This window comes from Cervus canadensis, chromosome 32 (genome assembly GCF_019320065.1).
Source record: "Cervus canadensis isolate Bull #8, Minnesota chromosome 32, ASM1932006v1, whole genome shotgun sequence".
Taxonomy (NCBI): Eukaryota; Metazoa; Chordata; class Mammalia; order Artiodactyla; family Cervidae; genus Cervus; species Cervus canadensis.
In genome coordinates this window covers 37071760-37319531 of record NC_057417.1, presented here as the reverse complement: position 1 = coordinate 37319531, position 247772 = coordinate 37071760, and the positions used below count along the sequence as shown (strand labels likewise).

At 48.4% G+C, this 247772-nt stretch overlaps 13 protein-coding genes, 3 long non-coding RNA genes, 30 other non-coding genes and 3 pseudogenes across 59 annotated transcripts; 38 read left to right on the top strand and 11 right to left on the bottom strand.

Moving 5' to 3' along the window:
- Positions 1-2763: 2763 nt before the first annotated feature.
- Positions 2764-6943, bottom strand: ZSCAN10 (zinc finger and SCAN domain containing 10). The gene is made up of 5 exons (XM_043456317.1): positions 6713-6943; positions 6132-6399; positions 5847-5911; positions 5610-5667; positions 2764-4443 (listed from the first exon to the last, which is right to left on the bottom strand). The coding sequence occupies exons 1-5, from the start codon at positions 6941-6943 to the stop codon at positions 2873-2875; spliced, it is 2193 nt and encodes a 730-aa protein (XP_043312252.1). The 3' UTR covers positions 2764-2872.
- Positions 6944-23209: 16266 nt separating this feature from the next.
- Positions 23210-31874, top strand: ZNF205 (zinc finger protein 205). Of its 4 annotated transcripts, none has more exons than XM_043456294.1 (7): positions 23210-23335; positions 24030-24170; positions 27816-28029; positions 28279-28370; positions 28745-28862; positions 30289-30390; positions 30650-31874. In XM_043456294.1, exons 2-7 carry the CDS (start codon positions 24114-24116, stop codon positions 31714-31716), a joined length of 1650 nt encoding a protein of 549 aa, XP_043312229.1. In that variant the 5' UTR covers positions 23210-23335; positions 24030-24113; the 3' UTR covers positions 31717-31874. The 4 variants fall into 4 exon arrangements, with proteins under 4 accessions (XP_043312229.1, XP_043312228.1, XP_043312230.1 ...); XM_043456293.1 differs by having other exon boundaries at positions 30286-30390; XM_043456295.1 differs by having other exon boundaries at positions 23210-23583.
- Positions 31875-39416: 7542 nt separating this feature from the next.
- LOC122432916 lies at positions 39417-42364 on the top strand (annotated as a pseudogene).
- On the top strand, positions 42322-46349 carry ZNF213 (zinc finger protein 213). Its single transcript, XM_043456321.1, has 5 exons — positions 42322-42720; positions 43335-43458; positions 44148-44212; positions 44417-44540; positions 44864-46349. The coding sequence occupies exons 1-5, from the start codon at positions 42322-42324 to the stop codon at positions 45520-45522; spliced, it is 1371 nt and encodes a 456-aa protein (XP_043312256.1). The 3' UTR covers positions 45523-46349.
- Positions 46350-47229: 880 nt separating this feature from the next.
- On the top strand, positions 47230-53912 carry LOC122433418 (caspase-14-like). Of its 2 annotated transcripts, none has more exons than XM_043456320.1 (11): positions 47230-47605; positions 47685-47825; positions 47918-48113; positions 48226-48314; positions 49207-49317; positions 49451-49618; positions 50172-50394; positions 50716-50832; positions 51226-51300; positions 51796-51899; positions 52515-53912. In XM_043456320.1, exons 1-11 carry the CDS (start codon positions 47531-47533, stop codon positions 52614-52616), a joined length of 1401 nt encoding a protein of 466 aa, XP_043312255.1. In that variant the 5' UTR covers positions 47230-47530; the 3' UTR covers positions 52617-53912. The 2 variants fall into 2 exon arrangements, with proteins under 2 accessions (XP_043312255.1, XP_043312254.1); XM_043456319.1 differs by having other exon boundaries at positions 52503-53912.
- On the top strand, positions 53337-53409 carry TRNAR-CCG. Its single transcript has one exon. It is a non-coding gene; the product is annotated as a tRNA-Arg (tRNA).
- Positions 53913-55296: 1384 nt separating the features above from the next.
- TRNAR-CCU lies at positions 55297-55369 on the top strand. Its single transcript has one exon. It is a non-coding gene; the product is annotated as a tRNA-Arg (tRNA).
- A 4713-nt stretch (positions 55370-60082) lies between these two features.
- TRNAK-CUU lies at positions 60083-60155 on the bottom strand. The gene has a single exon. It is a non-coding gene; the product is annotated as a tRNA-Lys (tRNA).
- LOC122433426 lies at positions 60095-61493 on the top strand. Its single transcript, XR_006267094.1, has 4 exons — positions 60095-60207; positions 60508-60599; positions 60891-60996; positions 61090-61493. It is a non-coding gene; the product is annotated as an uncharacterized LOC122433426 (long non-coding RNA).
- Positions 60980-61051, top strand: TRNAP-UGG. The gene has a single exon. It is a non-coding gene; the product is annotated as a tRNA-Pro (tRNA).
- A 2433-nt stretch (positions 61494-63926) lies between the features above and the next one.
- Positions 63927-63998, top strand: TRNAP-AGG. Its single transcript has one exon. It is a non-coding gene; the product is annotated as a tRNA-Pro (tRNA).
- A 537-nt stretch (positions 63999-64535) lies between these two features.
- TRNAK-CUU lies at positions 64536-64608 on the bottom strand. Its single transcript has one exon. It is a non-coding gene; the product is annotated as a tRNA-Lys (tRNA).
- A 3256-nt stretch (positions 64609-67864) lies between these two features.
- On the bottom strand, positions 67865-67936 carry TRNAP-AGG. The gene has a single exon. It is a non-coding gene; the product is annotated as a tRNA-Pro (tRNA).
- A 2236-nt stretch (positions 67937-70172) lies between these two features.
- On the top strand, positions 70173-76315 carry LOC122433584. Its single transcript, XR_006267122.1, has 2 exons — positions 70173-70787; positions 74166-76315. It is a non-coding gene; the product is annotated as an uncharacterized LOC122433584 (long non-coding RNA).
- A 3067-nt stretch (positions 76316-79382) lies between these two features.
- On the top strand, positions 79383-79455 carry TRNAK-CUU. Its single transcript has one exon. It is a non-coding gene; the product is annotated as a tRNA-Lys (tRNA).
- A 1338-nt stretch (positions 79456-80793) lies between these two features.
- TRNAK-CUU lies at positions 80794-80866 on the bottom strand. Its single transcript has one exon. It is a non-coding gene; the product is annotated as a tRNA-Lys (tRNA).
- Positions 80867-82045: 1179 nt separating this feature from the next.
- On the top strand, positions 82046-82117 carry TRNAP-UGG. The gene has a single exon. It is a non-coding gene; the product is annotated as a tRNA-Pro (tRNA).
- A 2358-nt stretch (positions 82118-84475) lies between these two features.
- TRNAK-CUU lies at positions 84476-84548 on the top strand. The gene has a single exon. It is a non-coding gene; the product is annotated as a tRNA-Lys (tRNA).
- Positions 84549-85740: 1192 nt separating this feature from the next.
- On the top strand, positions 85741-85812 carry TRNAP-CGG. Its single transcript has one exon. It is a non-coding gene; the product is annotated as a tRNA-Pro (tRNA).
- Positions 85813-87450: 1638 nt separating this feature from the next.
- On the bottom strand, positions 87451-87523 carry TRNAR-CCU. The gene has a single exon. It is a non-coding gene; the product is annotated as a tRNA-Arg (tRNA).
- A 1113-nt stretch (positions 87524-88636) lies between these two features.
- On the top strand, positions 88637-88709 carry TRNAK-CUU. The gene has a single exon. It is a non-coding gene; the product is annotated as a tRNA-Lys (tRNA).
- A 3299-nt stretch (positions 88710-92008) lies between these two features.
- Positions 92009-92080, top strand: TRNAP-UGG. Its single transcript has one exon. It is a non-coding gene; the product is annotated as a tRNA-Pro (tRNA).
- A 767-nt stretch (positions 92081-92847) lies between these two features.
- Positions 92848-92919, top strand: TRNAP-AGG. The gene has a single exon. It is a non-coding gene; the product is annotated as a tRNA-Pro (tRNA).
- A 429-nt stretch (positions 92920-93348) lies between these two features.
- TRNAK-CUU lies at positions 93349-93421 on the top strand. Its single transcript has one exon. It is a non-coding gene; the product is annotated as a tRNA-Lys (tRNA).
- An 825-nt stretch (positions 93422-94246) lies between these two features.
- TRNAP-UGG lies at positions 94247-94318 on the top strand. Its single transcript has one exon. It is a non-coding gene; the product is annotated as a tRNA-Pro (tRNA).
- Positions 94319-95093: 775 nt separating this feature from the next.
- TRNAP-AGG lies at positions 95094-95165 on the top strand. The gene has a single exon. It is a non-coding gene; the product is annotated as a tRNA-Pro (tRNA).
- A 434-nt stretch (positions 95166-95599) lies between these two features.
- Positions 95600-95672, top strand: TRNAK-CUU. The gene has a single exon. It is a non-coding gene; the product is annotated as a tRNA-Lys (tRNA).
- Positions 95673-96851: 1179 nt separating this feature from the next.
- Positions 96852-96923, top strand: TRNAP-UGG. The gene has a single exon. It is a non-coding gene; the product is annotated as a tRNA-Pro (tRNA).
- Positions 96924-97357: 434 nt separating this feature from the next.
- On the top strand, positions 97358-97430 carry TRNAK-CUU. The gene has a single exon. It is a non-coding gene; the product is annotated as a tRNA-Lys (tRNA).
- Positions 97431-98171: 741 nt separating this feature from the next.
- TRNAP-UGG lies at positions 98172-98243 on the top strand. The gene has a single exon. It is a non-coding gene; the product is annotated as a tRNA-Pro (tRNA).
- Positions 98244-99511: 1268 nt separating this feature from the next.
- Positions 99512-99583, top strand: TRNAP-AGG. The gene has a single exon. It is a non-coding gene; the product is annotated as a tRNA-Pro (tRNA).
- Positions 99584-102389: 2806 nt separating this feature from the next.
- On the top strand, positions 102390-102462 carry TRNAK-CUU. Its single transcript has one exon. It is a non-coding gene; the product is annotated as a tRNA-Lys (tRNA).
- Positions 102463-103001: 539 nt separating this feature from the next.
- On the top strand, positions 103002-103073 carry TRNAP-AGG. Its single transcript has one exon. It is a non-coding gene; the product is annotated as a tRNA-Pro (tRNA).
- A 2646-nt stretch (positions 103074-105719) lies between these two features.
- Positions 105720-105792, top strand: TRNAR-CCU. The gene has a single exon. It is a non-coding gene; the product is annotated as a tRNA-Arg (tRNA).
- Positions 105793-107185: 1393 nt separating this feature from the next.
- Positions 107186-107258, top strand: TRNAK-CUU. Its single transcript has one exon. It is a non-coding gene; the product is annotated as a tRNA-Lys (tRNA).
- Positions 107259-107327: 69 nt separating this feature from the next.
- Positions 107328-108338, bottom strand: LOC122433182 (vesicle transport through interaction with t-SNAREs homolog 1B-like). Its single transcript, XM_043455842.1, has one exon. The coding sequence runs from the start codon at positions 108226-108228 to the stop codon at positions 107581-107583; it is 648 nt and encodes a 215-aa protein (XP_043311777.1). The 5' UTR covers positions 108229-108338; the 3' UTR covers positions 107328-107580.
- A 7769-nt stretch (positions 108339-116107) lies between these two features.
- LOC122433278 (olfactory receptor 1F1) lies at positions 116108-117064 on the top strand. The gene has a single exon (XM_043456045.1). The coding sequence runs from the start codon at positions 116108-116110 to the stop codon at positions 117062-117064; it is 957 nt and encodes a 318-aa protein (XP_043311980.1).
- An 11509-nt stretch (positions 117065-128573) lies between these two features.
- On the top strand, positions 128574-130108 carry LOC122433398 (annotated as a pseudogene).
- A 3653-nt stretch (positions 130109-133761) lies between these two features.
- Positions 133762-137630, top strand: LOC122432915 (olfactory receptor 1F1-like). The gene is made up of 3 exons (XM_043455216.1): positions 133762-133788; positions 134782-135699; positions 137592-137630. The coding sequence occupies exons 1-3, from the start codon at positions 133762-133764 to the stop codon at positions 137628-137630; spliced, it is 984 nt and encodes a 327-aa protein (XP_043311151.1).
- Positions 137631-139057: 1427 nt separating this feature from the next.
- LOC122433676 lies at positions 139058-139173 on the top strand. Its single transcript, XR_006267160.1, has one exon. It is a non-coding gene; the product is annotated as a U5 spliceosomal RNA (small nuclear RNA).
- A 322-nt stretch (positions 139174-139495) lies between these two features.
- On the top strand, positions 139496-147772 carry LOC122433270 (olfactory receptor 1F1-like). 5 transcript variants are annotated; one of them, XM_043456032.1, is made up of 3 exons: positions 139496-139607; positions 145182-145289; positions 146058-147772. In XM_043456032.1, the coding sequence occupies exon 3, from the start codon at positions 146067-146069 to the stop codon at positions 147003-147005; it is 939 nt and encodes a 312-aa protein (XP_043311967.1). In that variant the 5' UTR covers positions 139496-139607; positions 145182-145289; positions 146058-146066; the 3' UTR covers positions 147006-147772. The 5 variants fall into 5 exon arrangements, with proteins under 5 accessions (XP_043311967.1, XP_043311965.1, XP_043311964.1 ...); XM_043456030.1 differs by lacking the exon at positions 145182-145289 and having other exon boundaries at positions 139504-139907; XM_043456029.1 differs by lacking the exon at positions 145182-145289 and having other exon boundaries at positions 139508-139607.
- Positions 147773-151367: 3595 nt separating this feature from the next.
- On the bottom strand, positions 151368-162361 carry ZNF200 (zinc finger protein 200). 2 transcript variants are annotated; one of them, XM_043456028.1, is made up of 5 exons: positions 161921-162361; positions 160859-161185; positions 160012-160106; positions 159583-159706; positions 151368-153646 (listed from the first exon to the last, which is right to left on the bottom strand). In XM_043456028.1, exons 2-5 carry the CDS (start codon positions 161103-161105, stop codon positions 152931-152933), a joined length of 1182 nt encoding a protein of 393 aa, XP_043311963.1. In that variant the 5' UTR covers positions 161106-161185; positions 161921-162361; the 3' UTR covers positions 151368-152930. The 2 variants fall into 2 exon arrangements, with proteins under 2 accessions (XP_043311963.1, XP_043311962.1); XM_043456027.1 differs by having other exon boundaries at positions 151368-153649; positions 161921-162360.
- On the top strand, positions 154579-154685 carry LOC122433639. The gene has a single exon (XR_006267135.1). It is a non-coding gene; the product is annotated as a U6 spliceosomal RNA (small nuclear RNA).
- A 4600-nt stretch (positions 162362-166961) lies between the features above and the next one.
- Positions 166962-181258, bottom strand: MEFV (MEFV innate immuity regulator, pyrin). 3 transcript variants are annotated; one of them, XM_043456026.1, is made up of 10 exons: positions 180911-181258; positions 177059-177880; positions 174445-174824; positions 173936-174031; positions 170631-170861; positions 170219-170241; positions 168714-168829; positions 168505-168537; positions 168137-168169; positions 167907-167989 (listed from the first exon to the last, which is right to left on the bottom strand). In XM_043456026.1, exons 1-9 carry the CDS (start codon positions 181185-181187, stop codon positions 168138-168140), a joined length of 2010 nt encoding a protein of 669 aa, XP_043311961.1. In that variant the 5' UTR covers positions 181188-181258; the 3' UTR covers positions 167907-167989; position 168137. The 3 variants fall into 3 exon arrangements, with proteins under 3 accessions (XP_043311960.1, XP_043311959.1, XP_043311961.1); XM_043456025.1 differs by having other exon boundaries at positions 166962-168169; XM_043456024.1 differs by lacking the exon at positions 168137-168169 and having other exon boundaries at positions 166962-167989.
- Positions 181259-201756: 20498 nt separating this feature from the next.
- Positions 201757-208492, bottom strand: LOC122433004. The gene is made up of 3 exons (XR_006266999.1): positions 208360-208492; positions 206012-206099; positions 201757-203761 (listed from the first exon to the last, which is right to left on the bottom strand). It is a non-coding gene; the product is annotated as an uncharacterized LOC122433004 (long non-coding RNA).
- On the top strand, positions 206624-215501 carry ZNF263 (zinc finger protein 263). 2 transcript variants are annotated; one of them, XM_043455390.1, is made up of 8 exons: positions 206624-206711; positions 207463-208367; positions 208724-209552; positions 210398-210578; positions 211023-211096; positions 211362-211488; positions 212931-213047; positions 213532-215501. In XM_043455390.1, exons 3-8 carry the CDS (start codon positions 209166-209168, stop codon positions 214701-214703), a joined length of 2058 nt encoding a protein of 685 aa, XP_043311325.1. In that variant the 5' UTR covers positions 206624-206711; positions 207463-208367; positions 208724-209165; the 3' UTR covers positions 214704-215501. The 2 variants fall into 2 exon arrangements, with proteins under 2 accessions (XP_043311325.1, XP_043311326.1); XM_043455391.1 differs by lacking the exons at positions 211023-211096; positions 211362-211488 and having other exon boundaries at positions 206625-206711.
- A 5810-nt stretch (positions 215502-221311) lies between these two features.
- On the bottom strand, positions 221312-227996 carry TIGD7 (tigger transposable element derived 7). The gene is given in 2 exon segments (XM_043455395.1): positions 221312-225488; positions 227570-227996. A coding segment is annotated over 1 exon segment (1647 nt). The 5' UTR covers positions 224074-225488; positions 227570-227996; the 3' UTR covers positions 221312-222426.
- Positions 227997-228022: 26 nt separating this feature from the next.
- LOC122433002 (zinc finger protein 75D-like) lies at positions 228023-242007 on the top strand. Of its 2 annotated transcripts, none has more exons than XM_043455394.1 (9): positions 228023-228276; positions 229691-230218; positions 231396-231591; positions 232303-232394; positions 232671-232797; positions 233867-233958; positions 234241-234367; positions 236057-236167; positions 236349-242007. In XM_043455394.1, exons 2-9 carry the CDS (start codon positions 229808-229810, stop codon positions 237026-237028), a joined length of 1836 nt encoding a protein of 611 aa, XP_043311329.1. In that variant the 5' UTR covers positions 228023-228276; positions 229691-229807; the 3' UTR covers positions 237029-242007. The 2 variants fall into 2 exon arrangements, with proteins under 2 accessions (XP_043311329.1, XP_043311328.1); XM_043455393.1 differs by having other exon boundaries at positions 236346-242007.
- A 2239-nt stretch (positions 242008-244246) lies between these two features.
- On the top strand, positions 244247-246074 carry LOC122433443 (annotated as a pseudogene).
- The last annotated feature ends 1698 nt before the right edge of the window (positions 246075-247772 follow it).

Here is a 247772-nt window from a genome sequence, read left to right as displayed (position 1 = left end):
GAGTGTTAAAGGGTTTTTGTTCCTCTCTGGAGCAGTTCTTCAAGAGCCTCATCCAGGTCTAGAAGCCCCAAGGGGTCCCCAGGGAGCTTGGCCTCTCATCTAGAAGCCTCGATTTTCCCTTCTCACAGGGCATCTTCTGATGCACCCTTTACCCTCCTGCTCACCCTTGACCCATCCTCACAGGCTGCCTCACCTCCTCCCCTTTAGGGAGGAGTGCTGCCTCACCTCCTCCCCTTCAGGGAGGGCCCCACCCAGCCCGTCTAACTCTCCCCGCCTGGATTCTCCTGCACCAGGTCTGACCTGCCTGCCACTGTAGTGCTGACGTCCTAATAAAAGTCAGTTGACCGAAATGGAGTGTCTGTGGGGATGGGAGGCTGGGGGTCCGATGGCTACAGGCAGAGGTGGTGGGTCAGATGGACCCAGGTGGGGGTCCTGGTACTGGGTGAACAACACAAGCCACTGGACCCTCTGATCTGTAACTGGGAATGAAGGAGGAAACAGACAGAACAGGCTGTCTTGAAAGCAGGACTCCGTCTTGGGCCAGACTGAGCTGTGCCCACTATCTATGGAATCAACATACCAACTGGAAAGCCAGACCCCCCCTCCCCCATGGAACAGCCCAGGACTCATACCTAGACTCTCCAGTCACCTAAAAGAATACCCTAATTATCTGTGTAACCAAATAGAATCGTAAATTCTATTATGCTTATTGGGGTGTGACCACAGGCCTATTGATAATTGTCCACTGTTAACTGCCTGGGCTTAAGGCTTATGGGTTTAAGGCATACGAATCACAGGTTAACTTTGATTGTATCTTTCTTTTCCTTTGTTCAGACTAGTTTCAGAGAATTTGGGGAGGTGGGTTTGAGCACGTACATTTAGGGTATATAAGGTTTTCACAAAAACTGGTTGGGGTCCTTGGCTAAGAGGAGACTCTGCCTTGGGCCCGCAGGTGTAATAAGCTGCACTCCACTATCTGCATCGTCCTTCTGAGTGAGTTTGTTTCCCGGAACGCGTGTCTACAACAGGAACGCTGGTCCTGGACTGACTGGTGGGGAGGACTGGACCATCACACTCCTACAGCTCAGGGAGCTCGGGGGAGGGGCTTTGACCCCTCTTGTCTTCTCCTGACCTCTCTCTCCTGGCCTTCAGTACCCCAGCTGGGGCCTCGGTAGCTCTTTGGTCTTTTTCCAAGATCAGAGCCCCAGGAGCCGGGGAGGGGAAGGGAGGGCGCCCAAACCTGGGCCAGGAGGGAAAGCAGGGTAGGAGGGTGGGAGTGGGCCTCTGGGCCTGTGGTCTCCCTCACCTGGGCCTCAAGGCAGAGACTGGGGGGCCCAGGAGCAAGGCCTGAGGGCCAGCCTGGCTCACATCCCCCTCCCCCAGGACACTACCCCACCTCCCCAGCCCTGACTTCCTGCCTCAGGGAGGCACACACAGAGCAGCTTTCAGGGGTTCTCTTTAGCCCAGTCTTCCTCCCAACCCCAAAGGGCTGCACCCCCCCTCCAGGCTCAGAGCTCTCCCTCCCAGCTGTGCCCAGGAATCACCTCCACTTTCCCCAGATTCGGGACTGGTTCTCCTTCAGCCACTTGAGCTCTGGTTGATGAGTTCACTTCCTTTCCACAAGTATTTGCTAAGGAACTTGTCAGGTTGATGGAGGGGCAGTAATTTACCAGAAGTCATGTGATTTGAAATCTGTGCACCAGAGGAAGAGGCCAACCAAGTGGGCCTGATAGGCAGGAAGAAGGTGAGGAAACTTAGAGAGAGCAGCTTTGCTCTTTAAAGATTATGGGTGGTTGTGCTGTTCTGTGTTTAGTCACTCAAGTCATGTCTGACTCTTTGCGACCCCATGGACTGTAGCCCACCAAGCCCCTCTGTCCATGGAGATTCTCCAGGCAAGAATAATGGAGTGGGTTGCCACGTTCTCCTCCAGGAGATCAAACCCAGGTCTCCTGCATTGCAGGTGGATTCTTCACCGCCTGAGCCACCAGGAAAGCCCAAGAATACTGGAGTGGGTAGCCTATCCCATCTCCAGAGGGTCTTCCTGAGCCAGGAATCCAACCCGGGTCTCCTGCATTGCAGGCAGATTCTTTACCAGTTGAGCTACAAGGGAAGCCCCTATGCGTGGCTAGGGGTCCCCCAACAGTCAACCCAACTTACCTGCAGGCAGGTTTAGTTTTTCAGTTTGAATTAATCACCCGCTAAGTGCTAGCATTTTGTTTGAATTAGTTACCAACCTTCCACAAGAACAGGTTTCCCGTATTAATCTAACACCTGGGGTTTTAAGTTTTATTCAATTTTAATTAAACAGCCAAATACACTGGAGGGTATTGTACTGAACATGGGGGTTAGTGGTGGACTCCAGAGAAGAAATCACTCCAGGGTGAGACTGGTTGGCTTTGCCCACAGTTGGCTCTAAGAGCTGTCTTCTCCCCCCGCCCCCCCCAATGCACACACACACACACACACACACACACACACACACACCCTGACAGACATACACACAGTCACAGTGAGCCTTTTCAAGGGGGAGGAACTCTCCCTGGATCTGCTCCCACTCAGCCTACTCTTGAAGGGGTGGGGGAAGCAGAGGGCATCACCACAGACCCAGTGGAGAGGGTAACAGGTGGCACTTAAGAAAAACATAAAGAGGGGCCATGTTCAGAAGGCTGTTTTACTTTGGGTATTTTAAAATACATTCCTGAGGTCTGGACGAGATGCTTCTGTGCAAGGGAAGAGTTACCATGCAGGGTCAGCGGAGCCAGAGGGAGGTGACTGGGTGGGGTGGGGGTGGGGTGGGAGCAGGGCGCATGCGCGGCAGCCGGGAGCAGCCCAGGGAGATGCGCCGGGATCGGCCCCGCCGAAGCGGGAGGAGCTAGTACAGAGTCTCTCGGGCGTGGGTTCTCAGGTGGCGCAGCAGATGGGAGTTGCGGCTGAAGCTGCGGCCGCACTGTGCGCACGAGTAGGGCCGGGCCCCGGTGTGCACCAGCATGTGCCGCAGCAGGTTGCAGCTGCGGCTGAAGACCTTGCCACACTCCGGGCACTCCTGGGGGGGCTCCGCCGGCCCAGATGCGGCCTCGTCCCCCGCCCCGGCGTGGGTGGCCAGGTGCCGCTGCAGGTGGGCGTTGCGCCGGAAGCTCCGGCCGCACTGCTCGCAGCTGTAGGGCCGCTCGCCCGTGTGGCTGCGGCGGTGGCGGGCCAGGTTGGAGCTGTTCCGGAAGCGGTGCCCGCAGGTGTCGCAGACGTGGGGTTTCTCCCCGGTGTGGATGCGCTGGTGGCGGGCCAGGTGGGCGCTCTGGCTGAAGCCCTCGCCGCACTCACTGCAGCGGCAGGGCTTCTCGCCGGTGTGGCTGCGCCGGTGGCGGGTGAGGTCCTGGGTCTGGCTGAAGCTCTTGCCACACTGGGCACAGTGGTGGGGCCTCGGGCCGCCGTGGGTCAGGAGGTGGCGGGCGAGGCCGGCGCGCCGCATGAAGCGCTTCCCGCAGTGGGGGCATCCGTAGGGCTTCTCGCCCGTGTGCACCCGCTGGTGACAGGCCAGCTGGGAGCTCTGACTGAAGCTGCGGCCGCACACCTGGCAAGAGAAGGGCCGCTCGCCCGTGTGCACGCGCCAGTGGGCCCCCAGGTGCTCGCTGCGCCGGAAAGCCTTGCCGCACTCGCTGCACACATAGGGCCGGCGCTCGGGCCCGGGGCGCAGGCTGCCGGAGCACTCGGAGCACTGGTGGCCCTTGTCCTTGGCGTGGATCCGCAGGTGGCGCTTGAGGCTGGAGCGGCGCTGGAAGGTCTGGCCGCAGTGGGAGCACAGCACCACGGTCAGCTCGGGGGGTGCCGGCGGCTTGGTCTCCGGGGCGCCGCCGGGGGCCTTCTGGTCCTGGGCGTGCGCCAGCAGGTGCTGCGTGAGGCGCGCGCGGCGCTGGAAGCCCTGGCCACACTCGGCGCACAGGAAGGCGGGCTCGGAGGAGTGCGTCTGCAGGTGTTTGTTCAGGTGTGAGCTCTGGCGGAAGCGGTGGCCGCACAAGTGGCAGGTGTGCGGCCGCTCGTCCGTGTGCGTGCGCATGTGCAGCTTGAGGATGGAGCTGCGGCCGAAGCCCTTCCCGCAGCACAGACACAGAAAGGACCGCGCGCCCGGGTGTGAGTGCAGCTGGTGCGCCTCCAGGCGGGCCAACTGCGGGAAGCTGACGCCACAGTCTGTGCAGATGAACTTGACCTCCGGCTCCGACTTGGGGACGCCTTCGGCTACTTTGACCTTGAGAACGTCACTCCTGCCGGGAGGGGACATTTCTCCTCCGGGGCCGCTCGTCTCGGGGCCAGACCCTAGCGACTGGGCGTGGGGCTCTTCTGCCACCCTGGGGCTCTCTGCCTGAGCGTTTGCTGAGGCGGTCGAGGGCCAAGACACCCCTTTCGGCTCTTCTGCCTTAAACTCCTCTTCCAGGGTTCTGCCTCCAGTTCCTAAAAAAAGAAACAGAAAACAGGACAGGTCAGGCGTTCTCAGAGGGCCTTCTGGGAATCTCTAGAACCTCAGTGCCGGGAAGTGCAAAGAAACCCAGAATTCTGCAAAGTTTGTAGGTGGGCAGAGGGTGGGTAAAAAACCAAATAACATACAGTTTACCAGTTGTAAGGTGTATAATTCTGGTCCTTTAGGCCTGTTTATAATGTCAGGCAACCATACCACTGTGTCATTCTCCCAAATGGAGACCCATATCGGTTAGTAAGCCTTCACATGACCACTGATTTTATTTAATTAATTAAAATATTTATTTATGTATTTGGCTGTGTGGGGTCTTAATTGTGACACAGGGAATCTTCATTGCAGCACATGAACTCTTATTAATAGTTGCCACCTTGTGGGATCTAGTTCCCTGACCCAGGCCCTCTGTATTGGGAGTGCAGAGTCTTAGCCAGCAGACCACCAGAGAGGTCCCTTATTTTATTTAACTTTAGCTGTTGTAATTAATTTTATTGAAGTATAGTTGATTTACCATGTTGTGTTAATTTCTGTTGTACAGCAAACTCGTTCAGTTATATATATATATATTCTTTTCTCTTATGTTTTATTACAGGAGATCCAGTAGGACATTGCTGTTTCTCCATTCTATTAATATATGTAATAATTTGTATCTGCTAATCCCAAACTTGCAATCTACTCCTCCCTCCCCCTTGGCAACCACGAGACTTCTCTCTCTCTGTGTATTTCATAGATCAGTTGATATGTGTCATAGTTTAGATTCCACATATAAGTAATACCATATAGTATTTGCCATGACCACCTTTTTTTTTCTTGGCCATGTCAAATAGCTTGGGGGATCTTAGTTCCTTGACAGGGAATTGAAGCAGGGCCCGTGGCAGTGAAAGCCTGGAGTCCAAACCACTGGACCACCAGGGAATTCCTGACCACTTATTTTAAAAGTTCAGAGTTGGGGGGGTTGATGCTTAGATGCAAAGAGCCTTAAAATTATATCTATATAGATACAGACATATCAATATAGATCTATATCAATATATATCACCTCATCAAAATAGCTCATTTTTAGCCAAAGAGGCCAAAAAGTCAGGGGCCACCTTGGACATACAAAAAAGCCTTCAGTGGTCATAAACCCAGGAAAAAGCTGTCTCACCCAGAGGATGCACAGGCCAAGCCTTCTTTGCTGGGACGTCTTCAAAGGTCAGGGACTCCTGTGACAAAGGGATGGCAGAGATTGTCAGTGAGTGAGGAACAGGGCTCGGGGACCTAAGAGCGATGAAGGGCTCTCCAGGTTTAAATTAAGGAAGACAGGGGTGTGCTGAAACCACGGAGTTGGAGAACGTTCCAGGCCATGAGACAGACCTGGAGTGAGGGGACCCATCCAGCTCACCAGCACTGCTGCCAGCTCCTGGTCTCCCGAGTTCTCCTCCGGCCACAGCTCGGGGCCCTGGAGGGCTGACGGCAGTGAGGGAGAGAGAGAGAGAGCTGTGAGAAGGCAGTTCTACCGCCATGTGGCCTCGGGGTTGTGCACCCGTGGCCAGGGCCCTGGGACGCTCCGCCATTCCCATCAGCTAGGGAGGCCCCCCCCCCCTTTCCCTCCCTGCCCCCAGCCACCTGGCCCCGCAGCTGCCCCTGCACCCCAGGCCTCCATCTCCCTAGGGCCCCCGCTCCTCACCGCTCTCTTGCAGGGCCTGCAAAGTCCTCTTGGGACCTGGGCTCAGTGGCTGCCTTGAACTCAGGGAACGTCTCCAGTCCCCCATCTCAGCAGGCTTGGAGGGCCCCAACTGGGACGGTGGGAGTGCCTGCGATGGCTCCAGGGCTGGAGACCCTTCTGAGGGCGCTTCCTTCTTGGGACTGTGGCTGGAGACTTGGAAAGAGCCCCCCTGTTCCTCCAAGGTGCTGTCTGCATGGGGACAATTCTTGCCAGCATTAAAACTGAAATCCTGTTCAGAACACACCATGTCAGGGCACAGGCAGGACAGTAATCCATGTCCTACTAACTCCCAAGGGCAGTGGCACAGTGTAAAGGTGATGGTCAGACAGAGAGGGAGGGAGTTAGGAGGTCAAGAAGGAACTGGCAGAGGAAGACAAGTGGGACCTTGGTCCCCCAACCAGGGATCGAACTCCCTGCTGTGGAAGCACAGAGTCTTAACCACTGGACCACCAGCAAAGTTCTCAGCTCAGTGATTTCTTAACAGGGTGATAAAGTCCCCGCCTTTCCGCCTGCTGTCCAGCCCACCGGGCAGCCCCTCTTACCAGCGGCCCCACGTTGCTAGACTCCCTCCGGACACCCTCTAGCAGCAGTACCACCTCTTCACCATCCCTGAGCGGCTGGCCCTGCAGCCGGGCCAGGAGGTGTGGGGGCAGCACACTCAGGAACTGCTCCAGCACCAGCAGCTCCAGGATCTGCTTCTTGGTGTGCAGAGCCGGCCGCAGCCAGTGGTTACAGAGCTCCCGGAGCCGGCTCAGGGACGCCCTCGGCCCCATGTCCTCCTGGTACTGGAAGCACCTGAAGAGCTGATGAGCCACCTCGGGCCGGGGCCTGGCCTCTGGCCGCCCGGGGTCCTCCTGGATGGCAGCCTCCTCCTCTTCCTCCAGCTTGACTGCTCCGAGCTGCTCCGGCTCCCCCGCAGCTGGGCCGGGTTCTGCAAGCATCCTTCACCTTGGGGACTCCTCACCACGGTTGCTCTCGTGTTCAAGTCTCTCCCTCCCAGCTCCCACACCCGGGGTGTTAAGGGGTGCCTGCAGGTGTGGTCTCCAGAGGAATCTCTTCTCGAACGGGTCACAGGTAGTGCCTCAGCCTGACCAAACAAGGCAGAGAAATCGAATTGTTCAGTACTATCCGTTCCTTCCTGAAGCACTTAGAACTTTACCTCGGTTTGCCCCAGGGACCAAAGTTGGCAACCCCGAAACAGGACAGTCTGGCTGTCCCTGCCTCTTGATATGGTGCCACAGGGAGTACCTGGCACCACTGAAGAGGGAGTCCTTGCCAAAAATGTTCCGTCACAATCCAATCCAGCCTTTAGACCCAACTTCCGGTTAAAGGGCATTGCAGGGAATAAGAACAAGTTGGCGGAAAGGCTAAGTGGGATAGTGTTCAAAGGTACAAACTTGGGGACGGAGGAGGAGAAAAAAATAAATAAATAAATAAAGGCACAAACTTGTAACGTGTAGTAAATAAGCCATAGTGATCTAATGCATAGTATAGTGAGAGGGTAACAGGCAGGAAGGCCAGGGGTCTCCAAACAGAGGAAATAGGCTGCAAGTGTCAAACATTTTTATCTCTCTTAAGCAGCAGGAGGAAACAAACTGGCGATATTTTTTTTTCCTTCTCTATACAAATTTAAAAGGAGGTTTCTCTTAAAATGCTCTGTTGCCATGATACCTGGTTTCACCTGAAGCTAACTATTCTCAAACTTATTTGAGAGCTATTATTATTGCATCTCATCTATGGCCCCGGATTAAATTCGTCTCCTCCGGAGGCCAAAAATCCCGGCATCTTATCGTTCAGCAACAACCTTTCGATAGCAAATACAGATAATAATGTTATACTGTAATACATTATGTAATATGATACACATTACTACATCAGTCATATTATAATATATAAATGAAATGCTGTTTAAAAGTTACTCAATGTTACATGTCACATTTATAAAACAGGGCCTTCCCTGGTCTAGGAACTAAGAGCCCACAGGCCACACAGCAACTAAGTCCCGGCTCTACAGCTAGACAGAAGCTTGCGCTCAGCAACTACTGAGCCCATGTGCCGCTACTAAGACCCAACACAGCCAAAAATAAATAAATAAAATATTTTAAAAACAATTATAAAACAAACAAGTCAAATGATCCATTGAGTAAACGACCAAACAGGTCCAAAAGACCGGACATGCCCAGAAACAACTGGTCCAAGTTCTTCTAAGTCTGTTATAAAAAAATAAGTGCCTGTAGGCACATTGCTGTAGAGAAGACTAACAGCTGATGTAAGGAAATGTGTGAACCTTGACTGGATCCTGACCTTTAAGAAAGGGGGTGGTGGTGCTAAAAGTTATTCTGGGGAAATAGCTTTGGGGAAATAGTTGGGGAAGTCTGAATCTGGTGGAGCCCTGGGGGATAAGGGAAAAGACTAGCAACTTTTGAGATGGGATTCCAGCCTTGCGCTATGTTGGAAGTGTCTTCATTCTTAGAAATTGTTGAGGATTTGGAAGTGAAGAGGCATGAGGTTTCAGCCACACTTATGGATCAACAAGGCAAAAGTGGCAAAATTATAGCAATTGTCTAATCCGGGAGGTGGGTGTATGGATGTTCATTGCATTGCTCTTTCAACTTCTCTGGAAGTTTGAGAATTTTAAAGATAAAAGGGTGGGCGGTGGGTGTAGTTCATATATATGATCACTCCTTAACCAGACGTCCTGATTCTCACTTTCTGGTGCTGGAGGTGGCTCTCAGTGGTCAAGGCCAAGGTCACCCAGCTGACCAGGGCAGGGCTGAGCTCCCACCTAGTGTCCCAGTCTCCTTCCCTGGGTTCCATCCCGGGAGACAGGCCAGGATGAGCCAGGGAGATGGGGTTGGTGGGTGGGTTTCCACATGAGAGACTAAGCTGACTGCCCGCAGAGGTTTGTGACACATGTGTCCCCGAGGCAGGCCAAAGCAGAGAGGCATCCAGTGGGTGCAGCCTGGGGAGCTGGGTGATGAGTGGAAGACACAGACATTTCCCTTTCTTCCCTAGTTTTTTTTTTAAATCCTGGATTCTTCCTTTGTCCACTGGGAAGTATCCATCACAACACCCCTGTGAGTCTAGCTAACAACAAAAAAAAGTGCTTCTAACTTGGCAACAGGGGGCACTGGTTCTGTAAGACTCTTCCTTCCTTTGGGGCTAGTGGAGACCTACCTAGGGGGAGCTGACCCAAGTTCAGCCCCACCCCCAGAGGACTCAGTTCAGTCCTTCAGCACAACGCAGCCAAGGAGGCTTACACTTCCAAACAAGCTTGTTCTTTTGTTCCAGAGCTTTGAGGCACTTTTATTTTATGTTTTGGCTCAGCCATGTGGCTTGCAGGAGCCTAGTTTCCTGACCAGGGATTGAACCTGCGCCCTTGGCAGTGAAAACGTGGAATCCTAAGTCACTGGACCACCCTGGAACTCCTGAGTCACTTTTATATTTCAATCCAGGCAGGGATTACTTTATGGATATGGAAACCCAAGTTCCAACATCTCTCTGCCCTCCCTGTTCTCCAGCCTCAGGGCTGCGAAAGAGCCTTTTCCTGTTCCCCTACCCTCACATGAACATCCAAGGCAGAGAGTTGGGCAGAAGCCCTCTTGCATCACTTCCCACCAGGTAAAGGCAGCAGAGTGGTGCCCCCACCTGCAGACAGTACACGCTGGGCACACGTCTAAGTGCTGGCTGTTCTCATTGAGTAAAAACACAAACAACCATGGCTAACAGCTCATCCTATCATGACCATGTTACAGCCCAGGACACCTAGACACAGAGGTACAGACATTCTTTCAAGAAGGCAACCCAGCCTTGGTGATGGAGACAGAGAGAGGTCTGCCTGGCCAAGAGCTTTAATAGTTTAAGCCTTCTTCATTAGGGGCTGAGGGATCTCTGAACCTCCTTTTCTGGTGGGATGAGTAGGGGCTGAATGTGGTTAAAGAGCACAGGAAACTGAGCCTAGCACTTCCCAGCTCAGAGGAGAGGGTCGTGATGCTAAAGCACAGACCCAGGCCCGTGTCCTGGCCACCTGACCAGCCCCCAAGCCTCAGCCTCCCTCCACCCCCTCCAGCATCTTCCCAGCTTCCCTTCCTCTCCCTCATCTTACCCACTCCTTCCTGCCACTCTCCAGGCTCCCTCAACCACTCCAGAATCTCCCAGCTTTCCCCACTTCCATCCTCTCCCCCAGAGCCTTGTTCAACCTCCGTTCTTTCCTGCACGTTGGCACACAGGGTTCCTTCCACTCATTGACACCTCTTTTCTGGGATGCCACATACACCGCCCACCTATCTACCTTGCAGTTGTAATTATTAGGAAGGCATGCAAACATGTCTGGGGCAGAAGAGGTCTTTACCTTTCAAGAAAATGGGTTTTTGTTTTCTTATGTTTTGGTAGCATGAGCAAAAAAGTGATAGAGCACCCATCACATGTGATCAGGAACGCAGTATTAACAGATGGCGTGTACCGAGAGCTTCTCCGCATGGGTTCTCTGCTTAGGGTCGCTTCATCTCACTCCATCCCAAGGGTAAACTATAATTTCTCCATTCGACAGGAGCGAAGAACATGCTCCGAGAGGATGGGTGACTTGCTCAAGGTCACAGCAGGGGAAGAGAAGATTTGCTTTAAGAAGAGAACACTGATCTTACGGTGCAAAAGCTTAGAAACAGAAAAGGACCCAATTCCCCTCCCGCCGTGTGCAATCTGCCTAGCCTTAATCAGAATATTACAGCACAAATCTGAAAAATTAAGGGCATTCAAATTTCCAACCCTCAGGGCTTAACTCCTGGGACGCCACAAGCTTCAGGTGAGGTCTCACCAAAAGGTTTGAAAGAGATGGAATTCAAGGGACTTTGGCCTGAAGAGTCTCTCCCGCCCCCAAGTCTGCAGGACAAAAGCTCTGTGACTATGCGCATCTGTGGGGGGTGAGCTGGGTTGCTGGAGGCGGGGTGTGGGGCTCTTCAGCCATCCTCTGGTATTTGACCAACTTAACTTGGAGCCTAGAGTGGCAGAGAGGCTTAAGGTAGACCAGCTCGGGTGGAGGTGCAGTCACAAGACCCACCCAGACAATGGGGGTGCCCAGAGCCGGAGTCCATGGCCAGAAACTTTCCCTTGCTCCCTGGATCGCTAGTCTTTATTGGCTGTGCTCCCCTCTAGTGCTGAGCTGAGGCGAGGAGCCCGGTCAGTCCACCTGAGGGAACGTGGAGCCTGCCTTCCGCTCCCCAGAAGGCATAGCAAGCCCACGTCACAGGAAGTCCTGCGACCCTCCCAAATGCCCCCACTGACACAGGCCCCCCGGTCTTCCCAACCCTGGACTCCCCAGCACTGGGCTCCCCAGCACAGACCAACCACATCCTCCCAAGACTCTTCCAGCACTCTAATGCCTCACCCCACCACCCCTCCAGAGGCCTGGAGCCCCCTTTCTCTCTCCAAGCTACAAGGAACCCCTTAAATCTGTCCTTGGCAGCCTGCACCCCAGGCCTCCCTGCAACTCACCACTTGTGGGGGTGTTCTCTGAGGGCCCCTAGGGCCAGAGTCAGCCTCAGCCAACCTGGAGAAGGACTCCGGGAAAATGGAACAGGAAGTTCCCTGCCCCAATCCCATCCAGGTGGTGAGGGGGGCTTCCTTGAGTTAACCCTTAACCTCCCAGTTTGGGAGTGGGGTGGGGAAAGGGCGGGGCCAGGGAAATAGACAAAGCAACCAGTTAGGATTCCAACCCTGGCCTGCATTTGAGAGTCTAACTACCCCTCCAAGTAAGAGCTGAGCCCCACCTAGTCAGGACTGGCTCTGTGCCCCTTGAGGGTCTGTCAGCCTGTATGTTTGGTGGGGGACAAGAGCTGCCATTTAAAAATGCCTGCTGGGGTTTCCGTGGCCGTCCAGTGGTTAAGACCATGTGCTTCCACTGCAGGTGGGGCAGGTTCAAGCCTTAGTCTGGGAGGTTCCCCTTATCTCCAGGTATGGCCAGAAAAAAAAGCCTGCTATGTGTGTGGTTCTTTGGTCGGCATTTCATTCATGCAGCAAATATTTGCCAAAGGCCTGCTGTGTGTGTTGAGGATACTGAGCTAAATGTGAGGGACAGTTCCAGATTTCAGGGGGTTTACGTGCCAGGGCACAGGAGCAAACCACAGGTACTAAGAAGAAAACAGAGCAGGACAATGTGTTGGGGAAGAGAGGTCACAGGTGGACATTGCCACCTAAAACTCTCCCAAGAATCTTTAGGGGTGGCTTGTGTCCCCTCTTTATCAGTGACTAAGTGGGGCTCCCAGGAGAGCAAGAGGCCTCACCAACAGCCTTGAGTCCAACTCCAAAGTCAAGCCTTTCCCTTTGCTCTAGAGGGCCTTTTTGGGTCACGTCCTTGGCCCCAGCGGGACGGGCGCCTCCCTCTGGGGAGTCCGCGATGTCCAGCTGGGCGTTCAGGGCGTCTCCTGTTTGGGGGGTGCTGGGCCACGTTCTCAGTGGCCGACGCTGCTCTCGCTCTGGTTCCCCGGGTCGGGTCTAGTCTCCTGCACTTGCCAGCAGCTGGACTTCGTTCATTTAACTGTCTAGTGTGGATCTCACAGGACGGCGGGCGGTATCCCTTCTCTGCTCCGCGCCTAGCGCCTGGCACAAGTGAGGATGGACGGAAGGCCTGGGGAACGGCCGGGCAGAGCCCCCGGTCCTGCGATGTTTACTGGCACCGCGCACCTGGCGCCCCGCGAGGCTAACTCCCCGCACCTCGCGGGTGGGCGGGGGTTGTCGCGCCCCCACCCGGGGCGGGGCCGTGAACCTCACCCGGGGCGGGACTATGAAAACCCACCCCGGACGTGGAAAGGAGGCCCCGCCCCTGGGCGTGGCCGGGCGGTGGGGCGGAGGTGTGTCCCGCACCCCTCCACCTCGGCCGGGCCGCCACGCCCCCACCCGGCCCCGCCGCCCCGGCCCCGCCTCCAGGACCGACCCGCGCGCCGAGCGCTGCCGCCCTCGCTGACTAGGCCAGGTCCGAGCCCTGCGACCGGGAGCAGCGGGCCCCGTCCGGACGCGATGGGGCAGAGCTGCAGGAAGGACGTGGCCTCCTCGGGTAACGATCCCACGTGGTGGTCTCCGTGCCTGGAGCCTGGGTGAGAACCTCGGGGAACTGGCCGGGAGCGCAGAGGCCAGACTCGGTGATCGCTGCTGACAGTAACTTCCAGGCGCCCGACTCAGGTGCACACCTTCCCTGGAAATCTGTCAGAAAAGCAGAAATCGAGTTGACCCAACCACCAGAAACAGCGTTCCAGCAGCAAGGCAAGTGAGACAAGATCAACACTAGCTTTTGGCCTCCTCCACCCCTAACTCGCCGCCCAGGGATGGGCTCTGGCTAATATCCGTGCTCCTGGCCCACCTCGCGCGCGCGTCATTCATTCGGGAAAAATTTGCTTCCCTGAGTGCGTCCAGGCATGGTCCCTGACCTCAGGGACCCACTGCTGAATACAGACACTAGTGCTGCCCCCTTGAGGCTTACAATCCGGGCAGGATTCCTTTTGACTTTTATTAGTTCAAATTACTTTGCAGGAAAAAAATAGGGGGGGGGGGGTGCTTAGGGGAACTCTCTGGCTGTCCAGTGGTTAAGACTCCGCTTTCACTGCGGGGCGGAAATTCAGTCCCCAGTGGGGGAACTAAGATGCCGCAAGCCAAAAAAAAAGAGGCTTAATGCACATTTAAGTCCCTTCAAATTCGTCCTCATCTTTGAAAATACACTCTCCTGTCCCAGAATGTTAGCCGCTAAGAAAGGAAAACTCTTGTGAAGTTGCTGGCTTGTTACTTTACTCCATTTAGTAAACGATAAACGCATCCCGAAAGGATTTTTAATATACGTCTACCTGTTTAGTGTATATATCAATATCTTCTAAAATTATCTTGAAAGTGAACACAAACTATTCTAGTTGTTACCTTAGATTTGGGGGGAAAGTAAATGGTGTCTAAAAACAAACAAAACACAAGCGCCAACTTATCATTTATTTATAAAATATGAAAAAAAAATGTCTAGTATTATCCAGGCCAGCAAAAGTCCTCGAAAATACTGACTGATGTGGTCTTCATCTTTTCTGTTATCTCTTCAGAGATTGCAAAAGAAAAACAAATTTCTTGTATTTTCAGTTTCCATAGGATTCCTCCATTTAGAATAATTCAGGGTAAAAGGAGAAAATCCTTCTCCAGCTCTGGGAAGAGCTACTGTTAAAAACACTATGATCCCTTGATTAGGCCCTGGCTTATCCAGGGGCTTGAGCTTCCCTTGTGGCTCAGCTGGTAAAAAATCCACCTGCAATGCAGGAGACCTAGGTTTGATCCCTAGGCTGAGAAGATCCCCTGGAGAAGGGAAAGGTTACCCACTCCAGTATTCTGGCTTGGAGAATTCCATGGCCTGTATGGGGTCGCAAAGAGTAGGAAACAGCTGAGTGACACTCAATATCCAGTGGTTTAAGTACATTTCTAAACTGCATTAGTAACATCTTAGCATTTTCCTCTGGGCAGCTGCGATCTTGAAGGAGTAATTAGGAAAGTTTAAGGCACAGTCAGACCCCTCACTAAGGACCAGCCCTGGACAAAGGCACTGGGCATTCTGATGAGGGCAGGAGTGAGCCCTGCCTGTTCAGGTCTGTCTTGAGTGTTTGTAAACTAAAGCGTCCCCTGGGCTTTTCAGCTCGTGTCTTTGGCAGGAGCCAGCCGTTGGCTCTGCGAGCTCCAGCTGCAGTCAGCTCTGCCGATTGCTGCCATGTGACTTGGGCAGGTCATTTAATTGCATCCCTTCACTGTGCTGCTCAAAGCTCTTCCGTGGCTTTCTGTGGCGCTCAGAACTAAGTCCAGACAGCTCGGCCTGGGGTTCAGCCCAAAGCCCCTTCCTGCCTGGATCTCATCTTCTGTCCTCTTCTCCTTTGCCTTTCAGCTTCTGAACACGCCAAACTGATCCCACCTCACTACCCTGGCCTCATTATTTTTATATATATATAAGAAATTTTGAGATACATCCTTTTATTTATTCTGGCCGTGCTGGGTCTTCCTCATGGCATTCGGACTTCTTTTGTTGGGGCACACCGGCTCTTGAGAGGGGAGGGGGTGGGGAGGGGAGCAGTGCTCAGCAGGGCAGGCTCAGTTGCCCTGGGGCATGTGGAATCTTAGTTTCCTCACCGAGGATTAAACTCCACGTCCCCTGCATTGGAAGGTGGATTCTTAACCACTTGGACCAGCAGGGAAGTCCTCCTCTTCATTCTTTTTTTTTTTTTTTAAATGAGTTGGTTTAATTTCAGGTGGTACAGAAATCAGGACAGAACAAAGACTTTAGAACACACTTTGGCAGGAATCTGGGCTAGGTTTACTATGATCTCACAGCTAAAGCAGAAAAAACGGAGAAGAACTAAAGAGAAGGTGAGCCACTGTATGATTTATTTATTTTTAACAAGACTATTCTCTTAAAGGTACAATAGGTTCCAAGACAACACTTCATCCTAGCTATGTGTGTATTAGTCGCTCAGTCGTGTCCAACTCTGCAACCCCATAGACTGTAACCTGCCAGGCTCCTCTGTCCATGGAGTTTTTCAGGCAAGAATATTGGAGTGGGTAGCCATCCCCTTCTCCAGGGAATCTTTCTGACCCAGGGATCAAACCTTGGCCTTCTGTATTGCAGGCAGATTCTTTACCATCTGAGCCACCAGGGAAGCCCCTTCATTCTAGGTGGTGACAGATGTTATGGCAGGGAATCCAGATGTTTAAACGTGCATGGGATTAAGGATCATCATTGCCTCAGACACTACTTTTTCCCAGATTTCTAAATTCCACCTGCGACCAGGGGGCCCTTAGCTTTTAGCTCCTCAAGTTTCTTCTGCTTTTTCTGTATCAGTCTGAATGCTTTATTTTCCTCATCTATCTTCTTGGCTTGCCTTTGTGGCTGCTACCCCTCCCCAATTTTATTTTAATTAATTAATTTATTTTGACCACAACATGCAGCTTGTGGGATCTTAGTTCCTTGACCAGGGATCGAACCTGTGCCCCCTGCAATGGAAGCATGGAGCCTTAGCCATCTCATCAGTCCCCAAGTTCCATAGGGCTGATAGCCTGAACATTGCTTACATCTGTGTTTCTCTACCTCCATGCCACTACCAAGTCCAGGTCACCATCATCTCTTGCCTGGATCATAGCAATGGCCTAACTGGCTTCTTTTCATTCACTTCCTTTTTTCATCTCCCCCACCCCATACACTGCACAGCATGTGGGATCTTAGTTCCCCAACCAAACCCTCACCCCCTGCACTGGAAGTGCAATCTTAACCACTGAACGACCAGGGAAGTCTCCCTCCTTTTTTCTTTCAAAGTGAACTTTTAGGTGAACTGCACAAACCTGTGCGCAAACACAAAATGAATCGCGTGATGAAATTCCACCAACTGCACACAGCCCTTGAGCCAGCATCCCGATCGAATCAGAATTCACTGGCACCCTGGTGCCCCCTTGTGGTCACTTCCCTTCCCCCATAATCTCGATCTTGACTTCCAATCACAGCAGATTTGTTTGGTCTGTTCCGGAACTCCGTGTAAATGAAGTCGCACAAGAGGAACTCTCCTCTGACCTTACTCCACAGTGGGGGACTCATCCACGTGTTGCTGATTCCCTGAAGATATCCTCCCGCCGTGGTGTTTATTCATTCTGTCGCTACGCGAGGGGAGGGGCGGTTCAGTTTGGGGCCACACTCAATAGTTCTTGTGGGTCTCTGGGAACCATACAGGTGTGTGACTGTGGGGCGTGTGCCCAGGAGGGAGTCGCGGTGTCACAGGACCTGTGGATGTTCAGGTTCAGGAGGTCCTGTCCCACCTGTGCAGGGAGCTGCTACCGTGTCCTCTCCCGCTGTCTGCAGATTCATCTCGTGCGTTTCTCCTCCCAGTCCTAGGACCAGCCATTTCTCCATGGAGCCCTGACTCCTATCGTTACTGATTCTTTTCACATAATAAAGCATTCACAAAAATAGGATTTTTAAAAGAAGTAAAACTAATGGAAGTTCTACATTTCTTTTCACATCCAGTCAAGTTAAAAAAAAAAAGAAATAGAAGAGATATTTGTGAAAGCACACGACACGTAGAGGAGGGAGTCTGCCAGCTGAGGGTAGGGGGCAGAGACTGCATGCAGCAGGATGAAGGGCTGGAAACATTAGCTGAAAAGGACATCAAGGGCGGGTGTCTGCGTGCCATTGTCATCTGCTCCCAGGAGTGGCCTCCAGGAGGGTCCTCTGATGCGTAGCCAGTCACAGCGCCTCCTAAGTGCCCCCATCCCTGCTTCAGTGTCTGTCACTTGTGAGTGAATGCGGGCTGAAACTCTACCCAAGACTGGGGGACACTTTAGGGTATCTGACAGCAGGAGGTAGCCACAGCAACAGCAAAGGGTATTTAGGGATAATGACAGTGACATGGTTTCCTAAAAATGCAGCAACTTCTAAGGAGAAAGTAAGTTAATTTACTCTAATATCTACCTGCAAAGAGCCAGGTGGAGTGACTAGTGAGCTCAGTCTCAGTAGACAGTCCCCTACCTGTACTGTAAGCTGTCTTTAGCACCCAGGTAGAGACAATGTTCTGGAAGGTGGGATGTGGGTGTTTGGGAAACATCCAGTCAACTCTACTTTTCTGGGGGCTTTTCTGGCCCTGGTGTTCATGGGTTGCCTGGCTGAAGCTGAAGCTGCCAGACTTGACAATCATGGTAAGAAATGCTTGGAGCTGCTGCCTAGGGAGGAGCCTCCTTGTCCTCCTGGAGCTTGCCCGGGGCAGGAGAGGGCCACATGTGCCAACTGTGATGGGCAGGCTTCTGAGCCAGCATCACAGCTAAGATCCAGGAGCCAGGTTTGGGGTTGGCAGTCTCTCTGCCTGCCTTGTTTGCAAGATCAGAGGTTAGGGCTTCCTTGGTGTTCCCATGGTTAAGAATCCATTTTGCAGTGCAGGGGACATGGGTTCAACCCCTGGTCCAGGGAGATCAACAAGCCTCAGGGCTAAGCCCAGTGCCACAAATACTGAGCCCATATGCAGCAGCTACCGAAGCCCACAAGCCCTAGAGCCCATGCTCCATAAGAAGAGAAGCCACCACAATGAGAAACCCACACACCACAACTAGGGAGTAGCCCCCGCTCTCCACAACTGGAGAAAGCCCCTGCACAGCAAGGAAGACCCAGCACAGCCAATACTAAAGTATTTTTAAAAAACCAGATGTTAGTCTGTTCACTCCCTGGGAAGAAGCAAAGGTCCCACCATAAGAGATGCTGGGTAGTTTCAGTTGCTGCAAGGCCAGGGCATCAAGGAGTGGGTGGTGAGTAGACTGTGATGAAGCCACACAACAGAATGCGCCACAGTTACAAAACAGCAAGGCACTGCTTGAGAACGGCAGAACTCTTGGCACATAACCATCTGTCCAAATCTGCACCAAGACTTAACCGAACTCTAGCATAGCTTCCAGAAGCATAAGGCTATGATGACTCCAGACCCCCTTTCAAATGCCTGCCAGAGAAAGCTCCACGCTGTAGAATTTACTATTTGTTCGAGCCAACACCTGATGATGGGCCCCTCACCTCACTTTCTGAGAGCATTTACTAAACAAGGCTTATAATGTGAACATATGTCTCTTTCAACCCAGAAGCATCCCTCACAGCCCTGAGAGTCATACCTTTGAAATGTACCCATCAGAAAGAACAGGGCCTGTCTCCCTTCCCCGTGGGAGGATGGACTCCGGACTCCCACATCTGCCAGCTGGCAGACACACACCCCCCAAATGCATCTTCACTGACCGGCTCTTTGTGATTTTTCACTCTTCTGACTCTACTGACCTCCCCCCACACCCCAATTCTCCCTTTGAAACAGCCGGTCACCTCTGCACATAGGATGGAGCTCAGCTGTTTGCCCTGCTGTCTGTAGATACCGCATAAAACCTCTTTTCACCACTTACTAATGTCTGGTTGTGTTTGTCTTTGACAGACTGCATGCATTGCTTTCTCTATTTCCATGTTTTTCATACTGAACATCTCTAAGATATATGTCACCCACGTAGAGGGGGCAAGTCAGCAGCATACACTCTCATTTTTGGAACAAAACCCATCAGACGTGGAGGGGCGGAGATCCGTGACCCGGGAGGCTGGACTGAGCGCTGGGCGGGAATTCGCGCTCGCGGGTCCCCGGAGCCGGCGCTCTCGGGCAGAGGGCCCTCGCGCAGCCAACCCCATTCTCCCCACGGAGAACGCGAGGGCTCCCGGGCGTCCGCCCCTCGGTCCTTACGGCCCCAGTTGCCCACCTGCCCCTGGTCCACAGGCGGACTCCACGAGAGACCCAGGAAAACCGGAAGTTGAAATGGGCAGCCAGACGGGAAACGCGGGCACAACTAACCAAGGTCAGATAGCAACAGGATAACCCTCCAGCCCCAGCGCTGCCTTCGGGGGCGCGGACGAGAGCGCGCAGGTAAGGGCGACTAGGTTGCGCTCTGTGGGCGGGACCATGCGGAAGATAGCCAATCACAGTGTCTCCCGCGGGGCGGGGCGGGGCAGAATCGTTGCCTGAGCGACGCGATCCCCGCGTCGGTATTCCGCTGGCAGCGCGGCTGGGTTGCTCCGACTTGTGAGCGTTCTGAGCCTCGCGTGGCTCCGAACGCGTTCTCCAGCGGCCACCTCGCAGCCAGGGGATGGAGTCGCGGGTTCCCTCTACGCCTCCGGGGGTCAGCGGACCGCCGGCCGCCTGAAAACTCACGACCTGGTCTCCCGCTACCCTGAGAGTTCTTTTTTTTTTTCTTAAAAACTTTTTTTTTTTTTAAATTTATGGCTCCACCTACCTAACACTTATCCGTTCAGTTCAGTCGCTCAGTAGTGTCCGACTCTTTGCGGCCCCATGGACTGCAGTACGCCCGACTTCCCTGTCCTTGGAGCTTGCTCAAACTCCTTTCCATCTAGTCGGTGATGCCATCCAACCATCTCATCCTATGACGTCCCCTTCTCCGCCTGCCTTCAGTCTTTCCCAGCATCAGGGTCTTTTCCAATGAGTCAGTTCTTCGCATCTGGTGGCCAAAGTATTGGGTTCAGCTTCAGCATTAGTCCTTCCGATGAATATTCAGAACTGATTTTCTTTAGGACGGACTGGTTTGATCTCTTTGCAGTCTGAGGGACTCTCAAGAGTCTTCTCCAACACCACAGTTCAAAAGTATCAATTCTTCGGCGCTCAGAGTTCTTTATAGTCCAGCTCTCACATCCATACGTGACTACTGGAAAAACCATAGCTTTGATTAGACAGACCTTTGTTGGCAAAGTAACGTCTCTGCTTTTTAACATGCTGTCTAGGTTGGTTATAGCTTTTCTTCCAAGGAGCAAGTGTCTTCTTTTCTTCTTTTTCAGTGGTTAACATTTGATCTGATATTACTCGATTATTCCTGTTTTTCTTGACTTCTCTCACATTCCTTTATTTGCCTTATCATCTCTCTTCCCTAAGGCTAAATAAATCTCTGCAGTGCCCTGTCTCCAGCCTGGTTTAACCATCTTAATGAGTACATGTTTGTTTTTGTTTTTCTTATATTGAATGATTTTTTCCCCCTAGTTTTTATTATCCTGGCTGTTTTTGTAAGGTCCTCTTTAAGACCCGAATCAGCTCGCAGGCCAGTCTGGGGGGAATTCACAGAGTTATTGGCTTGACTAAAAATCCATTTTTCCCAACCCAGTATTTACTAAAGATGGCATTTTCTTACTCAAGCTCACTGAAGTCACAGGATACTGGAGTTGGCATTTGTTGAACATTTCCCATGCCTGAAGTTCCAAAAAGCCCCTTCATCCATGATAATTATCTTATAAACAGGCTCCTGAGGTAAGTATACCCCTAACCTGGTGGCCTGTGAATGAGACAGCAGATGTTTTCTGCTGGAATTGTATACAGTTCTTAAACTGCTTGTTGGTTTTAGTCATCTACATCCAAACATCAGGATATTTCACATAAAAATCGAATTCTTTCTTGGCTTCTCTTGAAAAATCCTCAAGTTTTTGGCAATATCAAACCCCCAACAACCCCCTTTAAACAAAATGTGGTTTTTTGAGACCCTTGAAGTCCCTCTCACTCCAGTCTTATACCTCAAGCACTGATCGTTCATTGTACTACCTGGTTGTGAAGTGAAAGTCGCTCAGTCATGTCCGACTCTTTGTGACCCCATGGACTGTACAGTCCATGGAATTCTCCAGGCCAGAATACTGGAGTGGGTTGCCTTTCCCTTCTCCAGGATATCTTCAATACTACCTGGTTACTGAAGGCATTTAGGTTTTTGACCGCTTTACTTATTGACTCACTCTGCCCTGGTGCTTTTCTGAAGTCTTTCAGGGACTGCAATTCTTACACAGCAAATATTGATAATCCTTCCTCCCAGAACTGCTCAGGCCTCGAGCAAGCCCTGGAACGGTTTCCTTTCCTTTCCAAGGAGTTAATGTCTGTCATATAGTACATACTCAATAAATATTTTCTGAACAGTTAAATAAATGCTGAGACTTCATTTGGTCTAGTTTAGGTGATCCCATAGTGGCCTCCAAACCTCTGGGCTTTCTCAGTATCCCTGAAGTAGCCCCTTTTGCCTGATAGAGAAACATTTGCCCAGGAATCAGGACACACACACTCTCTGCCCTGGGTATACTCCTGGGTCTGCCATGTGTGAGACGGTCCACCTCAGGGCGAATTCCTTTACTCTGGACACCGACATGATGAAGAAAAACTCCCAGACTGCACAGTTCATCTTTTACAAGGCCCACTGTGCCTTTTCCCTCAGTTTATAACCCTCTCTGGCTTGAAAACAGTATTGGCTCTTGATACAACTTTGTTCTCTTCTCTTTACCTTGAGGATTAAAACACCTGAAAATACTGACCAGAACCAAACTCTGGGGGTAATTTTTCTTTCATTAAAGTGATCGTAGAATCCCTCAGAATTCTAGGACTCCTAAAACAAGTTGAACTCCACAAGCAGAATTGCAAACCCAAAATGCTGCAAGGGCCAAGTGGGGAACCAAAGGTGGTAAACTGAGAGCAGACCCCTAATGGGAGGACTATGGGTATAGGGTTGCTCTGGTTCTGCTTTCTCAAGACAGTCAATCTTATGGGGACTCTCCAAGGGGGTGATACAGGGGCCAGCGGTGTCTGTCTTCCTGGGTGACGTGGATGCATCTCGGAGGACTCTGATGGGCAGAAGGCAGGGGGCCTGGGAACGTTTCCAGGAGGAATCTTCCTGGTATTTGACTACAGGGCTGACCCTCACCCCTTTCCTGACACCCGGTCTCCTGTGCCCTGTTAAGGAGGGATGGGTGCTTTGCCCCAGAAGGTGAAGCATAGTCTCTGCTCTCCATTTTGGGAAACTTAGTTCTCAGGGTCCGAAGGAAAGACAGAGGTGGAGGGGTGAACTATGAAGCCACCAGGATTGTCTGAGGGTTTGGGACCCCGTACTGGGTCAGGGGTGGCTGGCTCAGGCCCCTGTGTCACTTCTATCCCTAGCCTTGAGAGGGAGCTGGGGGTGGGGGGAAGGTGTCTTAAAAAAAAAATCAGATTAATCCCACATCTTTCCAAGGTGTAAGGCATGTGGGGTAGGAGTGGGTAGAGAGTTGTTCCCAGGTCTCTCTGTTTCCTAGGATTGCTCTTAGGCAGCGAGACCTCCATGCCAGCCTTGAGGTGAACTCAGGACCTGCTGACCACTCTGGGAGCCTTAAATGAAATCCAAGGATATCTCCACGGAGACACGGATAAGACCTTCAGAAACTGTACTGAAAAGGACCACCGTGTCCCTCCACTGGGCAGTGTCCGTCCTGTAAGGACAGCTGCAAATTTGAAACGTTCTCAAATATCAAAATCCTTTGACAAAATCTATGTTCCCGCTTTGGCGCCCCTGCTTGGCTGGTTTCACGAGTACAGGCAGGGTAAAGCGGTCGTGAGCCAGCAAGGAGAATCTGGGGAGTCGTCTCCCGGCCGGCCGAGAGCAGGTGCAGCCGGCCTTGGGACCCCAGACCCGGAACCCTCCAGGCTGGGAACCCTGTAGGGCTGCAGCTGCGCGGGGAACGGGATCTGGGAGGGACTTCCTGTCGTCCCTAATCCCAGTCTCCACCCGGCTCTCTGCGCCCGGTGCAGGCTGCGGAGACTCCCTTCCCCGGGGGCGGGGGCCCCGCCGCCCGTAGCGCCCCCTCCGCCTCCAAGTCGGTGAGAGCGGGGCTGGGAGGGCGCCTGGATCCCGAGAGCCGCGCGGGTGGCCGGCTGGCAGGAGGGGCCGGGGTCAAAGGTGGAAGGCTACGGGCTGGCGGGGAGAGGAGGAGGCCTGGACCGGGTTCGGAGAGAGGAAGGACATCATTCGTGCGGGACCGTGAGCAGGATGGACGCCCGGCCCGGGCGGGTGGTTGCAGCCGCAGGGAGGGCTGCTGAGAGCGGGCGGCTCAATTTCGGGATCCCAGGTGGGACCGAGTCAGGTCGAGCGCAGGGGGTGTGTGTGTGTGTCCGGGGCCGGGAGACGCTGGGGCCTCGATTCCTCCGCCGAGCTGGCTACGGCGGGCGGGGCCCCATTCAGCACCTGTTTGGTAGCATCTCTGCAGATCTTTACGCTCCTGGTGACGGGAGATATAGATTCCAAATTCCCCCAGCTTTCCCTAACCCAGCTGCTCTGAGATTCGGAGTTGTTGCTTCAGCGATAAAGGGGATCACAGAAAACACCATTCAGTCAGAGCGAGGAACCAAAAACAGCTTAGAGAGGGAGGCCGTTGGAGGGCGTCCGGGGGGCTTTATGTCCGTTTGGGGCCAAGGATGGGTCTGGGGCCGAGGATGGGTCTGGTCCCGCGTGGGGATTTCAGGGCTTTCAGGGGGTGTCCAAGAGACGCTGGCTGATTTCCGTCTGCTCCTCCAGGCTCCTGGCCAGAAGCTGGAGGGGGCTTGGCCAACACGAGCACCAAACGACTCAACGGTGCTTTCTGGCTCTGAGATTTAAAAAATGTCTGCAGACGACGGAGGCATCCGAGCTACCCAGGACAAGGAGGGAGGCCGAGAGGTACCAACCAGGTGTTGGGAGGGGGAGGCATGCACTGGAAGGATTGGAGTGGGAGGGGATTTTCAGGGCAGGGCATTTGAAAGAGTTATCTCTGAGGGAGCAAGGCTGGTAGATGGGTTCTGGGGTGTTGAAGAGAAGGAATGATGGGAAATACCTTCCACCTGGGAATGGCCTTCTATGGGACTGATTTGCTTTGCCTGGTGAAATCATAGTCAGCAGACCAAAAGCTACATAAGATGGTAAGGGAGTTGCAGGGGGGTCCTACAGGTGGGATTTGCTCCAGGCAAATGAGCACATGGCAAGCCTCACCCCTCTGCCTGGGTGCCCAGCTCCTCTCACTCTGGCCTGAGCACTTAGTCCTTCCTGTACCTGTGTGTGTGTGATAAACAACCTGAGGGAGGACCAAGGTCACCAGCCGTGGGGGAACCTGAGTCAGCTGCAGCCGAGTGTGTGACCTTGCACAGGGCCCCTGGCCTCTGGGAACCAGATGTGTCATCTGTAAAGTGCGGATCATGTGCCTGCCGTGCCCACCTGTCTTGCCAGGTGGTGGGGAGGCTGGGAGAAGTTAATAGGCAGGGGAGTCATCTGTGTGCAGCTCGTCAGCCTGTAGGAGCTCATTACTGCAGCTTGTAAACCAGCACCACCCACAGCAACTAGATCCTGGGTCACAGAAACATGGAACTCCTCAACTAGGATTCCAGTGGCTGCAAGTGCAAAGACAAATCAAGTGTTTTTTTTTTCTGTGTTCATATCATAGAAGCACAAAGAATTTTTTTCCGCTGCTCAGTATCCCTTCCATCATGCCTTTGTAACACGCAATGGGCCTCATAGGTCCATAGCATTCTCTGCTGATGTTGGATTCTGTCAGCTCCTACTAGAGAGTGATAATAATAATTACCAGCACTGGTCTTTGTTCATCCAGAACTTTCTGGAGAAGGTAGCTCTTGTGTGTTACCAGTGCGGAGGCAGAGCAGCTGGGTCTCAGAGGTCGCCTGGCCCAGGCATTTTGACTCCGGGCTTGAGGTGTTTCTTGTCCAGACCCTAACCTATACCCAGGTGGGCGGGGTGGTGGAGGAATAGACTTAAGTTCCCAGCAGGAGGCTGGCTGGTGCCCAGTGCTGTGGGTGAGATGAGGCCTCACAGGACCTCCCAGTGCAAGGCAAGTGACTTTCCCCAGTGCTCTGCTCTGCTTTGGGCTGAAAGGCTAGTGACCAGAGGTTATGGATTTCAGCCCCGACAGCCTGACTCCAAAGCCTGCCCCTCAGCCTCCCAGAGGGCTGGGCCCTGAGGCTGCTGTGAAGGGGACAGAGAGGGCCCTGGAAGTCCCATGGTGGGAGGCAGTGCTGAAGGGGACGAGCCTGGGAGTTTTCTTTGCATCAGACCTAGGTGGATGCAGGGACTCAACACATTTAGAGGTACCCTTGGACTTTTTCCAAATCAGAAATTCCAGCTTCTCTGACCAATTGAGTAAGGCCTGAAATGGGCCAAGGCCACAGGCCTTCCTGTCACTTTCAAGAAGTGGTTGCCCTGGAGGTGACTTGTGGGTCAGCTCCACTTGAGTTCCAGTCTCGGTCAAGTCACTCCCAGCTCTGTGACCTTGGGCCATTGTCTGATCTCAGCGTCTGGGTGTGTTAGGTTCCTGTGTTTGCTGTAACAAGGGACCACAAAGTGGGTGGCTTAAAACAACCAGAATTTATTCTCTCACACATATGAAGGCCAGAACTCCAAAATCAAGGTGTCAGCAGGACCCCTCCCAAGGCTCTTGGGGAGGATCCTCCCTGCCTGTCAGCTTCTGCTGGCTACAGGTGTCCCTGGGCTTCTGACAGCATCGTTCCAGTCTCTACTAACAACTTCACGTGGCTTTGCCTCTGTTTCTATGCTCTCTTTTTTTCTTGTTTTGTTTTGACTTGTGGGGTCCTAGTTCCACGACCAGAGATGAAACCCTGGCCCTTGGCAGTGAAAGCTTGGAGTCCTAACCACTGGACCACTAGGAAATCCTTGTGTCTTCTCCTTATATACAGACACCAGTCACTGGATTTAGGGCCCAACTGATTCCAGGATGATTTCATTTCAAGATCCTTAACTCATTACATCTGTGCCGAGTTGCTTCAGTTGTGTCCGACTCTTTATGACTCTATGGACTGTAGACTCCATTACACCTGAAAGACCTTTAATCCAAATAAGGTTCCAAGTAGACATGAATTTTGAGGGAACACTATTCACCGGACCCAACCACGCTGTTTCTTCATATATTCAGTTCAGTTCAGTTCAGTCGCTCAGTTGTGTCCGACTCTTTGCAACCCCATGAATTGCAGCACGCCAGGCCTCCCTGTCCATCACCAACTTCTGGAGTCCACCCAAACCCATGTCCATTGAGTCGGTGATGCCATCCAACCATCTCATCCTCTGTCGTCCCCTTCTCCTCCTGCCCTCAATCCCTCCCAGCATCAGGGTCTTTTCCAGTGAGTCAGCTCTTCGCATCAGGTGGCCAAAGTATTGGAGTCTCAGCTTCAAAATCAGTCCTACCAATGAACACCCAGGACTGATCTCCTGTAGGATGGACTGGTTTGATCTTGCAGTCCAAGGCACTCTCAAGAGTCTTCTCCAGCACCACAGTTCAAAAGCATCAATTCTTTGGAGCTCAGCTTTCTTCACAGTCCAACTCTCACATCCATACATGACCACTGGAAAAACCATAGCCTTGACTAGACAGACCTTTGTTGGCAAAGTAATATCTCTGCTTTTTACTATGCTGTCTAGGTTGGTCATAACTTTCCTTCCAAGGAGTAAGCGTCTTAATTTCATGGCTGCAATCACCATCTGCAGTGATTTTGGCGCCCAGAAAAATAAAGTCAGCTACTGTTTCCACTGTTTCCCCACCTACTTGCCATGAAGTGATGGGACCGGATGCCATGATCTTTGGTTTCTGAATGTTGAGCTTTAAGCCAACTTTTTCACTCTCCTCTTTGACTTTCATCAAGAGGCTCTTTAGTTCTTCACTTTCTGCCATAAGGGTGGTGTCATCTGCATATCTGAGGTTATTGATATTTCTCCCGGCAATCTTGATTGCACCTTGTGCTTCCTCCAGTCCAGTGTTTCTCATGATGTACTCTGCATATAAGTTAAATAAGCAGGGTGACAATATACAGACTTGACGTACTCCTTTTCCTATTTGGAACCAGTCTGTTGTTCCATGTCCAGTTCTAACTGTTGCTTCCTGACCTGCGTACAGATTTCTCAGGAGGCAGGTCAGGTGGTCTGGTATTCCCATCTCTTTCAGAATTTTCCAGTTTATTGTGATCCACACAGTCAAAGGCTTTGGCATAGTTAATAAAGCAGAAATAGATGTTTTTCTGGAACGCTCTTGCTTTTTCTTAGAGAATAACAATCCACACTGCTCTGGTAGGTGTGAGGCTCACGTTGGGAAGAGGCATCTGCCCCGTGGGCACCTGCAGGGCCGTGCCCAGCCTCCCTTCCTTCCCCCATGGTCCTGCCCGCTGGTGGGTGTGAATCAGGGTGTGCAGGTCTCAGGGACGGAGAGGGGAGCAGGGCAGCCTTGCACTTGGGCGTACGCTCCGCCACCGCGGGGTCTGCCTCTGTGTCTCCCATCCTCCGTCCCAGTGCTGATGCTGCTGTCATTCCTAGACTCCAGGTCATGGGCATTCTTGTCAAGAAATGCTCTCTGAGTCAGAGGGGACAGTGCCTCTGGGAGAGGCCCGGGAGTCACCCCACATCAAGATGGAGCCAGAGGAGCTGCACCCTGAAGGGATGTCGCAGGAGGCCAGAGCTCAGGGAGTGCGGGGCTGGATGCCCCTAAGCCAGGGCGCTAAGGAGAAAGTGTGTTTCCTGCCTGGAGGAGGTGAGACAGAGAATGGGAAGAGGGGCCCCTTCCCTGCTCCTAGCCCAGGTAGGGAGACCCAGGGGTCTGCCCCGCAGAGGCTGCCCCACTCACCCTGAGCCCACTGACCCTCCTCTCGGGTCAGGTTGGGGGTGGAGTTGGAGGCAGCGGGGGGAGGGGGCCCTGGTGGACCTGGCATTCGCTCACTCCCGGGAGCAGGAGGGCCAAGCAGGGCCAGGTGGCCGCCTGAGGACCTCTCTCCCCTCTCAGCCCTCCCAGCCCCCCAGATTCCTCTGCTCTCCCACGAGGGGAGGACCAGAGACCGGCAGATGGCTGCGGCGCTCCTCACCGCCTGGTCCCAGGTAAGTGTCCACGTCCAGGGCTGGAGGAAGAGCCAAAGGACGTGGAGGGACAGCGTCCGTGACGGAGCTGTGCTTCGGATCCGAGCGCTGAACCTGAGGGTGGGGGCCAGAGATCCTGAGCTTTGGAAGTGGTGCTGGAAGGGAGTCTTGCTTTTGTCCTCTGCTGGCCACAGTCGCATGGTTCTTGCCCCCAAAAGTCTTCCTTAGGCAGCTGTCCTGTTTCACCAGCAGACCCAGGGCGGGCCTCACCCCAGTCAGCAGGATGGGGGTTCAGGTCCATCCTTGTCCTGGCACCACTGAGCGCCTCCACCACATCCCAGTGAGTCCCGGAGAGGAGGCATGTCCTGGAGAGGGGGCCTTCTGTGTTGTTTCAGATGCCAGTGACCTTTGATGACGTGGCTCTGTACCTCTCCCGGGAGGAATGGGGGCGGCTGGACCACACCCAGCAGAGCTACAGGGAGGTCCTGCAGAAGAGGAGCGGGCTGTCCTTGGGTAAGGGCTGGGGAATCAGAGCTGGGCCCGTCTACCACCACCTCCTCCCCCTTTTCCAGGTCTTGAATCCCCTCTTGCAGTTCATCCGGACCTTGCTGTCCTATAGAACCTTTCTAGTGGTGGATGTGTTCTTTCTGTGCCGATGTGGTAGCCACAAGCCAGATGTAGCTAGTGAGTCCTTGAAATGCAGCTGGAGCCACTGAGCTCTTTTATTTTAATCAGCTCAGATTTGAGTTGAAGTAGCCACGCATGGCCAGCGGCTGCCATGCTGGACAATGCCTACCTAGAGACTGCTTCTCTCTAGTTCTTCCCTAGCTCCTTCCAGTAGCTCCCCTTTCTCTCCTCTCCAAGCCCAGCTTCAGAGGTGTCTGAGCAGAAGCTTGGTTCTGGGCTGGGCTGCAGGCCCAGGGAATGGGGAACTGTGCCAACTGGTCCCTCCAGGCCTTTGACTCTGAGCTGTCACATCCCCCTCCCAGGCAGCATCCTCTTCTCAGAGGGGCCTTGGTTCCCTCGGTTTTTCTCATGGTGAGTAATTAAGTCCCAGGGCTTTGACTGCTCAGTTTCAGACTGTAGTTTTCATGACAGAATTTTATGAGGGTTTATGGGAAAATCAGAGCGTTCATTCATTCATTTGGTCAGTCAGTCTGTCTGCCAGTGCATGCGTGTCTGTTACACACCTGCTGGTCCTGGTGGAGCCACAGACTGGGTGATTCCACCCTCTGACTTTTGTGGTGGGCCTCAGGATCACAGCAGTGGCTCAGCTTACGCCTGTAATTATCTCAGGTTTGCTCGCCACCCAATGTTGGGACTCTCCAGGGCCTTGGCCAGCAGGTCCAGGCAAGTCCTGGGAGATCAGAGGGAACCAACCTCCACTTGCAGCCCCATGGTGGGCCTCATGAATGCCCTAAACCACCCATTGGTCCACATATTCCTTCCCTCCCATGGGGCTTGGATCAGGTCATGAAGCCCAGGGCCCCCTCTGCTGTCTTCCTGACTTGACCAGAATTCCTAGGCCCTCAAACCTGGAGGACTTGACAAATAGGCCGTTGGTCCCTGATTTCTGGGTGGTTGGTGTCCCTGTCTGTCTCACCCCAGCCCTCCCACCAGCCTCTCTCTGCCCACTGCCCCTCCCCCAGGAGCCCTGTTTGTGGTCCTGGGAAAGTGCAGGAGAGGAAGACTGCATCTGGATTCTCACTGAGGGGGCCACTGCTGGGGGCTGTGTGACACACGGGTGGCCAGCCCTGAGAAGAGTGGATGATGCCTGGGAAACTGCGTCCTGAGAGGGTGTGGCCATCTGGTTTTGCCCTGTGTTTGCAGAGCTGCACCCCCTCTTTCAGTCCATCATCTCTCTGGGGGGTGGGTGCTGGTATCTCCCACTGTGCAGCCCAAAGGGCCCTGACTGAGCGCAGCATCTCTTTCCAAGCAGGGTTTCCCTTCAGCAGACCTTTCTGGGCCTCTCAAGTGCAGGGCAAGGGTGAGGCCCCGGGCTCCAGCAGGCAGTTGGGACATGAGGAGGAGGAGAAAAGAGGTGCGTGCAGAGGGGACAGGTGGGCGGGGCAGTGGGGTCTTGGCTGTCACTCTCCGATGCCCCAGGTCAGCGCGGGCTGTTTCCTGTGGGGTGCAGACACACAGCCCCTCTTGGGGTGGGGCCACCTGCCTCCCCTCCAGTGTGGAGGTGGCTCTTGCTTCCAGGGTGCCCCGCAGGTGCTTGCCCTCATCTCCATCTCCAGGACTCCCCTGGGGCCCTCATGAAAGCCTCTCTCTTGCTGGAAACCCTGTTTATCCAGGAGCAGTGGAGGCAGACAAGGAGGAGCTGGCTGCGTCCCTGGGAGCCCTTGGCGATGTCAAGTCCTTCAAAAGCAGAGTGGGAAGAGCCCAGGTAGAGGCTCCGCGGTGCGGGCAGCGAGCAGCCAGCGGCCAGAACTCAGGGCCAGCCAAGGACGATGTGCAGCCCCGTCCCGTGGAGGAGGCACAGCCAGAATCAGCCCCGCCTGACACCGACCTCCCGAAAACCCAGGAAGGCCACTTCCCAGAGCAACCCAGAGAGGGGGGCACGGCCGCCCCCAAGAGCGGCGAGGAGGGCCTGGCGCTGGACAGCGAGGCTGGCAAGAAGACCTACAAGTGTGAGCAGTGCGGCAAGGCCTTCAGCTGGCACTCACACCTGGTGACGCATCGGCGCACGCACACGGGCGAGAAGCCCTACGCCTGCACGGACTGCGGCAAGCGCTTCGGCCGCAGCTCACATCTCATCCAGCACCAGATCATCCACACGGGCGAGAAGCCCTACACCTGCCCGTCCTGCTGGAAGAGCTTCAGCCACCACTCGACGCTGATCCAGCACCAGCGCATCCACACGGGCGAGAAGCCCTACGTGTGCGACCGCTGCGCCAAGCGCTTCACCCGCCGCTCGGACCTGGTCACCCACCAGGGCACCCACACGGGCGCCAAGCCGCACAAGTGTCCCATCTGCGGCAAGTGCTTCACGCAGAGCTCGGCCCTGGTCACCCACCAGCGCACCCACACCGGGGTCAAGCCCTACCCGTGCCCCGAGTGCGGTAAGTGCTTCAGCCAGCGATCCAACCTCATTGCGCACAACCGCACGCACACCGGCGAGAAGCCCTACCACTGCCTCGACTGCGGCAAGAGCTTCAGCCACAGCTCGCACCTCACCGCCCACCAGCGCACCCACCGCGGCGTCCGGCCCTACTCCTGCCCGCTGTGCGGCAAGAGCTTCAGCCGGCGTTCCAACCTGCACCGGCACGAGAAGATCCACACGGCGGGGCCCAAGGCCCTGGCCATGCTGATGCTGGGCGCGGCCGGGACTCTGGCGGCACCCCCGCCTGCCCCTACCTAGGAGGCTGGGAGGGAGGGGCCGGGGCATCTGCTGTGGGGGTGTGACCTGGGAGACCCAGGAAGGGAGGCGGGGAGGTGCTGGCATGGGGGTGGCAACACGGGAGGAGCTCGGATGAGGACCAGGCATGCTCGCCGCAAATTAAAGGCCTTGGAATTCAAGCGACAGCCTATAGCTTCCTTTCATGGGGCCCTGGAAGCTGATCCTGGACTCGTGGGGGAAAGTGGAGACTCCCAGGGCAACTATGCATTCTTACTCAGTCCTCTGAGAATGCACCTTCCTCCCCAGCCTTCACCTGGCTTGGGAACCATTCCAGAATCTAGAGTTTTTCAACCTGAAGCCAGCCGGCCACTTCCACTGCTGTTGTCATTAGGTATTCCAACTGAGCCCTGGACCCTCCCATGGCTCTTTTCCTAGGGAGTTGGGAGCAGGGCAGAGTCAGCATGGGAATTCATGCTCAGTGTCTTCTGCCTACCTTGTCTCCTGTCTCAGGCACTGGGGCCTGCATTTTGTGGCTGCACATTTTCACCTGCATGCTGGGGTCCCAGCTTCAATCCAGTGAGGATTTCTCACTTACCAGGGACCCCCTACCTCTCCTGGTCCTTTCTGAGGCTGATGCCATCTCCCTCTCCTACTTCTCACCTCCTTGGCCTCTGCACAGTTCAGTCCAGTCTCTCAATTGTGTCTGACTCTTTACGACCCCATGGACTGCAGCACGCCCGGCTTCCCTGTCTATCACCAACTCTTGGAGTTTACTCAAACTCTGTCCATCAAGTCCGTGATGCCATCCAACCATCTCATCCTCTGTCATCCCCTTCTCCCACCTTCAATCTTTCCCAGCATCAGGGTCTTTTCAGATGAGTTGGTTCTTCACATCAGGTGGCCAAAATATTAGTTTTAGCGTCAGCATCAGTCCTTCCAATGAATACAGGACTGATTTCCTTTAGGATTGACCGGTTTAATCTCCTTGCAGTCCAAGGGACTCTCAAAAGTCTTCTCCAACACCACAGTTCAAAAGCATCAATTCTTTGGCACTCAGCTTTCATTATAGTACATGTCCTTTGTAATTTGTCCTGCCTGAGTCTGCCTGACTGTTTTACCCTTCAGTTCAGTTCAGTTGCTCAGTTGTGTCCGACTCTTTGCCCTTGGCCTTGATAAAATGACAGAGTGCCTGATGAACTATGGACGGAGATTTGTGATATTGTACAGGAGACAGGGATCAAGACCATCCCCAAGAAAAATGCAAAAAAGCAAAATGGCAGTCTGAGGAGGCTTTACAAATAGCTGTGAAAAAAAGGGAAGTGAAAGGCAAAGAAAAAAGGAAAGATAGACCCATTTGAATGCAGAGTTCCAAAGAATAGCAAGGAGAGATAAGAAAGCCTTCTTCAGTGATCAGTGCAAAGAAATAGAGGAAAACAATAGAATGGGAAAGACTAGAGATCTCTTCAAGAAAATTAGAGATACCAAGGGAACATTTCATGCAAAGATGGGCACAATAAAGGACAGAAACTGTATGGACCTAACAGAGCAGAAGATATTAAGAAGAGGTGGCCAGAATACACAGAAGAACTGTACAAAAAAGATCTTCATACCCAGATAATCACAATGATGTGATCACTCACCTAGAGCCAGTCATCCTGGAATGTGAAGTCAAGTGGGCCTTAGGAAGCATCACTACAAACAAAGCTAGTGGAGGTGATGGAATTCCAGTTGAGCTATTTCAAATCCTGGAAGATGATGCTGTGAAGGTGCTGCACTCAATATGCCAGCAAATATGGAAAACTCAGCAGTGGCCACAGGACTGGAAAAGGTCAGTTTTCATTCCAATTCCAAAGAAAGGCAATCCGAAAGAATGCTCAAACTACTGCACAATTGCACTCATCTCACGCTAGTAAAGTAATGCTCAAAATTCTCCAAGCCAGGCTTCAGCAACATGTGAACCGTGAACTTCTGGATGTTCAAACTGGTTTTAGAAAAGGCAGAGGAACCAGAGATCAAATTGCCAACATCTGCTGGATCATTGAAAAAGCAAGAGAGTTCCAGAAAAACATCTATTTCTGCTTTATTGACTATGCCAAAGCCTTTAACTGTGTGGATCACAATAAACTGTGGAAAATTCTGAAAGAGATGGGAATAGCAGACCACCTGACCTGCCTCTTGAGAAACCTATATGCAGGTCAGGAAGTGACAGTTAGAACTGGACATGGAACAACAGACTGGTTCCAAATAGGAAAAGGAGTACATCAAGTCCGTATGTTGTCACCTGCTTATTTAACTTATTTAACTTATATGCATCATGAGAAATGCTGGGCTGGATGAAGCACAGGCTGGAATCAAGATTGCCGGGAGAAATATCAATAACCTCAGATATGCAGATGACACCACCCTTATGGCAGAAAGTGAAACTCAACTAAAGAGCCTCTTGATGAAGGTCAAAGAGGAGAGTGAAAAAGTTGGCTTAAAGCTCAACATTCAGAAACCGAAGATCATGGCATCCGGTCCCATCACTTCATGGCAAGTAGATGGGGAAACAGTGGAAACAGTGGCTGACTTTATTTTTCTGGGCTCCAAAATCACTGCAGATGGTGATTGCAGCCATGAAATTAAGACGCTTACTCCTTGGAAGGAAAGTTATGACCAACCTAGACAGCATAGTAAAAAGCAGAGACATTACTTTGCCAACAAAGGTCCGTCTGGTCAAGGCTGTGGTTTTTCCAGTGGTCATGTATGGATGTGAGAGTTGAACTGTGAAGAAAGCTGAGCGCCAAAGAATTGATGCTTTTGAACTGTGGTGTTGAAGACTCTTGAGAGTCCCTTGGACTGCAAGGAAATCCAACCAGTCCATCTTAAAGGAGATCAGTCCTGGGTATTCATTGGTAGGACTGATTTTGAAGCTGAGACTCCAATACTTTGGCCACCTGATGCGAAGAGCTGACTGACTTATTGGAAAAAACCCTGATGCTGGGAAAGATTGAGGGCAGGAGGAGAAGGGGATGACAGAGGATGAGATGGTTGGATGGCATCACCGACTCAATGGACATGGGTTTGGGTGGACTCCAGGAGTTGGTGATGGACAGGGAGGCCTGGCGTGCTGCAGTTCATGGGGTCGCAAAGTGTCAGACACAACTGAGCGACTGAACTGAGCTTGATGAAATTATATGAAAACTTCAATCCCTAACCACTGGACCTCCAGGGAATTCCCTGGCCCAAGTCCTTGCCAAAGGCATAATGCCTTCCCCGGGCCGGGCCGAGGACTTCGGCTGATTCAGCACTGCGATAGCCTGAGAATCTCCTCCGAAACTCGTGTGACCTCGCGGAGTCCGCGGTCTGGAGGTCGCCTCATATCCAGGAGGACCGGTTCCGTAAGGTCCCGCCCTTCCCACGTTGGCCTTTGCCAATCAAGTGTTGAGGCGGGGCTAAGGGGTGGGCTCCAGCAAAAGTGACCAATCACGACCGAGGTTTGTTCTCTAGGCACTCCCTCCCCTTCACGCCCCCAAGCCGCACGGTTGCCTGGCAACTGGTCGACGCTTTGGGCTTTGGAATTTTGCCTTTTCCGCTCCGCACAGGCTCCAGGCTACCACCGAGACCCGAAACCTCCTTCCGTCCTAGAGAGGGGGCGGATAGAAGGCGAGGCCCGGGCCACAGCCGCTTCCAGCTTAGCTTCTCGCGCAGAGCTGAGACTTGCTGCTGCCCAGAGACCACATGAGGCCCTGGTAATAGCTGGCCTGTGCACGGTACCCGGCGAGTCGTGGCCCCGGCACAGAAGCTCAGTTAGAGCCCAGACGCCTCCAGCCGGCATTCTAACACCTTCTGAGCCTTAGAGCAGGGCCTAACTGGGCTGCCTGAAGAGTCGGGCGTGGAAACGGTCTGAAGGAGACCTTGATTATTTTGCTGGGAGCCGGGAAAAGTGAGGCAGTCCATGCTGGAGGGGGGACGTGGTGATGAGTGGCGCGCAGGGGTGGATGGTAAAGGGCGAGGAAACGTTAAATAGGGGCTTTGCTGCATTCACTCCTTCATTTTTCAAATACGAAATGAAAACGTGCCTTCCAGGTCCTATGCTAAATATCGAAGAATAAGCGATGAAAAAACCAGACAAGATCCGTGCCCTCAAGGGGTTCCACTCTAGTAAGGGGGACTAGCAAGCAGTGTAAACGTATAAATGACATATGCATTACTTGCAAGTAGTGACAGATGCCAGAAAGAAAGGAACCGGGTGAAGTAAGGGAGGATGTTAGGTACTGGTTGTCGGAGACGGCCTCTCCCAGGAGGGAACGTTCAGGCTTTGGGGTTAGGACCTTCCAAGCTAGGGGAACAGAATGAATAAAAGCCCTGCCCTGAGGAAAAGATTGATGTTCCAGGAGTTGAAATGACACCAGTGGTGGAAGGGAGGGGTGGGGGTTGGTTAGAAAGGTGAGACTTGCGAGAAGCTGTGGCCTGAGATTTCTCCCTGGTGTCTTGTGTGAAGGGTGGAGGACCGGCAGTTATGAAGATGGTCCGACCGTCCGCATTCTTATGCTTCTCGGCCATCCTGAGATGTGTGATCAGGCGGCAGGTTTCCTGCCTGGGTTGCAGAGGCAGGATTCTGTGGCTTGTGCCTGTCACCGCCTGGAGCTAATGCCAGTTTTTCTGTTCTCAACTAACAAAGCTCCAGGTGAGCCATAATGATTAAGCTCCAACAGGCCACTGACCAGAACAAGCCGGGCTCAAATCTTCCAGGGAAAGTGGAAAAGTTGCCTGGGAGGTCCTTAACTCCTGCTGTCTCTCAGGCATGAGTCCTCTTTCCTGTGGCATGACCGTTTGACAGGCTCTTAGTGATGCATAATTCCCTGAGAATAACCATTCTTTATTGAATGTTTCCTTGTGTTATAAGTTAGTATTGGACTAAGTGGTCTATGTGTATTCTCTCATTTATTTAATCTTTATAACAACCCTATGAGATAATGAATCAGGATTCAGTTCAACTGCAAATAATAGAGACCCAAAATAAAGATGATCTTAAAAAAGACCGAAGTGAATTTCTTTTTCTTTTTTTTTCGAAGTGAATTCCTTAAGACAACACCTGGAGGTGGGCTGGAGATAGCTTATGGCAGGACTGGCATGGCAACCCTAATCCACAAAGTCAGTAGAGACCTAGACTCCTCCAAGCCTGCTGCCTCACCACCATTAAAGTCTCACCTCACCGACCCCAAACAAGCAGTGGGACTTAACCATATGTGCCAATTTTAAAAATTTTAACCAAATGGGAATATTATGTACAACTTCATGTTAATAAATCTGAAATTGTTGATGAAAGAGATGACTTTCTAGAAAAATCATAATAACAAGATTTTGTCAAGATCACATAGAAATTCTGAATATCCAGTATCCCATAGAGAAATTATAAAAGTAAAAAATATGTATTTTTACCATTTTTTTTTTAAGACTGAAAGAAAATCTGATTTTAGCTTGGGTTTAGATTTGACAGGAAAGGCACTAGGACCATTGTCAATTTTCCAGTATGCTGGGTGAGAAGACAGACTCAGGTCAAAGGATTTGAACATTATTTGCTTGAGATGGGGAAATTAGCTACCCCTGCATAAAGTGCACACTATGTGTGCATGCATGTACTTAGTTGTGTCCGACTCTTTGAGACCCCATAGACAGTAGCCTGCCAGGCTCCTCTGTGCATGCAATCTCCCAGGCAAGAATAAACTCTTAGCAGGCAGTAATGCTAGTTAGGGTTTACATTCTGGTTAAAATAGAGATCCAAAATAAGAGTGGCTTAATCTCAGTATCTATTTCTCTCTTACACCATCATCTAGGCCTAAATCCACCCACAATAATCAGGAATCCAGGCACTTCCATCTTCTTGCTTTGACACCTCTAGCATCAGTGTCATCTGCATGGGTCCATGCCCCCATGTCCAATTCCTGCTAGCAGTTGGGAAAAAGAGAGTAGGAAGACAGAACCCCTTTCTAGTAAGATACATACAGCACATCTGCTCATGTATCATTGTCTTCAATGTAACTACATGGTCATACTTCAATGCAGGAGACTGGGAAATATATATTCAATATTCTTAAGGGCCATATGCCCACTTAAAACTTACTTTTGAAAGGGAAAACTGATACTGAGGAACCACTAGAGGTCTTTCTTCTTCAAATGAGAATAGATGCTCCATAATACAAGCATGGAAATATATATCAGAGACAAACAAAAAGTATTTTCATTACCCAAGCCAATGATGCCTGTTGTGCTGAATTTTTTCAATACTTATTTCTTTTTATTCATTCATTTATTATTTTTAGCTGCACCAGGATCTTAGTTGTGGCACGTGGGATCTAGTTCCCTGACCAGGGATCGAACATGGGCTCGCTGCACTGGAAGTCCAGAGTCTTAGCCATTGGACCAGAGGGAAGTCTCTATCCTGATTTTTATCACTTTGGGAGTTCTGGACAATGCTCTAAGACAAAGAAAAATAATGAGTATAGATTTTAGAAATGAATATAACTTTTGTGCAAAGAAAAATTTTACTCTTTACACTATATATTTTCTAACTAGAAAAATAAACTAAAACTATCAGAAGGAAAAGAAAATGCAATAAGATGGGTCAGCTTCAATATATATATATATACGAATAATTTACAACTACAAGCAATGCCGAATAGAGTATTTGGTAGGTGTGCCGGCTATTAATTTATTGTCTCTCAGACCCCCCAGTAAACCCTTTTGGTCCTGCTTTGTGATAACGGAGCCGGATTCTTAGACGTTTCTTCTTTGCCAGCCAACTAGATGTTAGTCTTTGTCAGCAGAGGGCGTTGAAAGAACACTAAGGCCACAATGGAAAAAAATGTCCTGTGCCGTTTTCCACTGGGGCCAGTAGGGGGCGGCGAGGGAGCCCAATGACATCCACGTCATCAGTCTTAATAGAACAGGCTGGGCTCGTGCCGTCCAGTAAGTTGCTCAAACAAATACAGAAAGATGTATGCAGTAAAGATCTACAAATACAGAAAAATGGACACAACCTAAGTGTCCACGAGTAAGAGACTTTAACTGGAATATGGAAATTTCATGCTTTGGAATACTGTGCAGCTTGCAAGATACGTTTTATTCATAAATGCTGATTTGGAAACATACCTTCGATAGACTTTTGAGCCAACGAAACATTACTTAAATAGAACGGTTCCAGATTTATATTAGAAATATTCATAGAAGTAGAACACTGAAATATTAATAGTGTTTATTTCTGAATGACCTTACTAGAGATCCTTTCAATTATTTTTATCTTCAGTTATTCAACAAATATTGTGCCGGGCACAATATTTTAGGTGATGGAAGTAAAGCAGTGGAAAGTCTGATCTCATGAAAATTATAGTCGAGTAGTGGATTCAAATACTATACAAATACATCAGGTAATGATAAAAGTTAGGAAGAAAAATAAGGCAGGTCAGAGGCATAGCAGCGAGGGGAGGTAGGGGGCAGGAGCTGTTTACATAGGGTTAGGAAAAACCACTTTGATGGAGTGCCACGTGAGCTAAGTAAGGAAGCTAGCTTTGTGGATATGGACACCTTGACAAGTTTATTTTCTTGCCTACACTAAGGATGCAATTCATGCATAATCAAACAACAACCAGACAAGAAAGGATTTTCCACTTCAGAAAAATATTTTGGAGCCTCAAGCCGAGTAAGAGGGTGGGAGCACGGACAGATGTACAGTTTTTCCGATGCGGTCCCCCTGCTTCAGATTCTCCCGAGCGCGGAGAGCCCCGCTGTCCTTCAGTCAAATCTATCGGTGGCCGAAGGCGGGGCTCGTTCGGGGTGATCGTCGCCGACGGCCGCGTCCGGCTGAGAGACCCTGGCCGACTCTCAGGAACAAAGAATCGCCGCCGGAGGTCCCCCGCCCCTCACTGAACTGCTTCCCCAGCAAGCTCCACGCTCCACTAAGAGCGGATGAAGACTTGGGCGGGACCCTAAAAGCTATAAAGGAGTTTCCGAGCGCCGAGCTTCAGCTCCTGGACCACCGTCCCCTCAGTCCTCGACCCACTCCGGAGCGGGAAATGCCGAGGACGGAAGGAAGAGTCCGCTTCGGAGTATCCCTTCCGGCGGAGCTGGCGTCCCACTCGTAGCTGGGATAAGCCATGTATCTGCCCGCCAGGCCAGTCTTGGCTTCCCCTTTACGCCCTTCACGGGCCAGAGGAGCACAGAAAAACTGAAACGGAAGACAGTGCGAGTCTCCTCAGCCTGGGGGAATGGGTGTGGCTGCGTTGGGTCACTGCCTTCTGATTGGCTATCCTTGGGAATTCTGCCCATTCATTGGCCACCCGTCAGAAAGAAGGCGGGTAGAGTGGGAGAACGGCCTCCTGGGGAGTGTAGTGCTTAGTGCGTGCCTCGACGCGTGCGCTATGTCGCTTCCCGGCGGGCCCCGCACGAACTTCCGGCGCCCGAAGCAGGCGGCGGAAACTGGGATCGCCTGGGCGGCTGTGGGCGGTGTGTGTCTAGAGAGGGGCGGGACCGGCGACGCGGCCCGCCGGGCTCCTTAGGTTTAGTACGGGTCTCTGGGCGGCCCGGCCCGGCCCCCATAGGAGGTATAGGCCGAAGGGGTCGGTGGAGGGGCCGCTTGGAGGTGCGGAGGGGAAAGCCTGGGGCGTCGCTTCTGCCGCCCGCCCCTCCGCCTCTCATCTCCGGGCAGGCAAGGCTCCTGGGACCCTGGCGGGGCTCCGGCCGGGTCCGCGCTCCCGACTGCCGAGTCCTGCTCAGCGACTCTGGTGAGTCCCTGGCTCTCTCCGAGCGGAGCCTCCTCCTCGGTCACCGGAGGATGAGCGTGGAGAGCGTACCTTTCAGGGGTGTTGTAAGCAGTAGGAGAATAAAGTAAAGGACGTGCTTCGCGTGTAGTAGAAAAGAATTGGAAACGATCTGAGTGCCTCGCTCAGCTGGGGTGGGTACTCATTGAGAAACAAGTATATCCGTACTGCAGGATCTCCTGGAGTGGCTGATGAAGAAGCATTGTTAGGTAGAAAGGCAGATTACTAAATCGTGTTGCAGTAAGAACTGATTTCTGTAAAAACACGCACAAAGCACTCCCCTCCCCCCCTCTCCCCCCATTTCTGTGGATACATTTCCAGTAATTGCCCCGGGAAATATTTGGGAGGTCAGCTCTCAAGACTGTTAATGGGGGAGCAGCTGCACGTGGAAGGGAAGAATTTCTCTTTGATGTATTACTGTATTGTTTAAACCCCCCCTTTTATTATAATGGTTCATAATCACTTTTTTTCTTGAAACGAAAAGCAATTAAAGGGCTTCCCTGGTGGCTCAGTGGCGAAGAGTCTGCCTGCCAGTACAGGAGACGGGTTGGATCCCGGATCCAGGAAGACCCCACAGGCCCCAGAGCAATTAAGCCTGTGCGCCACAACTCCTGAGCCCACATGCCACGACACATATAGCCCCTGTGCCCTAGAGCCTGTGCTGGGCAACAAGAGAAGCTAGTTCAATGAGAAGCCTGCTTAGGGCAACTAGAGAGTAGCCCCACCAATCTCCACAACTAGAGAAAAGCCGGCGCAGCCAAAAGTAAAATAAATAATTAAAAATACTTTTTTAAAAAGCAATTGTAAAAACCCAAAATACACACGTTTCAGGACTGTCGTGTAGAGTTGCAATAAGGTGTAAGTATGTGTCATGTTCGTGTGTATCTATGGATAATGGATGGCTCCAGGTGGTGTCTGTCTTATGGAATTAAGTTTTCAGATTGAGAAAGATAATACAACACATATATTGTATAACAATAACACTACCAGGAGAATCTGGGACAACACTCAGTAATCAAAACATTAGTTTAAAAAAAAATTTTTTTTTTGGGAAGCACCACCAAGTTTGCAGAATCTTAGTTCCTCAACCAGCGATTGAACTCAAGTCCCTGGCAGTGAAAGCATCAAGTCTTAACCACTGAACCACCACAGAATTCCCAGTTAAAAGAATTTTTTTTTAATTAAAGAATAATATACAGAAAATACATCAGAAGTTCAGCTTGAGAGAAGGAAATGGCAACCCACTCCAATATTCTTGCCTGGAAAGGTCCATGGACAGAGGAGCCTGGCGGGCTGCAGGCCATGAGGTTGCATGACTGAGCATGTGTGCATGAGGGTGGAGGGAGATGGGTTGGTAGCAATAAAGTGGTAGAACGGAAAAAAAAAAGTTCAGCTTGATGAATTTTTATGAACTGAACAAATACATTAATATTTCTGCCATACAACATATGAACATTTACATTACCTGGGATAAAAGGAGATTATAAATATGCTCGTCTCACGTCAGTAGACCAGGTGGTGAAAACCTGGGATTTGGGGATTTTGGAACTGAGGATAAGGGGCCATGGGCCTGTATAGGTAGGAGAGAGAGAGAAGTGTGAGCTAAAGATCAGAGGAGTGCCTAGAAAAGGCTTCAGGGTCAGGTGGAATTGGAGCTAGAGCCCCTGGACGTCCTTCCAGGCTGGTGCTTGCTCATATTCCACCCCACCCCCACTTTCTTGCTCTTTCCCCAGGAGTGCCCGTCCAGATGCCAGCCCCACTGGGGAACCCTCTGGGAGACTGAAGACCCAGGCTGAGGCTGACTGGCCCTGAGCCCTAGGCCAGGGCGATGGCAGCCCCCCCAGAGCCTCAGGACCAAGCCCCTGAGGAGGGAGAAGGGCTTCTGATCGTGAAGGTAGAAGATTCCTCTTGGGAGCAGGACCCTGCCCGGCCAGAGGACTGCGGGGACCCAGAGGTGTGCCGCCGGCGCTTTCGGCAGTTCTGCTACGGGGATGTGGGCGGGCCCCACGAGGCCTTCAGCCAGCTCTGGGAGCTCTGCTGCCGCTGGCTGCGGCCCGAGCTGCGCACCAAGGAGCAGATCCTGGAGCTGCTGGTGCTGGAGCAGTTCCTGAATGTGCTGCCCGTGGGCGTCCAGGACTGGGTGTGCCAGCGGTGCCCGGGCAGTGGCGAGGAAGCTGTCGCCTTGGTGGAGGACCTGCAGAAGCAGCCAGTGAAAGCTTGGTCACAGGTGAGAGGCCCCGTCCCACATCCTGGGCGCACCTGGATGGCACGTAAACTGAGGAGAGCTAGCTGTCTCCCTAGAGATGAGTCCTCGACGGGTCAGAGGCGGGGGTGGGGGAGGACACGGAGAGCCGAGGGAGTGTCCATGGGAACTTGTCATAATGTGTGGCCTTTCTGAAAGACACCGTCCAAGTGAATCTGGTTTCTTTTTGGTGACTTTGGAGGGTAGCAGCAGGACCAGAGGGGGCATGTTCCAAGAAAGCAGCTTTTAGCTCCACAGGATCTGCAAACGTTTATTTGTGTTCTTGGGAAGCATCTGGGGAGATGCTGATGTGTTGCCGGGGAGTGGGGTCCTGCCCTTGACAGGAAGGTCTCCCACCACGGCCCCTTGCTAAGTGGCTCTCTGACTCTGGCCTTTGGAGGCTGGTCCTTGCCTCGTGCTTGGTCAGGGACATAGCACTGCCTGGTCTGTCTTCTGCTCTTCCCGGGGGGCCCCGTGCTGACCACCTTGCCCACCCCCAGCCTCCTGAGGAATGTGTCCTATGTCTCCTTCCCAGGGATTAAACTCTGTCTCCCCGGTCTGGTCTCGATGCTGATGAGCGTGTTGTGGTTCCTGCACAGGATATGCCCTCAGAGGGGGTGGAACCCGAGGCTGCAGTCCAGGGGTCCCAGGCCCAGGGGCCTCCCCGGAGGGCGGGGACACGAAGCCGGCCACCTGTACCCTGGGAGCCGCACAGCCGTGGTGGTGAGTAAGCTTGAAGGTGGCAGAATGGCTGGTCAGGGGCCTGAGTCCTTCCCAGGCGTTGCCCTAAGGGGAGCAGGTAGGGTGTTTCTGTTCCAGGAAGGCAAGGGGTGTGTGTGTGTGTGTGTGTGTGTGTGTGGTGTATGTGTGTGCAAGGTGTGTGTGTGCATGCAAGGATTTGTGTATGGGGTGTGTGTGTGCAAGGTGTGTGTGTGGTGTGTGTGGCGTGTGTGTGTAAGCCATGTGTGGTGTGTGTGTGTGTGTGGCATGTGTCTTGTGTGTGTGTGTGTGACGTGTGTGTGTAAGCCATGTGTGGTGTGTGTGTGTGTGTGGTGTGTGCATAGCAGGTATGTGTGTGTGGCATGGGTGTCTGTGTGGTATGTGTCTGTGTGGCATGTGTGGTGTGTGTGTGTGTGGTGTGTGCATGGCGTATGTGTGTAGCGTGGGTGTCTCTGTGTGTGTGACATGGGTGTCTGTGTGTGTGGCATGGGTGTGTGTGTGGTATGTGTCTGTGGAGTGTGTGTGGCGTGTGTGGTGTATGTGTGTATCTGTGTGTGGCGTGGGTGTGTGTGGCATGGGTGTCTGTGTGTGTGTGGTGTGGGTGTCTGTGTGTGTGTGTGAGAAGGACAGCATGTGAGAGCCCTTGCTGCCGGCCTGGGCTGGGCTCTCTGAGGCTCCCTTCTTCCCCTCAGCCCAGCTTCCAGCTCTTAAACAGGGGAGCACCAGAGAGACGACAGATACCTGCTTTGCCTCTGGGGTGAGTTACCCGTCCCTTTGTCCCTCTGACGCTGATGAGTCCCTGAAATGGGTCTCTCCTTCTCACCAAGGCCTCCTCCATCCATCCTTTTCCTGCCAGGACCCATCCTGTTCCCATCCCAGCGCCCTTCCTATCTCCACCCATACCTGCCTGGGGAGTCCTGAGCAAGGCAACTCTGAGCTGGGCTTCCTCACCTCATTCTAGGGACCTGTGACATTTGGAGACATTCCCTTTTATTTCTCCCGGGAAGAATGGGGGTCCCTGGACCCTGCCCAGAGGGATCTCTTCTGGGACATAAAAAGGGAGAACTCTCGGAACGTTGCCCTGGGTAAGCATTGGGCACAGCAGGGGCCGGGTGGGATCCCAGGCATAGATTGTTTAGGCCTGTAGTTTGTAAGTGGAAGGTGAGGTAGATCGGTCAGGTCTGTAGTTAGTAAATACCTCTGCTGCGGAAGCCTGGCAAACCCCTTGGGTGCTCCAAACGGCTTCTCTGCCGTCATTTTCTCATGTCCCCGTTGCACAGAGGCTGGCCTGCTGGAGCGCAGGGCTGTCAGCCTGAGCGCCCAGGCGCTAGCCCGGAGCCCCGTTCCCACTCCGCTGTGGCCCCGGAACCGCGTGGCATTTAAGAGGCTGCCTACTACCCGCTTGCAGGTTTGGGGCACAGGAGCCACAGTGAGAGGTCCCAGCTGGAGAAGGTGGTGACGGCGCTCCCGGACCAGGCTGCTGGCGACGAGACCACATCTTGGAGGCCAGAGGAGGCCGAGGCCTGGGAGGGCGGAGCCCGGCCGGGGGCGCCCCGGGGGCGGGGGGCAGGGGCGCGGCGGGGCCGGCCGCCCACACGCCGGCGGCAGCTCCGGGACCTGGAGGCCGAGAAGCCGCACAGCTGCGGCCAGTGCGGCAAGCGCTTCCGCTGGGGCTCCGACCTGGCGCGCCATCAGCGCACGCACACGGGCGAGAAGCCGCACAAGTGCCAGGAGTGCGACAAGAGTTTCCGCAGCTCCTCGGACCTGGCGCGCCACCAGGGAGTGCACACCGGCCAGAAGCCCTTCTCCTGCGCCCAGTGCGGCAAGAGCTTCAGCCGCAGCGCCTACCTGGCTGACCACCAGCGCATCCACACGGGCGAGAAGCCCTTCGGCTGCAGTGACTGCGGCAAGAGCTTTTCGCTGCGCTCCTACCTGCTGGACCACCGGCGCGTGCACACGGGCGAGCGGCCCTTCGGCTGCGGCGAGTGCGACAAGAGCTTCAAGCAGCGCGCCCACCTCATCGCCCACCAGAGCCTGCACGCCAAGATGGCCCAGCCTGTGGGCTGAGGGCGGGAGCGGCACCCCCCTATCCGAATTCACCGTCTCAGCGGCGGGCTCCCCACTCACAGAACCCGCCGGCCCTGCCCTCCTGGGACCCTGGCTGACGCCCAGGGCATGCAGTCCCCTGTGACCTCGCTGCCAGACTTCTAATGCTCTGAGGTTTTTCTTGCCCCTGGTTTTCTGGAGCCCCAGCACATTGCAGGCGGGTGGGCTGAGAACAGGGGAGAGGGAAGTCTGAGGACTCAGGCAGGGCCTGGAGCCCCATTGCAGAGCCCCCCTCAGCCCTGCTTGGCCCCGTGGCTCTTTGTTCCCAGCCTCTGGGCTGGGTCCATGGGCCAGGCCTTCGGTCCTGCCATCCTGTGCCTTCCGGTGGGAGGGAGGCTAAGCCTCAGGGTGCTGCCGGGGTCGGGCGAGGGATCAGCCCACACCTGTGATGTGGATCCTGGGCTCCACCCCTTTCCATCGCCAGGCTCTGGCCTGTCCCAGCAGCCCAGAAGCTGCCCGCCTCTGCTCTCAGCCAACCTGCCTCCGGCTGAGTTCCCGAGAGTCACCCTCCACCAGCTGGGGAGGGCGGTGTGGGCTGTAGGGACAGAGGCCCACTGTGCAGACTAAGAACAGGGCTGGCCGAGGCCCGCTGCCCCCCACTCCCCTGGGGTCTCGAGGTTTACGGTACTTCACGCTGCTGCTCTGTCCACACATTGTTGTTGACGCCTGAGGCGCTGCAGTCCCTGCAGAAGGGCATTCACAGGGACTGACCACAGGCCCTCCCAAGGAGCTGGCCCAGCTGGCCTTAGAAGGGCAGCAGAAAGGTGAGAATAAATATGAAAACTTCCTCCGAGCTGCTCTTGTTCTTTAGGTGGCCGCTGGGCCGGGGGGGCAGGGGGGCCTGGGCCTCCTGACCTGGTGGTCCTGGTAGCCCGTGGTGCTGGACAGTCATCGGGTGGGGCCACCGTCTCAGCTTCCGGGCGGCCTGGGCCCCAGGGGCATCCCCGTGTCAGCCAGTGCCTGCCCCGTCTGAGGACAGCTCGGTGGGACAGCTGGCACACCCCTCCTTACCCACAGGAGAGTGGGCGGCTAACTGGGAGCTAGGGTTTTCACCGGGGCCCTCCCTCTGTCCCTTGATGAAATCAGACAGCTCGGACCCCATGACTAGTCAGGGCAGGGGCTTGTGCTGCCCACGGGGGCCCCGGAGCTCTCAGCTGGACCCTGTGCTCAGACCCCTAGGGAGGGAGTGCTGCTGAGATGGAGCGGGCCCCGTGCATCCTTTCACATCTGACCCTCCCCTGCCTGGCCCGGGCCCGGGCCCCTGTGGAGCTGGTGGGTGTGTGCTGAGATCACCTTCTACCCCGCCAAGGCCTTTGCAATTCAGCAGGTGGTGGCCTCGGGGCCACCTGCGAGACTGGGGGTGAGCCGAGGAGGCAAGATGTGTTGTCCCCCAGTCTGTGCGCCTGCCTCTCTGGCCGCCATGTAACCCAGGCTTCAACCCGAGGTCGCTGGATGGACCCCATTTCCCTGATGAAGCCACGGGGCTCTCCCTGGAGAGCAGGGTTCAGCCAGGGGTTCCTGTCTCTGGGGCGGTGCCCTTCGCTGCTCCCCATGCCCCCAGGCTGGCAGTTGCGGTGTGGGCAGGCTCCCATACGTGCCCTGAATGAGTGAGTAGGGGTGGGGGGTGGCGGGGGCAGGGAATGAATATTTTCGGTGCTGGAGGCGGCTCAGAAGGGAGACACCAGAGTGTAACGAGATCAGATAGCAGGTGGGCCAGAAGCTAAGAATAGACTGTGCACAGGCTCCTGGCGCAGGTGGGGGTGTGTTAGTGCCAGGCAGGAAGTAGCCCATGGGAGCCAGGGAACAGCAGGGCCTGGGGGTGTCCAGGACCCAGGGTTCCAGGGCAGGGGTCAGAGTCCAGCTCCGCTCATAAACAGAGCTGATGGGATAAGACTCGGAGAGAGGCCGGGCCTTGGGATCCAGAGCATTGGCACTGGAGCTGTTTGAAGGAAGCCCCCACGTCACCCCCATGGCTTTCTTGGTGGCTGGGATGCTGCAGGTGGCCTCGCAGGTGGCTGATGCTCGGGAGAGCCTGGGAAGAAAGGTAGGTGCTGGCTGGCCTAGCCCATCGCTGGCTCCCAGTTGAACCCTACCCCGGCCCAATTCTGGCCTTGCCTTCCCAGGGTAAGTACAGCGTGAAGGGCCCAAGGGTGGCCCTGGCCCTCTGCAGCCCTGAGGTGTCAGCCTCTACGGTCGCTCTCCTGGAGGGCGTGTTCCAGACCCTGGGCTTTGAGAGCTGCCAGAGGCAGGAGTCCTCCATCCAGGTGAGCCCTCCCCTGCCCCCCGCCCCCGACCTCTGCCCTCAGCCCCGCCGGGGGCCTCCCTGCACTCAGGCTGGCACTCACTTCTGCCCCAGGGCTTCCGTTGGGAGCTGACGAGGTTCCGGGAGCGGCTGGATGCCCATGGGGGCCCGGTGGGCTGTGCTTTTGTGGCCTTGGTGGCCCCCCGCCGGCAGCTGAGGCAGTCGCAGCAGTTGTTCCGGGAGCTGAGCCGCTGCAAGGCCCTGTGGGGCCGCCCCAAGGTCTTCCTGCTGCTCTCCAGTGCTCCCGGGGGTGAGCGGGCCGGCCGGGGCTCCTGGTGGGGGCCGGACAGAGTGGGGGTGGGGGTGGGCAAGAGGGCCGAGACCTTCCCTCCAGGCCCGTGTACTGCTGCTTCTCCACCCAGCTGTCCCTGAGCCTGGGGCCTTCCTCGCCAGCCTGGGCGAGCTCTGCGGCCGCCATCCTCACTGGTCACTGCTGCAGCTGCTAACAGAGGTGAAGGCCCAGGAGGGGCGTCCTGGAAGGGGGGACGACGGCGCCGATGTGTTCTCTAGGGGGCCAGAGAAACCACCCAGAGGGAGGGCCGCCAGGAACTGGGGAGGCCGTGACCCTGGCCCAGGTCCGGTCTCATCCCCACCTGAACCCATTACCCCCCATTCATGCCACAATAAGGCTTGTTGTCTACACACAGCCTCTAAGCCTCGCCTCCCACCTCCTCCCATGCCTGTCCTAACCCACTAAGGGCACCCCAGGTTTTCCAGCATCTGCTCTGCTCCGTGCCTGTGCCCAGGCTGCTCCCTCTGCTTGGAGTCCCGCCCCCACCCACCCCCGGTCATCCCAGCCTGGCACAGACCCTCCATGCGTCGGCTGTGCCCCTCATCACCCAAGGGCGGATGCTTGAATTCCCATCCACCCCTGTTCATGCTCACCTGGCTGTGACGGTCCCATCAGACCTGTGGGTCCCTGGGGATCAGGTCTGGTCTTGAGGCCCTAAGTTCTCACTGGGCAGTAGGTGGTCATTGGCTGACCCCAGAGGTGAGGGTGGGCCCCAGCTCTGCTCCACAGTTCTCCCTAGGTGGTGCCCACCCCATGGGCCTTCCCGGATGGGCCCTGACCCGCTCTGGGAGCACTCTGCCTCTGTGCTGGGCCAGGGGGCAGAGTGGCTAATGGCTCAGCCACTGTCTCCCTGCGGCCACCAACGTTCTGGAATTCTGTGACCCTGAGCTTGACTAGGACCTCCCTCGAGCCTTCCCTTTCTTTCATGTCTCCTCCTCCCTCCATTCTGGCAGGGAATCCCAAAGAGCCTGGCCAAGCTGTGCCCTGGAGCCAGGGCGCCCCCATAGCCCACCCCCACAGAGCGGCCGCCTGAAGAGTCCTCTGCCCCTAGGTCTTCTCCAGGACAGCTCAAGAGTCGGCAGGGGCTGCCTACTGCCCGGTGCTTCGGAGCTCCTTGCGGGGGGCACTGTGCCTAGGGAATGAGGAGCCCTGGGGGCCTGAGGTGAGGGGGCAGGGCGGGTGTCCAACCACATGGCAGCAGTTTTGAGTGCGATGGAGGCGTGGGGAGACCTGGGCGGGGACAAGGAGCCGGGAGGTCCTCCAACTGCGTTGAACCCACTTAGTCCTGTCTGCAGCCAGAGCCCGGCCCCAGCGCTCAGTATGACCTGTCCGGGGCCAGGGCCGCCCTCCTGCTGGCTGTGACCCAGGGCCGGCTGGGGGCCCAGCATGATGTGGAGGCACTGGGGGGCCTGTGCCAGGCCCTGGGCTTCGAGACTGCCCTGCGGACAGACCCTGCAGCCCAGGTGAGGGGAGCCCAGACCCACTGGAGGAAGGGTGCCCCCACGGGGCCCTGGGGACTCTCTCCTGGGCCTTGTACCAACCATGGGCAGGAAACGCACCCCCATCCTCCCTCTTGTATGCACGCATCTTTGCGAACCCCCTTCCCTAGCCCCTGGAAGTCCAGTCTCTTCGGCCCCTGCCGCCTCCCACGCTGGCCCCTGCTCAAGGCTCTAGCTGGACCCTCAGGCTTTTCCTGGGAGGGTCTCTGGTTCCTTCCCAGACAGCTGTCAGCTCACTGCTCTCCCCTCATGGCTCTTAACTTTTTGGTGCAACTTCTCCGTGGCGATCCGAGAACCAGCTGCAAGAAGCTGGACCCACATCTCCTCCAATGAGTCCGTGATAGGCTTTGCAGCAAGGGGGGTTGGTTAGAAAAAGGTCTTGCTCCCCCACGGCCTGAGGCTGGCAGGAGGTGGGAGGTAGTGTGGGCTGAGGACTACAGAAACCACCCAGAGGCGGGGAGCCAGGTACTAGGGAGGCCGTGACACTGGCTCAGGCCCAATCTCATCCCGTCCCCAGGCTTTCCAGGAGGAGATGGCCCAGTTCCGGAAGTGGCTGGACGCCCACAGGGGCCCCGTGAGCTGTGCCCTTGTGGCCCTCATGGCCCACGGGGGCCCTCAGGGGCAGCTTCTGGGGGCTGACGGGCAAGAGGGGCATCTGGAGGCGCTTGTGCAGGAGCTGAGCTGCTGTGGGGCACTGCAGGGCCGCCCCAAGATCTTCCTGCTTCAGGCTTGCCGTGGGGGTGAGCAGGCCCCCGGCCCACCCTGGAGGCCCGCCTCCTACTGCCCTACCTCTCCTCATCCTGCGCTCAGCCTCCCAGGACTTGCTGTTCACCTCCTCCAGAAAGCCTGAGCACTGCCCTTCTCCTGCCCGCCTCCCAGCCTCTCCTAGAGGTCATGTCCGTGAGCCTGAGCCTTCACCCTCAACACGTGTCAGTCAGTGCTCTGAGTATTTCCAGCCTGGCAGGCCGGCCCAGAAGCTCTGGGGGGTGGGGGCTGGGGCCCTGGAAGCACCCCGGGGTGTCTTCGGAGTGAAAGGACCCAACTGTCCCCTCCGTCCCCAGGGCACAGGGATGCGGGAGTGGGACCTGCAGCTCTCCCCTGGTTCAGACGCTGGCTGCGGGCACCTCCAGCCACCCCCTCCCAGGCCGATGTCCTCCATGTCTGTGCTGATGAGCAAGGTGGGTCTGCCTACCTGAGGGCTTGGATAGGGCTGGTGGGGAAGCTGCCAGGAGGGCATTTCCGGGGCTCTGAGCTGGGATCCTGCTGCCACCTCCCTCCTCTCTTTGCCAAGAGGACAGAAAGGGAAACCTTCCTAAAGGGTAAGGACCTTTGAAAATTGAGAGTTTTTTCCCCTACTTGAGCCCGAAACAGCCCTGGAGACAGGAAGGGAAAATAGCTCTTCTCAGGTCACATAGCTGGTAAGTGGCAGGGCTGAGATTTGAAATCAGATCTGTCTTTTCTGCCCTGCCCTCTTTCTACTGCCTTGTATGCCCTTGAGCCAGACTTGAGGGGGCCCTCGGGGCAGATGGAGTCCCAGGATGCTGGGTAAAAGGCGTTGCTCCCTCTTGCAGGCAACTCCTCCAGGGGCCCCACTCCAGGGAGCCCTAACCAAGCAGATGTGCTGATGGTCTATGCAGCCGCTGAAGGTAAGGTCATCATGAAACCCAGTTACACAGAGCCCAACCTCCTGGCCAGAGATCTGAAGTGGCGTTAGGGACATCTGGGGCTTGGCTGTTGGGGTGCAGCCACATTGCAGTTAAGCCATCTTCCTTCCATATTTATTATTTGTGACAATAGTAACATGGAGCGCACAAACCGAGGGCTGGCTCTGCTAAGCACTCGACTTGACTCCTCTCCTCTAGGTTGTAAGGTCCATGCGGGCAGGACAGTTCTGTCTTCCTCAGGGCCTGGCACGTAGTGGGTTCACAGTGAATGTTTGTTCCACATTGAATCCATGGTATATCCACTCCACAAACATTAAGCAACAACTTGATCCAGAAGCAAGAAGGTGCTGCTCCATACCCCAAGCCCTGGGGTCTTGTGTACTTGCCCCCACTTCCACTGACAATAGGCCCCTGGGGACTGGAAGGCAACTGGAAGGGGACCAGTTGTGACCTTCTGGCCCTGGTCCCCTGACCTAGGCTGTGTAGCCTATCGGGATGAGAAGGGCTCAGACTTTATCCAGACGCTGGTGGAGGTCCTCAGAGCCGACCCCAAGGCAGACCTCCTAGAGCTGATGACTGAGGTGAGTTGCAGGGTAGGGAGGGTAGCTTGGGGAGAGGGGCTGGATTCAATCTTCTTCTCAACTCCGGTGTTCTGATCACCTCCTATCATCCTTTTGCTGAGGGAGGAATTCCTTTGCCCTCAGAAACATGAGATGTTGAACACAGAACACCTGACACCAGACAGAGACACAGCCAGCAGTTATTAGCCACATATGCTCACAGCTGGGGGCTAGGACACCTCAGGCCATGCAGGCCACTCAGGGTTGCCTTGGGGAGCAGAGAGAAGCAACAGGGGCTATAGACTCAGGCCTTGTAGACACAGGACATGGGGTACTTGTTGCAATAATTTCACATGTTGGCAGGGAACTGAAGCCCTTCAGGATGATAGCGGGGGTGGAGTGTATCTGGTCTGGTTGGTGGGGGAACTAGCCGCGAGGGGGGCCTTCCCTGATGGGTGGGAGGCACATCTGACAAGAGCAGGGGAAACCGCAGGGGCCTGTGAGCCCCAAAGATGTCAAGGCAGCACTTGAAACTTCAGGCCTCGCAATACACTGGGTGCCAGGCTGGGCGCGGGCGTGGGCAACCTGGCCGTCCCAGGCACAGGCTGAGTGTGATCCACACAGGTCAATCGGCAGGTGTGTGAGCTGGACGTGCTGGGTCCCGACTGTGATGAGCGCCGCAAGGCCTGTCTGGAGATCCGCAGCTCCCTGAGGCGCCGGCTCTGCCTGCAGGTCTGACCACCCCCGCGGCCACCCAGGGGTGCTGACAGTGGGGGGCCGCACACCAGCACCACCAGTAACCCCGTCCATCGCTCGGTTTCCTCTCCCAAAAACGGCGCGATAGCACAGGAAGCTCGGCTGGCATGGAATAAACGTGGTGATCGCTGGACACGTGAAGAGCGCTCGCATGCAGGGAACTAGGACAATAAGCGAGATGATGTATGGAGCGCCGGGCACTTCGGAGGCCGGGCCCATCGAGGGAAGAAGGGGAGGACTAAGAAACCCCCACGTGGGCTAGGCGGCGCTGGATGACCTGGGAAGGGACAGCCCAGGGTCCACAGCACTCTCCCAGCACCCCCACCCCACCCGCACCACACGCTGGGGCCGCGGACGGGGTCGGATGGCAGGTTTAGTGGTGCTGCGATAGGGGAAGCAAAGGGGCTGCGGGAGCAGCGGGCAGCCCCGCCCCAGCGTGGGCCTGGGGCTCGTGGGAGAAGAGATCAGGAGTTCTCGGGACAGGAGGGGCTTGGGCAGCTTCACGCGGGCTCGAACTCTGAGTTGCATGGCCACCTCAGCGGCGCTCAGTTGCGCTGCTCAGCTGCGGGCTCAGAGCCCGGCTCACCAGGAGTCCCGGGGGGCAGGGCGCCAGACCAGTGTGCGCATGCTCATTCGGGGGCGGCACTGCGCAGGCGCTTGCAAAAAGGTTTATAAGAAAAGCTGAGAGACTGTCCTGCGCAAGGCCGCGTGGCCTAATGGATAAGGCGTCTGATTCCGGATCAGAAGATTGAGGGTTCGAGTCCCTTCGTGGTCGTTGCAGGGTTCAGTTTTCTTCCTTAGATTTAAAATTTTCCGTGTCTCCCAACTGCTCCTTACGCAAGCCTAGGACCCTCTGGCTGTCAGCCACACTCCCTCCTGCCCCTCAGATGCATCCCTGATGCTAAGGGGCTCGGGACCCAGGGTGAACCCTTGGGCACTGTGGGGAGACCTACGCTGATCAAACCCGGGCGGACTGCTGACCCTGGAACCCCGGCCAGGAGTCCCAGGAGCCCAGGGGCGACTGGCTGCATGAATATAGTTCAGATGACTAGAACTGCGACAGATGAGGGGTTGGACTTCTGCGGGGTGGCCCACCCTCAACGGGTCAGGGGCATTTAAAAATATAAAAGAAAGAAAGAAAAATACAAAAGAGTATTGTGATGAAAAAGTTTTGGAAATAGTAATGATGATGGTTGCGCAATACTGTAAATGTAACTGATGCCACTAAAATGTACACTAAAAATGGTCAAAATGGCAAATTTAATGTTATGCATATATCTAAACACTAAAAAATGTTTTAAAATTAAATAGATTATTTCGATTTCTTGCAGTGAATATACCCTTAAATGATTAGTGTGAATGTATATTTAAAATTTAAATGTAAAGAATATGCCCAGGATTGAGCCATCATTTTACCCAGAAAAAATGACTGTCCCTGCAGAACCAAGTTCTCGCCAAGGAATTTCTGGCTAAGTGGAATGACCAAGGCGATGGGACCTTCTCCCCCCAGGGAAGACGCTGGGGGAATGGCAGATGAGCCTGTACCCAGTGGAGGGTGCAGGTAATCTTGAGGTCATGGGGAGTGTCACTGTCTCCTTTTTCAGTTTCGTGATGTTTCAGTGGTTTGCTAAGGACTCATAAACAAAAGAGAAGTTTCACTAAGATAAACATTTTAATTATTTCCCCCACTTTTACTGAGATGTAATTGACATACAGCCCTGTATAAGTTTAAGGTGTACAACATAATGATTCAATTTACATACATCACAATCATTATCACAATCATGGTTTAGTGACCATTCATCATCCTTGTGATGAGAATTCGGGATTTACTCTCTTAACTCTAAAGATGAGCTGTTCTAACACAGCAGTGTTAGTTGTCTTTAGTATGTTGTATACTGCGTCTCTGGTACTTCTTTTTGCTGGAAGTTTGTACCTTTTGACTACCTTCATCTAATTCAGCTCGCGCCTCCCCCGACCCCACTTCTGGTAACCACAATGTCAAATATCTTCGAGAGGGGAAAGAATGCCCATCTTCTGATAGGAGAGTAAACGCCGGGCTCTCTGATATTACAGTTCCACACTCTACACACTGAGCTAGCTGGCCATAACAGAGCCATCACGGAGGGTCCTTAGGACCAAGACCTAAGGCCACTGGGCTCTGCTAAAAACCGCCTAGACTTGGGACTATGAAACACTCTCGGTCTAAGAGGCAAGGTGGGGAGAAGGATGAAGGTCATGACCGACGCTTTTCCCAAGCTCCCGGCTGTTCCCTCTCTCCCCTTCAAGCCCACATTTTGCCTTAGCGAACTCCTTCTTGATGCTAGTTCTCACGGGACGTAGATTCTCCTAAAAGAAGGGGGAAAGAGCTCATCCGGGATTTGATGCCCAGACTTTCTGCACCCTAAGCGAGGATAGTATCCCAGTCAAGACAGCGGAGCTAACTGCTACCCTAGGTCTTTGAGCAGCTTCCTTCGCGCATGCGCGGTCTCCCCGGGGTCCCGCGATGCTCGGGGGCGCGCAGGATCTGAGCGGATGTACCAGTAGCATACGGTTGTCAGGAGGACCAAAATCAGGCCAAACTGGAGCGGGGACGCTGTACGGAACCGCTGGGAGGTACTAGAGAGACTGGTCTAAGACTGTCGAACAAAGCCTTTCGTCAGCCCCGGTGGCCTAATGGATAAGGCATTGGCCTCCTAAGCCAGGGATTGTGGGTTCGAGTCCCACCCGGGGTAGAAAGGGTTGTATTTTAAACCTTCTAGAGGAGGGGGGAAAAGTTAAAAGAAGTCGGCTGTCTACTTACCCGAATCGGAAATTAAGCGCCCCCGGGGGGGCTACTCAACCAGCCGTCACCCTGAACTGAAGTCTAGCAAGCTTTAATTTTCCCATAAAGACATGCACGTTTTCAGATGTCAAAGGAGGGCTTGCATTCTTTACGTTGTTTTAACAACCATCCATTCTACTTGATATAGAAATATTCATTTTTCTAGATGTATTAATTGCATTATGGTTACTTATATTTTTTTAAAGTCTTTATTTTTTATAAACCTAGCCAGTTATTTAGAGATTAAATTATGTGACAGCCAATGTGCTTTAAAATAGTGGGCTGGGAAGTGACTACAATTAATAGTATTGTACTGTATACATGACATTTGCTAAGAGAGATCTTAAGCATTTTTATCACACACATCAGGTAATATGTGAGGTGATGGATGTGTTGAGTAACTTCACTGTGGTAAATATTTTACAATGTAAATGTATATATCAAACCGTCATTATATACCTTCAATATACATCATTTTTATTTGTCAGTTGTATCTCAGTAAAGGTGGAAAAAAAGATAATGGACTGGATCGAGGTATACACAAAACAAGTTTTTCTATGAGGTGATGTCTTAACTGAACACATTATATTATTTTTCTCTGCTTTAGTTCTTGCTTGAAATAGTCCATAATGAAGTTTTCTCTTTTTTTAATCCATGCAATCTATGCGTTCATCCTCAAGGTAGTAATCTCCCAAACTTCAGGGCATGGTGGAGAGTAAAATTAGAAACCTCTTCTACTACATACCCACAGAGGAAATGATCGCTGAGGCTTTGTCATATGTGTATATGCAGAGATATTACTTTGCCGTCAAAGGTCCATCTAGTCAAAGCTATGGTTTTTCCAGTAGTCATTTATGGATGTGAGAGTTGGACCATAAAGAAAGCTGAGCACTGAAGAACTGATGCTTTTGAACTGTGGTGTTGGAGAAGACTCTTGAGAGTCCCTTGGACTGCAAGGAGATCAAACCAGTCCATCCTAAAGGAAATCAATCCTGAATATTCATTGGAAGGACTGATGCTGAAGCTGAAGCTCCAATACTTTGGCCACCTGATACAAAGAACTAACTCATTGGAAAAGACCCTGATGCTGGGTAAGACTGAAGACAGGAGGAGAAGGGGACGACAGAGGATGAGATCGTTGGATGGCATCACCAACTTGATGGACATGAGTTTGAGCAAGCTCCAGGAGATGATGATGGATAAGGAAGCCTAGTGTGCTGCAGTCCATGGGGTCGCAAAGTGTTGGACACGACTGAGCGGCTGAACTGAATTGATATATCTCATGGGCTTCCCCAGCGACTCAGTAGTAAAGAATCTGCCTGCAATGCAGAAGCTACAGGAAATACAGATTCGATCCCTAGGTTGGGAAGATCCCCTGGAGACAGGAATGGCAACCCACTCCAGTATTCTTGCCTGGAGAATCCCATGGAGGTCCATAGCATCACATAACTGAAGCAACTATATATATAGTATATATGCACATAGTTCTCTTTTCCTTTTAAAAACCCTGAATGAGACTCTTCTGATCCTCCAGCTCTGGGCCTACTTTCCCAGGCACCTGGGGTCCCGTCATCCCTTCTCCAATCAGGAATTTCATCTCAGTGCAGCATCTCCCACCATCATATGTGGCCCGCAGAGAACAGTGACCACAGAGCAATCCAGCTGCCAGTGTTTCCCTCACTGACGTCTCTCCCTGCCTTATGAAAGGGAGTGTCCTCGGGGCACTCTCAGTGGGGTGGTGGGTGTGCTCATCAAATATGACAGACTCACTGCAGCATTTCTATCTTGCAGAGTCTGAGTTCATTTCTTTACATGATGCCAGGGACATGCTTGAATCTTAATCCCCTTAAACATAGGCCACCACTGAGTTCAGTGCTTAGCCAACCAACCAAGAAACATTCAGCTGCATGAATGGCATTTAAACACAGGTTTTAGCCACTCCTTTGCAGTCAGCCTGCTCCCACGTTTCAGGAGTGTATTATCCTCTGCCATTTAATAAAAGATCTGTCTGCTAAATAAAATTAAGAAATAAACACAGGCTTGCTGGGAAGTGTGACCAGAGTAATAACTTCACTAGATCCAAAAATCCCATCCCATCCTCTTAATTCTAACATCCTCAGATCCATTCCCACACACATTCCCTAGTTTTCTGCTGGCATAATTCTTTTGGCATATGAATGAGTTCCTCCCAGGCCAGCCTTTGTACTTGCTCCTTCAGTGTGCTGATCTAACTGTAGTTATGGGACAACCAGTGTTAGAGGGTAGCAAGGCTGGCTGGTGTGGGCTTTGAGGAGAACTCTCCTCCCCTTGCAAGACAACCGCTCCAGGTGCAATTATTATGGGATATTCAAACACAGGAAGGCTACTCTCCCCAGATATCAGAGAACAGTCTGCTTTCACTGGCAAGGGAGACTCCAAGTGACTCAGGGTTTCAAGATCTCAACTTGGTCCAAGACGACCTAAACTTCCCCAGGCTTTGGCTCCACTCCTTCATAATCAATGCCATGTCTTTCACAGAAAAGATCTCTCGAGGCTGTGAACTCAACTTACAGTGTCATCCCACAATATACATCATTCAGTTATGTGTTTGATTTTCAGCATTGTCAGCTTTGCAGCTATATGATTATTTTATGGCAGACAGAAAATATCCCTGGATCTCTGGGCATGACTTAGGCTGAAAGTTTAAAGGCCTGATCTTGTCATTTTCTTTCTTCAAACAAACAGGCGCACCCAGGGGAGTCCTTCTCATGTCACAGTCCTTGTGGTCACCTCTACTGCTGCAACAGTCAAGTGCAGCAACCACGGGGTCCCCCAGGGCACCCGCTTCTGTCGGCACTTCATCGTAATCAACCAAGTGATAGGCGGCTTGCTCAGGTGCTGCTCCATGTCAGGAGTTACCAGTATACCATTTCCCACTGGCAAGGAGCTCAAGTCCAAATTCATTACTGAACCAGAGCCCAGGAAGCAGTCAATAAACCCATTTGTTGGTGGGGGGAGGGTGGGAGTAATGGGAAGAGGTCGTTAAAAGGATACAAAGTTTTAATTATAAGATGAATAAGTTGGGGAGATCTAATGTACGGTATGGCAACTGTAGTTAATAATACCCTATTGTATACCTGAAATTGTTAAATGTAGAACTTAAGTGTTCTCAACACATACACACATACACAAAAGGTAATTTTGTGAAGTGATGGGTGTCCGGCTCGGCGTGTGGGATCTTAGTTCCCCACAATGTTCATGAACTGAACACACACCCCACGACTCCCATCCCTCACCTTGTCTTTAAAACCTTCCCTGAAAGCCATCTCTGGAGTTTGAACCTTCTGAGCACTAGCTGCCTGGACTTCTTGCTCAGAGTCTGTAATAAACTCCTTCACCATGACTCAGCATCAGTAGATTGGATTCACTGCACGAGGCTGAGCCGACACAAGTTTGGTTCCGTAACAATCTCATTCTTAGAGTGTTTCCAACCATTTTAGGACATATTTCCTAGAAAAGCTGAGACAGGGATTTTTGTGTAATCAGTTCGAGAAGGGAACACTCTGAGGAGGCATCTATAAGGGAGAGGAGGACGCAGGATAGACAAATGGGCTAGTTCTTAAATTTATCTCTCTGGCTTCATTGTGGGAGCCAGTTCTTTACAATCAATCATAATCTGTCCCTAACTTCCCCCAGAAAGACAGACTATAACAGAACTCTGATAAGTATAGTCGGGTCCCTCTCTTTTGGATGAATAGGGTACCCCAATCCAGCCACCAAGAAAGACATGACCTGGCAGGCACCTCCCCAAGCCCTCTCCTGCCCCCCTCTTACCCCCACATTGGAACCTGGATCCCCAGATGACCCAACATCCTGAGAGCCTCAGGAGTGGCATTGCTAAACTTTCCAGCTGTCCTGTCTCACTCTCAGAAAGGAACTCACATTTCCCTCACTGCTGCTTCTTGGGAAGTGGGGGACCTCACCTCTATCTGAGGTATCCCACGACTGCCAGCTTGCTTTCTACTTTAGAAAGGGGAGAGGGGCTGGGACAGGAATGGATGACCAGATGAGGGTCTCCCTTCCCTGCTCATCTCCGCCAGGAGGGAGGAAAGCCGCAGGGGATGCAAGTGGGGACACACGGGGCGGGGGGTGGGGCTCCTGGCTGGGGCTCACCCCTGGATACAGACGGAGCACCACATAGGTCCCCACGCAGGGCCAGAGTTAGCTGAAAATCCATCTCCAAGTCTCCTCTTGTTGCTGTCGTTCAGTATGTAGAACTGAGACTGATCTCATAAGAAAGTGGGTTCAAGTCCTAGTTTGGGGGACAATTCTTGGCCTTGCCAGGATCTCAGGAATTTGAAAAAAATTCCTAGAGGAAGATCCCACGTGCGGTAACTAAGACCTACTGCAGCCAAATAATTTTTTTTTAAGTTCCTAGAAAAGGATCACTGTGTATCACACTTTTAAATTCCAAAACACAAATAATGAAACAAGATGCTATGCTGAGACTCAGCGTGCCAGTCTCCCTGGTCTGGCATCTTCGAACTCAGGAAGAGGCCCCGTGGAAAGAGGATTAGTTTATACGGACCTTCCTGCTCTCTAAAATCACCTTTGTTTAGCTGTAATACCCTAGGGGCAAAAGCTGCGCCCAACGTGGGGCTCGAACCCACGACCCTGAGATTAAGAGTCTCATGCTCTACCGACTGAGCTAGCCGGGCTGATGCAAAGAGGAAACTACAATTCTCCTGAACTTCGCTGAACCTAAAACTGGTAGGCACACGCTCTGAATCCCGCGCACACCGTCTCCCTCGGTTAGGGTGTGGGAGGTGCCGGGTTCCAATCACAGACGATTTCTCATTTTCAAACTCTCAACCCCTTTCAGGAGAGGTAGCATTAAGCCGATCAGGAAGGCTTGATGGCCTCGCCGCCGGGACAAGCCGGGAGACCTTCCCTCCCTGGAGGGTGGGGGTGGGGTGGGGGGATGTGGACCCCTTGCTTGTGCAAAAATTTGGAGCAGCTGCCCTTCCGGGAGAAGTGAGCACCACCCCCCAGTTCGGACCCCTACATCAGGTTACAGATTCGTGAGGGTTTCCTGCAGCCGATCCCAGACCAGGAAGGACCCGGAGAAGCTCGAGGGTCACCCGGGACCGGCCGGCTGGGAGGTGACCGAGTCTCATTCTCCTTGTGTCGCATGTTGGGTGAAATTTCTGCCCTGGGGTCCACCATGAGAGACCACATTCGCCCGGCCGCACGGTCTCTGCCCCCTGCTCCTTGTCACCTGCCCCCTCCTCTAGCTGCTGCGGACTGGGTGGCCTTCCTGCAAGCCAGCGAGGAGGGGCGGAGTTCTGGCTCCGCAGCCCGGGGGCCCAAGCGCGCGGGAGCCCCCTCACCCGGAGGTTCGGCCGCGCTGCGCCGCCTCCTCTTTCTCCAATCGAAACCGAAACCATCCCCAGGATCTGGCTGCGATTCTCAGCCCGGGATCCGAAGGCGGAGCCGCGGTCTCAGGCCTCCAAGGACAGACACCAGAAGTCGCTACAGCACCGGCTCGTTGGTCTAGGGGTATGATTCTCGCTTTGGGTGCGAGAGGTCCCGGGTTCAAATCCCGGACGAGCCCAGTTTTGTTTTTTTTTTGTTTTTTTTCCGCCCCCTCAGACATCGGCTAGTTTTCGGTTTGAAGACTCCGGATCTCTGCGGAGTCCTGAGCAACGGAATCGTTCCCGCCGGCCGCGATCCGATCGTCCGCGCTCGGTTCTGTTCTGCCAAGCGGCCGTCACTGCGCTGGGTCGCAGCAGGGGCGGCGGCCCTCGAGCCCTGGGCCTGGCCCTGGGGGAGGAGACCGAGGTGGCTCAGTCTCGGCTCTCGGGAGGCCAGACGGCCACTGGGCTGGGTGATGATCGGCCTGGGCGATGATGTGACTTGCTGCGTGTGTTTATACTCTGGGTAATAAACTCAAATTTTATGACCCAAGTAAAGGACAAGCCCACGTTTCAATGTCTTTCCTATTTGAGGGGCTGCCCAAAGGGTCTTCCACGACCCAGGGAAGGAAGGAAAGGCAGAGGAGACTGCGCGTGGGGCCGCAGACCACTAGTCTCCACGGGGTCCAGGGGGCCGTGCTCCAGACACGGGGTCTCCTCTCCCCCTAGAAGAACCGCGGTGTTTTCATAGGTTTTATTATTATTTTCTGAGGCCAACTGGTCCAGCCACTGAGAAGGCTTATTACAGTTTCCAAGAGGAGGTGGCACGGCTCCGCGTGGGGAGGAGGGACGGGACGCACCAGCGTCGGAAGGGAGAAGAAAATGAAGGCAAGAGACTTTCTCGTGGTTTCAGGGAAGGTGAAACAGGGAAGGCAGGGAAGACAGGCCGAAATGGCTGGCTGAAATAAGTTCAGTGGGCTCGGGGGTACAAGTGCTGTCCCTGGTTGTCTGTCTCCTGGCCTTGAGGTGATTCTGCAGGTGGATTGTGGCCCAGAGGGTGAGAGTTTGATAAAAACAGGTGATCGTCGGCTGTGGACCCTGGATTGGTTGGTTTATCTTTGAAAAATGCCTGCTGACAGAGAAATTGCTTGCTATCTCGAACAATTGACCAGATCCATGGGTCTGGAAGACCCCCTGGAGTAGGAAATGGGAACCCACTCCAATATTCTTGCCTGGAAAATTTCCATGGGCAGAGGAGCCTGGCGAACTACAGTCCATGCGGTCGCAAAGAGTCTGACAGGACTGCAAAACCGAGCACCATTGACCAGGAGGAAGGTTCAAGAGGGAGGGGACATATTCACTTACGGCCGATTCACGTTGATGAATGGCAGAAACCAACACAATACTGTAAATCAATTATCCTCTAATTAAAAATTCAAAAATAAAATTTTAAAATGTTTAAAAAAAAAAATGAATTGACCAACCTTGGGAGAGGCGTCTGCTGCAGAGTCAGCAAGGCTCCAGATAGCTAAACAACAGAATACAGAAAAGACATGGCTGATACAGGAAGGGACTGAGACTTTGGTTGGAATCTGAGGGCCCCCAGTCTAGGAGGCTTTCTGATCCCAGGCCCAGAGTCAGACCTCCCCAGGGTATTAAGGCACAGAGCCCCTGCCAGGCAAGCTGCCACAGGACCAGAGCTGACCAGCACATGCAGAGGGGGCAGGGGGCTGGTGAACCCCTTCTCTGATTTAATTGCCCTGGTTTCTCTGGTTAAGCCTGGAGTCTTGCATGCTCGGTGCCCCTTTCATGCCTCCTGACTCTCAAGTCCCCTAGTGAGTGCGTTTCCTGAACAGAACTCCAGTTCAAAGGCCTCTCTGGCCTTTGATGCCTAGTGGGCATCAACCAGGGTAACCAGGCTCCCTAACCAGCACTTTCTTCCCCTACAGACAGAACCTTTCAAGACTCCCATTCCTTGATGGGAAACCACTACTGCCTCCACCAGCAGGTCCGCTCCTCTTTGTATCAGGGTGCCCCTCCCTCCGACCTGCCTCAACCCCCTCCCCACTTGGGCATCCTAGGTCTGCTGTCCTCTACAGCGAGCCCCAAGTCTAGGTCCTGCCTGCAGCTGGGATCTGACTGTCATCTGTCCAGGGAACGGGAAGTGGGCACTGCAGAGGAAGCTCCCTATGGAGCTTTTTGGCATCAAATTTGGCATCAAATCCCCAAGGAGCCTCGTTTGCTTTTTCTGACCACTTTAGGGCTGAAACAGAACCCCTGGCAGAGCGGGTGTGGGTCCTGGGCCTGTGAGAATGGATCATGGGGCAGGTGCAGTGGGTGGTGGACCCAGACCCGCTGGATGTGAGTGGCCAGAACAGGCTTGGACCCTGAGGTCAGGGGTCTTGTGTGTGTTCAGTGGACAGGGAGGCACCATGACCCAGGTCACACCAGTGGCAACAGCATCTTGGTGCATCTTTTCTGAGCAACTTCCTCCCTTATCCTTTTACTCCCTACTTAAACCACCACCTTTCGCCGGGGCCTCTTCCTGGCTGCGGTCTGCACTGGGATTTGAGTCTGGGACTCCAGAGGTGGTTCTCCGGGCCGGACCAGCTGTGAGATTGGCAACCCCTCGGCAGGTGTTTCCAGTGGTGCTGGGGGAGCCAGGTGGTCCCGGAGGCGTCTAGGAGCCGGCGATGTCGAGGACGGGATCCAAACTCTGCTCCCAGCTTCGCTTTGCAGCCCAGGCCTCAGCCCGGTGACAGAAGGCGACCTGGGGGCGTTCTGCTGAGCTGATCGCCTCAGTTTTCCTTGTACAGAGAACGAGAGGGGAGGAGCCAAACCCTCCAAAACCTGCATTGGGACGCGCCAACTTGGAGCCTCAGCATGGGGCAACGCGGAACGTCCCATGTCCCACCCACCCCCACCCTACCCCTGTCCACGGAATCAAATCCTTCTACTCATGACACTCATGGGGAAAAGGGAACCATCCATGGACGAGGCAACAGGGACAGTCCCGGACCAGGGAGGACAGAGCCACGTTGAGCTCAGCAGGAGGGGATAAGGCTCTTGTCGTGTGGCTCGTTGGTCTAGGGGTATGATTCTCGCTTAGGGTGCGAGAGGTCCCGGGTTCAAATCCCGGACGAGCCCTGCTTTTAATAAACGGCTGTATCCCAGGGACACACTGTTGTCACATTCACCGGATATGGATAGTCCCACATCAGCTGTCATCCTCATCCTTCCAAACAGTGGTCTGGGTTGCTCAGAACTACAGGGCCACTCCTGGTAGAGAGAACATGGAACTCGGTTCTCCCCTGACTCCCAAAGGAGCATCCTAGTGTAACTTGAGCTTTTTATGACCGTGGACATGTTGTCCTGCAGATGCAGAGATGATAGTAGCTGGCTCGCTTGCTCCCCTAAATAAACCAAAGGAAAAAGTGTGATGGGTGGGTTTGGTCTAGAAGCCAGGTTCAAATCTTTAATGGACTTATTTCTAGGGTTCCTTTGGTTAAAGAAGTTGAGGAATCTGGTGAGTTAGCAGATCCACTGTAAGGAGTGGACACTTTGGGCTTATGAGAGCTTGGGCAGGTGACACGGTGCAAAGTCACAGGCTGTGTGACTTCACCTTTGGTGCATTTTGTTCCTAAACAGAATGGCAGGAATTGCTTAGAGATCCTGTCAAAAAGACGCCCAGCGTGGGGCTCGAACCCACGACCCTGAGATTAAGAGTCTCATGCTCTACCGACTGAGCTAGCCGGGCACATGTGATTGGGAGACTACAGCCAAGCTTCAGAACCTGACTGGCTGTGGATCACCCCAAATGACTGGGTAGGGTACGTGTGTGGGTCAGCAGGGATGTGGGGTCCTCTCAGGGCCTTCTGTGTGTTTAGACTGTCCAGAATTCTCCACATCCCCAGCAGGAGAGCAGCCTTGCAGGGGCGTGGGAGTGGGGGGAAGTGGGAGGGGTGGGGGAGATGGGGGAAACAGGGGGAGTCAGGGAAAGTAGGGGGAGTTGAGGGGAGTAGGGGGACTGGGATAGAGTGGGGGACATGTGGGGTGAGATGCCACTCTGACAGAGGGACGGACACGCAGCTGCTCAGCAGCTGCCAGGAGCCCTGCAACTGGGACAGAACCGAGGGTGGACTTGCCCAAGCTGATCCCAGCACTCCTGGACGAGGGGACGGACCGAAATCAGGCAATGACAAGGGACCCACCACTGTATTTGCACAAGCAAACCCGTGAACTGAAAAAAATTGTTAGACCTGCTGGGTTCTACTGGGTTCTATGTTCATATAACACCATCCATGCTTCCTGCGCATTATCTAAAATAAACTTTTTTTTATTTAAAGTTTTATTTTGCCCCAACCCTTCTCAGTCTGTCCTTTTGGTGATCTTGAATTGTTGGAACCAGGGACCTAGTGGTGGATTGCTGGAAGGGGTTGGAGACCCCAGGGTGCCGGGACACCTACCCTGTTCACTCCTGTTTCGGCCAATCTCCCAGGATTCAGAATCAGAAGTGAGGTGGCCCTGGAGGAAGAAAGCGGATCCTTGCCCCGCAGTCCTGAGACCTGGGTAGGTTGAGGATGAGGCCACCCTGCCACATCTCCCTCCCAGTTTGCCCCTCTAGAGCAGAAAGCAACTTCAGATACACAGTGGACTGGGATGAGGGCAGAGGTCATCTGCTCCTTCCCTGCCCCAAATTCTGGAGACAGGGTGCCTCAGAGAATCTTCTAAGGATCCCCTGAGATTTCAGACTCCACCAGTCCCCATGTGCAGAGCTGCCCTGCATTCTGAAATGCAAAGGGAGATTAGGAGGCAGCAGGAGCCTGCAGGCACGGAGCACCATAGAATACTGTGGGGCCATCCTTAATGTTGTTGGATGTGCACATGGCATTAGATTATTTTAAAAGAGAGGACTTTATTTGTAGAGTTAAGGCCAAAAACTTTTATGGGTGAAACAATGTCGTACACAGGTTTCAAATATACACAGAAATAGGGGAGGGTCCGGTGTGTGGGGGGGCAGTGAGGGGTTATGTGATTCTGCTCCATTTTTTCCCCAAAACTTTAAAAGTAAGGTTTATTTTGAAAACTTTATTCTTTGATCAAAGAATGGAGAGGTGCAAGTACATCCTCTTCTAAACTTTATTATTATTATTTTTAATCCACCAGAAACTTTCAGCAATTTCTTTTCTCTTTTTCTTTTTTCAGTTACTATTTCTTCTAACACTATTTAGCCCCATCTTTCTCCTCTCTTAGGTCTTCAAGACTCCAATATTATATATTTTGTTAAAGCCCCACAAAGTCTTGAGGTTCTGTTACTTGGTTTATTTTTTTTTGTTTTTTGTTTTTTTTCTTATTATTATTTTTTTTTTTGGTTTATTTTTTTAAGTTTATATTCTCTGTTCTTCACATTGGGTAACATCTATTGTTCTATCTTCAACTGATTCTTCTGTCCTGTTGATCCTGCCATTGCCTGTCAATTAAGTTTTTTGATTATTGTATGTTTCAGTTCTAAGGTTCTCAGTTGGTTATTCTTTATCTATTTTATTTATTTGAGACTTTCACTTTTTAAATTTCTTTTAAGTGGCTTGTAATTGCTCTCTGAAGCATTTTTACACGACTATTTAACCACTTTTACCCTCCTTGGCCGATGGTTTCAACATCTGAGTCAGCTTCTCTTGATTGCCATTTCTCCTTCAAGTTGACATTTTCCTGGTTCTCAGTTTGATCAGTGATTTTCAACTGTATCTTGGATAGTTTCGGTATTACGTTATGAGACTCTGCTGCTGCTACTGCTGCTAAGTCACTTCAGTCGTGTCCGACTCTGTGTGACCCCACAGACGGCAGCCCACCAGGCTCCTCCGTCCCTGGGATTCTCCAGGCAAGAACACTGAAGTGGGTTGCCATTTCCTCCTCCGGTGCATGAAAGTGAAAAGTGAAAGTGAAGTCGCTCAGTCGTGTCCGACACTGTGACCCCATGGACCGCAGCCTACCAGGCTCTTCCATCCATGGGATTTTCCAGGCAAGAGTACTGGAGTGGGGTGCCATTGCCTTCTCTATGAGATTCTAGATCTCATTTAAATCTTCTGGGTTAGCAGCCTTCTTTGACAAGGCGCCCCCCGGTAGGGAAAGAGGGGGTCACCCTGTTGCTGTCCGGTGAGGGCAATTCCCACAGGATGGGACCTGCTGGGTCCCACACTGCTGGGCTGGAGTGAGGGTTCATACTATCCACCAGGCTTCCGCCGATGGCCCCTGGCAGGAGGCAGGAGGGGCGCCTCCTATTGCTCCCTGCGTGGACAAAGAGAAGGTTGGGGGGAACGTTCATGTCCGTCATTAGAAGCTGGATTAAAGCGGGGCGGGGGAGCGGGGGACGCTGCTACTAGGTGCTGGGCCGACGGCCCTGACGTCTCAGGTCCCAGGAGGGGAAAGGGGGAGGTGAGGAGACACTTCGGCCGAAGTTAAGGGGTCCATTTCCTCAGGTGGATGTTCAGGGCAGTCCTGCCCAGCCTCCCTACTATCTCCTTTCACCCCGTGGGAAGGGGGGGCGGTCCAGGGGGGGCTCCCCGACCCCGCACCGGTCATTAACAACAGCAGCAGCACAGCTGGGAGGCCAGAGGTTCTCCCGGCCAGAACGCACCCGGGAGCCTGCCCAGACCCGGGCCGGGAGGAAGCGCCGCTCTTCACCCGCGGCAGCGTTGGCGCCGCGCGCCCCCTGGCGGCAAGGCGGGGAAAAGCACCTGCCAGTGCCGGGCCATAGGGCCGCGCGCGAGGCTCGGCGTCCCAGGCGGGAGCGGTGGCCGCCGGCTGTGCCTAGGGATCTCTCTTCATAATTCCCGCCCGCTAGGCTATTTAACGTGGAGCCCAAGTTCAGGACTCAGATTCTGGACCTCTAGCCCTTCCACTCAGGCTAGCGGGCTGAGTGGATGGGACGGGCGGGTGATGGTACATCAGACCACACTTGGGGTCCACAGGAGGCCCTGGAATAGGTACACTGGGAGTTCTGGGGATAAAAAGCAGGGCTCGTCCGGGATTTGAACCCGGGACCTCTCGCACCCTAAGCGAGAATCATACCCCTAGACCAACGAGCCACAGTAACCCTCTTCTTGCTCATTCCATGTTATCGTCACATCACTTCCCTGTCCAGCCTCAGGGCCACGGCTCCCCGCTTCCGAGCCGCTTCACAAAGGGCTCCGGTGAGTTCAGTTCTCTGCCGTCTAGAAGAGGAGAGCGCAGTCCCGCTGCCCCTGTGCGCACCAGGCGCCGGAGCCTGACCCTCTGTGCATCCGGGACTCCGTTCTGCCTCCCCGAGTCCTGGCTCGACTGGCGACGCCGGCCACCATCACTGAGGCCTCCACCGCAGAGGAACTTGAGGGTCCTTTCCTCTCTCTATAACCAAAGGCTGGGGACTGGGGACAGAGCTGGAGCCGCGGTGCCCGGATTCCTCTGGTCCCCACGAGGCCTCGAACAACACAACTGTCACTCTCCTCCATGGATGAGAATTTAGATTCAGGGAAATGTGGGTCTTGTGAGGCTTAGGGGCCAGGCACACCGGTCACCCCAGAGGAGCAACTAATGTGGCCTGGGCCTTTCCCAGGGCCCTCCTGCGGGAGCCTCCACCCCTGAGCGGGTGGCCTTGTCCACTGGATACCCGCCACCACCACCATCCCTGGCCCCCTGCCGCGGAGGCTCTGCCCTCGTCAGAGCTCAGCAGAGGGCCCACTCTTCCCTGTACACCCAAGCCCAGGCCCTAAAACGTTCAGAAGAGCTCACGGCTAGATTCTGCTGGGACTTGTCCGACCTGAGACACCACCCTCACGTGTCCCTGTTGACCCTGCAACCTCAGTGACCCTCCTCCCCACTGTGCATTCTGACTCATCCCACACACTCCATGCACCAGGCCCTGTGCTGAGAACTCTGCAGGGACCAGCTCTGAGGGCACCAGCCCCAGTGGGAGAGGCCATGACCTTTGAGCAGAGAGACACACACCTGGAAAGGCAGGGAGGCTGGTTCAAGTGCTGACCCGAGGGGCGGAGAGAGGAGGGGGAGACTTGGGACAGAGCAGAGGGGGTGGGGTTGGCTGGAGTGGGTGCTGGAAGAGGGGCTGATGCAAGGTCCAAGGGTGGAAGGAGGGCAAGACCCCTTCCCTTGTTGTGGGGGAAGGCCCAGGGCCTGCTGGGTCTCGCTGGCCTTTTAAGGCAGGGATCGTGGGCCCAGGCTCCACTGGGAGCGGGGACAGTGTGTTGGGTCTTGCAGAAGGTTTCTATTGCCCGGGTTTGGGGCAAATGGAGCTTCAGCTTTGGGCGTTAGCATTTCTGACCTCCTCCAACGGACCTTCAAAGCTAGAGCTGTCTCTTGGTACTGTGGGGTGGGGGGAGGGAGGCAGAGAAGGGGTCCCTGGAATGTCCCAGGCTTCCTATTCAGTCTAGTCCTTCTGACTTTTCAGTGGCAGCAGCTTTTCTAGATTCTGGGACTTTGGAGGGAAGAAGAGAGAGGTCAGGAACAGAATCCCACCCAGGATGGGTTTTCCAAGCTGAGCAGGAATGGTAAACAATGTGCCCCCCCGTCCCAGAGACTTTCTGGACAGACAAACCATCATGGGAGGGACCCAGGATCGGTTTCCGATTCTTCCAAGATATTCCCAAGACACCGGTGGTCGTGGGCAGAGCAGTGGCTCCCTGGAGTCACAGATTCGAGGACCCTACACAGGGACAAACAGAAGCAGCCCACGAGCCCTCCCCTCTGCTGGGAGCCAGCACACAAGATCCCACCCATGACAAGGTCACGAGGAGAAAACCTGACAAGCAAGGCGGATCAGGATTCCAGGGATTTCGAAAAGCTGCCCCCGGTGCTCACCTTAAAGATGGTATCTGTCTTTCTGATGCTTGCTTTAATAGACTACTCCCTAATTTCTGTGGCACAGGCAGAAGGCCTTCCCCGATCTCTTTTCAAATAAGAATCAACTTAGAACTTTAATCAATATGTCTCCCGGGTGGTGGTATCTTATGAGATTATCCAGGATGAAAGGAGTGTTTCAATTTAAACTCCTTTGCTGGCATTTTAGTTTGTTTGGCAAATGCATTTATGTCCTTGGTACTAATATGCATGACTGCTCATAATACCCTAATCATAAAACAGCATAAAGAACGTGATCACACAAAGGCCCTAATAGGCATAGAGCCCTTCGGGGGGTGAGGAAACCCTATTAGAAAACACAAGAAAAATTATTCTAAAAGTGGTTATTGCGTCAACGTTTGCTTGCTGTATTTTTGCTCTTAATGTGCTAAGGTTATGCAGTGGAAACCATTGTTAATATAGTTAAAGATTTAGAAAAATAAGAGCTTAGCCCTAGTGTGGTAACATTGAGATGGTTGTTAATTATTAGCCAGGAGTGCTAGGCAGGGGCTGCCTCACCGAAGCCAGCCACAGAGTCTGTGTGGGGTAAACCTCTTAGATAAATTCAACTGACAGCTTCTGCAGAAGAATTGACCTTTGTGTTGACAAGGTTATATTTCTACTATGTTGTGACATGCTGTATTGTTGCCCTATGAGACTGCAACTTTTCTGTTAAGATCACCACAGAAACGGAAAATAGGTTTACAGTCACCTGACTTGCATAAAATGTCAATAGGCCCCAAGGCCAGAAGATAATGTGCAAAGATCTACTATAGAAATGGAATGCAGAAAACATCCTGTTCTTCCTAAAGGACAAACTGATGTAATGTTAAACTAACCCTGTGTAAGCATGAGTAATCATCTGGTACCTTGGATACATTCTGAGTGAGGGTATATAAACTGTTGTCAAAAAGTAAAAGATAGACTTGGCTTCACAGAGGCTGGTCTCACGCGTCTTCTCTCGCCGACGCCTTTCATCCTGAGGGTACCCCTGGATCCTACCGAGGCTGGACCCCGGCAAGTGGTGCCACGAACAGGGACCCGAAGGTAAGACCCCAATTGTTCAGTCTCGGAACGGCTAGGACCCCACTAGGATGTCGCGGGTCCCCCTGCATAAGAAAGGTAGGGTTAGGAAGGTGGGTAGGGTTAAGATTTCTTTTCAGAAAAAGCTAAGATGGGCAACAATGAATCAAAGGAAAGGCAACTTTTTATTGGGGTGATATTACAACTATTAAACAAGAGAGGTATTAAAGTAAAAAAGGCCAGCATTCAATCTTTTTTCACATTCGTTCAGGAGCAATGCCCTTGGTTCTCAGAAGAGGGCACTGTTAACTTAGATACATGGGAAAAGGTGGGAAAATGGTTAAGAGATTATTATACTTTACATGGACCGGAGAAGGTGCCCATAGATACCTTCTCCCTGTGGAGTATGATTAGAGATACCTTAGATCCGACTCACGAATTTGAAAGAGTAAAAGTTAAGGGAAATGAAGACGATGATGAGTCCAAACCGAGCTATCAACAGTTAAGAGAAATGTTAGCTGCTATGAACACCAATAGTCATCCAGAATGTGGGGACGAAAAGGAGAAACAACTTTCACCCCAAGATGAGGAAGATTTAGAGGAAGCAGCAGCTCGCTATCATTCTGATGAGGATTGGTCCTTTTTTGCCAAAGACGCTCCTAAAATTTTAAGAGATACATCTCCAATTAGGCCTTCTGTAAAATTCAATCCTAAAATCACTAAAGTATCCTTAAAACAGGGAAAAAGAAGCATGAGGCCATCTCAACCCCCCATGCCTCCTCCTCCATATAGAAGTAAAAGTCCTCCCTTAGGCTTTTCACAAAGAAGGGTGCTTTCAAGGCCTGAGGATGATTTTGACCCCTATCTTGAGGCTTGCATTCCTGTATTACTTGATTCAGAGGATGAAGAAAGCCCCTCTTGGGAACCCCTTCCAATAAAACTGATTAAGGAACTCAAACAGGCTTGTACCTCATATGGAGCTACAGCCCCATATACTTTGAGATTATTGAATGCTTTAGCAGCTAGATGGATGACCCCATATGATTGGGAGACAGTTGCCAAGGCTTGTTTATCTGGAGGACAATACCTACTTTGGAGAACTGAATATGAGGACTTAGCCCGTAAGCAAGCTAGGGACAACCGCAAGCATGGTCCAAAACATATTGTGCAAGAAATGCTGGCAGGAACTGATGAATTTGAATCAGTCAGGGACCAAATGAATTTAGATAAAAAAGCCTTAGAGCAGGTGACAGCTTGTGCTCTCAGGGCCTGGCGTTCCTTGCCTCAAGGAAAAGAATTAACCTCTTCCCTATCTAACATAAAACAAAAACCAGAAGAGCCATATGAAGATTTTATATCTAGACTTATTGAAGGAATCCACAGGGTTATTCCTAGCGAACAAGCAGCTGAGATCTTGATAAAACAGCTAGCGTTTGAAAATGCCAATTCTACCTGCCAGGCTATACTTAGTCCTATAAAAAAGTCTGGAGATATAGGGGATTATATTAAGCACTGTTCAGATGTAGGACCAGCAATGATGCAGGGCATCGCCATAGCTGCAGCTATAAAGGGTAGCTTTTATCAACAAGCAATACAGTCCTTTTTTACCAGCAAAGGCAGTCCTCAAAAGGGCCACTCAAATAGTCAGGGACAAAATACTAATTTGGCTAAAGCCTGTTTTTCTTGTGGTCAGATGGGACATTTCAGCCGTGCCTGCCCTCGAAAGGCCACCAATACTCCTTTGCTAAATTCTACCTCCACGGTTATGGCCCCCAATCTTCCTAAGACTCCCTGCCCTCGCTGTCAGAAGGGATACCACTGGGCCAAGGACTGTAAATCCAAGTTCCATAAAAATGGAACCTTGTTAGTTTCTGGCCAACAGCTGGGAAACGGATTGAGGCGCCAGCCTCAGGTCCCGACAACGACTGGGGCAATGACATTAAACCCATTTATACCCTCCGTCCCGCCACAGAACTCATCAGAGCAACCCCAGGCAGTGTAGGACTGGATCTCTCTTCCACCACCACAACAAAAAGGGAGACATAAAAGCATTAAAATGTTTGGGAAAGAACCATCTAAAATCATAGTGCCTTATAATAAAGAGCAATTAAATGCCCTTCTATTACTAAATGAAGATTGGCAGATTGCCATTGTTAATTACCCAGGACAAATTTTACACCATTTACCTGCTAGTCCCTTATTAAGTTTCCTCTCGAGACATCCAGTAATATTCCAAGAAAGGTGTCAAGTTTCCCCTATTGAGGGGGCAATGTTGGTGTTCACGGATGGGTCTTCTAACGGAAAAGCTGCTATTGTCACCCAGACTTCAAAAAGGGTCTTGAATACTGGGGAAACATCAGCTCAAAAAGCAGAATTAACAGCTGTGATAGAGGCGTTCAAAGAGTTCTCAGACCATGTTTTCAATTTATTCTCTGACTCACAGTATGTAGTTAGGTTTTTTCCTCAAATTGAAATGGCTGTTTTGCCGGAAAATAAAACCACAATCTTTAGATTATTATCTACCCTTCAACAGCAAATTTGGAAAAGGTCAAAACAATTTTATGTTGGACATATAAGAGCTCATTCTAATTTATCTGGACCCCTCCATACGTTTAACCAAGAGGCAGACTTGCTAACCCGGACCATAGTGGCCAGTGCTTTCGAGGATGCTAAAGCCTCACATGCTATGCATCATCAAAATGCAACTGCCCTTCAGTATCAGTTCCACATTCCTAGGGAATCTGCACGCAAGATTGTTAGGACATGTCAACTTTGCCCTACTTCAGTTCCCGCTTTGCCTTTTGGGGTAAATCCCCGTGGCTTACTACCTAATGTGCTTTGGCAGATGGATGTAACACATGTTCCTTCCTTTGGAAAACTATCCTTTGTGCATGTTACTGTAGATACCTTCTCCCATGTCATTGTGGCTACTGCCAGACGGGAGAAGCCTACAAAGATGTAGTTGAACATCTTTTTGCCTGTTTTTCTTACTTAGGGATGCCTAAATCAGTTAAGACAGACAATGCACCAGCTTATACATCTAAGCCCTTTAAAAAATTCTGTGCCCAATTTGGTATATCCCACTCTACAGGAATTCCTTACAGTCCCCAGGGACAAGCAATTGTAGAAAGGGCACATCAGACACTTAAGACACAAATTTCTAAATTACAGGAAGGGCAATTCAAATACAGTTCTCCACACCACATTTTGCATCATGCCCTCTTTGTGCTCAATAACCTTAATGCTGATCAAGCCAGTTTAACAGCTGTGTTTCGTCACTGGAACCCGGAACAGAAAGATATAAAACCTTTAGTAAAATGGAAAGACCTCCTTTCTGGACAATGGAAGGGACCTGATCCCTTGCTAACCAGTGGACGAGGGTACGCTTGTATTTTTCCACAGGGTGCTGACTCGCCAATTTGGATTCCGGACAGATAGATTCGCCATGTTGCAATCCCCCAGACATCCGGTTCCCCCATTGCTTTGACCACAAAAGACGAAGGGCACTCCTCTGCCCCTGCCTCCGCCACCCACCTGGGAAGTCCAGCAGACTCTGAAACAACCGGCAGCGGAGATCCTGAAAGAACAAATGGTAGATCCACCCACTAAACAGATGTCACGGCTTTGCATAAAAGACCGTGATCCTCCTACTCCTTTACGTAGTAGAAAACCACCAAGACGTCCTGCGCGGACAACTCAACAAGCCTACATACCCACATGGGGGCAAATTAAGTCGCTTTGCCATCAAGCACAGGGAATAGCTTCTCTACAGGGATCTTCAGCCTGTCCCGAAAGAGTTTTTATTGCTATGCTTTCTTTACCTTCTTGCCAGTTAAGTGGTACCTCTTCCACATCAGAAAAATACTGAGAATATTTCTCTGATCCCCCGACCTTCCAAGTAGTTACTTGGAACAATGACCCTATATGGGTCAACACAAACCAGCCTCATCTCTTGGGAGGATCCTATGCTTCCTATGATAAAGATCACCATCCCATTAATTTTAACTATACTTTTAGGGGATTAACGGATGACTTTCCCATTTGCTTTAACTTCCCCCATAGTTATACAAGAGATCTTATCACCCCCTCTAAAGAGGGGTGTGTCGGAGCCTCCAAAAAAGCAATTCTGACAGATTCTCCAGCATCAAAATTTTCAGATAAAACAGGAGATCGGCTGGTTTGGATATTACAGGCCCATAGGCCTGGGGTCCTTGACCCCTATAAATCCTTGTTCCTCAACGTTCCACCAAAATATCCAAATTGTATTGATGTTGCTCCTTCAGACGTCATATGGAAAACTATAGACAACCTCCTGGGATATCTGGTATGGAAATCTTGTACTTATAATTCGAAAATAGATTATAGAATACCGGGAGGCGGAAACTATTCGGTACAAGACTGGAGCAATCCAGACCCAAGTCAGGATCCAGGATCTGTTCCTGACTATGCCAATAGGTTTAGCAATTGGAAAGATGATTCCATCCTTTGGCTGTTGGCGGCCAGCAAATGGCATTATGATCAATTTGTTCCCCCCATGTTGTCCTATACAACTAAGGGCAAAACTTTTTGGCAACCAGAAATTTGGAGAGCCCTTGCTGCCACCTCCATTGTTACTCTATCCGGCCAGAAAACGATTCCACCTATTCTGTGCTGGCTTGTTTACCCTCCCCTTACGTTTTTTTGTTCACTGATGACTCTAAAAGGCTTCATATACAGATGAACTATTCAGGTGGACCAAATATAGCCTACTGTGAACAATGCATGCTCTCGTCCTGCCTAACCTCTCAATATAATATTTGTTCCTTTGTGGTGCTGCAACGCCCACCTTACCTTATGGTGCCCGTCACAGTGAGTACCTATTGGTATGACAATTATGGTCTAGCTGTTCTGCAACAACTGCAAGATTTAATGTGATCCCGATGGTTTGTAGGACTGCTTATCTTAGGGATTTCAGCTTTGATAACAGCAATTACCTCTGTCACTGTGGCGGCGATATCATTGACTCAACAGGTACATACTGCTCGATATGTCAGTGATATGTCAAAAAAATGTTTCTTTAGCTTTAGCTATGCAAGAGATTATAGATAGGAAATTAGAAGTAAAAATAGACTCCCTAGAAGAAGTGGTCATACATATTGGAACTGAGTTGCAGGCTTTAAGGGTAAAGTTAGCATTAGCCTGTCACCCTGACTATCGGTGGATCTGTGTAACACCCCTAAAAGTAAATGATACCGATTACAATTGGGAAAAGATTAAAAATCATATTTCGGGTGTATGGAATAGCTCCAGCATTAGTTTAGATCTTGGAAAGCTTCACGGTCAGATAAAAATCTTAGAACATCCCCGTCTGGACTTTACTGCTGCAGGGGCTGCTAATGATTTTTTTTGAACTTTTTCTAACTTTATTACTGGAAAAAATATCCTATCAACTATCTTCAGTTATGCTGCTGTAGCAGCCCTAGTCCTACTTCTCATTATAATCCTTCCTTGTATTGTCAGAACTCCCCGGCAAAACACTCAAAAGCTCGCGACTGAGATCCATCTGGCTGTCTTAAAAAATAAAAAAAGGGGAGATGCTGAGAGCCAGCACACGAGATCCCACCCATGACAAGGTCATGAGGAGAAAACCTGACAAGCAAGGTGGATCAGGATTCCAGGGATTTCGAAAAGCTGCCCCCGGTGCTCACCTTAAAGATGGTATCTGTCTTTCTGATGCTTGCTTTAATAGACTACTCCCTAATTTCTGTGGCACAGGCAGAAGGCCTTCCCCGATCTCTTTTCAAATAAGAATCAACTTAGAACTTTAATCAATATGTCTCCCGGGTGGTGGTATCTTATGAGATTATCCAGGATGAAAGGAGTGTTTCAATTTAAACTCCTTTGCTGGCATTTTAGTTTGTTTGGCAAATGCGTTTATGCCCTTAGTACTAATATACATGACTGCTCATAATACCCTAATCATAAAACAGCATAAAGAACGTGATCACACAAAGGCCCTAATAGGCATAGAGCCCTTCGGGGGGTGAGGAAACCCTGTTAGAAAACACAAGAAAAATTATTCTAAAAGTGGTTATTGCGTCAACGTTTGCTTGCTGTATTTTTGCTCTTAATGTGCTAAGGTTATGCAGTGGAAACCATTGTTAATATAGTTAAAGATTTAGAAAAATAAGAGCTTAGCCCAAGTGTGGTAACAATGAGACGGTTGTTAATTATTAGCCAGGAGTGCTAGGCAGGGGCTGCCTCACCGAAGCCAGCCACAGAATCTGTGTGGGGTAAACCTCTTAGATAAATTCAACTGACAGCTTCTGCAGAAGAATTGACCTTTGTGTTGACAAGGTTATATTTCTACTATGTTGTGACATGCTGTACTGTTGCCCTATGAGACTGCAACTGCAGGGAGCCGGACGAGATCCCACCCATGACAAGGTCATGAGGGAGAAAACCTGACGGGCAAGGCGGATCAGGTTTTCAGGGATTCCGAAAAACTGCCCCGCGCGCTCACCTTAAAGATGATATCTGTCTTTTTGATGCTTGCTTCAATAGACTACTCCCTAATTTCTGTGTCACAGGCAGAAGGCCTTCCCCGATCTCTTTTCAAATAAGAATCAATTTAGAACTTTAATCAATAAGTTTCCCGGGTGGTGGTATTTTATGAAATTATCCAGGGTGAAAGGAGTGTTTTAATTTAAACTCCTTTGCTGGTAGTTTGTTAGCCAAATGCATTTATGCCCTTGGTACTAATATGCATGATTGCTTATAATATCCTAATCATAAAATAGCATAAAGAACCTGATTATATAAAAGCCCTAATAGACATAGAGCATTTTTGAGGGGTGAAGGAGTCCTATTAGAAAACATTAAAAAAATTATTTTAAAGGTGGTTATTGGGTTGACGTTTGCTGTGTTTTACTTGCTGTGTTTTTGCTTTTAATGTGCTAAGGTTGTGTTATAGAAACCATTGTTAATATAGTTAAAGATCTAAAGAAATAAGAACTTAGCCCTAGTGTGGTAACAATGAAATGGTTGTTAATTGTCAGCCAGGAGTGCTAGGTAGAAGCTGTCTCACCAATGTCGCAGAGTCAGTGTGGGGTAAACTTAGATAAACGCAACTGACAACTTCTGCAGAAGGATTAATTTTTGTATTAACAAGGTTATACTTCTACTCTGTACTGTTGCCCTATGAGACTGCTACCTTTCAGTTAAAGTCACCTTAGAAACAGAAAATAGGTTTACATTCACCTGACTTGCATAAAATGTTAATAGGCCCCAAGGCCAGAAGATAATGTACAAGACCCTCATAAACAAAGAAGCGTGCAGAAAACACCCTGGTTTCACGAAGAACAAGCTGATGTAATGTTAAACTATCTTCCCCTTAGAAATGTACTAACTTAGGGTATAAAAGCTATGGTAAAAAATAAAGGATTGCCAGACTCTTCCAGACTCTGCCAGACCCTGCAAACACCCCCGTCTGGTCATTCTCTCTCTCTCTCTCTCTCTTTCTCTCTCTCTTCCTTGCGGACTTGGCCCTACCAAGGCTGGTCTCACGTGTCTTCTCTCTCTCTCTCACCGACGCCGTTCATCCTGAGGGTATCCCCTGGATCCTGCCGAGGCTGGACCCCGGCATGCAACTTTTCTGTTAAGATCACCACAGAAACGAAAAATAGGTTTACATTCACCTGACTTGCATAAAATGTCAATAGGCACCAAGGCCAGAAGATAATGTGCAAAGATCTACTATAGAAATAGAATGCAGAAAACATCCTGTTTTTCCTAAAGGACAAACTGATGTAATGTTAAACTAACCCTATGTAAGCATGAGTAATCATCTCGTACCTTGGATACATTCTGAGTGAGGGTATATAAACTGTTGTCAAAAAGTAAAAGATAGACTTGGCTTCACAAAGGCTGGTCTCACGCGTCTTCTCTCGCCGACGCCGTTCATCCTGAGGGTACCCCGGCACCCCTCTGTCGGTCTCTCTGTGGTCCTGCCCATAGATCAGAAGAGAAGCGCAAGAAGCTGATTCTTTTTTTTTTTTCCCCCATTTATTTTTATTCGTTGGAGGCTAATTACTTTACAATATTGTAGTGGTTTTTGCCATACATTGACATGAATCAGCCATGGATTTACACGTAGAAGCTGATTCTTAAGGTCATTTTAAACAACTGAAGCCATAAATAGGTGGGAGCTCAGTCATGAGTTAGATTCTGGATTATATAGGCAGAGGGAGCAACGACCCAGGCTTCTCTGAGCCATACTGGGACCCAGGCAAGGGGCTGTTCCTCGCCCCCACCCTCAACCCCCCAGGACTACCCTGAGAGACCCTGACCCAGGGCTGTGGCTAATGGCCCCAGGCCAAAAATTTCACTTTAACAGTAAGGAAGAATCTCTGTCTGCAGACAACTGCATGAGAATGGGGATGAGGGGAGGCGGAGGGCGCGGGGAGGGGGGCGGGGGGGTGATGTCCAGCTGGACGTCCAGGGGCTGTGCCAACCGCCTGAATGCCCAGAGGGTGGGCTCCAGGACGCCCGCACCTGTGCCAATTTTTTTTTTTCCTTCCTTTTATGTAGGACCCGCCTTTGAGACTCAGCTGCAGGGAGTCTAAGACGGCCCTCATCTAAGCCCGGCTAGCTCAGTCGGTAGAGCATGAGACTCTTAATCTCAGGGTCGTGGGTTCGAGCCCCACGCTGGGCGTGTGCTTTTGGATGATGAAGAGGCCACACGGGCGGCACACCACCAGAAATAAAATATTAAGAATTAATCATTTCCAGAGGTTTTTAGCGATACAGGCAGCCAGGGGACCTATGCTGCCAGCAGCAACCTGATCGGTTCCCTGGGTCGTCACACATTTCAGTCGCAGACTTCCCTCTCCGCCTTGAGCAAGCGGTTCAGACCTTTGGCCCGCCAGCCAGCTTTTGAATACCTGGCCTGAGAAGACGCCCAGCCCCTGGATTTTAGATTTAGTAAACCCCGAGCGACCGGCGCCGCTGCGCTTGGCTAGGGGCTCATAGAATCCCGGACTCCGCGAACCCCAGGGCGCCCGCCGCCGGCAGTGTGGGTGCCGGCGGCGAGGGTGGGGAGGGCGGGGATGGAGGGCGACTCTCCGGCCCGGAGCGCCCCTGCCAGTTCCAGGCACCGAGGTTTGGGGAGCCCCATCAGGAAGACTCCTCCAAAGCAGGGCTCCCCGCGTGCCTGAGGAGGGGCTGCTCAGAACTCCCCGCCCCCCGCCCCCAACCCCGGCCCCGGCAATCGATGGTCTCTTATTTGGTGGGGGGGGGGGGCTCTCAACTTTGCTCCACTCTCCCCCAGTAAAAAGGACATGGACACGGGGCGTTTCGCTTCCCGATTTGGGGGAAAGCGAGGAGGACGCGACACAGTTTCCATCAGCGGATTTTCTTGTTTTCTCTCAAGGATCCAGCCTTCTAAAAGGCCCGGCTGGGTGTTTGACGGGAGCAGGTTTGCTTTCTTTTTTGGTGGGAACCCAGGCTTCTCTTGGAGTGACATCAGCGAGGCTGCCCCTGCCTCTCCCCCGGACCCTTGGAACTCCAGGTCCCAGGATCCAGACTGCTACTCCGGCCAGAAGCTGCCCTCCCTTCAAGGCACACTTAATCTCAGGAATTTCTCCTGGTGTCCTTAGGGGAGAAGAAAGAACGGTCTGGGGTACAGAATAGTTAGGTCCATACACCTTAGTAGCTTTATGCGCGCCGGGGCGGGGGAAGTCTTACCTTCAGCTGTGGCTGCCCGAACAAATAACCACAACCTGGGAAACCTGTGTGTGCGTGCTAAGTCGTCTCAGTTGTATCTGACTCTGCAACCCTATGGGATGTAGCCCGCCAGGCTCCTTTGTCCATGGGATTCTCCCGGCAGAGGATCTTCCTGACACAAGGATCGAGACTGAGTCTCTACGTCTCCTGCATTGGCAGGCGGACTCTTTACCAGTAGCCCCCTCTGTAGATGGGTGTGGCTAGGATTCTGTGAATGCTTGCTCCACAGGGAAGAATCTGAACTCCCTTACCAGCTTAACAAAAGCTGCGCCCAGCGTGGGGCTCGAACCCACGACCCTGAGATTAAGAGTCTCATGCTCTACCGACTGAGCTAGCCGGGCTGCTTGCTTAACCTGTCTCTCCTTTGACAGATCGACCCCTGTCCATAGGTCCCTGCTGTTCACAGCTTGGCTTCTCCCAGTTTTCTCGAAAAACTGCCAGGGAGCCTCAGGTTTGAAGGCTGCGAGGGGGCGGGACAGCCTTGACCGAAATACAGAGACTTGCTTAGGGGGGCGGGGTGGGGGGCGGAGGCTGACCCAGACGGACAGGCTTATGGAGGCCCCGTAGCGCGCCGCGGTGAACCTGTGCCTGGGCCCCTGAATCCCATGCACGTCCCGGGACCCCGCAAGCAGGAGGCGGCCCCACGAAACTGTCTTCTTGCTTCCCAGATATGGGATCAGAACCCAAGCTTCCCCCAACCGTCCCTCCCTCCCGTGGGGGCGGGGGGGGAGGGGGAATCAGGACCCTCTTGCAGACTGGGGGGCAAGGTCGCTAAGATAGGTGGCACAGGCTTTCTTCTCTACAGTGGTCTTGGGGGTGAGTCCTCAGGGCCTTCGAGAGCTCCTAGGGCCAAACCATAGCCCCCCTGACCCCTGCTCCGAATACTCACCACTCACCTTGCCCCACCCCCATCCCAGCCCTACCCCTTCCCGCTTTAGGCGGGCCACCTGTGTTATCCAGAAGGACCCAGGGGACCCGCTGCAAGCCTGGGAGAGAGAACCCGGTACCCAGGGGGTGTGACACAGTGTCTAGCCAGGGCCACCTTCCTCCTTCCCAGTCAGTTTCTGGAATAAGGAAGGAAAGGCACCTAGAGCCACACGGGGGCTTTGGGAGCCCAGTCCAGGAGTCCCTGGGTCTGCCCTGGACCCTAGTCCCCTTCCTGTAGGGTGAGACTTGGCTTTGATCCAAGGTCAGTGGCTGGGGCTGGTCAGTTGGTCTCGAGTTGGGTCTCACAGGGAACCTCCATGCAGTCCCTGAGCCTGGGCCTGGGCCAGAGGGAGGGTCCAACGGCAGTGGATCGGTGGAGAGGCGACCACCCCCACACCCGCACCCCCCGCCACAGCCGGCCTCTGGGACTCACAGTGTCGGTCTCATTTCTCTCTGGAGAGTAAGGCAGATCCTCCAGCCACAAGCCCCCCTTCCCTTGGGGAAGGGAGGATCTAGGGGACCACCTAAACTGAGTGAGGGAGAGGAGAGATGAGGAAGTGGATGACACCAAGGACAGGCAGTATGGTTATAGTGGCTTGTTGGTCTAGGGGTATGATTCTTGCTTTGGGTGCAAGAGGTCCCAGGTTCAAGTCCTGGACAAGCCCACTTGTTTAAAGCAGTTTGGTTTCAAGTTTTGTGATGCTCTATATATTTGATTCTGGAGATATATATATAGCATCTAATAAATATACTACTGTGTTTTTAAAATATATATATATATATACACTACTGTGTAGGCACCCTACCTTCTGAGATTCTGAATGGCCATGAGTGTTAGGAGGACACCATTCAACCCAGCACAGTGCATTTTTGAGAAGAATACTATTAATACTATTTTTATATTCCTTTAAAATGGAGTATGTGCTCTTGATGGGCCCTGTACAGCTTCTCCAACTTTGGAATCAGACTGAACACTGCTACTCTCAGTTCCTACTCCACCTTGATTTTCCAGCAGTGCTTGCTTTTTTTCACAGAAACCACGGGAAAACTAACTTTGCAACAACAACAACAAAATATATATATATATACACACACACACATATATATATATATACTATCATAAAACTTGAAACTGAACTGCCTCGAACCAGTGGTTCACATAGAATGGTGTTCGATGGATGTTGACTATTGCTGTTTCCGTCAAAACTTTAAAACATCCCTGGAAAATTAAAAATGCCATAAAGGTGCCTCCACACACAGTTTGGGGACGGCAGAAGAGTTGCCCTGAGTACAGGAGTCACCTGGTTTAGGCACAGAAGTGGCCACCATCAGAAGGAGCTCCTGCAGGTGGCCCCTTGGGCTGGGTTTGGGGTGATCGCTATGGAAGGGGCTGCCCTTTGAGCCCAGTCCCTCCCCCGCCCCAGGGGGCACTGTCTGCCTCAGCGACACCCTGGGCCAGCAGCCCCAGGCTCCCAGCCACCTCCAACGCCCACCTGCCCGGCGGCCCTCCCTCTTGGTGCACAGACAGCCAGGCCCCGCCTGCTGGGTTCTGAAGAGAACCCTTGGGGTTGGATTCAGGAGCTCTCACATCTAAAGCAAGAAAAGCACCCTCAGGACAGAAAAGTCCCTCTGGCTGGTGGTCCTTGGTGGCTGCTGTCCCTCACAGTCTGCCATGTACCCTCATCTCTGTGGTCTGGAATGCGTCTGTGGTGCTGAAAGACCATTCATAGACCATTGACACATTTTCCTAAAAACAAAATAAACAAACAAAAAAACCCAAAACCGAAAAAAAAAAAAAAAAAAAACAACCCCCAAACCAAGCTAACCATAGGGGTTCTTTTGGGATTTGAACCCAGGACCTCCCACGCCCAAAGCAAAAGTCACACCCCTAGACCAACAAGCCACCATAACCTTACTAACTGTCCTTGGTGTCAACCACTTCCTCCTCTCTCCTCTCCCTCACGCAATTTGTGTGGTCCCCCCAGATCCTCCCTCCCCTGAGGGAAGGGGACCTTGTGGCTGGAGGATCTGCCTTACTCTCCAGAGAGGAATGAGATCGACATTGTGGGTTTCAGAAGCTGGGGGGGTCACCTCTCCACCAACCCACTGCCTCTGGGCCCTCACTCTGGCCCAGCCCAGTTACAGGGACCGCATGGGGGTTCCCTGTGAGACCCAAACTCGAGACCAACTGGCCAAGTCTCACCCTATAGGAAGGGGGACTAGGGTCCAGGGCAGACCCTGGGGCTCCTGGACTGGGCTCCCAAAGCCCCCGTGTGGCTCTAGGTGCCTTTCCTTCCTTATTCCAGAAACTGGCTGGGAAGGAAGAAGGTGGCCCTGGCTGGACACTGTGTCACACCACCTGGGTACCAGGTTTCCCCTCCAGGCTTGCAGCAGGTCTCCTGGGTCATTCTGGTTCAGGCCACATGGTCTGCCCTAAAGCAGGGTGTAGGATGGGGTGGGGTGGGTGGTGTGTATCAGGGGCAGGGGTCACGGGGCCAAGATTCATCCTCAAGAGCTCTCACAGGCCCTGGGGACTCACCCCAAGACCACTGTAGATAAGAATGCCTTGTGCCACCCATCTCTAGTGAGCGTGATCCTCAGGACACTGTCCTCAGTCTGCAGGAGGGTCCCGATCTTCCCGCCCCACAGGAGGAGGGACGGTTGGGAGAAACTTGGGTTCTGATCCCATATCTGGGAAGCAAGAAGGCAATTTCATGGGGCCGCCTCCTGTGTGCGGGGTCCCAGGATCATGCATGGGGCTTCAGGAGCCCACGCACTGACCTCCCAGCGCTGCACGCGCCCACCTTGCCTCCGTCTGTCCGTCTGGGTCAGCCTCCCCTTTCTCCCCTTCCCTCGCCACCCTAGGCAAGTCTCTGCATTTCAGTCAAGGCCGTCCTGCCTTCTCACAGCCTTCAAACCTGAGGCTCCTTGGCAGTTTCTCAAGTAAACTGGAAGGGGCCAAGCTGTGCACAGCGGGGACCTATACAGGGGTGGTTCCTTCAAAGATAAAAGATGAAAGAGCCGCCCGGCTAGCTCAGTCGGTAGAGCATGAGACTCTTAATCTCAGGGTCGTGGGTTCGAGCCCCACGTTGGGCGTAGCTTTTGTTAAGCTGTGGTGAGGGAGTTCAGAGTCTTCTGTGGCAAGCAAGCATTCACAAAATCCTAGCCACACCAATCACAAGACCCTGGGACCAAATTTCAAGACCTCAACCTAGGAAAAGGAAAGGGCAACTCACTCCAGTATTCTTGCGTAGGAAACCCACGGCCCAAGGCGCCTGGCCGGCTACAGTCCAGAGTCAGAAAGAGTCCCACACGACTGAGCAGCTAAGCAACAATGACGACCTAGGGTCAGGGAGAAAGCATGGAACTTTCATAAAGAAGGAGACGGGAAAGATCTTCATTTTATGATGGTTTGATCTTTTGGAGGTACCTGCTGGCTGGGGACAGACTCCCAACCCCAGGGCCAGCTCATTCCTAGAGGGAATAAACAGTTTGCAAACCAACAAATTTCTAGTCCACACACTGAGTCATCTCTTTATATAACTTTCACACACCAGGCCAGTATTTCCCCTGGCCCGAATCACCCAGGGCTTGATCACCCAGCCTCCACACCCTAAAGCCCACTGAACTGTTCAAATGAGCCAGCCACTGTTGACCCCATCCTGCCTTACTTTTCCCATGGAAGGGATTTGCCCAGAACCGCAGGAGGCTCCCAAGTGGTCGTCTCCCACCCTGCGGGGCTTTGGGGATCAGTAGTGGGGTCCGCCACCCTTCTCCCGTGCACAGGCTGGCAGCCCTGGGGCCAGGCGCATAAGGCCCAACTGTCCCCTCCTTCTGCTGATCCTCCTCCTCTGGAGGTTCTAGGGCACAGGCCCCACCTTAGCGGATCAGCGCCTGCTTGATGCCAGTCCCCATGTGCCTGCCTGCTTCTTAGCCACAGTCCATAGCCCCACGCTGTCAGCCTGAGGCTCGGGGTCCCCTGGACAGCGGGTGCTCGTCCTGTAAGATGCCCTCCCGCTCATCCAAGCCTCTGGTCCCCGCCCCCCACGCCCCCGTGTTTCTGCTGCTCTCTCTCCTAGGGCGGGGATCAATCCCCCTGTGGTCCAGGAATCAATCCTTCCTGATCCTGGCTTAGCGGACCTCTCTTTCTACCTCTGCTGGCCTGGGTTTCCTGGGTCTCCCGGCCGCAATTCCAGTGCCCCTCTGCCAGTCTACTTCAAAATAAACCCGACTCGAGCAAGGATGGGAATAGTTGTGAAGGAAGTGTTGAGAGCGACCTCTGAGGGGTGGCTCGTTGGTCTAGGGGTATGATTCTCGCTTCGGGTGCGAGAGGTCCCGGGTTCAAATCCCGGACGAGCCCATTTCCAGTTTACCCATTGTTTTAGATCAGAGAGTCCGGGAGATCTTTCCCAACTGGACATGGGTTTCTTCCGGCTGGGAAGACTCGATCCAAACAAAATAAGAGGTCTGATAACTTGTTGAAATGATACTTTAGATATATTGGTTTAGTTAAAATATACTATACTTAATTTTACCTTTTTATTACTATTTTTAAAATCTGTGGGAATTCCTTGGTGGTCCAGTGGTTAATCAAGATTCGCCGTTTTCACTGCTGGAGTCTCGGGTTGATCCCCAATAGAGTAGCTAAGATCCGACATGTTAAATAGAAATTTGATAGAAGACATTCTTCTTTTGATCCAGAATTCAAAATTCTTCCACTGCATACGTTGGCCATTGGAAGGGAGGTGTGTGTGTGTGTTTTAGTTGCTTGGTCGTGTCCACCTCTTTGCAACCCCATGGACCATAGCCTACTAGGTTTCTCCATCCATGGAATTTTCCAGGCAAGAGTACTGGGGTGGGTTGCCATTTCCTTCATATATATATATATATATCAAGGATTTACATTGTTGTAGGGCAGAAACCAACACAACATTGTTAAGCAGATATCCTCCAATCAAAAAATATATTTGCCAACTTTTGGTTTAGCTGATTGAATTTCTTACCTGGCAACTTGGAACCCCACGTATGTGTTCTACTGGACAAGATGGAAGCTGCAGCCGTTTATAATCCAACCTTGAAGGTTCTACAGTGTCACTTAGGCCCTACATTATTATATGAAGAAGTCACAGTCACAGTTCACTGAGGTTCAAGTGGGGTCAGTCCAAAGACCCCCACTCCTCATTGCAAAGTGTCGAATAATTTGTGGTCATTAAAAAAGAAAAAGAAAAAAGCTTTATTCAGACTCACAGATACTTAGAGAAAAAGCCAGTGGGGAGACAGAACTGGGTAAGGGGCATATGGTGTAAGGGATTAATAGGTAGAAACCATTATGTACAAAATAAGCTACAATGACATACTGTACCACACAAGGAATAAAGCCAATTTTTCTAGTAACTATGAATGAAGTATAATCTTTAAAATTGTGAATATTGTACACCTGTAACATATAGTATTGTACATCAATTATACTTCAATTTTTAAGTTTTGATATAATAGAGTGTAACACATTTAAAGTACACAATTTCATACATTTTGACCTTTGTGTACTCCCAAACCATCACCAGAGTCAAAATAATGAACAAATTCATCATCCTCAACATTTTTCTCATGGCTTTGTTATCTCTTCCTTCTACCCCTCAAACACCAGTTTGCTGAGAGTTTTTAAAATCAGGAATGTAGGTTGGACTTATCAAGTGCCTTTACTGCATGTATTGAGATGATCATATGGTCTTTTTCAGTCTATAAAGAGTACATTGAGTTTTAAATGTAAACATTCTAGATAGTTTGAAGACATATCAGAGCATTAAAGATCTTGCTCCTCTGTAACATGCCCCTTACCCCCTAGCCAGCTCCCTTCCTTCCTCACTTTTACAGGTGTAAAGAAATACCGTCCTCCAACTTTGGGGGTCCTAGAAGGTGCAGCTTTCAGGGATGTGGTCGATAACGGTTTTTGCTGACAGAAGCCACCCCAGCATACAGATGCCAAAATATAACCGATTACCCCGGGTGGGACTCGAACCCACAATCCCTGGCTTAGGAGGCCAGTGCCTTCTCCATTAGGCCACCGGGGCGTGCTCCCTAGGCGCTCACTTCCTGTCCAGGACACGCCCCTTCTACATTTCCTGCGCGAGACTTCTGTTCCAGCATTTTGCTGCGCTGGTTCCTTTGTTTAGGGCCAAGCACAGGCTTAGGATACAGGCATCCTTGGGCCGGGTCCCCTAGGGTCCCAGGGCCGCCCAAGTACCCTCGTGCCTGGTGAGGATGGAGGAGGGAGTCGGGGTGGAGGTGGGGGTAGGGGTGGAAGCCGCCCTGCGCCTGTATCGCCGAACCCCGGACCCTAGAACACCAAGCCTAACCCCACCCTCCCCTTCGGGGTATTGGCACCGAAACTTCCCCCAGGTCCCCTCTCTCCGAGCAGAGAATTCCGCCTCTGCCCTAGATTGGGGGTGGGGGGTGCGGAGGAGGGGAGAGGGGGCGGTGTCAGGGCGACTGAGGACCAGAATGCGTCATCTTCCTTCTGGCTCTTTGGTTTAAGGGTACGGTGCTGGCCTTGGGGGCGACCGGCCCTTCACGCCAGCCTTGGGCAGGAGGGGTAAGCCAGGAAAGCTCCAGGAGGAGGGGATCCATCGCCTCTCCCCCTTTTTAGTGCCCGGCACAGGGAAGGCGGTGGCTACAGACTTTTCCTGCCAGAAGAAGTGTCCCTCACCCTCTGCTCCTCTCACCTGGAGGCTTAGGGGGACCGCGGGACCCGGATGGGACCTGTGGACTAGGACCGAGTTGGGGAAGGAGATGAGGGAGTCCAGAACCTCCGCACTCGTCCTCTGAGCCGCGCGCGGCACCTTATCCCACAACGACGCCCTTGGGGCTTGGACCCGGGACCCGATCTGGGATGATGCTAAGGAAGAAAGGAGGTCGCAGCTTCTCGCACTTCGGGCGTCCAGGCTGCGGGCTCTGCGACCCCAGACCACAAATCGCCCCCACCGGAGCAAAGGGGACCAGGTTTGTCTGCTGTCTGCTGTGGACTGGGGACCCGACTTTCCTTTGCGGACCTAGAACTTGTGCCACGAGTGGGAGACAGCAGTCCGCGATTCAGGGCCTGTAACCTTGGCGGGAGGTAGAAGATGGGGAAAAAAGGTGGGTAGGAGCAGCTGGCCAGTCACCTGGGCTCCGCCCATCCTCGCAACGCCCGGCTAGCTCAGTCGGTAGAGCATGAGACTCTTAATCTCAGGGTCGTGGGTTCGAGCCCCACGTTGGGCGGGTTTCCTATTTTGGGGGCCCCTGTCGCTTGCATAGGCTTTTCAATAACTCCGAATCCGGTTTGGAGAGATCTTCCTGAGAAAGGGCTTCCCTGGTGGCTCAGCTGGTAAAGAATCCACCTGTAATGTGGGTAGACCTGAGTTCTATTCCTGGGTTGGGAAGATCCCCTGGAGAAGGGGACAGTTTATGGCTCCAGTATTCTTGCTGGAGAATTCCAAGGACTGTATAGTCCATGGAGGGTCCCAAAGAGTCAGACAGGACTAAGCAACTTTCACTTTTCTGAGAAAACAAACACAAAGTCCTAGTCACCTTATCCTATGAGGAGGAAGAGAGAACCCTGATTTGGGGTGTGATTTTCCCCTCAGGAGACATCCTTGGCGGAGGGAGCAGGGAGGGTGTGTCTTAAACAAGAAAAGACAGAGCCAGGCCTGGAGGGGTCCCCACCCTATGGCTGGGATGTACGTTCTGCTCCCCTGCTGACTGGGGGGTTTCCGTGCCTCAGTTATACTCTTTGTTGGCTTTGGGTGGGTCCTTAGGGCCCCTGGCCGCCTCACACCAAGTGAGACTCACATCCTACCCCTCTCTACAGGGCAGATTCAAATCCTGGACCAGCCCTTCCCTTGCCCTCAGGACACTTTTGCGGTGTGCCTGGAATGATAGACTGTGATTCCAGGTGCTTTTACTTTATGATGGAGAGCAAAGGGGTTGAGACAGGAGGGGGTAAGTAGTGACAGGGAGTCCTGGGGTTTGAGCCCTGCCCTCCTGCCTTGTCCTGGGTATCACTTTGGGACACTGGACTGATCCATATCCGTTACACACACACACATCCATACTTCCCTGCACAGACTCTGTCCCTGAACCTCAGTTTCAGGAGAACTCTAATAACCTTGTAGAGATCTAGGAAATCTCCACAGCCAAGTGGCTGGTGCTCTGGGGTTTTGAGCCTCCCTCTAGGTGTGAGTGGTCCAGGATACAAATCCCAGGCATTTCTTCTAGGGTTGGGGAAGGGCTATAGGACCAGGCTCTTCTATTCCCCATCTGGACTTCACAGATCTGGACCCACCAAGCCAGGGCTCTCAAGGGCCTCTCAAGGGCCCCATCTGTAGAGTGGGGATAATAGCAGCTCATGCCTCAAAGATTTGTTTGGGATATTAAGTTACATAATTTTTTGGTTAAACATTTAGAACAGTGTCTGAAGACTGCAGAACTAACTCTTGCCTGAGCTTCCATCCTGTCTGCCCACCCCAGGCCACCTCCCTGAGCCAGGCAACTCTGGGCTGCTGGAAGCACTGGTTTTCTCCCTGAGGCCCCTCCCAGCTCCCTGGGCCCCCTCTTGCCCCTGTACCTCACACTCTTCCACCCCACTTTGGGCAGAAACCTGGAGTCTTGTCCCAGATGGCAGCCTCTAGCTATGGATCCTGAGAGTTCCTATCAGTGATCCGACTGGACTCAGAGTCGGTCAGGGCCCAGCAAAATATTTTGGCAAAGGAACCCATGGGTCAGGCCTACTTTCCATCGCCTTGAGGCAGGAGCTGTGTCCTCATATTCCTGGCACCACTTCAAGCTGATGCACCCACGTCCTCTGGCCTCATGGTGGGGACCGGAGTCAACACCTACGCCTCAGGCTGTGTCAAGGCCCAGAGAAAGACTGGATTCAACTCAGCACCAGGCAACATCCGGGATCTCAGGCAGCATCTGGGATCTCAGGCAACATCCGGGATCTCAGGCTGCGTCTGACTTTGGGGGTTCCGGTTGAGGGCTATGTGTGCAACTGAAAATACCCATGATCTGAAGCAGACCCTGGCATCATCCTGAGCCCAGACGTGGCTTTAACAGATAGTTGGTAACAGCGACTGGGGGGGGGCCATCCTCATTTGGGGCCGAGTGTCCGTCTACACGTTGGGAGCACATCATCCCCTGCGGGTCTGCCCTGAGTTCTGTCCGTGCGGCAGGGCTTCTGGGGATCACTGAACCACCAGCCAACCAACCATCCATCTGTCAGTGCCGAGCCTCACCCCAACCCCGCACAGCTCCTCCCCTGCCTGAGAACACCACAGATTCTAGGCAGTCTAGACACTCAGAATGCCCGGAGAGGACTCCATGTCCCCGCTGACCCCGAGCCTGCCCCCTCCTCTCATTTGGAGTGGTCCATAGACAGTCACGTTCAGAAATTTGGTGGCAGGTAGCAAAGTGCAGCTGCCCGGCTAGCTTAATCTCAGGGTTGTCATGGGTTTGAGTCCCACGTTGGGCGATTTTTTCGTTGCCTTTTTTTTTTTTTTTGCTGTCTATTGTGGATTCCTGTCCCACGTGAGCTAGTTTTCTACTCCCAGCTGTCCACTCCCGACTAAAAAGTGCCCTGTTAGAGGCTCAGTGAGCGGAAACACATAAATTCCTGATCACCATAGGCAGCTATGCTGGGTCCTGCCCTCAATGTCATCCTCTCCTTTGAGCGTTTGGGCCTCTCCTAGGGGCTTGTAGACTCCCATTTGTGGAAGGCGAGGGGAGTAGGAAGCTCAGGACAAAGCCAGAACCAATGCCTGTTAAGGGTGACAAGCCCCCAAAATTAAAAAGTGTGAAGACCTAGGCTGCTCCGGGAATTTGACCTTTTTCTCCTAATGGAGACTCCTAGTGGCTCAGCTGGTAAAGAATCCGCCTGCTATGCAGGAGACCTTGGTTCGTCTCCCTGGGTTGGGAAGATCCCTTGGAGAAGGGAATGGCTTATGGATCCAGTATTCTGGCCTGGAGAATTCCACGGATTGTATAGTCCATGGGGGTCACAAAGAGTCGGACACATCTGAGCGACTTTCACTCACCCCTGGGCCAGTGAACCTTCCCAGGGAACCTCCTCCTCCTCCTCCTCTTGCTCAGAGATAGTGCTCTGTTTGGGGGAGAATTTGGTTCAGGTGTCATCAAATAGAGGGATAAAGGGTTGTTCCGGTAGTTTCAGAGTCTGCTTTGCCTCAGGCCCAGGCACCCCCGATAGGTCCTGGAGAGAGCCGCCTGTGGGCGAGGTGTAGGGCTGGAGTCAACGGCAGCCACTTGAGGCCAGGTGGGTGGGTGGCTTCAGGGACCTCCCAAGAATGGAGAGCTACAGCTTCCCAGTCTCCCTCCATCTCCCACAGCAGGAGGAGCCAATGAACTAACCCTCCGTCTGAGGCCGGAGTTCGGCTGCGAACCCGCGACCTCGCGAACCCACAGAGCCGGTTTCGCAGGTGCGGACGCTGACAACTGAGCTACAGCGGCGAGCTTCCCGGGAGTCACCTGCAGAGGGACGGGGGGAGGGGTAGGAGGTGTGTGTCGGCTCGTTGGTCTAGGGGTATGATTCTCGCTTTGGGTGCGAGAGGTCCCGGGTTCAAATCCCGGACGAGCCCGTTCTTTTTCTTTAAGAGGAGGACTGAAGACCGACTTGGTGGAAGTGTCGGGGAGACGCAAGTCGCGCCTAGGGCATCTGAGGTCAGGACTGCTGCTGTCCGGCCGGATCAGCCAGTAAAACAAAGCGACTCTCACAGTCAGCCTCGGGGGTTGGGGGCTACACGTCCGAAACGCACTATCTTGATTTTGATCTGCGGGGGCGGGAGCGGGGAGCCGAGCCAGGAGAAGCGAGAGCAGCGCCGGAGGCCGAGGCGGAGGCGGTGTCCCCTCCGTGCACTCCGCCGGCCACGGGGCCACGTCTTGGGGGTTTGGTCGCCCCCAAAGCGAGCGTCCCAGAGATCGCGGCTCCGGGACCCTCCGCGCCCCCGCCCTCTCTCGAGCGCTCCCCACCTGCCCGCTCGCCCCGGAGTCCCTCGCCGGCTTCGTCCGGCGGGTCCCCTGCGCTCGCGGCTGCGAGGAGGTCTGCGAAGTGACGGATGAGCGGCGCGGGGACAGAGGCCGGCCGCCCTTCCTGGTCTGGGGCTCTCTGTCGTCCGAGGGCGGAGGGGAGGCGACGCGGACCCCGGACTGTCGGAGCACAGGGGCTTCTGTCCGTTTTGCTGCCCGGGAGCGCTGGGTTTTCTCCGCGCGCATCATTCCTGGAACCCCGCACTTCTCCGTAGGTCTGAAATTGGGGTCTCCCTTCTGCACCACCTCACTGGCGTCGCCGGTCCAGCTCCAGGACACCGCGGCATCAGAGAGGAGAGCCAAAAACCCTAGTGTGTGCGGCTCGTTGGTCTAGGGGTATGATTCTCGCTTAGGGTGCGAGAGGTCCCGGGTTCAAATCCCGGACGAGCCCTGTTTTTCTTCCCCCACTTGCGGGTCTAAGGGCCCACTCTGTGCCTCCCCTTGTCGTCCTTTAAAAATTTTCATTGTGGCCCAGTAGCCAAATTGTCCCCACGAGAACCCTAACGAGCTACATTTTCAGTCGGAGTTGCAGGCACGGAAGACTGCGAGGTGTTCCCTTCCTCTGAATGGACAGCCGGTTGCATTGTTCGCCGGTTGCAGGTCTCTGAACCGTCAAGCCTGGGCCCCACAGTCCCAGGTCAGGAGGCCAGGATATCCGCGTGCGGAAAGGTGATGGCGCTGCTGGCGTTTGCGTCCGGAGTCCAGCCCCGCCTCAAATCCCCATGTCCCCGTTGACCCCGGGACTTGCTCCATCCTGTCATTTGGGGCCGTCCACAGCCGTCAAGTTCCGACACCTGTCCGCAAACACCTCCGTGCAGCCGCCCGGCTAGCTCAGTCGGTAGAGCATGAGACTCTTAATCTCAGGGTCGTGGGTTCGAGCCCCACGTTGGGCGTGGTTTTTGCTGCCTATTGTGGATTCTTGCCTCACGTGGGTTGGTCTTCTGCTCCCAGCTGTCCATTCCCGATTAAAAAGTGCCCTGTTGGAGGCACAGGGTGCAGACACACACAGATTCCTGCTCACCGTAGGAAGCCAGACTGGGTCCTACCCTCGGAGTTGTCTGGTCTTTGTAGCAGATGGGCCTCTATTCGGGATAGCTAGACTCCCATTTCTGGAAGGTCAAGGGAGTAAGCAGGTCAGGACAAAGCAAGAACCAACGCCCTTTTAAGGGTCACAAGGGTTTTCCTCCTCAGGGAACACTGGTCCTAATCAAAATACAAGAAAGTGTAAAAACCTGAGCCCCTGCTCCTTCCCCTGGACCAGGGAGCCATGGCTGGAAACCACCTCCCCCTCCTCCTCTCGCTCAGACACGCTGCTCCGTTGGGACAGAATTGGATTCAGAAATCTAGGGTTCTTCCAGAATCTGTTTTCCTCACTTCCTCAGGAGGCCCAGGCACCCCCGTATCCCCGCCCCCCACCCCATCGGTCCCCGTGTGAGGCCGACTGCAGGAGAGGTGTTCTGGGCGGCGACTCTCCTGCCTTCATTTGAGGCCAAAACTGAGCAGAGCTGCAGCTGCGGGGTCTCCCTCCAGCTCCGGCCGCAAGAGGAGCGGATAATCCAATCGTCTGTCTGCAACCGGAATTCGGCTGCGAACCCTCGACCTCGCGAACGCCCAAGAGCCTGTTGCGCAGGTGCGCACGCTGACAACTGAGCTACAGCGGCAAGCTTCCCAGGAGTCACCTGCAGAGGGACGGGGGGGAGGGGTAGGAGGTGTGTGTCGGCTCGTTGGTCTAGGGGTATGATTCTCGCTTTGGGTGCGAGAGGTCCCGGGTTCAAATCCCGGACGAGCCCGCTCTTTTTCTTTAAGAGGAGGACTGAAGACCGACCTGGTGGAAGCGTCAAGGAGACGCAAGGCTCGCCTTAGGCCATCTGAGGCCAGGACCGCTGCTGTCCGGCCGGATCAGTCGGTAGAAAAAAACGACTCTCACAGTCAGCCTCGGGGGTTGGGGGCCCCACGTCCGAAACGCGCCTTCTAGGTTTTGATATGCGATCTGCGAGGGCGGGAGCGGGGAGCCGAGCCGGGAGAAGCGAGAGCAGCGCCGGAGGCCGAGGCGGAGGCGGTGTCCCCTCCGTGCACTCCGCCGGCCACGGGGCCACGTCTTGGGGGTTTGGTCGCCCCCAAAGCGAGCGTCCCAGAGATCGCGGCTCCGGGACCCTCCGCGCCCCCGCCCGCTCTCGAGCGCTCCCCACCTGCCCGCGCACCCCGGAGTCCCTCGCCGGCTTTGTCCAGCGGGTCTCCTGCGCTCGCGGCTGCGAGGAGGTCTGCGAAGTGACGGATGAGCGGCGCGGGGACAGAGGCCGGCCGCCCTTCCTGGTCTGGGGCTCTCTGTCGTCCGAGGGCGGAGGGGAGGCGACGCGGACCCCGGACTGTCGGAGCACAGGGGCTTCTGTCCGTTTTGCTGCCCGGGAGCGCTGGGTTTTCTCCGCGCGCATCATTCCTGGAACCCCGCAGTTCTCCGTAGGTCTGAAATTGGGGTCTCCCTTCTGCACCACCTCACTGGCGTCGCCGGTCCAGCTCCAAGACACCGCGGCATCAGAGAGGAGAGCCAAAAACCCTAGTGTGTGCGGCTCGTTGGTCTAGGGGTATGATTCTCGCTTAGGGTGCGAGAGGTCCCGGGTTCAAATCCCGGACGAGCCCTGTTTTTCTTCCCCACTTGCGAGTCTAAGGGCCCACTCTGTGCCTCCCCTTGTCGTCCTTTAAAAATTTTCATTGTGGCCCAGTAGCCAAATTGTCTCCACGAGAACCCTAACGAGCTACATTTTCAGTCGGAGTTGCAGGCACGGAAGACTGCGAGGTGTTCCCTTCCTCTGAATGGACAGCCGGTTGCATTGTTCGCCGGTTGCAGGTCTCTGAACCGTTAAGCCTGGGCCCCACAGTCCCAGGTCAGGAGGCCAGGATGTCCGCTTGCCTAGAGGTGATGCGCTGCTGGCGTTTGCGTCCGGAGTCCAGCCCCGCCTCAAATCCAGTCACTCCATGTCCCCGTTGACCCCGGGACTTGCTCCATCCTGTCATTTGGGGCGGTCCACAGCTGTCAAATTCCAACACCTGTCCGCAGATCGCTCCATGCAGCCGCCCGGCTAGCTCAGTCGGTAGAGCATGAGACTCTTAATCTCAGGGTCGTGGGTTCGAGCCCCACGTTGGGCGGTGCTTTTGCAGCCTATTGTGGATTCCAATCCACTTGGGTTTGTCTTCTGCTCCCAGCTGTCCATTCCCAGCTAAAAAGTCCCCTGTTGGAGACACAAATTCCTGCTCACTATTGATGTTTTCAAAATATGTTGTTGGAGAAGACTCTTGAGAGTCCCTTGCACAACGAGTTCAAACCAGTCCATCCTAAAGGAAATCAAACCTGAATATTCATTGAAAGGACTGATGCTGAAGCTCTAATACTTTGGCCACCTGATGCCAAGAGGCAACTCATTGGAAAAGACTCTGATGTTGGGAAAGATTGAGGGCAGGAGGAGAAGGGGGTGGCAGAGGATGATGGTTAGATGGCATCCTTGACTCCATTACCATGAGTTTGAGCAAACTCTGGGAGTTGGTGATGGACAGGGAGGCCTGGTGTGCTGAAGTCTATGGGGTCGCAATGAGTCAGACACGACTGATTGAACAACAGTGGAAACCACGCTGGGTCCTGCCCTCCTCGTTGTCCACTTGTCTGCTTCTTGTAGCGGTTGGGTCTCTCACGGGGGCTTGTAGACTCCTGTTCCTGGAAGGTCAAGGAAGTAAGTAGGTCAGGACAAGTAAAGAATCAACGTCCTTTAAGGGTCACAAGGGTTTTCCTCCTCAGGGAACACTGGTCCCAATTAAAATACAAGAAAGTGTAAAAACCTGAGCATGTCCTCCTTCTCCAGGCATCAAATGGAGACTCCTTCCCCTGGACCAGGGAGCCATCGTCGGAAACCGCCCCCTCCTCCTCACGCTCAGACACGGTGCTCTGTTGGGGCAGATTTGGATTCAGGTGTCGATCAAGTAGAGGAATATACGGTTCTTCCACAATCTGTTTTGCCTGTTTCCCTCACTCAGGCCCAGGTACCCCCGGGTCGGTTACTAGGTGAGGCCTCTTGCCGGCGAGGTGTTCTGGGCGCGGAGTCTCCTGCCTCCATTTGAGGCCAGAACTGAGCAGAGCTGCAGTTGCGGGGTCTCCTCCAGTTCCCGCCCCACGAGGAGCAGATAATCCAACCGTCCCTCTGAAAACTGGACTGCAGCTACGAACCTGTGACCTGGGGTTTGCAAGTGAGGACATGGACAACTGAACTTTGGCAGCGAGCTTCACCGGAATCACCTGCGGAAGGACCGGGGGAGGAGAGGGAAAGAGTTATGCGTGGCTCGTTGGTCTAGGGGTATGATTCTCGCTTTGGGTGCGAGAGGTCCCGGGTTCAAATCCCGGACGAGCCCTGCTTTTCTTCCCCAGTTGGGGGTCTCAGGGCCCACTCTGCGTCTCCCACTGTCGTTTTAAAATTTTCATTGAGACCCAGTAGCCAAAGTGTCTCCCTGAGTCTCCTAACAAGCTACTTTGTCAATCTGTGCTGGAGGAACGAAAACGCAAGACAGAGATGTTCCCTTCCTCCGCAACTGGAGGAGCCTGTTCTTCGCCGGTGGCAGGTCTCGGAACCGTCAAGCCTGGATCCGACGGTCCTCGGTCAGGAGGCCAAAGCATCGGCGTGGGAAGAGGCGACGCGCTGCTGGCGTTTGCAGCCTGAGCCCACCCCCACCTCAAATCCAGGCACTCCACTTACCCACTGACCCTGGTACCTGCTCCATCCTGTCGTTTGGGGCGGTCCACAGCCCGTCAACTTCGGAAACCTGGCCACAGTCGTCTGCCCCCAGCCGCCCGGCTAGCTCAGTCGGTAGAGCATGAGACTCTTAATCTCAGGGTCGTGGGTTCGAGCCCCACGCTGGGCGTGGTTTTTTGCTGCCTGTTGTGGATTCCAGTGCCACGTGTGTTGGTTTTCTGCTCCCAGCTGTCCATTCCCGACTAAAAAGTGCCCTGTTGGAGGCACAGGGTGCAGACACACACAGATTCCTGCTCACCATGGGAAAACACGCTGAGCCCTGCCCTCGCGCTGTCTGCTCCTTGTAAGGGTTGGGCCTCTCATGGGGACTTCTAGACTCCCGTTTCTGGAAGGCCAGGAGAGTAAGTTCAGGACAAGTCAAGAACCAGCACCCTTAAAGGTAAGACTGACAAGTCCCCAAAGGTGTGAAGACCTAGGCTGCTCTGGGAATTTGACCCTCTTGCACCTAATGAAGACTCCTACCCCTGGACGGAGCAGTCCTGCAGAACCTCCTCCTCTCGCTCAGAGACTGCTCTGTTGGGAGAGAAATTTGATTCAGGTGTCGATTAAGTAGAGGGATATAGGGTTGGTTGGTAGTTCCAGAGCCTGTTTTGCCTCAGGCCGAGGCACACCTGAGCAAAGCTGCAGCTGGGGGAGGGGGGGGGGGTTGTCTCCCTCCAGTTCCCTCCGCACGAGGAGCAGATAATCGAAAAGTCCCTCTGAAACCGGACTGCGGCCGCGAACCCGGGACCTGGCGATCCCACAGAGCCCACGGATTCGCAGGTGCGCACGCTGACAACTGAGCTATAACAGCGAACTTCACTGGAGTCACCTGCAGAAGGACTGGAGACCAGGGAAGGAGTGATGGAGTGGCTCGTTGGTCTAGGGGTATGATTCTCGCTTTGGGTGCGAGAGGTCCCGGGTTCAAATCCCGGACGAGCCCGTCCCTTTTCTTTAAGCGGAGGACTGAGGTTTGGTCTGGTGGAAGCGTCGGGGAGACACAGACTAGACAGCGTCCTCAGAGAGCGGGACCCGCGGCAACTGCTCCTGCAAGCAGAGTAAAGGAAAGTGGCTCGAAGGATGCCCTAGGGCTCCAGGTGTCTGACGATTCGGGAGGATCACTGCTCCAGCCCCCGATTAGCCCTACTGTAACTTAAACTTGCATTTTAGTGGCTGGGAGGCGGGTAGAGAGAAAGAGACTCCTGGGCTTCCCTGGGCACAACTTCACTCTTGGGTCGGGGGGTCTCATCCCCGGGACTTTCCCTGATGAGAGAGCGAAGAAATGGGGCCAAGTATCCGGAGCGGTTGGGGAGTGGCTGGACGTCGAAGGACGACATACCGACTGCAGACTCTGCCCCGACCTGACCCCCGACTCCTGGACGTGGGATCTCACTGCTCCGAGGGCGGCCTCCTCCTACTCCCAAGCCCGACCGCAGGGCCCGCCTCCTCCCCCGGCTGGACTGGGAGGGGCATCGTGACCCGCCCTGGTGCACGGTCTGGTTGGTGGGCTAACCCGCCCCCTCTAGGGACCACCCCCAGGTCAGGCCATCCTAGGGCATCTGAGGCCGGGACCTTTGCTGGATCAGTCGGTAGAACAAAGCGACTCTCACAGTCAACCTCGTGGGTTGGGGGCCCCGCGTCGGAAACGCGCTGTCTCGGTTTTGACCTGCGGGGGCGGGAGCGGGGAGCTGAGCCGGAGAAGCGCGAGCAGCGCGGGAGGCCGAGGCGGAGGCGGTGTCCCCTCCGTGCACTCCGCCGGCGTTTGCTGAGCGACCACCGGGGTCCACGTCTTGGGGGTTCGGTCGCCCCCAAAGCGAGCGTCCCAGAGATCGCAGCTCCGGGACCCTCCGCGCCCCCGCCCGCTCTCGAGCGCTCCCGCGCGCCCCGGAGCTCCTCCCCGGCTTTGTCCGGCGGGTCCCCTGCGCTCGCGGCTGCGAGGAGGCCTGCGAAGTGACCGATGAGCTGCGCGGGGACAGAGGCCGGCCGCCCTTCCTGGTCCGGGGCTCTCTGTCATCCGAGGGCGGAGGGGAGGCGACGCGGGGACCCGAATTGGGGGAGCGCTCAGTTGTCTCCGCGACCGTCAGTCCTGGGTCCCTACACTTCCCAGTGGGCTTGAAATTGGAGTCTCCATTCCTCGTCAGTTCCCTGGCATGGCTGGTCCAGCCGCGATCCCACCGGTGGAAGAGGAGATCCAAAACCCGGAAGCAACGTGGCTCGTTGGTCTAGGGGTATGATTCTCGCTTAGGGTGCGAGAGGTCCCGGGTTCAAATCCCGGACGAGCCCTGTTTTTCCTCCCCAGTTGCGGGTCTCAGGATCCACTCTGTGCTTCCCCTTGTCATTTTAAAACTTTTTTTGAGGCCCGGTAGCCAAAGTGTCTCCACGAGTCTGGCAACAAGCTACTTTGTTAGTCCAAGCTCCAGGCAGGGAAGACCGGAGAGGTGTTTCCTTCCTCTGTGCATCAGGAGCCAGTTCTTCCTCGGTTGGAGGCCTCTGAACCGTCAAGCCTGGGCCCCACAGTCCCTGGTCAGGAGGGCAGGGCATCCACTTGGGGAGAGGCAATGGGCTGTAGGCATTCGCATCACTCCAAATGCAGTCACTCTACCTGGTGTGAACTCATGCGTCTTCCCTCCTTCCCCGCCGGAAGTCAGCAGGAGTCCCGGGATCTCGGGCACCGCTGGGTACCCAAGGTCCTGGGGCCCAGCGCCTGACAGGAGCCAAATCCCCTCTGCCCTGTTCTGCGGAGGCCGCCTTTGAGGCGCAAGAGGTGGGCACCAGGACCCCCACCCCGCTGTGGGGTCTCAGGTGCTTGCCAGGATGTCTTCAGCATGTGCTGGAAAGAGTGCCATGGGATGCCACAATGAAAAATAACAAGGAAACTGGGCATCATGAGCAACAACCAGTGAACAATAGATATGAAAATAAAGTTGGAAAGATACTAAGATTATCAGATACGGATTATAACACAACTATCCTTACTATGTACAAAGACATGAATGACAAAAATGAAAATATATTTGAGAACAGAAGCTATGTAAAATGCTCTAGAAGAATGAAACAGGACTATATTTGTCTAAAAATACACAAAAAGTGAAACAAATCTCAATAGATGTATGCAATGGTTTAGAAAGATGAAAGAAATGGTAAACTAAAAATACGTCAAAACAAATAATATAAAATAAAAAAAACCTAAAATATCCTAATATGATTACAAATTAAACAATACACTTCTAGAAGTTATATGAGTTAAGGAAGAAATTACAGTGGGATTTAAAATACTTTGAAATAAATGATGATGAAAAATACTACATACCAAAATCTTTAAGACACAGCTAAAGCAATAGTTAGAGGAAAATTGATAGCTTTAGATGTGTATAAAAAAGAAGACAAGCTGAAAGCTAATGACAAGAAGTTAGAAAAAGTACAGCAAAAAAGAAACCCAGATAAATTCAAACAAGGGGAGAAATGATTAAGAGCTGAAAATAATGATGTTGATGGAGAAGGAAATGGCAACCCACTCTAGTACTCTTGCCTGGAAAAGTCCATGGACAGAGGAGCCTGGCGGGCTGCAGCCCATGGAGTTACATGACTGAGCACACATGCATGAGGATGGAGGGAGACGGTTGGTAGCAATAAACTGGTAGAACTAAAAAAAAAAAGAAAAGAAAATAATTATGTTAAAAACAAGCATACAATAGAGATTAATGACAAAAAGTTAATGCTATTGATGAACTCTGCAAAAACTGTTTAAGAAATAATGACAGAAGACACACATAACCCTTGTCAGAGAATGACTTTACAGTTATTGGATAAATTAAGAAGATAATAGCCATTAAAAAAAAAGAATTCATTTGAATCAGTTCTAATGAGATGGATGAAACTGGAGCCCATTATACAGAGTGAAGTAAGCCAGAAAGATAAACACCGATACAGTATACTAACGCATATATATGGAATTTAAAAAGATGGTAACACTAACCCTATATGCAAAACAGAAAAAGAGAAACAGATGTACAGAACAGACTTTTGGACTCTGTGGAAGAAGGTGAGGGTGGGATGTTCTGAGAGAATAACATTGAAACAAGTATACTATCAAGGGTGAAACAGATCACCAGCCCAGGTTGGATGCATGAGATAAGTGCTCAGGGCTGGTGCACTGGGAAGACCCAGAGGGATGGGATGGGGAGGGAGGCGGGAGGGGGGATCAGGATGGGGAACACATGTAAATCCATGGCTGATTCATGTCAATGTATGGCAAAAACCACTACAATATTGTAAAGTAATTAGCCTCCAACTAATAAAAATAAATGAAAAAAAAGAAGATAATAAAAGTATATCCTAAATAACTTTGTGAAAGCTGTTAGTACCCATAACTTGCCCAAATTATCTACAAAATACCGTAGCAAATTTCAAGTTTGTGGTGAAACCTTGAAAATATTCTATTTGAGGTTAGAAATGCAACAAGGATGCTGACACTCTCTATTTCTGTTGAACATTTTATCAGAGACAGTGAGTCACCCCATACATTGCTGGTGGAAATGTAAAATTGTACACTCATGCTGGAAAACCCTGCGGCATTTTCTTTAAAGACTAAACTTACAGCCACCATATGACCCAGCAATTTGGGTATTTATCTCAGAAAAATGAAGGCTTCTGTTTACACAAAAATCTGTACACAAGTCTATGGTTGTTTTATTTGAAACAGCCAAGAAACTGGAAATAACCCAGATGTCCCCAGGGGTCAATTGTGCATGTTGCCCTAGGTTTGTGCTGCTCTCTCCGCGCGACTTCGCCCAGCTGCTCCTCCCCAAGCCCAGGGTCAGGTGGGCTGGGTGGGCACAGGGGCCAGGCTGGGTTCCCCAGCTACGGGGTGGTGAGGGAAGCCCTGGACTAGAGGAACTGTTGTCCTAGAAGGGGCCGTAGGTGGAGAGTGGAGCTTGCAGCGGGGACTCCCTGTTAGGACCAGGAACCTTTGGCTACTGACCCCCCACCCCACCCCGGTGTCCACATCTAAGTCACTACCTGTCACCTAGGTCCCATCATCTTCATATTACCCCATCAATATAAGCAAGGATAGGGTTCCCTTATGGTTGCCCGGCTAGCTCAGTCGGTAGAGCATGAGACTCTTAATCTCAGGGTCGTGGGTTCGAGCCCCACGTTGGGCGTTACCTTTTCTTGGTTTGGACCTTTTGGAGTCTGGAGAAGCAGACGAGCATCAGTGAGCATCAGATGGATACCAGGAAACTACACCTGCAGGAGCGCTTTTCCCAAGCAAGGCGATCCTGTGACCTGCCATCAAAGGGCACTCAACTGCCCAGCTGGACCCACAGCTCCTTGCTGGCTTTACCCCAGGTCCTCCTCAAGCATGTTCCTGGCTGCACAAAGTGTCAGCAAAGTGACCTAAAGGCCAAGCCGGGATGCTAGGAGAGCCCGCCTTTCCTGGCGTTGGGCTCACTGTAATCTGAGCACAGGGACAGCCAGACTTGGTTGGGAGGGGGGGTGCGGTAGGCTGCAGGGGCTGCTTCCCAACTTGCCAGCACTGGGAGCTCTGGGGTCCTCCCCTTGCCCACTAATCTATGAGCTCAACACTTTCCCATGGCTCTGAAATTGGAGTCTCCTCCCCACGCCACCTCACTGGTCTCCCGAATTCCATATCCGCGATGCCACGGAGTCACAGAAGAGACCCAGAGGGTATAATTTGTGTGGCTCGTTGGTCTAGGGGTATGATTCTCGCTTAGGGTGCGAGAGGTCCCGGGTTCAAATCCCGGACGAGCCCATTTATTTCCCCTTTTACATGACAACAGCTCTTCTCTAGAGATTTGAGAACTACCCCCAAGTCCCCAGATCTTGTACTTCAAAGCTCCACACTTCGAGAGAATTAGAGGAAACATTTAAAAGCTTCAAGCTGTTTCCAGGTACTTTGAAACTTTTAGTAGGAGTCTTGGGGATTCAGGGGTGTGGACATCATAGTGTAGGGCAATGCCTGCAGGGATTTGGTCAGGTTAAGGCCGGCAGGGGAGAAAATCTGGAACAGTCTCCCCAGATCACCTACCTTTTAGGCTTCAAGTCCAGCAATTAATTACCCCATTGAGACTCAAACATCCCTGCCAAGTGTCCCGTACTGTATCGGGCCTGACTCTGGCACCCAAGGCCCTCCTCCTCTTTCTTGATTCCCTTCTCTTCCTCCTTCTCTCCATCTCCTGTCACCCCTCACCTGGGCACTCCCAGGTCTGCCCTGGTTCCGCAGCCCCAGGTCAGGGAACGGTTCCGGGAGCCCGGGTTGGCACGGGTCCATGCTGTCGGGATGGGGGTCCTGTCCCTGGCTCTGAACCTCAGGCTGTGTTGGGCCCCATTTTTGGTGGCTGGGGGTCCAGGTGGAGTTTGAGTTCGACCCTTAAGGAGTTCCAAATCCAGAGAGCTGCTTTCAGTAAAACACAGAGATTCTCCACCTCCAGGGTCAACCACATGCCAGGATCGCCACAGACGGAGACCAGGGCCCCCCCTCAGGCCAAATCTCCTCTTTTTCCAGAGTCCGTTGCAGAACTCCAAGGCTGATTTGACTGTTGGATTTGATTTCCTGGAGGGAGTGGGGGAACCATCTCTCTCCAAATTCATGAAAAACAAACAAACAAAAACACTTTAACTTATTGGTTTAAAAATGATAAATAGTTTTAAAGAAGTTATAAAGAAAAACACTCTGGCAGAGTCGAGGTTTCTAGTAACACAAATGGGTTTTGGAGACCAACCCTCTTTCTAAAAACAAAGGAAAATGTTGGATATAAAAAACAAACAAACCTCAAAGCAGTGAAGAGGTTGCTTTTGGAAAAGTCAAGAAATTCCGGGCCCAATTTAAACGGATGTGGCAAACCAGAGGGATGATGGAGGCCCGAAGTTGCCGTGGAACCACGGACACCTGCCCATCTCGGCAAACGTGACCGCCTTGGGTTCCGCGAGACCAAGGCAGAGCCCAGGATCTGCTCCTGGGTTCCCCCTGGAATCTGTGACCCCCAAAGATGAGTATGAACAGGAATACACCCGTCCCGCCCCAACGCCGCCAGCTGCTTCTGCAATGCGTGTTCCCTGGCGTCTCCTCCTCCCGGCCCCTTTTACTGAATAAAATACAATCGCTTTAAAAGGCGAGCCTGTGCGGAGACCGCGCGCATCCGTGGGACGAAGGACACCCGAGGCACAAGGGGCCCACGTCTACAGCGTCCTAATTCCTCTGTGTCCGCCGTGTTGTTCCCATGCTGGTTTCTCCCCAGTCTCCGGCCTGGGGGCTCCAGCGCCCCCCACCCCTAGCCCGCCGCTTCATCCGGGCGGGTGGCCGGACTGCCGGGACCAACAGGACAGAGGAGATTAGAAGCCGCGGCAACTGAATCAAAGTTTGTCCTCTGATTCTGTCCTGGATTTTTGTTTGTTTGTTTGTTTGTTTTAGCCATAAAGGACTTATTGGAGGAGATGGAAGGAGATTGGAATCTGGACTGCGCATTAGATAATCCTGTTGCTAGAGTGACAAAGGATGAAATCGGGATGGGGGTGACGAGAGGAGAATCTAAGGTCCCGGGAGCTCTCCTGAGGGGATGCGGTGGGGGTGGGATCTTGAGCGGCTCTGGATTCTGCTGACTTTTTACCCTTCGGATTAATTAGGAACTTCAGTGAAGAAAGAAAGGAGGGTGGCGAGGGAAATTGCAGGGGGTGTGTCCCGATCCCGCGGATTTCGGCTTTGGGCAGCTCCAAGGGTGTGGTTTGGCCTGGAAAAGCGAGGTCGGGCGGGGAGTATTCTGCGGGCGGGCGGTCTCCCGGACGTTGCCAAGCCCTGGGTGACGATGCCCAACGCAGGGAGCTGTGGGGGACGTTCTGACTGTCGCCTGCGGCTGAGCCTCGGCGGAAGCGGAGGGGTCGCCTCCCCGGCTCGCGGTGTTGGCCCCGCACGCCTTCTTCCAGCCCCGCGCTCCCCCGGGGCTTCTGTCCAGCCGCGTCTCCCGAGGACTGAATGTTTATCACACACGCCGCAGGGTGGTCCTGCCCAACGCGCCGCGGACTGATGCAATCAGGGACCCTCACTGCTTGCTGCATCTGTCATCCGCAGGACAACCCAGGGCGTTCCGGAGCCTGGAACTCCCGCTGGAGGAAGCCGACGAACCGGACTCCGCGGAGCGCGCGGGAGGAGCCGCGGGAATCCAGGGAGAGAAGGGCGCGGCGGGCGGCGAGGGCGAGGCGCGCACGGGAGCTCTGCCGCGCGAGCCGCGGTTGTCTGTTTCGCTCACGACTCTGTTCCTTGGCGACTTGAACAGAGACTGGGACTTTGTAGGGACTCAACCAGGTTTCTAATAAGCACCCAAACCAATTCCTGGATCACTTTCTAACTACTGGCGACGAGTTATTCCTTCTTCTCAAGTTCTTGGGAACAGCCTTAGCAACAGCCCCAGTGGCCTAATGGATAAGGCACTGGCCTCCTAAGCCAGGGATTGTGGGTTCGAGTCCCACCTGGGGTAGTATGAGGGGCGGCCTACCTTTCCTTAGATGGAGAGATGCATTTTGGGTCATTAGATAAATAGATAACAAGATACAGATTCCCCACAATCTTTAACAAGGAAGGACAAAGACGGTGTTCCTGTACATCTAAATGGGAAAAAATGTGTGGTTACACATACATCTTAATGTGGGAATATGTGTGGTTTCATTTGAATTTTGCAAAGCAGTCTATTCTTTTGATCCTCTAATTCCAATTCTTTGACTCTGTCTCAGAGATAAAACTACTGATGTAAGTACAAAGATGTTTATTGCAGCAGAGTTTGGTAAATAATAAATAAAAGGGAGACGGGAGTGGCCATCTGTGGGAGACAGATGGAATGCATTTTCCTTCATTAATACTGTTCAACCTCAGAAAAGAATGTTCAGTCATCTATCCCAGTCGACTTGGAAGTTCTTGCTCTGAAAGGCGTTCTCGGTGCATTTCTTACAGAACAAACAGTAACTCCCAAGCCGCAGCTGTCCTTGCATTCTGTATAGAAAAGAATCAGGTGTGGAAGGACCCAGGAGGGAAGCGGAGGAAAAAAGAGACTCTAGCAAAATGCAGAAATACACAGATCAATAAGTAAACAGAAAATGTGGAGAGCAGAACTTGCCCATTTGAAATGTGGGTGTAAGAACTGAAAGGGCGCTTAGGGGAGAACTGGAAGTAGTGGGGTGGGGAGCAATGATAACGTTGACATGATCTGGGTTAGGATTGTGGGTGATTTTCTGCCTGGACTTTTGTTATTTCAGTATAGCTACTTTTGTGACTTTTTATAATCACAGGTCAGGAGAAAGAGCCCCGTGTCCTCAGAAAATCTCTTTTCTTTTCTCTTTCTTTCTTCTTTTAATAACTGAAGAGGGCAGGGCAAGTTTCCGAACAGGGAAGAGAGAATCGCCACTTAAAAGACTCTACCACACTTCCTGCTTGCCTGTTGTGTTAAAAACTGCAGGCGTGGAGCCTGGTGAGGAAGGAAACAAAAATGAACAGCAGCAATTTCCTTTGATCTGGAGTCTGGCCCCCTTTTATCCTCTTTCTTAAAAATCTAATTTGTCAACTGCGGTATCCTCGGCGCTTGGCAAACATTAAGCGTTCAATCAACACTTGAGTGAATGGATGACTCTATTAGGCGAGTGACCGCTGGTATGTTGGGACACGTTTGGGGTCCAGAGCTTATGGGAAGATGCATGCTCCCCGCCAGGCAGCACAGCCCCAGCTCAGCAGGTTTCGCCGACTCCCGGCCCAAGGAGTCCCCGCTCCGACGGAACTCCATCCTCCTGCAGCCGCTGTTGGTAATGCTCCCACTTCATCTTCAGGGTTTTGTCAGGTAGTAGGTGCACACTTTCTCCTGAAGGGACATAAAGTCACTGAGAGCCCGGCTAGCTCAGTCGGTAGAGCATGAGACTCTTAATCTCAGGGTCGTGGGTTCAAGCCCCACGTTGGGCGTACAGTCTTTTTTCTTTCTGTCGGGGAAGGCGCGAAAGCCAGGATTCTCCTTTTTTTTTTTTTTTAAACTTAAAGAAGTCATAAACGACATTTATTACCTTGGTATATCATACTGGTCTTATTGCTGTTCCTTCACGTATCAGTGGTTTTCCGTCTTCCTCCCTCCACCCACAGTCTGGCTACATAGTGCCTTCTTGAACCGCTAGTTCACAGCAGCAATAAGATTTTTTCCACACCTCTAACGCCATTCATTCACGAAGTCATAGTTCTGGTCCACAAACCCTTCCCTGTAGGAGGTTCAATGCCTGCCAAAGAATTTGTACTAAACCAGGCCTCCCAGAATGGCTAGCTCCAGTAAGATGACGATGGAAAGCAGCAGCTTGTTGGTTGTCACTTTTCTGGACATTGAGCGGAGAATCTTCCGACTTTTGCTCAAGTTTTCACTTGTATTTACCAGTCTACTCTTGGTACGTTCCAACTGGTCACGTTGCTCCCCCAGCTCTTCTATGATTTCTGAGCCAATCTGGTGCTCAATACTCTGGGTGGCCCGGTTCAGGCTGTCAGTGCCTTGCAGAAGCAATGTCCTTTGAGACTGTAGCCGATTCATATGCTCATTCTCCACAGTGTATGTACCATATTTCATGTCTCCTCGGGCCCCAGAAGTGGCTGTCAAAGGCGTACTTCTCACTTCCCGATGGAGTTTAGCAAGGTCCTTTCCGTAGGTTCGAAGCTTAGACATCATAGGGTTACAGAAAGATAGGGGAGCGTAACGTAGTTCCTCTTCCATCTCTGCCAGCGTTTCATTTGCTTCCTGTTGCTTTTCATCGAAATCTCTGATCAACTTCTTCTTCTCTTCTGTCCCTGCCGTCCCCAGGAGCCGCTCCGGCACCCCTCGTAGGTCTTCATGGAGGCCGCGGAAGATCTCGTGCAGTTTCTCGAAATGCTCCGAGGAGGCGGCAGAGGTGGCCATGGCGCAGGCCTCTTTCGAACAGCGGGCGCCGAAATTCTGGGCCGAGGGCCCGTTCCTACTCCGTCGTCAGCCGCCCAGCCCTGCAGGCATCACGGCGACCGCCGCCACAGTCGCCCAAGACGAGGCGCTTCCGGGGCCGCGGCCGCCAGGATTCTCTTAAATACATACCAGAAGTAGTCTTTGAATAAAAGTTTTTAAATTTAGCTAGACTTAGAAAGATGGCATCTATAGTACTATATCAATTTTTAAAAAGGGCAACCAAGAAAACAATTACAAAAAAGAAAACAGAATAAAAAAGTACAGCCTGATATAATGCCTCCTGAGGGAAACCTGGAAGCAGCAAATGTCACATTTGTAATGAACAATTTTCTAGTAGGGGCTTCCCTCATGGTTCAGGGGCTAAGACTCTGTGCTCACAATGCAAGTGGCCAGGTTGTGCACTAGATCCCACATGCCTCAACTAAAGACCCCCGCATGCCTCTACTAGACCTGGTGCCGCCAAATAAATAAATATTTTAGAAAATTTTTTCTAGTAGACTCATTAAATTCTTAAAAATGAAGTCAATTTTAATAATATATTTTATCTTATCTGTGCTTAGTCACCCAGTTATGTCCAACTATTTGCAACCCCTTGGACTGTAGCCCACCAGGCTCCTCTGTCCATGGGATTTTCCAGGCAAGGATAACTGGAGTGGGCTGCCATCTTCCTCCTCCAGGGAATCTTGCCCACCAAGGGACTGAACCCAGGTCTGCTTGTCTCTTGCACTGCAGGCAGATTCTTTACCTGCTGAGCCATAACCAAGTTATTATAATTTCCCACATAATAATATACAAATTATCAGTGAGATGTATTGTGATCTCAACCTCAGTACTTTTGAAATTTTGAATCAGATGATTCTATGGGGGGTGAGGGGAAGGAGGGTTGCCTGTTCATGGCAGAATGTTTAGTAGCATCCTTGGCCTCTAGATGTCAGTAGCCTCCTTGTGACAACCGACGATGGCTCCATACACTGTCCAAAGGCCTCTGGGAGGCAAAGTTGTTTCTGGTTGGAGTCATTTGTCTAGAGAATTGAGGGCAAATATATTGGTACGAACAGTTCACGTGTGGAATCTTACAGGAGGGCTAACTGGACAAGGGCCAGATGGCAGGGTCATTTCATCCTGAGACAGCCAACTCAGAAGGCAGCCTGGTAAGGTCAGGAAATAGGCTGTGTACAGGGGACTTTGCTGACAACGGTCTGTCTAGTCAAAGCTATGGTTCTTCCAGTAATCATGTTTGGATGTGACAGTTGGACCATAAAGAAGGCTGAGTGCCAAAGAATTGATGTTTTTGAACTGTGGTGCTGGAGAAGACTCGAGAGTCCCTTTTACTACAAGAAGACCAAAGCAGTCAATCCTAAAGAAAATCAACCTTGAATATTCATTGGAAGGACAGATGCTGAAGCTGAAGCTCCAGTACTTTGGCCACCTGAAGTGGCCACCTGACTCATTGGAAAAGACCTTGATGCTGGGAAAGATTGATGTCAGGAGGAGAAGGGGACAACAGAAGAGATGGTTGAATGGTATCACCAACTCAATGGACATGAGTTTGAGCAAACTCCAGGAGATAGTGAAGGACAGGGAAGCCTGGTGTGCTGCAGTCCATGCGATCGCAAAGAGTCTGGAAAGAGTTAGCGACTGAATAACAAAACAATAAAAGGACTTCACAAATACGTTAATATATTGAGACTAGCAGGAGCCAGATTTCTTGCTGGTGAAGTTGGAAAGAGAAGGCTTCAACAAATCCTATGGTGTTGCACTGGAGTTGGAGGTATTGCTAACTTTTTCTGGTGACTTGGTAACTGTTGTTTCACTGGTAAAGAGGGTTGGTGGTAGTGACTTCATAAAAGCAGGTCTTAAATGGTATATTTTCCTGCCTGCAATCAGCATCTTTTCTAGTTCTATCAGTTTTCTGTATTTCTTAACTGCCATAGTCTGTATAATGAACTTTTCGCTTTTCCCCGTGTCTCTCCGTCGCAAGGAGAGGAGCTGCCGCCCTGTAGGCTCATAAGCAAGGGTTGGACGGGTGGAAACGCTCCAGCTTCTAGGTCAGGAGGAACAAGCAGACTCAGCACCGAACCCAATAGGCCGAAGGCCCCCAACGCCTTCTGTTAAGACGGGCTCATTCAACCCAACATTGCGAGCGCGGAGCCGCCGCTGACTGCAAACGGGTCATGGTGTCATGAAGCAGAGATCCGGTCCGCGAAAGCCGGCCCCTTCCTACGTGCTGACCACCAGCCCCACGACCGCCCGGGCCATCCGCCGCAGGCGCCCGCACTTGATCCGAAAGAAAAAGTACCGCCGGAGTTGCGCGCGGCCGCCATCCGCCCTGCGCATCGTGCCGTCCTGCGTAGCCTGTGATGGTGAAGGAGAGGCGGACCTGCCCGACCCAGAGCCCCTGGACGACCCCCTTCCCCGAAGCAATGACGTTATTGCCGACTCTCCTAAAGAAGAGAAAGAGGGAGGGGAGGGGGAGAAGGAGAAGGAAGAAGAAAAAGAGTAAATGCTAAGTTCATTCCTTTAATTGTTCATTTTCACCTTCTGTTATTCAGGAGATCCGGCTCGTTCCCTGGGTCGGGAAGATTCCCTGAAGGAGGGCATGGCAGCCCACTCCGGTGTTCTTGCCTGGAAAATCCCATGGACAGAGGAGTCTGGGGGGCTACAGTCCATGGGATCGCACAGAGTCAGGCAGGTCTGAGTGACTAACACTTAAACTTATTTATGGCAAATTACCTTAAATTTTTCTCTTTTAAAAATAGCGTTAATATTGATTCACAAACTTTAAAATATTTAATATTTTATAATCACTTATAGGGCTTCCTTGGTGTAGGGAATATGCTATGCACAGGCCGGTACTATAACGGGGCTTCTTTGAAAAATAAGAATGACTTTCTCATCACCCCCAGGCAAAGGGCTGGGAGCAGTAAAAAGTACATCATGGAAAAACATCATGAAAACAAGATGTTGAAGTACTGATGTGACTGATGGAAAGCCATTAGTGACTGTTCTCGTAACCAGAGTCTTGAGGGAGTTGCTGAGAAAGGTTTCACTAGCTGAAGGGCTAAACGGAGTCGTGAAAGGCCTGAAGGTTTGACTTTGAGGACTGTGCATTGTAATTCTTTATCCCTGATCTGAGATTGTAAAAAAACAGATATCTCTAGAGCATGTGCAAGGAAGTAGATGTTAGCAATAAAAGGCATGCAAGGATTAGGATCTGGGCTTTTGCCTGCGAGCGGCTCAGCCCCCTGATCCCCACCTTATTTCTGAGTCTTATTTATCCGTATTCTTCTGCGGCAACGCTCCCTCAGGTTGGTTCGTTGTTGCGCTGGTCCCAACACTTGGTAGGACTCTGTGGTAAAGAATCCGCCTCCCAATGCAGGAGACAAGGGTTTGATCACTGGGCTGGGAGGATAGAAAACGCAGAAGAGCAATTAAGCCTGGGAACCACCGCTACTGAGCCTGAGCTCTAGACCCATCACAATGAGAGGCCCTTGCACACGCAACTCTGGAGAGTTGCACAGAAACAGAAGCCTGCACAGCAATAAAGACCCAGCACAGCCAGAGATATATAAATAAATAAAAGAAGTAGTTTATAATCACTTATAGGTTTTTGTTTTGTTTTGCTTGGCTGCGCTATGCAGCTTGTGGGATCTTAGTTCTCACACCCGGGGTGGAAAACTGCCCCCTCCACAGTGAAAGCCCAGAGTCCTAACCATTGGCCATCCAAGGAATTCCCTATTGTTCTCTTTGATGCTTAAATTATTTCAGATTCAACCAGTGGGAGAGCCCTTTCAAGCGAGCATCTTTGTTTATTTTCAAAAATCTATGTTTATCACAAATCTTCAATTTGAAAATTTTCAATCCTGAAGAAAATTGAAAGTTGAAAGAATAATACAGGGAATTCTCTGGTGATCCAGTGGTTTATGATTGCATGCTCTCACTGCCCAGGGCATGGGTTGAATCTCTGGTCAGGGAATTAAGACCCCACAAGCCTCATGGCAGGGCAAAATAAAATAAAATAGTACATTAAGCATCACATATGGATATGGTGATCCATTTGAAAGTCATTTGCAGTTCATATATGTCCACATTGGACTTTTGAGCATTTCCTTATTTTTTGGCACACACATAATGTCCTAGACTCACTCACCTTACTTTTTTTCTGCCCACATCTGGAAGCAGCCCTTTCTGTAAGAAATCCTGTTTCCTTTTAGTAGAGAGTGGCATTTAGAAACCAAGATCTGGGTGCTAGGTATGATGAATGCTACTGGATTGTCATTAATTATGGTTTTTGGTTTTTTTAGTTCACTCTAACTTTTAAAATAGCTTACTAATTTACTCTTGTGTCTTGAGTATTCCTTCTCCAATCCTTTGCTTAACTCAGGTCAGTTGATGGAGTGACTCTAGTGGATTATAGTAACTGATATTTATATATTTTATTTTGGTTATATATATATATAAAACATATGTTTGTGTTCTGTGTACATATATATGGAACATATATATATATATGTTCCATAGCATTCCTTCCCATTTCTTTCCTTTCTTTTTTCTTTTGAATATATTTGGGAAACTTCTCCTCTCCTCCATTTAGTCCTGGTGGTAAATTTCCATCACCGAATTCCCATATGGAATGGGCTGGGTTTATGACCCACGTTGACCAGAATACCTCACTTTCCCATCAGGCATGGTTAATTCTGATCTGGGCATATGATTCAGGAAGGATTGATCATAGTCTTGCCTTACAACAGTGCCAATAAACTGAGAGAAGCGCCCTTCGATGGTTAGTCTGGGAAGATGTGAGGGAGGTACTGGTGGCTACCTTCTTGCCACATGGAAAGAGTCTGCAGAGCGAAGACAAACAGAAGCAAACAGAGTAGGGGATAGAGAAATATAGGTCCTGATGTCATTGTTTGGGCCCCTGAATCTAGCCCTGTCTGAAACACACAGGCTTTGCAAGAATAACTTTGGACTTTGCAGTTACATCAACCAATAGAGTCTATTTCTTCTTAAGCTGATAATCCAGTCACCATTCTCCTCCCCCTCCCCAGATCTTTGATAATTAATTTTGTATGTAGGGACATTCGCCTATTTTTGGAGATGGAATGCAGAGAACTTGATGTCATAGTATGTATCTGATGGAGACATGAAGGCTTATTACAGTCCTGGGATTCTTATTTTGAGTTACTGCATGTGTGCTGGGTCACTTCAACCATGTCCAACTCTTTGCAACCATATGGTTAGTAGCCTGCCAGGCTTCTCTGTCCATGGGACTCCCCAAACAAGAATACTGGAGTGGGTTGCATGCCCTCCTCCAGGGCATCCTCCCAACCCGTGAACTGAACCCACGTTTGTCTCCTGCATTGGCAGTTGCGTCCTTTACCACTAGCACCACCTGGGAAACCCTTTGACTTACTGGGAGCAGGTTAAAGATGTTTATTAACATGCCATAGTTAGCATGGGAAATATATTGATGATCAATAACCCAAGTAGTGGATGACTAACTAGAAAGTGAAAGTGAAGTCGCTCAATCATGTCTGACTCTGTGCGACCCCATGGACTGTAGCCTACCAGGCTTCTCTGTCCATGGGATTTTCCAGGCAAGAGTATCAGAGTGGCTTGCCGTTTCCTTCTCCAGGGGATCTTCCCGACCCAAGGATCAAACGCAGGTCTCCCGCATTGCGGGCAGATGCTTTACCTCTGAGCCACCAGGGAAGCAGAAACACTCTGTTGTCTAAAGGACCTTTTTTTTTTTTTTTTTTAAAGGAATGTCAACTGTCACTTATGACCCAGGTGTATGGTTTTTATGAGTAATTCTTTAATACTATCAACTCAGGAAAGTAAATTGCAATGCATAAGATTAAAGGCTTTATTGAGCATCTTAAAGCCAGATCTTGCCCTCAGAACAAATAGAGCACTATGTATTGGACTCAGGAATTCTCTGTTCCTCATTAACATCCATGTTCTACCAATTTATAAATGAACTCAACAATGTTTCCTATTTCTACCTCATTTACTCCCAAATTAAAATATAGAATGAAAGATTTTTCCACTGACCCATTGTAAAAATAACTATTGACATATGAAGATAAATATGTGACACTATTTCCAAATGTTATTTATTCAAAACACAGGTGATTAAGCAGAAAACAAAGGGTATAAATATCACAAATACCTTTAACCTCCACCTAGTGGACATGGTCCTAGCCTAGTGCATTGATGAAGTTAGAGGTCATCGGTGTTTAACATAAATTACCTCATTTAATCTCACAGTTCTACAAGGTGATTATTATTTCTCCTTTCTACAGAGAGTGAAAATTTGTAATTCTCTGAAGATTGGTAGCTTTCTCAAGGTCATACAACTGATGATGTGGGTCTGGAATTCAGTACCGATCTAGGTGATCCAAAGTTTAACCCTTATCCAGCTTCATGTGTATTTCCCAGCAAGGCTAGGTGGGGGATAAAATATAGAACTGGGAGTTTTCTTTTGCAGAAGGGTTGCTGCTACTGACGATCCCCAAGATTGCATCATTTCCAGTGTTGCCAAGTCCTGAAGCAGCAATTATATAACTCTGATGACAGGTCTTTATTATTAGTGTTGGATCAAAAAAAAAAGCCCACAGAGGAGAGGAGAGAGTGACTATCGGCTTGTCTCTAATGAGGCCCTCAGGGCACGAGGCCCTAGTGGCCATCTAGTCTCCTGTAAAGAGATGGCCGCGTGATACCCAAACATCCTTCCTGCACAAAGGGCTGTGTCTGTGCACCCCAGCCCCTTGTTCATGCAAACTCAGCTTGAAAAACCCAAACATGAGTCCCTCTCCTTCAGAAAAAAAATCTCTCGCCAGGTCTAGAAAAAAGAAGCAAACATGGGGATTCTGGGGACCGTGAAGACTACCATTCTTCCTGGGTAAGGGTCAGATGGGTGGAACTTCTTCAATCATTTATTTGTTTATGTAAATTTATTTATTTACATCCCTAAGATGTAAAGCCTTAAGGGGGCTTTAGTGGCTCTGTAGAAACAGTTCTGAGCTCATCTGCAGTTCCTGCCCAGGCATAGCCAATGTTTTATCTGTTTATGAGACCCTGAACTGTGGGGAAAACAAACAGACCGAGTTTCTGCCAATCCTCTGGGTTGTTTCCATTTTAATTTTACGAATTTCTGTTAGGGAGCTCAGCACACATAGCCAAAAAGGCTGGCTCAGAACTCTGTGAATTGCTCCAGAAATTTGAGCCCAGGAAGGAGTAGCAGCAATACTATCATATCCGCGATACCACTTTGGGAGCAGTTTTTGATTGATCATGATATCCTCAGAGCAGGTGTGCTAGGAATGTGTAACAGCTACAGATTAGAGATAAGGGAACTAAAAAATATTCTCTAAGGCAACATCACTAATGATATTAATATCAGTGACATCAGTACTCTGTTTCAGGGTATATGCTTACTACATGTCAGTCTCTATGTTAACCATTTACACTTGTTATCCAGTACTCATCATAAATAATATAGTCTCCATTAATAGTCCTGTATCTGTAGTGTTTCTGATACTTACATTAAAAAATACATGATTGTGGTAGAAAGTTTAAACATACACAAAAATTATGGACAAAACCACCGTCACATTCTCTCGGTGTCCTTCTAGAGGTACAGCATGAGCATAAGGAAATTGCCCTCATTTTGCTAATGCAAGAGGCACAAAACAGGAGAAAAGTGCTAATGCCTCAGCAAGGTGTTAATACCATGGCCTTTCTCCTTGCAGTCTTCTTAATTGCCCCATTTTGACCATCATTTTCCCAGCTTTTGAATTTTTCCTGCTGCTGTCTGCTTCTGGCTCCTGGCCCCATGGGAGAGGCGAACCAGTCAAGAGTCTCTGAGTTCCTCCTCCTGGGGCTCTCCAGGCAGCCCCAGCAGCAGCAGCTCCTCTTCCTGCTCTTCCTCACCATGTACCTGGCCACGGTCCTGGGAAACCTGCTCATCCTCCTGGCCATCAGCATGGACTCCCGCCTGCACATCCGCATGTACTTCTTCCTCTGCAACCTGTCCTTTGTGGACACCTGCTTCTCCTCCACCACTGTCCCCAAGGTGCTGGCCAACCACGTACTTGGTAGCCAGACCATCTCTTTCTCTGGGTGTCTCACGCAGATGTACTTTGTTTTCATGTTCGTGGACATAGACAATTTCCTCCTGGCTGTGATGGCCTATGACCGTTTTGTGGCTGTATGCCACCCCTTACACTATTCAGCGAAGATGACCCACCAGCTCTGTGCCCTGCTGGTCACTGGGTCGTGGATCATCGCCAACTTGAATGTCCTGTTGCACACCCTGCTGATGGCTCGACTCTCCTTTTGTGCAGACAATGCCATCCCCCACTTCTTCTGTGATGTGACTCCCCTCCTCAAACTCTCCTGCTCTGACACACACCTCAATGAGGTGATGATTCTGACTGAGGGTGCCCTGATCATGATCACCCCCTTCGTTTGCATCCTGGCTTCATATGTCCTTATCATCTGTGCTGTCCTGAGGATCCCATCCACAAAGGGGAGATGGAAAGCCTTCTCCACCTGTGGCTCCCACCTGGCTGTGGTTTCCCTCTTCTACGGCACCATCATTGCTGTGTATTTCAACCCTTTGTCCTCCCACTCGTCAGAGAAGGACACTGCAGCTACTGTGATGTACACAGTGGTGACCCCCATGCTGAATCCTTTCATCTACAGCCTGAGGAACAGGGACTTGAAAAGGGCTCTTGGAAAAGTGGTTGGCAGGAAAATGTTTTCTGTCTCAGGAGAGAATCAAAACTGAGCCTCCTCCCCATGCAGATTTATTTTCTTATCAGCTGAGTATCTGTTGAGCCGTTTTGCCAAGGGCAGTCTCGAAGGAAACATTTTTATGTCTGTGCTAGGGGCATGTAGAAGACAATCATTATTTATTTGTTGACCTAATTCACCCATAACCCTGCTGCATCTACCAAGTAAAGATATGGTTTTTTTAATGACTTTTGAATTATTTTACAGCCACATCCAATTTTTTATTTTTAAGTGGTATGTTTAGAAAAATACATGTTCCACATATTTTTGAATATTAAAGACACCTGGATGTTACAGCCCACTGATGTCCAGGTCCCAGCACAGACATCAAATAGATCAAAATCTCTGGAAGTGGGGCCCCAACACTGAGATTTTGGAAATCTCGCGATTCCACTGTGCAGTCAGGATGAAGAATCACTGGTCTCCATCATCTTATATGCTCTCTGTCATGGTGAGTCATAAAGATTGGGTCACAAAAACACTCTCAAGAGTAGTTATGAGACGCAGATAAAGAAGCAACCGAGTGAAATAGGAGGACCAAAGTCGATAGTAATATTTCAGGTGAGACTCAGAGGCTCAGATGGACTTTTGGTTCAGAGCATGGACAGGCGAAGCGGCGCAGAATGCGGAAACCCCCTGTGAGCATCCTGATTGGCTGTCTGGCCTTAGGGGGCAGGGTCATCTGGGCAATTTTTGATACCAGGACTCCAAATCAACATTTGCTCTTCCTTCTGCTGGGACCCACGCCCGCTGCTTTCCTCCCTGGCTAGCAACCCTCTGCCACACCTTCAAACCAAGTCAAGTACCACCTCGTCCTCCACGAGCCCTTCTGATTCTCGAGCTGTTTTTTCTTTGGTTTATTCTTCCGGTCCACAAGGATTTCCTACATATTATGAGACAGTCCATACCCAAATTCACATGCTATTCACCCTATTCTCCAGTGTCTGGCACTGCTCTTAGACCAAAGACAACTCAGATCTAGCTGAGAGAAAAAAAAAAAAAAAGGATGAATGAATGTCGCCTAAACTTTTATTTATTTTGGCTGTGCGGGGTCTTTGTTGCAGTGAAGGGGCTGCGTTACCCAGAGGCATATACCATCTTAGGTCCCCAACCAGGGATGGAACACGCATCTCCCACATTGGAAGGCAAGTTCTTTACCCGTAGATCATCAGGGAAATCCTTGCCTTAACTTTTTTTTTTCATTTATTTTTATTAGTTGGAGGCTAATTGCTTTACAATATTGTAGTGGTTTTTGTCATACATTGACTTGAATTAACCATGGATTTACATGTATTCCCCATCCCGATCCCTCCTCCCACCTCCCTCTCTACCCCATCCCTCTGGGTCTTCCCAGTGCACCAGGCCCGAGCACTTGTCTCATGCATCCATCCTGGGCTGGTGATCTGTTTCACCATAGATAATATACATGTTTCGATGCTGTTCTCTCGAAACATCCCACCCTCACCTTCTCCCACAGAGTCCAAAAGTCTGTTCTGTACATCTGTGTCTCTTTTTGTTTTGCATATAGGGTTATCGTTACCATCTTTCTAAATTCCATATATATGTATTAGTATACTGTAATGGTCTTTATCTTTCTGGCTTACTTCACTCTGTATAAGGGGCTCCAGTTTCATCCATCTCAATAGAACTGATTCAAATGAATTCTTTCTAATGGCTGAGTAATATTCCATGGTGTATATGTACCACAGCTTCCTTATCCATTCATCTGCTGATGGGCATCTAGGTTGCTTCCATGTCCTGGCTATTATAAACAGTGCTGCGATGAACATTGGGGTGCACGTGTCTCTTTCAGATCTGGTTTCCTCGGTGTGTATGCCCAGAAGTGGGATTGCTGGGTCATATGGCAGTTCTATTTCCAGTTTTTTAAGAAATCTCCACACTGTTCTCCATAGTGGCTGTACTAGTTTGCATTCCCACCAACAGTGTAAGAGGGTTCCCTTTTCTCCACACCCTCTCCAGCATTTATTGCTTGTAGACTTCTGGATAGCAGCCATCCTGACTGGCATGTAATGGTACCTCATTGTGGTTTTGATTTGCATTTCTCTGCTAATGAGTGATGTTGAGCATCTTTTCATGTGTTTGTTAGCCATCTGTACGTCTTCTTTGGAGAAATGTCTGTTTAGTTCTTTGGCCCATTTTTTGATTGGGTCGTTTATTTTTCTGGAATTGAGCTGCAGGAGTTGCTTGTATATTTTTGAGATTAATCCTTTGTCTGTTGCTTCATTTGCTATTATTTTCTCCCAATCTGAGGGCTGTCTTTTCACCTTGCTTATAGTTTCCTTTGTTGTGCCAAAGCTTTTAAGTTTCATTAGGTCCCATTTGTTTAGTTTTGCTTTTATTTCCAATATTCTGGGAGGTGGGTCATAGAGGATCTTGCTGTGATTTATGTCGGAGAGTGTTTTGCCTATGTTCTCCTCTAGGAGTTTTATAGTTTCTGGTCTTACATTTAGATCTTTAATCCATTTTGAGTTTATTTTTGTGTATGGTGTTAGAAAGTGTTCTAGTTTCATTCTTTTACAAGTGGTTGACCAGTTTTCCCAGCACCACTTGTTAAAGAGGTTGTCTTTTTTCCATTGTATATCCTTGCCTCCTTTGTCAAAGATAAGGTATCCATAGGTTCGTGGATTTATCTCTGGGCTTTCTATTCTGTTCCATTGATCTATATTTCTATCTTTGTGCCAGTACCATACTGTCTTGATGACTGTGGCTTTGTAGTAGAGTCTGAAGTCAGGCAGGTTGATTCCTCCAGTTCCATTCTTCTTTCTCAAGATTACTTTGGCTATTCGAGGTTTTTTGTATTTCCATACAAATTGTGAAATTATTTGTTCTAGTTCTGTGAAAAATACCGTTGGTAGCTTGATAGGGATTGCATTGAATCTATAGATTGCTTTGGGTAGAATAGCCATTTTGACAATATTGATTCTTCCAATCCATGAACACGGTATGTTTCTCCATCTGTTTGTGTCCTCTTTGATTTCTATCATCAGTGTTTTATAGTTTTCTATGTATAGGTCTTTTGTTTCTTTAGGTAGATATACTCCTAAGTATTTTATTCTTTTTGTTGCAATGGTGAATGGTATTGTTTCCTTAATTTCTCTGTTTTCTCATTGTTAGTGTATAGGAATGCAAGGGATTTCTGTGTGTTAATTTTATATCCTGCAACTTTACTATATTTGTTGATTAGCTCTAGTAATTTTCTGGTAGAGTCTTTAGGGTTTTCTATATAGAGGATCATGTCATCTGCAAACAGTGAGAGTTTTACTTCTTCTTTTCCTATCTGGATTCCTTTTACTTCTTTTTCTGCTCTGATTGCTGTGGCCAAAACTTCCAAAACTATGTTGAATAGTAGTGGTGAGAGTGGGCACCCTTGTCTTGTTCCTGATTTTAAGGGAAATGCTTTCAATTTTTCACCATTGAGGGTAATGCTTGCTGTGGGTTTGTCGTATATAGCTTTTATTATGTTGAGGTATGTTCCTTCTATTCCTGCTTTCTGAAGAGTTTTAATCATAAATAGATGTTGAATTTTGTCAAAGGCTTTTTCTGCATCTATTGAGATAATCATATGGTTTTCCTCTTTCAATTTGTTAATGTGGTGTATTACATTGATTGATTTGCGGATATTAAAGAATCCTTGCATTCCTGGGATAAAGCCCACTTGGTCATGGTGTATGATTTTTTTAATATGTTGTTGGATTCTGTTTGCTAGAATTTTGTTAAGGATTTTTGCATCTATGTTCATCAGTGATATTGGCCTGTAGTTTTCTTTTTTTGTGGCATCTTCTGGTTTTTGGAATAGGGTGATGGTGGCCTCATAGAATGAGTTTGGAAGTTTACCTTCTTCTGCAATTTTCTGGAAGAGTTTGAGTAAGATAGGTGTTAGCTCTTCTCTAAATTTTTGGTAGAATTCAGCAGTGAAGCCATCTGGTCCTGGGCTTTTGTTTGCTGGAAGATTTCTGATTACAGTTTGATTTCCTTGCTTGTGATGGGTCTGTTAAAATCTTCTATTTCTTCCTGGTTCAGTTTTGGAAAATTATACTTTTCTAAGAATTTGTCCATTTCATCCAAGTTGTCCATTTTATTGGCATAGAGCTGCTGGTAGTAGTCTCTTATGATCCTTTGTATTTCAGTGTTGTCTGTTGTGATCTCTCCATTTTCATTTCTAATTTTGTTAATTTGGTTCTTCTCTCTTTGTTTCTTAATGAGTCTTGCTAATGGTTTGTCAATTTTGTTTATTTTTTCAAAAAACCAGCTTTTAGCTTTGTTGATTTTTGCTATGGTCTCTTTAGTTTCTTTTGCATTTATTTCTGCCCTAATTTTTAAGATTTCTTTCCTTCTGCTAACCCTGGGGTTCTTCATTTCTTCCTTCTCTAATTGCTTTAGGTGTAGAGTTAGGTTATTTATTTGGTTTTTTTCTTGTTTCTTGATGTAAGCCTGTAATGCTATGAACCTTCCCCTTAGCACTGCTTTTACAGTGTCCCATAGGTTTTTGGGTTGTTGTGTTTTCATTTTCATTCATTTCTAAAGATATTTTGATTTCTTTTTTGATTTCTTCTATGATTTGTTGGTTATTCAGAAGCGTGTTATTTAGCCTCCATATGTTTGAATTTTTAACAATTTTTTTCCTGTAATTGAGATCTAATCTTACTGCACTGTGGTCAGAAAAGATGACTGGAATGATTTCATTTTTTTTGAAGTTACCAAGACTAGATTTATGGCCCAGGATGTGATCTATTCTGGAGAAGGTTCTGTGTGCACTTGAGAAAAAGGTGAAGTTGATTGTTTTGGGGTGAAACATCCTATAGATGTCAATTAGGTCTAGCTGGTCCATTGTGTCATTTAAAGTTTGTGTTTCCTTGTTGATTTTCTGTTTAGTTGATCTATCCATAGTTGTGAGTGGGGTATTAAAGTCTCCCACTATTATTGTGTTACTGTTAATTTCCTCTTTCATACTCGTTAGCGTTTGCCTTACATATTGCGGTGCTCCTATGTTGGGTGCATATATATTTATAATTGTTATATCTTCTTCTTGGACTGATCCTTTGATCATTATGTAGTGTCCTTCTTTGTCTCTTTTCACAGCCTTTATTTGAAAGTCTATTTTATCTGATATGAGTATTGCGACTCTTGCTTTCTTTTGGTCTCCGTTTGCGTGAAATATTTTTTTCCAGCCCTTCACTTTTAGTCTGTATGTGTCCCTTGTTTTGAGGTGGGTCTCTTGTAGACAGCATATATAGGGGTCTTGTTTCTGTATCCATTCAGCCAGTCTTTGTCTTTTGGTTGGGGCATTCAACCCATTTACATTTAAGGTAATTATTGATAGGTATGGTCCCGTTGCCATTTACTTTGTTGTTTTGGGTTCACGTTTATACAACCTTTCTGTGTTTCCTATCTAGAGAAGATCCTTTAGCATTTGTTGAAGAGCTGGTTTGGTGGTGCTGAGTTCTCTCAGCTTTTGCTTGTCTGTAAAGCTTTTGAATTCTCCTTCATATCTGAATGAGATCCTTGCTGGGTACAGTAATCCAGGTTGTAGGTTATTCTCTTTCATTACTTTAAGTATGTCCTGCCATTCCCTTCTTGCCTGAAGGGTTTCTATTGATAGATCAGCTGTTATCCTTATGGGAATCCCTTTGTGTGTTATTTGTTGTTTCTCCCTTGCTGCTTTTAATATTTGTTCTTTGTGTTTGATCTTTGTTAATTTGATTAATATGTGTCTTGGGGTGTTTCGCCTTGGGTTTATCCTGTTTGGGACTCTCTGGGTTTCTTGGACTTGGGTGGCTATTTCCTTCCCCATTTTAGGGAAGTTTTCAGCTATTATCTCCTCGAGTATCTTCTCATGGCCTTTCTTTTTGTCTTCTTCTTCTGGGACTCCTATGATCCGAATGTTGGGGCATTTCACATTGTCCCAGAGGTCCCTGAGGTTGTTCTCATTTCTTTTGGTTCTTTTTTCTTTTTTCCTCTCTGCTTCATTTATTTCCACCATTTTATCTTCTACCTCACTTATCCTATCTTCTGTCTCCGTTATTCTACTCTTGGTTCCCTCCAGAGTGTTTTTGATCTCATTTATTGCATTATTTATTTTTAATTGACTCTTTTTTATTTCTTCTAGGTCCTTGTTAAACATTTCTTGCATCTTCTCAATCTTTGTCTCCAGGCTATTTATCTGTAACTCCATTTTGTTTTCAAGATTTTGGATCATTTTTATTATCATTATTCTAAATTCTTTTTCAGGTAGATTCCCTATCTCCTCCTCTTTTGTTTGACTTGGTGGGCATTTTTCATGTTCCTTTACCTGTTGGGTATTTCTCTGCCGTTTCATCTTGTTTAGATTGCTGTGTCTGGAGTGGGCTTTCTGTATTCTGGTGGTCTGAGGTTCCTTTTTATTGTGGAGGTTTCACCCAGTGGGTGGGGTTGGACGATTGGTTTGTCAAGGTTTCCTGGTTAGGGAAGCTTGAGTCAGTGTTCTGATGCGTGGAACTGGATTTCTTCTCTCTGAAGTGCAATGGAGTGTCCAGTAATGAGTTTTGAGATGGGTCTATGTGTTAGGTGTGACTTTGGGCAGCCTGTATGTTGACACTCAGGTCTATGTTCCTGCGTTGCTAAAGAATTTGCGTGGTATGTCTTGTTCTGGAGCTTATTGGCTCTTGGGTGGTGGTTGGTTTCAGTGTAGGTATGGAGGCTTTTGGATGGTCTCTTATTACTTAATGTTTTGTTTAGTCAGGATTTTCCTGGTGTTCTCAGGATTTGGGCTTAAGTCTCCTGCCTCTGGATTTCAGTTTTATTCTTCCAGTAGTCTCAAGACTTCTTCAATTATACAGCACTGATAATAAAACTTCTAGGTTAATGGTGAAAAGATTCTCCACCGTGAGGGGTTCTTCCAACCAGAGAGGTTCACAGGGTTACATGAAAAAGAGGAGAGGGAGGAGGGAGATAGAGATGAGCAGGAGGAGAAAAAGGGGGACTCAAGAGGAGACAGACAGATCTACACAGTTATCTGTTCCCAAAGTATTCTCTGTAGCCCAGACACCCACAAAGATTCACAGAATTGGATTGGGAAGAGAAGGGGAAAGGAGGAAATAGAGGTGTTCTGAGGTAGAAAACGGAGAGTCAAAAGTGGGAGAGAGTAATCAACACACTCCTGAATAAAAATGGGAACTGAATATTGGATTCTTAAATGTCTAAAATTTATATCACATACTGAAAAACAAAGATTAAAAATCTAGCATAGATGTTAGACTCTTTATTTTATTTTATTTTTTACTCTTTAAAATACAATATTTAAAAACAAAAACAAAAACACAAAAAAATTAGAAATATATATGAAGTTTGGTTTAAAAATAGGGCTTCTGTTTTTTTGCAAGGTTATAGTGAAATGAAAATGAAAATTAAGGAATAATAGAGGAGTAATAGAGGACTTTATAAGGAAATAAGAGAGAAAAACAAGAAAAAGAAAAACACAAACAAAAAAATTTTTTCCCTAATTAAAAAAAATCATAAAAATATATGAAAATGAAAGTTAAGGAGTAATGGGGGCATAATAGGGAATTTTAAAAGAAAATAAAAGAAAAAAATACAAAAGAAAAGAAAAGAATTTTTTTTAATTAAAAAAAAAAGTAAAAATATATCTAGGAATTTCTCTGGAGCTGTTGTGGTCAGTGTGGGTTCAGTTCGGTTTCAGATAGCTCCTCGTTCCAGCTTACACTTCTCAATCTATAGGCCCCTTCTGGTGTAGTCGGTGTTACCTACAGGGATTTTAATCTGTTGCACCCGTCCCTTCTGAAGCGGTTCCCTTTGTTTATTTGGCTTCTGTTTGCAGTCTCTTCAGTGTCTAATTTCCGCCCTGACACAGGCAGGTGGAGGTGATCTCTTATTTAGGTTCGCTAGTTCAGTCCTGCCATGGGGAGGGCGGGGCGCTGCAGACAGATATCGCTGTGTGTGGGGAACACTCACCGTGTTCCGGCCACACTGGGTTTGTCCCCGCTCATGGGTGTCTGTGCTTTCCCCGTCTACACTGCTCAGGCTCCCAGCTGCTCTATATGGAGCGTGCCCTGCACTGCGTGCGGCTCCAGTCTTCGGGCACCCCATAAAGCGTTGACTCCGTAGCGCCTGCGTTTTGTGCCTTCCCTGGTCCGAGCAGCTCAGGCAGCCAGGAGCTTGACGAGCGCATTCTTCCCGGTTCGGCGCGCCCTCTCCCCTCGGTCCCAGCCTCAGTTTCTGCGCGCGCTGGTCGTGTGCGCGTGCGCCCTGTGTTTAGCCGCGACCCTCCCGGTGGATGTCGACCATCCAGAATCTCAGGAAGTCTTTAGATAGAAACTGGAGGCCTGTTTGCAGTGTGGGGAGGGGATGCCGTCTCCGGGCCGAGTTTGCCCCTTTCCCCTCCCCCCTGCCTCTTACCTCCGGCGGGGATGGGCCGGTCCACCGCAGGCTAGCTCTTCTCTGGAGTTTCTCAGTCCCTTTGTTTTGCGAACGGTTGGCAGTGTGTTCGGGCTGGTTAATTTTCTCTCTCTCTCTTGCTATTGCACAGTTTTAAACTCCCTCTGATTGCCCTCAGGGCACTCAGGCCCGGTCCTTACCCTAAGCAATGCCACCCGCTCCTCTCCGTTTCGCCCCCACTTGCTGGTGGTGGATGCGGGCATCTGGGGTACTTTTCTGCTGGGAGTTGCTTTTAGGCACGTAATCTGTGGATTTTATTTAATTTTTCCTCCCAGTTAAGTTGCCCTCCGAGATTTGAAAACTTCCCCCAGGCCCGCCAGTGCGAGGGTTTCCTGCTGTTTGGAAACTTTCTCTATTAAGACTCCCTTCCCGGGTCGGGTCTCCGTCCCTAACTCTTCTGTCTCTCTTTTTATCTTTTATATTTTGTCCTACCTCCTTTTGAAGACAATGCCCTGCTTTTCTGGGCACCTGATGTCCTCTGCTAGCGATCAGAAGTTGTTTTGTGAAATTTGCTCAGCGTTCAATTGTTCTTTTGATGAATTTGTAGGGGAGAAAGTGGTCTCCCCGTCCTGTTCCTCCGCCATCTTAGAAATCCTCTTGCCTTAACTTTTAATTTAAACATTCTTGCTTGAGAAGGAGTTTAAAATTTTCCCCATTTAAAAATCACTTTTGTTACTTGACAAGTAATACCTACATACTATGGAACATAAAAAAATCACTAAGAAGAAGATCAAAATAACTTGTAAATTTGCTGCTCCAAGATAACTTTTTTACACATAAATGTATTACATAAATGTAGCTTTATGTTTTTTTATTACACATAAATGTATTATTTATGTATTACACATAAATGTAGCTTTAGAAAAGTTGGCTGCACTTTTCTCATTTGTGTTCTCATTTTTCACCTCCTTCTTCCCATGTCAGTAAAAGTCTTAGAAATTTGATTTTAATGGCCATATAATATTTTGTCCACTCGTGGATGCAATTTATTTATTCCTTGACTCTGGACAGTGTAAAGTGTCTCTGTGCTATAAATAACTGTATACTTCCTGGTGTAGAAATCTTTGTGTTCCTTAGTGTCAGTCAGCATACATACCTATTGCCCCAGCTCGGAGTAAAAATTAAGGTCATCATTCCTTTATTTCTTCATTATTTCTGCCCCACCCCACCTGATAAAACTATCAGGAAGTCCAGTACCTCTCTCTTGGTGTCAGAGCATCTCAGAAATTCACTCAAAGGAGTCAGTCATTCTTGCTTTCTGCTGCCAGGTGGAGAGAGAGAACCGGAAGTTGGACCCACCCAAGGCAATGATTGTGTAAGATGCTAGAACCCAGTGTAGCTACTGAACCTTGATCTTGTTTGATCTCCTGGAGGCCTGTTTTGCTGCAGCATTGATGCTCAAGACTCACTTCCCTTTGGGGGTCCACCTCTGGCCTCGGGTCATAGCTATTGGAGGTCAAGTTTATTTTATCCTCCATAAAATTCTGACTCTGCTCCATGGTGGCTCCATACACGGCAGCTCCCAGCTCCACTGTGTCAAACCAGCTCTGCCCGTGAACACCCAGCTCAGATTTACCCTTCTACCTTTGAGATTCCTGCTGGATCCTTGGAGTCTTTTTTATGTGGAATGGACTTCAATCAGGTTTCTTCTACATCATAGCTGTATCTGTGAAACAGAATTCAAATACGTGTATATGAAGATGATAATATTTGGATATTGATTGATTTGTAAAGTAATGAACATTTTAACTATTGTCTCTATAATATTTGGATGTTGATTGATCTGTAAAGTAATAAACATTTCAACTATTTTCTCTCTGTATGTGAATAGATTTTACCTTTTGATTTGATGCTGGGTTATGGAGGGCATGGAACTTCATGAATGTTATACATTCATCATAGATTTTATCTGTTAGTAACTGAAAGATCGTTTTTCTCTTTAATCCTTTTTTTCATCTTAAAGCAGGCTTTAGTTAATATTAAAATCACATCTCTACTTCCTTTCAGCTTGTGTTGATTCATTCTCTCAGGCTTTCTAAAATAGTTGACTTGATGAAGGGTTCTTTCCCTGTGTCAGTATCTTTTTTTTTTTTTTTTTAAGCTTCTAGTACACTAGAGAAAATTAGAATATAATTCTCTACTTAGAAAGAATAGTCAATGCTGAATGTCTCCATCTCCCATTCACTGTTAAAAATAAAGGAAACAGACTTCCCTGGTAATCCAGTAATTAAAAATCCACCTGCCAATGCAGGGGACATGGCTTCCATCCCTGGTCCAGGAAGATTCCACACCTTCCGCGGGGCAACTAAGCCTGTTGCCACAACCCCTGATGCCTGCACTCTGGAGCCCAGACTCTGAAACAAGAGAAGCCGTGGCGATGAGAAGCCTTGCAACTAGGGAGTAGCTCCTGCTCTCCACAGCTAGAGAAAGTCCCCGTGCAGCAAGGAAGACCCAGTTCAGTGAAAAATAAATAAATAAATTTATTAAAAAGAAACATGAGTATAAAATTAATACATGCTTTGTAAGACACAGTTCTCCATGTGTTTATTGCTTTTCTGCAGATTTTGTGACTAGAGACATTCACTTCTTTTGTTCTAGACCATTTCTTCAAGGATGTTTCTTTTTTTCTTTTTTTTTAATTTGGCTGTTCCCGGCCCTAGCTGAAGCATGTGGGATCAAGTTCCCTCACCAGGGATTGAACCCTGGCCCCCTGCATTGGGAGCACAGAGTCTTAGCCACTAGACCACCAGGGAAGTCCCAAGGATGTTTCTATAATGAACAGCACTGGAAGATAGAAACGGTGTGTCTTTCCAGAGCAAAGGGCAGATTTTTCACCATCCAGGGTAATAAATGTATTCTTCTGGGGCAAAGTTCAGCCAGGCTTATTCCCAATGACAAGGTCTGATTTCTTAAGCTTGAGGAATCCTCTCCTGTAACACATCCATTGTGTATGCAGGTGCTACTTGTCCTTATTCACATCATTCTGTGAGAATCAGGAATTAGGAACTGGTGTAAATGCAGGTACTCTGGAGAGCTGCTCCGGCCGTGGCCCTGGGAACTGGAGGAGCCGCGACTCAGCAGGCATGACTGGAGAGGGAAGTCCTAATGGTGCTAGAATGGTGCTGCAGTGGCAGAAGACGGCTCACGAGTGAGGTCTGGAAGAACAACAGGGAAGACATTCATCATTTGCTCCAAAGTGTGCAAGTCAAATCCCGGGGAGAATCATGATAATCCTGATCACTGAGCAGCTACAGAAGCAGACTCTGGATGAGCTGAAATGCACACGCCTCATCATCAGTCTGCCTTTGCCTGATCATGCAGACATCTCCGACTGTGGGAACCCTCTTCAGCGTGTGTCTGGAGGTGCTTCCTGGAGGGGCCTGCCCCACCGTTCCTGAGCCGAGTTCCAGGATAGCCTCACAACCTCAGCTACCATCCCTCAGGCTTGAGCCTGCACCTCAGACCACCCAGCCCGGGAAGTTCCCCACAGGAGCAGTCCCTCTCCCAAGCCCTAAGCCCTGAGCCCCCAGACCCAGAAAAGCTTCCTGTGCCCCCTCCCCTCCATCTGAGAGGCACTGCCGCTCACTCTCAGAGCCCGTGGACCTGTCTCGCTGGCAGCCAGCATGGCGGCCCGCCCCCTCCAAGCTGTGGACTCCCATCAAGCACCGGGGCAGTGGTGGAGGGCGTGGGCCGCATGTGCCTCACCAGAGCCCCCGGAAGCGGGTCTCCAGCCTCAGGTTCCTCCAAGCTCCCAGTGCCTCTTCTCAATGTGCCCCAGCCCACAGACCCTTCAGCCCCCCTTTTTTCAGCCTGGCCCTAGCCCAAGATTCCTCTCATCCCTCTGCCGCCTCCCCGCAAAGTGGCTCCTGGGAGAGTGATGCTGGGTCCCTGTCACTTTTCCCACCCCAACGCCGCGTCTCCCTGTCACCCAGCCTGGGCCCACAGGCAAGCCGCTTCTTGCCCTCTGCCCGGAGCTCCCCTGTATCCTCCCCAGAGCTGCCCTGGCAACCTCGAGGCCTGCGCAATCTTCCTCGAAGCCTCTCACAGTGTGATCTTGATGCCCGCAAAGCTGGGGTCAAGCAGCGCCACGAGGAGGACCCTCGGCGGCTGCGGCCTTCCTCGGACTTCAACAAGATGAATCAGAAACCATACTCAGGAGGTCTCTGTCTCCAAGAAACAGCTGGGAAGGCAGCAGTATCTCTCCACCATGGTTCATGGCCTGCAGCCCCCCACCCCTCTCTGCTTCCTGCAGCCCCGTTGGGGGTTCCTCCCAGGTGCTGAGTGAAAGCGAAGAGGAAGAGGAGGGGGCCGTGCGGTGGGGGAGGCAGGCGCTGAGCAAGCGGACACTGTGCCAGCAGGACTCTGGGGACCTGAACTTGAATGTGATTGAGGAGAACTAAAACTGAGAGGCTACTTCCTGGGGCTACACAGACTGACTCTCTTACGGCTACTAACAAGTGTCGAGGTCCCAAGGCCAGGGGCCCAGCCTGGGAATGGGGGTGAATGGAGGGCTCCGACTCAGGGCAGCTGGAAATCTTCTCGCTCCAGGAAGCTCGACCATGCTGAGAGACTGGCCCGGACAAGATAAACGGAGCTGATGGCGGGAGGGACAGCACCAGAGCAGACCCTTCCCATGGCGGCCTTGAGTATGAGTATCCCTGCCACCGAGAAAGCAATGGGCAGGGACGGAAGGGGTCTGCTGACCCCAGCTCGGGGAATTTCACTAGCCCCTTTGCTTCAAAGGGCACTTGTGTCTTAGAATTTGGCCAGGGTGGGGGGTTCATTCAGCCTCCTTGGAGAAATTGTGTGAGAGTGTGTGAGTGCATGAGAGTGCTCGAGGAAAGGTGCGTTTGGGGAGCCTTAGGGAAGGAAGGCAGTTGCTCCCTAACAGCAGAGCACCACAGTACTCCCAGGATCTTGGGTTTTCACGGGACAGCAGGCTTGTTATAGGAGCCGGGGTTCTGAGGAGCTCTGGAAGCAAGCTTGTAATCTGTTAGCAACAGTGGCTCTGCAAAGGATTCTATTTGGGGGTCCTCAACTAATGGTCTTTTCCTCAGGCCCACACCTCCTCCAGATAGATCTAGTATTGGCTGGAGAGAGTGCTGCATATTGATTCTGAGCTGGCTTTTGTTTTCTCATCAGATTGCCAAGGCTGGATACAACTTGCCTGTCTCTCTCACTAAGTAGATGCAAGCACATGTGGGCAATTAAGGCAGGGCTGAAGGGCTCCATCTCTTTCTTTCCCTCCCTACTGATGGGACCTCTTTTCCCTCTTACTTTCTGCCCTTTGAGGGTCGAGAAGAAGGACGGAAGCCCCTGTGTGGAGGCTGACCTGCAGCAGAAGTAGTGTTCAGTCCCCAGCAGGCATAGGTGAGTGCACCCCAGCACTGCCCTTTGGAAGCAGACTGTAGAGAAACTTGTTATAAGATCCAGGCCTAGCCATTTTTTCTGAGTTGGTTGAGAAAGAGGAAGGGGATGTCAGCATTTACTAGTTTGCTTGTCTTCCACTCCTGCCAGGAAATATTTATTTGCCTCTAATTGGCCCTTAGAGACCTCAGAGAGGTTGAGGCTCACTGAGGGATTGGCTGAAGATGTGTAAAGCAGACTCTGAGAAGCAGCTGGGAGTTTGCTGTTGCTGGATTGAATTCTTTTATTGTTTCACACCCACAACTTGGGCCCAGGCAACAGGTCTCAGTGGCCACACTGATGGGTTTAAGGATTTCAGAAGCTCTATAGAGCTGGCTCCAGGGGAGATACATATTGAAGCTGCCACCATAATGGCTTTTGAGGCTTTGTCCAGCTTTGCTTAGACCCTGCAGGACCAAATTGGACCTGCCCGTCCTGTTTATTGGAAGAAGGGCATTTTCCCAGGGTTTTGTAGGAACCAACTGCTCATGTGAGGGAAGAGGACCTGTGTGTTTTCTTCTTTATGGAATTGAACCTTTGGTTTTCTGGGTCTCCCACATGTTGGATAGGAGCATCAGTGAGGCCCTAGCATCCTTGCCTCCACTCCTGAGGAGATGGCTATGTCTTCTTCAGCCTCCTGCCTTTAGAGGTTCTACCCCTCCAGGACTCCTTCCCTTCACCTGCTAGTTAGCACGAGTTACCAGTGAGCTACCAGGTCTGTAGGGGCCTGAGAGAGGTTCTCTGGAGAATCCAAGGAAACTGTGAGCCCAAGAGTTGCCCCTCCTTGGTTTTATCCCTCCCTTGGCTGTTCTCCCTCTTTAGTCCATAATTTCCCTGGTGCCAGCTTCTTTTCCTCCTGGGGCATCCTCATCCCTGGGCTCTCTGCTGCAGATTGTGCCAGCTTACAATAGGCCACTGGTAATGTCAGGGGGTTCTCTGCAGGCCCAAAGCTGAAGAAGTGAGGGCAATAATTTCTGCCTCCACTCTGGCTTCCTCAAAGCCCTAGGGCACCATCCCTAAGGGAGAAGGTCTATAGATGCCATATTTGAATTCCATTACTTTAAGATCTGGAAAGTTAAACTAGCTGGAGCTATTGTTTTGCTTCCTAATCTAAGTACCTGTGGTCCTTGGACAAGCCTTTTCGAGAAGTGGTTTATTTTGCTTTACATGGTAGATCTATTCCAACAGTTCTGTATAAACCAAATGCTATTTTTCAAAGCATTTGGGCTGCTGACCATTTAAAAGCAGCCTGTAATTGCTTCTTTTGTAAAGCAAGCAACCTCCCTCTATTTTAGCTGTTTTGAAAATTTGGATTTTCACATATTGGGCTTACCCAGAGTGGAACACACCTCTGCAGTGGTTGACCCTGGGTAGACATCTGCATCTGTGTTGTGTGTGTGGTGTGGCTGATCAGTAGGTGAGCATTCCTGCGTGTGTGAGTGAAGCCACTCCCAGGCTGGCGCTCTCCTCCTGTGCCCGGTGATGCCCACTGGCAGCTCAGCTGCCCTTCACTCCCACCTGCTGCCAAAGTCCCTGTGCTAATGGGATTACAAATACAAAAAGTGGAAAAAAATTTTTCGTAAACTTTGTTTTATATTTTTAAAAAAATCCATAAGTCTGTGTGTGTTAAACATGAGGTCCTGCCTCTGTGGCTGTGTTTGAAAAAATAAAGTTTTATTAGAATAAAAAAAAAATGCAGGTACTCTGGCTCCTGCTCCTGCTGGGAGTAACACAGGCATGCTTCATTCTGTTGTGCCACATTGTTACTGCACTTTTTTTTTTTTTTAACAAATTGAAAGTTGGTGGCAACTCTGTGTCAAACTGCCATCTCCCCACAAACATGTGCTCACTTTGTGTCTCTGTCCTACTTTGGTAATTTTTGCAATATGTGAAACTTTTTCATTATTATGATGGTTTTATAGTGACATATCATCAGTAATCTTTGATGTTACTACTGCAAAAGATTCTGACTCTCTGAAGACTCGGATAATGGTTAGCACTTCTTTGGCAAAAAAAAAAAAAAGTATTTTTAAAGTAAGGTATGGGGCTTCCCTGGTGGTTCAGTGGTAAAGAATCTGCCTGCCAATGAAGGAGACACAGTTTGATCCCTGAACTGGGAAGATCCCACATGCTGCGGAGCAACTAAGCCTGTGCGTCGCGACTACTGCGCCTCTGCTCTAGAGCGCATGCTCTGCAACAAGAGAAGCCCCCGCAGTGAGAAGCTGCACACCGCAACTAGAGAGTGGCCCCCACTTGCTCCAACTAGAAAAAAGCCCACACAGCAACGAAGACCAAGCGCAGTCGAAAATTAATAAATGTATAAAAAATTTTTTTAATAAAGTAAGGTATGTACATTTTTTTAAAGACACAATGGCACTGCATACTTAATAACTGTCTTGCCTACTATTTGGCCCCTTTGTACCAAACAATGATGGTAAAAAGTATTATCTAAGGTTTAGATGTCACTCTTGGGTCAAAACTTGAAGATATTAGAAATGAAGCCAGCACTATGGTGATAAATCCCAGACAAAATTCCCTGGGACCTCAGACCTGGGACCTGGCTGATCTGGGCTTGTGCCTGTAGATGGAGAGATTCAGTTATTAAGTCCTTGTTCTTCTCTCTAATGAGGCTCTTCGGGAATTTGGTCCCAATGGCTGTGAAGTTCTTACAAACACCTGCTCTGTGATTGCCCCAAATATTTTTCCTGCACAGGGGACTAGGACCATGAACCCCTGCTCCTCACTCACAGTACCTGCCTGTGTTTCCAAGACATTCTAACCCTCACAATGGATAGAAGCACTGATGACCCCTTATCCAGACTTGAAGAACGCTTGATGGCAATAAGCACCAACCTCCCCCAGGTAAGAATACAGCAGTGAAGACATTGATATCTATTAAGACAGGAAATTTTTAAAGGAACCTCCTCTGCTATGTCTTCCAGATACAGGAAGTTAATAGTAGGAGGTGATGAGTCCATCAGGTGTCACTCAAGATGAACCCAGTAATGATCAACCGTTCCTCTTGTTTCTTTAAGAGCCATGTATGAGTTAGGTGGGTAGGGGAAGAACTGAAGCATTTATGCAGAGACCATATAGTCGGAGAGTCATGCTGTGTAGAAGCTTGCCCGTTTTTCAGATTTTTAAATAAAAATTTCGTCAATTATGCCTCAATAAATCCTCAATAAAGTGCAGGGAGAAAGCAATGGTATTTTCATGATAGTAATACACCATCAGCTGATTGCTCATCAGCTTCTCTGGTGCCTCAGTGGTAAAGAATCTGCCTGGCAATGCCTGCCAATGCAGGAGATGCAGGTTGGATCCCTGGTTCGGGGAAGATCCCCTGGAGGAGGAAATGGCAATCCACTCAAGTATTCTTGCCTAAAGAATTCCATGGATTGAGGAGCCTGGCGAGCGATAGTCCATGGGGTCGCAAAGAGCTGGGCATGGCTTAGCGGCTAAACAAGCAGCTGGTTGTTCTATTCACGGCTCTTCAGACCAGTCAGCAAAGACTGTCATTCCCCAAAGCAGCCACACGAGGGCGACCCTAAAGTTTTAGGCGCTCAGTCGTGTCCGACTCTTTGCGACCCCGTGGACTGTAGCCCGTCAGGCTCCTCTGTCCATGGGATTCTAATAACATAAGAATCAGTGAGTCCAAAAAAAAAAAAAAATCAGTGAGTCCAATATGGAAAACATCAGAACTGAGTGTTGGAGATCGGGAGCGTAGGTGGGGTGGACACAACGGAAGTAGCAAATCTATTAACTGATTTGCAAATGTGATCCTGCCTGGAGCCTGATGTCGCAGCTATTGACCTTCCTTGTCTGGGTTTCTGATTTCGCTATTCTCTGTTCACCCAGATTCAGCCTATAAGAGGGGCAAACCAGTCGCGAGTCTCTGAGTTCCTCCTCCTGGGGCTCTCCAGGCAGCCCCAGCAGCAGCAGCTCCTCTTCCTGCTCTTCCTCACCATGTACCTGGCCACGGTCCTGGGAAACCTGCTCATCCTCCTGGCCATCAGCGTGGACTCCCGCCTGCACATCCCCATGTACTTCTTCCTCTGCAACCTGTCCTTTGTGGACACCTGCTTCTCCTCCACCACTGTCCCCAAGGTGCTGGCCAACCACGTACTTGGGAGCCAGACCATCTCCTTCTCTGGCTGCCTCATGCAGATGTATTTTCTCTTTGAGTTTGCTGACATGGACAATTTCCTCCTGGCTGTGATGGCCTATGACCGCTTTGTGGCTGTATGCCACCCCTTACACTACTCAGCAAAGATGACCCACCAGCTCTGTGCCCTGCTGGTCACTGGGTCGTGGATCATCGCCAGCTTGAATGCTCTGTTGCACACCCTGCTGATGGCTCGACTCTCCTTCTGTGCAGACAATGCCATCCCCCACTTCTTCTGTGATGTGACTCCCCTCCTCAAACTCTCCTGCTCTGACACACACCTCAATGAGCTGATGATACTGACTGAGGGTGCCCTGATCATGATCACCCCCTTCGTTTGCATCCTGGCTTCATATGTCCTTATCACCTGTGCTGTCCTGAGGATCCCATCCACAAAGGGGAGATGGAAAGCCTTCTCCACCTGTGGCTCCCACCTGGCTGTGGTTTCCCTCTTCTACGGCACCATCATTGCTGTGTATTTCAACCCTTTGTCCTCCCACTCGTCAGAGAAGGACACTGCAGCTACTGTGATGTACACGGTGGTGACCCCCATGCTGAATCCTTTCATCTACAGCCTGAGGAACAGGGACTTGAAAGGGGCCTTGCAAAAAGTGATTGGCAGGAAAGCATGCTCTTCTTGATGATGGTACCATAGATCTTTCATTGGCAGTTGTGTAAATCTTTGCCAATTCACTGAAATGTAGCAATCTGTCAGTGTCTACAAAGAACTCAGAATAAAGAAATACTCTCAGCCGATACTTGTCAATGACCTGGGACTTAAGTACAACCCTTTGAACAGGTTATTTGCATTTACTTCTAGTTACTGTATTTTAAATTACTTTGCATAAAGGTCAAGTTTTCCTTTCTAAGTGATCACTTTAAAAAGTTACACATAACAAATATTTTTTCATTTCCCTTCTGGAAATGTTCTCAGAAACCACTATTGGTTTTCAATCTTGGATGTATGATATTATCAGCTGTGAAGTTTTGAAAGTATGTATACTAATGCTGGACTAAACCTTTACCAATTAAATTAATATCTTTGTGTTTGGACTTGGACATTAGTAATTCCCCCACCTAAAGTTTCCCTAGGGGTTCTAATGCACTTTAAAAAAAAGTTTTATTTATTTAGTTTTTGGCTGTGGTTGGTCTTCCTTACTGTGGTTGGGCTTTCTCTAGTTGTGGCGAGCAGGGGCTACTCTTTGTTGTGGTGTGTGGACTTCTCACTGCAGTGGCTTCTCTTGCTGCAGAGCTGAGGCTCTAGGTGTGCTGGCTCAGTAGTTGTGGCACATGAGCTTTGTTGCTCTGTGGCATGTGGGATCTTTCTGGACCAGCAATCAAACCATTGTCCCTTGCTTGAAGGTGTATTCTTAACCACTAGACCGCCAGGGAACCCCAATGTACTTTCTCAGTTGGCAGTCAGCTATAGTGACTGGAGTGATGCATTTACCAAGCACCATCTGGATTGCTGACAATAAGCAACCTAAGGATCCCCAGGATTGCTGCAGCCACAGAAGGTAGAATGAATTCTCCCTCAGAACCTCCAGAAGTAATCAACCTTGCCAACACCTGGATTTTGGACTTCTAGGCTCCAGAGCTGTGAGATAAATTTCTGTTGTTTAAAGCCATCTAGTTTGTGGCACTTTGTTACGGCAGCCCTTGGAATCTAATATGGTATCCCCACAGAATTGCTTGCCTTTTCCTGTACAACCGTCTTCTGCAGTTTTTTGCATTCTTCTTGGGTCTTCCATTCTGGCAATAAGGATTGGGTCATCTTTTTTGAAATTGTGAAGAAGTAAGAAATTTATGCAAGTTTTGGTGTTGCACTCCAAAGTGCAAAAATTGCAGCCATTGTGTATAATGAGTGCTTAGTGAAGACGGAATGGCATTTCATTTGTACACTCAGCATTGGGCACTGGGTCTGGTTCATGTAAAGTGTAGCATGTTTCATGAAGAATGAGTAAGTAGCTTAAATCAATTTCCTTGAAGTAATTATTTTGTGTTTTTCTTCTCATGCTCCCTACCTCAGTTAGACTGTATCTTCATGAGTGCAAGGACCAGGTTTTGTTTTTTTTTTTTTCCAACTGGCATGTAGTGGTTGCTCTACAATTATTATTTGCCTGAATAAATGATTATATGACTGAATCAGTATGGGGAAGTCACTGGAGAGGTAGATGAGAAAGTTTCCTGAAGGAGTTGATGGGCTTGACTCAGACTGCCACCACCTTTCAAGCATTAGGGAAGCCTATATACATGTTTTATTGTAGTTTTTAATGGTTAATTTTTTCCAAAACCTTTTTACAAAAATTAAGCCTCTTGTCCTGTTTCTGTAATTTTTCACTTCTCTCCTGGAGCCCCCACCATCCTCTCTCCTGACTCCCTCATTTCCCTTCAAAAGGCCCAAGAACTTCTGCAGAAACTGTGCTTAGCCTCTTCCCTTGCTGTCAGTACACTACTGCCTTCTCCCCCCGCTTATTCACAGTTTCACTTTCTGCAGTTTTAGTTATTCACGGTCAACTGTGGTTTGAAAAATATTAAATGAAAAATTCCAGAAATAAACAATTCATACGTTCTCAGTTTCACACGATTATGAGTAGCCTGATGGAATTTAATGCCGCCTCTGCTCTGTCCAGCTCAGGACATGAATTATCTTTTCCTCCAGCACATCCGGAGAAGGAAATGGCAACCCACTCCAGTACTCTTGCCTGGAAACTCCCATGGAGGGAGGAGCCTGGTAGGCTCCGGTCCATGGGGTCGCTAAGGGTCGGACACGACCGAGCGACTTCATTTTCACTTTTCACTTTCATGCATTGGAGAAGGAAATGGCAACCCACTCCAGTGTTCTTGCCTGGAGAATCCCAGGGACGGGGGAGCCTGGTGGGCTGCCATCTATGGGGTTGCACAGAGTCAACACGACTGAAGTGACTTAGCAGCAGCAGCAGCAGCAGCAGCCAGCACATCGTGACTGTTAGTCACTTAGCAGTTCTCTGGGTTTTCAGGTCAACTGTCATGGTATTGCAGTGCTTGTGTTCAAATCACCCCTTATTTTACTTATTAACAGCCTCAAAGCACAAGAGTAGTGATTCTGGAAATTCAGATTCGCCAAAGAGAAGCCATAAAGTGCTTCTTTTAAGTAAAAAGATGGAAGTTTTCAACCTGATAAGGAAAGGATGAAAAAGGATGCTGAGATTGCTAAGATCTATGGTAACAATCTTTTTTGAAATTGTGAAGAAGAAATTTGTGCAAGTTTTGCTGTTGCACTCCAAAGTGCAAAAATTACAGCCATTGTGTGTAATGAGTGCTTAGTTAAGACGGAATGGCATTTCATTTGTACATGATATTTTGAGAGAGGCAATATTCACATAATTTTATTACAGTGTGTGGTTAGTTGCTCAGGCATGTTGGACTCTGCGAGCCGGTGGACTATAGACTGCCAGGTTCCTCTGTCAATGGAATTTTTCAGGCAACAATACTGGAGTGGGTTGCCATTTCTTCTCCATTTATTACAGTATATCATAATAATTGTTCTATTTTATTAATTTTTATTGTTAATGTCTTATTGTGCCTACTTTATAAGTTAAACTGTATCACAATTATGTTAGTACAAGAAAAAACACTATATATAGGGTTCGGTAGATCCATAGTTTCAGGTATTCACTGGGGGTCTTGGCTCATACCCCACAAGGACAAGGGGGAGATCACTGTAATTACTGAACAGAATCAGCTTCACCACTTTAACTAATGTCTGGTTGGTGTGTATATTTGCCACTGTTTAGTGGACTCAAACATCAATAATATTTTCAAAATCTAGTTCATTTCCTATCTTGGTTTCAAGAGAGAATTGCCATCATAGATAGTTTCTCTTGATCAACGGAAGCTCTAAAGTATTTACTGATCTTGTCTTTAAACTTTGATAGTTTGTTCCAAGACTTTTTTGCATTAATTTTGCTTTGAAACAACACTGCATCGATACTCTGGTTTCTTTTCAGATCATATAACTCTTTCGCCTTTTATTAAAGATGTCTGTGGAGAAGAACAATTCTGGGTTTTTACCCAACTTTTTGAGGCCCTGCACTTGCAAGGCTAAAAAAACATAAGGAATCAACAAAAACCCCACTGCAGTGAAATATGCTTTAAGGACGTTAAGCTTTTGGGGGGTCCCGGGAGCTTTGCCTCTGCAGCCCCCCACCCCGCCTTGGTGTAAGGCGGCTGCGGCCCTTTAGAGGACGTCCCTACGCGCGACCCTCAGGCGCATGCGCAGCGCAGGAGGCGCGGACACGGCGGGACTTCTTCCCGGAAGCACTGAACAGGCCCTCGACTGGGCCCGTCAGAGGCTACGTGGACCGGCTTGCCTTGCCCCGCCCCTTGCCGCTCCGCACCCAAATGTTCCTGCCCAATTAGAAAGGCGGGAGGCGGAGTCTCAGCTCTGCGCGGTCTCCTTGGGAAAGTGCGACCGATTCTTTCACCGGAAGTACCGCGGGCTGGAACCTCCGGTGTGGAGCGGATGTTCAGCGATGTAGTAAGTGGTTCTGCCTTGACCCCAAAATGCTGTAAAGAGGCCCTCTGGGGTTGGTACCTGCCAAATCTGGGCAACTGGCGGATCCCATGAGCCTTCCACACGTCACCTAGTCCCGGTCCTGCTCCATCTCTCTGGCGTTCCCGGTTAGGATGGGTCACGAGGTGTTCAGGTTTCCTGTCTCCTGCTGCCAGAGCCCGAAACTCTAGGAAGTCAACGCCTGAGTTCCAATCTGGATGTCCTTTCAAAAGGCGAGGTGGACTGGGAAGCCAGCACCGCAAAAACCGATGTACCCTATTCAGGGTAAGGGCTCCTTTTACTCCATTGCTGAGGGCTTGCTACTGCCCAGTGTGATTCGAGGACCCGGCGTCACTGCCTGGGTGATTGTTAGGAATGCCTAAGCTCAGGCTCCATCCCAGACTTCCTGTCAGAAGCTTCACTTTATAAACATTCTAGATGATTTCTGTGCACGTTAATGTTTGAGAATCGCTGCCTTCGATTTCCCGAGATTTCTAGTCTAGGAGGCAGTGTTGATGTCTACAATTGCTTCTGCAGTCGATGGCCTCTACTGCAGATCTAAAGGAAATGTTAAGATTTGAGCCTGGTAAGTCAGCCTCAGGATCTTTATGACATCCCAGGCATCACCTACTACTTAATTAAGATGACATAAGGAAAGTGATGGTGAGGGGTGATATAAATAGACAACTTATGGTGAGCATGCTTATTTGGGAATGTGCAGAAGCACTCAGGAAAGGGAAACTGATGTACAGGAGGACGTGCTTACTCAGCCTGAGGTCGAAAGACTGATAGCATATGTGTTAGGGATGAATGAATGTATTCATCAACTTGGCATCCCACCAACATCGTTTCTAACCAAGGAACTCACTTTATAATAAAAGGAATGTGGCAGCCAGTTTTCAGGATAGTCCTGGGCAATCCTAGTCTTGTGTAATCTCTTCACACAGTGAATTGGGCTGATATATCTCCAAATGTATTTGGGCTTCTGTAACAAAATCATGGACTGGGTAGCTTGTACATAACAAATTTATTTGGGGAACTTCCCTGGTGGTTCAGTGGTTAAGACTCCACAAGCTCTCAATGCAGGGTGCTGGGGTTCAATCCCTGGTCAGGGAACTAGATCCCACATGCTGCAACTAAGAGTTCAAATGCCTCAACCGACCCCACATAATGAAGTTAAGATCTGGTGCAACCAATACATTTCTTTTAAACAAAATTTATTTTTCACAGTTCTGGAGGCTAGAAAGTCTAAAATCAAGATGCTGGCACATTTGTTGTGTGGTGAGAGCACACTTCCTGGGTCATAGATGGCAGTTCTACCACTTATGGTGGAAGGGACAAGGGAGCCGTCTGAGGCCTCTTAGAAGGGTACTGATCCCCTTGGGGAAGCCTTGCCCTCATGAGCTAATCACCTTCCAAAGGCTCCATCACCTGGGGATTAGGATTTCACTATACAAATTTTGCTGGGACACAAACATTTGGTCTGTAGCACTGTGTGAGTTATAGGGTATTATGGAAATGATGCTGGGTGACTTCCAGAGCTCAGTCATTAAAGATACTGTGGCTTCTATGCTGCTGTCTTGAATCACTTGCTCAGGGGGAAACGAGCTCCTCTGTTGCAAGGACATACCAAGTTATCTCCCTAGAGAACTCCACAGGAGGAACTGAGGCTTCCTGCCAATAGCAATGTGTGAGCGAGCCATCTTGGACACTCATCCTCCACCATAGTCAAGCTTTCAGATGACTGAGCGCCTGCAGATAACTGCAGTCTCACGAGAGGCCCTGCTCCTGAACCATTCTGCTAAACCATTACCGGATTCATGACCTATAGGAACTGTGTGATATAAATGTTTATTGTTTTAAGTTGCAAAGTTTTGGTATAACTTGTTACTTGACAACAGATAACTAACACAAAGGATAAGGCTGGTGTCCATAGGATTCTTTGGTGTTTACTTCTACACCATTACCAGGAACAGTTGACCTTAGGAATAGAGAAATGGTCTTTTAAAGACTCAATTTTGATCCCAGTTGAGGTGACCAGGTGGCTTGGTGGTAAAGAACCTGCCTGCCAGTGCAGGAGACATGGGTTCAATTCCTGGGTTGGGGAGATTTTTTGGAAGAGGAAATGGCAACCCACTCGAGTATTCTTGCCTGGAAAATTCTATGGACAGAGGAGCCAGGCAGGCTGCAGCCCATGGTGATGGAAAGTCATGTCCAGCTCGACTGAGCACACAGATTACCCTGTAAGAGTAGGGTGCTATTTTATAGAATACAGTATAAGTTTCATACCAGTGGACAATATATGCTAAACTTTCTCCCAGGTAGCAATTTATGGGGCAAGGAAACAAGAGGTAGAAGTAGGCAGCACTTTTTGTAATACCTCATGATGTACTTGCAACAATTTGCTTTTTACCCCAGCAGTACTGGGCTCTGAAGAGACTTTCTGCTGGCCAATTTGGGCTCCTTTTGCTACTGGATAAACTGAACAAAAGGAGATTCTAATATTGTTATGAGTTTGACTATCTATGGAAAGTAGTTTTTCTGCTGCACAGTGGTAGCAGAGAGGATTACGGGTGGAAAGATCTCCCTGAGAGATTCTGGAATTGCCATGTCCTGTGATGAGAGTTAATAAAAGACTAGGAGAGTCTTATATGGGCAAGATCATAAGAAGGTCAGACCTCTCAGACATGAGAATTTAGGTTACTATTCAGATTTTTTTTTAAACTTTGAGTAGCTGAGATGCTGGCTAAAGATAAAGGGAACATGAATTCGATTGTGGATAAGGGAGACTTCCCAAGTGGGTCACTGGTTAAGAATCCCCCTGCCAATGCAGGAGGCATGAGTTCAATCCCTGGACCGGGAAGACTTCATTTGCCACGGAACAACTAAGCTGGTTTGCCACGACTACTGAAGCCCACACTTTAGAACCTGTGCTCCATAACAAGAGAAGCCACCGCAGCAGGAAGCCAGTGCACTGCAACTAGAGAGTAGTCCCCGCTTGCAGCAATGAAGACCCAGCCCAGTAAAAAAAATAAACATAAATAAATAAAAAATAAATAAATAAATTTTAAAGATTGTGGATAAAGGAAACTATTGATATCAAGTAATCATTCAAGGCTACTTATGGAAATGAATATTATATCATTCAGTCATATTTCTTTCTGTTTATATTTATCTCTTGAGCTAGTTAGCTTTCTTCTTTTCTCTCCCTCCTGTTTTACATGTATGTAGGATATGCAGATATTGCTTAGCTTTCAAATTTGATTCAGAAATTATAGAAAGTCATAATGGGATCATGATTGGAGAAGGGAAGATCTTAGTTTGGCTCCTGGATACAGTAACTCATGTTCTTCTGTGGTGAGAAGGATACTTTTATTATGTTAGACCAGAGAATTTCTCTACTGAAGGTAAGTAGGTGAGAGGAGTGTGTGTTAATATACAGCTGGGAGGATGGATTCCGATGGGAGTTTATCTTACTTCTTTGGCTTCCCAACTTCTGTGACCCCTTCCAAAGCTTAAGTAATAATACCTACTGTGTCATTCTGGTGGGGAAGAAAAGCCTACTTCTTCCTGTGTCACAGGAAATTCTGAATCACTTCTATCCCAGCCCTCTAGGAGCTAAGCTGTGGGCACGTGCGGACCCATTAGATATCCTGAGTCAGCCTTTGACACAAAGGGAGCAAGGAGGAGATTTTTCTAGCAGTGGCAGCTATTGCAGCAAAGAGGGATTGCTGGGCAACCGCGCTTCTGGTGGCAACTTGTGCCCAGGGCTAGCTGTGTCAGAGTCATGAGCTGTGAGGTTTATGCTGGGATAACCCGCTAATCCAGCCTGTGCTATGGATGATCTGGGCCATTCTAGCTGCCATGTGACCTCCTGAGCCTGCTTCTCCAGTTGCTGTGTGTTTTTAAATAAGAATGATCAGTTTCAAGAGATCTTTTTCTGCTTAATTGGCGAGACTCTGTTATTTTCACCTAAGAACTGTGAGTGAGGCCACAGTACTCAACCATCAGAAAAGGACTTGAGGGACTTCCCTGGTGGTCCGGTGGCTAAGACTTCAAATGCAGGGGGCTCAGGTCAGGGAACTAGATCCCACATGCTGCAACTAAGACGGGGCATAGCCACATAAACAAATATTAGGGGCTTCCTGGGTAGCGCTACTGGTAAAGAACCTGCCTGCCAAGGGAGGTTTGACCCCTGGGTCCGGAAGATGCCCTGGAATGTGCTGTGCTTAGTCGCTCAGTCTTGTCCGACTCTTTGCAACCTCATGGACTGTAGGCTGCCAGGATCCTCTGCCATGGGGATTCTCCAGGAAAGAATACTGCAGTGGGTTGCCGTGCCCTCCTCCAGGGGATCTTCCCAACCCAGGGATCAGACTCAGGTCTCCCTCATTGGAGGCAGATTCTTTACCATCTGAGCCACCAGGGAATTCCCTGGAGTAGGGAATGGCAACCTGCTGTAGTTGTATTGCCTGGAGAATCCCATGGACAGAGGAGCCTAATGGGCTACAGTCCATGAGGTCACAAAGAGTTGGACACAACTGAGCACACACAAAGAAAGACATATTTAAACAAAGAAATATTAAAAAAAAAAAAAAAAAGGAAAGGTCTTGAACTCTGAACAGGGTGGCCACTAATATTCTCTCCAGCTCATTGCTGTTCCTGTGTGCTTTTTTAGTTTTTTGTTTTTTTGCTTTTCTGCATAGATTGTTGCTTCTCCATCTATGAGGCAGACAGGAGAGAGTTGTAAGGTTCTGGATTTCTCCATCCAGACCAAGTCATGCTGGGAATGACCCACAGGTCCTTGGCATCAGTGCAAAATTCCCAAATCCATCACGAATCCTCACTGGGAGGAGATGGTGGACTCTAAATTAGGCTGCTGGAGCCCACGCTCCTGTGAGTATGGATTGATGACCATCCCCAGCAAAGGATGGTCCACTGGGAAGACATCCCCACAGAAGTCTGTTCTAGGAGCCTGGGGTTTCTCCATCATGGGACGTTGTGCTCTCTGCTACATCTCTCCCTCCAGGCTGATCCTTTACATCAGATGCTTTATGGGAAGAAGCACAACTCTCCCCTACCTCAGCTTCCCTATCTGCAAATACACCACTAGGTCTACACAGTAAATGACCCGATATTAGATAAAGAAGAGGCTCACTCAGATAACACTGCAATAACCCCACTTGCTGAGCTAAGAAGAAGACCTTTTAATAGCTGAATTGTCAAATACATAAGCATGAGCCCAGATCAGCAAGGTGATGAAATTGGAAATTACAGAGGATTTTCCCTGGGACTCCTCTCCACCCAGACAGCTTTATCTTCCAGTTCTGATCCTGAGGTTAGATCATATACTTTGTTTTCATTGTGGTCTCATAGGGACCAGGAAACAGGTGGGACAATTACTTTCTGCTTGTCTCTAATAAGGCTCTCAGGGAATCTGGTCCCAATGGCCATGGAGGCTACTGTAAAAAACCATCTCTGACCAACCCTCCCCCGCTCCAAAAAACATCCTTCCTGCACAGAAAGCTGAGGTCATGAACACTCTGCTTCTCACCTGCTCAGGACCTACCTATCCTTCCAAGCCTTTCCAAACCTTGTAATAAAGACAGAACCCTGGCCAGTTCCTCAGAGGTGAAGCACACTTGATGGCAACAGCACAAGCTTTTCCAGGTAAGATGGTAACAGTCAACATTTCTTTCTCTTTTGGGTTGTGCTGTGTAGCATGTGGGATCTTAGTAGTGGGAGCTCAGAATCTTAACCAATGGACCATCAGGCAAGTCTAAATATTTCTTTATTAATGGGTGAAGTTTTTGGAAGGACCTCCTTCGTTAAATCTTCCAAATCCAGGGAATAGTAGCTGTCCTCAGCTGGAGCTTGAGATAAACCCAATACCAACCGTTTCTCTTCTCTCTACGAACTACTAAGTAGGAGAAAGACTGGGAATCTTAATAGAGACACACATAACGGCAGGGGAGGGCTGTGCATTATTTTTATGTTATATTTGATATAATTTAAAAAAATGAATCCAATGGGACCAGTATCATCTAGGACTGGGAGTTGGAAGTTGAGGGTGTGGCGGGTAGGGGCAGATTCTGACTGAGCAACTCTGCGTGCATGGAGTCACTTCAGTCATGCCCGACTCTTTGTGACCCCATGGACAATAGCCCAGGCTTCTCTGTCCATTGTATTCTCCAGGCAAGAATACTGGAGTGGGTTGCCGTTTCCTCCTCCAGGGGATCTTGCCAACCCAGGGATTGAACCTGCTTCTCTTATGTCTCCTGCATTGGCAGGTGGGTTCTTTACCACTAGTGCCACTTGGGAAGCCTTTGAGCAACCTTAGAGGGTTTATTAGCATAACTATGGCTGGAGCTTTGATTATTGCACCCAAAGCATTAGCTTCTAGGTTTCTGACCTCTGCTTCTCATCTCTGCATCTTAGTCCGGCCCCATGGGAGAGGTGAACCAGTCGCGAGTCTCTGAGTTCCTCCTCCTGGGGCTCTCCAGGCAGCCCCAGCAGCAGCAGCTCCTCTTCCTGCTCTTCCTCACCATGTACCTGGCCACGGTCCTGGGAAACCTGCTCATCCTCCTGGCCATCAGTGTGGACTCCCGCCTCCACGTCCCCATGTACTTCTTCCTCTGCAACCTGTCCTTTGTGGACACCTGCTTCTCCTCCACCACTGTCCCCAAGGTGCTGGCCAACCACCTACTCGGGAGACAGACCATCTCTTTCTCTGGGTGTCTCACGCAGATGTACTTTGTTTTCATGTTCATGGACATAGACAATTTCCTCCTGGCTGTGATGGCCTATGACCGCTTTGTGGCTGTATGCCACCCCTTACACTACTCAGCGAAGATGACCCCCCAGCTCTGTGCCCTGCTGGTCACTGGGTCGTGGGTCACTGCCAGTCTGGATATGCTCCTGCACACCCTGCTGATGGCTCGACTCTCCTTCTGTGCAGACAATGCCATCCCCCACTTCTTCTGTGATGTGACTCCCCTCCTCAAACTCTCCTGCTCTGACACACACCTCAATGAGCTGATGATTCTAATTGAAGCAGGGCCGATAATGATCGCTCCATTTATTTGCATCCTGGTATCATATGTCCTTATCACCTGTGCTGTCCTGAGAGTCCCATCCACAAAGGGGAGATGGAAAGCCTTCTCCACCTGTGGCTCCCACCTGGCTGTGGTATTCCTCTTCTATAGCACCATCATATTTCTGTATTTCAACCCTTTGTCCTCCCACGCAGCTGAGACAGATGTAGCAGCTGCTGTGATGTTCTCTGTGGTGACGCCCATGCTGAACCCCTTCATCTACAGCCTGAGAAACCAGGACATAAAAAAGGCTCTTGGAAAAGTGGTTGCTATTAAATTTTTTTCTGTTTAGTAATCAAATGGGCTAAGAAAATCTCAGAGGGAACTAATTTCTAAGAAAATTCTATTTTTGTTTTTTTATTATGCAAAACTTAAAATTTGTCTTTTAATCTTGATACTAGAAACCTATATCCTGATCTTCCATTTATATTTTATAATAGTCTTTCTAAGTTTCTGAATAGTCTCCACAAATTTTATTTTCCTTTCCTTTTGTATTTCCATCAGGTTGCTCTAGCAAAATAAACATGCTAATCACCCTGTTACTGAATTAAAACATAAAGGAAGCTTTACTATTTAAAAGTACAACTTTATATTTTGAAAATGATTGCAGAAAATAAAACATTAAGAAATAGATGAAACTAGTTAAAACATCACTGAGAAGGATGCTCTCGATTGTGAGGGACAAAGACAAAAAATAGGGCAGTTCCCCTTAATTTCACAGAGCTAAGATGATATCTTTTATGAAAATGGACAGAAGTTGAATCCAAGGCAATTTCTGTTTATAATAATGATTTTTGTATATTCTTTGTAATTGTATATTGGTATTTTTGCCTAAAGGGATAAGTGGTAGCATTTTCCATTTTTAGTCTATATATCCAAGAATTATTTGTAATAAGAGGGACAATACCTGTTCTTCCAAAGTCTGAAAGAAATCCCCAACCTTTGCTCCATGTATTTTTGTGCTCTATTAGATACAGTCATATTTATCTGTTTTATATGTTTGTTTTATCCTTTTATCATTATAAGATATCGCTTTTATCTAGAGTAACATTTTGTCTAATATTGTAACCATTCAGGTCTTCTGTGGTTTCTGTTTGCATGACATCTTTGCAACCTTCTTTCAATTCAATGTGTCTTTAAATCCAGAGTGTGTACCCTGTAGACAACATATACTTTGATCATGTTTTTTAATCCAGTTTAATGATCTCTGACTTTTGGTTGAATTTTTAACCCACTCACTTTTTTTTTATGGCTGTACTGGGAAGCATGTGGGATCTGTTTCCTGACTAGGGATCGAACTCGTGCCACCTGCGTTGAAAGCACAGTTTTAATCACTTGACTGCCAGCGAAGTCCTCCATTCACTTGTAACACTAATATCTACCACTTAACTTTGTTTTCTTGTGCCTTTTTTGTCTTTCCTGCTCTCTTTTGCATTTATTCTGTATTTTCTAATGTAGCATTTTAACACCAGTAATTCTTTTTACTATATTTTTTGGGGTGTTTTTTTAGTGGTTGCTCCAGGTTTAACTGATCATCAGTGTCAGATTTATTTTAGCTTCAGTTTCAGTTCAGTCGCCCAGTCGTGTCCGACTCTTTGCGACCCCATGAATCGCAGCACGCCAGGCCTCCCTGTCCATCACAAACTCCCAGAGTTTACTCAAACTCATGCCCATCAAGTCGGTGATGCCATCCAGCCATCTCCTCCTCTGTCGTCCCCTTCTCCTCCTGCCCCCAATCCCTCCCAGCATCAGGGTCTTTTCCAATGAGTCAACTCTTTACATGAGGTGGCCAAAGTATTGGAGTTTCAGCTTCAGCATCAGTCCTTCCAATGAACACCCAGGACTTATCTCCTTCAGGATGGACTGGTTGGATCTCCTTGCAGTCCAAGGGACTCTCAAGAGTCTTCTCCAACACCACAGTTCAAAAGCATCAATTTTTCGGCGCTCAGCTTCCTCACAATCCAACTCTCACATCCATACGTGACCACTGGAAAAACCATAGCCTTGACCAGACGGACCTTTGTTGGCAATAATGTCTCTGCTTTTTAATATGCTATCAGTTGGTCATAACTTTCCTTCCAAGAGTAAGCGTCTTTTAATTTCATGGCTGCAATCACCATCTGCAGTGATTTTGGAGCCCAAAAAAATAAAGTCTGACACTGTTTCCACTGTCTCCCCATCTATTTCCCATGGAGTGATGGGACCAGATGCCATGATCTTAGTTTTCTGAATGTTGAGCTTTAAGCCAACTTTTTGGCTCTCCTCTTTCACTTTCATCAAGAGGCTCTTTAGTTCCTCTTCAGTTTCTGCCATAAAGGTGGTGTCATCTGCATATCTTAGGTTATTGATATTTCTCCCGGCAATCTTAATTCCAGTTTGTGCTTCCTCCAGCCCAGTGTTTCTCATGATGTACTCTGCATATAAGTTAAATAAGCAGGGTGACAATATACAGCCTTGATGTACTCTTTTTCCTATTTGGAACCAGTCTGTTGTTCCATGTCCAGTTCTAACTGTTGCTTCCTGACCTGCACACAGGTTTCTCAAGAGGCAGGTCAGGTGGTCTGGTATTCCCATCTTCAGAATTTTCCACAGTTTATTGTGATCCACACAGTCGAAGGCTTTGGCGTAGTCAATAAAGCAGAAATAGATGTTTTTCTGGAACTCTTGCTTTTTCGATGATCCAGCGGATATTAGCAATTTGATCTCTGGTTCCTCTGCCTTTTCTAAAACCAGCTTAAACATCTGGAAGTTCTTGGTTCACGTATTGCTGAAGCCTGGCTTGGAGAATTTTGAGCATTCCTTTACTAGCATGTGAGATGAGTGCAATTGTGCGGTAGTTTGAGCATTCTTTAGGATTGACTTTCTTGGGGATTGGAATGAAAATTGACCTTCTCCAGTCCTGTGGCCACTGCTGAGTTTTCCAGATTTGCTGGCATATTGAGTACAGCACTTTCACAGAATCATCTTTCAGGATTTGAAATAGCTCAACTGGAATTCCATCACATCTACTAGCTTTGTTCGTAGTGATGCTCTCTAAGGCCCACTTGACTTCGCATTCCAGCAGGTCTGGCTCTAGGTGAGTGATCACACCATTGTGATTATCTGGGTCATGAAGATCTTTTTTGTACAGTTCTTCTGTGTATTCTTGCCACCTCTTCTTAATATCTTCTGCTTCTGTTAGGTCCATACCATTTCTGTCCTTTATTGAGCCCGTTTTTGCATGAAATGTTCCCTTGGTATCTCTAATTTTCTTGAAGAGATCTCTAGTCTTTCCCATTCTATTGTTTTTCTCTATTTCTTTGCATTGATCGCTGACGAAGGCTTTCTTATCTCTCCTGGCTATTCTTTGGAACTCTGCATTCAAATAGGAGTATCTTTCCCTTTCTCCTTTGTTTTTTGCTTCTCTTCTTTTCACAGCTATTTGTAAGGCCTCCTCAGACAACCATTTTGCCTTTTTGCATTTCTTTTCCATGGGGATGGTCTTGATCCCTGTCTCCTGTACAATGTCATGAACCTCCATCCATAGTTCATCAGGCTCTCTATCAGATCTAGTCCCTTAAATCTATTTCTCACTTCCACTGTATATTCATAAGGGATTTGATTTAGGTCATACCTGAATGGTCTAATGGTTATCCCTACTTTCTTCAGTTTAAGTCTGAATTTGGCAATACGGAGTTCATGATCTGAGCCACAGTCAGCTCCAGGTCTTGTTTTTGCTGACTATATAGAGCTTCTCCATCTTTGGCTGCAAAGATTTTGGCTGATTTCCATGTTGGCCATCTGGTGATGTTTATTCCTGTTATATACAGAAATGCTTCTTCTATATGGTTTTATTCCCTTTCCACATTTTAAGCATTGTTATGTATTATTGGTTTACATATTATATCAATGTTACAAACTAAACAATACATCTTATAATTATTACCTTACTGTCTGTGGTCATTTCCTTAGTCCTGTAAAGCTTTACTCACACCCAGCTTCTTTGCTGTTACTGTCAACTGTATTGCTACACAGATGTTACATTTCTATGTGCTACAGGCCCAACAATACATTACCTATATACTATTTTATCCAATTGCTTTTAAAATTACTAACAGCTTCTCGGGGTGCTCTCCCTGGTAACTTGACTTTGCACGCTCTACATGTGGGGCACAGAAGGCATTTGCTGGGTGTGGAGGAGTTTGGGTCCTGAGAGTGTCACCCACCCAAATGTCTTGGGGATTCTGTGGCCCAAACCTTGGGCAGGGGACAGGACCCACTGACCCCCAGGACCTCACCTCCCTTTTCTGTCTGACAGTCATTTAGCCTTTTAAGTTTTCTGGGCATGCAGATGGGTCCCTCTGCATGATAACTGGGTAAACCTGGGCCAGAATTGCAAATGAGTAAGAGAATAACGCTGACAGCCAGTTTTGTCCCTTATTTTAAAGGGTACAGTAGGCTTGAAATACACAACATGGATAAAGGCCTGTTTTGATGTGGCTTTTAAGTGTTGGGGTTTCTTCTTCTATCTTTGACTACGACTCAAGACAACTGTATCATAAAACATCCTTCTCTTAGTATGCTTTGCACAACAACAAAGTTTAGAACAACTTATTTTAAATGTAACAACAACAAAAAAGAGCAACAGGCAGAAAGGAAGAAACAAAACTACTACTTATAGATGGTATAATTTTTAATCACAAATTTTAACAGAACTGAGAAATTACTGAAAATTACATTCAGAGAAGTAGCTAGTTTTGCAAATATATAATTAAAAATAACTTTCCTATGCAAGAGCAATAACCAACTAGAAAAATACAATGAAAAAAAAAAAAAAAACTATTTACAAAAACAAAATTTTGTTTTGTGTAGAACTTACCGGAAGAAAATTAGGAAAAACCGTACTCAGAATACTCTAATCAATGGAAGGTAGGTTTCTAGATGGGAACAAAATGTGTAAAGGTAATTTTCCACCATAAGTGTACAGGATTTAGCCTGTTCCAATACAGATACCAATTTAAAACCTAAGGAAATCTAAGAGGAGCAAGACTGATGGAGAATCTGAAAATGACACACCACAGGATTGGTCCTGTGAAGGCACCGCTGGCCTTGCTTCTGGCAGACAAGTCAGGAAATGTGGGTACCAGGAAGCCACAGAGAACAAGTGTCCACTACAGTGAGGACGCTGGAACCCTATCTCCTGAGGGGTAATGTGAGTGAGCCACTGGAGAAATAATTTCTAAAAGTAAAACACTATGCTTGTGAGGTAGTGGCCACCCATTGCCAACGGTCTGATGGGAACTACACACATGGCAAGGTTATTGACCAGCCACAGATCCAAGCCAATGTCCTCCTCCCCCTCTGCAGGATCCTGGGGTTTCCTCCTGGCAGGTTTTCCTGACTCAACAGAGGGACAAAACTCAGAAGTTTTTCCAGGAGCGGGGCTGGGTGGCCAGGCCTGAGTGACCCAAACTTCTTCCGGCAAGGCAAAGGCATGAGAGAGGTGTTTGAGCAATTAACAGCTGGACAAAATACAGTAAGAACAGCAGACACTTTTAAATTACACTGTGAAGAGGATTTCTGTAAACGTCTCTTTTCACCACAAACTGCAAGAGTTATTGAAATTGATCGTTAGTTTTTAGATCACATACAAATGATGGAATAAGTCTTTGACATTCAGTTGCTGTGTTTTCCTATATTCCAAAGTAAACAATCCCTTTCATCTCTCAAGCTTTCAGGGTATCTTTAGATGGTGATATGAATGGCTGATAGAATCTGTTCTTATTAACAAGTCAGTAGTTTGGTTCTTTTAGGGGAACAGTTTCAGATAAGGATCTTTACATTATTTCTCAGGTGTGAATTCCTATGTGGGGGGGAATGGAATATTCTGATACTTTCAGTACACTTGTCAGTCTTCACCTTAAGGTAAGCAGCCCCCAGACTCCTATTTCAAAGCCTTTTTTGGGAAAGGGATCTGTGAGCTGTACATCGTTGCATAAGTTCACAAAAGAAAGCTCTTTAGTCTAAAAAGCCTGGTTGCTAACTGAGGTATAGCCCTTGAGGATGTTTTGTTTTCCCTGCGAATTTTCTAAAAACTTGAGGTTTCGGCAAACTTGAATATTTATCTGATTTTGGCTATAACGAGGTTTTATCTGTATCTTTTCAGACAGCCTGGCAATTCAGAATTATTTATGGAATATTTCAGTTTGAGGTGGTACCATCAGACCTTTCCCTGATGTCACTTCTGTTTTCGGGTTTTACATGCTGAGTGAGTTTTTTCATGCCGGGTGCAGTTCGACAGCCGACCAAATCTTCTCCCACACTTTTTACAACCATATGGCCTCTTGGTCTTGTGACTCTGCAAGTGAACAACAAACTCTCTGTTTTCTGGGAAGGTTTTCCCACATTCTGGACACTTAAATATCTTTTCCCTTATATGGATTCCTTCATGGCGACTTCGATGAGAATTCTGACGGAAGTTTTTCCCACACTGAGAACATGAATAAGGTTTCTCTCCTGTGTGGATTCTCTCATGCTTATTAAGGTTTGTTTTATGATTAAAGCTTTTCCCACAGTGACTGCAGTCATAGGGCTTTTCTCCAGTGTGAGTCCTCTGGTGGGAAATAAGGTAAGAACTCTCATTAAACTGTTTCCCACACAGCGGACAAGTATACCATCTTCTTGTCCTACGATTTCGGGTAAGTGCGATAACATTAATATCCACATATTTTGAGAGTTCCTCTAAAGGAGAATCATTTTCAATGGTAACTAAAAGATTTCTCATTTTCCTTTCCTTTGGAATAGATGTATTTAATCTTTCTTTTTGGCAATCTGGAGACTGCTCAGGGACCATGGCACAATCCATTTCATCACAATCTGAAGACTCTTCTCTATGATCTTCATCCTCTACAGGTTCCGTCTGAAGCTCTTCACCCTCAGGATTATTGCCACTGACTGCTGAAACAGAGAGAAAATCTAATCATTTTTGAGGGACATGATACCATGCAGGAAAACCCAAGTTAGATTTCTCATGAGACCATAACCTTGAAAGTCAGAAATCTGACTGGCAGGCAGTTGCCATCTACACTTCCTCACCCTTACTGAGGGTGGGATACATGACTGATAATCTTCCCTTACCCATAATGCAAGCACATAGTCCTCTTTTTCTCTCTCTTTTTTTTTAATGAAATGTGTGGAACTAGACTGAAAGATTTCCATGTTTGTTTTCTGAATAGGCACCAATTACTCAACAAGTTCATACCGATCTTATATTATGTGTAAATCACTGAGCTAATACGGACCAGGGGGTGAAGGACATAAATATTAAAAGGTACTACTTGCAATCTTTAGGAGACTAGTAAGTAAATGGTTAGATGAGTTACTTCCAGATTTTCACTATATTATAGTATTAGCTAATATTATAACATCTAATATAGTGAACAACTGCAAACAATTTAAATGACCACAACTAAAGGAGGCAAAGTATTTTCACACAGTGTATTATTTTTTTGGACATGAAAGCATTACTACAATAAACTTTCCCGGCAATCCAGTGGTTAAGAAGCTGTGCTTCCACTGAGTTTGATCCCTGGTCAGGGGATTAAAGATCCTGCATACTGCACAGTGTAGCCAAAAAGAAAAAATGATCTACGTTAAAAAAAAAAACTACTACAACTGATAAAATGAAAACTATGGTAGAAGTCAATGGTTGTCATTTTTGGGGGAAGAATGGAAACTAGTGACTGAGCAGGACCACAAGAGGGATATCTGGGGTATTAGTTGATTTTAGATAAATTTTAGACAAATGTGTTCATTTTGTGGAAATCTGAGCTGTATACTTAGGACTTGTATTTCCCAAAAAAGTCTGTGTAAAATAACAGATTACAGCGCTTGCTCCGGCAGCACATATACTAAAATGGGAACGATACAGAGAAGACTAGCATGGCCCCTGCGCAAGGATGACACGCAAATTTGTGAAGGGTTCCATAGGAAAAAAAAAAAACCCACCAGATCACAAAGACTAGGTAACAAAGCAAAAAAAAAAAAAAGTATGCTATGAACAGATGGAATGACAAGGGACTTTGTCTGACTCTGGGCAACTTATGAAATTAAAGGATGAAATCAACCACTTTAAATAATGTGACTGATCCTAAAGCCAGAATCTGAATCTCTGCTGGATTTAGCACTTTCACACCAATAGATTTCTTTCTTTTAAAATTATTTCATTTAATGATTCCCTTAGGATAATGAAAATGTTGGGCTAAAGCACAGGACAAATTTTTTTTATCACAGCTCTTGATATGAACTGACATACTGCTTTCCAAAGGAACTCTACAGATTTCAATATAACCATCAACATGTGGCTAGGTATCAATTTTAACTAATCTTGCTGGTAGTAGATATAATTTTCAAATATTTATTTAATAGGTATAGAATGGCTTCTCATTGTAGCTTTATTTTGCACTTTGATTACTGCAAACTAATAATTTATATATTGGCTGTCACTTTTATAAATTTAAATAAATTTTATAGGACTTCCCTGGTGATCCAGGGATTGAGAATCTACCCGCCAATGCAGGGGACATGGGTTCGATCCCTAGTCCAGGAAGATCTCACATGCCAAGGAGCAACTAAGCCTATGCACCACAACTATTGAGCCCAAGCACCCTACAGCCCATGCTCTGCAACAAGAGAAGAAGACGCTGCATTGGGAAGTCCGAGCACTGCAACCAGAGAAAGCCTGCCTGCAGCAACGAAGACCCAGTGGAGCCAAAAATAAAATAAATACAAATAATACATAAATTGCATATATTATAAATCTCTTTATCACTGATATATTTTTTAAATTAAAGTCTTTCTCTATAATAACCCCACAACTTAAAACAAGAAAATCAGTCTTTTAAAATCCAATAAATTTCTATTGTTTTCTGGCCATTCTTTTATAACTTATTTTTATTTAACTCTGATACTGTTGAAGTTTAGTATCACACGGTTTGTTGTTCATAACATGTCTAATATTGGTACATTCACTTCTTTCACCAATTTGACAGAGTACATTTACAGTATAAGTCTGGAGAACACTGATATCTTTACATGATTTTAGTTTTCCCATTTAGACCTGTTTCTCTCCAATATTCAAAAAATCTCTTCTATTTACCATATAAAACATCTATTTTACTCCTATTTTATAGTCATTCTGAAGGAACGCTCTCATTATTTTGTGTTTAAGAATGCTGCTGATAGTTAAATATTTATTCCTACTGACCTACTGTAAAACTATTAAATATCATAATGTTTTAATTGATCCTTTAAAATTTTCTAAATACAAATCATTATTTTGGTTCACCCTTTTTTTCAATATTCATTCTCCCTAACCCCTTTTTCATAAAAACATTAGGTTAAATTAAAGAACTAAATATCTGTTTTGAGAACAATTAACTGAAACTCAACTGCATTTAACATTCCTTTATTGTACTAACTTTAAAAATAGAGAATTTTAGTAGCTGATATATTTATATGGCTCTAAATCAAAATACAAAAATTACACTGAAAAGCCTTACTCTAATCCCTGTCTCATTCCAATCCCAAAGAAAGAAAGGCAATGCCAAAGAATGTTCAACTCCACAGTTGTATTCATCTCACGTGCTAGCAAAGTAATGCTCAAAATTCTCTAAGCTAGGCTTCAACAGTATGTGAACTGAGAACTTCCAGATGTTCAAGTTGGATTTAGAAAAAACAGAGAAATCAGAGATCAAATTGCCAACATCTGGTGGACCATAGAAAAACCAAGAGAATTCCAGGAAAACATTTACTTCTGCTTTATTGACTATGCTGAAGCCTTTGACTGTGTGGCTCACAACAAACTGGAAAATTCTTAAAAGAGATGGGAATACCAGACCACTTAAATGCCTCCTGAGAAATCTGTATGCAGGTCAAGAAGCAACAGTTAGAACCAGACATGGAACAACAGACTGGTTCCAAATTGGGAAAGGAGTATGCCGAGGCTGTATATTGTCACCCTGCTTATTTAACTTATATGCAGAGTACATCATGCGAAATGCTGGTCTGGATGAAGCACAGGTATAAATTAAGACTGCCAGGAGAAATATCAATAACCTCAGATATGCAGATGGCACCACCCTTACGGCAGAAAGCAAAGAAGAACTAAAGAGCCTCTTGATGAAAGTGAAAAAGGAGAGTGAAAAAGTTGGCTTAAAACTCAACATTCAAAAAACTTAAGATCATGGCATCTGGTCCCATCACTTCATGGCAAACAGATGGGGAAACAATGACAGACTTCATTTTCTTGGGCTCCAAAATCACTGCAGATGGTGACAGTGGCCATGAAATTAAAAGACACTTACTCCTTGGAAGAAAAGCTATGACCAACCTAGACAGCATATTAAAAAGCAGAGACGTTACTTTGTTGACAAAGGTCCATCTAGTCAAAGCTATGGTTTTTCCAGTAGTCATGTATGTACCTAAAATTTACTGCACTTTATTTGTTTAAATATTTATTTTGTCATAAAAAGTTTTAAAATTTTTACACATAATCTTAGCCAAAAGGCCAAGAAGCGATAAAAAGTTTTTAAATTTTTATGTATTTACCTTATTGATCTTTTCTTTAAAAGACTTCTGGATTTTTGAGTCTTTATTAGAAAAGTCATCCTATCCCATGGTTATAAAGGAATTCACCCACATGCTCTAATTGTTTTTAAAAAAACATGTAAAATCTTTGACCCACCTGGTGTTCTTGATGTGCAAAGTAAGATATGACTCACCAAGAGGCTAAGTTTTCACTGGACCTTTTATCAAAAAGTCCCTCTTTACCTTGCTGACAGGGGATTCCAACTTTATCACAAACTAAATCCCCATGTGTATTTGAAGCTATTTCTGCACTTCTTATTCCATCCCATTGGTCCAGCTACTCACATGCCAAAACTCTATATTGTTTTCATGACAGGTTTTAGAGGCTGCTTAAACATCTGGTATGCTATAACTCTCCTGCCCCACTGCTCTTCTTTCCAATTTTCCTGGTTACTTGCAGTTATTTTTCCACTTGAATTTGAAATCAGACTGTCCAGTTCCAGGGGGAAAAATCCTATTGGTTTTAGTAAAGGGACTACATTGAATTCATAAATTAATTTGGGGAGAACTGACCTTTTTAATATTAAATCTTTCCAACCAAGAACATGATATTTCTTTCCATTCATTCAAATTTACTTTTGTGACCTTTAGAAGTGTTTCATTTTCCTCATCATTTTTGCACATTTCTTAAGTTTATTTCTAGACGCTTGATCTTTTTTTGTTCCTAATGCATATCTTCTAAATCACTTGTCTCCAACCTTTCTGGAACCAGGGACCAGCTTCATGGGAAGATAATTTTTCCATGTACCCTTTGGGTAGGAGGGTGGGGTTTCAGGATGATTCAAGCACATTACATTTATTGTGCACTTTACATCAGCCCCATCTCAGATCATCAGGCATTAGATCCTGGAGGTTGGGGACCTCTGTTCTAAATGACTGTGATTCCATAAATGATTTCTGTATAAAAATTTTACATCTCATTGCCTTACTGAATACACCTATTATATGTAATAAGTTTTCATACATTCTCTAGAATTTTCCAGCTACACATTTATATCATATGTAAATAGATGTAGTTTTATCTTTCTCTTAAATTCTTGTATGTTTAGTTTCTTTCTCATTTAACTGTACTAGCTAACACCTGAAAAGAAAGTGAAAGTATCAGTTGCTCAGTCGTGTCTGACTCTTTGCAACCCCATAGACTATAGCCTGCTAGACTCCTCTATCCATGGGATTCTCCAGGCAAGAATACTAGAGTGGGTAGCCATTCCCTTCTCCAGGGGATCTTCCCAACCCAGGGGTTGAACCCAGGACTCCTGCATTGCAGGCAGACTCTTTACCGTCTGAGCCACCAGGGAGGCCACCCAAAACACCATGTTAAATAGTTGTAGTGACAGTGGGCTTCGTTGTTGTATCCCAATTCTAGTGGGAATGCCTCTCAGTGTTTCCCATTAAAGATGATAATGGTGGGACTTCCCTGGTGGTTTACTGGCTAAGAGTTTGTCCTCCCAATACAGGGGGCCCTTGTCAAGGATTCAATCCTTGTCAGGGAACTAGATACCACATGCGGCAACTAAGAGTTCACATGCTGCAAGTAAGACTTGATGCAGCCAAATAAATAAACATTAAAAAAAAAAAAAATCCCTGCTCTACTACTTACTGCTGTGTGACCTTCAGCAAATTTAACTTTTCTCTACTTCAGTTCCATCATCTATAACGTAATAATGATTCCTATACCCCACAGTGCTATCATGAGAATTACATGCGATAATAAATGCATGTAAAGTACTTAGAGTAGTGTCTAGCACATACTAGCATACATGTGTTTAACAAATGCTAGATAATACTTCCATCAAAAATGGGGTATATTTTCTCTTACACTAGTAGGCTTAACAGCTATTGAACACGGATGACAAAATAAGACTTAAAATAGAATTAGTCAAGTGTCCAATGAAAACAGTGATGTAAAATGTATCTGTTGAGAGAATACCACTAGATGCAGAAGGTGGATTCAGAAACAGTATGCATGTGCTTTCTGTTTAAATGTGTGATGTTAGCACATCAGCCGCAGGTCTTGATTACCAGGAGAGATGCCCTCCACCCTTGCTGCCCCAAAGATACAGGAAAAATGGCCACTCTCAGCTGGAGAAGGCTCTGCCACATAGAATAAAACATAAATATGCATGTAAGAACATGTACTTAGCTGGTGTGACCAGTGTCTCAAAAAAAAAAATTGAGATGAAACAGAATCATGCTTTTCCCATAGCCTTCAATCTAAACATACAAGGGACTTGATTTCTTACCCAGTAACATCATCTCCCCAATGCTGTCTTCTTCCATCTCTGAGGTGGGCTGCTGAGCAGGATCCAGGCTTACACATTCTTCTTGGGAGTGAAATACATTCAAATCCTCAAAGACCACCAGTTTCTGAAAGAACAACAGGCCCCCTTCCTCTTAGTAACAAAGGTTCCTTGACAGCCTCACTGTTAAGAAAGACTGAGACCAAAAGATTGGGGAAGGGATGGTGAAAGGAATCTACAAGTCTCATGCAGACCGGAAAGCCAGGGTCAGAGAGAAGCCAGGGGAAAAACAGAACACAACTGTCTAAGAAGGCAGTGAAGAATGAGCCCAGTCTCCCTGCTGACTCCCTAGAGTGTGTTTTTATATGTGGGAGGACTGTGAGAGCAGAGAGGGCAATGCACCCAAACAGTGAACAGGAAAGCTGAACCCACCTCAGATTCAGATTTCAGACACAGAGATAGTGTCTCCTCCTGTTTCTGTTGGGTTCCTTCTCTAGGTAGAAGCTTCACTAAGGGACGAGGTTGCACTGGGGAAAGAGGAAGCTGCAGTTAAAAGAAAAGTCAGTGACTCAAATACAAAGATTCTACCCACATTTTGAAGCTACATCATTCCTTCGGTAGGTAACTCATAGCTTTTTTCTGCTCCTACGAGCCCAGTCAAGAGGTCAAGCCTCAAGCCACAGGGTCTTGAACCTACATGGTGTCTTTTCATTAAAAAAAGGATGATTCTCCTAAGCACCTTTTAAATTTCCATTACCACTAAGGGGAAGGTTGGGGTATGGTAAAGTCTGAAGATGTCCACAGCAAGCACAAAAGTTAACAAGATTCCACATAAGCTGAAGCCAAGTCAATAATTCATTGAAATTTCTTTATCCTAAAAACATATTCCCCAGGCTTCCCTGGCAGTTCAGTGTATAAGACTCCATCTTTCTAATGCAGGAGGTGCACATTTGATCCCTCGTTGGGGAACAAAGATCCCACATGCTGCATGTCATGGCAAAAGAAAAAAAAGATTCCCCCTCCCAAAATGTATCAGTAAAAGTGACACTACAAAAAACGTTAGTCTATTCTATAGCTTTACATACACTTAGCAAATCACTCAAACCCAGCTTGAGGAAAAAAAAACACTCCCTTCCTCTTTCTGGCATGTTGACTTACTGGAATCAACTCCTTTTTTCAACACCCACCTTCCTAACTTCAATTCACTATTACTATGGAAGCCTAGCTCAATCCCCGGTACCACCCTCTTTCTTATAGTGAAACAGTATGTGCTTCTTACCTCTATTCTGAAGGTCTGAACTCACATCCTTCACAATAACCAAGGTCTCCTTGATTTTCTGACTGGGTTGGACTAAGCTTGGCTTGGGCAAGAAGGTGAGGAAGTGCTCCAGAACCAGTTGGTGGATGGTCTTGGGTCCACTAGTAGCATCTCGAAGTAGGTCTTGGCCCAGCTTGGAGTTGGGAGGGACTCTCAGTATAAAGGACCGCTTTGGCTTGGGGGGCATAGGGACCACTTTTGCAGCCATCGTGCCTTGAAATAACACACCACACTTGTTTCTGCAGAGCTTCAAGAGCCACCTCTTACTGGAGAAAACCTGTCAGTCAGCTGTAGATGAGAGAAACCATGGGTCAGGCTGAGCATGCCTCTACTCCAATATGTTTCTTGGGCAGTGAGGCCACATGAAATCTAAATCAGTAAGGGAAAGATAAGCTGGGGTAGGGAACTCACAACTGAAAGGAAGACCCCTGAACCTGATACTCTCAGTAAGACCCGAAAGGAATATCCTGCGAATGGAGGAAGTAGATGTCCAAACCTCAAGGGCCAAACAGAAGGGAGCAAAGACAACCGGCAGAAGGCCAAGGGTCGTCCTCACGATAATGTGAAGCGCAAACTCCATTAGGAAAAGTGGTTCCACTCACGCTGGGAAAAAAAAAAAAAAAAGCAACGGGCCAAAAGACAGGAAATCCGAGGTTCAATAACGAGGGCATCTGGTTAGAGGTCAGCTTGGCCACTGAATCTGGCCTCACCGCAGCCCTTGAACAGCCCTAGGATGTCCTTCAGGGGGCAGTTGGCCCAAGGAGCAACCGCAATGCCGCATGAGGGGTCTACATGTGGCCAGCCGACTCTTTTCCGCCCTCAAAGTCTTGTAAGAGGGACAGGGGGCATTCCAGTAGGGCCCACTGGGCCAGGCCCACTCTGCAGCCTCTCCCACTGGCCAAGGAGCACCTTCACCGCAAAGCCCAGCTGGCGGCATTGGCTGGGGTGCGCTCCAGCAATGGCCCCTGTTTCGCTCCCTAGAGGCCGCCTCAGTCTGGTTCCCGCCCTCCCGGAGCCCCTCACCTTCTGGGGTTCTGCTGTGCCTGGGCGCACGCTGGGGACAACCCCGGACCCAGACTCAGGGAGAGACTGGGAAACCAGGCGCGAGAGGCCCAGCCCAACCCTCGCCCTTCGGGGTGTCCTCACTGGCAGCCAGCTATTATTTGTGTGAGCTGCGGTTAGTTGGGGAGGACGACCGGGACGCGGTGCCTTCTGGGAGACCGGGTGCCTAGGCGGCCGTGATGTCACGCCCGGTGCCTCGTTTCCGGTGCGGAAGCCTGGTCTCCTCGCTTGGAGCGGGCAGTCTGCGCTTCAGAAGGCGAGGCTCGAGGCCGACCAGCAGGACTTTCAAGACCGCAGAGAGGCTAGGTTGGCAGCATCCGCTTTCTCTGCGGCTGTACCTGGGAGACGGAAAGCTAAAGGCTAGCTCCAGCCCGCCAAACCTGGTTGGCACCACTCGAAGTACGGAAGGGCTAACTACAGGGGATGCTGGGAAATGTAGTTCGGTGCCACACAGCCAATGGGAGATCGTCAGGCTCAGCGGTTGGGGCGGAGCAGGATCAGGGCTCGACCGGAAGCGGGCTGTCGGGAGGACCGGAAGGTCTGTGCTAGGCCGCCGCAGTTTCCGCCGCAGCACCTGGAGTCTATCAAAAAACTGAGGTGGCGGTGAGTTGGTGGTGGGTTCTGGCCTCTGTCGGGTCTAGGGTTCTGTTACAGCCGTCTGTTTCGGTAGGGGCGGTCCGTTGGCCAGAGCTGGGCGACGTTCCCCTCCCATGTATGCCAACTCCTACACTGCGGTCTGGACCGGCCATCTTACTTCCTGAGGAATCCTAATTGTCCATTCCGCTTCCGTTCTCCGTTTATCTTTTCTTTCTGCCTTGTTCACATACTCCGTTCATTCTCCAGGGAGGTATTGGTCAAAATTTTGGGCCACACAAGAGGAGAGATTGCCTCATTTCTCTGTGTAAAGTCATTGTCAGTCAGGATGACTAAAGTGAAAATATAAAGGAATCCCGTTTCTTAACGGAAACTGGGTGATTCAGCCATGGTCTAAAATGTGTTATGAAGAGACTACTGTCAAAACTGTGTGGCAAGAAAAAAAAGAAAAAACACAAACAAAAAACTGTATAGCAACAAGTTAAAGAATATCTGTCTTTCCAGACATAAATATTACGAAACAAAAACAAAAACCTTCTTTAATCAAAGCTGTATAGTTTGAACTACGAGTGAATAAATAGAACAATACATGCTAAAATTGATCTGAATATATGTCGACCTGTTTGAAAGGGTGGCTTTTAAGCTTGGTACTAGCAATAGTTGTCTGTTCTTCCTGGAAAAAGGAAGACTCCTATCTTTACATACCCTCAAATTGGGATTTAATAGCCAATGAAAGAATATTTACGAGAACGCTAAGTTTAATATTGAGGCAAAGTAGGAAACTGAGGTGCTTTAGAGTAGAATATAAACTTGTGAGAATGTATTAAAAAAGGAAATTTTAGAAAATAATATTGATAAAGTCAAACAAGTGGTAGACTGGAATGTAATTGTGCAAGATAAGTCGAGTAAAGAATAAGGCATTGCCAGCATACAGAGTTCCTGCCAACTGACCGAAGACTGAGGCAAAGGCCATGGAACCATTCCATAGAGGAGGAAAGCTAAATGATATTGACATTTGAAAAGATGTTTAGTGGGAATTCCCTGGCAGTCCATTGGTTTGATTCCTGGTCGGGGAACTGAGACATTGCACGCATGACAGTGTGGTGAAAGAAAGAAAGAAAAGATGGTTAGCCACAGTTTGGCAGCCTTTCAAAATAGAATTATTATCAGTTCAGTTGCTCAGTCATTTCTGACTCCGCAGCCCCATGGACTGCAGAACGCCAGGCCTCCCTGTCCATCATCAACTCCCAGAGCTTGCTCAAACGCATGTCCATCCAGTCTGTAATGTCATCGAACCATCTTATCCTCTGTTATCCCCTTCTCCTCCTGCCCTCAATCTTTCCCAGCATCAGGGTCTCTTTCATGAGTCAGTTTTTTTCATCAGGTGACCAAATTATTGGAGATTCATCTTCAGCATCAGTCCTTCCAGTGAATATTCAGGGCTGATTTCCTTTAGGATTGACTGGTTTGATCTCCTTGCAGTCCAAGGGACTCTCAAGAGTCTTCTCCAACACAATAGTTCAAAAGCATCAAGAATTACTGTAGGATCAAATAATTCCATTCCTAGGTATAAACCCAAGAGAAACGAAAACCTATACACAAATAGCATACACAAATACACAAATAGTTCATACTGGCTGAAAAGTAGAAACAACCCACTTGTCTGCGGAACAGATTAACAAGATGTATATCCATATAATCAGTTATTTAACAGTAAAAAAGGAACAAAGCAGTGATACATGCAGCAACATGGATGAACTTTTGACACACTGTACTGAGCCAAAGAAACCAGTCACACAAGACCATATGTTGTAATTCTTATGTGAAATGTCCAGAACAGGCAAATCCGTAGAGATAAAAAATATGTTAGTCATAGCCAGGGCCTGAGAGCAGAGGGGAAAGACCAGTGACTGCTAATGGGTGCAAGCTTGTTTGGAGGGTCATGAAAATGTTGTGGAATTAGTGTTGATCCACACATTGTGGATATACTAAAACCCATTTAGTTGTGTATTTAAAAGCGTGCATTTTATGGTATGTGAATTATATCTCAATTTTAAAAAACCACCTGACAGGGAAAGTTACATCCTACAAATACAAATATTTAATATTTAAAATATTTATGTAAAAGTACTACAAAAACTTGTTCAACATCTGGATCCCACATAGCAAGTAGTTAAAGGAACTGTACCATTTTTATAGACTTGATGGAAGCAGTTTTTCACATGTTGAGGTATGGGGAAGTCATTCTTGCTTGTAAATGATTTGGCTTGAACTTTATGCTAATTAGAATAGCCTGTTTTATGGCTTGTCTAACTTACATTGTACATATGCTTTAACCATTAAAAAAAAAAAAAAAGAATACAGCTACCAGATTGTTGAAAATGTCATCTTTGAGGATAGGGATAAATGTTCCCCTCCCACCCCCATAATGCCAATGCTAGTACTCCATTAAAGATGAGGTTCTCAAAAAAAAAAAAAAAAAAGAGGTTCTCTTTCCAGACACCAGGGTCATGCTAACTAGTTGTGTGCATGCTAATCTGCCTTGTTTGAAACCTCTCATGTTTGATGTTTTTTGTTCTTTTTTATTAATATTACTTTTTGGCCATGCTGGGCCTTTGTTGCTGTGCATGGGCTTTTCTGTAATTGCTGGGAGTGAGGATTACTCTCTTGTTACAGTGTTTGAGCTTCTCATTGTGGCTTTTCTTGCTGTGTCTTGGGCTTGAATAGTTGCAGCCCGTGGGCTCAGTAGTTACAGCTCTCCGGCTCTAGAGCACACAAGCTCAATAGTTGTGGAGCATAGGCTTAGTTGCCCCACGGCATGTGGAATCTTCCTGGCCAGGGATCGAACCCGTGTCCCCTGCATTGCAAGGCAAATTCTTAATCACTGGACCACCAGGGAAGCCCCGTGTTCCTTGTTCTGCTGAGATATAAAACTGTGATTCAGGCATCCAAAATAGAGAGGATAGTGATTGTGATTTAATTTCAGACTTGTGCTTGCATCATTGAGAACCTCGATTTTCTGAACTGTATCAAACTCAAGGATAGCACAAACCGTTCTCAGAACAATATCTACTAGTAGCTGCCAGCTGCAACCTAATGGGCCAAGGTCTCCCCTTGTAACTTTGCAACCATTTTGGACCCCAACCAGTCCTTACTTAATAAGCACTCTTATTCTTGCCAGCTTCAATTATAATTCTTGACAAACAACTTAGGTAGCTTTTAGGTTTTGCCTATAAGAGCCTCCCCCCATTTTGAGGTTCTATGGGACACAATTCAAGTATTTCTTAAGTCTGTGTCTCCCAGGCAGTAGTCCTCAGTTTGGCTTGAATTAAAACTATTACTATTATGAATTGTTTATCAAATATGTGTGTTGACAGAATGAAGCAAAAAAGTAGAAAGTCATGTGGAAAAATTTATATCCTTAATTTCAGGTAATGAAATAAAACACAGGTAAAATCTCATTACATTTCTATCATATCAGCAAAAATTTTGTAAGTGATCCACACTGCTTCAGGCATGAAACATTTAAAATCTTTCTGAAGGATTGTATGGCCAACCACTGCAAGTGTTGTCAAATAGTTCACATTCTGAAACAGTTTTAGGAATAATTGGAGGGGAGAACATGTGTATGGGAAGGTGGCAGAAGATATACACCAAGCTGTTCATGGAAGGATAGCAAGGGAGAATTGGTAACAACAAACACAGGGTAAATGCCAAACACAGGGAACAGCTGAGCAAACAGGGCACGTGAGCTGTGTCAGCATGTTGATTATGCATGTAGAACAAAGCTCCATGAAGAAAGGAAAGCATGTGTTTTGTGCTCTGATCACAACCACAGAGAATCTAGGCTCCACTGTGAAGATGGGAAGAGAAGTTGGAGTAGCAGAAGTTTGTGGTTCAATCTTCATTTGATCCTCGTTTTTTCTTACATCCCTCTTTATATGTCATTTTATTCTTTGGGTGTGTTAATGTTTTTCTTCTGAAGTATAGTTGATTTACAGTGTTGTGCTAATCTCTGCCATACAGCAGTGTGACTCGGTTATACACATACAGACATTGTTTTTTTTTTTTTTTATTCCTTTTCATTTGGTCTATCCCAGGAGACTGGATATAGTTCCCTGTGCTATACAGTAGGACCTTGTTTATTCATTCTCAACATAATAGTTTGCATCTACTATCCCCAAACTGCAAATCTGTCCCTCTCCTTCCCCCTCTCTCTTTATGTCTCTTTATTTATTTATGTCTCTTTAAATGGAGAGTGAACTAGAACCTAACATTCCACAGACCCACAGATTTGCCAGTAGAGCTCAGGAAGAATAGTAACAGCAGCCCCATCTCCTTCATGGTCTTCTGTATGCAAACAGCATCTCACAGTAATCAACTGAGTGACAACAAATGCAATTACAACTACATTTTCTAAGTGATTTATTTATGAGGTCCAGTCACAGTTCATTAATCCAAGTACAAAAGTGATTTGTAATGATCCAATCTGCTTGTTTTTCTTCAGGCTTCCTAAGTCTCAAGACAGGGGTAGGTAGAATGAAGGAACACATCCTTGCCAAGGGTTCTGAGGGAAAATGAGGGTAGGTTCTGTCTCAGGAGCATCTTAGGTGCTAATTCTTAACAAGGATTTATTAAGCAACAGCATGTACTCTGAAAGCCTTGTATCATCTGTATGTGTGTTCTCTTTACCCTTGGTTTACCAGTATTTGTGACCCAGCCTACTTCTGCTTCTGTCCCGTAAACTCCTTGGGCACGGGGACTATTTTTTTATTGATTGTATTCCCCACAGCACTGGAACCCAGTAATGACTGTCAGGTGTATGGATTCAAGATTCAAGACCAGGAGCCTGAAGGGAGATGCAAAGTGTCAGGTATTCAGGGAGGCTGTGGCCGCCCCCACTAGACAGATGGTCAGAGGATCCATGTTCTTGTCTCCATCATGTGTCCTGGGGCTAAGGATAGGTTGAAGGGGCCCCAGGGGAAAGTAGCCAGTGGCTGTGAGGGATGTGGGATTTGGCTGTCACTTTGTAAAAGGAGATGTCCCCGTCTTGTAGTCCAGGGAGATAACCCCATGCCAGCAGGGCTCCTCCATCTGGATCTGGAGAAAGGTGCATGCCTGGCATTCATTTTACTGCCTCATTGTTTCTACCAAATGCCCATCCTCTGGTGACAGAGTCATGTTCTCCTTGCTGCTCGTGGCTGCCTTGCAAACGCCCAGGACCCACCCTGGCTTGTCTCCCACCTTCACTTCTCAGTCATGGTGGCTAGAGAGCAGGCTTAGAGAGCCCAGCACCACGATTCAGCTATAGAATCTTCCTGGACTAGCAGGCAGATGGTCCCACTTTTTTTCTCCAAGGCTCACTCTCTTCACGTCATCAGAGAAGATGAAAGATGAGGTTGGAGTGGATAGTTTCTGCTTCCAGAATCACATTAACTGCAGAGAGAATTAGAATTCCTGACTTCAGGTCCATGGACAACATCCCCACAGGGTTTTCCCCACATCCAGGAAACGTGGACAGGGTTGTTCTTCGGGATCGCACTGGGGGACCGAGCAGGGACCCGGCAGGCCAAGGCTACTCGCCTCAGGGTGCCTGACCACCAATCAGTTCTGCAACTACAGAGAAAAAGGAGATAGGGGCAATGCTGAGCATCCCCAGTCAGAGGGACTACATCCACCCTGGTCCCCACAACAAGGTAAGACAAGGAGCCCTCCTCCCTGCTCAGGACCTGCCCAGCTTCCTCTGATTTTGTAGGCCCCCGTTCCTCCCTGGCACCCAAGCCAGCCTTGGATATTCTGTGATCTGGCAGTGACCCCGGCTCAGAGACTATGAGGACTTGTCATGACTTTTCTCCCACCTTTGTTACAGGTGTTTTTTTTTTCTCTTCTAAATAATGCCTAGAAATCACAAGGGACCCCTGGCCAGCACAAACTACCACCACCATACTCACCATTGAACGTTTCCACTTCTGAGCGCAGGGTCTCTAAAAGGAGAGAAGGAGTTCAAGTTAGGTTCCCCAGATGGGGACAGATCTGGGAGAGGCTGAAGGCAAGACAGAAAGGACAAGAGAGATGGAGAAGAGACGCCAGGGGACCCAGGCAACACGGCTCTTGAGGGCAGGTGAGGGGGCTCTTCCCATTCTCCCGCAAGCCCACCTACCCAAGAAGTGCTTCATGCGCTTCTCAACAAACTCTGATTTCTGGTAGAGCAGGTGGATCTTCTCTTTCACCTCTGGTGGCGTGGCCCACAGCTCAGGGACAGTCACCATCTTGGCCCTAGGGACAAAAAGACCATTGGCAAAAGAGGGCTGGAGCATGGGGGTGGCCCAAGGTCTCATGAACTGAAAGGGAGGTGCAGCTTCCACCAGGCACACCCACCCCAGACCCACTTCACAAAGAAAACTTCCTTCCTGGGCTTCAAGTTCTAAACACTGGTCCTCAACGCTGGCCATGGGGTGTGCTCTCCAGGGGAGTTTCAAAAACCACAGACACCAGGGGACTTTCCTGGCGGTCCAGTGGTTAACACTCTGAGCTTCCAGTGGAGAGGGTGAGGCTTGATCCCTGGTTGGGGGACTAAGGTCCTGCATGCTGCAGGGCAATTAAACTCACACAAGAAGCACCCAGCGCAGCCAAAGTTAAAACAAGGAATGGGGGGTTTCCCTGGTTGATTCACTTGTTAAGACTCCACTGCAGGGGCCACAGGTTTGATTCCTGATTGGGGAACTAAGATCTAGGGTGCAGCCCAGCCATAAAATAAATGTTAAAAAAAAAAGAATGGAATTCTGGCACATTCTACAACATGAATGAACCTTGAAGATATGCTAAGTGAGATAAATCAGACACAAAAACACAAATACTGCATAATTCCACTTATATGATGTAGCTAGAGTAGTGGAATACATAAAGACAGTAAAATGGTGGTTGCCAGGGGTTGGGGGAGGGGAGATTGGGAAGTTGTATAATAGTACGGAGTTTCCGTTTGGGAAGATGAGAGAGTTCTAGGGTTGGATCACGGTGATGTTCAATACTGTGATGTACAATGATATGAAGGTACTCACTGAACTGTACATTTTTAAATGCTTAAAATGGCAAATTTTGTGTTACATGTATTTTACCACCAAAAAAAATTCTTCAAAAAATTAATGCTTGGGTCATACCCCTGAAGATTCAGATTTAATTTGTCAGCCGGGGCCTGAACGTCAGGATCTCGTAAAGTTCCCCTGGGTGATTGTAGGTTCCAGCCTCCTTCCCCTTCCCTTCCTCCCCTCCCTTCCCCTTCTCTTGCCCACCCCCTCCACCGCTGCCTGCGGGGCTTAGCAGATCCACTTCTGGAAAGTGCCTCTCTCCCTGTGCCTGCAAGCAGGCAGTCCTGCAGGAACAGTTTTCACAAGGTGAATTGCACAGGACACGGGCTGTTAGGGGAGGTTTCCTAGGAAGCCACCACTACGCGACAGGCGTGTTCATTGGGTTCTGTCTTCAGTCCCGCACTCCCCTCCTGATCATGCTCCCATTCTCCCTACACAAATCCAGAAAGGCCTTTGGAAGCTGCAGGAGATGGGAGAAGGCACATCCCTGGGTTGGGAGCATCTCCCTCCTAGGGCTGTCTCCCCAGATGCTGCCTGCAGGACCCCCTCACCAAGGGATCATCAGGGGACCTCTTGGTACCTGTGCAAGGTGACTCCAATGTCCTAGGAGAGAAAAGAGGGAAGTTCTCCATCACCAGTGTTGTAAGGGCTATGATGACTCCTGCCCCAGAGTGTCAGCAAAAACAGGGCCCCTCCCCCCAGTTCTAATCAGCAAGGTGGCAACTCAGCTGGGGCCTGCCCATAACCGTACCCAAAGTCTGCTGACATGTGGGAGATGCCAGGGGATCCCCTAGATTCTAGGCCACCATGGGTTCCTGATACTGCATTGCAGAAGCCTGGGCACAAGAGGCATTATGGATCACCAAGGACAAGTCCCACCCCAGCCCCAAGGGCCTCACCACTGGGTTGGGGAGAGCAGATGGCAGTACTGGGAGCCCCTGTCATCTGCTGGGCACAGTGGACAGAGGAAGGCCAGGCCCAGCCACGCTCACCTTCATAAACTCCCACTCTGGCTGGCACTGCTTGGCCTCCAGCTCCCCAATCAGCTTGTCGAGAACGGCAATGTCTCTCGTCCCTCGGGTGCCGTACGTCTCCCTAACCTGGCCGATGGTCTGGCCCAGTTCCTCTAGCCAGGCCACAAAGAGCCGCTCCTGCTGCTCTAAAAACTGGCACAGCTGCTCCAACTGGCACTGGATTCTCTGCTTCTGGGTTTCAGCTTGTTTCTGGGGAACAGAAGTCAGGGAGGTATAGGGGCCTGTGCACTCAGGGAATACCCAGGAGCCCACCTTCCAAAGGGAGAGTCCCCTCTCCTCCCCCTGAATTGGGGCAAGTCAGTCCATCTATTTGGATGCAAGTGAACTTGACTTCCAGTACTCTTGCACACTGGCCATCCATGACTTTCTCATCACTAGAAAGTTGCGGTGGACACTTGAAGTTGCTCTAGGGTAACTTTCCTTCATCCAAGGAGGGAGAGGACCCTTCACATAGACTGTACAGAAGAAATCTCATTTTTGGCTCAAAAGGACAGAACTAAATCTCTTAAGTTCTTTTGAACCAAAAATGTCTCTGCACCTTTTGTTGTTGATTTTAATATGGGCACATTCATATATTAGCTAAACTGCTAGATACAACGAAGAGAACTCTGGTGTAAATTCCAAACAGCCCAGGGCCTCCCAGGACGCTTTGTGGATGTTTGCTTGGCCCCTGTTCCCCGGCCACCTGTGGTCCCCTAGTTGACATATGATAGTGGTTCTGACACTGCCTGGTATTTTTCTGTAATTAAGGAGTAAGACTATGTGGAGTAGGAAATGGCAACCCACTCCAGTATTCTTGCCTGGAAATTCCCATGGACAGAGGAACCTGGTGGGCTGCAGTCCCTGGAGTTGCAAAGAGTTGGACACAACTGAGCACACACATACAAAACAGACTCACAGACGTAGAGAACAGACTTGGGATTGCCAAGGAGAAGAGGGAAAGAGGAGGGATGGACTGGGAGTTTGGGGTTAGTAGATGCAAGCTATTACATTTAGCATGGATAAACAACAAGGTCCAACTTTATAGCACAGGGAACTATATTCAATATCCTGTAATAAACCACGACTGAAAAGAATATGAAAAAGAATATATACATGTATGTATAACTGAATCACTTATCTATGCAGAAATTAACACAATATTGTAAATCAATTAAACTTCAATAAAACTAAAAAACAAAAGAGAAAAAAGGAGTAAGACTATGAACTCGATGTGTGCGGAACCTCACACCTCTCCTGTAACATCAGCAGCCTTTGCTGAGTCACATGCTGCGTTTCGAATGCAGAAGAGTGTTCTCCCAGTCTTTACAGCACAGCACCGCAGACACACACCCGTGCCGCTGGTCTGCGCAAGTCACTTTCCCCATCACTCACTGTCTAAGTCTAGACTATCAACAAAAAACCAAGACTGGGTTGTGGCATTTGCTGTTTCTGTGGCGTAGATGGGCTTCTCTGGTGCCTCAGACAGTAGAGAATCTGTCTGCAGTACGGGAGACCTGGGTTTGTTCCCTGGATTAGGAAGATCCCCTGGAGGAGGGCATGGCAACCCACTCCAGTATTCTTGCCTGGAGAATCCCCATGGATAGAGGAGCCTGGCGGGCTACAATCCCAGGGGTTGCAGAGTCAGACATGACTGAGCAACTAAGCACTAAACATGTGGGTGTAGATACTCCCACATGTGTCTAACTTGAGACGTGGCCAGTCTCAGGCTTCCAATGTGATGTTCCTAAACATGGAATCTGGGACACTTTTTGTTGTTGATAGCAGTAATGTGGACTTTCCTTTTTTTTTAAGAGGACAGGTCAACCATCCTGTTCAATGGCCTATATTCTAAAATTCTCTGATAATTTTGCTCATGATTAAATTCAGGAGAAACATGGGGTGGGGGGTGAGAGTGCCATAGACCTAAGGCCATGCTCTTTCTAGACCATCCCATTGGGAGGCAAAGACTAACCAGTTTGCCATCATCAGTATAGGGATTCTAGAGTTGGTAATTGGTTAAGGAGGGGTCTACCAGTCACTCCTGTAAATATATATTATTTCCTTTATAATTATTAAGTAATTTGGGGAGTGGTATTTGAGGGTGTGTAAGTACGCTGTTCTCTGCCATTTTTTTCCTAAAAATTTTAGCTTCTGTTGCTGATCCCTGTCAGTGTCAACTATAGTGGAAATCTTCTAATTCAATTATTATTCTATACTTGTTTTAGTTGGCTTTCTGCTGTAAAAAGGAGCTTTCCCTACCCTCTTTCCTATGATTAAAAATTTTTTTTTTCATTATTTGAAAAAGGAGGAGGAGGTGAAGGCCTGAAAACAGCATTCCTTTCCATAAGGGCCTATGTCACTGCGTCTGAAGGGAAGGCTGGACACTTTTGTCTCCCTGGGTTTCCCTGAGCAGCCCAGGCTCCTGCCTCACCGTCCTCCGCCCCACCTGGAGCACCGCTGACCTCTGCTTCATCCACAAGTTCAAGCCGCCTGGGGTTATAGGAAAGGGTTTTCATTTGACTACCATTCAGCAGTTTCCCAAAAGTCAGACACCTGGACAGCTGCCACCCCCTCCCTCTCATCCTGCCCTTTGTTACCTTTGCCTGTTTCTCACTGCCGTGTGGTGGGTCCTGACAAGTTTGGAACTCAGGGAGATGAAATCCAACCAACAGAAATGCATCAGACAAATCATCAAGGCTCTGTGGGTTAGTTAGGCACCTTCACACGAAGGGAAAACAGAAGCAACTAAAGCATCCAAGAGTCTGGACAACACCTTAACAGGAAGGCTACTAAGTGGTACTTATTGGAATCTGCAGTGTTGCAGAACCACAGTTTTAAAAGGAAATGTTCACTTTAACCATTTGAATTTTACAAATAAATATGGCTTTTGTAAAAAAAAAAAAAAAAAAAGATAACAGCAATTATAAAAACAACTCGGAGCAGTATTTAGAAAGTCTCTCCTCCCCTTTCCTCAATCCCATTCCTCACTTACAGCATCCATTTCTCTAAACCATTTTGTGGTGAGTCTAAGAAAGTGTGACTGGGTCCTGGGAGATACCCCTTCTTGCTGGAGGTGGACTCCATCCCCAGGGACAAGCTCATCTCTGGACACCTGTTATTCCCTGCTCCCCCAGGAGCAGGTGACTCTAAATAGGTGATCAGCTCCGTTTCCCTGTGAGCTAGTACAGGACTTGAGGGACCCCTGCTCACTCTGGGTTCTCTGCTTCCTTCTACAGGGTGAACCCAGTCAATGACAGGCCACAGACCACCCCTAACCTTACCAGGGAGTTCACTGTTTTCTTATCCCCCTGAGATCTCTGCTCCTCTCCAGATTTTCTCAACTCCTTCAGATGTTCCAACTGCTTCTGAATTTGCTCCTGGGGAGAAAAAAACAACACTTGTTGAAGCTCAAACTTGGCCCCTGCCATCTTTAGTTGGTACCAACCCTAGATGGGAAAATTTGCTACAGGGAATAAAGCTGAGGGTGCTGCAGCCAGGAGCATGGGGAGAGGTAACCAGAGGAAGAAATGACCTCATCACACCAAAGGAAGCAGAGCCGAGGTGGTGAGAAAGATTTCTTGTGAGCACCTGGATTCAGCCATACCTGAAGCTAGATTCCCATAGACCTCTGAGCTACATGCAGCATCCCTCTTTGCTGGCTCAATTTGTATGTGTTTGCCATTTACAGCCCACAGATGCTCCCTAATGCACCAGTGCCTAGCGTTCCAGGGAAACCCCCCGATGTGTTCAGGCACCCAGCAGAGAAGGGTCCCAATGCAGGAAGCCCCACCTTGTATTCCAGGGCAGCCTCCTCAATGGGGCGCACCCGGTGGCCCCGGTGCTCCTGGCTCAGCCGGCAGATAAGGCAGATGGGCTCCCCATGGTCCTCGCAGAAGAGCAGCTGCACCTGCTTCATGTGACGCTCACACTGTGGCAGGTTCTTGGGGTTCAGGCTGGCCATCTGCAGGCCCTCCTGCCACTCACGGCTTCCGTGGCTCTTCCCTGGGAGCAAGTCCTGGCACCGGGGGCAGCTGGATGAGCGGCTGAGTGAGGCCTCAGGGTCCCTGGAAGCCGCAGAGCAGCTGCAGGAGATGTGCACACAGCTGCCACCAACCAGGTCTCCTTCCTGGGCACGGCAGAGAGGACACACAGCCTTGTCCTGCAGCCTCCCTGAGGACACAGCAATGGAAAAACCTCCTGAGTGACAAACCCAAGGTTCTACCAGGGGATGCTGCAAATCAGCATAGCGGGAATCTGTGCCTGGGACGTGAATGTTCTCTGTTAGACTGAGGCCTTTTCCCAGCTTGTCCTCCCCCAACTTCCCTCCAGCGAGAACACTCAGACTGAGGGCTATGGCCTGGATCTCATGCCAGTCCCGAGACTTGGAATTCTCGGGCATTTATCCTAAAGAAAGGCATTTTGCTATAAATTCTATGCCTTCCTCCTGCACATACACTGACACAGGTGATATAAAGATGGGAAGACATTCTACTGGTGTTGGCTTTACCACGTACCACCACTGAGAGGGTGCATAACTTGAGTAGAGTTGCCAGGGGATGGGTACTCACTTGTGGCTGAACCCATAGACCCTAGCAGAACCTCTGGCACCTGGTAAACATTTGGGAAGTGTGTGTTGAATGAAGGAACGAATGAGCCACTGCTCACATACAGATTCAGAACACATGATGTGAAAGTAAAGAAGTAACTTTACAAGGCTGAAGGGTGTAACCCACTGTGATGACCTACAGCTATGACCAGCTCTGCTCCAAGACCAGCACAGCTTCATAAAGCAGAAATAACAGGAGACACAAGAGGAAATAGAAACACACTCAATCCATGAGTCCCCTGCCACCTCCTCCTCTCTCAGGGTCCCAGGAACTCATATCACATCTGTAAGTGAGACTGCGAGCTCCCCAGTGAGAGTTTCCCCATTCCCTTATGATGGCATTGTTTGCGGTCCATATGACTGCTTCCCCACCCCTGCTCCCCCAAAACTACATTTCCCAGTCTCCCTAGCAGTTAGGTGTGGTCATGTGACTCCAGACACACCTCATTTCATTGCACTTCCCTTTATTGGGACACTTCATTTTTTACAAAATAAAGGTTTGTGACATCCCTGTGCTGCCAGATGATGGTGAACATTCTTTAGCAATGAAGTATTTTTAAATTAAGGTGTGGATGTCCCCTGGTGGTCTGGTGGTTAGATTCAACCATTTCACTGACATGGCCCAGGTTCAGTCGCTGGTGGAGGAATGGAGATCCCACAAGCCACACAGTGAGGACAAAAATAAAAGGTATATTCATTGTTTTTTTAGACATAATTGTACACTTAATACAGACTACAATATAGTGTAAACATATGTACTGGAAAACCAAACTTTCTTGTGACTGGCTTTCTGCAATATTTGCATTATTGCAGTGGTCTGGAACAAAACCCACATTATCGTGGAGGTATGTCTGTACATTCTGGCCAAGAGGATGTAAACAGAGGCATCATGGGCAGAATCTAGAAACTTCTGAAAACCTTCCCTAAGTGATACCATTCTCCTTTGTCCCTCCATCCTGTTGCCTGGAATGAGGATACTAGCATGAGCTTCAAACTCTGTGGAGCAGAAAAGCAGCAGGAGCTGGGGTTCCTAGCCAGAGGGTACCACATTCACCCCAGACTATGTGTGTCATTTTTGTGAAAGGGGAACAAGCGTCTATCTTGTTTCAGTTGTTAACTTTGGTGTTTCTGTCATTTACAACCCATCATAATCCTAAATTCTGCCTCTTTAGTAAAAGAGACCTATGATTTTGGCCACCAGCTTCCTCTCTGCTCAGAGAGGCAGACTGGCAGAATCTCAGCCCCTTGACATACTGCCATGGAGTATTATAAGAAGGTGATATTTACCTAGTCTTTCCCAGATGAGCAACCTGAGGTTCAGAAGCCTTTGGGGATTCTACAGAAGTGTCTAAGAGCTAACCAGCTGAAATGTATGCAACACTGCAACATTTTGTGAAGATGTGCCGATATGCCCTTTTTCAGGATTCAGAGCCTACAATCAGATTTTCAAAGGACTGAGGCCCTCAAGGTGGACCCAAGGGTCCAGTGAAATGGATAGAGTAGAGATAAAAGCAGGCTTGTGCATCTTCCCAGGTGGTGCAGTGGCAAAGAATCTATCTGCCAGCGCAGGAAACACAAAGAGACACGAGTTTGATCCTTGGATTGGGAAGATGCCCTGGAGTAGGAAATGGCCACCCACTCCAGTATTCTTGTCTGGGAAATTCCATGGACAGAGGAGTCTGGCGAGCTACAGTCCACAGGGCCACAAAGAGTTGACTGTGCACGCACAGGGGAAAACCTGCAGCAGTCATCATTCCTAAGGATACCAGGTCTTCTGGACTCTGAGGTCCTTTCTTACCTGCAGACGGAGAGACTTCTGGATCTGAAGGCTCATGGGGCACACTGGAAGCCTTCAGAGCCCCAGTTCCACTCCTCTCTGCAGGAGCTGTGGGTTCTAGATGCGCCCCAATCATCGTCTTTCCAGCCAGCGGTACACTGAGAGGTGTATTCCTGAGTGCTGTCCCCTCCAGGGTCGTGGCATGCTCTGGATTCCTGGAGCCCTTCTCCAGAGTCGCGGTCGGCCCTGTTTTCAGAGTGGCCACTTGGCTGGCAGTGGTTGCTGAGCTTGGATTCTCAGTGTTCATTTTCTCCTGAAGCAGAAGAGTTTCTGGATTGAGGGGTCCTGTCTCTTCTGGAGAAATGGTAAGTTCAAGACTTTTGGGTCGCTTCTTTCCTGAAGGTAAACATACTTCTGATGTCTTTGTTTCTCTCCTTCCTGGGGACCCAGTGAATGACCCGCTGGTGAGTCCCTGGAGCCTTCCTGCAGAGCTGGCGTTCCTCCGCAGCCTGACACCTGGATAGCTCCCTTTCTCCTTCTCCCGTGGCACCTTGGGGAGGACGGGGCTTCTCTTGGAAGACAGAGTCGTGGTCCTGGCCCCCAGCTTGCCCTGCACCTCCAGGCCCTCAGAGCCTTTCTGATCTCGCTGCTTGCCCAGAGGCTTCTTCTGGGGCCCTCTGCCAGCCTCAGTCTGGCTGGAGGGTGGGCAGCCAGCCCCATCAGCACTTTGTCGCTGCTTGTCACCTTCCAGGCCATCCGGGGTCTTTAGGCTCTTGGGCTTCATCTCCCCAGAGGAACCCGACGTTTCTGAGCTGTCTGTGTCACTTTCTTGTATCCAACACTCTGAAAAGACAATGAGATGAAAAGGCATGGGAATGCCCGGCGCTCAGAGTCAAGATTTGGGGAAAGGGAGAGAAGAGAGAACCCCCTCAGAAATTAGGGAAGTTCAGGACATTCTAGACAACAGCAGTCAATTAGCATTAAATAAGATCATATTCATTATCTGCTGTCTTATTTCTGAAGTAGTACTTTTCAAACTTTTTTAGGCAGGAGAAGTTGTTTCCAACATAAGGTCTTACATAGAATTCTTAACATATAAGTGAAAACCCTAGTTTATTGGTATACAACAATTGGTATACTTTTGTGTGTGACTTACAAATCTACAAAACTCAGTTATCAGTCAATCAAGATAGGCGCAAAAGTTTGAAATCAAGGGGGACAGTTAAAACTTTAGAAGCTAATTTTTTGCTATAACTTTGGTTTTATGAAATGAAAATCCTGACTGATTCAGTTCAGTGTAAACAGTTTAAAAAACAAGTTTGCCTGGAAATTTCAGGGTAATATTTACATAAACAGAAATGACAGAAAGGGCTGAATTTCAAGGTCTCCATAAAAAGGAGTTCAAGTATAGCATGAACTATCACACTGATGTGTCGGGAGCTGCCGGGATGTGCCCAGTCCGTGACAAGGTCACGGGACAGAGAGGAGCCTGCAAGGCAGTCTTCCTCACACGGGGCTGCCCCAGGAGCCCAACATGTTCCCTCGGGAATCACCAGGACGTACCCAGACCTTGACAAGGTCACGGGATGAGAGAGGAACCTGCAAGGCAGCTCTTCCCCTCGGGGTTGTCCCGGGGGCCCGATATGTCTCTTTCCTCTTTCTGTTTTACTTTTTTTGGGCTTTCTATTAATTTTTGGAAATATAATATATAGTAATAAGGCCTCCCTGGAAAAGTCCAAGCCTTTTTGGAAATGCTCATGATTGCTCTGGCTCAGGACATGACCATAAACATCAAGTTAAAGAAGAAAAGGCCACAGGCATAGTTTGGCTGCTTGCTTAAAAGATTATAATGTTCTAGAATAGAAAAGAGTAGAGGCATTTAGATTTAGAAGTAGATATACTGCTTTAGTTTACTTGCTCCTTGGTTGAGAGGGTTTTCATTATTGCTATTTCCTTGCTGCTATTTGTCCATTGTTTCCCTTTCTTTAAACAACATAGAATATTACGGGTATTTTTGTAGAATTAGAATATGGGGTACATAGGATTTCAATAGAAGATTTATATTTACCAGCTTCACTGCCATTATCTCACTATTAATAGAGGTGTTTTGCTGTTTTAGAGGTGTTTTTGCTGTTTAATAGTTAATCATTGTAAATTGAGATTTTGTGGTTTCAGGTAAAGAAAAATATCAGGGTTTTCACATGGTACTATTCTCAGAAATGTCAAACATGTTACTGTGACCCTTCCCATGTATTGTTTTATTGTCCAAAGAATTTACACTATACCTGAGATTTGTAGGACATTGTTTTGTTAGAATGAAAATGTTAGGCCACTGAGGCAAGAAGACTATGTACAGGACATTTAAGAATAAACCCTGTAATCAGAAACATTCTAGATGAATGTATAGGGGAAAAACATGGGAAAGAAAAATATTGACAGGAGCACGAAACCAATATCTGATGTAATATGTGGTGACTTAAGGGGAAGGTAACGTTCAGTCTATAAAGACTGAGCTGTCCTAAAAATTAAAAAAAGGCTACCTCTTCTACGCAACCTTCTGTGTGTGTCTGTCTTCTTCCTCGCCGACGCCACTCATCCCTTGGGTATTCCTGGACCCACTGGGGCTGGACCCCAACACTGATGGCCTCCAATAATTTAAAATTTGGTTAATGACATATTTTAATATGAATTTGTTAGTTTTGTAAGTTAAACAATTCATAAATTTTGAATCAAGTATTTGCCAACTTGCTAAAGAATCCCTGAAATGTCTTCCTGGGATACAATTTGAAAACCACTACTAAAGAAAATAACCTATAATTAGCACCTTAATTTTTGGTTTGAAAAAGCCCATAGTAAAATTAAGATTGCTTAAAACACTTTGTTGTTGGCTTTCCAAGAAAACATATTTTAGAAAAACTGCCTCAGGAACTGGTGAAAAACCCTGAAGAAGCTCATAACCAAGTTTAAAAATACAAAAAAATTAATTTAAAAATTATCCTCATTAAATTATACCAGGTTCAGATTACAGTTTAGCTTTATCACTCTTTCAAAGAGCAGAGAAATTTTGTTATGTAAACTCTTCTACTTCATAGAAGGACATGAAAAGCATTCCTGATATATTCTTAAAATCTAGAAATAGAAGAAAATTTTAGACATCAAAGAATAGTTTTTTAAACTGGTCCCAGAGTAGTGCCCCTGCCCCCACCAAATCTCAAAAAAAAAAAAAAAACAAAAGACTTGAAAAGCAGAAGTCCGATAGACCGCATTCTTTGATCACAGTGTAATAAAATCAGAAAGTGACAGCAAAGGGGTAGACAAAGAAGGAAGGAAAAGAGGAAAGAAAGAAAAGATGAAAGAGAAATAAGGAGGGAAAGAAAGAGAAGGAAGGAAGGAGAAAGCCCTTTTGAGAATTTTAGAATACTTTTGTGACATGTGTTAGAGGAGAACTCAAAACTGAAAAGAGATAACAATATCACCCATCAACCCAGCTGATAGGAGTGGTTAGTTTCTTGCTCGACCGAAGATACTCGTCTGTAGGTGTTAATGACAAATGAAGTGAAGAACTCTACCGGCAAGCACCCAGCCCCTGCCTCTTCTGATCTGGCCTCATAATCAGAATCTCAGCCTCCTCCTGGGTTTGTTTGTTTTTTTAAAGCCACTGGGAGCCTTAGCTTTGCTCCAGCTGCAAAGACCAGAGAAGGGGACAGAACTTGATCGGCTGAAGAAGTCACAGGAGTGGTCGCAGACCTGGGACTCCTGACCCCCAAGTCAGTATGCACTGGTCTGAACACAAGTTCCCTCTTGTACCTTCCACCCGACTCCATGAACAGCCAGCAGCTGCACTGAGAGAGGAGGGTGCTTGGGGCTGCTTACCTGGGCTGATCACCCGGTGAAGCTCCTCTGCCAGGAGGTGCTGGTTGATGGCCCTCAGGACCTGCAGGGTCAGCTGCACCGCGTACTCCTCCCCGTAGTGGTTGACCAGCAGAGAGGCCAGCTTCACCGGCTCAGCTGTCTGCAGTTGGCCCCGGGGGATCCGGGTGTGCTCCTTCTCCAGGCTGGTGTTCTGCAGCTTGAACTTGAACTTCTCGAAGTCATAGGGCAAAAGCTCTTCCAGGGAGTACAGGAGATGGTCACTCCGGGTCCTGGCCATGGTGTTGACCAGAAGAGACTGGAGGCAGTCGTCCTGCTTCTGAGGGAAAAAACTACTGTCTGTCTTGGTGCCCGGAGAGTAGAAGATGCAGCTTGTGAAATAACGGAAAAGGCACAGGAAATGCTCTGTGTTTTGGTGGGAACTGAGACTAAGGCTGTCACTGTGTCATTGCTGGCTTGCGTCCTCTTCCTCCAAGAATCAGAGGCTTTTCCAGGTAGGAGGGCTCAATGCCTTGTCAGCTACGTGGTGGTCCTGCACGCCAGCTCTCGCTGACCCAGGCTGCACTTCGGAGTGGTAGGTTAGTCTTTGAGGGAGGGTCTGGGATTGGATTCCAGATTCTTGATCTTTGGAAGCCTCTCAGATGCTTCCCTCCTTCCTCCCAGGAAGGTGGGAGTGGGGGGAACAGCATCCCTGGCCCCGTGCTGGAGAGAATCACGATGAGGGTCAGTCCCTCTGGTCAGCTTCTCTCCTCCAGACTCTTGGGGTTTTATTGACCCTCTGGAGCAAATGGCAGGAGGATGGGGAGCAGCAGATAGAGCCCTGCAAGCTCTGCCCTTCCCTGCCGGAGGAGACAGGTGAGGTCTGGAGGCACGCCAGGAGAAAAGCCCTGGGATCATTCCTGTGGACGTAGTTCGAGTTGTCTTGTTCTTCCAGCAACATAAAGGCCTAGGAAGGCCACGCCTGGGACCACCATCCTGACTCGTTTGTCCCAGTGTTGACTCTGCCATGACTTCCTAGGAGCAGACCCCGGAGGGAGGGCATCATACACGTACTGTTACTGAACACATGTTCTGGACCAGGATGCTGGAGAAACAAGAGTGAAAAATGTGTCCTTAGGGCTCACAGCCCAGTGTGGGGCCCCAGCCATGGCTCTGAAGCTAATGGAGGTGGTATGGGCAAAGTGACTTCTTCTTCTCTTAACTGCTCTTCCTGCTACAATGATTTATATCCTCAATTTTGTTTTTGAAAAATTTCAAATCCACAGAAAAGTTAAGAGCATAATACAATGAACACAAATATACTCTCAACCCCTGTTCATCAGTTGTTTACATATTATGTTTGGTGATTCTCTCCCTCTGTGCACACTTCTGTTTTTTCTTTTTTGAAGCATTTAGTAGTAAGTTGAAAACATATCAGGTATCATTTCAAATACCCTGACCATCCTAAATACTAAGAACAAGAATATGAGGATAATTACTTATGTATTTATTTATGGCCACGCCTCAGGGCTTGTGGAATGGAATCTAAATTCCCCGACCGGAGATTGAACCTGGGCCACAGCAATAAAAGCACCAAGTCCCAAAAAAAAAAAAAAAAAAAAGCACCAAGTCCCAACCACTGGACCACCAGGGAATTCCCAAGGATATATATTTTTTTTCCCAAGGATATTATTTTAAATAATCACAATACTATTATCACACTCAGGGAATCTAATATTGTTACAATACTACAACCAGTCTGTAATCAAATGCCCCGGTTATCCTTATAATGTCTTTGATAGCTCATTTTTAAAAAAATTTTTTTCCAATCTAGGATCCAATCGGAGATCATGCATTGCTTTTAGTTGTCATATCATATTTGTAGTCTCTTTTTATCTAGAACACTTTCACATCCCCCCACCTTTTATTTTAAAAATTTTTGTTATTAATTTTTTTTTTTTTTTTTGGCCTTGCTGTGCAGCATTCGGGATCTTAGTTCACCGACCAGGGGTCAGTCCTGTGCCTCCTGCACTGGGAGCAGAGTCTTAATCACTGAACCACCAGGGAATTTTCTCCCCTCACCTTTTAAATTAATTTATTTGTTGTTTATTTTTGGCTGTGCTGGATCCTTATTGCTGAGTGTGGGCTTTTCTCTAGCTGCGGAGAGCAGGGGCTAATCTCTGGTTATGGCACAGGTTTCTCATTGCAGTGGCTTCTCTTGCTGCAGAACATGGGCTCTAGGGTGCTCAGGCTTCAGCAGTTGCAGCACGTGGGCTCAGCTGCTCTGAAGTACGTGGGATCTTCCCAGGCCAGGGATTGAGTCTGTGACTCAAGGTGGATTCTCATCCACTGAGCCACTAGGGAAACCCACCCCTCACCTTTTGAAATTCTTCCTTTCAAGACATTAATGTTTTTGAAAAGTCTGTTCCAAGTACAATGTCCCTCAGTGTAGATTTGTGTGATTGTTTCCTCATTATTAGACTGAGTATATAGCCTACTTATCCTTGAGATCTCTCCATTGTAAAAGGTCTTTTTTTTCCCTTTGTTATTAACATGTAACCTGGGCGTGTGGAAAGGTCTCGCGCTGTCAGTCTTTCACCCCATGATGTTAGCCTTCATTGATGATCCCTTCCTAAATCAGTTGCTAGAGTGGTGGTTGCAAAATAGTGGCATTTCTATCACTGAGTTGGCAAATGGTGCCATATCCTGATTGAAACTTGCTGTCTTTGTCATGAAATTTTTGGCTTACAGATATTTTTTCGAAATGTTTTGTTGGTGATACAGTTACCCCTGAATGATGCTTATTCTGTGCTTTTTTTTTTTTTTAACTCTGTGCTTTATATCCATTGTTCTCTAAAATCTCTGCAGCATCCCTTCAGAGCAGGATTCATCACCCACATTTACAGCTGGGATTAGTGGATTAGAGACCTGCCCCAGAGTCAGGGTTCAAACTCACTCTATTAACCACTTTGTAATACTGTCTCCCTCCAATATTGATACTGTATTTTACTGTTCATCACTAACCCTGGATGTCACCTTTTCGGCTGACCAGTGAGGCTCAAAATGGGCCATGCTGACCATTCCAGCAGGTCAGCGACAGCATTCTGATGTCTGGCTGAACAAACAGCCCTGAGTATGAACAACCTGGAATCAAGGCTTCCTTGAGTTCCGATTGGTTGAATTTATTTTGTTGTCCGGATGGTCCATGTGCTTTGTATTTTACAGATTATTCAGTGTTTGGGATTTAACAACTGATAACATCCAGTTTTCTGGATCCTGGTGAGAAAATAAGACCCAAACCCAACATCTTCCCTTAAAAAAATGGATGAACTCAAACGCACCTTTATGGTGCAAATATCAGATGTGTGAAATTCTCAGGTTGGGCCAGAGGGGTTTTAACTGGGATTTTTCTGGGACCAGGACCTGCACAAGATTCTGGAAAGCAGTCTCCCACAGCTTCCACAGACGTGATGAAATTGTGCAATGCCACAAAGCATCCTTCCGGTTCCTGGGAGCTCTGACGCTGATCTGACTGGCCAGGAAACTCCTCTAAGCTAAGACTAAGGCACCTATGACTGAATCGCGTAGGAAGTGGGACTTTCCACTCTACAGCAGGATGTTTTGCAATTTCAGTGACAGTTTTTGCAACAGGAGCAATTCTGAGGCAGAGAGATATTGAAAGACAGTGTTTTGTTGCTGCTGAGGCTTTTCTAGGTCAAGAGAGGCTCACAATGCTTTCATTTTTGCGGTTCCAGTGATTTTTTTTTTCCTTTTTAATATTTATTTCTTTGACTGCCCCGGGTCCTAGGTGAGGCACGCAGGATCTTCGTTGCCAAGTGCGGGATCCCCAATTGCGGCATGTAGGATCTAGTTCCCTGACCAGGGATCGAACTCAGGCACCCTGCATTGGGAGCTCAGAGTCCCAGCCACTGGACCACCAGGGAAGTCCCATCCAATGATATATTTTTAAAATTTTACTTATTTATTTACTTTTGCCTGTGCTCGGTCTTTGGTGCTGCTCAGGCTTTTCTCTAGTTGCCAAGAGCGGGGGCTCGCTCACTAGTTGTGACATGCTGACTTTTCAGCACAGTGGCTTCTCTTGTCAAGGAGCACGGGCTCTAGGCACCCAGGCTTCATAGCTGCAGCACATGGACACCGTATCTGCGGCTCCCGGGCTCTAGAGCACAGGCTCAATAGTTGTGGCCCACGGGCTTAGTTGCTCTGCAGTATGTGGGAGTTTTCCTGGATCAGGAATTGAACTCGTGTCTCCAGGATCATTAGGCAGATTCTTTACCACTGAGCCACCAGGGAAGTCCCCAGTGATTTTTTTTTTCATTTTAATGAAGAAATTTGAAAATAGCATTATAGGCTTCAGGATGCATTTTAGATGTTTGATTAACAAATGGAGTGTTGATGAGCTCTTCTTTCTGTACATCTGTGACTATACATGTGTGTGCGCTTATTTGGGGATATGACAAATCTAGATCCAGTAGAACTGCTGCCAAGGGTCCAACCTGTGCTGTCAGCTCTGACACCCTGACCTTTTCTCCATTCCCGGTCATCAGGGGTATCACATTCGACAACATTCAGGTTTGCATCATTTGGGGCCTTTAAAATCAATATGTGTTATCTTTATAATAAGAAAAAAAATAAGTTAAAAAATCATTTCATAATTAGTTTAGCTTCAAAGCACATATCAATCCCGTCTCCCCAACCCTCATGATAAAAGAGGTTTACAGTGTTGAATATAATTAAGTGAAAGTGTTAGTCACTAAGTCATGTCTGACTCTTTGTGACACCATGGACTGTGGCCCACCAGGCTCTTCTGCCCATGGAATTCTCCATTCGAGAATACTGGAGTGGGTAGCCATTCCCTTTTCCAGGGGATCTTGAACATAATACATATCTATTATTAAGAGAATGGAAAGCCCTGTTGTGAAGATTGTGGAAGAGTTCCTGTGTTAATCTGAAGTTGAAAATAATGGATCCCACTGTGACCCAAACTGTCCCTCATCCACCAGTATATTGAATTTTAAGGGAGAAATCTGAGACTTTGAGAGGCTAACCATTCAAGTTCAAAGTGAGTTTCCAGGTAATGAACTTCCCTCTGAGAAACATATTGTAGCTGTTGTCTCTGAGGGTGAACCAACTTCTGAGACAACCTCTGACTCCCTCAGCGGTGGAAAAAGTGGGAGAGGACGCCAACTCTCCAAAGTGGGGTGTGATGGGTAGCTTTGACCTGTCCCAGGTAATGCATTAAGGGTGTCCAGTCACCAAATGAGAGCTTCATTTGCATTATGGTAACCTTAAACCAGAGGCTTTATACGTTATAAAGTGCTGTGTTTGCTGTTTAGTTGCTAAGTCGTGTCTGACTCTTCTGTGACCCCATGGACTGTAGCCTTGCAGGCTCCTCTGTCCATGGGATTCTCCAGGCAAGAATACTGGAGTGGGTAGCTATTCCCTTCTCCAGGGGGTCTTCCAGACTCCAGGATCAAACCCGGGTCTCCTACACTGCAGGTAGAAGCTTTACCATCTGAACCACAGGGAAGCCCTTTAAAGTGCAATACACATTGTTTATTCTGATTGTTAAATCTAGATGGAGAGTAAGTGGGTATTCCTTTTACTCTTTAAATCTCCCTATGTATTTAAACATTTTACATGCCCCCCCCCACCCTTGTGGGGGGCATATGGAATGGAGGATCTTAGTTCTGCCACTAGGAATGGAACTCGTGAACCCAGCAGTGGAAGCGTGGAGTCTTAACCACTGGACCACCAGGGAGGTCCAAACATTTTACAATTTAAAAAATTGGAAAAAATTTTGTTTGTTCTACCCGTATTTATATGGCCCCTATAAGGAGGCTGGCCTTGAGCACACAGTCCCTAATGGCCGAAGGCAACTGCTTTCCCTTCCATGCATCCTTTGAGATAAGGTTTACCTAATTTTGTCTCCACTTCCACCTCCCACTTCTCATCACTGGCAGAGCTGACCCCTCCTTCCTGGTGCTCTGGTCATTTCATTCCTGCTCATCACCTTGCATTGAAACTGTTGACGAGTTTGGAAGCTGCAAAGAGTGGTGAGGAAATATGGGACTCCAAGTTCTAGGACCTGTGTGACCTGGGCAAATTATTCCACTTCTCCGAAATTGTTTTCCTATCTGTCAAATGGGTTGCTAATGGAAGTCAACCAGATAGTGTTTGCAAGCGCCGCCGGCAACGTGGAAGAAATCCTAGCTTCATTCTTTGGTGTTCCAACGCCTGGCACGTCATGGGCCGTGTCCACGTATGTGGACAGGAGATTCCTGCTCCAGCAAGGTCATCACCTTCAGGACCCCTTCGGTCCAAACTCCGTGTCTGCAGGAAGAACGGCCCGAGGATAAAGGGGAAGTGTCAGCGCAGGGCAACAGCAGGCGGGCAGCCGCTGAGGTGGAAATCCGCTGAGCACACCATCTCTGCCAGGAGCCCAGAGGGCCTGCTGGAGGCAGAGAAAGGCCCGACAGGCGCGACTCACCGCTGGGTGTGCCCTCGCAGCGCCCCCATTTGTGCGCAAGACACTCGGAACTACATCCCCCAGGAGGCCCCGGGAGTATGCGGCGTCAATAGGAAGGCGGGTGGGCGGCCCCTCCGGCGCCGTGTCTCTTAGCAGGTGCTGGGCCGCCGTGGTGAAGATTGGCGGCCGCGGTGGCCTGTAGCTGCTTCCCGCCCGAGCGGCCGCTCGCCGGTCGCAGAGGAGGCGCGGTCGTAGTGGCTGGTATCCCGGGAGCTATGCGGGCAAGTGGAATTCGCTCGGCCCGCGGCGGCCGGGGGCTCGCGGGCTTCGGCGCCACGGGGCTGCGCTGGTTCTGTAGGTCCCCAGTCTTTTCGCCCCTGCTGGTGCTGTAGATCACTCATGTTTACGGCAAGTATTTACTGAGTCCCTGCTGTGTGCCTATTCCAGTGTCAGGGGCGAGGTGGTCACGGGCAGGCAGGGTCCCTGCCTCGAGGAACTTCTCACCTGGGGAGGAGAGAGGTGTGTAAACGCTAATTTCCAATCCTAGGAAGAGGTGTGAAATAGATTGTTCAGCCCAACACCAACATTGCCGTCTTCTCGGGTTTCAAATGCTGCACCTACTAATCCTGATTAGTACGGATCCTTAAACTTGTCTGTATCGTGATTCCTTCTGAAAAATCTAGTAATATGGCTATGGACCGTTAGGGCAGTGGTTTTTTGGCCGCGCCGCGCGGCTTGCGGCATCTTAGTTCCCCGACTGGGAATTGAACCCGGGTTTGGTAGTGAAAGCGCAGAGTCCCAACCAGTGGATTGCTCGGGAATTCCCTTTCATTTTTCTTGTTTGTGTGTGTGTTTTTCAGGGGGGAAAAAAAAAAGGCACATGCATCTACAGTTACGTTTATCACTTCAGGGGCTTCATGGACTTTCCGAAGTCCACCTGCAGAAATCTGCCAGGGGGCTCTAGATATAGACACCCCCTCCCCAATGTCAGCTAGAGCAGCCCCTACGTTTTAACTATTTTACCTTCAAGAAAGATTTCCTTTGATCCAAATCTACTGCAGGAGGAAAGTAAAAAAGAGGGAACACCCAGGTTGATGGTCTAGCTGTAATTCTAGATCCAACGTTCTCTTTTGAAGTCCTTGCCATCAAGACTACTTTCTAGTCTCAGATAAACGTGACTAGATTGAATTCTAGTTGACTAGACTAGCATGGTGGTGTGGGGGGCACCTTCTTATTCAGATCATTCTCATTCTTCTAGAACATTCCCCTGCCTGCTACACTTGCCAGTTAGTTAGAAACTGTAAACAATTTAGATGACTATCACTTGGGGGCTGGTTTAGTAATTTTGGAAAATCCGTTCTATGTGCTGTACTGCATCCCTTGAAAGGGAGTGGAGATTTCCAGGAATTGGGCCACTGCCCACTTTTTGACTTTTCTGGTGAGCCTTGGAACTGTCATGGTGCCTGTGGGTATCCTGTAGTTTGCTGATGTGTTAAAATGAGAACTTCCCAGGTGGTGCAGTGATAAAGAACTCCTGCCAATGCAGGAGATGCAGTTTCAGTCCCAGAGTCGGGAAGATACCCTCGAGGAGGAAACGGCAACAAGACTCCAGTATTATTGCCTGGAGAGGGAAGCCTGGAGGGCTACAGTCCATGGGGTCGCAAAGAGTTGAATATGACTTAGCCATCAAGCATGCCTCCCTTGAAAAGTGTGATGGGTTTCCATGTGCTAATGTGCAAGGATTGTCAATATATTAATATATTAGTAAATGAAAAGAGCATGTTTACCATGCAGTGTGATAGTATAATCCCATGTTTGTAGATAACAGGGGAAAAAGTTTTTTTCTTGCCCGCGTGGCATGCAGGATCTTAGTTCCCTGACCAGGGATCAACCCTTGCCCCCTGCAGGGGAAGTGTGGAGTATTAACCATTGGATCGCCAGGGAAGTTGTAGGAAAAATAGTTTTTAAAATTTGAAAATCTGAAGATAGATTCAAGAAATAATATGGCAACCTCTAGAGAGTAGAATTGGGATTAGGAGGTTGTGCTTTTTATATTTTTTAAATGTTCTCTGTGCACTTTTGTGGTTTTCAGTGAGTATGTAAACATTTTATGACACATGGAACATACTCCGTGAATATATTTCCAGTGTAAAACTTAAAAGGCAAAACAGAAGAAGCATGCTTAATCTTAGAGGAAGACTTTCATACTTTGCTCTTTATTTTTAGAGTAAAAACTGTAAAAAAAAAATCTCATTAACTGAAATATTTTTTAACTGGAATGCAGAGGATTAGGAAAGTGGTTTTTAAAAAGCAGATTGTGCCCATAGAGAAACTAATGTGTGAAGTTTTCAAGTGCTATGTGAAGTTTGCCAATAAAGAAGGAAACATGTTGTTGCTTAGTGGCCAAGTCGTGTCTGACTCTCTGCGATCCTATGGACTGCAGCCCGCCAGGCTCCTCTGTCCATGGATTCTCCAGGCAAGAATACTGGAGTGGGTTGCCATTTCCTTCTCCAAGGGATCTTCCCAACCCAGGGGTCGAACTCAAGTCTCCTGCACTGGCAGGCGGATTCTTTACTGCTGAGCCACCAGGGAAGGAAGCCCTGCACAGACCTCCTTGCAAAGTAAGCACACACACAGAAACACACACACCGCAGGTATCAAATTAACACAGACTTTTTAACGAGAACCTATAAAGTCTCATACCTTAACTCCCCCTGAAGATATAGAACTGAAGCTAAAGTTTTAAAAATATAGTTGAAATAAGAAAAATGACTGAAAGGCTGTTTGCTCAGGAAAGCCTTAGGACAAGTCTCTTAACCCACAGATCAGTATCAAAAACCAGGTGGCATTTCACCTGTTCTGTAGAGGGCACCCTCAGGTGTGAACTCTGGGGCTGCAGCTGGAAGCACAGTGGACACCACCCCACTCCCATCCCCACCCCCAAGAACAGTCCTCCAGCAGCTTTCTTTTTTGCAGTGCAGGGGCTCTTTGTGTCTGCTTCAGTAATTGCAACGCACAGGCCTCAGTAGTTGTGACTTAGTTGCTCCTCCGCATGTGGGATCTTAGTTCCTGAACCAGAGAGTGAACCCATGTCCCCTGCGAAGATTCTTAACCTCTGGACCACCAGGGAGGTCCCTGGAAGCAGTTCCTAATGCTGCTGAGGGAGGATTTCAGGACGGATACTCATTTCAGAATTAAAGATCATGAAGTTTCCTGGAGGGCCCTTAGGATGTATTTTTGGGAAACTGTGAAAGTGCCTGTTAGGCAGAGGGTACCACGCCTCACTCCTTACCATACTGTGAGCCCCTTGAGGGTGGATTCAGCAGTCTGTTCCTTGAGTTCCTTGATTTTAGCCTAGACAACATTCTCAACACACTGTGAAAGAATTGCTGCAGATTCTGGAAAGTCACAATTGAAAAAATTTTTAAATGGCTTCTGTAGGATTTCTCTGCTTTCGGAAAACAACACGGCATCTTAAGGAGGACTGTCTCAGCTAGAGAAAGGGATGAGCCTCTCCTAGGTCTATTTGTCTGCTATCTTTACTGCCAGCTTTAATTAGGTAGGCTGCTATTAACAGTTGCTATACAAAATCCACACGGGGAATTCCCTGGCAGTCCAGTGGTTAGGACTCCGCACTTTGACTGATGAGGGCTTGGCTAGGCAACTAAGATCCCACAAGCCCTGGCCTGGCCTGGCCTAAAATAAAATCCATGTGATAGGTTTTGGTTTTTTTTTTTTGTTTGTTTTAAGCCTCTTTGTTTTGTTTTGTTTGCTTTTAAAACCTCTTAGTAAGGGAAGAGGAAGTAAAAAACAAAAGCCAACACCCAGGAGGCAGAATTGGGAAGCAGTTAAACTCCTCTACCTCACTTCCCCTTCACTCACCACCAAGGATGCTTCTCAAGACACAAGAACACTTGAGCGGTCCAAGACTGTTCTAGATTTGGTCCTAAAGATGGAACCCTTGTTTTCTAGGGCTTTGAGTATAATTAACAAGTTTTATTAAATATAAGTCCGAAGAAAACTGAAATGAACTTTTTAAAGCAGAAATAGAATGGATCTCATTTTCTAATCAATGCAGTAAAAAAAAAAAAATTTTTTTTATAGAGAGAAATTTTCTGGAACAGTTTGAGCAGTTGGCCAACTCTTGGCTCAAAGAGGAAATAATAAAAATGGCAGTGATGGGAATTCCCTGGTGGTCCAATGGTTGGGGAACTGAGATTCCACACACTGCACAGCCAAAAATAGAATATGAAAACTGCAATGACTATTTTGAAATCATCAATAAAGACATTACTTTATACAGAAATTATGAAATACAACCAAAGCTGCACGTAGAGGAAATTGTTGTTCGGTCATTAAATCGTGTCCAACTCTTTGTGACTCCATGGACTGTAGCACACCAGGCTTCCCTGTCCAGGCACCCCTGTCCTTCACTGTCTCCTAGAGCTTGCTCAAATTCATGTTGGTGATGCCATCAAACTGTCTCATCCTCTGCTGGCCCCATTCTCTTAGAAAAATATTTATGGCCTCAAATGCTTTTATCATCAAATAACAAAGGCAATAAAATACATTGATGTTTATTGAAAGTTTATTTTGTATAGAGCCTGCACTTAAATATATTTCATTAACCTTTATAGTACTTATGAGGTGGGCTCTGTTTTTTTTTTTTGGGGGGGGGGGCTCTGTTTTTTGCCCTTATCTTTTCAGAATGCTTAGAAGCAATAAGATATATCCATGCAGTGTTCTATGTTCTTAGTTTCCAAGAGGTATTATTCGACATCTCTCTTGGTTCAAAGCTACAAACACTTCATGTTTAGTATGTATGGGGTACATTAAGGGATAAAGAAATGAGTTACTGCTGTTCTCTATCTTGTAAAACTCTAGTCATGTATGTGATGTTGATATACGTATATTGGAAGGGCAGGAGAAGACTGCAGTTAATCCTCCTAGTTAAGGAGAACTGTGTTAAGTGCTAAAAATGATCTCTAAACAAAGCACTGGAAAATAGAGGGGGAAAAGGTAGAAGTAGTGACAGATATCCTCTTCTTGGGTTCTAAAATCACTGCAGACGGTGACTGCAGCAATGAAATGTGAAGACATTTGCTTCTTGGCAGGAAAGCTATGACAAACCTAGACAGTGTGTTGAAAAGCAGAGACATTGCTGAAAAAGGTTCATATAGTCAAGGCTATGGTCTTCCCAGTGGTCACGTACAGTTATGAGAGCTGGACCATAAAGAAGGTGGAGCATCAAAGAATTGATGCCTTCAAACTGTGGTGCTGGAGAAGACTCCTGAGAGTCCCTTGGATCGAAAGGTGATCAAACCTGCGATCTTAAGGCAAATCAACCCTTGATACTCGTTGGAAGGACTGATGCTGAAGCTGAAACTCCAGTATTTTGCTCATCTGATGCGAACAGCTGACTCATTGGAAAAGTCACTGATGCTGGGAAAGATTGATGGCAGAAGAAGAGGCGTCAGAGGATGAGTTGGCTGGATGGCATCACCAATGCAACAGACATGAACTTTGGCAAACTTCGGGAGATGGTGAGGGACAGAGAGGCCTGGCATGCTTCAGTCTGTGGGGTCGCACACGACTGGGTGACCAAACAACAGCAACAATAAACAAAGCACTAACAGTTCGAGACGAGGCAATGAAGAAAGGAAGACAACCTCACCGGAGACAGGTCACCTTTATTCAGGCAAGGAGGGGTGACAGTCGGTCTAACGACCAGGCGGAGCACGTGGAGGATCAGGGAGGCTTCATATTTAAGAGGGGGTTTGCGAAAGCCCTACGGGAAGATTTGGTCAGGTGGGGCCTTCTGGGTAATCCTTAGCTGATGGCAGTTCGCAGTTGAACAGGGGTGGGGGGTGGGGGGTCCCCGGGCGGGGTTTGAAAGTCTCAGGCTGATGCAATCTGCCCGGAGTATCAGGGTAGGACTTTAGGTTCAGTTTTGTTTTCCCCGAAGTCAGGTGGTCCAGTCAGGTGGCCTTTGAAGTGGTTATCTCCTTTTTCCAGGCCCGAGGACTCCTTCATTCCAGACCCTGAAATCATAAAAAGATGGGGGGAAAGGGCACCGTATCTCCCTGGCTACTTCCTGCTGGGTAGGGGTGACGGCTCTGGGTCTGGAACGGAGGACTGCCCTAGGGCCCAGGGTCTCCTTTTCCCGAGGTTGAGGCGAAGCTCTTGAGGAGAGTGGTCTTGACTTGGACTCGAGAGATAGCCCAAATCCGGTCTTGGAGAAACCTTTGAAAGAGACTGCAGAAACCGGGTCCAAATAAGAGGAGTAAAATGATAAGTACCAATGGTCCCAAGGAAAGGAAACCAAGGGAGGGCCAGTTTGGAATAGGCTTTGGGGAGTGGAAAGATTTTGTAACTCTTTTTTGCAGTGTTTGATTCTGTCTCTAAGTTCTCTGACTGTGCCTATTTCATTAACAAAATAGCAGCAGTCCTCTCCTAGGAAAAGGCAAGTTCCTCCCTTTTCTGCGGTGAAAAGGTCCAGGGCTCATCTGTTCTGTAGGGCCACAGAAGCTGATGAGTTAATTTGTCTTTGGACTGAAACAAAAGTCCAAGATTCCGCCACCTGCTCCATGTCCTCATTTAGTTCTTGGGACAGCTTGTAGTAGAAACGGGCCGAGGTCGGGATGCCCCCATCCCTGTGCCCAGGGCTGCCGCTATGCCGGTCCCAATCAGGAGGGGGGCCACGATAGCTCATTTTTCCTGTGGCAGTGTTCCACTTGGGGGTCAACTGTCTGTTGTATCTCTTCTTCTTTGAGGATTGTTAGACCTGGGGTCAGGAAGAACAGGATGCAAGGTCCAGGGGGGTCAGGGGGGAGACATGAATATGCGTAGGTCCCGCAGAGAATGAAGATTCCCGGGTTGGTGCAATTATTTGTGCTGTTCCAGAGAACCCAAGTGGAACAGAAGGAGGGAGTGGTTTGTGAGATGAGTGGAGCTGGAGCTGGAGTAGGTGGTACAGGTTAGGTTTGAAGGGGCTTAAAGAAGGATATTGTCAGAAACTGGCCCGATGAGTCATGTGGTGTTTTGCTGGGGACGGGGGTCTAGCTGCCCTGTGGCAACCACGTGGAGGGTAGAGGGATCCCTGTGTGTGGAGATGGAGACAGTGACAGGCATATCCAGCACTGGGACATGTGTTGTGTGTCCTGGAGGAATTGGGAGGAGGGGTTAAGAAGGCGGGTCAGGTGTCAGCTGTCAGAGGGAGGATTTAGGAGAGGCCGTAGTTGGGAAAGGAGGTCCAGGTGTCTATAGGGCTCGGGGGTCACCTGCACCTGGGAAATTAGGTCTTTTATGACCTGTTCTTGGTTTCTCTTACGTTGCTGACCTTGTGTCCCTCCCCTGTCTGAGTATCCCCGGTGGGTCGTGGGATAGAAGCACGTGTCTTTTCCATCTGGCATATAGCAGTTGTTCACGGAGCTCCCTGTCTTTTATATTTTCACAGTGAATAGGGATCTGGACCTCCCCCCTGCTCCCGATGTTCATGGTGCCTGGTTTAGTGGGGCTCGTTATAACATGAGGAATTAACATAGGAATAAATGTCTAAGCAGGAGCAGGGACTAGCCAAAAGGCAGGGGAGTGTAATAAGGGTAAGGGACAGGGGTCATGGGTCTGTTAGTTACGCAGCGCGGAGAAAATAGCACTCTTGGAGTAGAGCACAGTAGGTGCTACCGACGAGGAGGCGAAGGATAGGTGACCAGTCCCGAGGGGAGACGGTTGTTAGGCCTATAGCAAAGGCTAAGAGTGCGGTTATGGCCAGAGAGATGGGGAGAGGCCGATCAAGGTGAGAGATGGAAGGCCTCGAGTTTGTGGTAGCCTGAATCTGAAAAGGAAGAATGTTTATAAGGATGTAGAATGATGTAGAGAATGAGAGTAAAGAAACAATCTCATCTGGACTTGGGTTGTAGAAGGTTCCCTGAAGCCACACTTGAGACACCAGTGTGGTCAGGTCTTCGAAGGAGGTTCCTGTCGGGGTGCTGGTCCAGAGGTCTTGTAGTAGTTGGGTCACGAAAAATTGCAGGTTGAGGAGTGTCCATGTCATTCAGTGTCTTCTTGGATGGTCGACAGAGGTTGTCGTCAGGTGATTTTTATGGAGGTGGGCCCTGTGAGGGAGACCTGATAGGCATTAGTGGGATCAGAAGTAACCCTTTTTAGGTGAGAGAGGTGTACCCAAGAGATGACCTTTTCGAGTTTAGCTGCTGTCGGGGTAAGAATGATTTTGAATGGCCCCTGCCACTTTGGGGTGAGGTCACCCTGGGGGTTGTCAGACAGATAGACAATGTTCCCAATCTGTAGAAGGAGCCAGGGGTCTTGGGGGTCAGGAGCGAGCAAGTTGTGGTTGATGTATTTCCAGAGGGCATCGCGGAGTTCTGCCATCAGAGGGGAGTGTAGGGAGCTTGATAGGGGAGGAGGTTCAGGGGGAAATCCGGGGGCGGGGGGTCATGGGCCTTCCATACATCACTTCAAAGGGGCTCAACCCAAGGGATTTTCTTGACAAAGCCCATATTTTGATGAGAGCAATCTGCAACATTTTGGTTCAGTCCAAATGTACCTCGAGAGATAATTTGGTGAGAGTTTCTTTGATTATCCTGTTCATCCTTTCTACCTTCCCTGAGGACTGGGGATGGTATGGAATATGAAATTTCCAGGGGATCTGTAAGAATTGGACAATTTGTTGGGTGACCCTGGACATGAATTCTGGGCCATTATCAGTCTGTAGGGATGAAAGTAGGCCAAACCTGGGCATAATTTCTGTGAGGACGACCTGGACCACAGGGTGGGCTCTTTTGTTTGCTGTGGGAAATGCTTTTACCCATCCCGAACAGGTGTCCACAAGGACCAGGAGGTATCAAACTCTCCGAACCGGGGACATAATGAGTAAAGTCTATCTGCCAATCTTGTGCTGGGAGGTTGCCTCACATTTGATGGGTTGGGAAGGGTGTAGGTTTGAGGTTGGAATTGGGATTAGTACGTTGACATGTCTGACAGGAGCAGTAAGGTTATCTAAATAATGTTGGTCTGCAGTCGATATGGGGAAGTGGTTACAGATGAACTGTTGAAGTACCTTGGATAAAGGATGAACGAACGAGTGTAGACGCCAGTCAGGATGGCTGCTATCCAAAAGTCTACAAGCAATAAATGCTGGAGAGGGTGTGGAGAAAAGGGAACCCTCTTACACTGTTGGTGGGAATGCAAACTAGTACAGCCCGCTATGGAGAACAGTGTGGAGATTTCTTAAGAAACTGGAAATAGAACTGCCATATGACCCAGCAATCCCACTTCTGGGCATACACACCGAGGAAACCAGATCTGAAAGAGACACGTGCACCCCAATGTTCATCACAGCACTGTTTATAATAGCCAGAACATGGAAGCAACCTAGATGCCCATCAGCAGACGAATGGATAAGGAAGCTGTGGTACATATACACCATGGAATATTACTCAGCCATTAAAAAGAATTCATTTGAATCAGTTCTAATGAGATGGATGAAACTGGAGCCCATTATACAGAGTGAAGTAAGCCAGAAAGATAAAGAACATTACAGCATACTAACACATATATATGGAATTTAGAAAGATGGTAATGATAACCCTATATGCAAAACAGAAAAAGAGACACAGATGTACAGAACAGACTTTTGGACTCTGTGGGAGAAGGTGAGGGTGGGATGTTGCGAGAGAACAGCATCGAAACATGCATATTATCTAGGGTGAAACAGATCACCAGCCCAGGTTGGATGCATGAGACAAGTGCTCGGGCCTGGTGCACTGGGAAGACCCAGAGGGATCGGGTAGAGAGGGAGGTGGGAGGGGGGATCGGGATGGGGAATACATGTAAATCCATGGCTGATTCATGTCAATGTATGACAAAAACGACTACAATATTGTAAAGTAATTAGCCTCCAACTAAAAAAAAAAAAAAAGAACGAGTGTAGATAGGAGAGGATTTCTCTAGTGGTGGGAGGATCGGATGCGGTCAGGGCTAAGATGGTGGGGGACTGGAGAGTGGGATGGGACAGAGCTACCTCTTTTGCCTTCTGATCTGTGGCTTTGTTGTAGGTTGATATGAGACTTCCTTTTTGATGTCCCCTACAGTGGAGGATGGTGGCTTTGTTTGGTAAGAGTGTGGCCTCTAGAAGCTTGTGGTTAAGATCTGAATTAATAATGGGGGATCCCCTTTGGGTGAGGAACCCTCTTTCTCTCCATATCAGGATGTTTGAGTGGAGTATATTATAGGCATATTTGGAGCCTGTGTAGATGTTAACTCTTCCATTTTTAGCCAGGGTCAAAGCTCGGGTGAGAGCTATTAGTCCTGCCTGTTGGGAGGTGGTGTGAGGTGGCAGAGGTGAGGTTTCAGTTATCTGTGTCCCGTGATCGTGATGAAGATCTCCTTGAATGATGGCATATCCTGCCGCGAAGGGTGGGGATTTTTGAGAGCTGCCATCAGTGAACCAGTGTGGGGTGTCAAGGTCTAAGATGGGCTGATCTGTTAAGCATTGGAAGGGGTTTGGGGTAAGATCCACTGTTAGACTGCAGCTGTGTAGGGGAGGGCCTGTTATAGAAGGTGTGGGTAATAAACTGGCAGGGTAAAAGGGAGCGCAGGGGGAGAGTGAGAGTTGGGGGTCAAGGAAAAAGACGTGTAGAATTTGTACCCTGGAAGAGGGAAGGGAGAGAAAAGCCGGTGTGATAGTTGGTCTTGGAGGGTGTGTGGAGAGCAGACTGTTGAGGGGGCGTGCCTAGAGAGTTTGTTCGCTTCAGGCACCAGGGCTGCGATGGCAGCCATGGCTGGTATACAGGGAGGCCACCCCTTGGTCACCGTGTCAGGCTGTTTTGATAAATAGGCTATGGGAGCCCAGGTGTCTCCAGCCCTCTGGCATAGAAGCCCCAGGGCCTGTCCTTAGTTGGAATGTGCGCAGAGGAAAATGGTCTGGTGTAACCTGGCAGGTGGAGAGTTGGCACTCGGAGGAGGCTCTGGGTGAGCTGGAGAATAGGATAGGTCAGCGAGGAGGGGTTCATCTAAGGACCCTTTGGTTGCCTCATAAAGCGGCTTTGCAATGAGGGAGAAATTGGGGATCCAGATACGGAAAAAGTTTAGGAGGCCGAGGAGAGACAGGAGTTTCCGTTTTGTTTTTGGAGGCGGATAGACAGTTAAGGCCTGGCTTCTGCCTGGAGGAATGGCTCTTTGTTGGTGGGCTGAGAGCGCCAGGTAGGTGACTTCTGTCTGGGCTGTTTGGGCCTTGGATCGGGATACCCGATAACCCCAGGACCCCAGGGCCTCAAGGAGTTTGGCAGTGTGTTGGAGACAAAGTTTTTGGGTTGGGCTATAAAGGAGGAGGTCATCTACATATTGGAGGAGGTAACTAGGGGCAGGTCGAGGGTCTGTAGGTCCTTTTGTAAAGCCAAAAAAGTGGGTGCTGTCTCTGAACTCTTGGGGAAGAACTGTCCATGTTAGTTGTTGGGAGACATGAGTCTCGGGGTCCTGCCAGTTGAAGGTGAAGAGGGCTTGGGAGAGGGGGTGGAGGGGGATGGTGAAGAAGGTGTCTTTAAGGTCTAATACTGTGAAGAAGGTTGTAGTCGGGGGAATGGCGGACAGAAAGATGTAAGAATTGGGGACTACTGGGAATGTTGGTGTGATGGCCTCATTGATTTTTTCGTAGATGCTGGACCAATCTCCAAGAGTTTGGTCCCTTCTTTACTGCCAGAATGGGGGTGTTGTGTGGTGAATGGGTAGGAATTAAGATGGAGGCTTGAAGAAGATGGTCAATGATAGGCGTAAGTCCCTTGTGGGCCAACAGGGTGAGAGTACTGTTGTTGGATCATTAGAGCTGAGGGGTCCTTTAGGGTAATGTGGACCGGGGGATGATGTTTGGCTATAGATGGGTGGTCAGTATCCCACACTCGGGGATCTATAGCGGGTAGATACAAGGGAAGGTCAGGAGTAGGGAATGGGGATGGTCCAGATGCCATCTGCATGTAGAACGTAGAGACTGCCTCTAGAGGGGATATAGTAACAGAGACCCCTAATTTGGTTAACAAATTTCTCCCTAGGAGTGCCACTGGGCACTGAGGCATTATGAGGAATGAGTATATGAGGGTCGATTTTCCAAATTGACAGAGTAATGGAGGGGTGACGTAGGTGCTTAAGGGGACTCCAGGGACCCCCTTGATTGTGAGCTCTGAGTTTTGGGTTGGGCCAGAGTAGGAGGTTAAGAGAGAGAAGGCAGCTTCAGTGTCTACTATGAAGGAGATCTTTTCCCCAGCCACTATCCCGTCTACCCTAAGTTCCGAGCCCGTGTTCGGGACATGGGCCGGGGGGCTGGAACCTCAGTCCCGTCATTGGAACAACTCTCGTAGAGTTGGGCTGGGGTTTGGGAGAGAAGTGGGGACCTCCACAGGGGCACCAGAGAATCCCTGGGGACAATCCATCTTCCAGTGTCCCCACTGGCCACAGGTCGGGCACACCTTTGTGGGGGGGCTGTGGGTTTGGGCATACCTTTGCCCAGTGTCCCGACTTGTTGCATCAGAAGCAGGGTCCAGGGGGGATCTTAAGCCCTGGTCTGGGATGACTTGGGCTGGGTTGATCTCTTCCCTTAATTGCTGCCACCAAAAAGGCAGATTTAGCTTTTCTCTCATGGTCTTTTTCTCTCCTCAGTTCAGTTCAGTTCAGTCGCTCAGTCGTGTCCAACTCTTTGCAACCCCATGAATTGCAGCACACCAGGCCTCCCTGTACAGTGCCTCCCAGCACACCAACTCCTGGAGTTTACTCAGACTCATGCCCATCGAGTCGGTGATGCCATCCAGCCATCTCATCCTCTGTCATCCCCTTCTCCTCCTCTGTCGTCCCCTTCTCCTCCTGCCCCCAATCCCTCCCAGCATCAGGGTCTTTTCCAATGAGTCAGCTCTTCACATGAGGTGGCCAAAGTATTGGAGTTTCAGCTTCAGCATCAGTCCTTCCAGTGAACACCCAGGACTGATCTCCTTCAGGATGGACTGGTTGGATCTCCTTGCAGTCCAAGGGACTCTCAAGAGTCTTCTCCAACACCACAGTTCAAAAGCATCAATTTTTCGGCGCTCAGCTTTCCTTACAGTCCAACTCTCACATCCATACATGACCACTGAAAAAACCATAGCCTTGACCAGACGGTCCTTTGTTGGCAAAGTAATGTCTCTGCTTTTTACTATGCTGTCTCGGTTGGTCATAACTTTCTTTCCAAGGAGTAAGTGTCTTTTAATTTCATGGCTGCAATCACCATCTGCAGTGATTTTGGAGCCCCCAAAAATAAAATCTGACACTGTTTCCACTGTCTCCCCATCTATTTCCCATGAAGTGATGGAACCAGATGCCGTGATCTTAGTTTTCTGAATGTTGAGCTTTAAGTCAACTTTTTCACTCTCCTCTTTCACTTTCATCAAGAGGCTCTTTAGTTCAGCTTCACTTTCTGCCATTAGGATGGTGTCATCTGCATATCTGAGGTTATTGATATTTCTCCCGGCAATCTTCATTCCAGCTTGTGCTTCTTCCAGCCCAGCGTTTTCTCTCCTACCCTCCTCCTATTATTGAACACCTTGAAGGCTACTTCTAGAAGGTCTCTTTGGGAGGTCTCGGGGCCCTTCTCTAGTTGTAGAAGCTTGCATCTAATGTCAGGGGCGGACTGGCTGATGAATTGAACATGAAGGTAGAGTAACCCAGCAGGGGTGGTGATATCTAGGTTGGTATATATGACCGCCTCGGTGAGGCGTGTCAAGAATAAGGCTGGATTTTCCTCCACCCCTTGGGTGACTTCCCTGACTATCATAATTGACATGGATATGAGCATTTTTCTGCATGCCCTCTAGGAGGCAGGTGATCATGTGATTGAGTCTCCTAATGCCTGGGTCACCGGGCTGGTATGTCCAGTGGGGTTCTAATTGAGGCACCACCTCATCAGCAACTGGGTTAGCCTGGTCTTGGTTATTTAAGTGATCAGTGTGGGCTTTTGCCACTTGCCAGATATGATCTTTTTCATCTGAAGTGAGAGTGACACTTAAGATATAATATACATCACTCTGTGTGAGGTTATAGGCCTGGGTGAGCCTCAGAAATTATTTTTCTGTATCTGGTAGGGTTTTCAGAAAATGATCCGAACTTTTCTTCTATCTGGCTCATGTCTGACAATGAAAATGGCACATGGACTTCAGTGGGGCCCTCTGGTCCCACCACCTCTCAGGGGAAACGTGTTTGGTATGTGATCACCTGGCAGCGGGGGAGGGAAGAGGGGAGGGGGAATTGGAGGAATGGGGTAGCGGGGTTGAGGAAGACTCAGGAGAGGTTTCGAAGTCAGTAGGTGAGTTTGGTGAGAGGGAAGCGGGGGTTTGATGGTGTGGCTGGTAGGGAGGGGGCTTGTCTGCAGGGTCGAACTCCTGGGGGTGTGGAAGGTCGCAATTGGCGTTTAGTTGAAGAGGAGGGGTCCTTTTGTTTGGGAAGCAAGGTGCATAGAAGGAACTCGTGGGTGGAGCAGGCCTTGCATAGGGAGGGCCTGTTCTGAAGGGCCCAAAAGGCTTGGGCATAGGGGACATCCGACCACTTGCCATTCCGTTTAAGGAAGTTGGTGAGATCTTGAAGAATGTACAAGTCAAATGTGCCGAATTCAGGCCAGTGGTTTTGATTGTCCAGTTGGTACTGAGGCCAGATCTGTATGCGGAGCTGTTCTAAGCAGCTAGCTTTGAGTTCAGTGAGTAAGAGTGGTTTGAGATTTTTGAGGACCCAGGCCAGAGGGGACTCTTTTGGGATAGATTGGCCAGACCCCATGATTGGGAGGCAAGCAGAGGCTCCTATTTTGAGTTTGGGTCGTCACCCGTAGTCACAATAGGAGTTATGAGAAGAGAGCTCTGTATCGAGGCGCAGGGTCCCCCACTGTCATTTACAGAGTGGCCTTAGGCTGGGGGTCCCCAAGACCCGGAGAGGATAGTATTCTAAGTACCTCTAGAACACTATCTGGATCTTACCTTAATCTAGGGACCGGAGTGAGTGGAACATTGGATGCAGAGCGGTCAAATGGCAAGAGTTCCCTGTTCTGGAGGTCGTCAGAGAGAGGTGGGGGATAGAGCTGGAGGCCTGGGGGTACATAAGTTACCGATAAAAGGACAAGGCTTGCACCGCTCACAATTCCAGGCTCTGGGATGGGGGAAAACAACAGACAGAGAGAGGCGAGTGCCTCGCCCTCTCTTGGGTTTTGGCACCAAAAATGTGTAGTTTGAGACAAGGCAATGAAGAAAGGAAGACTACCTCTCCCGAGACAGGTTACCTTTATTCAGGCAAGGAGGGGCGACAGTTGGTCTAACTACCAGGCTGAGCAGGCGCGGGATCAGGGAGGCTTCAGGTGTGGGCTCAATCATGTCTGACTCTTTGCAACCCCAAGGACTATATAGCCCACCAGGCTCCTCTGTCCATGTAATTTTCCAGGCAAGAATACTGGAGTGGGTTACCATTTCCTTCTCCAGGGGATCTTCCTGCATTGGCAGGTGGATTCTTTACCACTGGCGACACCTGGGAAGCCAAATGAAACAGGGAGCCCCAAGAAATGACTTGGGGAAGGGGCAGGGTCAGCGGCAGTGCTTGTTGCCACAATTCAGTGCCTGCACCTTGAAGGTCTTTACAGCTTTGTTGAGGAATCTGTGTTTTATTATCAGGGCAGTGGGGAACCACTGGAGGATCTGTGTATGGGGGTGAATGTTTGTGTAACGACTATATTTTTATTGTTGCAATTCTGTTTTTGTTTTCTCCCCTCAGAATTGTTTCTCAGATGTGGAACTTCTTGATAAAAGAGGTGAAATAGGGACTTCCCTGGTGGTCCAGTGGTTACAGGGCACATGGGTTTGATCCCTGGTTGGGGAACTAAGATCCCACATGCTGTGAGGGAGAAATATTTCCTAAAAAAAAAAGGAAATATTTTAAATATTCTTAAAACACACTGTCAAATCGCTTTTCATAAACTATAGTGCATTCATGGGGTCTCTTTCCTATGTGGAGATGTCGGTATCTATCAATGTCTGAATGAAGGAAGCTTCTCTAACAGCCAGGGCACTTGTGAGGCTCCTTTCCTGAATGAATCCTCTGGTGCTCAGTAGGTCTTACGATGTTGAGAGGTTCTTCCAGGTTGGAGCTCTTAGGGTTTTCTCTCTCTGTAGAGTGGTTATGATGATCTATAAGCTTTGGGGATTTCCATGCAAACTTTCTAAATGTTTTTAGTCTTTTTCTTTGTGTGAAATAGAACCATGGGACACATCCCCTTTTAAAGTAACAATGAATGAATGCAGAGTTCGCAGGTTGTTTTTTCTTTTTCTACTTTGAAGAAGCTTCTTCATTTTCTCTCCTTTCTCTCCTGATGTCAAAATCTGAGACAAAAAATAGAAATTGAACATATCACCCTGATCCAAGGAGAAAGAGTTGTGTTAAACCAGTCATGGGATGATAAAAACTCCTCTAAGTAGATCCCAAAACTTTTTCTTCCAATTAAGACTGAAATTTTGTTTCTTTCTTTTTTTTTTTTTCTTTCTTTCCTTGAACACCCAACTGTCTTGAAGTCAAATCATTGTTGCATTTCTTTGGAATCCTGCAATTTCTTCACCTGTAACTCTTCTCTCTGCTCCCTGGGGAAGCTCAGGCCAGTTTTGGTACTGGATGTCCTGGCCATGATAAAGACAGGAAGCAGGTTAGTTTAGGTCCCCACAGGTATTTCTGAACTCAGACTGAATTCTGTGGATGACCTCTATATCGATTTCTGTTTTCAGTTTGGATTATTTCACCCGGAACCTCTGTCAAGGCAGTTTTTCAAAATTAGGACAAAACTAAAACAAGTGGAAGGCTCCTTTTGGACTTAAGGCTGTTGTCTTCCTGTCTATGGAAGAGCAGTTAGTTCTGTGTTAAAATCAATAAACTAAATTAGCTTTATATTATCTTCTGAATATTTTGATAATAGAATTATCTAAGTTAGGACTAAAATGTAAATTTTCCTAAAATTCTGAGTCTTTTTTTTTTTTTTTTAATTCTGAGTCTTTTAAGGCTGAGAAGCATTGTCTTATTGAATCCCAAGGAAAGAAAGAGAGGTGAAAGTGGGAGTTTTGGAACTGTGTCCTGGACTAATTTCAGTCAAATGATTTTCAAATAAAAATTGGTATCTGAACTGGGTTGGTTGGTGACCAGCAAAAAATAAACTTTACATGTTTCCGCTCAATAAGTTTAGAAGTAGATTATCTTGAAATTAACCAAAACAACTATCTTAACAGTGTTTCTAGCAATCTAAGGACAACTAGTAAAATTTTCTCCGGCTCGGTTTCCTGCCATGTCTACCATTCCTTTTGTCACTGGAGCAGTTACGGTTTGCTCCCTCTTTCTGTGTCCCTTCCTCTCCCTCCTCACATCTTACAGTCTTTACTGTTCTGGAATAAAATGTAGGTTGATAAATAGTGATTTAAGATCTAAATGGAGGAAAATATTAAATATTAACATTACCAAACAATATTAGCAAGTTAGTTTGGTTAATGTTAACTCAAAAGAAAATTTAAATTTCAGAACATTTTATCAAAATGCCTTATTTTATATTTTCATGGAAAAAGGAAATATGATTAAGATTAATAAAAACAGTGTGTTTCAAATGAAATGCCATTTAAAGTCACTATTTTTCTGTTTGGATTTCAAAGCTAAGCATGGGATCAAAGAGTAATGTGTTACAGGTCAAGACAAGCCTGAAGTCATAGATCATGGGAAAGCTGTAGTTAAATGGGAAGAAATCAAAACTGGGGAGAGTGGCAAATAGCAAAGACTTAGGTGGTAGAAACCTGCAGGCCAGGATATCCTAAGGTGAGAGTCAGGAAAAGCATTTCAGAATGACAGGAGCTGCTTATGTGCTCCTGCGCCAAAGAGCACAGACTTGAACATCTTAACATTTCTGTTGTTCAGTCGCTCAGTTGTGTCCAACTCTGTGACCCCATGGACTGCAGCACACTAGGCTTCCCTTTCCTTCACCATCTCCTGGAGTTTGCTCAAACTCATGTCCATTGAGTCCGTGATGCCATCCAACCATCTCGTCCTTTGTCATCCCCTCTCCTCCTGTATCAGTCTTTCCCGGTATCAGGGTCTCTTAACATTGTAGATTTCATCAGCTGTCAATGTGAAAACCAGGCACAGACAACTACCACCCCCACCTTGAGTACAAAGGAATCTATGGGACCCAGGCAAGGACTGAAAGCAGCTCCAGAGACAGAATTCAGTACCCCTGAGAACTAAGACCAGGAGTGACAGGGCATTTTTTAATCTGAAATTCAAAATTGTTTTTTCCTCTACAAAATAGGGAGCCACTGATAGCTAAGGACAAGAAAATATAGTTAACTCATCCAACACGGGTTTGAACTGCATGAATCCACTTACACACGGGAATTTTTCCCTAAATATGTGTTACAATACTATACAATCCATGTGTCACAGTTGGCTGAATCCATGGATGCAGATATGGAAGGCCAACTGTAAAGTTATACATGAATTTTCCACTGTGCAGAGAGTTAGAGCCCCAAACCCTCACTGCATTGTTCAAGTATCAATTGTTTAAGAAAGTAAAATCAACAGTGGTTACTCAAGGGCATACTTACTTCTCTTAATTTTCACCAAGCCTTAAAGTAGTGTTTTCTAATCTTTTTCATCATTTAGAGAACTTGATGAAAGTCATGGATCCACTTCCTAGAAAATACACACACACATGTAGTTTTGTGTAAAATATCAAAAGATTTATAAAATCTCCAAATCCATCCACGTGACCCTCTAGAACTGTTGATGGGAGCCACTACCTAGTGGGTCTTAGCAACATGAGCTGCATTTTAAGTGCTCAGCAGCCACCATCACAGGAAGTTCTATTGTAGTTAGAACTGCTGCTCTAGAATTTCATGGACCCTATGTTGAGAACTCCTGCCCCAAATGAACCCTTGTAATTCTGTTGGCCTGTAACCCCACTCCCCATCAAATTGCTCTTTGACTATAAAATACCATCCATAAAAGCTATTTTTCTTTTGGACTATAGATAGACCTCAAAGAAATGGAGGAATACTATTAGTAATTGTGAATAACTGAAAATCTCTCTAGCTTTAAGTACCTGTTAATAACCTAAAATCAAAGGGAACTTAGATAGCAAATGGTTCATCATTCTTTTTGTTTTGATTTGGGTTTTTTTTTCTTCTTTTGGCTGCACCATAAGGATTGCAGGATCTTATTTCCCTGATCAGGGATTGAACCTGTAGGAGTCTTAACAGTGGGTCACCAGAGAAGCCCCTCATCCTTCATTCTTACCATCTCAAGGTATGTGTAGTTTGCAAACATTACTATGCCCCACATCCTGTAATAATAATCCTAGTGGCTTTTCTATAACATAGGGTAAGGCTTCAGGAATTTGCTGTGCATTGCATATGTGTGTTCAGTTGTGTGCAAGTCTTTGCAACTCCATGCACTGTAACCCTCTAGGTTCCTCTGTCCACGGAATTTTCCAGGCAAAAAATACTGTAGGGTTGCCATTTCCTACTCCAGGGGATCATCCTGGCCAAGGGATTGAACCTGCGTCTCTTTTCTCTTCTGCATTGGCAGGTGGATTCTTTACCACTGTGCCACCTGGGAAGCTATGCATTAGTCACAGCTAATATTGAGTTCATAGTAAATGCCAGGTATGATTCTAAGCATCCCACATATTTTAGCCCATTTAATCCTCACCCAGTGTTATAAAGTGGGTATAGTATAGTATTATTCCTTCAAAACAGATGAAGGAACTGAGATTTGAGGCTTAATGAGATTGAATAAGAAATGGCAGCCCACTCCAGTATTCTTGCTTTGGAGAATCCCATGGACAGAGGAGCCTGGAGGACTACAGTCCATGAGGCTGCAGTCAGACACCACTTAGGGAGTGAGCACACACCCCCACGAGATTGAATAACTTGTCTGAGATGACAGAGTAAATGCCAGAGAAGTAGTTTTTAGGTTAGAATCTATTGTCTCCTGACATGTGAATGTCTAAAATATGGGAGGAAGAAGTCTTAGAGTCTGACTCTGATTCTGAAAGGGACCTATACCAGCCAGGAGGCCTCTGGGTCTGCATCTGCCACAGTGGTTTGTGGATCTCTTCTCTGGAGTGGAACAACAACAAAACAAATTCTCTGGACTTTTTCCATCCTGTCGTTGAAAGCTGACCCTCTCCGTCCCCACATCCCCTTTCTGGTCACGGCAGCCTGAACTTTAACGACAGACTAAAGTGTGATTCTGGGCAACTGACACTGTACATGGGGATGATAATAATAGTGTCTAGTTCCTACAATTTTGTGTGCCATGAGAATACAGATGCATGTAGCACGGGCTCAATAAACGATTACTGTTTTTCACGATTCAACCCCACGACCCTTTAATTGGCTGAGACCACAAGCCTAACCCTCGGTGGAGGCAATGGACTAGCTGAGCCGGTTTGGGCCGTGGACACCTGCCTCATTGCTGGGCAGCCCTCCCCATCAGCAGCACAAAGCCTGGACTGCACCGGCCAAGAAATCAACCTTCCTTTCACCTCTCACTGTGAAAATTCACGGTGGACCTACAAGGGAGGTGAACAACGACCTGGCCCCGAAGGGCTGGACAATGAAAAAGGCACGCCCCCGACAAGTTTAAAATGAGAAGCCAGTGCGGGCTGGTCCCGACCGGCCCTGAGGAACGTCCAGCCGCCAGCGGTGGGACCCTGGGCTGAGAGGAGAGGGCCATGGGACACAAGAACACTCCCCACGACTGCGCCCGCGCCGGGCTCCATAGCGCCAGCACCTCCAGGGCGCAGGCGCGGGCCCCGCCGCCCGGTCGACCTCGTCTCCCTGCGAGCTCTGCGGCGGCGCTGACCCGGCCGGGGCCACTCTTCCTCGCCTCTCCCAAGCGCCGAGCGGGCGGTCGAGTGAACCGTGGCTCAAATGGCCCCCGAGGCTACCTGGGCAGGTGAGCCCTCTCCTGCAGCTCCCATAAGTTAGGGGGTGAGGGCCGCCTTGAAATCCGTTTTGACCAGGGCAGTGATTCTCAAAACTTGTCTGTGGGGGAAGAATTTCTCCACAGATTTTCGGGCCCACCCCGACACTCAAAAGCAAGGGGTCTAGCGTGACTCGAAAGTCTGCACTTAGGCTTTCCGAGGAATTCTGACCGCGGTAGCCCGGCGGTGTACCCGTTGCACCCGATATAGGCTTAATTTCCACTAACCGACCTAGCGATCTCGCCCCTAAGGTTTCTGGGATCTCGGGCTCGCGCGACGGTCCCGCCTCCCTACCCCAATTGGCCCCTCCTTCGTCCCGCCCCCACAGGCAAATATTTTCTTCTGACTGGTCAGCGGTAAGTGTGTGGCGAAACCTGATCCAATCAATGGGCGCTAGAGTTCTCAGAACGTAATCCGGAAGTTGGTCCTGAGCAGTTCCGATTGGTTGGTGATGCCTAACGCGCGTTGAGACTTCCGGCGTGGGTGCGGAGCGCGGAGTCCTGTGAGGTGAAAGGAGAGGAGCTCAGGTCCTGTTCTAGGGCGGTCTTGGCGGGGGCGGGCCAAGGGGCGGTGCGGCGGCGCCCGCGAGCAACTGAGGCTGAGGCGCAGGAGCCGTTTGCGCCCGGGCTGGAGCCAGCTTTCTCGGTCAGGGTTTGGAGCTCTGGGCCACCTGGCTGTTGCGGACTTCAGCCATCCTTGCGCCGGGCCCGGGGCGTCTTCTTTGGCGTGCGCAACTGGTTTCGCGGCCAAGGCGGTCTGGGGGCCTGAAGATGGCGTCGGGTCCGGGCTTCCAGGACCGGGAAGGGCTCCTCATAGTGAAACTGGAGGAGGACAGCGCCTGGAGCCAGGAGCTGCCCCAGCCAGACCCAGGTCCCAGCCCGGAGGCCTCTCACCTGCGCTTCAGACGGTTCCGCTTTCAAGAGGCCGCTGGGCCCCGGGAGGCCCTCAGCCGGCTCCAGGAGCTTTGCCACGGGTGGCTCCAGCCGGAGATGCGCACCAAGGAGCAGATCTTGGAGCTGTTGGTGCTGGAGCAGTTCCTGACTATCCTGCCCCAGGAGATCCAGAGCAGGGTGCAGGAGTTGCACCCGGAGAGCGGCGAGGAAGCGGTGACTCTCGTTGAAGATATGCAGAAAGAACTTGGGAGACTGAGACAGAAGGTAAGATAAAAGAGCTGTTTTATATGCGGTTTGTTTGACCCCAGTTGCCCATACGAGTTTACTTGGTTGCCCTGAGTAGATCTTAGATGGGCAAGAAGCCTTTTTGTAGATTAGTGAGGAACTTTCATTCTCCAGATTTGCCCCAAGTTGACAGACAGTGAAGAGTGCCCTGTTTCCACCTGCGTTAGAGTGAGCCCAGGAGTTAGCTTGCCAGGTTCAGATCCTCCCTCTGCTTCACACTAGCTTTGGGACTTTGGGCAAGTTACTTAATTTCTTCTGGCCTCAGATCTGCCGCTGGTAAAATGAAAATGTTAAAATACCTCTCTAAGGTGGTTTTTGAGGTTTAGAGAGAGAGCAGCATGTAGTTTGATCACTCTTTTGGCTTAGAGTTAGTGCTTAATAGCTGTTAGCTATTGTTACATTACAGTCTGCAGTCTAATCTTTACAAAGCTGGGTGGCAGTTAATAGTGGAATTTAAAAAGTTTGCAGCTGAAGCTCTGAGGCCATATGCCCCAGAGCCACCCAGATTTACCTTATCCAGTAGTGAGGAGTGGATGCATCTAGAAGAGGTGGGTGAAAGCCAGAGGGAGTGAGGTGGGTCAGGAGCTGAGTGGGGAAGGTGTGCCCTGGGAGTGAAATCCCCCCGAACCCCACCCCTCACACACATTTTCTCAGTTGTACACAGGATCAGAAGAGTTTGGTTTTAGTGTAACTCATTCTTCTCTCGCTGGGTCTAAAGGGTTTGCCAGTGGTTCTCTGTTGAAGGCTTGCCCTCAGAATTCTGTATTAATGTCCCTTCCTTTTGGGCCCTGTTGTGATGATGAGTGATGTGGGTTGGTTCCCAGGTCACAAACCGTGGGCAGGGAACAGAAGTGCTTTTGGAGGAGCCTTTGCCTCTGGAAACAGCACAAGAGTCACCGAGCTTCAAGCTGGAGCCCATGGAGACTGAGCGAAGCCCTGGCCGCAGGCTGCAGGAGCTGCTAGGCCCCGGCCCCAAAAGGGACCCTCAGACTGTAAAGGAGAGGGGTGAGGAACAGTTATCTGGGCAAGTGGGAGGGAGGAGGGGCTTTGGGGTTGCCCCTGACACTGGCAGGATGCAGCCTCACTGCCAAGGAGGGAGCATTTCTGACCTGAGGGTCCCCAGATGTGTAGTAAAAGATTTAGAAGTGGTTTGGATTCCTCTTGGGGTGGGTGAAGGGAGGGGGATCTCTTAGGAAGTCTTTTTGTATGCCGAAGAGAGACTTTTAGAGCTCAGTGAATGAGGGCTTGAATGCTTGGGCCAGCAGGAAAGACTATTGGTACTCTGTTGTTTCGGATGTCGCGTTATTATCCCTCCGTTGCTTTCTGTTCAGTGTTGGGTCCTGCTAGCAGAGTCTGGGTGTCAGGGAACAGTGGACACTGTGTTGTGATAATCCTTGGGTTGCCAAGATTTAAGGATGCCATTCTCATTATCATTTCTGTCACCTTCAGCATTATCTGCTCCCTGGCTTTCTCTCTTTCCTCCCGAAGGAAACATGGAAGACAAGGAGCTGACTGGGCCCCAGGTGATGTGGAAGTTCTCGTTGTCTCCCCCCAGTTGTTCTTGTGGGGTGGGGTCCTTTTGCCACTTAGAGAGGATCCTTACTACCTCACCACATGCACCTCCCCACCTTCTTTGTTTGTCTCCTCCACACTTCACTTGTAGGCCTAACACCCTTCTTCCCCATGAAATGAGTCCTTGGCACCCCTGGGTTTTGCCCTTTAACCTGTGACTCTGCTTGAATTGTTCTTGGTGCCTTAGGGCCTAAAGGTGATCTTGTGCTATTTCAGTTGCCTGAGAGCTTAGAGGACGTGGCTATGTACATCTCCCAGGAGGAGTGGGGGCGTCAGCATCCTAGTAAGAGGGCCCTCTCCCGGGACACGGTGCAGGAGAGTTATGAGAATGTGGACTCACTGGGTAAGGACTTCTTTTCCAAGGATGAAGACTGAGCCATTTCTGACCAGGGTCCTGTTCCTTAGCCACTCGCCTCCTGGGTGTTAAGTTCTGAGTTTGGCCAGGAGACCTGCCTTTGCCTAAAGTCCCTTGGACTAAGATCAGTTAAATATTTGCCAGGTGCCACAGTTGGCACACTTAAGGGCCCCAGCTGCCAGAGATGAGGGCAGGGAGTCTGAGCCATGATGAATTTACCAGGGCAGAACAAGTCAAATCCAGTGATGCTCACCACCACCCCCATCCCCACTTCCCACGCATCACCCACAGAATACTGTGGGGTTCCAAGTTCCTGATGCCTTGCAATTTTTTTTTTTTTTTGCCTTGCAATTTTAAAATGCTTATTCTTCTGACCTTATGTTTTCTGTGCTCCATTAGTATTTCTGGGCTCTTCCCCAAAGACACAGGTTTCAGGGCACTGGCATCAACATTCCAGCTTAGTGACTGTCCCAGTCCTTGAAAATTGAGGAAGGGGGGAAGCTTTGTAGAAATTTGGAAATGATACATATTCAAAACGGGTGTAAGTAATTTAAACATAAATTAAGATGCGTCTTCATATTGAACTATTATGCAGAGATTAAAAATGAGGTCTGTAAAACAGGGCCAAAAACTGATCGTTGGATTAAGTGGAGAGTGTGTGGGTATTGTATAATTCCTTCATCTTTTCTGCATGTATGGAAATTCTCATAATAAAAACTTGAAGGAATCTTAAAAAAAAAACCCAACAAAAAACAGGACTCTATGTTACCACTGTAGCTATCTTGATGCATACCTGGTAGAAAAGAAGTTTGGTTGCCTGCATGGGGGCCTTCTCCAGGGTCTCTGCCATTGTGCTGTGGCTTGGCACCCTAAGTTGAGCACAGTTCATTCAGTGAGTGCTAAATAAGAAGAGTTCAGATCATGATTTCTTGAGACTAACCTTTTTAAAGTCCATGTTTGATGGAGTTGGAGTGAGCATAACACAGGATGGCTCTTTTGGGTTTTAATCTCAGAGTCCCAGGTCCTTTTCTGATTGTCCATCATATTACATTTTTTACTTCTGGAATTGTCCCAACTTAGTTTCATAAGGGTCAAGACTCTTTCAGAGTATTACACTTTGATTCCTCAAGGAACTGACCACTCTGACCATGTGCATTAGAGTGTTTTAATTACAAAAGTTTTACATTGTCATTGCAAAAAGTTTCAAGTGCCACACAAGTGTAGGAAGAAAAAAGCCAGTCTCCCTCATCTAATTTCTTTCTCTGGAGGTAACAGTGGGAATAGTTTAGTGTATGTTCCAAGTAATTGCTATCAGACTTACTGCACCTTCGTATCCATCCTCTGAAGACAGGGAGCAAGACTATCTTTGTTTCTCTTGTCTAGTTGAAGAAAGTAGTGACATAGAAATCCGTTTCTTTCATTGTGGTCAGAGTCTCAGGTTCCCAGTCAGGAGGCCCTGAGCATCCAGGTGGAACATGGAGGAAGGCCCTGGCATCCAAGTGTCCAGACTTGCAAGGAAGGTCTGAGCTCCAGGACCCCAGCTCCAGGTAAGGAAAGCAGCTGAGCAGCCTGCCCAGCTAGTCTCCCGCTGTTGGGAATAAGGCATTCGAGGGTCTTGGTGTAAAGCTAGCCTGTCCCCACTGCCCACTTCCATCCCAGTGATGGCAGGTGAGGTTCCCAGGGTGCAGAGTGTAAGAAGGCATTCATTCCTGGGTTCACTTGCCCACTTTTGTCCCAATCTTGCTCCATCATACACTTTTCCTGAAGGACAAAAGCCAGGGGCTCAGTTGGAGAGGGAGGTCAGGGCCCCCACAAGGGAATTCAAGACTGGTTTGAGCTCTCATTCCTGAGTGATGTCCCCACACCTCATATGGCTGCCTGTCTGGAGTGAGTTACCAATATGGGGAAGATGGGAAACTGAGGGAGAGCGAGGCCTTCTGGACTTCTGACATACCGGCAGTATCACGCATGGGATTTCCTTTTCTCCTGCATAGACATAACATGGGGGTTTGATTTCTTTTGCTCTTCCAGGGGAAGAGAAATTTGAGAACCAGGAAGAGTGTGCTCAGTCTGTTTCACCTGAGAGCATCCATCGCCAGGCACTGCTGGCTGGTCAGGCCAGAGGGGAGGTGCCCTGGAGTCCTGAGCAGGGAAGGCCTCGGGATAGGGCAGAAAAGCTTTGGGAGCCTCCCACAGAGGATCGACTGGAGCAACCCTTAGTGGGGGCCACAAGTTGCAAAAAGCTGGGACGACCAAAGGAACTGCAGCCAAAGAAGCTCCACTTATGTCCCTTGTGTGGCAAAAATTTCTCTAACAACTCGAACCTGATTAGACACCAGAGAATACATGCAGCAGAAAGACTGTGCATGGGTGTGGAGTGCGCTGAAATCTTTGGTGGGAATCCACACTTTTTATCACTACACAGAGCACACCTGGGAGAGGAAGCCCATAAGTGCCTCGAGTGTGGAAAAAGCTTCAGTCAGAATACCCACCTGACTCGCCACCAGCGAACCCACACAGGTGAGAAGCCCTATCAGTGTAATGTGTGTGGAAAGAGCTTCTCTTGCAACTCCAACCTCCACAGGCACCAGAGAACACACACAGGTGAAAAGCCCTACAAGTGCCCTGAGTGTGGGGAGATCTTCGCTCACAGTTCCAACCTCCTCAGGCACCAGAGAATTCACACAGGAGAGAGACCTTATAAGTGTGCCGAGTGTGGGAAAAGTTTCTCTCGCAGTTCACACCTTGTTATTCACGAAAGAACTCATGAAAAAGAGAGGCTGTACCCCTTCTCTGAGTGTGGGGAAGCAGTGAGGGACAGCACGCTCTTTCTTAAAAATCCCGGGACCCACCCCAAAGCCGAGAAGAAACTCTTCCAGTGTTTGACTTGTGGGAAAAGCTTCCGGCAGGGCATGCACCTCACCAGACACCAGAGAACACACACAGGAGAGAAACCATATAAATGTAACCTCTGTGGGGAAAACTTTTCTCATAGATCCAACTTAATCAGGCACCAGAGAATTCACACGGGAGAGAAACCCTATACCTGTCACGAATGTGGGGACAGTTTCTCTCACAGCTCCAATCGGATTCGTCATCTGAGAACCCACACAGGAGAGAAACCTTATAAATGTTCTGAATGTGGAGAAAGCTTTTCTCGAAGTTCACGCCTTATGAGTCATCAGAGAACTCACACTGGATAGAAACGATGGGATTTCTTTTGGGCCCAGATAAGGTGGCCTGTTCAGAGGGGCCTGTTGTTGGGAGCTCATATTCCTTACCCATCGAGTAATTACCCTGCCCCCCCAGGGCAGCGTCCTCCTGAGGGAAGTACAGAGGCAACAAATGATTAGCATAAAACTCAAAAGGAATTCTGTTGGAATTAGTGAGAATAGCAAGTCTTTGAGGTGACCCACTCAGGGTGGAATTCTCTATGAAGTACTTCCTGTCCCAGGGCACTCCTATCCCCCTCAGCATATTTAGCCAGCTTGTGATGTGGGTGCCTTATTCTGTCCTGTGTCCATACCAACAACTTTGGGAATCCACGAACTTGCTTCCTCACTTGGGATATTCATCAGGAATATTTGAGCTCCTGAGGCCCTTGAGAGCAAAGAAGAGTGATCAGGTCTCCTGGGAAAGCAGGAGGCACCAAAATACTGGTGGTGAGTTGCAGCTTTTCTGAAAGCCTGGCTGGGAAGCTCATAGGCAGTCCGGGGCACCCACCGTCCATGGCCTGACCGTATTGGTTATTGGCAGGTCCTAATGTAAGTGTCACCTCAAACAAAAAGGAACAAGAGACTTAAGGGAAACAGTAAGGCAGAATTTGCAGGTCTGCCCGGAAATAGGCAGAGGAGTTTACCCTTTTGCAGAGATCGTCTTCAGAAGGTTCACGAAAGATGGGTTCCTTGGGAGACTTTGAAAACATGGATCCTGGGGAAGTTGGGAATCATGCCCACCCCTGTTGAAAATATGTTTGGATGTTAATAAATATCTTCAGGAAATATGAATGTGTGTGACTCATCATTGAGGGCCTTTGTCTTATCTGCCATGTTGATCTGTCTGTCCACTTTGGGAGGAGGCCCTGCTTTCTCTTTCTGGTTTTGTTGCTAAGGAAGGTTCTGAAAAAGGTGACAACAGACAGGAGGAGGGAGGGAGGGTGTGGCCCTGGCTGGCTGCAGGCTGAGGCTGCTGTGTGGAAACAAGGGTCAAGCCCAGTGGCTGCTTCGGGTGATGTGATAAAGGTGTGCATTAAGTTGTGTGTGTGTGTGTTTATTTTCCTCCTCTAGCATATAGCAGTGACCATGCCTTTTGATTGTTTAGAATGTTTGCTTTCTTGCAAAGTAAAGATCTGGCTCTTCAAAAACAAGTTATTTTTGGTCTAGGAAATGGTTGCCGGGAAAAAATGCTGCTGGTATGACTGAGTTATTGCCCATGAGTGGAGAGAGACTTGGGGTAGAGGGCAAAATTACTAGGGGAAAGCATTACATTTTACAATGGGGAATCAGGAATAGGAATTCAGAAGTGTGTTTCTGTGGAAAAGAGGATTCCAGAAAAATTCTAGGAGTGGGAAATGCTGATGCCAGGAAAACATTGCAGGTTTTGACCCTAGAGGAAGATACCAAATTAGCTGTTCTTCAGGAGGAAAAGATGAAATATTCCATTGGCAACAGACTGTTAAATATAGCATATTAAGTGAGGGAGGTACCCCTGCATGCTCCTCACCCTTTCCTATATCTGTCTCATTCCTTGCCCCTTCTCTTGAGAGCAGCGGTAGTGTGGGGCTTGGGCACCAGGCGAGGGAGGTGAGGATTTGAAAGAGATTCATATCGGATGGAAAGTGGTGGGAGCAGGTCAGGCTGCTGTGGCTCTCGATGCCATGAAATGGGTGGGTGGTATAAAGTTGATGTTACTAAGCACTCTGGTTAAGATGGTAACTTACGTGGGTTGAAACCTCTTAAAAACGGAAAGCACCCCTTTAGAACCCCACTTACCCCTGAAGCCCCATAATATCACCCATACAGATCTCATGATGTGCTCTAACTGGCATTGCTCCTACTTGGAGTACTACAGCCAGAGCAAGAGGCCCCTCATGTGTTCACTCCTGGCACAAGAAGCCTTTCCAAGAGGAGACTTCACCCAGTCCGCAGTCCAGCTCCCCTTCTAACAAACTTAATATGCAGAGCCCTTCTTGCCTTGTTTTCATAAGATGATGTCACAAAGTATTGCATGTAAAACACTTAGCACAGAGCCTGGAACATAAAATACTCATCTATTTGTGCCACTTGTGGACATATAAAACTGGGAAATTGCTTTTCTTCTAAGTACCTGATACTGAGATCAATGTAAGACCAAGCCGGAGAACTCCCTGGCAGTCCAGTGGTTAGGACTCCGTGCTTTTACTGCCGTGGCCCGGGTTCAGTCCTTGATTGGGGAACTAAGATCCCGCAAGCCACTTGGGTGCAGCAGGAGCGAGAAAAAAAAAAAAAGACCATGCTGGCAGGAATATTTGGGTGGTAGTTTACTGTTACAGGCAGGATTGATGACTTTGTCCTTGAAGTCATATGTGTGTTTTGTTTTTTCTTCTAGTCATATTTGAAAAAGCAGGTCAGAGATCCTTACAGTAGGGTCCCATGAAGGCATTGCAAGGGAAGGTTAAGTATATATATACTTTTACGTTACTGCTACTCTTACCCCACTAGTCTTCTTGGGAAAGAAACCAGAAGAGATTCCAGCTGGCTTTTTTGTCAAAAAGAAACTAACACTGGGGGCAATAAAGACCCCTGCCCCCGCAGTCCAGATGGGTAGGGAGGAGACCTGGTAGATGTAGACTGACCCTGAGCAACAGTCCCATACCCTTGTAGCAAAGGTAGTGCCTGAAACCAGCAGAAAGTCTCCTGGTACCATGAATAAGCAATGTGAAAAAGCCTGGCAGAGGCCATCTAGAAGCATCAAGCCCAACAAAGGGGATAAAGGCCCATAACACCAGAGACCGGACAGAGTGATAAAACAGCACTAAGTTGTTTAGTTTTTATTTCCAGGAAGAGCCATCAGCAATCACTGAGTTTTTACCCCATTCATGAAAGAACTGAACATGTTTCAGTGCAGTTAGGAGACGGAATGGTCCAGGTAAATTCAACGACACCCCCCACGCCATCTCTGACAAACAAGTGAATGTCCTTAATTCATCACTGAAACACTTTGAGCATCCCAGAAACTTCTGCGTTAAGAAACCAAAACTGATGGCTCACCAGGATGCAAACCTGCTTCAGGGAGACAGATTTCCCCAGGTGGCAAGGATGAGAAGAGAAAATGCTAAGTTTCTGAAATGTAGGCAATGGTAACCCACTCCAGTATTTATGCCTGGAAAATTCCAGGGACAGAAGGGGCTGGGGCTGGCAGGTTACAGTCCATGGAGTCTCAGAGTCGACGCGACTATGCACGCTGCACACCCCGTACGCACGCATGCCAGGGTGTGTTAAGGACCTAAAGAGGAAGCTGCCTTTGTCTCTCCACCCCAACTGCCCCTCTAGGCAGGAAAACGTTCTAAATCCTGGGTGTGGTTCCCCATCAGAGGGTGAAGCTTCTCTTGCTGTTTCCCATTCTCTTGGGAGGGGATCCAGGTGAAGTCTGGGAACCCTGCCACAGCCACTGGAACAAGAGCGAGGAACCTGGGTTTCTCCGAGGAGCTCTCGTCTTCAGGAATGATTTCCAGCAGCCAAAACGTCAGTCCTTTCTCAGGTTTAGGCGAAAAAACAAACGAGGCTGTGGGCCCCACAGCTTAGCTTCTAGCGCCATCTGGGAGCGGGCGCAGCGCGCCTAGGACCACCTGTGAGCCCCACCAGCTGGTCCCTTCGAGGATGGCTCCCGAGGCGGCCCGGGAGGAGCAAGGGCTAGGGTGTGTGTGTGGGCGTGCGGTGCTCCACGGCTGCGTCCCGGCAAACCTTTCCCCCTCCGCGAGAGCCTGGGGCCGCCTCGCGCAGGCAGCCCGTACCTGCCGCGCTCCGCTCGCGAGCCCTCCAGGGCCTTGCCGGGCCGCGCCCCTCCTCAGGACCGCCCTCCGCGCAGGCCCGGCCCCGGCTGCTCTGGACCTCGCCCAGTCTTCGGCTCCAACTCCTTGCGCGGGGCCGGGACGGCCGAGCAGCACAGTTTTCCTCTCCTTCCACCGCCAGCAGTTACTGGCGGCGCGACCACCCTCTCCGAAGCTTCCTAGTCCGCAGGTGCGCGCGCTAACCCGCGGTCCTACCCTCCATCGTGGTCCAGCAGGAGGCGAGCTGGTACGAGTGGGCAGGTGGCAAGGGGCGTCTCAGGCAGGGAAGGGTGGGCTTAGGGGCCACGGTCCACTGGGAGCACCTCTTCAATTTTTAGTTCGCTGTCTCTGGCCACAGGATGGGGAACTGATGGGAGAAGAGACTAAGGAGGCAGGTGCTGTGTGCTGCAACCTGGACTAGGAAAGGAGCAGTAAGGAGGGAGAAGTGGAGACGAGGTCAGACCTTCAGGATGCAGAACCTATACGACTTCAAGTGGGTCCAGGCGGAAGTCTAAACTCTTCGGATGACCTCCAGGGACATTGAAAATCTGTTACTGGTTTGTCTTTGCTCCTGTCTCCACTAGTCGCCCCTACAGCAACCATCCAGGGACCTCGACGCTTCCCAGGGATATACATTCTGACACCAGAGAGCCTGTGCTCACTTCCCCTTTGCCCAGACTCCCTTTTCCCCTGCTTCCCCCACACTTTAAAGGTCAGCTCATAAGTCACACTTGCCTGCTCCCTATTATCCAAGCACTCACAAAGCCCTCTGTGGACTCATTTTGGCTCTCACACACCCAGCTGTCGCTTGTTCCTATTCCTAAATACCCAGCACAACAACATGAAATTTGCAAAATCAATGAAAACTGTTTTTTCGAAGGGGGGATGCTATTTAAAGGATTTGTGGGGTCTCAAATGCTGACCAGGGATTGAACCTGGGCCGTGGCAGTGAATGTCTGGAATCCTAACCACTAGGCCACCACGGAACCCTCAATGAATACTTTTGAAAAGAGTATGACTGCAGGTCATATATTCTGAGACTTTTTGAACACTGGGGTAAAAATGGATGTTAATGCAATGAACTTGAGAGTTATCCAGTATGCTCATCTGACATTCCCCCTCAACTTCTTCCACCATCCATTCTACCCTAAGGATTGAAAGGTGTCTCAACAAATGCTAATTTTATAAATAACAAAAATGTTAATAAGATATACAACTCTATTTACAGTGTAACTTACCTATTTTTTTTTTTTTTTTACATTTACTCACGAACAATCATTTAATTGGCAGGAAAAGTGGGTCAGGCGCTGTGGTAGGCACAGCAAAAACAGCAGCAAAAAATAGTTAAAAAAAAAAAAGAGTTTGATGTTACAAACATGATGATGTCAGTTTGACAAGCGCCATGAGAAACAGGGAAGGGCAGGGAAGGTCTGAGAGCAACATTTGTGCAGACTCTCCTGAAGTGAGGGAGTGAGGAAGGCCTGAAGACAGGCAGAGGGGATGGCCAGGGCCAAGGCCTGGCCCGGCCTGGAATCTGAGGCCTTTCTGGGACCACAGGAACCCAGAGCAGCTCAGCGGGGTGGGGCTGGGGCTGGAGTGGGTGGCTTGACAGGAGAGGATTGTCACCATGAGACTGTGGCTCAGGGAGGGGCCTGACAGGCAGAGTCCGCTGCCCTGGGCTGCCAACCTGTGCCAAGTCACTTGCAACACCAGGTGGTATTACCATATCACTTGCCAGTTTGGCACAGACCTTGGACCCAGGATTCCTCCTAATCTTGCAATATCATCGCGCACTTTAAACAGCAGATGGGTTGGTTGACACTTCCTAGGGTCAAGGCAGGGAGCCAGTTGGTGGAAAAGAGGCAGGGAGAGGCTGGGGAAACTCAGCCAAAAAAAAAGAGGAAATTTCAGCAGAAAACACCCAGAAGTGCCCAGGCCAGCATCTGAGTGGGAGCCACTTCCCGGTGGAGCAACTGTACCTGCTGGACACACAAAAGAAGTTCCAGAAAAGCTGGCTCAGCACTCAGCAGATCAAATCCTACCTTGCTTCAGTTTAGATAAGCTCTTTCCTAGCAAGAAAGGCTTACCTCCCCAGCCACACATGTTGCCATCTATGGCAAGCAGCTACCCTCTGCCTGCCAGCCAGAGTGAGATTTGTGAGGTCTATGGCCAGCTGAGGAGCCACTTGGAGGCTCGGAGAGGGGGCCCAGTGTTGAGCGCTCGGGTCTGGGTGGCGAGAGGAAACCTTCACTCCCAGGTTGCCCAGGGCCAAGGCAGTGACCTTCTGCAATGGGTGCTCTGGCTTTCGGCTATCTCTTGACCTCCAGTTTCACTGCCAGTTCATAAGGGTCAAGGGATGGGGTATGAGAAGGTTCCTTGTCCCTCCCATCTCAGGACCCAAGCAGGAAGAGGCACGCTGAGTCACCAAGCCATAACTGCAACCAACCAGGCCCCACACAGGCCAGCGGAGGATGGAGCTGCAGTAGCTCCAGGTGTGGCAGCCTCCTGGGTTCTCCTCTCTGGTGCCACAGGAGAGGCAGGAGCATCATGGACCACCAGTAGCATCGCCAAGCCCCAGTCTAGTACCTCCACTCTTCAGTGCCTGAGTCAGGCCTAGTTGGTAGATATTTTGAATATCATCTGAGCCTGGGGAGTCCATGGACCCAGTCTTTGAGAAATTTACCTGGCTCCCTTTCTCAGCTGCCACTAAGGTGCTCAGTCCCTCGGAGGAAGCTCGGGTCACGCTGCAGTGAGGTCCCTCACTTCACCCCGTGTGCAGCAGCTTGCCCAGCAGTGCCTGCTTCATGTTTGCTTGTATCACGGCCTCCATCTGGAAGCTCGCCTGCATCTAACTCACCCTGCACAACGGGGTGACGGTCACGGAGGAGCCAGGCCCTCATTAAGCGGCTGGCGTAAACATTGACCCTTTCTGGCCAGGACGGTTTGCCAAGGCTCTGGCCAGTGTCGACACTGTGAACCTCATGTGCAGGGCAGGGGCTGGTGGGCTTGCCCAGTGCCTGGGGCTCAGCTGCAGGAGTTCCTGCTGCCCCCACCAGCTGAGAAGACAGCTGAGAAAGAGGGGCCTGAGGAGTCTGATCATGACATGGGCTTTGGGCTTTTGACTGAACCTCTTTTGTAACACGTTCGCTAAAGAGCTGAACTCTTAAAAAATAAAAAAAGAATAAAGTACAAATTGACCAGTACCTCCTCCTCCTGTCTATTATGTCAGTGAAGTCGCTCAGTCATATCCGACTCTTTGTGACCCCCATGAACTGTAGCCTACCAGGCTTCTCCATCCATGGGATTTACCAGGCAAGAATACTGGAGTGGGTTGCCATTTCCTTCTCCAGTAACTTACCTATTTTAAAGATACATGCAATATACCAAAGTGTTGAAGAGTCCATCATTAGTCAATAAAATTTGAGTGCTTTTATCTTTTTTATGTTATCTTTTATAATTGGCATGTTACTTCCACAATAAGAGAAAAACAAATACTAAGTAGGTGGTAACCCATTTATAAGAGCAGAGTGTGTCATACCATTAAATTGAAGTCTGTCCTTATCTTCTTAAATAACTAGTCAGCATAAATATAGCTGCTTTTCTTTTTTTAGTTGCTTTGTTATATGCTGTGAATATATTTAGATTTTAATGCTTTCCATTCCACCCATAATCTGGGACAGTAATTCCTTATTAAAGCCTTTGCCTTAAATAGAAAAAAAAAATTGGAAGAACATATTAAAACATAAAAAAAAAACCCCAAATTTATTCCATTAAAAATTTAAAAACAATATAAATGGGCATTGCTATGCAGTGAGGTCAGTTGATAAAAACAATGACAATCCACAACAGGTCTAGTTCATGTATCATCACAAAACTGCAGAAATCTTTAAACACAACATCTAATTATTACAACCAGAAGTTGAAGGCATACTGAAGGAATACTTAATATTATGAGACCTCGGTTTCAAAAAGCTACCAATTCTAGAATGGATTCTATTCTGGAACTGTTTCTTGATTATTTCTTGTTGCATCTCTTTCAGCGTAAAATGGAACCTTTGAAACTCAGGTGTGACATCGACAAAGTCCAGTAGGTAGTCCAAACTCTTTCCTACAGCAGATAACTTAAATTCACCAGCCTCCTCTTTAGCTCCTTTTTGAACAACTTTCTTTGTAATTCCACCTTTTATTTTTGGGGGGCTACCCTTTTCTTCTTCACCCCCATTGAACCATACCCTATTGTCATCCAGCTTGGTTTCCAACTCCCTACATTTCTCAAGAATTTCTCTATAATCCCCATCTTCTAAGCCTTGAAGATCATATTCATGTTCCTTTTTGTAAAGAAGATTTCCCCATGCATTTGCTATTGTTATTTGCTTTACTTCATCCCAACTCTTTGCCCAGTTAAAAACTGCTCTTTTTAGGTTGTAGATTTTAATCTTGGAAGCTACTTTTTCTCCTTTTTCTTGTTCATCATCACTTTCTTCAAAAATTACAAGACTTTCCTCAAGTTGCTTCCACCTGTAAAGTCATTTGCAGCTCAAGATCACACCTTGATTCATTGGTTGAATCAAGGTTGAAGTGTTATGGGGAAAGAACATGCATTTTATTCGACCATCCTCACTGGTTAGTAATTCAGTAGAAGGGTGAACTGGAGAACTGTTCAGAAGTAACAAGGCCCTGACATCCTCCTCATGGAATCTTAGAACATTAAGTTGGAAGTGCTTGACCTCAGGAACAAAGTTTTGAAAAAACCATTCTGAAAACAATTCTCTGGTGAACCAAACATCTTTACTAAGTTTGTATATCACAGGTAATGTACACGTGTCCTCTTTTACACTTTTGGGCAGCTTTGATTTTCCAATAATGATTGACTTCAACTTATGAGTACCATCTGCGTTTGCACATAAAAGAGCAGACAATCGTTCTTTGTTTATTTTCCTCCCTGGCAGGCAAATAGCTTTTCTGCTTGCCTGAGTATTTTCTGTCATTGACTTCCAAAAGAGGTCAGTCTCATCTCCACTGTACAGCTGAGCAAGACACAACTTCTCTTCTTTGATAAGCATGGACAGTTTTTGTCGAAATGACTCAACATTTTCTGAAGCTGAACTTAGGACTTGTTCCGCACATACTTTTCGGTTCCCAATTGCATGCCTATTTCGAAATCTAAAAAGCCAACCAGTGCTAGCTTTGAAGTCTGTTCGCCCAAAACACTGTGCGAATTTCTCGGCAGCAGCCTGAAGCTCCACACCTCTCACAGGGACACCAGCGGAGCATTTCTGTTGGTACCACATGTAGACAGCGTCGTCCACGTCACCATATTTGGCTTCTGTTTTCCTCTTTCTCTTCTCAGCCCCTACTAATGGCATGTCCTGCTTCAGTACAAAGTCCAAAATCAATTTCTTATTCTTTTTAATGTCATAAAATGTTGACTTACTGATTCCAAATTCAGCCGTTACACTTTTAAGAGATCTTCCAGCTTCAATCCTACTTAGAACCTTCATTTTCTCCTCCAAATTCAGTGTTGTATATTTTCCTCTCTTATTCATACTGAATTTGGTTTCAAACAATCAACAGGGGTAAAAAGAAGCCCTACTTAATTAGAAGAAAAATTAAAAATGAAAAAAAAAAAAAAAACCCATCCCCTCCAAAAACTAGCACAAACTCCCAGAAGGCACAGGCATTTATACTGAAGGGTACACATATCCCTAAAAGGGATAAAGGCTCATGTAGTGCTGGTCTAGAGGTAAAGGTCTGAACTCAGAGAGTTATCACCGCCAAAGTCCTGTCTAGCTGTTGCTACCGCAAGACATGGATGATCGATCACTCTTCAGAACCCTGCTTCTGAATGCTGCTTCTTCTCTTCCTCTCTCCTTACAGTAGCACCAGTCAGAGTACCTGCATACTCTCCCTAACTGAATATAGGAAAACACACAAAAGGAAGAGAAAAGGAGAGATGTGCTCACAAGAACAGACTCAGGTAAGATAAATCTCAATAAAAAGTAGTGCTTCAGAAGGGAGTATGAAAGCCTCAAAGGCAAAGACAGAATGATATTGTGTAACAGATGCAGTGTGGCTTCTCCTCTCCTGAAACAAGCTGATTTTCCTCACTGCCAGAAAGGAAAGCAGTAATCATATTGCTTTGCCTGTAGTGTTCACTGGGCAGCAGTTCGTCCACCTGGATAAAGACTTTAAGCCACCCTGACAGTGAGATGTCTGGAGAGTTGGAATTCAGGAACAGCAGTATAGTATCTTTAGGCGAATAAGAAAGTTAGTAGGTTGTTGTCCATATAAATGAAATCCAACTTCTACTGCATTCAATACAGCATTCCCAAAGACTAAGCTTTAACTTGAGTGTTTATGTTTACCGAGGTAATCTGTTAAGTTTATAAGTAATGTATGTTATTGGCACTTTTCCACTCTCAGATATTCTTCCTTGTGTACATTTTGTGTATTTTCAAGTGTTATTTATAACTAAAATTCTTCCATATTTGGGATATTATCAAGTTTCAGCATCATGGCAGTTCTTAGAGATGAGCCCAAAAGTTTTATAAAAATTTTACAATAGTAAAAAATGATTTAAAAGATTTGTCCTTGAGATTGTTTTCCTAAATTTACATTGAATGTTCAGTAACATATTTTCTCCATTTGAGATTTTATTTGATTTCTCTTCAGCATAGATTTTACTTAATTTGACCCAAGACTCAGTTTTTCCACTGCTTGAAGAAATTTAAACGGTTTCTCTATTGATGATTCTTATCTCTGTTTCCCATAAATCCTTCTGTTGGCAAACTCTCCTATAGCTCTGCACCCTCAAATATTCCTTTTAAATTCTGTTGTTGCCCAAAGCCATTCATTCCATGTCTTTAGAAACGTCCTACTCTAGGTTAATTTCATGGTTCTCCTTCCAGATACACAACCTCATGGGAAGTAACAAAACTGCCACTTTTATCCATTCCAGGTGCTATGAAGAAAGAAAAGTATGTCAGAGTAATGAGAAAAATGATTGGTATTTCAGTTATTTTTCTTCTCTTTTAGGGCAAAGCCTGACTGACTTTCATTCATTTCTTGACTACACAGGATTCTTAAAAGCCTCTCACCTAGAACCCAGACCATTAAGTTTTCCTCTAACATTTGTTGCAAGAAATGTCAACTGCTTTACAGAGTACTAAGAGGCTCATGAAATACAAAAATGAACAGGGTGTGAAGCCAATGACAGGCTAAGCTCAAGCAACCTTCTAAAAAAAAGGCAGCTCTAACTAAGGTGATTACCATGATAAACCAAAAAAGGAAAGAGTGTTTGTTAGCCAATAGCAGCACCATTAAACCCAGCCAGTCACCCAGCAAAAACATTCAGCCTGCTGAGTCAGTTGTATGGTGTCTTAGAATAAACGGCATGCTTTCGTTGCTTTACAGCTATACATTCATCATTTCTCAAACTGTGCCCAGGCAGAGAAAGGTGACATCAAAAGGAAAGATTTTCAGGGGACTTTAGTGGGTTCCTCAGCAAGAATAAGGAACTGTGGCCCTTATCCTTAACATTCAAACAACAACAGTCATCAGGGGCTCTCATTCACAATTCAGCGTTTTGTGCCTTGTTTCCTCTTCTTCCTTTCAGGGGTTCTCTTTTCCCACTTTCTTCTCCCTGTGTTCACTAACCAGCTCCCTACCTATGTTATGAATCAGGCCTGCCAGTGACACTCAGGGGCACTGCTGTGCCCATTTATTCAGTTTAACAAATTCCAATTTTATGCTCAGCTTGGTCCGGATGATGAGGATCTCAATGCTCTGAGCTACATGTGGCAGACTTATTGCCCACTGGTTCTGAGAGACTGGAAACAGCAACTACTTTGAAGAGACTAAGTCACAACCTGAAATTCTAAGGAAATGAACCTGCTTTGAAACATATTCAAGTGACTTAGGCAGATACTTTTTTTTTTTTTTGCCATGATGCATGGTTTGTGGGATCTTAGTTCCCCAACCAAGGACTGAACCCGTGCCCCCAACAGTGGACGCAAGGAGCCCTAACCACTGGACCGCCAGGAAATTCCCAGCAGATACTTACTATTATCACCTCTGTTTAATCCTTTTCTCTCACTCAAAAAGGATCAAGATCTATGCCTTGGCATGTAACACCAGTCTACCTAAAAGCAAAAATAGCATAATGACCTGGTAATGGTCTCTTATTTTTGTTCCCACCTTAAACTTAGCTCCAGATGAGCTGCCCTGTAAAGAATCTCCCTCAAAAACCCTCAAATGATACTCTTTATTACTTTATTTGATTAAATGCAATCTCTTCACTTTCATTCCAGGCGCCATAGTAGAAGTACAAGAACTCATTTTTTAACTTTTACTCTAAATATACCCCAATTACATTGAGTTAAAAAAAAAGAAAGAAACTAAAGATTTTCTCACATGCTCATCTCTGAAGCTTTCAAGACTGCTCTTACCTTTCCCCCTGCCTGGAATATGGCCCCACTCTCTGCTGCAGGGCAAGTCCCTCAAGGACTTCTGTAAGTTTTCCCTACCCCCAAATTAACTTTCACTTCCTTGGAACTCTCACAGCGTTCAGCTTATGTGTTACTCTTTCCTACCTGTGTTACTGATATTTGTGAAACTGCCTCAGTCCTTTCCCCAGATTTCTTGAATCAAAGGCACCGTCCTACCTACTGTAACACTGGCTACACGTGGTAGACTTGGGAAGAATTCCCTTGACTAGACTAGGCTGATACTACGAAAACGCTGACAATTGAAAGCGGACAACCTCAAATACTCAGATTCCTATAAATATGACTCAGTAAATATTTATGGAATGCCTACATTACCCAGGAAACTCTATAAAGACATAAATAAAGTAAAGAAGGTCCTCATCCTCCGGGGAGTGCGCTGTGGTGGAAAAAACAGAAGATGGAAAAAGGGACCCTAAATTCCACTGGAACACCCGCCACTGGTGAATTACCTCATCTTGAACAAGTCATTCCTTAGCTCTCAATTCTCTGTCAAAGAGCTCTAAGAAAGGAAACTACTGCACAAGGGAAAACCTACCTCACAAGGAAAAACACAATTGTGTGAGCACGCACGCCCAGAAACGGGTACACACCCCCCAGGGGCCGTTGATCCTGACCGGGACAAAACGGGCTTGTACTGACGGAGATGCGACGAGCCCCGGGACCGCAGCTCGGACACCGCCCGCTAAGCCGCAGGAAGGTCGGGGGGCCCACGCGCGGAAGGGGACGGCGAACCTCAAGGACGGATTCGGGTCACTAAGCTCCGCCGGCAGCCCGAACGCGACAGAGGGACGACCTGGACGCACGGGCCTCACAGAGCTGGGACGAGAGATAGCGAAACCCGGGCGTCGAGTCGCGCGCTGGGCACTCTAGGATGGACGGACTTGGAGACTCGGTGGTCGATAACCCTTCCTTGTTGCCAGGGCTGAATTCTGAGCCGAAAGAGGTAGCCCAGCGGGGCCTGGAACCGCAGCTCTAGCGCCCCAAGCGGGGCTGCGAGGGCCCCTCCCCGGAAGTGCGTCCCTTCTACTTCCGGTTGGAGTGCTGATCTTGGCGCCAGGCGGACAGTAGAAGAGGTAGAGGGGCTGGGTGGGTCTAAGTTCTTCCAGACCTGCGGCACAGGACCAGCCTCTGAGTGGCGTGGAGCCGGGAGTTGTGCTCTTCAGAGCGGCGGTTAGACGCTTGGCGGCTTGCGGTTGAACCCCGGGAAGAGAGAACGGCTTCCACGAAGCCAGGCTGTCTGAGGTAACCTGGAAGCGGCTTCCCCTTCGGCGCCGGCTCCGGAGCCGCCGAGAGACGCCTGTCACTGCTCGCGGCCACTGCAAGGCAGCCGGGAGCGTTTCGGAGCCGGTCGGTCAGACTACCCCGGGCGAGGCCCGACGTGAGGCTCCTGAGACCCCTCTGCACCCTTTGCGCGGGTGGCGCCCGGGCCCGCGCGGCTGAAACCCGCTCGGACACTGCCTGCAGGCCAAGTGCTCGCGGACGCGCCCCGAGTCGTGTCCACTTTCCCGCCTCCGCCGGCGTTTCCTTTACTGGCTGATGTGCCCGCGGGAGAAACGAGAGTCCTAGCCTCAGAGATCAGCCTCTGTGATGCAAAAGTTCGTTAAGTGTCCCCCGTGCCCCCTGAGCCGAGTGGGCATAGCGAGCCGGCCTTTTATAGATACCGTGACTTCCTGGGCAGAATTTCTGTGCCATTTCTGCTGGGTCACCTCAGGGAAATTGAGATTAACGAGGCCTCGCTCAGAGGTCTAAATGACCCTTGGAAAAGCTGAAAGTAATCATCACCAACTCACATGCTCTCCTTTTTTATCTGCTTGACATTTGGATAAACATTTGTGAACAAGGGTCACCTGTAATTTTTCCTAGATCAAATTCAAAATACACGTATAAATCTTCTGCATAGTTTTCTTTACACATCTTGCAAAGAAATGCCAAGATGAATGTTGGTCAGTTGGTTGATTTCTTGGGGGAGCCTTTTTTTTTTTTTTTTGCTGTACTTTGGGGAATATGAGATCTGAATTCTCTGATCAGGGATCAAACCCTTGCCCCCTGCACTGGAAGTGCGGATTCTTAATCACTGGACCCCCAGGAGAGTCCCTTGGGAGATGCTTTTTTCAAGAAAATAAGGCTCCAGTTTTCCTAATTACTTTCCTTCTACTCTGGTCTCATAGTTTCAGCTCTCCTGGCAGTAATCACAATGGAAAGTAGCACCTCAAATGGTCCAGGAAGTAAAGGTTTCCATCTCAAGAGGATGAAGGGTATTAGAAGTGTACCCACTTACCAAAGACAGAAGACTAGGATGATATGTTGACATTTTAAGAGGAACTCAGAATATTCTCCTAATCTTTCCTTGACATGGAGAGGATGGCGTAAGAAGTGCATGAGTTAAATATTTGGATAATCCCAAAACTCGTGGGAGCCAGTGGGTAATAGGTTTTTCACCTGCTAACCTTTCCTGATTTTTTTTTTTTTTTTGAGAAAAACTGACTTATTGGAATTTGTCTTTAATAAACTGTGCTGTATTCAGTTGGTTAATAGAAAAGGAGCAAAATACAGGCCTGGCAGTTGATTTTTAAAGTTAGTTTTTCTCATAATAAGTAGCAAGTAATAAAGTTCATGTGACAATATCTTACTGACGTGAGCTTGTTTCTGCTCTCAGTGCCTTAGGAAGAAGATCCTTTTATTGATTCTATTCCAAACCAGATCGGGCCTCAGTTGTCAGAGATAGCCGCTCGTGGGGTGTCTAATACAGGAGCAGAATTGTTCCTGGAGAAGAATGATGACAGTAGATCTGAAGGTGGCTGAGTTCTTGAACCCTCAGATCAGAGCTCTTTGGGAGACCAAGGGACTTGTGGTAGAGAACTCCAGTCAGCATAAGAAACATGCCCCACAGACGGACAGTCTCAGTCCTGAGAGGTCTCACCAGCACTTCCGGAACTTCCTCTATGATGAAGCAGCTGGACCCCGGGAGGTAGTTGACCAGCTTCAAGAATTATGCCGTCGGTGGCTGAGGCCAGAGATTCATTCAAAAGAGCAGATCTTGGAACTTGTGGTGCTAGAGCAGTTCCTGACCATTCTGCCGGGGGACACCCAGACTCTCATAAAGAAGCACCATCCACAGAGCATCGAGGAGGCTGTGGTCCTGGTAGAACACTTGCAGAGCGAAACTGGCCAAACAAGGAATGGGGTGAGGAGAAAGATTCTTGATGTGCAGTGAAATAGAGTGAAGGTGCATATATTGGGGCAGTTAATTGGGAGAAAAAATGGATTAGGTCACTATTGTATTGTTCCTTTAGCACTTGTGAAGCAGGACCTGAAAGCACAGACCTGCAGCCTTAGTCAGCCCATAGGATTCAGAGATCCTGGCAGAGACTTCCCTGGCCTTACGGACAGAGTTGAGTTTTGCTGTCTTTGGAGCCAGGCTGTGTTGAGGGTAATGAGCCTCGTCTGGCTTGGCCAAGGAGATGGACCTTAAATTCTTAGAAACAAACAAAAGGCACTAAGGAGCTGGAGAGTTCAGGGCAGATCAGAAAAGAAAGGACTCTGAGAGACCAAAGGAGAGCGAAGACGTGACAGAGAAGGAAGAAACCGAACAACTAGGGGACGACTGCCCAGAAGGGGAAAAAGTAGAAAGAACACAGGGAAAGAAAGATTTGAAATCCCAACAGAGTAGCTGAGAGAAGAAAGACCCTGAGGGATAGTGTCCTCTGTACCATAGGCGAGAGCCTCCACTGCCCTCTGTCAGTGGTTGTTCCTGGCTCTGCTCTGAGTGGGGATCCGGGACATGCCCCTGGGCAGGTGACAGCTCACCAGCTGGCCTCAGGCCCACTGTGAATACCAGGAGGGCACATGTTTTGTATCAGAATTATTTGGGGATAGGACAGAGCCATCACTCTTACCCGCTTTTTTCTCCATTTCATCCCCATTGTCTGTGAGAATCTTCCCTGACCATGTGGAAAATCTGGTTGACAGGACAACTTTTAAATTCAATTCCTTAATCTTTTGAGAGAATTAGAAGACAGGAAACCACTAAGGCGAGGATCTAAGTTGGGAGAGAAAGCCTGTCAAGGCAGCACGAGAAAAGGTGCAACCCTGTTAGTGGGCCGAACTGGGCTGAATTCAGAGGGTGGGACTGCTGTCTTGGAGAGCTGGCAGTAACCACCCTTTTCTGGTTTCTCCCAATTTTCCATATTTTATGGATAGTTCTTGTGGAAAATTGGTAGCTGGTATCTCTAGGTCTTTGTGTCATTTCCTTCAGTGTCTCCCTTTTGCCCCACAGTCTGCACTCTGCTTTTCCCTCCCTCTCCCATCAAGCCCAAACCAAAAGTCAGTTCTGTGGTAACAAGTATGGGGGTTATTTCTAGGTTGCAGTCCAGGAGCTGGGAAAAGAGGCAGTGCTCTTGGGAGAAGCAGCAGAGGCCCCAGGCTTCCAGCTGAAGCCAGCAGAGTCCCAGCCAGTGGGCATGTCCCGGGAGGAAGAAGTTTGGAATATACACCAGGGTCTACAAGAGCCACTGAGCAGGAATACCCACAAAGAACCTGAGCCCGTATGTGAGAGGGGTAAGGATCTTCATGTTACTTTTCTTCTCTTGGGAGGTGGGATATAATTTAAGCCAGAATGTGTGAGCACTTTCTGGTTACCCTGCCCTGTGGATCTACTAATGGAGCTACATTAGCAATTAGGATGCCCCCCAGGTGGCGGTAGAATAGGTCATGTGGGGTTGAGGGTGGGGGTTGGCCTAAGATACAGAAATCTCCCAACTGCAGAACCCTGGTAATAACACCAGCAATTGTTTTTAGAAAAATAAAGATGGTTTGGCTCACCTCATCTTGAAAATACAGAAGAAATCTGTGTCAGAATGGGTGATTAGTGACAGAATGTTAGTGATAGAATGTGTATACTACTGTGTACCAAGGAAAAAGTAATAAATGATTTAAAAACTCTCTCCTACTGTACACTGGAGTCCCTGAGTACTTCATTTGCAAATATGTTTAAACTTTGCCAAGGTGAACAATTTATGTCATCAGAGGAAAATAATAAAAAGAGTTTTCTTTTGTTAATTTTGCTTATGGAAACTGGGGTACCTGTTTTAGAGGCTGGTAGATACTTGGTTCTCATTAACAAGGAGAAAGCCATTTCTGGGCACCACATGCTTATAAAGGCATCTCATCAATCCTGAAAAAATCGGAGTCTTCTGTCTTTTAGAATTGACCATAGGGTATTAGAAACATAAGCAAGAAATATTTACTATGGCTCCATTTCACCCACAGTGGTGCCTGCTCACCAGATCCTAGCCTTTCCTGAGCAGACAGACACCAAAGACTGGACAGTGGCACCTGAGGTTGTCTTGCCTGAGTCCCAGGTGAGCCGTGCTTTCCAGATTCTTCGGCTATCTCTCCCTGCTGCCCATGACCCACCCTGCCCAGCAGATGCTCAGAGGACTTAACCCAGATTTTCCCAGGACTTTGGGCACCTGTTTGCTGATCCCTTGCCTACTTCCTTTCTACCGTCTCACTTAAAAATAATTCATGTGCTGTTAGTTCCTTTAGTGACTGGCTTACCATGCAGTTCATGACTCAGAAGGTTGGGCCGCTTTTGAAGTGGCAAGTACCTGGCTGAAGTCCGTTCTCTTCTTTAGAGCTTGTTGACATTTGAAGAAGTGGCCATGTATTTTTCCCAGGAAGAATGGGAGTTACTGGATCCCACTCAGAAGGCCCTCTACAATGACGTAATGCAAGAAAACTATGAGACTGTCATCTCTCTCGGTAAAGTTTCTTTTTCCCCTTCTCTTTGCACAGCAGTGGACTAATCTGTCCTGATTTGGGGGGCACTGAGAATGCACCCTTGTGAGAGAGTCTCTGTTCTAGTAGCTAACTGGTTCTCAACTAAATGGTGTGGGCAGGGAAAAGGTACACCAGATCACCAGCAAGCTTTTAACACGTGTACATGCTCATTCCTTATCCTAAGTCTTGATCCTTCTCTTTTTCCCTCAGAATTGCTCTTCTCTTATCTTTCCTTCACCCAGTATTTTAGGCTAGAAAACTTGTGGTTGTCCTTTGCACCAATCTAGTCCAACCCCTGTAGTACTAATGCATCACTAGTTCGCCTGGCTCCACCTTACCGTATGGCCTGAGTCCAACCAAGTCTCAGCCTCCTGTGCTTTAGCATTGTGGTGTAAGCAGCAGCAATCTCTGATAAGGTCCACCTCCATACTTGGCACCGCCTGCCAGCATTCCTCCCTGCCTGTAGTCTTCTCCACACAGCAGCCAGAATCCTTTAAAAACCAGTTCACATCAGAACATGGCTCAATATCAAAACCTTACCGTGATTTTTCACACATTCAGAATAAATCCAGACTCCTTATAGAGGCACCCAGGAACCCCCAAGTTCTGGCCCCTCTTCACTTTCCTCCCCTCACCTGCCACTCCTGCCCTGCTCAGTCCTCTTTAGCCACACTGGTCTTCTTGCTGTTTCTTGAGCTCACCAAACTCGTTCCCACCTTTGGATTTTCTGTACCTGGCACACTGGACTCAGTACTGCATTGTACAACACCTCTAATTTTTGTCCAACTCTGAAGAATTCATGTCATGTGAAGAACAAAACAAGATTTCCTTTTCTTAACTTCACTCCTGAAAACTGAAGAGAGTCAACTGGGAAACCTGTCTTAGGGGCTAGTAGATGCTTGTTTAAAATGAGATAGCTACTTCTTGGTACCATGTAACACTTGTAAAGTTGTTCTATCTCAACTGAAAGAATCAGGATCTTCTATACTTTTGAATTGAGCCTAGGATGTTCAAAGACGGGAGGGAGAGAAATTTTCTTGTTCTTCTACAGCTGTGCCAGCTCACCAGCTCCTAGCCTTTCCTGAGCAGACAAATACCAGTGAGTGGACAGTGGCACCTGAGCTCATTCTGCCTGAGTCCCAGGTGAGCTGTGCTTTCCAGCTTCTTAGGGCTGCCTCTCCCTGCTGCTCATGACCTGCCCTGCTCAGCAGGTGCTCAGAGGTGTGTTAACCCAGATGTTCCCCCTGGGGAACTGAGTACTTCCTGGGCTGTTTGCTGATCCCTTGCCAACTTTCTACCATCTCACTTTAAAGTAATTCGTGTGCTATTCTTTTAGTGACTGGCTTACCTTGTAGTTCATGGCTTAGAAGATTGGGCTGCTTCTGTAGTGGCAAGTTCTGAGCTTAAGCCCGTTCTCTTCTTTAGAGTTTGTTGACATTTGAAGAAGTGGCCATGTATTTTTCCCAGGAAGAATGGGAGTTACTGGATCCCACTCAGAAGGCCCTCTACAATGATGTAATGCAAGAAAACTATGAGACTGTCATCTCTCTAGGTAAAGTTTCTCCCCTTCACTTTGCATAGGAGTGGACTAAACTGTCCTGTTGTTGGCATACTGAGAATGCACCCTTGTTAGAGAATCTCTGTTCTAGTAGCTGACTGGTTCTCAATAAGATGGTGTGGGCAGGGATCACCAGAACACCAGGGAGCTTTTCCCTGCTACACATTCCTTATACTGTTGGAATTCTTGATCTTTTCTTCTGTCTAAACTTGCCCTTACATCTTTCTCATCTCTGTAAAAGGCAGCCCCATTCATCCACTTGCTCAGAGCAAGCAGTGTCCAGTCATCCTTTACTTTGATCTTGCCATAATACCCCACTAAGTCTAGCACTCTTGGTTCCACCTCACAGTGTAGCCTGAGTGTCACGTCTCTGCCTCTGTGCTCGTAGCATCCTGGTCTCAGGTAGCAGCATCTCTGTCGAGGTTCACCTCAGTACTTTCTTCTTGGCACCCACTGCCTGCCCTCTGACAGTCTGTTTCCTACATGGCAGCCTTTTAAAAACCTGACCAGATCATGACATTTTCTGCTTGAAACCTTACAATAACTTCTCATAACATTCAGAATAAATCCGGGTTCCTTACCAAGACCCAGGACCCTCCAAGGTCTGGCCCTTCCACACCAACCAGCTGTCGTCTCCTGCCACTTGTGTCCTTGTTCCTTGACTCTCTAGTCAGACTACTCATCCTCTTTAATGGACTTAATGTGCTTATTTCTTCCCCTTCCCTCTGCCTGGCCCACATTTCTGCCTCATGACAAAATCCTCATTTTAGGGTTCTGCTCAGATGTTACTTTCTTAAGGAGACTTTTTATACAACTTTATATCTCAAGTAGCTTCACAGAAGCAGAATCTTAAAATGTTCTCTTACCCTCCCTTAGTTTTCTTCAAAACATGTATCACTTCCTGACATTTTATTTGCTTGTCTGTTGATGTTAGATTGTTTCACTCTGCCCGAGAATACAAGCTTCATGAGATCAGGGGACTTGGTTTATTTAGCACTATGTCCCTGGCACGTAGAGGGTGCCTGGTGCACCATAGCCACTCACTACATATTTATGGAATGACTGAGTGATGAATACTTTCCATACTTGGCAGTAAGATTTTGAGAAAGTCCACTAAGTAATTCTTGTCTGTTTCCTCCACCTGGATGTGAACCAGTGAGCTATGGGAGTGGTGGAAATCTTTTCTAGTCCTGTGTCTGGTGCTTGAGCACTAAATAAAAATTTAGTTTTATTTAGTATTTTATTTAATTTTTACTAAATAAAAGTAATGATGGCATGTATCATTTATGCCTGATACCCCACCCACTGACCTTTGCATTGACTCCCCTGAACCTGGACTTATCCAGTTTAAGTCTTCCTGAATAGTTAATAGGACTAGTGTGTGTATTTGCAGCCTTTGCAGTTTGGTTCTACCTTAGTAGAATGTGGGATATTCTTGGTAGCAGAAGATGGGGATCATGCCACTGCATTCCCATGCCCTATATCTGTTTCACTGGCCCAGCTCAGGTTTATTTCTCAGTCTCTGCTTTGCATATCCATCCACAAATGAAGTATCTTATAAACCTGGTATGAGATTTGGTGTTGTAAACTATTCAAGCATCCTTAGCTGCTCCTGAAATAGTTTGAAATTAGTGAACTGTTGTTAAGTTACCAGTCTTTAACCTCAGTTTTTCTGTTTCACAGCATTATTTGTGCTTCCCAAACCTAAAGTGATCTCCTGTCTAGAGCAAGGAGAAGAGCCATGGGTTCAAAGACCCCTGGAGTTCAAGGACAGTTCTGAAGAGCTGCCTACAGGTAAGTAGACCATGCGAAGAGGGAAATGTGCCATGATAGGAATTTTTGCAAGGATTTCACATTTTACAGTTCTGCTTATTTATGTTTTTAAAAATTAGTGTTTGTCCAGTTTTTCTCTTCATTTACTGTGGCTTTCTTGCTCTGACATATAGTAAGCTGTTTCTTACGTTTATTCCAGCAGGGCTGGAGCTTAAAAATGACACTGAAAATATTCAGTCTCTATGTCTTTCTGACTTAGAAATACAAGCACCAGTAGCTATAGCATCAAGAAAGGCCAAATTGAAAGTTCCCCAGAAAACAATTGGCAAAGAAAATCATGGTGATGTGCATAGGGTGGGGAAATTGCACCGAGATTTTCCGGTGAAGAAAAAAAAGAAACTTTCAACTTGGAAACAAGAGCTTCTGAAACTTATGGATCTTCAGAAGAAAGAACGTGCAGCAGAGAGGCCTTTTAAATGCCAGGAATGTGGGAAAAGCTTCAGAGTTAGCTCTGACCTCATTAAGCACCAGAGAGTTCACACGGAAGAGAAACCATATAAATGTCAACAATGTGATAAGAGGTTTAGGTGGAGCTCAGATCTTAATAAGCACTTAACAACACACCAAGGAATAAAACCATATAAATGCTCATGGTGTGGGAAAGGCTTCAGTCAAAAGACAAATCTTCACACACACCAAAGAACTCACACTGGAGAGAAGCCCTTTACTTGTCATGAATGTGGGAAAAAATTCAATCAAAATTGCCACCTTATTAAACATCGGAGAACTCACACGGGTGAGCAGCCTTACACCTGTAGCACATGCAGGAGAAACTTCAGCAGACGCTCAAGCCTTCTTAGACACCAGAAACTCCACCAGTAAAGGGAAGTTTGTTCAGTGTCCTCAGTCTGAAGAAATTTATCAAGTGGAGCTTGACTTTAAGAAAATATAAAATTATGAAGCATGAAGAATTTTTCATCAGGAAACTTTGGGATATAAACATGTTTCATAGAAGGAATCAAGATTGACTCTTCAAAGGATTTGTTAGTAGTTGCACTACTTGCTGTTTTTACTAAAAGCTTCCAGGGAATTCCTTAGCAGGAGAGGTGTTCTAAGAACATTCTGAGTAAAGCCAAAAGCTGTTTGGAGATTGTATATAGCAAAACAGCAAATTCAGCTTTGTGTAGCAGATGCAGCTCTGAAATAGTCTTCTTTGGCCACAGAGGTAAATATTGTTGGTTTGCATTGATTTCCCAAGGCACTCAAACTTAATATGATGGAAACATTTGTATTATAGAATGGTCTTCAAAAACAAAAAGCAATAATATGCATGTTTAGTTGCAATAATATGCATGTTTAGTTGCATACCATTGTCTTCCAGGTTTGCCAGTTTCAATAATCTCATGGGCAGAAATGAATTCTAATGTAAAATTTTTGAAGAACCAAATTGGATTTTCTTTTTTTTTTCAAATTGGATTTTCTTAACTGTGCCATCATTGGGCGCTGTCCACAAATTGGACATTGAGTTCCTTGTTTAACTTTTTAGCAAATTCAGCTCTTGAATCCTATTAGTATAATTATTACTCTGATGAAATATTTTCTTCAGCAATATCGATTCTGTCCAAATGAACTAACCACTATTTTATGCCTCTCTGCTGGTGAATTAATCACTATTTTATGCCTCTTGAAAAGGGAGAGCACCTCTAAGAAGGAGATAAAATGGAAACAGGTTGGAATCTTTAGCCATGTAAAGAAGAACTTTCTGCAATAAAAGAAACTAGACTCTTTATATCACAATATCAATAGGATAAAACAGCCATGAAAATGAGCACTTTTTTTCAAGGTCTAAATGGAAATTAATGGGAATTCAGGATCATCATCTCAGGTTTTTATCTGTTTGCATTTTAATTTGGTTTTTGTTTGTTGTTAAGAATTAGGAGAGAGTTACGTTTGTCTGGGAACTGCAGTATTTTCTGCACCAGGATCTTGTGGCTCCCTGGGCATGTTATTCTGGGAATCCAGTGAACTGGAGACCAAGTTCCCAAAAGGGGAGCTAATGCTGGGTGGCAGGCAAGGATGGACAAATGCACCTCTACATTGGTTAACTTACACTGTAACTGTTAAGCAGGCAAGGGCATCCTACTTCTGGTTTCTCCATCCTTTCAGGTAACAGCCTTAGGTTACAAATTTGATAGACTGCTAGAAATCTCCTTAGGTTGTGAGTTTTCTTGTAACTCCCCCTTTTATCTGCTCAATGATGCAGATATGTTCCTGGTAGAGCCTCTAGGTGTAATCAGGAAAGGAGTTAAATTATCTCTTCCAAATATCTGACTTTATAAAGTAAGGAAGTTAGGCTTAAAGAGATCCAACGGCTTGCTACAACCACATAGTTAGTGGGTCTGTTGGCTGTCACTTAGCTGCATCAGTCAGGCCTGAAGACAGGATCAGCAGGACTGATCTATATGTTGTTCCTGTCCAGCAGCCTGGATGATACTGTTTCTAGCTAGTAAAACATGTCTGTTTCTTGGTTGGTTACTGAGATATTGTTAAATCTCCATTTTCTCTGTGAAATAGAGATAACGCTTAACTCAGGGTTCTCTGGAGATTAGAGGGATTGGTGAAGGAAAAGCACCTGATGATCTGACTGATAGTGGGGTCTCAGACACTGTACACATCCTTCTCTTTCCTCTGATCCTCAGTGGTGTCTTGGGTAGACTGACCACACTGAAGGAGCAGATCCATTTGTGGCTGTTGCAGCTTCTTCCAGGGGCTGAGCACTCACTGTGGTAGTTTGCTCAGTTGATTTGTTCCTTGGCTTCAGTGCTTTATGGCGTAAGTCACCTGACCTGTTGGTGTGTCTCTCTCAGCAGGATTTCATTATCTTCCCTAAGATGAACTCTAGCAAGTATTATTTCCTAAGCGCAGCTAGCTCTGCAGCTCTGGTCTGTATGGATCTTACTGAACATCCTTGGTCTTAAACCTCAGGGACTCTTGTCTCTTCTCCCAATATATACAGGTTTGGATTTCTTGCTGGTGCTTCATTCATTCATTCATTCAAGTTATGATTATAACTTGATTATGATTATGATTATAAGAGATTCTGTTATGCGCCCAGGTACTCTTCTAAAGTAAGGATACACAGTAGTGGACAAGGATACAAAATGCATATCCTCACGGACCTTGTATTCTAGTGAACAGTAAGAAGGGAATGGTTAGATGTTTTTGCTTCTTGCAGTTAGGGTCCAGAGATAGTTTTGAGCAGTAGGTTGTGTACAGCGGTCTCACTTCTTGGCTGAAACATTTATTTGTTGGTGCAGGACTCTAATGCTGTCTTTTCCTGCCTTAGCCATGTAAGCACATAGAGAGAGGAGACAAAATTCAGAACAGTCTGGAATGCCGAGCACCCAACACTGGGGAGCAGTGCCTGTTCTGGAGAGTTCCCTAGACCTGTAATGGACTTTGTAGGAAGGATTCATAAACTTCTGTTGTGTTAAATCACTGGGATGTTGGTGCTGTGTGTTTCTGCAGCATAACCTGGCCTGTCTTGTTGGAAACATTAGAACAGATCCAGCACTTGCTGGATGGCACATGTAACCCAGTAGATGTTGACAGTCTTCTTGAAACAGGAGAGATGTGAACCTTAGAATGAAGCCAACACCACAGCAGACAGAGCAGGGTGATAAATACTCAGGTTTTAGAGACACCATTGAGCTGTAGGATCAAGCATCACCTGACACCTAGAATTGCACTGGACTTTTCAGCTACATAAATCTATACATTTCTTATTATTTAAGCCAGTGTGATTGGCATTTCTGTTCATTGTAACTGAAATAATTCTAATATATAGAGCAATAACTGATTTAAGATAATATATGTAAGAGAGGAACAGTGTTCTTATATATATATATATACCTATTTAACTCTTTCATTGTGGAAATTATCAAAATATCTAAAGTAGAGAAAATAATATGACCCTTATATAGGCTTTAAAAATTTTGCCAGTTTTTACATTTACCCACTCCAGTGTTTTGTTTTTATTTTGTTTGGGGTGGGTGGGTTTTGGAATATTTGGAATATTTTGTTTTGTACTATCTGAAGCCAAGCTCAGACATTATGACATTTCATGCATAAATAGTTTCTTTGTTAGAGATAAAGAATCCTTGACAGTCTCTGCTCTAATCTGTCTATGAGAAAGAATTCCCATTCAACAGAGGCTGTCTCCACATGGCACAAGCTTAATTGAGAACATGGGAGCGGTCTTTTCCTCCCTCAGAGGGCTACCAGAACTTGACCAACAGCTTCTCAATATGACTCTGTAAGAGGACCCTCTTGGTCTCCTCTGAACCCCATGGTATTCATTTATGAGAAGCAACAGGCAGCCCTAATGCCTTGTAATAAGGGTGGTCCACAAGGAATACTAGATGCCTGTAGTGATCACTTGAGCAACTTATTAAAAGTTGAAACTTCATGAAACTGCTAACTTTTTTTTTGAAACTGCTAACTTTTAACAAGCCCCAGGGTGATTTACTCATTAAGAGTTCAGTAGTAATAGTTAATTGTTGGTTTCCTAGAAGCCTTCAAAGGACAAAATAATAATAGTAATTACTCTCTAACATTTTCATATGGGACATTTACCCTGAAGCTCAAAAACCGCCCTCATTTGCCTACTTTTCATTGGTTTTCTTTCTTTTTTTCTTGAAATAATGTGTAAATGAATGCTAAAAATACTATAGTAAAAATACTTTTTACTATAATTTGTAATCCACTTCCTTCTAAGCATTCCTGTTTGATTGTATTTTTTACAATTAGCATTTAACCATCACATTTCAGTAATTGCTAAGATGAAAAATGAAGTGAATATTTAATATTCCTATTCTAGTTTCTTCCTTATTTAGTACCATACATTCTCTTAATGAAGTTTCTCTCCTTTTCCGTGGTTGGTGTCCACTTGTTCCCTTGATCCTCTTTCTGGTGTTGTTCTAAGGTTATTCTGTGCTTCAGCAGTCAGTGTTCTAATAGCCAAGAAGTGTGGTGCAAACTACTTTGACAGGTCCCTTCATGGCCAGTTCAACTTATCTTACTTTATGACTATTGACTTAATCAACAAAGTGTTTTTTGCAACCAGTCCTGGAGCCATAAGCTAGGGTTTATCACCTTTAATTCCCAAATTGATATATTAACCCTGCTGCCAAAAATGGGTTCTGTCTTTATCTCTGCCTGTGGATGTTTGCTCCCTAAAACTGCTGGAGAGATATGTACTGTGAACGTTCATTTATTCATTCAACATTGGATATTGATATAGAGCACTTATGTGCCAGAAGCATTGTTTTAGGTGCTGAGATTTTATGCTTATGAACATTTTTGGTTTTGCATTTTTGCTTCTAAACAATGCTGGGTTGGGGATAAAGTGGGCATTCTTTAGGCTCCTCCTCCATGGTTTAAACAATTTGTATATTTGTTGTATTCATTTGTTTTACACTTTGGCTTTCCACGGTCAGTTTCCCACTCTGTCTTACCTTCAAAACTAACCACAGCTTCCCAAAAACAGAATAGGAAAAACACAACTCTACTGTCTTATATACCTTAATGTTTTTTGTTTTCTTTTTTTAATGTGGTTGGGTTGATTTAAGCTCTTTACATTTTGAGAGTGGATTTGCACAATTTGCAGAGCATCTCTAATAATTTTTAAGAAAATATTATAAGTACAGACATAATTAGAGCACTAGAGCAGAGACAAGGAGAAGGCGATGGCATCCCACTCCAGTACTCTCGCCTGGAAAATCCCATGGACGGAGGAGCCTGGTAGGCTGCAGTCCATGGGGTCGCTGAGTGTTGGACACAACTGAGCGACTTCACTTTCACTTTTCACTTTCATGCATTGGAGAAGGAAATGGCACCCACTCCAGTGTTCTTGCCTGGAGAATCCCAGGGACGGGGGAGCCTGGTGGGCTGCCATCTGTGGGGTTGCACAGAGTCGGACAAGACTGAAGCGACTTAGCAGCAGCAGCAGCAGAGCAGAGCAAAGAAATCTAGATACATTCTCAGTAAGTCATGAGGACAGAAAGCCAACTCCTATGAAAAGTTGGGCACTTTAGTATATCAGCAATTATATCCTACTTGCCAAAAGAGTATTTTTAAAGCTTGTGTCAAGTTTTTATAACTACAACCCCCCAAATGATGAGAAACATCATCTCAGGAAGCATTACTTGACACTAAAGAAACTCAGTAGTAGAGAGATTATTATTGAAGAATTCGAATAGACATTTCTCACAATAAGATATACAACTGGCCAGTCAGCATATAAACAGGCATTCAACATCATTAGCCTTCAGGGAAATTCAAATCAAAATCACACTGAGTGAGTTCCCTGGCAGTTCGGTGGTTAAGGCTCTGTGCCGTCACTACCAAGGGCCCAGGTTTGATCCCTAATTGGAAAAATAAAATCTCACAATTCACCAAAGAAACAAAAAAACATGGAGATACCACTTAACCTCCCCTAATGTGGCTATAATCAAGATTAATACATGTTATCAAGGATGTGAAGAAATTATAACCCTCATACACTTCTTGTGGAAATTTATTTTTATTTTTATTCGTGGAAATTTAAATTGTACAGCCATTGAAGAAAACATTTGATCAGTAGCTTCAAAAGTTAAACATAGAATTTCCATTTGTCCCAGCAATTCGACTGCTAAGCATTGTATATACCCAAGAGAAATGAAATCTTATGTCCACAAAAAACCTTATATATGAATGTACATAGCAGCATTATTCACAGTAGCCCTGAAGTAGAAAGGACCCCAAAATCTACCAACTGATAAATGAATTAAAAATGTTATAGTTGTACAATGGGATATTATTAGCTATATAAAAATAAAGGAAATTATGATACATGCTACAACATGAATGAACATTGAAAACATGCTAAGTGAAAGTAGTTAGACATAAAAGGTCACATGTATTACTTATCAAGAATAGACAAATAAAAAAAAAAGAATAGACAAATCTTTAGAGAGTGAAAGTGAATTAGTATTTTCCAGGAACTGGAAGCTGCAGGGGGTCGAGTTTGCTAAAGATACAGGGCTTTAGGGGATGATGAAAATGTTCTGAAATTAATGATAATGAAATGTAAATATACTAATAAACTGCTGAATTAAATACTTTAAATTGTGAATTTTATTATGTGTCATATCACAATTTAAAAAGTGACAAGGTATGTAAGTATGTATCATAATGCTGTTTTGATCTGCATTTCCCTAATGACAAGTATACTTCCAGTATTAATACTAGCAGGTGGGACAGGGAAGAAGATTGTGGACAACAAAAAAAGGAAGATAAAGTACAGGCTTTGAAAAGAAGTAAACTAATTTATTAAGATTTGCAGAGGCAGGGATTAGATGTCAGAGTGGAGAACCAGTAATACAGGAAAGAAAAAATATTGTATAAAGTTTGGAAAAGCACTAGAAAAACTAATGGTACCAGGGTTCCAGCTCTGGGTAAGTTGAAATAAGCATGCTTCACCTTTTTTCTCACATAGACAACAACCCTAAAACCTGGGTAGAATGCATGGAGCAGCTATTTGAGAACTTTACGGTATTAATCGAAGGTGAATTGGAGAACAACAGTAGAATCAAAGCATCACAGAACTGATAGTTCACAATTTATGTTCTCTGATATTCCTTTACCTCAGATTAGCACAACTAGCAGCCTGGAAATGAACACTGTAGTAAGATGGAGACAAAAATAAAACATTTATTTATGACAGAAACTCAGGGAACTGGGGAAAGAATGGAACTTCTTCAACCTATAAAAGAGCATCTATTTTTATAATTAATTTTCCCACAGCTTGTGGGATTCCAGTTTCCTGACCAGGGATTGGACCCAGGCCATGGCACTGAAAGCACCAAATCCTAATCACTAGGTCACCAGGGAACTCCCAAAGAGCATTTAAAAAACCTATTGTAAGCACACCCCACCCCCGCCCCGCCCCCGGCAAATGGCGAGCGAGACCGCGGAGACGCGCTGAGGAGCGGAAGCGAGGGTGCAAAGCCGCTGCGCCCTTCCTAGTCCGGATCCCGGCCGGGCCCTGCTGCAGGGAATATGTACTTTTCCATTCCTGAAACCGAGTCACGCAGCGTGGGGCGCGGCGGCTCAGCCAACGTGGTTTATAAACATTTACAGGAATGGAGTCCTGCACTGTTGGGTGCGCTACAGCCAGCTCCTGGGACTGCAGGAGCAGCTTCGGAAGGAATATGGGACCAATGTGCTTCCTGCATTTCCCCCAAAGAAGCTTCTCTCTTAACACCTGCTGAGGTGAAACAGGAGAGAGCAGTTAGAGAAGTACACGCAAGCTGTTCTGCAAGACCCATTGCTTGGGAGCAGCGAGACCTTCAATAGTTTCCTGCGTCGGGCACAGCAGGTCCCCACAAAAGAGCTCTCATCGGAAGTGCTGCTCAGCAACGGGCAGAAAGTTCTGGCCAACGTGCTAACTTCAGATCAGATTGAGTATGTCCTGGAGAGTGTGGCTGCAAAGCTGGATATTCCAGATGACTTGATCAGCTACTTCAGTCTCTTTCTAGTTCAAAATAGGATGAAGCCTTTTCCTTTGTACGGAAGTTGCAAGAGTTTGAGTTGCCTTGTGTGTCTGTTACCAGTCTTCAGAGTCAAGAGTATAAGATTGTGCTAAGGAAGAGTTATTTGGACTCTGCCTATGACAACGATGTCATGGAGAACCGGGTTGTCCTGAACCTGCTTTATGCTCAGATGGTAGCAGACATTGAGGGTGGGTGATCCTGGTTGCCAAGGAGCAGTAGCAGCTCAAATCACTGCAGGAGAAGGTCTCCAAGAAGGAGTTCCTGCGGCTGGCCTAGACACTGCGGCAGTATGGCTACTTGTGCTTCAAAGCCTGTGCGGCTGACTTCCCAGAGAAGGACTGTCCATCTGGTGGTGGTGAGCGCAGGCAACAACAGTGAGCTCAGCCTCCAGCTCCGCCTGCCTGGCCAGCAACTCCGTGAAGTCTCCTTCCGGGTCACCCGGATGCAATGCTGGTGGGTCATCTCCTCTGTGCCACTGCCCAACCGAGGCACAAGCAGCCTCGGCCGGGGTGAGGTGTGCCTGGAATTGGCTTTTGAATACCTCATGAGCAAGGACCAGCTACAGTGGGTCACCATCACCAGCCCCCAGGCTATCATGATGAGTATCTGCTTGCAGTCCATGGTAGATGAACTGATGGTGAAGCAATCCAGCGGCAGTATCAGGAAGATGCTGCACCAGCGGGTGGGGTGCACCCTGAGATGCTCAGACAGCCAGTAATCTGTGAAGTCACCACCGCTGCTTGAGTCACCAGATGCCAGCTGGGAGTCCATGGTCAAACTCTTAAACAAGCTGAGTGCTGTGAGCCTGCGGGTAATTGGCACTCCCGGTACAGATGCCAGTGCCAGTGACGTCCATGGCAGTTTCGCCTTCGAGGACATTGGAGACGAGTACCTGTGATCTCCAGCGCTCGGATGTCTGCCCTTTGCCCTGGTGGAATGTTCAGAAACTAGCCCTGTGCCTGTATCCCACCCTGTCTCCCAAATTCGGGCATTTTCCTTTCTCTTGTCCCCATTTTCTCCTCTTGGCCAGGAGCCTCCTAACCCACCTCTTTCCCCCCCATCCTCCCCCATCCTGGGGCTGGCTACACAAAGGGTCGCCCAGAGCTGGCTCTCAATGCCAAATTAGCATTTAGTATTTTGCACAAAGTTCACGGGACCATGGCTACCTGCCTGGGGAGGAACCACAGTTCCCTCCAGGCTGCTTCTGGCTTCTAGGGGCCATGAGCCAAGCGGATGGGCAGAGGTCTATGTATGGTCTTGGGCTTCCCTGGAGGCTCAGATGGTAAAGCATCTGCCTGCAATGCGGGAGACCCGGGTTTGATCCCTGGGTTGGGAAGATCCCCTGGAGAAGGAAATGCCAATCCACTCCGGTACTCTTGCCTGGAAAATTCCATGGACTGAGGAGTCTGGTAGGCTACGGTCCATGGGGTCGCAGAGTCAGACACGACAGAGCGACTTCACTCACTATGTATGGTCTGGCCCAGCTCCCCATCATTAAATTCAGCCTGACTGCTGCCTGAAAAAAAAACAAACTAAATCTATTGTACCTATCACACTTAATTGTCAGAGACTGAATGCTTTCCCTCTGAGATAAGGAACAAAACAAGAATACCCACTCCTGTCACTCCTGTTTAGCATTGTACTGGAAGGCTTGGCCAGTCCAATCAAAAAAGAAAAGGAAATACAAAACATCCAGATTGGAAAGGAAAAACAAAACGCTTTTATTCACAGGTGACATGATTGTCAATGTAGAAAATCCTAAGAGCCTACCAGAGTTTCTGGAGCAAGTACATTTAGTAAGATCACATGATGCAAAGTCCACAAACAAATTCTCTTTCTATACACTGGAATTAATATAGTTTACAATAGCTTAAAAAAATTAAATAGTCAAATAAGTCCTAAATAAGTGGGAGGACTTAACCATGTTCATCTATTTTGATCTTTACAGTGTTCCTGCCTGCTACTGTATTCATTTTATAGATGATGAAACAAAGTGCGAGAGCGACCCACTGGCTACTACAGCTAATTATTTGCAGACTACCACAAGGTTCTCAAGTCTCTAGGTTCCTAACGTTCTAGGATATCTTCCTGCATTTATTTATTTGTTTAGCTGAGCAGGGTCTTAGTTGCTGCACGTGAACTCTAAGTTTCAGCACGTGGGATCTTTTAGTTGCGGCATGTGGGATCTAGCTCCCCTGCCAAGGGTCGAACCCCAGACTCTCTGTATTGGGAGCGCAGTCTTTAGCCACTGGACCACCAGGGAATTCCCTGCCTCCCTATTTAGACAGCAGGGTAATTGGATGGCTATATTGACAGAAAAGAGAGGTGGGTGGGGGAGAGAGGGACAGAATTGTGTTTGATTGTGGGGAGACGTGAAGGAAGAGCAGTGATTCTCGGTAGCACTACTGTGGCCGTCTCGTGTGTAAACGGAGGAACAGATGAGATTGCTACAAGGACCCTTAAAAATAAGAGAAGCGGAAGCGCCCAAACTGAAAGGCAGTACCCAATAGGAGGGATTAACAAGTAAGCGGTTTAAATAGGTTATGACGCAACGAGGATTTCGTCTTCTCATTGGGTAACATTGTGTCGATTAGCGAAGGGGCGGGACCAGATGGGGGAGGGCTATGCGTGTTCCGCGGCGCTGTTTTCCGGCTTAGCCTTTGCGCATGCGCCAGACCTTCTGTAAGTCCCGGCTTGCATAGCGGCCGCTTCCGGCTGCGCGCTGGGAAAGACCGCCTGGTGGTTGACTGACTGGCTTGAGGGCGGTTTTCCCGGTGGGCGGACCCGAGCTCCGCGGCTCCGGCTTCTCTGAGGCTCTAGTCATGTCTCGGATCCTTGAACGGGAAGACACTCAGTGGCCGTGAGCTGCAACCTTCTCTGTTTGGAGAGGCCTGGGACCGCGGAAGCCTGGTGTGTGGGCCCTGTCGCCCTTCGCCCTGTCCCACACTTTTCCCGTGAAGTCGCCTTTGAAAGGCCCTGAGCCTCTTGTTGTGATTTACGCGAATAAAGCACTGGTTCACCAAGGCCTTATG

Bases quoted from the DNA above. Each gene is read 5' to 3' on its own strand.
- ZSCAN10 (XM_043456317.1), bottom strand. From the start codon at position 6,943: ATGGGGCCGAGGGCGTCCCTGAGCCGGCTCCGGGAGCTCTGTAACCAC. The intron at 6,400-6,712 runs GTAAGAGGGGCT...TGTTCTGAACAG, and splicing joins CTAGCAACGTGGGGCCGCTG to GATTTCAGTTTTAATGCTGG. The intron at 5,912-6,131 runs GTGAGGAGCGGG...CACTGCCGTCAG, and splicing joins GCAGGCCCTGCAAGAGAGCG to CCCTCCAGGGCCCCGAGCTG.
- ZNF205 (XM_043456293.1), top strand. From the start codon at position 24,114: ATGTCTGCAGACGACGGAGGCATCCGAGCTACCCAGGACAAGGAGGGA. The intron at 28,371-28,744 runs GTAAGTGTCCAC...GTGTTGTTTCAG, and splicing joins TCCTCACCGCCTGGTCCCAG to ATGCCAGTGACCTTTGATGA. The intron at 28,863-30,285 runs GTAAGGGCTGGG...TCTCTTTCCAAG, and splicing joins GAGGAGCGGGCTGTCCTTGG to CAGGGTTTCCCTTCAGCAGA.
- ZNF213 (XM_043456321.1), top strand. From the start codon at position 42,322: ATGGCAGCCCCCCCAGAGCCTCAGGACCAAGCCCCTGAGGAGGGAGAA. The intron at 42,721-43,334 runs GTGAGAGGCCCC...GTTCCTGCACAG, and splicing joins CAGTGAAAGCTTGGTCACAG to GATATGCCCTCAGAGGGGGT. The intron at 44,213-44,416 runs GTGAGTTACCCG...ACCTCATTCTAG, and splicing joins ATACCTGCTTTGCCTCTGGG to GGACCTGTGACATTTGGAGA.
- LOC122433418 (XM_043456319.1), top strand. From the start codon at position 47,531: ATGGCTTTCTTGGTGGCTGGGATGCTGCAGGTGGCCTCGCAGGTGGCT. The intron at 48,315-49,206 runs GTGAAGGCCCAG...CTCTGCCCCTAG, and splicing joins TGCTGCAGCTGCTAACAGAG to GTCTTCTCCAGGACAGCTCA. The intron at 51,301-51,795 runs GTAAGGTCATCA...CCCCTGACCTAG, and splicing joins GGTCTATGCAGCCGCTGAAG to GCTGTGTAGCCTATCGGGAT.
- LOC122433182 (XM_043455842.1), bottom strand. From the start codon at position 108,228: ATGGCCACCTCTGCCGCCTCCTCGGAGCATTTCGAGAAACTGCACGAG.
- LOC122433278 (XM_043456045.1), top strand. From the start codon at position 116,108: ATGGGAGAGGCGAACCAGTCAAGAGTCTCTGAGTTCCTCCTCCTGGGG.
- LOC122432915 (XM_043455216.1), top strand. From the start codon at position 133,762: ATGGCAATAAGCACCAACCTCCCCCAG. The intron at 133,789-134,781 runs GTAAGAATACAG...CTGTTCACCCAG, and splicing joins TAAGCACCAACCTCCCCCAG to ATTCAGCCTATAAGAGGGGC. The intron at 135,700-137,591 runs GTGATTGGCAGG...CTGCAGTTTTAG, and splicing joins TGAAAGGGGCCTTGCAAAAA to TTATTCACGGTCAACTGTGG.
- ZNF200 (XM_043456027.1), bottom strand. From the start codon at position 161,105: ATGGCTGCAAAAGTGGTCCCTATGCCCCCCAAGCCAAAGCGGTCCTTT. The intron at 159,707-160,011 runs GTGGGTTCAGCT...TTGTTCTTTCAG, and splicing joins GTCTGAAATCTGAATCTGAG to AAACTGGTGGTCTTTGAGGA. The intron at 153,650-159,582 runs GTAAGAAATCAA...TCTCTGTTTCAG, and splicing joins TGGGGAGATGATGTTACTGG to CAGTCAGTGGCAATAATCCT.
- MEFV (XM_043456024.1), bottom strand. From the start codon at position 181,187: ATGGCCAGGACCCGGAGTGACCATCTCCTGTACTCCCTGGAAGAGCTT. The intron at 174,032-174,444 runs GTGGGGCTTCCT...TTTTCTCCCCAG, and splicing joins AGGCTGCCCTGGAATACAAG to GAGCAAATTCAGAAGCAGTT. The intron at 170,242-170,630 runs GTGAGCGTGGCT...TTTCTCTCCTAG, and splicing joins CAGAGTGGGAGTTTATGAAG to GACATTGGAGTCACCTTGCA.
- ZNF263 (XM_043455390.1), top strand. From the start codon at position 209,166: ATGGCGTCGGGTCCGGGCTTCCAGGACCGGGAAGGGCTCCTCATAGTG. The intron at 209,553-210,397 runs GTAAGATAAAAG...GTTGGTTCCCAG, and splicing joins TTGGGAGACTGAGACAGAAG to GTCACAAACCGTGGGCAGGG. The intron at 210,579-211,022 runs GTGAGGAACAGT...TGTCACCTTCAG, and splicing joins TCAGACTGTAAAGGAGAGGG to CATTATCTGCTCCCTGGCTT.
- LOC122433002 (XM_043455393.1), top strand. From the start codon at position 229,808: ATGATGACAGTAGATCTGAAGGTGGCTGAGTTCTTGAACCCTCAGATC. The intron at 232,395-232,670 runs GTGAGCCGTGCT...TCTCTTCTTTAG, and splicing joins TTGTCTTGCCTGAGTCCCAG to AGCTTGTTGACATTTGAAGA. The intron at 232,798-233,866 runs GTAAAGTTTCTT...GTTCTTCTACAG, and splicing joins TGAGACTGTCATCTCTCTCG to CTGTGCCAGCTCACCAGCTC.